The 282,179-nt window shown below is 39.5% G+C and overlaps 3 protein-coding genes across 6 annotated transcripts; 2 read left to right on the top strand and 1 right to left on the bottom strand.

Moving 5' to 3' along the window:
* Window positions 1-26,180: 26,180 nt before the first annotated feature.
* Window positions 26,181-52,393, top strand: ESD (esterase D). The gene is made up of 10 exons (XM_031001325.3): window positions 26,181-26,301; window positions 29,976-30,023; window positions 31,994-32,068; window positions 36,304-36,392; window positions 39,063-39,161; window positions 40,681-40,805; window positions 41,960-42,079; window positions 43,554-43,652; window positions 45,961-46,128; window positions 52,149-52,393. Exons 3-10 carry the CDS (start codon window positions 32,001-32,003, stop codon window positions 52,227-52,229), a joined length of 849 nt encoding a protein of 282 aa, XP_030857185.1. The 5' UTR covers window positions 26,181-26,301; window positions 29,976-30,023; window positions 31,994-32,000; the 3' UTR covers window positions 52,230-52,393.
* Window positions 52,394-70,859: 18,466 nt separating this feature from the next.
* Window positions 70,860-268,923, bottom strand: LRCH1 (leucine rich repeats and calponin homology domain containing 1). Of its 4 annotated transcripts, none has more exons than XM_031001294.3 (20): window positions 268,216-268,736; window positions 173,522-173,666; window positions 154,945-155,071; window positions 142,223-142,328; window positions 138,000-138,136; window positions 136,067-136,194; window positions 134,850-134,913; window positions 131,404-131,509; window positions 129,025-129,149; window positions 124,654-124,721; window positions 122,851-122,937; window positions 118,912-119,001; window positions 118,761-118,797; window positions 112,231-112,284; window positions 111,481-111,553; window positions 108,416-108,520; window positions 100,539-100,648; window positions 94,888-95,025; window positions 89,881-89,958; window positions 70,860-73,378 (listed from the first exon to the last, which is right to left on the bottom strand). In XM_031001294.3, the coding sequence occupies exons 1-20, from the start codon at window positions 268,520-268,522 to the stop codon at window positions 73,268-73,270; spliced, it is 2,196 nt and encodes a 731-aa protein (XP_030857154.3). In that variant the 5' UTR covers window positions 268,523-268,736; the 3' UTR covers window positions 70,860-73,267. The 4 variants fall into 4 exon arrangements, with proteins under 4 accessions (XP_030857154.3, XP_030857156.3, XP_030857153.3 ...); XM_031001293.3 differs by lacking the exon at window positions 70,860-73,378 and adding an exon at window positions 73,385-82,266 and having other exon boundaries at window positions 268,216-268,740; XM_031001296.3 differs by lacking the exon at window positions 108,416-108,520 and having other exon boundaries at window positions 268,216-268,885.
* LOC115930419 (large ribosomal subunit protein uL24-like) lies at window positions 202,195-204,074 on the top strand. Its single transcript, XM_031001297.3, has one exon. The coding sequence runs from the start codon at window positions 203,578-203,580 to the stop codon at window positions 204,013-204,015; it is 438 nt and encodes a 145-aa protein (XP_030857157.1). The 5' UTR covers window positions 202,195-203,577; the 3' UTR covers window positions 204,016-204,074.
* Window positions 268,924-282,179: the final 13,256 nt, after the last annotated feature.

Raw genomic sequence — 282,179 nt, 5'->3', positions numbered from 1 at the left:
GATAGCCTGACCCCAAGGTCATCCTGAAACTAGGAAAAGTACAAGGAAAGAACTTTGACAAGTGAGAAAGCACTGCACTCTCCCCATTCTGGGACCCTGAAGGTTTGCAAGGCCTCTACCGGGCTGTCAGTGAACGGCAGAGAACACAAAATGTGACACCCTGGCAAAAGAGCTCCAGGCCTGAGCCTGACACAGAAGGAGTGAGCCTTCCAGCTTCCCACCACATGAGCACCTCAAGGCTTCTGGACTACAACCTTCAGATTTTTGTAAAGTAAGGGGGTGAGGCCCCTGGCAACAGTGACCACAACGGGACCTTCCACTAACCTTTGGAGAGAAAAGGGAAATCAGGCTCAAACTTATTTCATGTGGAAAAACAATTTTTCAGGGTCATTATTTAGAGTAGTAATAAAAAGGAAGAATGAAGAAGTTATATTTCCTTTTCAAATCTGTCCTTTGATGATATAATAGATTATCAGTCCTGTCTGCTTGAGCAGAAGGAGGCTGCATTCCATCCCAGTTAAGCCATCCCTGGGCAGAATAATCCCCTTCTAAGCGGAAAGTTTTATACTACTGGCTGACACTGTCTGGGCATCAGCTATCAAGCAATCTTAGCCTTCCAGAACAGAGCTATATAGAGATATGAGTGAAAAGAGCTTCTGAGTAGCCAAAGCAGTTTTCATCAAGACCCATAGACTCAAGTCTGTCCTTAATACCTCCATAGGCTCTGCTCCAAGGTTCAAGGACGTTAGTAGAAGCAGAGCCTATGGATGTAATAAGCAACAGTATGTTGCCTGCAACTTACAAACTTGAAGTCCCATGTGCCCTGGAGTTGTTGTGAGGATAGGGGGATGAAGTGCTATTAATTACTGTTGTATTGTTTGTCATTGCAAAATAAATTAGAAAATAAGATTGGAAAATGGAGAGGAAACAGGAAATAAAGAACAGCTGAGGTAAGTGACCACCATAGTCAAGATGTAGCCAGTAAAACTACAAAGTAGGGTAGGGGAGTGAAAGAAAAGCATCTTAGGCCTAACAGTTTCATTTTTGGCAACAAGTCTCACATTCTTCAAAGGTCCCCAAAGCTACAATTCTCCATCTTTGGAATCTCTGGAGAATTGGTTTAAAATGCAGATTCCAGCGCCCCCTTCCCAGAGATTCTATTTGGATTCTATCTAGAATTGGCCTCAGGAATCTGAAGTTTTTTTTTTATAAGACCCTAATGTTTCTGCAACAGTTAGTCCTTGGACCACTTTTCGGGAAGCATGGACCTAAAGGTAGAATTGCACCCCAGTTATTCATTCCTTCAACTAATGTTAATTTAAAATACACCCAGGTACTGAGAAGAATGCTGAGAATTACAGAGATAGCAATGGCAAAGTCATGGTCCCTGCCCTCAGGAAGCCCATAGCCTAGTTGGAAATACAAACAGGTAAATAAAATCTGCAAAAGTGCAAATCTGCAGAAGTGTGATCAATGCTACACTACACGGGCACAAATTTATATGTGTGTGTGTATATGTGTATATATATACACATGCATATATGTGTGTATATATATACATATACATATATATGTGTGTATGTGTGTGTGTGTGTGTGTGTGTGTGTGTGTGTGTGTGTGTATGCCACATAGGTAACCCAAAAAAAGAACAAAAGAGAATGATAAATTCTACCTCAACAGGTCTGAGAATCTCTTGTAGGTGAAGAGATCTTGGAGTTGTATCATGAACAACAAATACAAATTCATTAAGCTGACATGAGGGAAAAAGCATTAAGCAACAGGTAAGTCCAGAGGTTGAAAAAGTGAGGACATTCAGTGAACCTAAAGTCTTACATTGAGAGTGAAGAAGAGACAGAAGGCAACAGCAGAAGATAAGGTAGAGCTGTACAGGTAGGGGCTAGATCAAAGACAACCCTAAATTGCAAACTTTCATGTTAGGAATCTCTCCTGTGGTCAATATAAGCCATTAAACAAAATAGTAAAAAAAAAAAAAGTGTAATCAGATTTGTACCTTTGATCACTAGGGCCATGGAAAGCATACTGTAAAGGTAAAGGAATTGATGGTGAAGGCGTCAACAGTTGCAAATGTACAGGCCAGGGCCTTTTCTAAAGCAATGGGAGCAGGAGTAGAGAATACAACAATGTTGAAATTGTTTGGTAATATAAAGGACGAATTGGAGATGGGAGAACTGTTGTGTGATGCCCTCTGGAAACTAGTATACAACAGGCACACAATCTTTTAACCTCAATTCCAAAAATCCTTTATCCTCAACTCCAAAGCCAAAAAGTTCTGAAAACTAAAAAAAAATTACTAACTGATTTGGTAGCAAAACCTGACCTGACCTAAAGTAATTTTGACAAAACCTACCCTGAGCTGACAAGAGAATAAGCATAATTTTAATTACCCTACTTGATGTAATTATTTATGTTTCTCTTCAGAAATTCGAAAGTATATGATTCCAGGGAGATGTTCAAGATCTTGCTGGGGATGTTATGAAGAACACATGGTTTGGGGTTCAGATTACCTTCCTACAATCAGAAAAATCTGAATTCACAAACATATCTAGCCCCAAGAGTCTTGGATAGGGGATTGTGGATCTATGAAAAATAAAGTGAAGACACTGACTTTCACTACCCAAGAATGAGAAAGAATAAAGGAGCCGCAAGATTCAAGAACATTCAATGGGAGTTGAGACTACACAGTAGGAATGTGTCCATTCAAATTATTATTTTTTAAAAAAATAGTACTCAAATGGGTACTTTACACCTATCCAGAAAATCCACTTGTCCAGAACCTCTCAAACCTCTTCAAAACTAGATGAGCAAGGATAAAAACAATAATGCCTCCTGTTGGTGTAGCACTTTAAAGCTTACAAAGCTCTTTCTTAAAATTATTCCATTTAGTCCTCTAAACAACCCTAAGGCATTTTTGTATGCATGTGCTCATAGACTTAGCAAAATCTTAATTTCAAAAAGGCATTCAGTTTATTTTTACATATGTGAAGTTTCAAAAATTGTATTCAATACAAGAAAAGACTAGTGCAATGAAAGGCTTGATATCCTAAGAAAAAGAATCTATAGAAACACATTCAGCCTAATTAGTTCTACTCCCACGTCAAAGTGAAAAATGTTGAAGTCTATACTGAGTTCACCAAATAATACAGCATTATTGGACTGCTGGAGAAAAAAATAGCAGCCTGTACCTCTCTCTCTTCAAGCACTTTATATGGTTTGATCACTATTTTCATTTCAATCAGTAAACTTTTCTTCCTTCTAAGAAATGCACAATGATCTATAATTGTAATCTATTAACTTCAGTTACATTTACATCTCAATCTCCTGAGTCAATAATAAATTTAATTGTTTCATTCTTCATTGCATTTTTCTTTATAATCCTATATTTATCAGATGGTTCCATGGCACATGGCATTCTCCTTGCTAATTGTAGATACTAAATATTTGTCTGAATTAATCCACATCTCTGACAAAGCTCATGTTAAAACTGCACACAGTGCCTAAATGAAGCAAAATGTGTCCTTTGCAAAAGTCGTCAGTCTTGCCTGTAACTTTTTCAAAAGATATACAAATAACATTAAAAAAATTGTCATTGTAAACTATTCAAATATACAACAGCTCACAGCCAAATGGGAGGGTCCCTTTTACAGCTGTTCAGTCTCTTCTACTTCGCATCAACAGTTTGATGTAAGTCACTCCATCCTCCATACTCCTTCCTTCACTCGAGGAGTTCAAAGAAAGAATTCAATTGTTTTTCTCTTTTAGGTTCTCTCTCCTGTTCTCTTCTCTTCTCTTCTCTTCTCTCTTCTCCTCTCTTTTCTCTCTCTCTCTCTCTCTCTCTCTCTCTCTCTCTCTCTCCTTTCTCTGCCTGTGTGTCTGTCTCTCTCGATACATTTGATATCTTCTCCATCAGGAAGTCGTGTTGGTTCAGTCTTCAAAATATATCCATCACCCCACACCAAAACCACCATCAACTCTCACATAAATGACTAAGAAGCTCCCTTCCTGGTCCCCTGGCTTTTGTTCTTACCCCACCCAGAAAATCTGTTCACATCACAACAGCCAGAGGGACCCTTAAAAAAACAATCTGCTGCTCAAAAGCCTCCAATGGCTCCCCATCTCATGCAGAATAAATGCCTGAGAAATTCCTACATAACCTGCCCAGCCCTCATCTCTCTGAGCTCTTCTTCTGTAACTCCCTGAGCTGTGACCAGCCACACTTGGCTTCCCAACTCTTCCAGAATGTGAAACGTAAGTGTCCACTTCAGGCCCTCCAGAATGAATGCAGCTCCTCCAGCACCTTGATTTTAGCCTAAAGGACTCATTTCAGATGTCTAACCTCTGGAACTGTAAAATAATACATTTGTGTTGTTTTAAGCCACTAAGTTGTGATGTTATGGGATCACCGGGGTGTCAGTTTTTCTGGCTGGATCCATGACCACAGCACCTTTGCCCGAGTTCTTGTCCTACGTCCTGGAAGAATGAGGTATGCAGACAAGTGAAGGCTGAAGAAGAGTTTTATTTAGTGTTAGAACAGTTCAGAGCAGTGGGTAGCTCTTCTCTGTAGGCAGGTCGTCCAGTCAAATGTTCAGCTCTTAGAAGAGGGGAGGCCCTGGAGAGGGTGGCTCTTCTCCTCAGGCAAGTCATTCCAATGTCTCTGCAGGTCTCTGAAGCTCTCAGCAGAGAGGGTAGCTCCTCTCTGGTCCTCCCATTATCTGCAGCTCTCAGTGGAGAGGATACTCCTTCCTGCAGCTGCTGGTCATCTTCCTCATCCCTCCATCCTCTGCTCTCTTAGTTGTCTGCCCATCCTCTGCCCTGCTCTGGCTGGGCCCAGGGCTTTTATGGACCTCACAGGCAGCCCAGAAGAGGCACCATGAGACCCAACTCCAGTCCTGCAGGGACTCGCAGCCAGGACAGCAATCTTCCGCCCTCCCTGGCCTGAAGGTGGGGCCTCACTGGGGATCTGCCCCCTTCCACCCAGTTCTCTGTCTGCCTCCCACAGCCATTCATGGCCCCGGGGTTTGGCCCCAACCCTGCTCTGAGATCAGAGCAGGCAGGAGTGAAGAGAGGCCAGGCAGTGGGAGCAGACACCCCCGAGCCTGCAAGGACTGAGGGGGTGGGTCCCTCCTGGGGCCCCCGAGGGTGCAGGCTGCGGAGATGCCCGGGTCCTGCACCTGAGAGGGCAGTGGCAGCTGCACCCATGCGCACCCGGGGTGCGCTGTAGCCATGCCCTCCTGGGCGGGGCTCCTGCTTGCTCCGTAGAGCAGGAGGCCTGGGTCTGCAGCTGCGGTTTGAGAGGCCGCAGCAGCACGGAGAGCTCCCGTTCCAACACAGAAGGGGCAGGGCTCCCAATGGCTCCATGGAGTGTGCAGCCCCAGCCGTGCTTCCCTGCTGCAGCCAGCATGATGGCAGCAGCCAGCATGATGGCAGCAGCCACTGCCATCAATAATTTGTTACATTAGCAATAGAAAACTAATACAAAATCCAAACTTCATTTCAGAGTAGCCACAGGCAAGCATCCCTTCTAGACGCAAGTGGGAAAAGTGCTTCCAACTTTGAACTTTCACAAAGTTCCTAGTGAATGTGTGGCTTGTTTGTTTATTTCTGTGTAGTATATGGCAACTGGAAACCTGGCCTATTCAGTAGACATAATGTGTAGACAACCGGGTATTCAAATAGAGAAAAGGCAGAGAGAGCAAAAACAATTTTATCCAAAAGTTACTGAAAATCTTCCATGGGGCAGACACCATACCACAGCAGGCACTGTGCTACTACGCAGTATAAAAGAAACAGATTCATTCAATGATTGAGTTTATGATCTGAGAGACCAAAATAGATGCCCCTTTATCAACTAAAATGGACACTAAGGTTTAAGAAACAAAAGTTAACCTACAAGCCAAAGGTTCAGGACTCAGCCAGCATGCAACTTCCTAAATTCCTACAACTGCCAAAACAAAACAAAACAAAAACACTCTTGCTAAACTCCCTAACAATAGGAGCTATCAGGCAAAATGTCAGATCCTCCTTACCTCTGATTCACAACCCAGAACACTGCAACTCTGATTGGACAGAGGACTGGCCTTAGAAACACCATTTCCTGATAAGCAACTGCAAACCCCAAGCCAGTCACAGCCAGCTTATAGAGACTACACACAAGTTGTTTTTGTATCCTCTAGTACATCTTTTGATGTAAAGAGCCAAATTCCACCTCATTTTAATACTGAAACCTTGCCCCAAGGTGAACATGGACTGTATGTCACATATGTTTACCCATTGTGCATGCACTTGACTCCCCTTGTAAATATGTACAGATTTTCCCCAAACCTACTGAGTATGTATGATTCTATTGTGTAACACACACTCGTGGGAAGTAAAAGCAACCTCTTCCTTCCTTCTCTGAGAGAGAGCATCTTCTCACACCGGGGACTGTCTGTTCCCAGTTTTCAAACTGATATCACCAATAAAACTCTCCTTTCTACTTTATAGCCATCCTGGTGGTACTTTGGATGACAAACAGATAACAATTGTTATTAATAATTAATCAGCCAACTAGAAATTATTGATCATCTCCTGCTCAATATTATGCTACATGCTGAGTGACACAAAGAAGCATCAGAACAGGTTCGCAATGATGTGATACCAGACTAGTAGACCAGAGTGAACAATGTGAGGCAGGATCTATCGAGTTTCCATGAAATTATGAGTATAATAGGAAGTCAGTGTGGACTAGCAAGAGTGGCATGGGTGAGGAGGGAATTTGAGGGCACCTTAGGCAGGAGAAACAATAAGATCAAAAGTGTGAAGAGAAACTGAGCATAGCAGGAGGGAGGGATAATGAGGGAAATAGCTTGGTTACAGCAGAAAGCCTGATAGGGAGCAGCAGAAAATAAGGTTGGACAGGTGTAGCACAACTATAATCTTTCTTTAAAGGCCAGGCAGAGGCATTTCAACTTGATGTAATAAGAATAGGGAGCTGTGGCAGACTTTTTTCCTGTTTCATTTTGAGAATTTGCAAATATCAAAAACAACTGAAAGAACTGTACACTAAACACCCTCTATGCATCATGTAGACCGTCAATTACGTATTACTACATTTGCCTTACCTCTATTTGTCCTAGTACCTAGCTATCAATTATATTTCATTTTGCATTTTTGTTTTTGGCTTTTTTAAATGGTGGTAAATTTTCAATTCTTATTCTTCCAGAAGAATCTTGACTCATTTTGCCAATTTCTGCAAAAATACCCTTGGAATTTTGATGAAGATTACACGAAACTTGTAAATCAATTTAGAAGGAACTTACATTTTTTAATTATCTGTTTTTCTTCCCAGGAGAATAGCTTCAGTAATGTTTTGTGTTTTATATTTTTCCTTTAACTGATTTCTCAACTTTATGATGTAGCTTATTCTTAGGTATTTTATTGATGATTTGGACATCTTTTTTTCCCCTCATTTAATGTTTCTAGCTGGTGACCCAGGTCTTTCCTTTCATGCCCATGCTTAGCCAGACTTTGCTCATTTTGCATGCTTCTCTTATACAAGGCTCTATTATAACGTGGGCTCACAATGCCAGATGCAGGGCTGAGAGGAGTAAATGGTCTATGCACACAAACCAGCATTTTTCTTAACAGTTCGTTTGTCAATTATTTATCAGAAAATACATATTTCTCAGTACTTATATACTCTTGCTAACGTGACATTTGGGAGAACAATTCATTCACAAAAGTTTCAAGAGTCAAGGAAAGAAAAGACTTAGAAGTTGACAAAAGATCATAGCTAAAAGTAAATATATGTCCTTCTTTAATAGTTGGTAGCATCCATTTCCTGAATTGATCACTTATTTTCTTCTGAGAGAATAAAAAGCTGGACTACAAAGAATGGTTATTTTAAATTAAAGACAAAAAGATAATGGGTGTGATAAAATGTTCATTTTCATCTAAAGTAGAAAATCAAATGGACAGCTCTGTGGCACATATTCTTAGCAGCACAAGGCCACATTTTTCTTTAGCCATAGTCTTTAATTCAGCTATGAATGAGCAGAACTTTTAAAAAACATTATAAGTTTCAAAAATCAAACGAATAAAATTGGGAATCTTATCGCTTCCTCTTCCCTCATGTCCCTTCCCTATAGTATGTTTATAGGTAGCCCTTTTTATTAGATTTTGTGTATCCTTCCAGTATCCATTAACACAAATACCTACTTTTATTTCCATTTTATATATAAAAAGTAGCATACTGCATACATCTATACTTGATTTATACCTTACATTTTTTAAACTAGAGATTGATCCATATTTCTGTATACAGAACTACCTCATTCTTATGTAAGGCTGTATAGAATCCCATTTTGTAATGTACCTTAGTACATTTAAACGGGCCTTTATTGACAGATATTCAGGTTATTTTTCTTGTTTTGGTGTTATACACAATGTTGCTATGAATAACCTTGGAGGTATAATATTTAATACATTTGAAGTCATATCTGTAAGAAAAATTCCACTAGTACTGGGTCCAAATATTAATGCATTTTTAATTTTGACAAATATCATAATTTGATTTCCATGGCGTTTGTTTCTACCTTGTGCTCCCACCAACAGTGTGTGAAAGAATTTGCTTCTCCATGGCCTTGCCAAGAGTGTATTGTCAACTTTCCAAATTTTGTCTAATAGGTAGAAAATGGTATCTCAATGCGGTTTTAATTTGTATTTCCTATGATAAGTGAAGTTGAGCATATTTTCATACCTTGAAGGCTCACTTGCATTCATTTTCCTGTGAAGGTCCATGTTGTTGTGCCATTTTTCTATGTGGTGATTGCTAGATCTTTTTCTGCTTGATGTCTAGGAGCTCTTTATTTCTAAGGGAAGTTAAATTTTAATTTATGGTATGAGTATATTATCTTTTTCATTTTTTCCTTTTTTATTTTACTTATTGTGTTTTTCCCTTATGCAGAAATGTTGTTTCTGCTGTTACGGTTGTTGCTAATGCTGTCAAATTTAATGCATATATAGGGGGAGTGTTACGGCTACTAAATTGGAATTGTGATTAGAAGGACCTTCTCTACCTTAAGGTTACAAATAAATTTGTCTATTATTTCTTCTAGTACTTTGATGGTTTTATTTTTAAATTTTAAATCTTTGATGTTATTTGGTATTTAATATTTAATTAAGGTTGTTTTATTTGATAGTTTAAAATTATTACCTACATCAGGGAACTATTCAGATTATTAGTTGAATTATTAATTTTAACCTTAATTTACACATGGGGAAGTTAGTTTCACTGTATTTTTTTTTGTCAGAAAAAACAAGGCAGCCCTTCTCTGCATGTGGCAATATCAGTAAAACCAAATGATTACAAGTGATTTCAAAGAAGTGAAGAACAAAAGAGTTCATATTAGTTTTAAGCAAAGATATGATCCCTCATATATTGAATTCAGTTTGATTATCATAATTTATGGCAAAATGCTACTGGATATATGCAGCAATTAGAACTCTCATACATTGTTAATGGGGATACAAAATGTTATGGTCACTTTGGAAAATAATTTGCCAAGTTTCTTATAAAGTTAAACATATCTATCATTCAACCCAGAAATCTCACTCCTACATCTTCACCTAAAAGAAATGAAAACCTAGGTTCGCACAAAGACCTATATGTAGATATTTATAGAAGATGTATTCATAAAAGCCAAAATCTAGAAATAATCTAAGGTCTATAAACTGGTGAATTGATAAATAAATTTTGATACATTCTGACAATGGACTAATACTCAAAGATGAAAACTAAAGGAACAGAAATTACATCAGTGTTTGCCAGAGGCAGGAGGTGGGAGAAAGGATACAAAGAAACTTTTGGGGGGAAATGGAAATTTTCTGTACTTGTACCTTGTTTGTGGTGCTGGCTACATAACTACAGATACTTATTGAGCTATGCAGTTTAGAGGTAAGTTTTGCTATTTATAAATTATACCTCAGTAAACATGATTTTTTTTTAAAAAGTGAATATACTCTGATTACCACTACCAATTATGACACAGTAACTAGCACTGCACCTGTCCTTCCACTGAAGAAAACTCTACCCCTAGCAAAATGCAGCAATATGTTTTCATGCACTGAAAAACAAGCAGTGAAGCACCATGATCCTTCAGAAAAGGAAAACCACAAGATGAGTCCCATAATTGCCCAAGTTTTTTTCCTAGTGGCACTTTCTTGCCACAGATCATAAAGGTGGGGCCTAAGCACAGCAGTGATATTATTGACCTGCGGAGGCAAAGATTAGAGTTCTGGGCAGCTAGAATTTGTGAAAGAACTTGAGAAAAGGGAGCTATCGAAAGTTGGTTCCAGAATTCTGCATGAGGATTCATATGGGCGCTTGGCTAGGTCTGACATAAACATGCACAAGATAAGACTTCATGAGACCAAACAAAGATCATGTGCTTTAGGCTGAGTGATACCAGAAGTTATGCAACACTGGAAGATATTAGAGTTCATTCCAGCCAGAGTAGAGAGATGTCACTGAGCATTTCACGTATTAAATTGTCACTCAAGAAACACCATGCCATAGGAATAAAAAGCATATACCAGGCTAAGGGGTATGCCCTAAGAATAAATTCAAACCAAAAGTGACCTACCTACCATCAAAAAAGTCTGACAGGACTAAAAAATAAAAGGATTGTCAGTAAATGAAGTGCCTGCTGATAAAAACTCACTGCCCTGTAGCCAATACAGCATAATGCAAACATCATACCACATGTCATTAGCATTATCCAACATATTACCAAAAATTACTAGACATGTGAAAAGAAAAGGAAAGTGTGACTCATAACTAAGAAAAAAGTCAGTCAGTGGAAACCACCTCCAAGATGAACAAGATGTCAAAATTAGCAGATGGTACTTTAAAATAGCTGTTAAAAATGTTTGAGGACTTAAAGAAAAACATGGTCATAATGAATGAGCAAACGTGGACAATCTCAAGAGAGAAATGGAAACTATTAAAAATTCAAATAGAGTTTTTAGAACTGAAAACATAATATTCTGCAGTAAAGTATTCATTAGGTGGGCTGAACAGCAAATTGGAGACAGTAGGGAAAAGAATCAGTGAACTTGAGGATAGATCAGTAGAACTTTTTCAACCTGAGGAACAGAAAGTGAAACTAACTTTTTAAATTCAATGGAGTCAGGGTGACCTGTGCAATAATGTTAAAACGTCTAACATTGGAATTCATTTGGAGGAATAATTACAGTTCTACTAGAAGAGGAGAGACAAAATTGGACAGAAAAAAATTTGAAAAAATATTATGGTAAAAATACACCCAGATTTGGTGAAAAACATAAATTTACATATTTTACAAATTCACTGAAGCTCAAGTAGAATTAATGAAAAGAAAATCATTCCCAGGCACATCATATTTAAATGGCTGAAGACTCAAAAAGAAATAGAAAATCTTGAAAAGCTGCCAGAGGATCAAGGGAAAACACACTGTATACAGGGGACAACATTACAAATAAATAACTAAATTGTCACCTAAAATGATGGTGGCCAGAAGACAATAGAAAAACATTTTCAAAGAGAAAAAAATGGTAACCTAAAATTCTATATCCACCGATGAAAATATTCTTTAAAAGTAAAGACAAAATGAAGGCATTTTTTCAGTAAACAAAAATTGGGAGAATTTGCTATAGGCAGATTTGAACTCTAAGAAAGCTACAAGATCTTCAGTCTGAAAGAAATGATACCAGGAGGAAATTCATGTGTATTGGAAGAAATGAAGAATACTGAAAGTGGCAAATATTAAAAGGATGTGTTATGCCACTTCTTCTCTTAATTATTTTATTATGATAAAATATTTGCCTATTTAAAGTAAAAGTTACAATACTACTTCTATAGCACACTTCTATAGTTTTATAATGTTTGTAGATCTAAGAGTCATGATAAGAAATAAAATAATGAGGAATGGGGAAATAGAACTATACAGTTACAAAGTTCTTACATTAAAGTGGTATAATATTAAATCAAAGTAGACTGTGATAAATTAAGAATGCACATTATAATCCCTATAGAACCCACTTAAAAATAGAAACAGGTGCAAATAAAAGGCTAATAGAGGAATTCAAGTGGAATGATGAAAAAAAATCAATTAACCCAAATGAAAGCTAGAAAGGAGAAATAAATTTTAAAAGGTGGGACAAATGGAAAAGAAATAGCAAAAAAGTAGACCCAAATCCAATTACATCAATGGTTAAATTAAATGTAAATGGATTAAACATTCCAATTAACAAACAAAGACATTCCATAATGATAAAGAGCCCAGGAGTTCAAGACCAGCCTGGACAACATGGCAAAAACCCGTCTGTCTCTATACAAAATTTAAAAATAGCCAAGCATGGTGGTGCACACCAGTAGTCCCAGCTACTCAGTAGGCTGAGGTGGGAGAATTACCTGAGCCTGGAAAATTGAGGCTACAATGAGCCATGATCATGCCATTGCACTCCAGCCTAGGCAACTGGAATAAGACACTGTCACAAAAAAACAAACAAACAAACAAAAACTTCCCTGGAGTAAAAACCAATTAAATATAAAATGCTCTAAGCTCTGAATTTCCTAAGAAATAGGCGATACTAAAATACTGAGACTTTAAAGGGAGACAAGTTGTTAAGGAAATGTGAACCGTTAAAGTCTTTATTAACAGAAAAAAATTATTATGAGTCATCTGATGGAGACATGACCAACAGTGAACTAGATTGATATTTCTCAGAGTACATTCCAGACTACATGAATCTTTCAGAATGCTCAAAGACAAAAAAAGAAACTATAACCCCCCAATGGGAGTTGCATACTGTAAACTAGCACCTTGAAGACTCGGACTCGGTGACATCTTTTGTTCAACCTACCATTCCCACATTTAATCACAGAAACATAAATCTAAATAATATCCTACGGAATTGGAGTTTTTCAATGTCACTCTGAGAAATGTGGGACGAGATTTATAAAGAAAGCCAATTTACTAGCCAAGTTTGGTAACAAGATAAAATTTAAAATCAGATATAAATTGTTTTGTGAGCTCTAACTTCACCTAAGTGTATTCCTCAAATATACAAGCCTATGAAACTCCAGAAAATTGGCAGTTTTGCAAGAATTGTCCTTTCTATACCAGTCAGTTCAAATATAATGATAATGTTGCTACTTTTCCCTTCCCCTTTCCAATAAATTTAAAATACTCTTGGCGCTATTTCCCATTTCTTCCATTCCAAATCAGGTTCTGGTTTATAAACATCTCTTCTCTTTTTCTCATGTTACTATCTCTGCTAAGTCATTTTACTCATAGTCTTTTAAACTCTGTTATTTCTTCCCCTTATTGATTTCAATGAAAGCACTCTTAGATCTGGCTCTTTTTTTTTTTTTTTTTTTTTTTTTTTTTTTTTTTTTTTTTGAGACGGTGTCTCGCTCTGTCGCCCAGGCTGGAATACAGTGGCGCGAGTTCGGCTCACCGCAAGCTCCGCCTCCCGGGTTCACGCCATTCTCCTGCCTCAGCCTACCGAGTAGCTGGGACTACAGGCGCCCGCCACCACGCCCGGCTAATTTTTTTTGTATTTTTAGTAGATGCGGGGTTTCGCCGTGTTAGCCAGGATGGTCTCCATCTCCTGACCTCGTGATCCACCTGCCTCGGCCTCCCACAGTGCTGGGATTACAGGCGTGAGCCACCACGCCTGGCCAGATCTGGCTCTTTAACCATGTCTCTTATTCACAGCATAATACTTCTAGAGGGTTTCTGCAACATTGCTGACTTCCAGGTTATATGGATTACTTTAGTAGGAGGTAGACTGGAAAAGGTCAGAATTTAATAATTATTGAGACATTTTGGCTGTGTCTTCTCAAGTACAACTGAACTAGTGTGGGCTAAAAGCAGCTGACATTCACAAACAGTAATCAGGTTCCATTTTGTGGGACAAATATTGCTTTTTTGCAAGCTTTGTTCTGCTCCAAGAAATTAGGTTTATCTAGTATTTGAGCTGGAGCCAGATCACTTGGGTTCATAGCAATCTAACCTTAAGCTTTATTTCTAGCTGTACCAGTGCCTTGACTAAGGTCATGTAACTCCTTGTGAATCAGTTTATACTCTGTAAAGACAAAATTAACTTTATGCAAAGATATTTGATGCTGCTAAGTGAGTTAATATATATAAAAAAGATTTGTTTTACTGAGAAATAGTAGTATTTTCCCATGCTTTTAGAAAAAGTAAGCTTGGACTGTGGTTCAGACCTGTAATCCTAGCACTTTGGGAGGCCAAGGCAGAAGGATCACTTGAATCCAGGAGTTCAAGACCAGCCCTGGCAACATAGCAAGACCCCATCTCTACAAAAAAAAAAGAAAAATGAAAAAAAAAAAACTAGCCAGGCATGGTGGCAATGCCTGTAGTCCCAGCTACATAAGAGGCTGAGATGGGAGGATCACTTGAGCCCAGGAAGTCAAGGTTGCAGTGAGGTGTGGTTGCACCACTGCACTCCAGCCTAGGTAACAGTGAGACCCTGTCTCAAAAGAAAAGAAAAAAAGAAAAAGTAAGCCCTATGAAAGCAGAGACTTTGATTTGTCTATTTCTGTATTTCCAGTATCTAGAAAAGTACCTTGCGTATGGTAAACAATCAATGATTACTTGTGGGTGAAAGAATAAATTAATGGATAATAGTATAACTAGAGATCCAGAGATATAACAAACAAATTTACTTTGCCCAGTGACATAAAATAAAGCCATATTCTTGCACCTAATTTTTTTATTTTTAAAATTAATTCCTTGTTGTTTTCATTAGTTGTGACTAGGGGAAATTATTAATTTGTTCAGTCTAGAATGCTTTGATAACAAAAATAATGTATAGGATCAGTATCTTCATCATGATTATTATTGATGAAGATTATTATTATTATTGGCGGTATGGAATGGCAGTTAAGCACACAAACTCAGGATTTCAACTAATGGAAGCAAATCCCAGCTCTACCATTTACTAGCAGACAGTTCTCAAAAGAAGACATTTATGCAGCCAACAAACATGTGAAAAAAAGCTCATCATCACTGGTCATTAGAGAAATGTGAATCAAACCCACAATGAGATACTATCTCACTCCAGTTAAAATGGAGATCATTAAAAAGTCAGGAAACAACAGATGCTGGAGAGGATGTGGAGAAACAGGAACACTTTTACACTGTTGGTGGGAGCGTAAATTAGTTCAACCATTGTGGAAGACAGTGTGGCGATTCCTCAAGGATCTAGAACCAGAAACACCATTTGACCCAGCAATCCCATTACTGGGTATACACCCAAAGGATTATAAATCATTCTACTATAAAGACACATGCACATGTATGTTTATTGCAGCACTGTTCACAATAGCAAAGACTTGGAACCAACCCCAGTGCCCATCAGTGATAGACCGGATAAAGAAAATGTGGCAAATATACACCATGGAATACTATGAAGCCATAAAAAAAGATGAGTTCATGTCCTTTGCAGGGACACAGATGAAGCTGGAAACCATCATTCTCAGTGAACTAACACAGAAACAGAAAACCAAACACCACATGTTCTCACTCATAAGTGAGAGTTGAACAATGAGAACACATGGACACAGGGAGGGGAACATCACACACAGGTGCCTGTCAGGGGTGGGGGGCTAGGGGAGGGATAGCATTAAGAGAAATACCTAATGTAGATGATGGGTTGATGGGTGCAGCAAACCACCATGGCACGCGTATACCTATGTAACAAACCTGCACGTTCTGCCCATGTATTGCAGAACTTAAAATATAATTTAAAAAAAAGAAATAAAAGAAAAAGAAAGCGGGTCTTGCTATGTTGTCCAAGATAGACTCCATCCTCCCGTGTCAGCCTTCAGAGTAGCTAGGACTATAGAAGTGCACCACTATCCCCAGCTATTGAGAAAGTATTTTTGAGTTTAGTGAGTGAAAGTCAGAACTGATTTTACATAGTTCATAAAATATTTGTAGAAGGGATACAAATTAAATCAGTAGCAAAATAAATGTATATGTAACTATGAAATGTAAATTCTATTTACCCATGATATTTGGAAATTGGAGCAGCCTCTCATGTCACATTTCCAAACTAACACATAAAAACAAAAATAAAAAAATAAGATCTCAAATACAATAATGTTTCAAAAATAGATAATCAGAGGCATAGATTATCTCAAGGTGTCAACCTAGAGTTGCTAGATCTGTCATATTTTATCTATGTAAAATGTTAAAATGTGCAAAAACTCTTCTATAGTTAGCTGTGCTATAAAATAAGCCATTAGATGTTTTATTAAACATAGTTTATAAAAACAAAAGTAGATTAAACCTAAAATAAGCTTTTGATTACTCCTAGACCCCTTTGTCAAGCACAAAAAGTAAATAGCAAAATAACTCAAACTTGAATTTTTAAACTGCTTCTAGGTCATACACAAAAACCACTACATATTCAGCCTAGCCCTTAAATCACCTGTATTACAAATTAAAGACATAACTTCTATCAATTAATTTATAATTTGACCCTCCTACTCCATCTTCTAAAAATGATTGAAGGACAATTAATTGCAGTAAGAGCCAAACATATCCCCAGAAAGAGAGAAATGAGAAGTAAAAGAGGAGAAAAGAAAACCTTTATTTAAACACTGTAATTAAAGTAAATACTGGAATGCTACAGTAATGGGTAAAACTTGATTCTGAGCATCCTAAAAACCAGGACAAAGAATGAAGTACAACACATAGTTCTAACTGATGGACATAAGTATGCTCATTTATCAGAAAACAAACTTTTATCTAGACTGTTAGTGCTAAAAGAAATACTTATAGGAGACTTTGTAACCAGTCACTGAACTACTTTATAAATATTATGTACAGCTATTTCAAATGTTACATTTTTTAAATCTTAACTGTCTATATAAGAAAATAACGCCATAGCGTCATTCTGTACACACAACTGTACTGAAGGCAGGGAGATAATGGGAGGTAGTGAAGTCTAGGTGTAGAATTTTCTATTATCTTAATATATTGTGCATATCAAAGATAATGCATTCATCAAAATATCCCATTAGAGAATTATAACTAGAGTTAAAGACTTCTTTGTGATTTCTGAGTTCCTATTGGGACTTTGTAGCAAAATGTGCTTCAGGTTTCCCACCACGAAATGTGAAGCGAGCCAGGCGCAGTGGCTCACGCCTGTAATCCCAGCACTTTGGGAGGCCGAGGTGGGTGGATCACCTGAGGTCAGGAGTTCAAGACCAGCCTGGCTAACATGGTGAAACCCCATCTCTACTAAAAATACAAAAATCAGTTGGGTGTGGTGGCGGGTGCCTGTAATTCCAGCTACTTGGGAGGCTGAGGCAGGAGAATCGCTTGAACCCAGGAGGCAAAGGTTGCAGTGAGCCAAGATCATGCAATTGCACTCCAGCCTGGGTGACAAGAGTGAAACTCTGTCTCATTGCCCAGGCACGGTGGCTCATGCCTGTAATCCCAGCACTTTGGGAGGCTGAGGCAGGTGGATCACAAGATCAGGAGTTTGAGACCAGCCTGGCCAATATGGTGAAACCCTGTCTTTACTAAAAATACAAAAATTAGCTGAGCATGGTGGCGAGCACCTGTAGTCTCAGCTACTTGGGTGGCTGAGGCAGGAGAATTGCTTGAACTCGGGAGGTGGAGGTTGTGGTGAGCTGAGATCACACCACTGCACACCAGCCTGGACGACAGAGTAAGACTCCATCTCAAAAAAAAAAAGAAAAAAGAAAAAAAGTGAAGTGCCCTACTGTTGAAGAACACTGCAGAATGAAGGGAGCATAAAAAGAGAACAGGACATGTTGGTGGGGATGTTAAGTGGCATAAGTGTTCTAGCTGGTATTTTGGCAATTTGTGTTGGGAAGTTTAAAAAGGAGAAAATATTTTGACTTAGTAATTCCACTTCTAGGACTATGTCCAATCCCTATGCAGCAGCAATTCTATTTCTAGGAAATATACCTTGCAAGAATACTTGCTGTGTGCACGAAGGTATATACAAAGATACACACATTGAATTAGTTAGTTCTCGCACTGCTATAAAGAACTACCTGAGACTGGGTAATTTACAAAGAAAAGAGGTTTAATTGATTCATGGTTCTGCAGGCTGTGCAGGAAGCATGGCTGGGGAGGCCTTAGGAAACTTATAATCATGGAGGAAGGAGAAGAGGAAGCAGGCACATCTTCACGTGGCAGAGCAGGAAAGACAGAGAGAGAAGGGGGAAGTGCTACACACTTTTAAACAACCAGTAAGAACTCACTATCACAAGAACAGCAAGGGGGAAGTCCATCCCCATGATCCAATCACCTCCCACCAGGCTCCTCCTCCAACACTGAGGATTACAATTCGACATGAGATTTGGATGGGGACACAGAATCAAACCATATCACTCATATTCACTGCTGTGCTGTTGTAATAAACAAAACTGTAATGGTCTAAATGTCCAAGTAAGTGTGGTGGTTTTGAAAATGTGTTCACAAATTCTTTGACACTTCTCTCATCCAGTCCCCTCTCTTGAATTCTAGGTAGTTTGTGACTACTGTGACCAATAGGCCGCACTGTGTGGACTTCCATCACTAGGTCAGAAAAAGCCACACAGTTTCTGCCTCTCTCTCTTGAGACACTTGCCTTTAGAGTCCTGGGTCACCATGTAAAAAATCTGACTGCCCTGAAGGGGCCATGTTGTTAGGAAGCTCCGGCCACATGGACAGGTAGGTGCCCTGGCCAACAGCCAACACCAACCAACAGGCATGTGAGTGAAAATACCACCAATGATTCCATTCCCCAGTTATTGAGTCACCTCAGCTGCTGGATCTCCCCAGCAGAGGTCTCAGACATCATGAATCAGAGACAAGTCATCCCCATTATGCCCTGACCAAATTCCTAACCTACAGAGTGAGCGCAACAAGATGGTATTTCACAAGACTAAGTTTTGGAGTAGTTTTTATGCAGCTTTAGTAACCAGGATAATATGCCATTGGTTAAATAAAATATGGTACATTCATAGAATGACACACTATGCAGCTGTTTAAAAAAAAAGATGGGGTAGTTCTAGAATAATACATATAATATTACCCTTTATACCTTCTTCTCAATTTTACTATGAACATAAAACTGCTCATTAAAAATTAAGTCTTTAACAAAAAAAAAAAATCTCAGTTATCTGTGGTAGTTTGTGTCAAGGATGACTTCCATCTACTCCTTCCTTCTCAGCACATAGATGTCATTGCTTCCTTCCCATGGACTCTGGGCTGGCCTTAGTGATTTGCTTGGGCAATAGAATATGGCAGAAATGACATTCTGGGATTTCCAAGGCTATGTGTGGTGTTATGATATTTCTTAGTTATTGTCCACAGTTCCTGGCTAACTCCTGTAGCCCTTGTTACAGTCTTGTGTTAGAATATCAGGTGTGTTAGGACTCAGGTGCAGGCCACCTGCCCTCCTTTCATTCTAATGTTTCCCCCATTGGTCTGACTGTTGGTCTTAAGACGCTCCCATGAAAGAGTCCCATGCTTTCCCTGGGGGAAGAAATGCTGAAGTCATGAAGTGTCCATAAAAGCCCAGGAGGATACGGTTTCGTGAGCTTGCGGATAGTTGAACATGTGGAAGTTCCTAGAGGATGGCTCACCCAGGGAGAGCACGGAAGCTCCTAACCCCTTCCCCCATACCTCACCCTATGTATATGTCTCTTCATTTGTATCCTTTGCAATGTCTTTCATAAAAAAACGGTAAACATTAGTAAGTGTTTTCCTGAGTTCTGTGAGCCACTCCAGCAAATTAATTGAACCCAAAGAGGAGGTCATGGGGATCCCAACTTGAAGCAGGTAGGTCAAAAGTTCTGGAGGCCTAGACTTGTGACTGTGGGATCTGACACTATCTCCAGGTAGATAGTGTTAGAACTAAATTAGAAGATACCCAGCTGGTGTCTGCTGCTTGGTGTGTGGGGAACAAAACCCACACATTTGGTCACAGAAGACTTCTGTGTTGACAACTGCTGTGGTGTGAGAGTAGAGGAAAAACAGAGAGAGTTTTCCCTACCCACTATGTCATAAGAAGTGTTGCAGCTTCTGCCAGGGCTTCTTGCAATGCTTGATAGGGGGAAGCCAGACCTAATGTAGGAAGTCCAACTACCCTGAGACTACCATGCTGTGAGGAAATCCAAGCTAGCCAGGTGGAGAGAAGGTGCTCCAGCAGCCTCCAGTTGTTCCCGCCATTCCAGCCCAGGCACCAGATAGGGAACTGAAGAAGCTATCAGCAATTCAACCTCCAACCATCTGACTTCAACTAGATGAAGAACCACAAATGAGATGCACCAGCTAAGCCTGTCAGCCCCTGGACCCATGAGAGATAATAATCAATTACCACTTTAAGCCATTAAGTTCTGGTGTGGCTAGTTACAAAGCAGTAGGTAACTAGAACATCACTTCCCTCCAAAAAAATCGTTTTTATGATTTAATATTTAAAGCAGTATTTAATCTGTAAATTAAAAGGGCAAATTGCTTTATTTCAAAACTGTAAAACAACTTTATTTTGGGTTATGAAATAAATTAGTATGCAAACCTAAGGAAAATGTTTCTATGAATAGACTGAGTACATGTGGCTGTGAGAAAATCAATTAAACTGAGAAATGTAAAAACAAACTTGCAATTAGGGGAAAAAGTACAAGAGAATAATGTTAGCAATTTAAACAAGGATGTTTGTGTCCAGCTTTGTTGCATAACTCAAAAGGGATATTTTTAAATGTTGATTTCATAATCTGTCAAAAATGTTAACCATCTAACAAATGGATAGCATCACTGTTATATGCTAAGCTTTTGTTTCCTTTATGTTCTTTTATGGAAAGAAAATAAAAATTTACTTCTGCATTCTATAAACAATAAAAAATGTATTTCAATCCTGAAAACATGATAATTACTAAACCTTTGTCTTAGTCATACTGGGCTGCTATACCAAAATACCTTAGACTAGATAATTTATAAACAACAGAAATTTACTGCTCACAGTTCTGGATGTTAGAAAGTCTCAGATCAAGACATCAGCAGATTCAGTGTCGGTTAAGGGCTTCTTTTATAAGAGTGCTTATCCCATTCATGAGGGATCCACCATCATCACTTCATCACTTCTAAAAGGCCCCACCTCTTAACACCAACGTATTAGAGATTAAATTTCCACATATGATTTTTGGAGAGACACAAATACCCAGACCATAGTAAACTTTCATGAATTCTAAAGCCACTTGTGTGCCTACGATTTGCAAGTATTAGAGCTAGGATATGACTCAGCTCCTGCCTTTCAGAAACTTACTTATATTCAAAATTGCAATGCAATTGTAGGTGCCACAATAGAGGTGTGGCTGTACAAGGGCTAAAGGTGCACTGAAGAGTGCTTAGCTTTATCTAAGCAGTTCAAAAAGTTTCCTTGGGGAATGTGCATTTGAGCTGGGAACTGAAAAGCATGTAAGTTTGTAAGGTAAATTGTGCTTGGTGAGCAGCGTGTTGTGGGATAGGCAAAAGGAATAGCATGTGCAAAATCATGATGGTATAAGAGCATGGGGTGTTTAGATTATGATTAGGAGGGAAGTAGCTTGATACAGCTTCAGCATAGGATGGAATTATGAGGGAGCTGTAGCTCATGAACTTGGAGGAATAACTTGGTAATAATGTCATCTTCATTCATAGTGCCTGGCACATAGCAAGTGTTTCTTAACAGTAATATTTTGAGCATGTGTGTGTACAGATGCAGCCATGGGCTGCATTACAATGTTTTGGTCAATAACTTATTATATACACTACAGTGGTCCCATAAGATTGTAATACTGCATGTTTACTGTACCTTTTCTATATTTAGCTATATTTAGATACACAAACACCATTGTGTAACAGTTGCCAAGAGTATTTAGTACAGTAACATGCTGTACAGGCTTATAGCCTAGGAGCAACAGACTATACCATGTAGCCTAGGTGGGTAGAAGGCTATACCATCTAGGTTTGTGTAAGTATACCCTGTGATATTCCCATAGTGACAGAATCACCTATCAATGCATTTCTCAGAACACACCCCTGTCATAAAGCAACTCATGACTGTAGATAGATAGATGATAGATAGATAGATAGATAGATAGATAGATAGATAGATAGATAGATCCATTTATCTGTCTATTGAGAGAGAGAGCTGGAGGGATGACATGGGACAAAGAAAATGGAATTTCTAAATTGTTTTCATGTAGGGAGGCAAACAGAAAGGGAAATTTGGGATGACTTGTGGATATAATGGTCCTTACAATAAGGCCAAGATGGCATATCTGCGGGGATTTCTACCTAACAGCTGATTCTTCATAACCAAGGAAGCTGTCCTAGTTCTCAGCCTAAAAAGATAATGATATAATATCTAGAGCTACTGACTTTTGGAGGATACATAAAACCCCAATTTTCTTCTAAATTCTTAGTTTCCTTTAGCAAAATCCCAGCCATGGTTATAATGGTAATCTCAGAATTTTTTAGTTGCCTCATTGTCTATGAAATAGTTTATTTTACTTCACTCTCCATGTTTACAAATAATTACAGAAGCATGTTTAAGGTATGCTGGGGAATGTGTAAGTGACTAGGAGGCATTTTAGAAATGACCTAAAGAAATAGTTGGCATTATTGAGAAAAGGATCATGAAAGCATAGGTAGTCTCACTAGCAAAATACTAATCTTACACCAAAGGAGATTTATAAGCATTAACCAAAACAGTTAGTGAACTGGCCTTTTGTAAGTTTTCATACATGCCAATGATTAACAGATAGTCAGAGTTCATTTTGTTTCTAATAAGCTATCAATGGAATTTTAAAAATTATGAATAAACTGACAAACTGTGGCTCAACAAATATGTAGAATGTTAAGAAACTTAAGAGTACTGTAATTGAGCAAAAGGTGATAAAAGAATAGGAGTCACTTTGAATAGGAAAAAATCTATAGTTTTAGTTCTCATGCTAACAAAAATAACAATAATGGCTAACACAAAGGTCTAGCTCTGTACAATCACACACTAACTCTTGATTTTTTTGAATGTGTGATGAAAAAGAAATATAGCTTTTAGGATTTAAGAATTAAAAAAAAAAAAGTAAATGGAATTGAGGCCAGATGCAGCTGGGTGCAAAGGCTCATGCCTATAATCCCAGCACTTTGGGAGGCTGAAGTGGGAGGATCACTTGAGCTCAAGAGTTCAAGACCAGCCTGGGCAACATAGCAAGATCCAATTTCTACTAAAAATACAAAAATTAGCTGGGCATGCTAGCACACGCCTGTAGTGCCAGCTACTCAGGAGGCTGAGGCAGTAGGATCACTTGAGCCCAGGAGTTTGAGGTTGTAGTGAGCTATGATTGCGCCATTGCACTCCAGCCTGGGTGACAGTGCAAGACCCTATCTTAAATAAATAAATAAAATTGAAATGTGTGAAATTTGGACATTTGCTAATATGAGTGTGAGACTGAAAGGCTTGTCTGTACTTAATTGTATTGCACTCTGCCGTTAGAACTTAAGATAACAAAGTCAAGATGGAACAGTGGCATAGGGCTATAAGTTTCTGATACTTGGTTCAGTTCCCATGATCCAAAGTCTGGTCCTCAGAGTACACATTCAGAAACTCAATTCTGTAAGGTTAGTATCATGCTCAGAGGTGGTAAGTCTTTGGGAAAATGTATCATCTCAGCTACACTCACCAGAGACTAAAGCATTTTTAACCTAAGTTCTGATTTATTAAATAACAGTGGAGGCTATTATTTTCCAAAATGTCACTAGATAAGAATAGAATCAAAATAAAGGGAATTTTGAAAAATGTTTATCTAGGCCAATGGTTCTTAACTAGGGGCAATTTTGCAGCCCTCCTCTCCACCAACCCCTCCTTCCATGGACATTTGGCAATGTCTAGAGACGTTTGGGGTATCTAAGCTTGTTAGGGGTACTACTGGCATCTAGCTAGTGGAGGCCAGGGATGTTATGAAACATCCTACAATGCACAGGATAGGCCTCCACGACAAAGAATCATCTGGCCCCAAATGTCAACAGTGCCAAGGTTGAGAAACCCTGTTCTAGTCTGTGGAAAAGCCACAAGGACACTTCTCAAGTAGCATATTTGATACCCAAGAGATTATATTACTTTCTATGTATGGTGTCTTTTCTAGTCTCTCTAAAACCATCTCTGCTATGGATTGAATGTTTGTGTTCCCCAGAATTCAAACACTGAACCCTAAATCCTTAACATGATGGTATTTGGAGATAGAGACTTTGGGAGATAATTACACCATGATGGTGGAGTCCACGTGAATGGGACTAGTGCCCTTACAATAAGATGAAGGAACCAGAGCTCTCCTCACCCCACCCACCAAGTGAGACTACAGCAAGAAGGTATTCCTCTGCAAACGAGGAAAAGGGCTCTCAGCAGGAACAGATTTCATCAGCAACTTGATCTTGGACTTCCCAGACTTTTAGAATGGTGAGGAATAAATTTCTGTTAAGCTGGAACTGACTAAAACAATCTCTTTTCTTACAGGCTTCAAGTATACTTGACTTTTTCTCATTTTTATTGCATCCCTTTATTGCCTCCTTAAGATTATATTCCTACTCATTTTAGTTCAAACCAAGAGTCCTATATCCTCTCAGCCACACATTTACACATAATTTTTGGACTATTTCTTTGTGTACTTAATATTCATCCATTTTTATTGGTAGTACCATTTTTTAAAATGTCAACCTTAATTTCTGATTTCAGCCTTCTTTGCTTCCATGTCCAAATAATAATGATAATTATATATATTCTTAATATTTTTAAGCAATCGACTTTTGTGGATCTATTAACATTTTATTTATGCTGGGTAAAAGAAATTTTAGTTCTGCTTATTCTCACATTGTATTAACACAAGAACCCTTTAGTAAAGAACTTCACACTTACAGTTCTTTGGCTAGTCTGCACCTCACAGCAGATTATTAGGTGAATATATCATTTAATTAATTATTTCTCTTCGTTCAAACATCAGTTATAAAGAACTTGCAAATTTAGGTATTCATTTATTGTTTCAGTTTTGAAACTGAAGAAAATCCCCTTTTCAATGATTTATATTTAAAAATAGTAAAAAGAAAGTTTCAAACAATTTACTTCAATGCTTTCTCAAAATAAAAACATTATTCTGATGAAACATTATTTTCAGTCTAAGTTCCAATTGATCCACAGGTTCAGTCCACAGGTTAATTTAGTCCAAAGATCACTATGGCAAAATGGGCCTGAGCCACACAATAGATTCTGGCAGGTAATCTCTTGTGTGGCAGCTCATCCATACTTAAGTCAGCTCCCATAGCTACACAATTTGCAGGGCCCAATTCCAGACACAAATGTGGGGCCCTGGTTCAACACTTACTGAGAGAAAATGTAGCGTCCTTCTGTTCTGGGAGCCCGGGTAATAGCACAGGTTGCAGGCCCATGAGGCCAGCCCCAACTATCAGATTGTGTATTTACAATGTCAGTCTAACCGTTGCTGAAAAATACTTAGCTCTGTTGTAATCAGATTTAATTTCTCAAGAGGCAAAGTACACTCAACAGTTTGCTTAAATCAGAGACACCAAAAGGAAAGATTTGCTGTAAATTATCAGCTAGCAAATCTTAGTTCAACTTAATTTTTATTGAGGGAGGAAGGGAGAAAACAGGAAACTGATGGAGTTCCCACTGCGTGTCGGCCACTGGAGATTTCAAAGGTTTCTTGTTTAACTCCAGCTACCAAGTAGGTGACGTGGATAGTCTTGGGACAGAGGAGTTGGGGGAGTTGAAATTAGGCCCTAGTTTCTACATAAGTGACACGGAAACCCTCTGCACGAGTTAAGCGAAGCTACACCTCAAGTTTATTAATGCCTCGGGTTCTTGCTGCTGGCTCTGGGAAGAGTCTGAGCACGCACAGCAGACTGATCCCCGACAAGGTGACAGGGACTAACCTAACACCCTCCTCGTTGGTCCTAGTAACCACAAAGAGCAGAAACGCGGGCGAAGGCAGGAGTTGGAGGGGGCGCCCACGCGGAGGCTGCCGGGAAGCGCAATGTGCAAAGGCGGCGGGGCCATGGAGACTGGGCTGGAGAAGAGCGGGTTCTCGGAGTTAAAAGCGAGAGCGAGTGGGACCGGAGGGGCGGGGCATCATATGGGCGGGGCTGAGGCGAGGCCCCGGCGGCCATCTTGAGCCCCGCCTTTTACTTCGGCCCGCTTCTTCTGGTCACTCCGCCACCGGAGGTAAGACTGGGTTCGGGTAGAGACCTGGACGTTGTCAGCCCTCCTGCGGCTGCGGCACGGCTAGGCGTGATCGGGGCGGACGCCGAGTCCTGCGGTGCAGATATCCGCAGGCACGAGCGCAGAGACGGCGACCCTGGGCCTTGAGCGCCACCATCCATGACAGGAGGCCAAGGACCTTTTCCCGTGACGCGGGGCCTCGCCTCTAATCCCTTTTCCTTCTCTGAGCCTCCAACCTAGTGTAACCCGGGGCGAGCGCTCGTTTACCTACTTCCCGCTACATTTGTACAGCTTTTTCCTGTTCAGAAAGACTTGCCTAGACCCGCAGCCACCGCGCGAAAATGTGAAGTAGATGTGTACGCATTTTAAGGAGGGAGCTGGCCTCAACGCGTTACTAGCGCCCGCCGGCGCCTGGTTCGGGGGAGTGTGGACCTGCTGCTCTAGGCAGCGTCCGCGTCGGGGCATGAGCCAATGGCGCGGTCAGGAGCACTCACCTGATGGTGCCGAGGGGAGCACGTGTCTTTGGAGTTTGACAAAATCTGTTCGGGTCGTAAAATGCTCTCAGAGCGCTGTGGGGGACTGGAAGTCATTTCTGATGGGGTCATCAGGGAAATGGGATTGAGCGCACCTGGAAGGAGGGGGCATTCAGGTTGCAGGAAAAATAATAGCTCATGTTTGTGTGTGTGGTAGAAGCAGCATTCTAAGCACTACGTGAATTAACTCATTTAATTCCCAGAGCAACCCTATCAAATTGATATATATTACTGTATCCCCATTTTGCAGATGGGCAAATGAGGCATAGATTAGCTTGCCCAGTGTCATGTAGTAATAAGTGGTGAAGTCAGGGTTTGAACCCGGAGGGTCTGGCCCCAGAACCTGCTCTGAAACCATTGTACCGTGGCATTGAGTAAAGCCACCCGACAGCAACATCCAGGCCATCCTAGAATTATGCATAGTTGAGTTTAACTAACATAATAGGGAGTGAGACCAGAAAAATAATGTGGGACCAAATTATAGACCATATTTAGAGCCATGTGAAGGTGTTTGGCGTTTATAGATGCTGGTTTTTTTTTTTAAATTTTCCCCAGAGTTTAATAGAAATCCTTACCTAGGCAAGCCTTGTGAATTTTTATGAAGGAAAAGAGACCCAGCCTAGACAACATGGCAAAACCTCCTCTACAAAAAATTACCTGGGCATGGTGGTGCCACCTGTGGTCCCAACTACTCCAGAGGCTGAGGCGGGAGGATCACCTGAGCCCGGGGACCGAGATGATTGCAGTGAGCCGAGATCAGGCCACTGCACTCCAATCTGGGCCACAGAGTTTGACCCTGTCCCAAAAAAAAAAAAAAAAAGAAAGAAAATAAAAGAAAAAAAGACTATGTTTGCACACAGGTAGAGTGTGACTGAAGTTTATATGGAGTTTTATTCATTCTTATATTTTTTTCAGTGATCCTGCATGGTTTTAATTTTATGAAATTTTAATGGCATTAAACTTGAAGAAAATTGTACAATTAACATGGTCTTCCATTTCAGTGACTTTCTGGTTCTCAGCGACTGGCCTAACAGCGAAAGGGATTAGTAGTCTCCACCTGCAGCAGCCAGGGGGTAATCAGGCAGTTCTCGTCTGCTCATTATTGTGAGCTGGCGAACTGCGTTTTTACATATGACTAATGGATACTTAACACTACTGAAATACACACTTAGGAATGGTTAAGATAGTAAATACTATGTATGTGTTTTTATCACAGTTTTTAAAATACTAAATAAAAATGACTAACAATTCCACGTAGGCCGTATTAGGTTGCAGATGAGCTGTTGGTAGGGATCCGTTGACCAGTAAATTAAGTGGATTAAACCCCTAGACTTTCATGCAGGATTGATCGTAGTGGGATGTATTAGAAAGAAAGGAAGAGGCTAAGTTTTAATTTCTTATATATAATTAGGATGATGGCAGTGGGAATTCAAAAAGAAGGTAACTTTGAGGCATCTCAAACGTAGATGAGGCAAGACAGGCATGAGTCTGAAAAAGAGAGGCAATGAAAAGAGGAATGGTTTGAAGGTGAGATGCAGAAGCTTAATTTTAGGTGTGGTAAGTTTTAATAGCTGGTGACATGTCTTGGTAGAAGAGTCCAGCAAGAAATTTCATTATGGTTACTAATGCTTGAGAAAGATTGGTTATAGAGATGCAGATTTAGATTATTTCACCCAGAAAATGTAGTTGAAATTTAGGGAATGAGGTTTAGGGAAAGAGAGTGTGAAGAAAAAAAAGGGAGGTGGGAGGAGACAGAGTGAAAGGGAAGAAGCCAGATCCTGAGTTTTCACTGAGAAGAGGATTTGAACAACACAGTGGTGGTCAACAGCCAGTTATTGGAACTGTAGATTGTTGGTTTTGGGAACTCCTGTCTAGGTTGTTAAGAGCCAGTGGAATAGGACATCCTGGAAATGAAGAAACATTAAATCCAAGGAATCTGAGAGAATGGGAACAAAAAAACATGTAGAGATTTATGGAAAACTTGAGACAGGGGAAGAAGGATAAAAATAGAACTCAGATTTCTGGAGGTGGGTGACATTTAACTTTAATAAGTAAAGGGCCCTGTCTCTACAAAAAATTTTAAAAAAAAAATATTCCGGTGTGGTACGCACCTGTAGTCCTAGCTGCTCAGGAGGCTGAGGTAGTAGATCACTTGAAGCTTGGAGTTCTAGGTTACACTGAGTCATGATTATGCAACTGTACTACAACCTGGGCCACACAGCCAAGACCCCATCTCCAAAAAATAAAAATAAAAAATAAAGGGAAGAACAGTAAGGTTTGACCTTTAGGGGAATGGATGTATTATGCACTGAGAGACCCTTTCTTCTCCAAAGAATGTTGATGTTCACTAACATTTGGGAAAAATTGTGTAACTCCCACTGGCACTGTGAAATTGTTTTTCTGTTTCTGTTGTTGTTGTTGTTTGTTTTTTGGAGGGGAAGGAGGAAGGGTGTTGTTTGGTTTTTTGGTATTCCACCCTACTCTGTCACCCTATTTCTCCCACAAAATCTGTTCTAGAACCTAAATATATATTTGTTCTAGAGCCTAAATGAAATCTACCAGACAAGTGACATGATATATACTATGTAAGTTTCCATATATATTTTTCTTACTGAATATCAGTCACTTCATCGTTCATAAGCCCACTTTTCTTACACATCCTTTCTAGTCACCCTAGTAGTAGTCCTTCAGTCCTCATCTCTTCCCTTCTTTCTCCCCATGTTACAAGTTCGACTTACAACTGAGCCAGATAGATCCATCTTCCTCTACTTACCTAGTCCCTACTCTTATTTTCTTCACTCAGGAGTTGACTACATCTCTTGCTTCAAAATTACACTTGAAAACTTTGTTTACTGATTTAAAAAGATAAAAAACTTTCATAGTACTTTTACTTCAGCAGATGGTTTTGACCAAGTACCAACAAGCTTTATGACAAAATAGGTATTAAGGTGGCCTGTGGCAAATAATTAGATTATGGGCAATTAAGGTAATTAAGTGGTGATGTGGTATCCCATCAGGGTGTACAGTCACCTACCTCAAAAGAAGAAAATATCTCTATTGAGAATGCATATGCATATAAAAGCTCTGTATAACCTTTGCTGTGAAAAGTATATCCCATTTGTAAACCGTTGGTCTTTTTTTCAGAATCATCTACCATTTGGTACAAGCAGAAAGCAATCAGCAGTTGGACAGGTAAACTTGTTTTATTGTTTATATGTTACTCTGAACATTGAATGAAAATACCACTAATAGCTTGTTTTAAAACGTGCTATTTTTCACATAGAAAAATTCTATTGAAAAATATAACCACCTATTATAATGTATCAGATATCATAGTATATCACAGTATGTCATATCTAGTTCTTAGTTTATCTCATATTTCTTGTTAAGCCTAACATATTTTTTTGATTTGTAATTACAAATAGTTTCTAAAATGGGTGGGTAGAAAAAATACTTTAAAAGCTTTGTTTTTTAAAAAATATTCTACCAACTTTTAAAAAGTGTTTTAACTTTGTTTCTTCTGGCCAAATGAAAAGCATTTGATTTTGAATTTGAAGAGCAGAGAAAACTGACAACTTGAGGTTTATTAAAATAGACAAATAGCAAAGATACAGATTCCTATGTACCAGATACGTGCTCAGTGTACCCCATCTTTTGCAAAGTGGATATAGTCCTAAGTTTAAGAAAATCTGGTTTCCTTGTGGAATAAGGGAGCAAATAAATTTTATTTGTTGGTCTCATATATATGTATTAATATATTAAAATTAGTGTCTCTGTAAGTTCATTATTTAAGATAGGATTGTTAACAGTAGCTAAAGTTAATATTCAGTAACTAATAACATCTCATAGGAGTTTATTGTTTAAGAATTAATCTTTTATAGATTAAAAGCATAAAACTGAGCAGATGGTAATTTATTTGTGTACAGTTGTAATATCATAATTCTATAGAATCAGTTATCTTAAAGTGTCTTAAAAAAAATGAGTAAAGAACCTCTAGAGAGTCAGGACAGCATAGCAGTTAAGAGTAGGGCCTCTGATGTCAGACTTCTGGGTTCAAATCTCAGTCTTCCAAAATAAAACTATTTGGGTTTATTGAAGAAATTAGAGATAAGATTGAAACTGATTTTTTAAAGTATTTTATAAAGACATTCCGAAAATTAGCTTTTTAAGATTATTGTTATATATCTTTGAAAGAGTAATCCTAAAGCTCCAGCTGATTAGCATGTAGTAGTGCATTTCTCTGAGAAGATCACCAGGGTGGTAATACCTGTTCCTGATATCTAAAGCTTTTTCTTCAATATGTAGGACTTACTGCCTTATAGTCTAATACAGTGTTTCTAGGAATGGGAAGGGAATCTTTCTTTGAGAGGTACATGTCAGAATCAGTGTGGTTTCCCTTTGCTTAATAGGCATTTATGATAAAGATGGTTTTCCAACTTTTTTCCTGTATTTATCGTTAAAAGCAATAAAATATGTCATTTTACATGTAAGTTTAAAATTATTTTTACATGAAAACTTAAAAGATTTGTTGGACAGAAAAGAAGTTAACAGGCTTATGTTTTACTTGTTGGTTTGTTTTAAAAGGAGAAATAAATGTTGATCTTAAAGTTTCATATCACTTTCTCTTAAAAATTCATGGGATGAGTAATTGGATCTGGTTTAGTATCTAGAAAAATGTGTATCACACCGTAAGTGTTCAGTAATGTTACATATTATTATTACAAAAATCATTATCACATCTTTCTTCCATTTTAAAATCAACTATAATCAGTCATACCAATTCCTTGACTACTTTGTTGCAGTTGATAGGCAGACTATTAACAATTTTTAATCTTCTACACTAAGGTAATTAATTGGTAACATGTATTTTCTGCCTCTTTTAAAAATAATTTGGGGCAGTCCACCACAACGAAAAAACTTGTTAATAAATTAGTAATGATATACCAAAGTATGAAAGCTTTTAAAAGTGAGTAACAAGTGTAAATGCATGTATGAGAGTTAATCAGTTTCTTAATATTATTTACCGGAGAAAAATGTGAAAAAAAATTCTAAGTAGAAAATAGTTGTATATTCAGATAATTTATGTGAAGGCAATTAGTTTTGTTTCAAGTTTTTCAGGAACTAATTCTCTGGAAATTAACGAGATTACTCTTTACTGATAGGAGAAGAATGGCATTGAAGCAGATTTCCAGCAACAAGTGCTTTGGGGGATTGCAGAAAGTTTTTGAACATGACAGGTAACTATTAAGAAGATATAATTTTAGATACCTCTCATTCTGTTGGATTATTTTGTTCTATTTTAAAACAAATCTTTATCTAGATATTATAGTACCTCATTTTACTTTTAAACTTGCTTACTCTCTTTCTGTGGTTATCTATTTGACAATTTTACCAGACTTAATTAGCTGTGGATATCATTGTGTGAGGTAGAGCCTTAACAGAGAAGTTATCTTCAAGCTTTGACTTGATGCTCTTCTGAAACTTTATGAAAATGCTTATGTTGCCAGTAAAAATTCTGAAAACATTTTCTTTGAGGATCTCTAAGTGTAGGAAAAACGCCTGGACTTTTTGAGAAAGATGGCACACTAAACACATGCATTTGCTTCTGCTGCCTCCAAAACTCTGACTAACGTGGCATTAAGTAAAGAGATTAAACACACACGCACACATACATATACCTATAAAGGCATAAAGAAGCAGGAGACAGGAGCTAAGAATAACGCTTTAGAAGCAGGAATACAAATGGAGAGGTAGTACCTGACTTAGTAAAACCTAGAAAGCTACATTCTAAACATCAGCAAGAAAAAGCTGAGAAATGACACAATTTATTTAAAGCCATAGTAATTGGAGGCACCAGGGACTCCTGAAAATAAGGATAAAGGTTGAGCTTAGAAAAAAGAAGATTAATTGAAAGTCTGTTTTTAAAAGGAGATAGATCTGAGAGTGTCCCAGCTTTATGCACTGCCTCTTCTTAACTCTGGGAAAGATTGGAGGTAAGTTCTCTAGAGAAAGTAAACAGTTTGTACTGGGGAATACCAGACACAATTAGTGGGATTGTGATACTGCAGATAGATTAAGCAAAAGTTTGCACACTGAGTTTCTTCCACTAGCTTTCAAAATTTGGGGACTTAGTCTTATATCCTTTAGAAGAATTTCTTTGTGGGGAGTTTGAGTAGCCCAAAGGAAGAGATTTCAAGATACTGAGATTTGCCAACAGAGTAACCTAACCAGACCTTACAGTAAAGCAATGATTGACAACTCCACCTGTAGGCACAGTGCTTTCAACTAGATTTTTAGTGTTTCTCTCTTAAATAGGAGTGGACAGCTAAAGATCACTAGACATTTGTATAAAGTCTTTAATTTGATATGAACTGCTCTTCATATCAAAGGCATAAAAGATATTGACCTCTGACTTCATAGGATGCTATTAAAAATATTCAAGTACATGGCCAGGTGTGGTGACTCACACCTGTAATCCTAACACTTTGGGAGGCCAAGGCAGGCAGATCACCTGAGGTCAGGAGTTCAAGACCAACCTGGCCAACATGGTGAAACCCTGTCTCTAAGAGAAAAAAAAAAAAAAAAATATATATATATATATATATATACAAAAATTAGCCAGGCATGGTGATGCACACCTGTAATCCCAGCTACTTAGGAGGCTGAGGCAGGAGAATTGCTTGAACCTGGAAGGCAGAGGTTGCAGTGAGCTATGATGGCACCACTGCACTCCAGCCTGGGCGACAAGAGCGAAACTCTGTCTCAAAAAACATAAAATGAAAAAATCCTCAACTACAAAAAAGCCCAGACATTTAAATTTTGATAGTAGAAATGACAAAACTCAATAGAAGGGTTAGTTGAACATTCTAGAAAGTAAAATAAGATAAAAGTGATAAATCAGAAAGGACAACAAAGTTAGAGGACTAGTCCAAAAATCCAACATTAAAATTTAGGAATTTTGGAAAATAGAACAGAAATAGAGGTATAGATATAAATAATAAATAATTCAAGAATTTCCAGAACTGAAGTTGCCAGATTTAAAAAGTTGTCTAGTACAATGGATGAAAATAGATCTACACCAACAACATAGTAAAGTTTTAGGAACAAAGAAAATTCTCAAACATTGAGAAAAAGAGAAAGTAGATTAAGAATTTTCAAAGGTTTAGGTCAGCTCAACGGTATTACTAGAACCAAGAAGGCAGAGCAGCAGTGCTTTCAGGATTCTGAAGGATAACTTCTGTGTCCAATCATATTGTCAAGTGAGAGTAGAATGAAGATGTTTTCATGTATGAAAGGTCTCAAAGTGTATTTCCTATGCACTTTTGGAAGCAACTGAATAATATGCTTCACCAAAATGAGGGACTAAAGCAAGATAGCTGAAGGCATAAGATCCAAGAAAACAGATCAGAGGAGAAAGAGTTTCCAGATGAGTGGGACCATATTAAGGCAGCAACTAGAAAGCAGCAGGTCAAAAATTGGAGATGGTAGCCAGTAATTACATGCAGCCATTTACATCAAATTAGCTAATTAATAAAACTTCAGTCCCACTAGCCACATTTCAGGTGCTCAGTAGTCACATGACCAGAAGCTGTTGTACTGGACAATACATATACAGAACATTTTTATTAATATCACTGTAGAAAGTTCTGTTCGGCAGTACTGGTCTGAAGAGGTTTTTTTAATGTAGATGAAATTGATAGAACTGATTGTATTAGAGAGGAAATTTATGAAACCAATCAGGGTTGGGGGAGTTTGGTATTGAATTAGTGATACATATAGAGTGACCACACAAATATCTGTGCATGAGATTGTATTCTTTTGGTTCTTGAGCAACATCTTAATGACATGATAGGGACAGAGGTTTCAGAAGATTACTTGATAATCCTGTTTTTTGTTGTTTTTTTTTTTTTTTTTGCTTTTACGTAAGTGTTAATCATAACACGTCAGTGTTGAACATACTTTAGACCTGATTTATTCCACAACTGCTTGAGAAAGGTCTTCTTTTAAAAATGTTATTGTAATAACAACACTTAACATGAAATATACCCTCTTAACAAATGTTTAAGTGGGCAAGAAAGGTCTTAAGGCACCAACCATTCTGTAACAAGATTATGTTCTCTTGATTTTACGTATTGATAACAGATATCCCTGCATTGAATATGGATTTGATATGGTATCATAATGAAAGTAAATGTTTCAACTTCCCTAACAAAAGTTGAAAACCTAAAAACAAATGTCAGAAATTTTTTGTGCTATCAGTCATCAACAAGAAAAGTTGCTTAGAATAATGTGGAAAAAGAAAATCACCAATATGCAGAGAATGGAAAGGAGCATACAGAAAACTTCTCATGATGGGGCCTTTGTGGGAGTCTATTCCTAACAAGGAAGGACAACCAGTAACAAAAAGGAGAGAATTACTAGCTCAATGAAAACAAAAAAAAAACTGAAAGAAAAAGGAAAGTAATTCTAATATACTACATGGCTCATCTCTGAATAGCATTTATAACTTCCTAATATTGATTAACCAAAATTATATGTGATACATAGTGGAAAGAGAAATGTAGGGGCATGCAGAGAGCAAAGACAGGGAGGTGAAAGTTAACTAAAATCCTTCTATAATGGGAAGCCAATAGATAATAACTAAAAACTGAAAAATCTAGAAGCAGTAATAAAGTCATATTATGTAGATAGGGACATAAATACCAGAAAAATCAACTAAAAGAGGTAAATTAATTATCTCTGGAATATGGAAAATGAGAAGGTTGGAGAGTTTTTTATATATTTAGTTTTTATATATATTTAGTTTTTCATAACAGTTTGTGGAAGTATTTACTATTTAGTTACAGTTTATATGTACTTATATAACTTTGATAAGAAGATAGGTGTTTACTCTGAAGTAGTAAGAGTTTACTTCCATTTATATTTTTAAATAAACCCATGAGAGATCATTGTTGCATGAATTACTGTTTATTGGAAAAATGCCTGTGGTTTTAATCAAAATTGTCTTTTCTAGTTGCATTAATAGTGATTGTGATAAAGTATTAGTGATGAAAGAGCGAATTAAGGATGTGTTGCATTTTAGTGCCCATGAACAAATATGTAAGATCCAAGAATTCATTTTTTTATGAAAGATAATTTGTTATTTCATACATTTCTTAAGAAACAAAACTATTTTTTAATAAGTGCCACAATGAATTACATTTATTTTTTCACTTATTTTGCCCAGAATGACACTGCCATGCAAAGTATAGGCTCAGGTTGGTTTAGATCAGTATGCTAAATTGACCACATTCTTTCTTTAAGGGACAAGTATATTCCTTAAATGTTGGTGGAACCACTTATTTTGAACATTAAATAACTTATTTTGGACCTTTACTATATATCTTACGTTTTATGTAGTGCATAATTATTTTGTTTCTGTATTGATTAATGAGGGGCATTAATATTTTGTTGTTGTTTTTGTTAAAACTAGTGTTGAACTGAACTGCAAAATGAAATTTGCTGTCTACTTACCACCAAAGGCAGAAACAGGAAAGTGCCCTGCACTGTATTGGCTCTCAGGTAAGTATTATGCATTTGAGTTTTATAAAGTCATTTCTATTTTCTTTTTAACTGGCTTATCTTACCCTTTTATTTTAACTTGGTAGGCTTTTTCAGCCATTTATGAAAGACTAAGGACCTGTCATAGTCTACTCTGCTACTTTATCCTCAGAATAATTTCAAACCTACTGAATTATATTTATTTCATATATTTTTCTAATAGACCAAGTAATTTAGCAGAGAATGTAAAGTTCTGTACTCAATAGCAAGGGCTTAGAAAACTTATTTACTTAATTTGTATCTACCCAAGCATTTCTGGAGTTTATAGAGACTTTACTAGTCCATTAAAACAATATTAGGTGAAATCAGTACACCAAGATACTCTAATTAGAAACCAGCTATTGTAAGAAGTCAAATAACTTACAGTGTTCTCTAAAATATTTTAATTGGACTCCATAGAGCTTCTCTGACAACAATCTGGAAAGTCACAAAAGAATGCTAAGGCTTCTCTTAATCAGTGTTTCATATTAACTACTGTAGAATAGATTGTGAAGAGTAAGATTTTGACACCTGCAGTTTTGAAACCTCTATGCTAACTTTTCTTTCACAAGACGTTGGTACTTCATCTTTGGAAGCAAACATTATAAGGAGAGAATCCTAGCAACTAAATTGTGTTACAGAGTACTATTTTAATTTTGTTTCCTTCAAATTGGTTCCTGTAACTTTAACAAATCCTCCCTCATGTGTGTTTCGTCAAGGACAAGTCCCAAATACCAGTCTTTGAAAATGAGAATAAATATTTCATCTTAAAGGGTAAAGATTAAGTGCATATCTGACTTTAACTCACGAAAATATTTCTGTGACTGAATGAAGAGCACTGATTTTGCTAGAAGAGCATTAGGTATTGCCAAAAGCAAGAGCAACAAAATTAGTTATTTAATTGTCTTAGAAAATATAATATTGTATAGCTAAAAATGATCTTAGAAATCATGTAATCCCTAGAAAGAAAATGAGGCCCAGAGAAGCTAAATATTGTCCAGGGTCACACAGTAATGTGGAGTTAAACAAGTTTTCTGACTCACAGTCCAGAGCTGTATTTAGTTTTTTCTCCTGTTGTTTTTGCATTTTGTTTCTGGTGAGGGGTACTATAGTCATATCTCTTGGCTAAATAATAATAACCAGAAGCCCTGAGGCATTGTGTCATAGGTACTCTAATAATAGGGCCCTAAGTTCTAACTAAAATTGAATCTAGCAAGACATATCTGAGCTTTACAAGTATAAAATACAGAATTTTTGTTTGTTTACATCAAATGACAGGACAGTTTCCTTAGTGAGATGCTGAAGAACAGATAGACCTTGGAAATTAAGTCTTGATTTTCTGAGTAAAGGTAAGATTGCCTGACCAGTGCACATGAGAAATGGTGACAAAAAAATTTCAGAAGGTTTACTTCCCAGCAAGTCTAAGGAAAACAATGACAGAAAGATTACACAATTATTATATTGCTAAAATAGAGAAATTAGCTGAAATCAAAACAGCCAAACTGAAATCTTAAAAGATAGTTCATGTATAGTGATTTGTATCTTTCCCAAGTGAAGGTGACCATTGAAACAGCCCTTTATTAGCTGTGTACCCAATAGAATTGAAAACATGTCCATACAAAAACTTGCACATGAATGTTCATAGCACACTATTATAATAGGCAAAAAGTATAAACAAACCAAATCTCTCTCAACTGGTGAAATGATCAATAAAATCAATTGCTAGTTCATTCCTCACCATTCTCACATCATTGTAGTATTAGATACCTATAGTAAAAGAATTAAATCATCTCCTCTATCATATGACTGAAAAGCATGGAGCTAGGAAAAATAACAGCAACTTCTAAAAACTGAGGCTAAAACTCAATTTAAGGATGGCATATGGTCACCATTACTCTCTTTTTAGTTCAGTGAAGAATACAAAGATGATTAAGCTAAATTTTGTTGCTGAGAACTATCTGTATGTAAAAACATTATTTGTATTATGAAGACCATAGTATTTGCTTATTTACTGTGAATATGTTTTGGTGCAGAAATAGTGCGATGTTTAATTAGCATATTTGATAACACTTAACTGGGGTTGTTTTAATATTGGGCTTATGCACCATATTGTCACTCTACAGTTTGAAAATTTCTAAATTCCCAAACACTCCTGGTCCAAAGGATTTTAGTAATTGAAACTTTAGTAGTGATTTTAAAAGAATAGTTATGGGATCACTTAACCTAGCACAGTTCTTAGGTTAATACTATTATAAATTTTATGAAAAAGTGAATTTTAGTGTCTTACTCCAAATTATTTCTAAAGCAAAAAAATATTTTAACAATACCAAGTGAACTTGTTTTCCTGTATTATAAAAAGTTTAAAGCTTATAAACCATTCACAATATAGCATGAGATAATTTATTTTTAATAATTTCAACTTTTATTTTAGATTAAAGGGGTACACGTGCAGGTTTGTTATATGAGCGTATTGCATGACATGGAGGTTTGGGGTATGAAAGATACCATCACCCAGGTAGTGAACATAGTACCTAATTGGTAGTTTTTCAGCCCTTGTCCATCTCCCTCTCCCCCTGCTCTAATAGTCCCCCGTATTAATGGTGCACATCTTCAGGTCCATGTGTGCCCAATAACAATATTTTTTATCTTCAGGTTTAACTTGCACAGAACAAAATTTTATATCAAAATCTGGTTATCATCAGTCTGCTTCAGAACATGGTCTTGTTGTCATTGCTCCAGATACCAGCCCTCGTAAGTGTTTGTGGTCTAGATATCCTTTGTAAAAATCTAAATCTTTAAGACTGGTGTAAGTGGTATGATATATACATTATACAATTCATTTTATATTTTTGCTGTTATCTCTATTAACCTTTCAAGTGGCATCATGACTCCAAAATACCATGCTGTACATTTTCCTCATTGAATTTTACTCATGACATGGCCCTTATAAAGACGATAGTTTTGCTATTCCCATTGTACAGATTAAGATACTTCAAAGCAGAGATTGAGCAACTCAATTCATATATCATATTGGCACTACTGTCAAAATACTAATGTGTAATGCATAGGAAATTATTTTTCTATTCCGGAGGTATACTGTCTTGTTGCATGATAATACATCTTTTTTCATCTCTGTTAACATCAGCCATACAGTTAAAACAAGTATTAGTTTTAATATAAATGATTTGAATATTTACATTAGAGAAATGAAAATATCAAATACGTGAGACTCGATGCATCAGACAGTTAAAACTTGTTTTATGACTCTAGAAGTTTCAGGAAATGGAATTTAAATGGCAGTAAAACTAGGGAAGTTATATGGCTGGCCTGGCAAGTAGTAGTATTTCCTTTCACAGGCCATATTATACAAAAACAAGGCTGGCCTGGCAAGTAGTAGTATTTCCTTTCACAGGCCATATTATACAAAAACAAGGCATATCTGGTTAGAAATATAACAACAGATTTAATTTAAAATAATAGCAAAAATATAAAATACAAAAATAGAAAGATATATAAAAAGGAAACTGTAAAATTTTGTTATCATAAATGAAGACTTTAATAAATGGGAAAATGCTGTATTTCTAGATGGATAAAATGAATCTTATGACAAGGTCATGTCTTCAAATTACTCTACGTGTTACTGTAATTCTATTCAAAATCCCAGTGGTTGGCTTTTTAACCACATGCAAGTATATAAAATAAAATGTAACAAGTTAAAAAGAAACATAAGAAAATTCCAGTGGAGGTTGGATAGATAGGAAAATGTGATGGAAAGCGTATTAGAAAACATTTTCAGTTCAAGATAGTCAGTTGAGCACAAGCATCTGCCTCCCCACTCCTGTGTAAAGAGAATTTAAAAAGTGCTGGTAGTGAGAGAGGGTCATCAGGGAAGGGATCACAACACATTTCTGAAAGATAAAAAGAAGATATAAGTCCTTTTGACAGGTAAACCAGAGTAAGGAAGCATATGTTCAGAGTACATAAGAAACTTCATCAACAAAGAAAGTTAGTGTATCTTACCTTGGCAGCTGAATACTCCAGCTTGGAAGGTCATTTTTTACCTCATTGGCCAGAACGTGTCGCATGGCCCCATTCAAGGGCAAGAGGAGCAGGAAGTATAATCCTATCATGTGCTACAAAAGGCAGAGAGCTCACAACATTTGGTGAACAGTTCCCATGCAAATGGACTTGCAGATTCATCTGAAAGTGTGTTGTTAAACATGGGCCATTACTACAGAGCAGATGAAACCACAAGATTGTTTCTTGATAGGTGGCTGCAATATTAAAGGAGAAGATGAGAGCTGGGACTTTGGCACTGGTGCTGGATTTTATGTTGATGCCACTGAAGATCCTTGGAAAACCAACTACAGAATGTACTCTTATGTCACGGAGGAGGTAATTTAATTTGTATTGTAATTATTAACTGATGACTGCCAAGAGTTTGATTTTGAACACAAAGTCCTTACAATCCTGAGGATTTTAAACTAGGGTATAAAAGTTATTAGTAAAAATTCCAAAGTTTGCTAGTACTATAGTTCTAGTTACTGCAATTTAAATTAACACTAAGTACAATTAAAGAATTTAATCATTGTATTAAGACCGGTTTATACTACCCAGAATAACCAAGAAAATGTTGTATGAAAAAAACCTTTAATTTGCCTGGCAGCTGGTTCATTTGGATGTATTTTATAGTGATAAGCCAAGGCTTAGTTAGAAAACGTAAGTGGTAAAGCATTACTTCTATTAATAATATTTGTATGCTGCTTATGCATTTTCTGAACTTTATATGATCTTCATTGTTAATATGTATATCATAAAAACTTAGAAACAATAGTGTAAGTTTTTTATTACCCATAATTCTGTTACCCCCCAAAACACTTATGTTTTGGTATATTCCAGACTGTTTCTATGACTAGTTTTCACATAATTCTAAACTTTTTTATTTTGTTCTTCTTTTTAAGTTATATATAAAAATATTTTCTAGCGTTATTCTAATTTTAATAATTTTAATTTAATAATAATTTAATAATTTTAATAATAATTTCAATAATAAATTAATAATTTTAATAATTTAATAATATTTAATATTAAATATGACAGAATGTAATAACAATTCTGTCATATGCCATAATTTACTTTTTCCTCTTATAGGATACTTATGGTTTTGTATATATTTTTACCCTAATAAATATTACTGCATTGATTATCTTTGTACATAATGTTTTCTCCCTAAGGACTTTTCCTTAGAATATATTCCAAAAAGTGAAATTACTAGGTCAAAACTTAAGAACATTTTAAAGGTTCTTTCTGCATCACCTTCCTAAAGTGTTTTCTAAGAAGTCTGTACCATATATTTCCCAGGGATATATTAATAACCATGGTCTGCCTGAGGATTTAGTTTAGTTTTGTTTTGTTTTCATTGTTACTAGTTCAAACCATTGTAAGACTATGATTTGGCAGTATTGATTGTATAATTATTTTATATAACTTTGAAATGTCTGAACTTATTTTCTTTGATATCTTTTGTCACACTATTAAATTTTTTCTAGCTTCCCCAACTCATAAATGCCAATTTTCCAGTGGATCCCCAAAGGATGTCTATTTTTGGCCACTCCATGGGAGGTCATGGAGCTCTGATCTGTGCTTTGAAAAATCCTGGAAAATACAAAGTAAGATTATCTAAACTTCTAGTGATAAATATTTCTCTTGAATAACATAATATTAGGAACCTTCAAAGAGTAAAATTACAATATTGTTAGTATTGGGACTAAACTTTTCTAGTGTTGAGAACTTTGGGATGTTTGACGGGTGGGTATTTAATTTAACCATAGAGTATATGCTGCAGAATTAGACGCATAGGAATTCAGCAAGAGTGCTTTCTTATTGGCCTACTAGAAGTATTATAAAATGTAGCTTCTCCTTTAATTGTTTTTATTACAACTATAGTCTTGAACACACTTTTTTTCCCTAAAGGTTATTATTACTGATTAATGTTATAGTAGCAAGATCTATCATTTATATTCTTACCAGGAATGTCTTTGTAAAGTTGACTTTGATTTTCTGAGGTAAAAGATATGATTTGTAGAAGCTTAATAATTGTGTTCTTAATGCCTCTAATGAAAATTGAAATGCAGCTTGATTAAAAAACATCACTCTCAGCCTTTCCCAGAGTCAAATTTGAGTAACTACCATACGTAGTATGTCATACTGTGCAGAACAGCATGTTACAAGAGTTGAATAAGGAAGTATTAAAGCAACTAGCATCTTAAAATTTCTTCTGCCTTTAAATTTACAGGGCTGTTCATGCCCTTAAGATTGGTTTAATTCATTTCCTCCTCTTAGGAAGAACTTCTTGATTATTTTAGGTGTGCTACTGAGAAATGAAAATATTTCTCATAGCAGTTTCTTGCTGTGGCATCAAATATTTTGTTTTTGGTACGCTTTATTATAAAGTTTTACTAATTCATGGCATGACAGTGGGCTTTCTAAGCAAGCACTTTTATTTCCATTTTTTAAGGCAGTCTATTTATCATGTCTGAGGTAGAAAAGCAAACTTAATTGATTTTTTTGTCCTTTAAAAAAGCTAGTAGATACCACTAAACATTTACATTGATGAGTACTCTGAAGTTGAGAGATCCCATCTCTGCATCTCATCCAGTGAAAAAGAACATTGTATAGAACACAGAGTTGTATTAAAAATTCTGTCATATTGAAATGCGTTGCTCACTGCTTTGTTGGTACTGTTTAAGAGAAATCGTGTCAGATTTAGTAACATGTTCACTAAGGTAAACATGAACTGTTTTATATTACTATAGATTAATTTTCAGTGCTAAAAAAGCAGAAACGCTGAACATAGACTTCTGTTTGTATCTTAATTAAATTGCAATGTATTGTTTTGCATTATTTTAGCAACTATATTTATTAGCTCTCTTAATAGAATACACAAAAGATGTATTATGGAAAGGCCTGCAATCTAAGCCAGTAATATATCAAAAGGAAAATTGTTCACAGGGTTTTCATGGCAAGTCAGAATTTTTAAGCAAGTTGCAGGTAACTTTTATATTTTTAAGTAAGTTGCAAATATCTATTCGTATTTAATTTAGCAAAATATAACTTGTTTTTAAATTTCTTTTGTTTCTAAAGTCTGTGTCAGCATTTGCTCCAATTTGCAACCCTGTACTCTGTCCCTGGGGCAAAAAAGCCTTTAGTGGATATTTGGGAACAGATCAAAGTAAATGGAAGGTAGGTACTGAATGGCTGTCTTAATACTCATTCTTAAGTTTCAAGTTTGTTTAAAAGGTTGGACATATATTATATTCCTACCCTGCTCATGTTAGGGCTCTAGAGCTGAGACAAATTAGCAAAAGATATATATAGATAGATAGATATTATATATCGATATACATGAGATATATATCTATATATTATATATCAATATTAATATATATATCTCTCAACAAAAAATCCTACTTTCTAATTGTATTGAATCATGGCAGATATTCTAGGGCTATTTTTTTTTCTACTAATGGTTAATTTATATTTTTACTTCTAAATTAACATCACTTCTAAATTAACATAACCAAAAAATACCACATATTACAGGTTGAGCATCCCTAATCTAAAAATACCATATATTACAGGTTGAGCATCCCTAATCTAAAAATTCAAAATGCTACAATGGGTATTTCCTTGGAGCATGACCTTTAAGCGTCATGTGGGTACTCAAAACGTTTCAGATTTTGGAGCATTTCTGATTTTGGATTTTCGGATTAGGGATGTTCAACCTGTGTTACTAAATTTAGACTTGCCTCTTATTAACTATATGCTCAGTTGTGTAATAGAAGCAAAGAAGCCTGGCTTTTTAAATTACTTTGTGTATTTGTTTTCAAAATTTAGCATTTCAGATCTCGATTTTAAATTCCAGACATGAGTCTTTAAAAATAGATATTCTGTTATGTACATTTACGTGAATATTCCCACAGCAAGATGGCTTTTTCAAGCGTGCAAATAGGTGCTTTCAAGTGGAAATAAAAATGACCCTTTTTCCTGAGAGCCATTTTACTCTTGTGCAGAAATAGGCCATTTACAAACTCCACCAAGAGTTTGAATACTTTGCAAATGAACTCATCATGATGTTCATTGTTAACAAGCAGAAAATACTTGAATGGGTAAAAAATGCAACTTCTTTGTCTTAAACTATTTAAAGTATAGTTCTGTGTTCAGGGGTCATTCCTACATGAACCCCTATTTTATTTAAGGATGATTATTGAAATTCTAACAAATTTTATTTAAGGATGATTACTGAAATTCTAACTAATTAAAGGGTTCATCCTTTAGTAACTAGATTACAGTTTTGTTTAGGCTTGAATTTTTACTATGTTTGAAGAATGCTGGAAATGATTTAGGATTAGGTCCTTTGAGAACTGACATTGCGTGTACATGAGGTCTTCATCATTGAGTCTTCATTGGTGCAAAGTCTATGCAAAGTTCTGAGCTGTTTTGTCACGAAAATGGTGACCCTTTCACATCCACCAGGGGCTTATGGTCTAATAGAAGAATTGGGTAAAAGACCAACTAATTGGAGGGTGAAGGTGAGAGGTAGAGGTACAGGTAACCTAAAAAGGAATCTAGATACGTACTTTTCTCCAAGTGACAGTAGATTTTACTGTCTTAATTATGTTGTATTTAGGGTATTATTTAATTTACGATTGAAATCAGGAAACCATGTAGAATTATGAAATCATAGAATTTAGAACTAGTCAGACTTTATAGGTCCTCTCCCACTCTAGGATGAAAGGAAATAGAATCTTCAAAAGCAGGATACTTAGAGGACAAATCTTTTCGTGGTCGTTTGCCTTGGTCAATGTATAAAAGTTGTGGTTAATGAATATATATGAATAATTAAGTATATTTCAAGGTGGATGATAAAACATAAAATTGTAACTAGTGGCAGCTCCTCAGATAATAAATTTGAGATAATGTTGATATGATTCAGATTATTCATACCAGGTCTTTCTGAAAGCTTATGTAGATAGCAGAGGTTTGGTGCTGTTCAACAGCAAAAAGGAAGGCTGAATGTATTTATGTCTGGAATTAGAGCCATAAAGAAGACATAAAAAAAAAAGATTATCTGAAATAGAGAATATTTGGAAAAAGATCATGGAGTTAGAAGAAGCTTCTAATTTCCAATTTGTGGAAGGAGTTACAAAGGAAAAAATATCATGTTCTTGCTGGAGTCAAGAGGAGATTAAGAATATTAAAGGTTTGGAAGGAAAAAGGCCATTTTGTTAAGAATGCCTGAGATATGGGATTCTTGCCACTAGTCTAGGACTGCTTGAAAGTAGGGAAGAGACTATTATTAGAAAATAGAATTCCGAAGACCTTGTAAATAAAAGCCTGGCAAGTCAGATTTTGAACCAACTTAAAAGCATATTTCTGATTTAATCAGCCTAAGAGCTTAAATAACTTTAAATTTCTGTTTGGTACTAGTATAGTATATCCTGAAGAGTATCTTTGAATTTATTTTTCGATGTTACTTCTGTTTTTACAGGCTTATGATGCTACCCATCTTGTGAAATCCTATCCAGGATCTCAGCTGGACATACTAATTGATCAAGGGAAAGATGACCAGTTTCTTTTAGATGGACAGTTACTCCCTGATAACTTCATAGCTGCCTGTACAGAAAAGAAAATCCCCGTTGTTTTTCGATTACAAGAGGCAAGTATTAGGAAACTTTAGCTTGATCTAGATAATGTAACTATGAAAAATTAGGATTCTGTGGTATTTTCTTAACTTTATTTTAGAATATAAAATGCTACTTCTAGTAAGTTTTTAATTATATTCAGACACTTGAAGTGAAAACCTGCCTATAAAATTAATTATATCTAACACTAAATTTGATAGAAATAGGAAAGCTTTTGGCAGTGAAAAATATTGTTTTCCATCAAACCAGTAAATAACAAGATTTTTAATGCTTGAATGATGATTAATCTTCAACATTAGCGGATACTTCTTTCTTTACACGTGTACCTTTGCTGCAGTAGAATAAAAAGGACAAACTTCTACCTCAATTATTCCTTATTTTATATATATCTTTTAGCCTCAGAAGTTAAGTATTATTTATCACACATGTGCTTTATATTATCTGACTTGCATACTAATCTATTCATTGTGCTACTTGATATTTCTAGTTGTTTAAGAATAATTACTGAATCCCAATGGGCTTGCAAGTTTTTTTTAACTAAAATACTTTTGACCGTCCACTACTCACCTAACTCTATATATGCTACCATAGTCCTAATTAAGGAAGTTCTGCTTTTATTTTTAAGAAAAATTCATAAGCTTCAGAATATAATTTAAAATATTTTAGAGTGAAAAATGAGCACAGAAAATTATACATGGTCATGATTTTTAAATAAATTTTTATCCATGTTTAAGGATAATGTGTCAGGCACATTGATCTAAAATATAATTATGATGGTAAATGTTCAAATCTAGATCAGTGTGTAATGTGGTACATTAGTTTGTAAAATGCTTTCACAGCATTTACTCATTGTTAATTCTTACACCACCAAATGAGATATCATTTCTTTCCTATCCATCTGTTTTACAAATGAGGAGACAGGCTCAGAGAAGTAACCTACTTATGTAAGGTCACATAGCTAGTAAGTGGTGGAACCAGAACTGGAACTAAGGCCATTTAACTGCAAATACTGACCTCCTGTCATTTATCAAGCCATTTTCAGACGGCATGATGTGCTCCTGAGGAGCAAAGGAATGGAATTAGAGCTAGCACAAGGAGAAATTGTGCATAGCTTGCTGCCTATGTAACTTATGCAGAAGATCTGAGCAGTCTTCATGTTTTCAGGGATATTTTGCACATGTGAACTATATATATACATATATATATGTATGTGTATGTATATGTATGTATATTTATGTCTATGTATGTGTATATATATATATGTATGTGTATATATATATATGTATATATATATAGTGAGAAAATGTCAAAAACTAATACATTATATACTTTTTGTCTCTTAGTGTCCATACTTGAGTAATAGAATTTTGTTTTAGATTTATTTGAACATTTACCATCACAATTAAATTTTAGGTCAACAACCAGCCTTGAGAAATCCAAATACCAATTTGACTATAAATATAGTAATACGTTTAACTGCAGTAACTATAGCTACAAGTGCGTACCAAACCATGTTTTTTCCAAATGACCTTAATTTCTTGGCACTACCCATGTTGGATACCTCATTTGCTTCCCCAAAGACTGTGCCCAAAATTTCTGTTGTTTCTACAACGATTCTGCCTGCCAACAAAGTCTGAAAATCTCTCAAGTTTGTTATAAAAACAGCACAGTTAGAACATTATGACATTCTTGGAGGGAAAAATAAGTCCACTTATTTGTTTCTAAAATGCCTGTATCCCAAGCAACTAGAACACATAGTTGGCTATACTTAATGAGGAGTCAAGACAAACCATTCAATTCTTCTAAAAAAGTAAAAAAGTATTCAAAGCACCAGAGTCACAATCTTGAGCTCAGGTGCAATTTTCTATTCACTTTACTTCCAGCATGGTCAGGTTAAGAGTGAACTACATAGCTTGAAGCAGATTTCGTTTAGATTCGTTGTAATTGAATCAACAACTGAATGAACATGCCTAAGTAGTGGCTCCAGAGAGTCTGCTTTCAGATTTTCTCGCCAGCTTTGACCCAAGATTACCCTGGGTCTGAGAGTTTTATCACCTGCTTTATCATTTGATTACAAGTATAGTATAACTGTATTTCCTTGGATAGAAGCTGTGAAAAATAAGCTGAAAATAATAGAGGATATATATAAATAAATGAGAAGGAATAAAGAAAATAATTACAATCATGCACATGATATGCCCAACTTCATTCCTTTATCTCTTTTTAATGGTCTTAAATGCTCACAATTTATATTTGTACTCTGTCGAATGTCATAAAAAATTTTTTAGAGAGAGGGGTTAGTGCATCGGGGATATTTATTTGGTTATTATTTTATATAATTTTTTTTCTATTTTGGCTTCAGGGAATCTAAATTGAAAAAAAATATTAGGTAGCAGAATTCTGATGTCTAGTGTACAGAGATCAAATCTTAGTCTGAAAAAGAAGGACCTAGTATGTCTTATCTTTAGTTATTGGAGTTACACAGTGAAAAAAAAAAATTTAGTGACCTAATACTGTGAAGAAGTTTCCAGAAATAGTATTCTCTTTTTGTGGAATAGAAGGAGAGGCTATACTACCTCCTTAAGCCTCAGGACCTTTTTGAAGATTGAGAGGCTGTTTTAGCGTCTGCATCTGCCTGCTAGAGAAGAGCAAGAACATGGCAGAGAATCCCAGAAATATAGAGATCTCTCATTCATCTCTGTATCCCATGCTTATTTAGCATAGGTATCTAGCACAGAGACTCTCAATACTTGTTAAATGAATACAGTGCAAAGTCTTCCTCCTTATACACTGAAGAGATTTAATAACCTGGGGATTCTTATCCAAGCTTTTCTAATTGGGTCTGGAAAATATATAAGAAAACACTGCCTGTTAGGATAAACATCCATCATAGCTGCTGGAGCACTGCTCCCTTTTTGAGAGCTGAGTGAAGAATGGAAGAATGAAAGGTGTTCATTTATTTTTATACTCCAAGAGTCAGTGTTTTGCTACCAGGGATTTTCCATTTAAAGTGTGAGGTAGAGGCGAAAAGACCCCTTCAAGTGTCACTAAACATAGGCATTTGCACAAGCTGCTTAACATATCATACCAACTCATTCATCAAAGAATTTAATTAAAGAAGCCATCCCCATTTAATAAGACTGATAAATAGAAACCCTAGTCAGGGATGATACAGTTAGCTCAAATTGTATAACTTCAGCAGGATACCAATAGTTCAAATGTATTCTATTGCCTTTTCGTTGACATTTTTAAAAATTCTTGGGCCCTCAATGGCAGGCATTTTCTTCTTTCTCATATAGGTGAATCTTTATCATTATGGAACTTATGGTCATTTGTTTTGGATTTTAGATGTCTTGTCTTATCTGGCAATATATTCCTGGGTTTACCTTGGGACTTCTCTAATAATAATGATGGCTATTCATATGTGTCTGATGGCTCTTAACACACAAGAAACTAAGGATAAAAATGGCATACTCAGTCACATTGGAACTTGGTCACACAAGTCTTTTGAGGTATCTGTTTCCCTGCCTCTGTACCCATTTTCTATCAGATCCATCTTTTGATCTGTGAAAAATGGTAGATAATACTTGGTACATTTTACAGGTTTGGTGGCCTAAAACTCCAGGCCTGTTTAACTTCTTAACAATTCAATAATTATATGGATGGAAAATGCTTTTCTTTACATTTCTTTCTTTATATAGGAAACTGTAATTTAGCTCTAAATTTAACTAGCCAGCTGGGACTAGTCTAATCATTGAGAGACATGACACCAAGTAATTCCGAGGCTCAGCTTTAATCTTGACAACTTTCCTGTCACATTCACTTCCATGATCGAAGACAGATTGCTTTAGCAGACTTAAGTTACCTTGATCTTAAACTAGAACTTTTTATTAACAGCTGTTTCCAAGATAAACATTTAATACCTCTCTGGAAGGGAGAGATTGAGAATATTTACTGATTCATCAAAACCTTGGGGATTTCCTTGTTCTCTGAAGCATCAGTGATATTTTTATTAGCTCTATTTTTATTTCTTAGGTGCTTAGAAAAATTCCCATCTTTTCCCATCAGTGACCATTCACTAGTTCAAAATGGGAAAAAAAAATCTTTGTTAGACTTTCATTTCTTTCGGTTTATTCAACCTTGTATTTTAATTGCAGATAGGGATAAATTATCTGGTGTTTGATACCCTTAGAAAGTTCTTCCCACCTGGAGTGTAAATTAGTTTAACCATTGTAGAAGATAGTGTGGTGATTCCTCAGACCTAGAGGCAGAAATGCCATTTGACCCAGCAATCCTATTACTAGGTGTATACCCAAAGGAATATAAATCATTCTGTTACAAAGATACATGCACACATATGTTCACTGCAGTACTATTCAATACTATTCAATAGCAAAGACATGGAATCAACCCAAGTACCCATCAGTGATAGACTAAATAAAGAAAATGTGGTACATATACACCATGGAATACTGTACAGCCATAAAAAGGAATGGGATCATGTCCTTTGCAGGGACATGGATGGAGTTGGAAGCCATTATCCTCAACAAACTAATGCGGGAATAGAAAACCAAACACCAGGCCAGGTGCGGTGGCGCACGCCTATAATCCCAGCACTTTGGGAGGCTAAGGTGGGCGGATCACAAGGTCAGGAGATCAAGACCATCCTGGCTAACATGGTGAAACCCCATCTCTACTAAAAATACAAAAAATTAGCTGGGCATGGTGGCATGCACCTGTAGTCCCAGCTACTCAGTAGGCTGAGGCAGGAGAATTGCTTGAACCCAGGATGTGGAGGTTGCAGTGAGCCGAGATCATGCACTCCAGCATGAGTGACAGAGTGAGACTCCATCTCAAAAAAAAAAGACCAAACACCACATGCTCTCACTTATAAGCAGGAGCTGAATGATGAGAAAACATGGATATATGGAGGGCAACAGCACACACTGGGGCCTGCCAAAGGGCGGTGGGAGTTGGGGAAAGCATCAGAAAGAATAGCTAATGGATGCTCGGCTTAATACCTACGTGATGGCTTGATATGAGCAGCAAACCACCATGGCACACATTTACTTATGTAACTGCATATCCAGCACATGTACTCCTGAACTTAAAAGTTGAACAACAACAAAAAAAGAACGAAAATTCGTTAATACCTTATTGCAATTATTTTTTTTTTGGAAGGCTATTTTTTCTTATATTCAGAAGAGGTGTCAGAGTCACCAGAAAGGGATTATTTCTCCGTTTACCTACAACAGTGGTTTTAAATGACTGGATAGATAGATAGAAATCTCTTTCAACTTAACTGCTTAGCACATTACATTTTTCTCTGTTTCATGGTAGTTTTCCAAAGGTTTACTGACTTTTTACCTAATTTGATATATTGCTAAGGGATGTCAGGGCTTAATGACATATTTCTCCTCAAATAAAGATACGACATGCTTTTACTGTGTAGGAGGAATTGTTAACACGATTTATGATGGCTGTGTTTGACTTCCCAACAATGATAGAATATCTGGGCATTTTTGTGTTCTTTTTCTATATTGTTTGTGTGCTTATTTTGTGTTTTAATAGTCACTGTCTTACTGATGTGCTGCATTTGTGAATTGAAATGTCTTGCCCATGTTTCTAAGGTCTCTAAATCCTGATTCTTTTCATCTTGGTTGATATGACAGTGTCTACTCTGCATATTTAATGCACTCTACGGTGTTGATATGACATGTCTACTCTGCATATTTAATTAATGTGTTACTTCCACTCTTTACATATTAATGGCAGCATTTAGAAGTTAGGCTATGTTTAGAAGCTAGGCAGAATGTTTAGTTTTCCTTCATATTTTTGCTGCTCTTGTAATGTACAGTGAAAATGTTAAAGTATAAGTATGACAACCTTGATTTTATTATAAACCTTCCTCATACTTCCTTAATGTTATGACTATTTGTAAGCAAATTAAATGACCTTAGAGATATATTTAATGTTCCTAATACTGATGTTTCTGAATGGTAGATAAATGTCTTATCATCTCTTTATCTTCTAGGGTTATGATCATAGCTACTACTTCATTGCAACCTTTATTACTGACCACATCAGACATCATGCTAAATACCTGAATGCATGAAAAACTCCAAATAAGAGAATCTCTTCAGGATTATAAAAGTTGTAAAATGCAACTGTATTGCTGAGCAAAAAAAAAAAAAAAAAAATTCAAAACATTGGATTTTATAATGCTGAAAGGGCTTTATTCTATAGTGGAATCACCTCTGAATAAAGATATAAAACCTACTTCTGATTTTAAAAGTTATTTTACAAGTGTTCACATAGGAAATCTTTAATGCTCTATAGCTTTTTCAGTGTCGTTTGGAAATTCTTGTATTAATCCCAGGTCATAGAATATGAATGTAATCCTATTTGAAGTATAGAGTAGTAACTCTGGAACAGAAGACTTAAAAGTAATTTAGCCGAGACTCCTCACCTTTCCAGACTTTAAGCCTCTGAAGACATGGACTGTCTTTGTCATGTTCATTGTTGTATCTCTAGTGTCTAGCAAGTGCTTGATTTCTAGTGGATATTTAATAACTGTTAGCTACAGACTAAGGAGGTAGGCTCAGAAAGGTTAAATGAATTCCCCATCATTACACGGCTATTTGTGGGATATTAGAAGACAGATTTTCTTTTCTTACCTATTGAGTCTAATATATTTGTGAACATTGGTTTTTGGGTGTATTAAGGTTCTCAAGAATTAAATAAGATTCAATCTGAAAATGGCTAAATAAGGAAACATATTAGTTTCATATGTTACTGTAAACATGAATATTTTCCTGTAGTCGCAAGCAGAGATTTAACTTGGTGAGCTCACCAAGAAAAGTAGTATCTCTGTAATACCAAATTGTTTTCCTTGAAGAACTTAATAGACAAACTTCTTGAAATGTGATAAAAGCCAGTAAAACATGATAGAAGCCAGTAAAGCCTGGCTGCTTTAAAAATATATATTTTTTCTGTTAAAAAATAAATTTTAAACATTCAATAGGAATGCATATTATGGTAATTGAAGAAAATGACATTAAGTTCTTAAAGTTATAAAATTAGTATTATTTAAACATCAGTAGTCAAGGTTGAGCCCTAGAATGAGCTATACACAGAATGGTTCTCATTTAAACAGTCTTGTGTCTTCTAATAAGATCATTCATGAATGTTTTACATGCTGGTAATTTATTTGTGAAGAAAAACAATTGTCCCTAAGATCATTGAGGTTGAGGTTTAAACCAGGGAAGCAAAACTAGTAGGAGATACATACATTAAGGTTTTTTTTAAAAAATGAGGAATCGGCATACCTGGATTAAGAAAATGTGGCACAAATACACCATGGAATACTGTGCAGCCATAAAAAAGGATGAGTTCATGTCCTTTGTAGGGACATGGATGAAGCTGGAAACCATCATTCTTGACAAACTATCTCAAGGACAAAAAACCAAACACCGCATGTTCTCACTCACAGGTGGGAATTGAACAATGATAACATGGACACAGGAAGGGGAACGTCACGCACTGGGGCCTGTTGTGGGGTTGGGGGAGGGGGGAGGGATCGCATTAGGAGATATAGCTAATGCTAAATGATGAGTTAATGGGTGCAGCACACCAACATGGCACATGTATACATATGTAACAAACCTGCACGTTGTGTACATGTACCCTAGAACTTAAAAGTATAATAAAAATATATATATTTTAAAAAAAAAACAAGGAATTGGCATACCTGATTGTTAGGGCTGGCTAAGCAAGTCCAAAATCCATAGAGCAGCAGTCAGGAAGGGACAGGCACAAGCAGGATGGACTCGGCATGGGCTCAAGCTGTTGTTCACAGGAGGAATTTCTTCTCTCCTGGTGAGGCCTCAGTCTTGCTTTTAAGGCCTTCTGATTAAGTGAGCTCCACTGCATTGTCTCTTCCTCTTTAAAGTCAGTTGATTAGGGACTTTATCTGCAAAATTCGTTCATAGCAACACCTAGATTAGTATTTGAATAACAGGGGACTGTAACTTAGCTAAGTTAGTGTATCATTGTAAGAAAATAGTTGCTTTGCTTTTTTGCATGTAAATGCAAAACATTTAAATATTCATTAAGTAATTGCTGATGAATAGCTAATGTTGGTAAAGACAAAGATCTTTAGTTAAAACAGAAATGACTGTTGAGGATAATAAACCAATATATTTGAGCTTGCTTTTTTGTGCCACAAATGCTGGCCTGGTGAGGGATGAGTCCTTACCAATGCCTAAATGTAACATGAGTTTCCCCAACTAGAAAGAGTTCAATCTTAATGTGTCTCACATTGTAAGGTTCCATCTCAGTGACATAGTTAACAATAAATAACCTAAACATTAACTCCCAATGCTTGTTTAGGGTGTTTCTAGAAGTCACCTGACAATCAGGTATAAAAGGAGGTCAAGGAATTTGACATTTCCTGGGTTATGTTCAATGTAAGACCCTTGTGAAGATTATGTTCTTGAAGAAATGTAATACTGTAAAGCCACCACCATGAAGAGTAAAAAGACAAGCCACAAAGTAAGTAGATGGAGATGCTTGCAACACATATATGTGACAAATAACTTGTATCTAGAATGCCTGAAGAACCCTCATAAATTCTTAAAAACATAAAATTTGGCAAAAAATTTTGTACTTAACAAAATAGGACAAATATGGCTAATGAATGCATGAAAATGTGCTTAGTAAGACTGGGGAAATACGAATAAAAACTACAATGAAATGAAACTACACACCCACCTGAATGGCTAAAGTTCAGACCATGGAAAATCCCACGTGTTGACAAGGAAACATGGCGACCTGAATTATACCGCTAATAAGGTGCAAACTGGCAGGGTCCGCTAAGGTCTAGTTCAACCTTAGCAAACTGGTAAGTTCTGGTGAGGCCTCAGACCTTACTTACTACGTCTCCTATAGCCTTTAAATGCATGTTTCTGTACTTAACAGGAACATTATGGCTATATGAGAATGTTTACAGCAGCACCATTTATAATAGCCAAAATCTAGAAATAACCTGAATCCATCTATAACAGAATTAGTAAAATTGGAGCATATTCATACAATGAAATATTCTACATGAATAAAAATAAACACACTATAACTGGATGCAGCAACATGGATGGGGTCTCAATCATAATCTGGAGTGAAAGAATCCTGACACCAAATTATGTGCTATATAAATAACTTGGTACCATTTTATATGCATAGTATCGAAGACAGGAGGTGTTACACATAGCAAGGCAATGGAAGGGGGTGGTGGGGGGCATTCTGAGGGAGAGGTGATTGGAGCATGGCAGGAGAGAGTACTGGTGATGCTATCTTTCTTCATCCAGGTGCTTGGTACATGAGCATGTTCACTGAAAATTCATCAGGCCATATACTTAAGATTTATAAACTTTTTAATATGTGTTATACTTTAATAAAGTTTACATTAAAAGTATATTAAGTAGTTATGCTGTGAAGATCATAAATATACTACTACATGAAGAATTTAAAAATCCTGATGTTATTGCAAAGAATACTTATCTTGGGGGATACAATTTCCAGTGGCTACATCGTTTATCAATTCAAGTAATATTGTATCTCAAACCACTTAGAAGTGAAGCTGATGTGAAAAGTTGCTGCAAAAAGTGGCTGTAGGCCAGGCGCGGTGGCTCACATTTGTTATCCCAGCACTTTGGCAGGCCGAGGTGGGTGAACCACTTGAGGTCAGGAGTTCGAGACCAGCCTGGCCAACATGGCAAAACCCCATCTCTACTAAAAATGCAAAAATTAGCCAAGTGTGGTGGCAGGTGCCTGTAATCCCAGCTACTCAGGAGACTGAGGCAGGAGAATCATTTGAACCTGGTAGGCAGAGGTTGCAGCGAGCTGAGATTGCACCACTGCACTCCAGCAACGGACTGAGACTCTATCTGCCCCCTCCCCCAGAAAAAAATGGCTGTAGTGATGTTACTGATATTGACGATGCAAATGAGTTTAGATAAAACCATGTCATAAAATCTTACAACAGAATATTTAATATTTCCAAGCTGACATATCTCAAATATTTTTAAAGTATACATATAAAATCTGTGACAAGTAGGCATGAATTATATATTTAAAAATGTATAAATGTATTCGAATTAGCCAAAGTTTTGGATGTTATCATTAGAAAAATGCAGATCCAGGCCAGGCGCAGTGGCTCACACCTGTAATCCCAGCACTTTGGGAGGCTGAGGCAGGTGGATCACAAGGTCAGGAGTTTGAGACCAGCCTGGCCAACATGGTGAAACCCCATCTCTACTAAAAATATAAAAATTAGCCTGGCATCATGGCGTGCACCTGTTATCCCAACTACTCGGGAGGCTGAGGCAGAAGAATCACTTGAACCCGGGAGGCAGAGGTTGCAGTGAGCCAAGATCGTGCCACTGCACTCCAGCCTAGGTGACAGAGCGAGACTCCATCTCAAAAAATAAAAAAAAAAGAAAAAGAAAAATGCAGATCCTCTCATGTTCAAGGTTATCTTGTATTTAGGCACACTGGGTATATACAGTATGTAACAGATATTACATTGTTTTATCAACCTTCTGCAATGAAAGCCACTTTATTAAAATTAAAACAGCCAGATTTTTTTAAGCTTTCATTTTTGAAGCCTAGCCTCCAAGTAATCTGAAGAATTGGGGTTTTGGATGAAGAAAGGAAATGTCACTGTTGGTGTTCCAGTGATAGGGATGGCAACAGCAGTAGCTAAGAAGACATTGGCAGAGGTTGCTGGGGTGGGGGGTGGGGGGAAGTAAAGATGCAGCAATGGCCACAGCAGCACAGGGGACCATGACAAAAGAAGCATCCACTACAGTCGAAATGGAGGACAAAGTGTAAGAACCAGTAAGAGTTTCGTAAAGTGGCTAGAAACAATATAACTGTCTCAAAATTAGTGATTTTTCTATAAGCCTATGTTTAATAAAAATTATTTTAAAATGATCCTATTCACAGCAGCAACAAAAAACTACCTAGAAAGAACTCAAACGAGAATTGTATAATACCTCCAGTAAATAAAGGAAGTCTTAAACAAATGGAAAGCAATATCATATTCATGGAATAAAACTCTCAATATTGTAAAGCTACAAACATACCCCAGATTAATCTACAAATGCAATATAATCTTAATCAAAATCTCAAAGTTGTTCATGGAGCTTGACAAGCTAATTGTAATTATATGGAAGAATATGCCAAGACGGCTTGAGAGAGAACAAATTGCTCTGCCAGTTGTCAAGACATTATAAAGCTGTGATAATTAAAATGGGTTTGGACTCAGAAGAGTTCATTCCATCAGAAAAGTCCTGCCACAGACCCACACAGAAATTTAGCGTATGTTAATAGCAATGTCTCAGATCAGTGAGGAAAACATGGGCCTTTCTGTAAATGGTGCTGCCAAATGATTTTTCAGTAGCTTTGTGGAGAAAGATATACAAAAGGAGGCCTGTGTAAAGGCATGCATTGCAGCCTTGTTTGTAATAAATACGAAAACAACCCCAAATATTTAAAAATCAAAGTAAGTTGGTGAAAAATTTGACACTGTTTACATTTTCACAAGCCATCAAAACAATATGTATTTTGCTATAGGTACAAATATATTTCATGGGAAAAGTTCTGAATGGAAATAATGAGTTACTTCTGGGAAAGAGGAGGAGGGCACCAGAGTTGAAAACAACAGCCAGAAAAGCTTTATTTTTGGTGGATTATATCATTTTTACAGAAAAAGTTATTCATGTATATTTTCAGTTGTAAAATACTAATTTTAAACACTAATGTTTAATAAATGTTGAAAATCGGAAAGAACAGTGCTTACACTCATCTGTGCCAAGGTCCAGAAACACATTTTCATGCTTCTTACTTTGTTTGTATTTCTGAGAACTTAAGTTCTGGTTCAAAAACACATTGGAATTAAAAAAAAAAAAGAACATAGCTGACTGTGTGAATAATGAGACTTTCAGGAGAAGAAACCCTTGTAAGGTCCTGCCTCCCAGAGGTACTTCAGGCCAGTCATTGCATCTTTTAAAGGCCAATTCCTCACTGGAAAGCAGAGTAAATAAACAAAAACCCCTACACTAACTCCCAGGGCTGTGTAGCAAGACAAGATACCCACATGAAATCTCTGTCATCTTATCCAGATGTTAGTGACTAGATGCATTAGGGCCATTGAACTTCAAAGTGACCCATGCCGTCCTTCAGGGGTGCACAAGACCATCCAATGGACAGGATTAGAGCTTCTGTCTATATTTATTTTTATTTCATCCTCTCCTGTTAAAATTTCTATTTTTGTGCATGCCTTATAATATACATAGCATATTGGTATGCTAATGTATACAATTATAAATTAAAAGTCATATACTATGGGTGTGTGTGGCAAATGTGCCTCCCAAATTTCTTTTTAAACTTACTTTTTAAACCACAACTTTTCGAGTGAGAGGAGACAACATTGTGAGCACCAACACACAGAATATCTATTGCGCTATTAGTTTCTACTCTGCCAGTACAAAGAATGGTTGGCTATAGAAACAAAATATTTTCCTCGAGGAGAGAACATAGTTTGTAAATTTCTCATCCTTTCATAGCCCTGCTAGTCCAAGAGAAAATGTCTTTTGCTTATCAGATATATATTTTTTTATTTGTTGTTGTATTTGGCCCAACTCTGGGATTCCAATCCATGACCAGTGAATTTTCGATTTTATTTGTGTCTCTTTGGCACCAGGTGGCAGCTTCTGTCTCTAACGACACTTAATGAGCTTCACTTTCTGGTGATAGTACATAAAGAAAATAGAGTCCTAGCACTTTCTTTGTTGGATGATAATAGTATACTCAATTAACCAAATAAAGTAACATTTTCATCTTATTAGGCTTATTAGAAAAATTCAAATACCCCTAAAAATGAGGCATGGAGCTGGGAAGTGGGTGAGGCAAGGGACTTTTTTTTTTCCAGTTTATCCTAGATATTATTTTGGGCATTCTGGTTTTGGGGTGTATTATTGTGTGTGTGTGTGTGTGTGTGTGTGCGTGTGTGTGCATTTAAACCCTACATTTAGAGTTGTAATATTGACCCCAGGCTGTTCACGTGGTTGATTGAAGGCAGATTGCCTTATTAGTCATTGCTGGTTCAATGGGATTAATATTCCTTTTTTTTTTTTTTGAGACGGAGTCTCGCTCTGTCGCCCAGGCTGGAGTGCAGTGGCGCGATCTCGGCTCACTGCAAGCTCCGCCTCCCGGGTTCACGCCATTCTCCTGCCTCAGCCTCCGGCGTAGCTGGGACTACAGGCGCCCGCCACGACGCCCGGCTAATTTTTTGTATTTTTTAGTAGAGACGGGGTTTCACTGTGTTAGCCAGGATGGTCTCGATCTCCTGACCTCGTGATCCGCCCGCCTCGGCCTCCCAAAGTGCTGGGATTACAGGCGTGAGCCACCGCGCCCGGCCGGGATTAATATTCCTTAAAGAGGAAAGCCTTTTCCTTTTGGGTCTCTTCTCAAAACATTTGAGTAAAAACACTGCCACCCAGTGTTTCTTTTAGGAGACGCACAATAAATATACCATGCACTCTTAAAAAAGTTTTCTAGGATGAATAGCAAATCACCCATTTTCTTAGTTATATTCAAATAAGGCCTGACAGACTACAGAACATGCCCTGCTTTAAATGTAAAATAGGCCGGGCTCAGTGGCTCACAAGTGCAATCCCAGCACTTTGGGAGGCTAAGGCAGGAGGGTTGCTTAAACAGGAGTTTGAGACCAGCCTGGGTAACCATGAGACACTGTCTCTACAAAAAATAGAAAAAAAAAAAAAATTAGCTGGGTATGGTCATGTGTGCCTATAGTCCCAGCTGCCTAGTAGGTTGAGGTGGGAGGATTGCTTGAGCCCAGGAGATCAAGGCTGCAGTGAGCCATGACTGCACAACTGCACTCCAGCGTGGGTAACAGAAAAAGACCCTGTCTCAAAAATAAAAATAAAATATTCCAGCCCATATCATGCTACGTAATGCAGAGAGGCTATCCCAGATGTTGGAATGATTGTTTGATTTTCAAGCATGAATTCTAAAACAATCCTGCAAATATTCCAGCCTTATGTAATCATTCTGACCTGGATCATGGCAAAAAGACCAGGCTAAGGGCTTTGTCACCATTCGAATCCTCCCTCAACCTTTCTGCTGCAGTCACAGTCGTTTTCATCCAGCCCTCAAGAAGTGCTCTCCAGGCCGGGTGAGGTGGTTCACACCTGTAATCCCAGCACTTTGGGAGGCCAAGGCAGGTGGATCACTTGAGGTTAGGAGTTCGACACCAGCCTGGCCAACATGGTGAAACCATGTCTCCACTGAAAATACAAAAATTAGCTGGGTGTGGTGGTGCACGCCTGTAATCCCAGCTACTGGGGAGGCTGAGGCAGGAGAATCACTTGAACCCGGGAGGCAGAGGTTGCAGTGAGCTGAGATAGTACCAGTCTGAGTAAGAGAGCAAGACTCCAACTCAAAAAAAAAGAAAAGTTCCTGTCCAGTACAGTTCAAGGCAGCCTTAGGTAGCAGCTCCCTTTTGCAGGGCCCACATCTGGAGAAACCTGTGTCCTCCCGCCTGGTCTCTTTGCCCTGCCACCCCACAGGCTGTGCATTTACCCACCTCTCCTCTTCTGCCCTCCTCGTTCCCAGGGGAGGGGAAGGTGGGCAAATGCACAGCATTCCAACATCTTTCTCTGAAAGTTTCTGGCCTCCTCACCTCTTCTTGTATTCTTCATAGAGCCTGTTGGACAGAAGTGGGATTTGCATCCTCTTTGCGATGAACGAGCACCTTGTTTTTGGAAGGTGGTGGAACAGAGCGCCCATTATTTTGGGACCTCTGCTATAACCATAACATCGTTTACACACATAAGTAAAAGAGAGATAATGACAATAGGACCTACATCCTAGGGTCATAGAGGATCAAATGAAATAACCCAAGTAAAGCCTTGAGCTATTTACTCATCTTTTTTTAATTATTAGATATTTGGTCAGTGACTTGGTAAATAGAGGAAGACGTTATAGCATAATCGTTAAAAGTGTGGGTTCTAAGACAAACTCCAGGAGTTGAATCCCAACTACGCCACTTAGTATTCATGGGACCTTGAACAACTGACCTCCCTGTGAGATGGGGATGATTGTACATGTTATCTCACAGGGTTCTTGTAAGATGTACAGGCATTGCTACTTGTACACCTCCTGAACAGTGCCAATTAGGTAGTAGCCACTCATATTAGTCAGGGTTCTCCAGAGAAACAAGATCAATAGGATATATATAGAGAGAGAGATGGATGACAGGGGATTTGTTAGAGAGATTGGCTCATGTGATTATGGAGGCTGAGGAGTTCCACGATACGCCATCTGAGAGCTGGAGAACCAGAGGAGCTGGTAGTGTGGCTCAATCCAAGTCTGAAGGCCTGAGAAGCAGGGAAGCCAATGGTGTCACTCTCAGTCTGACGCCGGAGACTGGGAACCTGGGGGACTGCAGGTGCAAGTCTTGGGGTCCAATTGTCATGTAGTTCCTATTGTCATTTTCTCTCTTTTACTTATGTGTGTAAAAGGATGTTATGTTGGCGCTCCTTCTATCCTAGTTCTAGCAGAGGGCTGGAGAACCTGCAGTTCTGGAGAACAGGAGAAGCCAGTGCCCCAGCTTCAGGAGAAACAGAGAATTCACCTTTCCTCTGCCTTTCTGTTCTATCTGAGCCCTTGGCCGATTGGGTGGTGCCCGCCCTCATTGGTGAGGGCAGGTTTTGTTTACTCAGTTCACTGATCCAAATGCCAGTCTCCTCCTGGAGGCAGCCTCACAGACACACCCAGAAATTATGCTTTACCAGTTATCTGGGCCTCCCTTAATCGAGTCAAGTTAACACCTAAAATCAACCATCACACCACTCGATAAGCATTGGGTATTATATTTAGTTTTCCTCATCACTTATATCCATGACTTCCCTTATTTAGATTCCTGTAAGCAAAACGAACTATTGTGGGGTCTTTTCATGCTCTTTCCCCACTGAAATTATTATTTGTCTAATACGAGCTCGATAAAAGAGGCTTATTGAGAAATGAACATAAAGCAGACACAGATTATTTTTTCAGGGGTGCCAAGGTGAAAGAAATAATCTGGAGGGGATGGGAAAAAAACTCACCAAAAAGGAGACATTGTCCGTAAGTCTTGAAGGCCCGGTAGCACTTCATGAAGTCAAGAAGAGGTGAGCGGGTATTCCAAGGAGCAGGCGTAGCACGGGGAACAAAGACATAGGAGCACCTGGAAAGAGGAGACTGGAGTGGCTGCAGCAGAGGGTGTTAGCAGTAGGACGGAAACAGTCTGGGAAGGGCAAGCATGGCACCAAAATCAATTGTGTGAGTAATAGTAAAGTGCTGAATGTGTTTCCAGTAGCGAAGAGACATGATAAGACTTGCTTTTTCTAAATATTATTGTAGCAGCAGAGAAGGGAGGAAGAAGAGGAGGGAGACAAGGTGACAAAGGAGCCATTGACCACTTACCCAGGGTGAGCTGATCAGGGCAGGCGCTAAGGTAGCAGGGAGAAAGAAGAGATGCTGGGGCTGAGAGATGTTTCTGAGGGAGGATCTGTGGGGCTTAGTGACAGACTGAAAAGGACAGGAACACATCAGTGATCATCCTGCAGTGTCTAGCTTGGGAGGCTGGGAAGATGATGAAATCATTGAACTGGGAAACGCATATAAAGAAGGAGTTTGGGGAGGTACAGAGGGAGGTCAATTTTAAACATATTTGCAGGACCCATAGGACATCCAAGTGAAGATACCCAGAATGGACCTAGCATTGTGAAGATATACAGAGTTATAAGTTACCTAGGCTGGTGGACACCACCAGAGATCTTCAGCATGGATGGAAGAGTGCCAAGCATTTCATTTTCAGGAGGGCAGGGGTTGGGCACAGAAACAGAAGCCTATGAAGAAGATGGAAAAATAAAAACATTGAGATAAAAATTGTACTAAGAGAGAACTGGCTTTCGAGAAGCAAGTTTTCAATGATCTCATATGCCAGAGGAAGGTCAAATAGAACAAGGACTGAACAGAGGCCATTGGATCTGGCAACTGAGATGGGACCCATGACCAAAAAGTATTTTCAATGAAGTGGTATGGTTAGAAGAAGAAATGAAGGCATTTGTCCATTCATTTATTCAACAAATATTCATCAACACCTATTATATATCAGGCCATGTTCTAAGCCTTGAGGATATGGTAGTAAACAAAACCAAGACCTCTATTCTTTCTAAGTTTGCACTCCAGCATTGCTTATAGAATACTCTTTAAAGAACTTAACAGGGACAGGAGAAACTAGACAGTATTTTGAGGGAAAAGATGAAGTCAAGAAAAGTATCTTTCTTATAGCCTGGTAATGTTTGAATTTGTGGCTGAATAATTAAACTATAGGTGGAGAGGAGAGGGTGGAGGAGGAGATCAAGAGACAAAGAGAGAGAGAGAGAACAAATAACATAAAATCTCCCAAGGCTGTGGAGTTGGCGTCTAACCTTGGGAGGGAGAAGTGCCATCTACTCCTCCAAGCCAGGAAATAAGTTGACACTTCACTGCTGAGGCCCTCATTTTCCTTGTAAATTAAGAGGCAAGCTGGGGACAGACTGAACGAGATTTGAGACAACACTTTGGAAGAGCTGAAGCAGGAAGCAGGAAAAGAAGCCAACGGCACAAAGTCAATATTCAAGCAGAGTTGTGCCCAGTTAAGCAATAAAATTATGTGGCAAGGAGTTCTGTTACCTCACCACCTACACATTCAGTCTAACTAGAGGCTGTGTGGAGTCTTCCAAGGCAGTAGACATGTCTTCTCCCCTTCCCCTTCCTCTGGCTTTTGTGACTATAGCAGATATCTATGTAGAAATCAACTTAGAGGACAGCAAATTTTTTTTTTTTTTTTTTTTTGGAGACAGTCTTGCTGTAGTCCCAGATAGCTGGGACTACAGCACGTGCCACCATGCCCCTGCTAATTTTTGTATGTTTTGTTTGTTTGTTTGTTTTTGTAGAGGAGGGGTTTTGCCATGTTGCTCAGGCTGGTCTCAAACTCCTAGGCTCAAGTGATCCATCACCCTCAGTCTCCCAAAGTGCTGGGATTATGAGCATGAGAAACTGTGCCTGGCCTTTTTTTATTTCTCAGAGAAAAGCGATAGTTGTGTCTTAGTCTGTGTGCGTTGTTATAAAGGAATACCTGAGGCTGGGTGATTTATAAAGAAAGGAGGTTTACTTGGCTCGGGGTTCTACATGAAGCATGATGTCAGCATCTGCTGCTGGTGAGGGCTTCAAGCTGCTTCCACTTATGGTGGAAGGTGAAGGGGAGCCTGTGTGCAGAGATCACATGCCAAGAGTGAAAGCAAGAGAGAGGGGGAAGGTGCCAGCCTCTTTTCAACAACCAATTGTGACAGGAACTAAGAGTGAGAACTCACTCCTGGCAGAATGGCACCAAGCCATTCATGAGAAACCCACTCCCATGATCCAAACACCTCCCACTATGCTCCACCTCCAGCGCGGGGATGAAATTTCAACATGAAACTTGGTAGAACCAAACAAACCATATCTAACCTATAGCAAGTTGTTAGGAGAGTTTATTGGCCAAGTACCCCATTTTATTTACTTTGGCATTTCTAGTCACATTGGAAAGCGGCAGCCTATCCGCTATTCCTCCCCAGTCTCATCCCCACGTTGCCCCATTTTATGACTCACAAGTACCAATATCTTGCTCACTGCCTTCTCTAAATGCTCAGTGACTTTTTATCATGGGTGTTGCTGACCCAATCTGTCTTTGCAACCAGCATTCAAAAAGCACAGAGCATAATGGTCAGATGGATTTTCTATAGGTAACTGCCTGCTGTGACTTTGGTGTCATCGCCTCTCTCACCTTGTCAGTAAATGTCACTTTACCTTCATCCTGATGATGACTGTCCTGCATTCTCAATGACGCTGTGCTTCACGCAGCGATCCTCAGCTCCAGACCTGCCTGACAGCATCCTCTGCCCATAAACACACGTACTTCTGAAAAGAAAGATCTACAGGTAGGACACAGCTGTCTTAGCCCTGGGTTTGTACTGACACAGATTTCCAGCCTACTTATTTAGACAGTCTTTCTCAAGTGTTTGCTGGGCTTTCTTATTATTCATATATAAACAGAAATTAGTGTGTGGTATCACTTTCTGTCTTTTTACTTTCAGTCTATGCCCTTATATCTCGTTGTGTCTGTAAATATATAGTTGCTTTTCTTGGAAATCCAATCTGCCTTTCAGCTATCTAGTTTCTTGCTATTTATCATGCTTGCTGATGTATCTGAGTTTATTTCTGCTCTGTTATTTGGGTCCCTTCCTTTACTCTGTTCCTTCTGCTTCTTCTCCCCAGTCTACATCCTTCCTTACTTTTGGAAGGGACTTTCTAACTTTATATTCTTCTCTTTACTGATCTGAAAGTGATAGACACTCTTGTCTTTTCATTAAAGTTTTAACATTTACATTTAACATGATTGAAAATGCAACAATGCGTCTACCCTCCTCCAAAATAGCAAGAAACTGAATATTTTAACTGAGATCAAGGCTTTTCATCTTGTATGTAGTACTGGCCAGCATTTTCTTTCTATTTTTGTTTTGTTTTGCTTTTCAGCAACTCCTACCCTAAATTAGCCATTAATATCATTAACGTACAGCCAATGTTTGTTTGGATATGCACACATAGTTACATGTTTATCTTTTGGCCACTGTTTTTTTTTGGGGGGGTGGGGGTTAGACCTTCCTTCTCCCTGAAATACATCATTCAGTGAAAGTATGTTGATAGTGAATTACGTTTTTGATTGTCTGAAAATATTAAGCTATTTTCTCTCAGTTCTTTCTTCCTTTCCTTTCTTTTTCTTCTTTTTCTTTCTTCCTTTCTTCCTTTTCTTTCTTCTCTCTTTTTCTTTCCTTCCTTTTTTCTTTTTCCTTCTTTCCCCTTCCTTCCTCCCTTCCTCCCTCTTCCTCTCTTCTTTCTCTCTTTCGTTCTTTTCTTTTTCTTTCTTTCTCTTTCTTTTCTGTCTTTTCTTTTGAGACCGAGTCTCACTGTATCACCCAGGCTTGAGTGCAGTGGCACGATGTCAGCTCACTGCAACCTCCTGCTCCGGGGTTCAAGTGATTCTCTTTCCTCAGCCTCCCAAGTAGCTGGGATTACAGGTGCATGCCACCACACCCGGCTAATTTTTGTATTTTTAGTAGAGACAGGGTTTCACCATGTTGGCCAGGCTAGTCTCGAACTCCTGAGCTCGAGTAGTCCACCTGCCTTGGCCTCCCAAAGTGCTGGGATTACAGGTGTGAGCCATCACTCCCAGCCTCTCTCAGCACTTTGAACAGATTATCATTGATTGGCTTCTGATTGTACTGCTGAGAGATCTGCTGCAGTACTTTTTTCCCCTGTAGGTGATCTGTCCTTGCTTTTAGAATTGTCTTTATCTGCAGTTTTAGCTTCCTCTTTAGAGACTGTAGGGAGTTCCCTAATTTTCTTATGATAAACAAAGCATTAAAATAAGTATGTGTTTATTTTATTACACATTTCTAGGCGTGTTGTTGAGGGAAGTTTTCTTTGTGTGTGTGTAAATACATCAGTTCTCTCTTGGGAGCTTGGCTGGGATACCTCTGCGGTATGAGACATTCTGTGCCATTTCCCAGAGCTTTCTGCATGGCGGGGCTTCAGTCACTCCCTGTGGAGCTGGTTTAGGAACACAGCCCCTATTGGCCATCTTCTCTTTCCTGCAGGACCTCCTCACCCCCCTGCTGGCTCCCAGTGCCCCTCAAAGACCTAAGGGCCCATGTCTTTATTTTAGGTCTGTATACTTGTAAAGGAAGCCTCTAAAATATTCTGTCAGTGCCTGTCCAGGGAACTCCACCTTTCCCTATAGTAAACAATACTACCCAGTGGGGGATCAGGGGGTGCAGGGAATGCATAAAATCTAATATTAACAAGAAAAAAAGTCAATATGTAAAGTTTTAATATGTAAAAATGTATAAGATGTCTCAAAGAAAATATCCCAAAGGTTTAATCATTCCCTATAAGGTGGAATTCTGGATCATTTTCCCCAACTACTTTTACACCTGCCAAAGCTTCTATATTATGCATGTATCAAAGGATTCCCTAATTAATAAATAGTGCTGGGAAAACTGGCTAGCCATATGTAGAAAGCTGAAACTGGATCCCTTCCTTACGCCTTATACAAAAATTAATTCAAGATGGATTAAAGACTTAAATGTTAGACCTAAAACCATAAAAAACCCTAGAAGAAAACCTAGGCATTACCATTCAGGACATCGGCATGGGCAAGGACTTCATGTCTAAAACACCAAAAGCAATGGCAACAAAAGCTAAAATTGACAAATGGGATCTAATTAAACTAAAGAGCTTCTGCACAGCAAAAGAAACTACCATCAGAGTGAACAGGCAACCTACAGAATGGGAGAAAATTTTTGCAATCTATTCATCTGACAAAGGGCTAATATCCAGAATCTACAATGAACTCAAACAAATTTATAAGAAAAAAACAAACAACCCCATCAAAAAGTGGGTGAAGGATATGAACAGACACTTCTCAAAAGAAGATATTTATGCAGCCAAAAGACACATGAAAAAATGCTCATCATCACTGGCCATCAGAGAAATGCAAATCAAAATGACAAAGAGATACCATCTCACACCAGTTAGAATGGCAGTCATTAAAAAGTCAGGAAACAACAAGTGCTGGAGAGGATGTGGAGAAATAGGAACACTTTTACACTGTTGGTGGGACTGTAAACTAGTTCAACCATTGTAGAAGTCAGTGTGGCAATTCCTCAGGGATCTAGAACTAGAAATACCATTTGACCCAGCCATCCCATTACTGGGTATATACCCAAAGGATTATAAAACATGCTGCTATAAAGACACATGCACACGTATGTTTATTGCGGCACTATTCACAATAGCAAAGACTTGGAACCAACCCAAATGTCCAACAACGATAGACTGGATTAAGAAAATGTGGCACATATACACCATGGAATACTATGCAGCCATAAAAAATGATGCGTTCATGTCCTTCGCAGGGACATGGATGAAGCTGGAAACCATCATTCTCAGCAAACTATTGCAAGGACAAAAAACCAAACACCGCATGTTCCCACTCATAGGTGGGAATTGAACAATGAGAACACATGGACACAGGAAGGGGAACATCACACACTGGGGCCTGTTGTGGGGTGGGGGCAGGGGGGAGGGATAGCATTAGGAGATACACCTAATGTTAAATGATAACTTAGTGGGTGCAGCACACCAACATGGCACATGTATACATATGTAACAAACCTGCACGTTGTGCACATGTACCCTGAAACTTAAAGTATAATAAAAAAATAAAAACAAATTATTACATTAAAAAAAAACCATGTATCACTTTGATATACAGGGAGAAAATTCCAAAATGAAACAACAACAACACAGTAATATTGAATTAAATTCAAGGAGAGAAATGGCAACGAAATTAGAGGCTTCTTCAGTAAATCCCTTTTATCCTGCTCTTTGTGGTTTGGCCTTGATGTGACTTAGCATTCAGACTAGTCCAGATAGACTCAGTTGATCAGGTTTTAGCATGTGAATATGCTTGCTTTTCTAGGTTTAAACATTCTAATAATTGCCCAGGAATTTTTTTTAACTTTAGAAACTTCAATGGAGTCAACTCTGCTGGGAAGCCCTTCTGTTCAGTGAGGGTACAGACCTGACCTAGCTGAGCCTCTATCTGACTCTCTTTCTTACCTGCTGTGACCTTGAACAAATTACCTGAACAACTGAGTCTCAGCTTCTCCTCATCAGTTTGCATTCTTAATTAGAGCTGAGCGAAGCCCAGCTGAAATTGATTTTATGCAAAAGTTGTAGCCTCTTGGAAGTACTCATGAAAGATTTAACTACCTGGGCTTCAGAAATACAGGACTTCTTTCTTACTGGACCCAAACATCAGGGGTTTTTTTTGCTGTCTCTTGTCCCTCTGTCTTTCTGTAGGCCAGTTTCTCCCTAGATCTTTTGTAGGTTTTATGTCTTCTGTCTTCAGTCACCAGGAAAAGAATTAAAATCCCAAGGAAGAGACTTGTAAGTCAATTGCAAAGAAGGTGCAGCTCCTGAATGGATGAACCACAGCCAGGTGGGCAGCGCTATGTATGGGCCACAAATCTTTGTGGTATATGAGGCAGGAGTCGTTCCTACTCCTAGGAGTATGTGGTGTTAGGTGAACAGTCCCTTGGTGTCTACTACAAATCTCTTCCTTACAGGGTTATGTAAGTTTTTGAGCTAACGTGTGTAAAGTTTAATTAACCTCTTCAGTAGACACTGCTGCACTGTTCTAGGCATTGGCGAATCAGCAAAGAACAAAACAGACAAGCAGCCTTGTTCTAATGGGGCACACAGCTGAGATACAACACTCGACCCACAGTAGCTACTCAATAAATTACGCGTTTCCCTGTTGCTCCAGCAAGTTTAAGATGGAAAGTGTCTGTGAAGAGCTGGACCTCTGTAATATGCAGAGGGACAACTAAGATTTTGGGATTTGGCACAGTTGCAGCTTCTCAAAGGAAAACACCATGGGCCATGTATAGAGTGTCTTGACTCAGTAAATGAGGATCTTAAATGCAAAGGTCCTGATACTGCTCCCTGAAGGCCCTGCTCAGGCTAGCAGTTTCGGGTCTGTGTGTATTTTATGTGGGGTGGGGTGAGAACGTGGAAATGTTACTATTTTCACTTGAATTTCTCAAAGCAGCTGCTGTCTACCAAAGGTAGGCTAGCCCTGTGAGGAAAACAAGACTGGCCCAGATCTAGTGGTGTAATCAAGGCAACCATTTCATTCTCTGGGTGTCAGATACCACAGTTGAGGAGGGAGGCCCAGATTCTGTGGTTTTCACAACATGAGCCAACAAATCTTCAGTGTTCTCAAATATGCCCAAAAAACAAGTAGGGGTCCTGAATCCAATGCCTTCACCTGAACTCCAAACCCATCATAGCAAATTTGCTACTCCTGTTATGCTACGCTGTAAGTTTTAGTTTGGGAGAAAAAAAAGAGTATCCTGAGGGGTGTGTGTGTGTGTGTGTGTCGAAAGATAGATGGATAGAGTCATTCTTCTGATAGCTATACATGAATATACAGTCATGTACACATAACAACATTTTGGTCAATGATGAACTAAATATACAACAGTGGTCTCCGAAGATTATATAATACCATATTTTTACTGTACCTTTCCAATGTTTAACTATGTTTAGATACACAAATACTTACCATTGTACCATTGTGTTACAACAGCCTACATTATTCAGTATAGTATCATGCTGTGCAGGTTTGTGTCCTGGGAGCAATAGGCCACATAGCCTAGGTGTGTGGTCGGCTATACTAAGTGTGTAAATATACTCCATGATGTTTGCACGATGACAAAATCACCTAATGACACGTTTCTCAGATATAGCCCTGTTGTCACATGATGCATTACTATATATTATTTCTCCAAATTTTATACACACACAGCCATACATACATATAACATATACATATTATGTGCACATATACGTAAATATACAAGATTGCTACAATCTGTTTCAGCAATGACACCCTATGACGTGTGTGTGTGTGTGTGTATGTGTGTGACCAGAGTCAACCTTTTTGATGGGTAAGTCAATCACAAAGTGGTTTGTACAAATCCAAAGTTTTAATGGCTGTTAAATAATAAAAGGAAGGATATTTGCACTATATACATTATGTCCACTGATGATACTGTCAGCTGGCCATGCATTTTATTGCACATATAAACAGTGTACAAGGATCTTGAAGACGTCTTAGCCATAGAAGGACTGCATTTAAAAGAAAAAAAAGCAATTTTACAGAAGACTGAAGCCATTTACATTACACAGCCAACTTCAAGAAAATAATAAAAATTAATATCAAAAGAAATACTTTAATTTTGAAAAAAAAAATCTCTCAAAACAATGATTACAAAGCTTCATGCTACCATATATACACGTAAGAAAATATTTCAGGACCCCGCATTCTGAATGCCCGTGAAGGTGCAGCAGGCTAAACTCCTACTTACATAGTCAACCTTTGAATGTTGCTTAAATTGTATACACTCTGTCCAAAATGTTTCTTTACATCATTATGCTATTTGACAAAACAGGTATTTGTGCAGTACAGAAAAATATTAAAATACATTTTAAGTTAGGTTAAAGTGCACAGTACATCTGATAGGAAATAACTGCTAGCTGCCAATCCAAATTTCCGTTTTCAGAAACCTCCCCCCATCTTCCCAAGAGTGGAGGGCAGCCATTGCCTTGGGTGATGTTGGTCTGTGCTGACTGCACACTGAATCCTCCTCCTGGTGGTGTCTTTTCTTTTGCGTCCCCCTCTACATTTGTCTTAAAAACTGTGGCTGCTGCTGCTCTAAAAACTTCCAAAGGCTTTTCGAGGAGGTGAAAATGCAGTCAGCATTCACAAGACTTAGAAAGTTTAATTACTGGGACATCTGTGATTGCAGCGTGAGTGCACATGCATGGAACTGCCTGCAGAAGGCTGCCGTGTTCCGTGAAGCCCTCTGTGAATCTCTGAGAGCAGCATGGGTTCCATTCCTTGGCTGGTTCTTCTCTAGCCCTATTTTGTTGCACTTGCTCCCTCCTCAGCCACTCAGCCTCACAAACTCCACTTACTGCACCCTCCCCTTAGCCTGCCTTGGTGGTGCTGCCCACAGGCTCACAATGACTCACTTCTGAGGTTTCACACCAGAGACTGTGAATCTTGCAGGATTTTACAGACTACTTGGAAAACCACCAACCACCAAATTAAAATAAAATGAGCACATCTCAGAATCATTTCCTCTTTTAAAACTGGCAGTAGTAAGAAGTGCTGGTTTCCTGATTCAGGTCCTATGTGCCTTAAGTAATTTCTGATACTCAGTCGAAGCTTCCCTTCAAACCCTTTTTGGTTCAACAATCAACTTTTTATCATCTCCACTTTCCTATACCATTTCTTCATTATCTACCTTTGGTGCTAAGCTCTCTTTAATGTAACCCAAGTTACAGTGCAAAAGTATACTTCAAGACACATGATGCTAACACTTATTATTTCTTTGTGTTAAAACGTGAATGTTTTGTGCATAGCAAAAGAAGTATGAATCCAAAAAATAATTGTTCACATTTTAGCTTCAAGTTTAATATGTCTTTTTTTTTCCATCACAGCTATTTACAAATAACTTTGGGGTGCTCTCTTGATTTTAGTCAGTTCATTATATTGGGGGACAGAGGGCTGCTGGAATGTAGGAAACTGGATGGAATGCAGAAATATAAATAAGACCAACGTTCCACAAACCAAAGTGTCAATATTGCCTCCCCAGAAAAGTTGTGTCCCAAAAGCACCTGTTTTTCGCTTTTTTTTTTGGAATCATATATACCAGAAACATGATTACTGAGACCTAAACTAGCGCACACCAAAGAGGATAGAAAATAACTCAATATTTATAATATTAAAATAAAGTGTTTAACCACAAAAAAGCAGTAATAAAATAGTTTCCTAATTTACAGTTTGCATCCAAAGGATGAATAACAACTCACTAATAAATAATATTTATATAAATATTTTGTATGTCGAAAATAGTTTTTTAAAAGGCAATGGTCTCAAGAAACCTCTTGAAAAATTTGGTGAAAAACCTGATTGTGCCCCCCTCCCCCCACTAAATACATAATGAGTTTGGTTTTAATAAAACGAATGCGTCTTGCTGCAAAACGGTTGTGCTTGGTGTTTTGGTAATGGCAGTCGGTGAGTGTGGAAAGGATGAAGGAGGGTGGGAAAAGGCATTGATGTGCTGCTCAGTTTTTTTTTTTCTCCAGCTCCCTCTCTGGTTTCAAGATAAATACCTGTCAAGTCTTAAAGTCGGAGGTCAGCTCTGAAAGGTAGAAAATCCTCCCTTAGACTGAAAATTGTTTCAGTGTAACTGGAGTCGGTGAAGTGACAGGCAGTGGGTGGGAGAGAGGGTTGAACAGGTGCCTGGAGCAGAGTTCAGGATCCTGGATGAGAGCAGAGTCTGAGCCCCCAATGGAGAAGGGGTAGTTTCATGTGAACAGAGCCTTCGTTACGGTGATGTCTAGTAATGCTTGAATGGTAATGCCCACTTTGACCAGGCCTTTTTCTTCAAGGATGTGGTGGGGGAGACACAGCTTTTCCTAAAAGGAAAAAGAATAAAACATCAATTTTTAGATGATCGTACTCTCATTGTAAAATCCTGCTACATCGTTGATGACATCAAAGTTAGGTTGAACACTCTAGTATGCCTGTTTGATCACCTACGCCAAGCTCCTTCCTTTGCTTTCAACCTACTGCAAAGACCTTTTCTATGTTTGCAGAGAAAATAATGATTTTTCACACATGCAGGTTGTTTCAAAAAGGCTCCTAATCACCATGAAGTCTGCAGATCTAAATATTTAAGAAAGTTTTACACTAAATAACTGAGCTACAGAGTCAGTCAGAGAGCATACACCAAGAATATAATAGCTTCTATTCTTATAAAGCAAAACTGCAAATAGCCCCTGACACATTTTAAAGGCACTCAAATATTCATTTGTACCGACCACACATTGTTATACTGACAATAGAACTTCAATGAGTTCATTTTACTTCCTGTGACCTCTGGAACGCAGGCAAGTGGGTGGACTGGCAGCCTCTCTTCATGGTTTATGAACAGTCTTTATAAATTGGTAATTATAACTACAGCCCTCAATAGCCTCCCTTTCAAGACTCTTTCATAAAACTGTCAAAGACACATATGTCCTGCTACTCTCTCATGCTGCATTTTTGCTCTTGGGAAATGTCCAGGACATACTATTTAAGAAAAACAGTAAGCGTAAGTCCCTCCTTGATGTGTAGAACCTTTCATGCTCCACAAACCAGTTTACAGAATAACACAATGAAATAATTTCCACCTTTGTTATTTCACCCTGGTCTGATATCATTCAAGAGAATCTTCTTCCAGGGTGTGTCTCCTCGGCTGGAAAAAGACACCACGGCAAATATTCTTTTATCTACTTGATGACAGTGTGTTTTCCACAGCCCAATGTTTACTTTTTCTTTTTTCTTTTGACAGGAAAAAAAAATTGTATTTATTTATGGTGTCCAACATGATATTTTGATAAAAGTATACATTGTGGAATGGCTAAGTCAAGCTAATTACATATCCATTATCTCAGATACTTATTTTTTGGTAAGAACACTTAAAATAGAGTCTTTTATCAATTTTCAAGTATAAAATACTTTATGATGAACTATAGTCACCATTTTGTATCCTTTGACCAATATCTTCCTATCCCCACCTCCCCACCCAACCCCTGGTAACCACCATTCTACTCTCTGCTTTTGTGAATTCAACGTTTTTAGATTCCACGTATTAGCGAGGTCACGCAGTATTTGTCCGTCAGTGCCTGGCTTATTTTACTTAGCATAATATCCTCTAGGTTCATCCATGTTGTTGCAAATGACAGGATTTCCTTCTTTTTAAGGCTGAGTAGTGCTGTTGTGAAGGAGAGTTTAAGTGGGATCTGCATCCAGCCCTAGGTGATGGAGTCACTGTTCAGCAGGAAGCCAATTGGTGTGCTCTGCAAGGAAGGGCTTCCTTCCACGTGACACTTGCTTGAGGAACCAGATCTTCTTGCTGCCTCAATGCAGAACTCTCCAAAAATTACCAGAGACACAGGCGCTCTGTGCTTAAAAGACCTTCAAAGGACATGCCATGACATCTCCAATAACTTGTTCCACTGTCTCAAATGTCAGTGGGTCTTACTCTCTCACCATCTTACTGTATCTGCTTTTCACCCTTCCCTACCTTGTGGCAAATTCAGAGAACCTCAGACTTTAACCTAGGCCTTAAGAGATGGCCCCCTGTCAACAGAAGTCAGTCGATTCTTTAAAGAACAATTTTAACCGTGGTTTCATGTCACTGCTGTGTATCAAACTAGGATTATCTTGTCAATGGCGTATCAGGTGAGCATGCAAGTTCATGCTGCCTGACAATTTATTAGCCAAGTATCAACCTGAGAAGGGATGGGGGAGTTCTGTCTGAGTTGTGAGCTGTGAGCCAGGCTGTTAACAATGGTGCCTCCTTTTGCGGCACGGTGAGGGATATCTGTGGCCTGATGACAGTGTCCAGCCTCCCCTGGCACCATCTGCCACGGGCTTGTGAAATCACTTGAATCTGGCATTTCACTGTTAAGGCAGGTTCTACAAGGGCAAAGATATGTCTTCCTCATTCTATTGGCTCTGACAGCACCCAAGTCGACATCTGGCTTTGCAGGAAATTGTAAATGGCTGTTAAGTACAGTTAAGCTCCTGGTGCCAGATATTACTTGGGGAAAACAAGTCTTTACTTCATACCATATGTTAAAATCAATTTGAAATGAAATAAAGAGTTGAACATTAAAAAAAAAAAATCTACAACACCCCTCCCAATAACATAAAGGTGAATATTTAGTACTTTTTTCTGATAAATGGATGGGAAAGGATTTCCTAAGCTAAAAAAGCATTATGAAAAAGTCACAAAGGAAAAGAGCAAAACAATTGATTACCTAAATATTTAAAGCATCCGTGTGTTAAAAAAAACAAGCCCGATTAATAAGAAGATAAGTAACACTTTAAAAAAAAGTATTTGCATCAAATTACAAAGGGAACAATGTGTGTGGTGGCTCATGCCTGTAATCCAAGCACTTTGGGAGGCTGAGGCTGGAAGATCACTTGAGGCCAAGAGTTCGAGACTAACCTGGTCAACATAGTGAGACCCCCATTTCTCCAAAAAAATTAAAGAAAATTAGCTGGACATGGTGGTGTGCACCTGTGGTCCCAGCTACTTGGGAGGCTGAGGTGGGAGGATCATTTGAGCCCAGGAATTTGAGGCTGTAGTGAGCTATGATTGTGCCACTGCACTCTAGCCTGGGCAATAGAGCCATACCCCATCTCAAAAAAAAAAAATTACAAAGCATTTTATATGATACATAAGCTCAACAAATCAGTAGGAAAAACACTAACAAATCAACAGAACACTGGGCAAGGAATGTGAACAGAAATTTTTGAATGAGGGATTTGCCTAAGGCAATGCAGCAAGACATTTTGCTTTTCAACCTCAGTGTTTAGTTATGTGTAGTCTAGAATGTGCCTGAATTCTAGCACGAGTATTCCCATAGAGCCTAATCTCTGTGAACAACACAGCTTATATGGAGCAAGGTGTCCTATCCTGTGTCCTGAAAGGAGAGTGGCATGTGTCCTCCAATGAAGGACTGACGCTAGGGCCTGATGAGCAGTGGCTCCAGTGGCCTGCAGGGTTCTAAGCTGAAGGGCATGCGAGGGAAAGGCTGGGGGCTCCACAGAAACAGGGATGGGAAGGTATCGAGGCCTCAGCCTCCTGCCAACAGGACATTTGGACACTTCACAGACTGAGTTAGGTGAAGGGCACCCTCTTTCCCAGGCCTTTGTTTTTTCAAGCAGCATTTCTCGCCTTCCTGGTCTCCACATTCCAAGCCAGGTGCAGAGTCCGAGATCCTCCCTCCTGCTTGCATGGCTAGTGATGAGGAGTAAACAGAAGACATAAAAAGGTACCCCTCAAATTCTTCCTGCCTCTTTTCAGACCCCCTGAGGAAGCCCAGAGGTGCCCTCAGATTACTTTGCTGAGGTTGGAGGGATGTAAGAAGACTCGCACAGGAAAACAGAAACCTTATACAAGCATGGCCATTCTGGTTATTCTATCACAGGATTGGAATGAAGACTCTGGTGGGAACCAGAGGTGCTGGTTGGAAGGATGGCCAAGGGGAGGCTTCCAACCAGGAGGCGTCCCAAGAAGGGATCAGGGCCATTTGCCATCACACCAGTCAGGACACTGCATCTCCCACAGAATGGGGGGACCCTTGAAGTGTGCACAGAAGCTGGACTTAGGAATGAATCATGGTAGGTTTACAGCTGGATGAGGAATGACTCAGAAGAGAAGGGCCCTCTAAGGATCAGGCAGGTAAAGTGGCCCTTCCAGCAGGCCCCTTGTTCATAATGGACTTACAGCAGAGACAGCTGTACCTTTATATTGACTTGAAATGAATTTAAGTTGCACTGTTATAGGATCCCAGAGATTTTTGTTGAGAACGTGACAGTAGACTCTTAGTTTGCCCATGGGCTTTTTTTGTTGTGTTTCTTTTTAAAGTATGGAGCGGAGTCATGAAGTAGTCTCCTGCATAAAAATAATGCTTCTGACCGCCTTTGAAGAACTCATGCTTCAAGTTACTTCTCCAATGGTAGAATCTATTAGGTTCACCCATATCCCCTCATCCACCCTTCTGAGCCACAGCAAACGACATTGGAAAAGACGGCAAGCCATAAAGACTAAATGCTAGCTTTGAAAAACTTCTGGGCTACCTCCTACGTGCCTGGCACCAACACTACAGCTTTGTATTGGTGATTTCTTTATGATAACCCTGCAAGACAGACATTAATATCTCCATTTCACAGATGAGAAAACTAAGATAGACAGAGAGTTCAAGTAACTTTGTGACATTAAACAGCTGGTAAGTCCTGGAACCAGGGTTTGAACCACATGTGTCTTAGAGCCAGGGCTCTTTCCACAATACTATGCCTCCTCCCATAAATCTCTTACTTAATGGTTAAATATGTTAGGTCTGCGGTCATGATATAGGAAGAGGTCCCGTGGCCCCTGGAGTTTTTTGATGGCTAGTCCCATCAATTTCAATGTCAGGTGGGACCAGCGAACCCTCAACTCAGTGTCAGGGTTAGCTCTGCCACTCAGCTCATCTTGTCCTGGCAGAAAACACCTGCTGGGAACAGGATGAGCCGTCACTGCCTGACTCTCCTCCTTCTACAGTTTCTTATGCTCCCAAAGAGACCCACACTTACTTCTAAGCCAGCCACTAGCCTAAAATGGCATCATCCCACCAGCATATTTCATTTTGTTCAGGCTGCTTCTTATATATAAAGTCCTGGCACTACATTGTTTGAGCTTTAAAACTATCTGTGCATTATTTTAATGTACGAGAGCTTTAAGTTCCTGCATCAGTTTCTTCAATGTGAAATGGAGACCATTCAACATCTTACAGAGATTTCTTGTTGCTCCTCCCTGGATTATTTACTTTGCAACCATGCTACCTTCTAGTCCACCCTCTCCCTAGAACACTTCATTCTCTACACACACATATGCTTCAACCCTAGTCCCTCTCCCCTCCCCACTCCACCTGGCTATTCCTGCACGTTTACTAAGTCTCAGTGGAAACACCACCATCCCAGGATGCGTTCATGGTCCCCTATTCCCCATCAGGGTCAGGTCTCTTTTCCAGAATCCTGTACCCGTTCCACCACAGGTCCTTATCACTTGAATTCCTCTTGTCTAAGGACCTACTAGATCAAGGGTGGCAAACTATGGCCTGCAGGCTAATCCAGCCCGCAGGCTGTTTTTGTAAATAAAGTTTTATTGGCACACAGCCACACCTATGTTTGATGTATCGTCTATGGCTGCATTTATGGTACACAAGCAGAACTGGGTAATCCCAACAGAATCTGCATGGCCCAAGAAGCCTAAAATGTTTCCTTTAGGCCCTTTACGAAACAAGCTTGCAGACTCCTGCTATAGACTGTCAGCTTTTTGAGGACCAGGCCATGTGTCCCAGTGACTTTTTTATCCCCAGGGCCTTGCAGAGATTGCTCATTCAATATTTATGGAATGAAGGAATGAACACAAAAATGAACAAAGTCACAGTGAAAAGCCAGGAAACTAGACTCTGACCATCTTAAAGAAGAAAAAAAGGGCACATTCTATATGCCAAATTGATTGTTTATTGAGAACTAATTTTGAAATACGAAGCCTAATTTTTAAAAATCAAGTCTCCTGAAATAAAATCATATTAAAGTATTTTTCACCTAATCCAAAACAACTTTCAGTTTCTTAAAATTTTAAAATATCATCCCTACTTTTTCCCCACAGGCAAAGGCAAAACACCCTTTGTCCTTATGACTCAATCAGGCATCTACATGAGTTTTCGAGAGATAACCCAGCTCACCACGCACTAGTTTTAATTTCTTACAAACAAATAGCAGCAGGATATCAAGTGCCTTTATTTATCTACTCTCACTGATGAAATTTATACTCGATTATCATACATTGTAGTTCTGCGGGGCCCCTTTCCACCAGCCCCATTTCATAAGTGTCTCTCCCTAAAAATAACAAACCAGAAATCCATAAATAGGAAAGATGATTAGAAATTAGGTGTCACAAATTTTGGAATTCCTGACACTGAGTGGAGAGTTGCCACCAGTTGGAGAAACTGGAGAAAGAGAATACAAATGGCTATTTCAAAATAAAATGTAAATGGATACTTGGCTCCTTTTATCTAACATTGGAAGGGCGTACTGAAAAAAACAGTCTTTCTTGTGAGGAGGAGATTTGGTCAGCACAATAAACCACTCAGTGACATCCCTGACTACTTCTGAGACTCTAAGGAGGTCAGCCAGGTATCCCCAGTCAAGCTGCAAGGGCAGGCATCCGCAGGCATCCAGTTAGCATATGGGCTGGTGCACGGGTACCTTGGAGAAAAACCACAGAGAAGCTTAATATTCTGATTAGAAATTAATGGCTTGGCAATGGACAGAACAGTTCATTCAAATTTTTGCCTAAAGGACTAAATTAATTGTGTTCTGCTAGTTACCATACTACTAATGAAAAAACATCATCCAATAAATCCCAAGAAGTGCAGCGCAGTAGAGTACAGACAAATTAATGACACAAAAAAAATCAAAGTGCGTCCAAAGAATACTTTGGATGCCAGAATTAAAATATAAACGTCTTTTAATTTGTCTTTAACATGTTTTAATTGAACTATATCAACACTGAAAATTAAATCTACTCTTACATGAGTGTCCTACTCAGTTTTTATTGATATTATTTTAAGGTGGCAACTCAGTAAGTTTTCTTTTTTTTTCCCATTTTCTCCCCAGAAAGAAGGGAAAAACCACCACAGTGGTGACCATTAAAGAGAAGCCTCGATGCACTGCAGAGCTGGATGGGAATGCTGAGAGCTCATGAATACATGTATCAATGGGCTGATAAAAACTTGGAATAATCACCCAAAATGTGTTTATTAAGCAATTTGTGGCTCAGGGTGCTCATTAGACATCGTACAAAGGGATTTTATTGTGTTACAGATTGAAGAGTACAAGATAGCACCAAAAGTAATTCAGTACATCTGTGGGTTATTCATATACAGCTGAGATTAATTAGATAACTTCCACATACCCTGCATTTCACCAATCAACACAAAGTCAGGAGGAAAAAAAACTCACATAACTCAAGATACTGTCATGTAAAGAATGCTTCCTGTTAGCAAATCTGATCTGACTTAGCAGCAAGGAATCTTTATAAATATATTCTTCTAACTATGTGGGTCTTCCATATTTTCAAGTCCCCTGGATTCATGAAAATGTTCAGAAAAATAAGATTTTCTTCTTAGTAGCCATCTATGAGAGCTGTTTGCATCTTAATAAACTAGAAATCTATCTTGAGGAAGCTAAGTCCATCATCTCCCCAAGCTAAGAAACAGGATTTGGCAAACAGCATGTAAAACAAGGAGGCTGCCTTGACCTTGGAACAAGGCCCTCTCATATTATACAAAGACACCCCTGAATCCAGGGACATTCTGGCTAAGATAAAATTCTTTTTTTTCCTTTTAAATGCAAACTGATCACATTGCTCCAAATGCAGATATAGTTACTATATAATCCTTTGAGCTGACTTAAAAATAAAGCAGTTTGCTAGTTAATATCAGTGAAAATCAAAGGCTAAATGAACATTTCAAATAATTAGAGAAACTACATTCTTCTAAAATGAAAGTAATCTTCTTCTTGACTCCTGCCATCATAACCCAAACACCAGGACCAAGAATGTTCCATGGCTCATGGCTTTATTTGAAAATGAATAGAGTCGAATCCGTCACATTCTGGACCGGCAGTTACTATGTGATGTGGCAAAAAAGCAGTGATCCGTTCCATTGTTCAAAAATAGAAATCTCTCTGGAAAACGCTTTTCTAAGAGCCTCAAGAGAAGACCTAACAAGGAATTAAGCAGTAAAAAACTGGTGTTTAAGTGACTCCTCCACGTGAGGCTCTAACAGCAACGACACTTCCTTCCCTGGAGCGCCCTTCTGCATAGGACAGAGGGGCTTGCCGGGGTGGAAGTTGGTGGCCACACTGCCCAGTGCCCTTCGCGGCTCCCTTTTTAGGAAATTTGGGAGGAATCCAATCGAATGGCCATCAAGGCAGTATGTGTACATGTACACGTCCAACTTGGTCAATAGTGGTATTATTAAAGTTTTGTATAGATCAAGTTGGGCCAAAATGTTAGTTTTCTGTCCTCCCTGCAAGGTGGCCCCTATACAGCTCAATTGCCCAGTCCTGAATTAGAATTCTAGTTCAATACTGACCCAAAGGAAAGACTTCCATATGCTAAATCCCTGTCCTTGACACTCTTGTCCTGGAATTCTCCTCCCCTCTGCCCAGGGCAGCAGCTCACCGGCAGGGAGAGGAGGAACTACGTGGCACTGCTGCTGGCACTATGTGGATGAGGAAGCATGCGGTGTGCATACCCTTTGCAGTCGTCGTCGTTGTATTTCAGTAAGTGAGAGGAATTATACTAAACTGTATTCTACAAAGTTTGTGCTTCTGGAAAATCTGATTTGCTACTGTTCAGCTTCAAAACTCGAGAGATAACTGAAGACATGACAGGGATGGAAGTTTGCAAGGCAAAGGCTCAAAGGTAGGAAGGACCCTGCAAAGGTTGAGGGCGACAGAGCACAGCGTTTGGATGCACGTGCAGACGTTATGCGGACAGAGCATTCCAGTGGTAAGTGATATAGACCAGCACTATAAAGAGAATATGGACAAGACAGAAGCCTATAAGGTCCCTGGAGCGGAGGGCAGAAGTTGGTGGTGGGGCTTTCTCCCCGAGTGCCAGCAGAGTGTCAACAGTCTTTCGAATGTGACGAAAATCCAACTGCAGGATGTCACACGGAGAGCAGAGGTCAGCCTATTCCGAGGGCAGCCATTAGAACAGAAAGAGACAGTGCATACAATTAAAAATACACGGAGGAACAGCTAGAAAGAAGCACACATTTTTGGTTACTAGCAAATGGCAGGAGTAACCCCTTATTTCAAGCAGGTAAGACCCTTTCATCATCAAAGGTTTTTTAATCCATCATAATAGTAGAATAGAATACCTATTTTGTGCCAATGGGTCAAAGAAATCCTTCACTCACAATCTCGCCGTGGAGGAATGGCATGTTCTGCAATTTACACATCATTCTGCCTTTCACACAGTTTTAATATTCAAGGTATCATGTGCTCATCAGTGGCATAAAAATAAGAGATTTTCACTTGGGACATTTCAACTTAACCTTACTAAATGAAAAACTATAAAGTTTAAAATGGAATCCCTACCCCTACTCTCCATTCTCTTAGTGCATTTTTTACCCTGGTCTATGTAGACTTGGATATAAAGTAGTTCTCTCTGAAAGTTAACACACACATTTAATTTTTTTTTTCATTTTACGCTTGATAAACTCTGGGCAATGCTAGTTCTAAGTATGTCCCTACATGTGTCAGAAAGTACATTACATTTCATATTTTTGCAACAACACATTAACCAAAAGTCTAGGGGAGGCTTCTTGGACGTGTAGTGAGAGTAGAGAGTAAAAGTACACCCCCACATGGAGTTACTATGTAAATTGCTTCACTACTAAACAGGTATATTGGGGCAGGGGGAGTAGACCTCTGTGTTTTATCTACTCAACAGTCACCATGTAAGGAAGCAGAACACCTATTTCTCAGCTAACTGCAAACTAACAGGCTCAGTTTTCTGCGTTGACTTTCAGCAGCCTGTTGCTGTCAGAAAGCAAACAATTGTCTCATACGCTGAATTCCTGAACCGGAAATGACCACAGTTTAAAATTAACAGGAATTATAATTGATATATTAGCAAGAAATAAAAGCTGTGGTTTTGTTTCCAAATTAAACAAAGATTGAAAATACGTGTGATCTATTTCATAAATGCAGTTTTATTTACAAATTAGGTGAGGCATTTAAGATATATGTTATGTATATTTTACATACTTTGCTACAATTTTGTCCTTTATTTTGGCCTCACTGCTAAGCAGCTGCACATCATGGAGTGACTGAAAGATGTTTCTAAGTTAGAAGTTTTGCCTCACTTGTGTCCTCTGAAGTTAGCTCGATACCCTCAGTTAAGTAGGAATACTACAAAATTAGGTTGGTTGAATAAGATTAAGAACATTCTAATTTTATTTTATTAATGAAGTTAGAGATACTCTTAACAAAATATTTTTAAGATGAATAAATCATGTTATATGTATTCACATGTTGTCTCTTTTCTCAGTGGATCTGGAGAAATCAAGCTACCACTGTTAGAGTTCTCCCAAGAATTAAAACAGCTACACATAAATTGGATTTCACTGGGAAACTGATGCTGCTCATGGATTAATAGATGAGGAAACATCTAAGAAAAGTTTTCTATTGCAATAAGAATTTTCTATTGCAATGTTGTGCTTGACCAGGGAAATCCGAGCAAAGCAGTCATAAGACAGAAGGCTGATATGCAAACTGAAATGTGATTTTCACAAAACTAGTATTTTCATGTTAAAAGCAGATGATTCTATCTTCAGCAAGTATTTCAATACATTTCGCAGAACCCTAAGGAACATGTCTGGTCTGCTCTCTGGCAGCACCATCAGAGAACTAGAGTCAGATCAACTTGGCAGTTTTCAGTAGTACACTCCTCACGGGGGCAGGCAACACAGACCATTCTTCTCATCCAGGAAACAATTTCACGATGCCACAGACTCTGGGCTTAATTAAAGTGGGTGAGACCTAGAGTCACAGCCTATAGTGGTTAATTTAAATTAAATCACAATCTCTAAAGAAAAAGGAATGGATCTAAGACTGTCTAGTAGGCAAAAATGTGAAGCACCATGATGATCATGTGGAGTGTGAGCTGCTGTGGCCATCTGAGAACTGCTCTCTGATTGAACCCTATGTCACATAGCCAACAGTCATTTCAGCCCTTGAAATGGGGCCATGAAGCAAACCAGGGCTAAAATTCCTAATTTCTGACCTGGGAGGTTCTGCCCTTTGTGCTTTCCAAAATTTAGCCTTACTGAGAGGGACGTAGAGATTATACTTTATTTCTTTATGAAAATTAAAATTGGAAAATGCTAAAAAGTAAGGAAATTTAAAGAGGCAAAATTTCACCATGTATTTACAAAGCATTTGTAATCACTGCAAGGCATTTGTAAAACACAGTTAATTCACTAAGAGTCCCCAGAGGCAAGTGCGGATGCTAATGCCCATTATAGTGAACAAAAATCACAATCACCAGAGGTTAAGAAATTCACTTAGGTTGCACACAACCAGAGTGCGTGACCGAGATTACCACTGGACCAGGTTCCCCAAATACTATGGATACAAAGAGAAAAGTAGACAGATCCGGCAGTTCAGGGTGTACTACAGTCTAAATTCTAAGAGCTAAACATATCTAGGCAGAAGTTTTATTTAAAACTTTGGAATATATTTACTTTACTTAAATATAATCTTAATATAAAAAGTCAATATGCTTACAAAATATTTTTTAATCTAAAATATCATAATATAAGAATGTTCATGGTCATTCTGCAATATTTAAAGCCATAATTCAGCGATGAGGTATAATTTGGCAGGGAGAGGAGAGAGGTGGGGAAGGATTTCCAGTCTTCTCCAAATATATGACAACTAATTGCCAATTTTATGGACTTAGAGAAAGCTAGGAATAGCTTGGAAATTAGTTGCATTCTTTATAGCTAGAAAAGAGATACATTGGCTGTTTTCAATAAATTATGAATTTTAAAATTGATGTTAGTAAAACAATGAACCTTTCACCCTTAGAATTAAACAATATAAATGGAAAATTAAAATAAATCTTGTAATAAGAATCTCATCCTTCCACAAAGTGTTAGTTATGATTTAAATTAACACTAAAGTCATTGACTTGGGGAAGAAAAAGAGGTATAAGGCTCAGAGAAGATAAGGGACCCATTTCTCTTATTCTTAAGATTAAAACAAAAAAATAGTAGCTTCAATTTATAGATTGTCTTTCAAAAACAAAAACTTCAATCAGTGGTATGTGTAATTTCCTAAACCCTCACAAGAGGTGTAAAGTGGGAACGCTATTATGACTTTCATATATAAAACCTTTAACACAAAAAAATGCGAATATGAAAATTACAAAAGAAGGAAAACTCAGCCATAATTCCACTTACATTGACACAATCATCATTAGCATCTGAATGTACTTTAGGGTTTTATTTGTAACTCCCTTTGGCTGATGCAGAAGCTCAAGGATGCCAAGTGACCTGCCCTTTTGCATGTGGAATGAAAACTTTCTCCTTCCTCCAGCACTCTGTGCTGCCCAGATAGGCAGGAAGGAGCCCTAAGCTGAAAGGAGGCTACCACTGTCAGCTGAGTTGCTGCCTTTAATCTTCTTCTCTATCTTTTCTCTGGAAACAGTAAGGAAGATGGACTGAACATTTAGACAACAGAGTACATTTCTATTCTAACTCCCCTCATCTAAAGAAGGCAAGTCTGTTAAACTAAGGATCTCATGCCTTACAGAAGTTTGAGATCAAAGTTACCTATTTAAAATTAAGTAGAAAAATCTCCCTGGTGAACCAAATAAATATCTATTTCCTAATTTTTTGATGCTTCATAAATTAGATTTCTCTCAACCTGAGAGAATACTAATAAGAGCCCTAAAATATCCCTAAATTTGGATCCATTTGAAAACCTCCAATAGTCAACCATGAACTGTACCAACCAGGAACATGTAGCCAATCTGCTACATAGAGGTTAGAGGTCAGGAATCTCCAAAATCACTCAGAAAAGTCAAAGGAAGCCCCAATGTGTCCATTAAAAGCCTCATGGGGTCAAGGCCTAATTGGAGTCAGATTCTTAGGTGACGCAGAAAATATATCCCAAAGAATTTGGAAGCCCACTAAGGCCTGTCTTCAAGACCAAGTTGATGCTTGCACTAGAGGTCGAAGACAGCTACAAAGTCTGACCACTAAGCATCAACAGCACAAAGGGATGTGGGATGGTACCTAATGCTGCTTATAATTCTGAATGTAGCCAATGTGAAAATGCTGCATTTATGAATCAGCCACAACAGAACTACTGTCTTCTACACTACTGTAAAAAGTGGGCTTAAAATACCACCAAGGGTTGGGCACAGTGGCTCATGTCCGCAATCCCAACATTTTCGGAGGCAAAGGCAGGAGGGTGTCTTGAGCCTAGGAGTTCAAGACCAGCTTGAGTAACACAGTGAGACCCCGTCTTAAAAAATCATAACAAAATTTTTTAAATGTCATGGAGGGATAGTCTCACCCACTAACCTTTACTATTTATTCAGTGAATTTAGGTAGTATACTGCCACAACCTGCATAGACATGTTTCCTGGATATTAGAGAAACCACACAGTGGTTCCAGCTGCGGAAGCAAAGAGAAGTGTGTCATGAACCGTGACCCACCCTGGAGCAAATGCCTGGGACTGCGTTTATGGGGACTTCTAAAGAAAATCATTTATTATTATTTCCATCCCATTTTCTTACTTTACATGTAATAATTTAACTAAATCTGCTTAGCTACTGTATTCCATCTATATGAATGTGAAAAAATTATACAAACTGCTGACCCTGACTATGGTTTATAGTTTCAAACTGTGATTCTATTACATAGGACAAAAAATTTTAGGCTTAAGAACACCGCTGTGACTTTTCAATATCTACAGGATGATTTATCATTGTCAGTTGGATATTTAGCTTATAAAATGCAGAACTCAAGATCTCTGTGGCTTGTATGTGTGTGTAGATAAGTTATAGATGGAGAAGTAGAAAAAGCTTGCAAATTAGAGGGAAGTAACTACACTGACTAGTAGGAAATCAGTGAATATTTTATTACTCAAATATTAAGCTTGATGCAACAAGAAAAAGTAATGATATAAGTCCTCTTTTTTTAGGTCTTTAAAAATGTCTTTTAAAATGTCTAATTATAGATGGAGAATTTCTGCAAGAAGTCTTGTGATATAATTACCTTTTTAGTGTAAATCATCAATTGTACTGTGCCACACATACACTCAGTCATCAACCCTCCTAGGTAGGGAAGGAAGTATAAATACCTAAGGTGGGGTGGGGAAGTCATCTGGTCCCTCAATTTAGTGTCATATTCCTAAGGTAAAAACATTTCATGTACTCTGTGAGATGAAAACATGTTGTTTTGAGTACACAGGAAAATGCCAATTGCCTTGCAATAGGAATTTCTGATTTGTCACTAAATATTCTTTACTTACTTTAACATTATCATTAAAGAAGTTCAACTGTTAACACACTTTTTGTCTAGTAGAAGTAAATTTAAACTCTAGTCACCAGTAAAATGCTATTGGATTATTCATTAGGATATATATGTGTACACACACACACACACACACACTCACAGAGCAAACTTGAAAATCACCTTGGCCAGGCACAGTGGCCCATGCCTGTAATCCTAGCACTTTGGGAGGCTGAGGCAGGCGGATCACCTGAGGTCAGGAGTTCGCGACCAACCTGGCCAACATGGTAAAACCCCGTGTCTACTAAAAATACAAAAATTAGCTGAGCGTGGTAGTGCACACCTGTAATCCCAGCTACCTGCAAGGCTGAGGCAAGAGAATCGCTTGAACCCGGGAAGTGGAGGTTGCAGTGAGCTGAGATCGTGCCACTGCACTCCAGTCTGGCCAGGTGACAGAGTGGGACTCCATCTCGAAAAAAAAAAAAGAAAAAGAAAAAAAGGAAAATCACCTCAAGCCTTAAACATAATTCCAGAAATACGCTAAGTGATACTAAACATAGTTAAATGGGACACTGCCAGATAAAGATCATTCACTGCCTGTATTTGAACCTTCTTGGGAAATATAAATTGTACATTAGTGCCAGGGGCATCTTGAGAAATTATGATAAATTTTGCTCTGGATTTTTATGGTAATTTAATTTCCTTTTCTCCACTTTAAAAGGAAATCTTAATTACCAATCTTTACTCACAATAATTGGTTAAGGCATTTCCATTTTATTTTATATCACTGTAAGCCAAAAAAACATTGATGAGTTTTAAAAACCACAGGGAGTTAGGTCATAACCTAATGACCTAAAGCACTGATGAAGTGCTTTCTAGCACAGACACAAATAATTTATCATCTGAAGCTTGCCATGAGAGTTTTGATTCACACATGGGAAATCTTACTAGCCCATGACAGAATCAAATCATTAGAAAAGGTATGTAAGTGCGTTCACATATATATTCAAAGCCAAGAAATGTATATGCAATATTAAAACGTACACACACAATAGACAGATTATAACATTGCTGAAAGCAGAATAGGTCACAAAGACAGTCCATCATATAAAATTTACACTCTTTAAAAAATAAATTTGTAAGCTTCCTTGTATTGATATAGCTCTGACTTAAAGATGTTTTAAATAATGCTCTCCTTTTCCTCAAATAAGATGAGAAGTCTACCACTATCCCCCACCTCTGAATCCCACCAAGCTGAAAAAAGAGGGAAAGAAAGGAAGAAAGGAAAAAAAAGGAAGGAAGGATGGAGAGAGAAAAGGAAAGGGAAAAAAGTCTTTGTCAATCTCAGTAACTAATTCCTATCACTGAGTAGAATTATACTGAAATATAATTCTTTATATACTCAAAACAGTATCGCATGTATTTTTAAAATTACCTTATCCCTGGGGCATTAATAAAGAAGAAATCATAAGAAATAAACTTCTATCAATTTCTGTTTATCACAATGAGGATAAACTTCTCAATTTATATGGCTACTCCATATTCTGAGTGGATTGCCTCATGTCTGCCTAAGAAATCAGTTTATGTTACTAAAAGCGAAGGCTTTAAAAGCCCCCAGCCATCTGCCTGAGGCTGAGGCTGGGTCTGAGGTTGGAGAGAGAAAAAATAGCAAACTATATGTAATTGAATTGCCTATTGGGCTCAAAGCAAACTGAAGGCAAAAATGAAATGCAAATAGTTAACAAACTGTAAAGCAACACACAAACACTGCTATTATTAATGATAATGATTAGTGATAACAATAACTATAGTATTTCCAATGTTGATTTTTTATCCACATATGGAAAATACAGCTACAGAGAATGATAATCAATAATCAGCAGGTCTTTTCTTAAGAGCCTGGGATAAGAAAACCATCAGCTCCAAAATTCTACTCTATGAAGCCTGAGAGAAGATTCACTTACAGCCTCAGCAATTTCTGCTCTTGGAGAATCAAGCGGATTAAAATTTTTTTCAAGTCTGAAATTTCACACTTACTTCAAAATCTTAAATTATTTCCCTTTTTCCTCAGAATTGAACATATTGCATAGTCATTTTAATTTCACTGCAATAGAGCAATTTAAAGTTTATATAATTTATTCAATATTATTTCTCAAGAAAGGTTGAGACAAAAAAGCATGTACAAAGCTTTGCATCGATTCAATGGTTCAAACTCATATATTAAATAAAATTTTTACTAGAACACAGTTATATGAAGTAAGTTTGATGTTACCTCTGGTACTCCTAATTTTCGGCACGCTTCCAAAAAGTTTTCCACATTTCTTCTGCATTTGGCCATGCTAAGTTTGGGCTATAAATGCAAATATACGGAAATAATGTATTATTTAAAACAGAAACCATTTTAATAACATGTTAAATTTTAAACTTCCCAAATGGCACAAGCAATACGTGTTTATTGGAGCAAAAGAAAATAACACATAAGCAAATAGAAGAAAACAAAATATCACTCAGAAACATCCATCTTAGATTAAAAACTGTTAATATTTTAGATTCTATTCTTCCAGACACTGTGTTCATAATGCCTACATAGATATACATATATGCCTATGTATATATATATAGATGTTTGTATATCATGTATATACACTGACATATATGTATGCAAACTTTTCTGCATACATATGTATACATGTATACACGCATATGTTTATATTGTTTATATATATGCACACACACGTATATATAGTCTTTATGGGATCATACTGTTGTGTAACCTGTTTTAGTTTGCCTAAAGTACACCATAAACATCACCTTCCCCACAACAAATATATTCCTATATAAAGGGTCTAAATTCACCAGGCCAATTAACCTCCTTCCCACCAAAGCCATGGATATAGAGGCAATATCATGGTAAACAGCACTGAAAACGGTGGATGTTCAGGACTTAAACAAAAGCTTCTCACAATTGAATTAACCTTGGTTATAGATGGCCTCTGAGGTGTGGGATGGGTAACAGGCACATTTCACATATAATATACTATACTTTTTTACATGGTACGTTTTGAACACTTTGCTGCTAAATTGTAATATTCCTCCACTATTTTCCTTAGGAAAGAAAGCAAAAAGCATGACTGATTCCAACAGTGTGGTGGAGGAGACACTGTGATAAAGACTGGCCTTATCCTGCTCATGTGAGAATGACGGAATTCATTCCGTCTTATAGAGGCACAAAGCAACTATCATCAAAATCTAATTTGTACAGCATTTATTAAATACAAAAAGAAAAGCCCTGCCAAAAACAGAGTCTGTTGCCCTGTGAAACAATTTAAGTTGAAAGCTAAACAAATATTCTCCATCTTGATTAGGGAGGAAGTCACGTCCCTCACGTGGGCCCTAAAAAGATGTCGCCAGCAGCTGCTTCGGTGGTTCTGCCCAACCCCTGGCATGTCTCAGGACAAGGCCACTGCATGAAGCCTTGTGCAAACAGAAGCAGACCTGAGGAACATGACATGAAGATAACAGAGGGTCATGGACCTGGCAGATGAGGTACCAAGAGGCATTTCATCACGCCGAGACCCTAGCGTTTCTCTCTGATCGTTTGGGCCCATTATCTTCCTTCATTTACTTATGATTTAGGTGAGTCTTTTCTGAAACTCCAAAGATGCCCTTAGGTGAGTCTTTTCTGAAACTCCAAAGATGCCCAACATCATTCCAAATACTTAGGTCAGCCCCAAAGAAGTTAATGGAGAGTGTGTTTCAAGCTACAGAAAAATAATTCTCCCTCTTTGGGAGTGAGGGAGGGCGTCTTCAAAGATTGTTGCCTAACTTCAGGTAGAAAAGTACTTGTGACAAACGCAATGGTTAAAGCTTCAACCTCACCACTGGTCCAATAATAAAACATTATACCAATTATACCAATTGAAATGCCAATGTTTTGCTTATCAAATTGTCAGAGGCTGAAAAAATTCATTTTTCGAAGGAATAGTCTCTAAGGATACTGCCAATGATAGTGATTTTGTTCACTACTATATTCCCTCAGTTTGGCAAAAACAAAATGGACAATATTAGTTTCATGAATGAAGAATTAGAATGCTTTTGCTGGTGATAATACTGGTAGAAAAGATGCTCTCATCCACTGCTGCTAGCAGATACAACTGCATTTATTGCTTTACTATGGGTCAGATACTAAACTTGATGCTAAAGATACAACTGTGGAGCCAAAGACAAAATCCCCAGGCTCACTTACCGCTAAAGCAGCTGGAAATATTAGCGACCTAAAGGGAGGTACAGTATAATACAGGATAGTTCTTAGTTGTCATGGGGTAGGTGTGACGGAAAATGAACAAAGGAAGAAACCCTGTCCTAATGCGTTGAGAATGGTTTGTTTTCTGAATGCTGAAATAGAGAAGGAAAGGGAGCTAGTGATGCTGAAGAACCAAGGAGATTTGGGGAGCAGGTGGGGGCACGGCTTTCTAGGCAGAGAGAGCTGCCTGTGCTGAGCCTGGGGCAAAGAGCAACGGCAGAGAAGAAAGAAGGAAAGCAGGTTCTATGGCTACAGCGTGGCTGGGCCTGGTCCAAAAGGGCATCAAGATGCTTGGTGAAGAATTTTTGATAATTGGACATTTAGAAGTGGATATTTAGAAACAAACTGCATTTCTAAAAAGGAAAACTACAATATAATAAAACAGGCTAAAATATGTTATAGTTAGTAAGTTAGGCATTTATGAAGAATTTTAGGCTGGGCGAGGTGGCTCACACCTGTAATCCTAGCACTTTGGGAGGCTGAGGCGGGCAGATCACTTGAGGTCAGGAGTTCGAGACCAGCCTGGCCAACATGGTGAAACCCCGTCTCTACTAAAAATACAAAAATTAGCCAGGCGTGGTGGTGGGCACCTGTAATCCCAGCTACTCAGGAGGCTGAGCCACGCTTGAACCCTGGGGGCAGAGGGTGCAGTAAGCCAAGATCGTGCCACTGCACTCCTGCCTGGGCAACAGAGGAGACTCCATCTCCAGAAAAAAAAGAGAATTGTAATGACATGGGGAAATATTTAGGTTTCAATAATACATTTAAAAAATTACTAGTCTATATGAGAAGCTCACAATTAAAAAACAACTTAACCTTACCAAAAAAAAAAAAAAAAGATTATAGTAAAGAAGACATAATGGTAAAAGCAACAGTGATTGGTTTTGGGTAGGAGGAGAATAAAGAATGATTTGTTTTCTTTTGCTTTCCTTTATTTTCTTTTTTTCACCAGTCACTCATTGTTTCCTATTATTTGTTTAATTTTAAAATTTTTATTTAAAAAAAGCAAAACGGTGAAAACCAAAAGATTTCTAAAACAATGTAGCATTTTTCCTGAAGATAAAGGTAAATGGGTACACAATTCATAATGTCCTCTTACGTCTTGTAAAATGATCATTGTACATTGAAATTGAAGGCTGAGGTGTCTGTTGTGTCTCTCTCATAATTTGGGAAAAATTACTGAGAATCTGGCACAAGGCTCAGATGACTTTATGGCAGTTTGGACCTCATTTGTAAAAGATACTGGAGTGTTTCATATTGGATCATGGAACAGAATTTACTGTCCCACATTAAGGCTGCTAGAAGTAGATTTGTAAAAGAAGACAAATTGGTCTTTTTGTCCCCACTATGTTTCTGAGGCTAAAAAAGTGGTTGAACCTTTGAAAGAAAAAATATGTTCAATATGATAGATATGAAACTAAGATGAAATAAGGTCATTGGCTAATTTTTCCTGCTGTCAAGAGAAAAGAAAGTAGGACAAATCATGCCACCGTGAGGCTCTCCTGGGGATGGGAGAGGGCGGAGGAGCTTCATGTGAGCTTCAGTCCAACACACTGGGCTCTGAGATTTTATGAACATTGCACTTTTATGGGGCTCCAAATTTCCAAAACTTGCCATATAAACACTAATGATTATAATGGCTTACATATATGTGTAAATTACATGAAGTATCTTACTTCATACTTGCAAGAACATTTCCATTATAGAGAAGAGCAAATCAAGTTCAAGAGAGGATTGCCCAAAGTTGTATAGCTTTTAGAATTTTAATCCAAACCTTACATTCTTAACCCCTAAATTCTTCTGCCTCTCCTAACAAACAGCAAAAAGGGTGAGCAGTGATACTTTTTTCTCTATTTGTATAAATCCTGTGTAGGTTTCAAGGACAAGTTTATCTGTGATTCCTCCACTTTCATCTGAACAACCATAAAACTGACTCTCTGGCTCTCTTCTAGTTCACAACATGCTGTGATATCTAGGAAGAGAGCCCTGAGTGCAGGCTCTATCTCCTCTACAGCAGAGATGAGGATCTGGGGGGGCATTAAGGAGTCTCATTCATGTTCTCCTCCCCACTACATCCCCAGCATCACCAATGAGTCCTTGAGTGCAGTGACTGATCAAGCAATTTTTGAAGTCATGACTGCTAACCAACCCCTCAACAGGTTATTCATAGTATTTTTCATAGAACTCACATCTTTTCAGGGCTATCCCTAAAATCCTCCATGATGAATAGAGGAAAAAGATTCAATTTAGAAGGGAAGTTACCAACCAAAAGAAGCTTTCTGAAAGACTTGTCACTGTTTAAATAACTCTTGGGAAAAAGAAATTTTTATGTTCCTATAGTCTTAAAGTTAGCACCTTGATCATCAGTCAGTCAGTAATTTTTTTTCTTTTTCTTTTTTTTTTTTTTTTTGAGACAGGGTCTCACTCTGTCTCCAGGCTGGAGTGCAGTGGCACAATCATGGCTCACTACAGCCCTGAACTCCTGGGCTCAAGCAATCCTCCCACCTCAGCTCCTGAGTTGCTGGGACCACAGGTGTGTGCCACCATAGCCAGCTAAATTTTGTATTTTTAATATTTTTGTATTGTGTAGTTTTCTATTTTAGAACCCCGTCTCTACAAAAAATACAACTCCTGAGCGCAAGTGATCCACCCACCTTGGCCTCCCAAAGTGCTGGGTTTACAGGTGTGAGCCACCGTGCCCGCCCAGTAAGTTATTTAAAGTGATCTGCTTGATATTGAAATAAAATTATGTTTCTGTCATTTATATATTTATTTTAAAATAGTCTCTCATTTTACCGTGAAAATGTTGCTTCATTCAGGGCCATTCTTTCATTCCTTTTCTGCCTTATAATGGTTTGGGGCCCAATGGAAAAGATTTGAGCAAGGTCCTACTGACACCATTGACATCCTAAACCAACAACAGTGCCCCCTAAAGGTCTGTTTTATGTCAGTTAGTTTCCCTTTGGTGTTACTTACAACCGCTGGTGATGGGACATGGATGCTTGCAACCGACCGTGGGCGGATGTGGTTGACCAGATGGCAGAGGACGACACCGTCCATGAGGGCTGCCCCCAGGTCTTCGTGTAGACTGACCTTCAATCTCATCTCAATGCTCTGTTGGGGAAATCAGAAGGAAGCCAGTTAATATGAACACTGAGGTAACTGTGGGTAAAATACATTAATGGGTATTTATGAACTGAGGCACTAATTTCATCATGGGAAATAAGGATAACAATGCCTAGAAAACACTGACATTATTTAACTCTTTCCAAACAGTATCAAAATCTCTCTTTATAAAAACAAATCTAGGTGAGTGTAAAATTTTTATTTAATAGAATGAATGGAATAATGGAATCACTCTTTGAGCGTGATAAATAAAAACCAAATCTGACTGGTTCAGGCAGTCTGCATGGGGCAGAAGAGGGATTAAGAAATGCTTTTCTCTGGTCGGGCACAGTGGCTCACGCCTGTAGTCCCAGCACTTTGGGAGGCCGAGGTGGGTGGATCACCTGAGGTTAGGAGTTCAAGGCCAGCCTGGCCAACATGGTGAAACCCTGTCTCTACTAAAAATACAAAAATCAGTTGGGTGTGGTGGCGGGTGCCTGTAATTCCAGCTACTTGGGAAGCTGAGGCAGGAGAATCACTTGAACCCGGGAGGCGGAGGTTGCAGTGAGATGAGGTAGTGCTACTGCACTCCAGCCTGGGTGACAGAAAAAGAAAAAAAAGGAAATGCTTTTCTCTTAGGCCAGGAGTGGTGGCTCACACCTGTAACCCCAACACTTTGAGAGGCCGAGGTGGGGAGATGCCTGAGCTCAGGAGTTTGAGACCAGCCTGGGCAGCATGGTGAAACCCTGTCTCTACCAAAAATACAAAAAATTAGCTGGGCGTGGTGACGTGTACCTGCGGTCCCAGCTACCTGGGGGACTGAGGTGGGAGGATGTCTTGAACTCAGGAGATGGAGGTTGCAGTGGGTTGAGATCATGCCATTGCACTCCAACCTGGTTGACAGAGTGAGATCCCATCCCAAAAAAAAAAAAAAAAAAAAAAAAAAAGAAAGAAAGAAATGTTTTTCTCTTAGACTATTTTTAGCTGAGAAATCAATCTTTGTCCTTCTTTTAAAAAATTAAACTTTTGATTTTTGAGATAATTCTAGATTCATATGCAATTGTAAGAACTAATACACAGAGGTTCCACGTACCTTTTGCCCAATTTCCTTCAATGGTAACAACTTTCAAAACAACCAGGATATTGACATTGACAAAGTCAAGATGCACAACATTCCCACCAGCACAAGGATCCCCCATGTTGACCTTTTATTGACACGCCCTCCCAGCTACTCAGGAGGCTGAGGCAGGAGAATCACTTGAACTCAGGAGGCAGAGGTTTCAGTGAGCCGAGATTGCACCACTGCTCTCCAGCCTGGATGATAAAGCGAGACTCCGTCTCAAAAAAAGAAAAAAAATTACAGAGACATCCCCTTCCTTCCCACCCCCAAGTTCCTCTTCTGCCTTGCTCCCATTCTCCTTTCCTTCTGGGCCTCCCAAGACACGAATGTTGGATCATCTGTTACACTCCCACAGGTCCCGAGGCTCTGTGTCCACTGATTTTTCAATCTGTTTTCTCTCTGTTGTTCAGATTAGATGATTTCTATTGTTCTCTCTTCTAGTTTCATTCCAGTTCTTTCCTTTATCATCTCCATTCTGCTGTGGAGCCCATCCACTGGGCTTTTTATTTTGAATAACGTATTTTTCAGCTCCCAATTTCCATTTGGTTTTTCTTCGTGTCTTCTATTTCTTTGCCAACATTTTCTAGTTCTCTGCTGGGGTATTCTTTTCCTTTCCTTTGACCACGTACATCGTTGTTCACTGAAGCATTTTCATCATGGCTGGTTTAAAAATATCTGTCAAATAATTCTAACATCTCTGCTATATCAGTGATGTCATCTGCAGATTGTCTTTTTTTCCTACAGTTTGGGATCTTCCTCGTCCTTGGAATGATGAAGGATTTGCAATGGAAACCTGGACATTTTTGTATTATGTTATGAGACTCTGGATCCTATTTAAATCTCTGTTTTAGTTGGCTTTTTTTTTTTTTTTTTTTTTTTGACACTGCTCTAGCAGGGGAAGGTGGCTGCCACCATCTTGTTACCGCCAGGTGAATGCAGGCATCTGGGTTTTCTACTGGGTGTCAACTGGCCAGGGAGTGGGGGAGGGGTAGGTGCCTCCTTACTGCTGAGTGGGGGTGAGAATCCAGAATTCCCATGTGGTCTCCACTGAAACTCTGGGAGCAGACGAGGTTCCTTACTGACCAGTGGGGATGAAATTTCTGGCTCCTGGCTTGGTCTTCTCTGACACCACCCCAGCAAGGGGAGAAGTCTCACTTGACTCAGCCCTTGCTGGTGTGGGTGAGGGGGGACCACAGTATTTCCTGTGGTGTTCAGCTGCAGTAGCACATTTATGGTCTAAAACTTTTGTGTCTTGCTGGGCTGTCCCCTTCCTGGTTATTTGGTTAGAGAAAGTCAGCTTTCATTGTTGTTTTTCTAAAGTCTGTGCCGATTACTGTTTCTGGGTTCCCAGCGACTTTGGCTCCAAGTCTGGATACATGAGGCAAAAAGAAAGTCCCCTGGAGCTCATCACTATGGCGCCCCTCAAGTGTCAAGGACCCTAATCAGTCCGTCTTCTTCTCTTTACCTTCCAGAATGTTCTTATATTTGTTTTATGTATGTCTAGGGATTTTAGGTGTACTTAGTGGGAAGAATAGGGCAAAGTATGCCTACTCCATCCTCTTGGAAGCAGAAGTAGAGAAATCGATTTTCAAACCTTAACTAGAGCTTCTGCAACAAAAGCCCCTTTTAACTGAATAACAGCATATGAAAGGATGACTTAATTTGGTGATTTTAATAAATGAAAACTTGAAAAACACTGCATATAATAGTGTTATATAAATTTCTTTCAGAACTGTCCTGTGTGTGGACAATTGTTTTTAGGTACTCTTTCAGGCTCTAATTTTATATCACTAAATTAAGACATAAATGATCAATATGACCCATGTTTAAGATAAAATTGTAAGATATCACTCCTTGAGGGGCATAGCTCAGCTTCTGATCTTAGTTGCATAGATTTCATAAAGTTCACCTTCCCAGTTTACATCACAACCAGATAGTCCAGGCAAATGACAGAGGTTTGACTTTCCCTTTGTGTTTGCTCAATCACCACAGTGGCTTAAAGTGGTGGTAAGAGGTTTTTTTGTTTTCTTTTTAAAATTACTTCCTCCTGACTCTTTGCTAAACCATATAAAAAGTATCATCTGCTATAACAAAGAGGCTGACCTATCCTAATTTAATTTAATCTAAATTTTGTTTATAGGGCTCACTGCTCATTTGTAGAACTCATTGCTCTCTGAAACTGTGTATTTATTTGTTTCCGTCTTATTTACTATCTCTCCCCAATAGACTATAAGTTTCAGAACAGCAGGGACCTTCTTGTTCTCTCCTACATCCATTACCTAGAATACAGCCTGGTAAAGAGTGACAGTCAATACACATTTGCTGATGAAAGAAGATTTAACATCGAATCTATCTCCTCCAAGAACCTTTCTTTCTTTATTGAAAAAATTTATTTTAGATTCAGGGGTACATGTACAGGTTTGTTACATGGGTATGTTGTGTGATACTGAGGTTTAGGCTTCTAATGATCCTGTCACCTAAGCAGTGAACATAGTACCCAATAGGTAGTTTTTCAACCCTCACCCCCTATCTCTCCCCTTTTGGAATTCCCAAAGTTTATTGTTTCCATCTTTGTGTCCGTGTATACCCAGTGTTTCACTTCCCCTTATAAGTGAGAACGTGGTATTTGGTTTTCCATTTCTGTATTAATTTGCTCAGGATAGTGGCCTCCAGTAGCATCCATGTTGCTGCAAAGGACATGATTTCGTTCTTTTTTATGGCTGTGTAGTATTCCATGGTGTGTATGTACCACATTTTCTTTATCCAATCCATTGTTGATGCGAGCCTGGGTTGATCCCAAGTCTTTGTTTCTGTGAATAGTGCTGTGATAGACATATGAGTGCAGGTTTCTTTTTGGTATAACAATTTATTTTTCTCTGGGTATATACCCAGTAGTGGGATTACAGGGTTGAATGGTTGTCTATTATTAGTCAAGAAGCTTTCTCAGACTCTTTTAGTTCATAGTTATGACACTTGTTTCCGAACATTAAAAACTCATGCAGCAATTCATAATGTGCTGTCTTTAATAGCTAATACCAATGTTTTCTTCCTTGGTGATTGATTCCTATACTGTTAGTTAACCTTCCATACATTTATGTATGATCTTCCTAACCTGACAAAAAGACCATGCAGGTAGACAAATACCTACAGAGTGCCCATTGGGAACTAAGAAATACGACAAGAAATAAGACAGCCATGGTCTCTGCCAGCTCCAAGTTTAAGCTTCAGTGACACCCAGCATAAGACTTCTTCTTTGGTAGAAACTCAAATGGTTTGCCTATTAGATAATTGATTTAAAATCTCTGGTCAGTTTGGGGTACAAAGTGAGGATAACTATAAACATTGTTAAATTAATGTAATATTGCCAGGCACAGTGGCATGTAGCGATAATTTATGCCTACCTACTTGGGAGGCTGAGGCCAGAGGATCACTTCAGCCCAAAAGTTCAAGGCTGCAGTCAGCTATGATCATACCATTGCACTCTAGTCTGGGCAACAGAGAGAGTCTCTTAAAAATTAAAAATTCGGCTGGGTGCGGTGGCTCATACCTGTAATCCCAACGCTTTTCTAGTAAAAATACAAAAAATTAGCTGAGTGTGGTGGTGCACACCTGTAATCTCAATTACTCAGGAGGCTGAGGTGGGAGGATCACTTGAGCCCAGAAGGCACAGGCTGCAGTGAGCCGAGATCATGCGACTGCACTCCAGCCTGGGTGACACAGCGAGACTTTGTCTCAAAAACACATAAATAAAAATAAAAAATGAAAATTAATTTAATATTATTAAGTAAATAAATGACAGGGCATTAAACTATACCTGAATTGAAATAGTGCCAGCATTTACATGTATATATTATTTTTTATTTACTACTATCTCATATATTCCTCAAAAACTCCACTAAGGTCAACTGGAACCATTTTTTTTTTTTTTTAAAGAGACAAGTTCTCACTGTTGTCACCCAGGCTGAAGTGAAGTGGTACAATCATAAATCACTGCAGCCTCGCATTCCTGGGCTCAACTGATCCTCCCACCTCAGCCTCCCGAGTAGCTGGGATTACAGGCATACGCCACCATGCCCAGCTAATTTTTGTATTTTTAGTAGAGACAGGGCTCACCATGTTGCCCATACTGGTCTCAAACTTCTGGACTTAAGTGATCAGCCTGCCTCTACCTCCTAAAGTTCTGCGATTACAGGCATGAGAAACTATGCCTGGCCAAACCATTTTTTTAGTATACAAAGAAACAGACTCAGGGTTGTTAAGTGGCTTGCCCAACATCCAGCAGTCACTAAGTGACCTGGCTAGATTTGAAATTAGGACTGCTTGCAATGTTTCAAAGTCTGTTTCTCAAAAATGTAGAATGTTGCTTAAATTCTCCTTTAGTTACATAATATTTCTTGGGTACCTCACGAAGTTGTTCCACCAGCTCTTTCTCTTCTCTCATCTGCTCCATTTTCCTCCGGATTGTAAACTGTGGGTCTATAGATTCCAAATTTCTCTGAGGTCTTAGAAACACTATAATACAAAGGGGAAAAAAAGCCTTTATATAGTGCCTTGTCACATAGGGCTATTCATATTAAAATCAAACAGTATTTAAATTTATCCAAAATAATTCATTTACCACTCAAAGAAACAAAGAAATTCCAAATCCACAAGAAAAACCTGGCTCAAGTATTTTAAAAGAGATAATATTTTAAATTGTACTAGTTTGTGTGGACTAACAAGCTGTATTTTTCAGTGATAATAAACTGAACCCAGGGCAAGGTCTGGGTCACTGGGACCATTCCAAGCCACTTGCCTGACAGATGTCCTACTTCACTCATCTTCCCACTGTCTTCATTCTAAGTTTTTATTTACACTCAATCCTTTCATTAAATTCAGATAATTTATTTCAAATAAGGCTCTAGAATTGTTGTATGTATTAAAAATAAGGACAAGTTAATGTTTTTGTTGGCATAAAGTTTTTTATAAGCCTGAGTTAAGAACTAAGTGATGATTACATATTTGAGGGTGTGGTGGAAAAATTCTGCCTTCTAGAGTGTCACTGGCAGACTATTTAAAAAGTTAGCCCTTTGGAGATGAGCAAGGACTCCTTTTAGGAAGGCTGGCAAGATTGGAAGTAGCTGAAGGGCTCATGGCTGGCTTCAGGTTCTTGAAGTTACGACTTCCAAGAATAGTAACTAACAGCGGGGCATCCTCTGAAATGAGCTGAGAAAACACATGCCCTTCCCTATGAAGGAAAACATCTTTTAGAGACCAATCAAGAAGGTAAATAATGTTCTATGTATTGGAGAATGACTACAGCAAGAGTTTTAATTAACTTTTTAATGATACAAAGCCCAGGGCAGATTTAAACTTGATTTTTTTTTTCTTCCTGGAGATTTTTATCCTTGCACATAAGATGGATGAAAGAGCTGTTCAGAGCCTTGGTTCCCCCATCCCACAGACTTTCAGATTGAGGTAGGGAGGGAAAGTCCCTCAGAAAATTTTGGGCAGAGAACTCCAATGTTAGAAATCCATACCACATAGAAGGCTGCATGGTGTACTGCAGTTACAGAAGTTTCAATCATGATAATTTAAACAATGCTGAATAAGAAAGAATGTGTAATTTTTATTCTACCCTGACATACATTTCCTATGGACCTCTTTAGAAACTATTTCAATATTTCAGATTTCTAGAAATTAAATATGATTTACAAATAGAATATTTTGGATACAAAGACTTGAGTCCACTCGGTGTAATCAAAAGTCCTGTGCTCGCCTAACTACAATATTTTAATTTCAATTTGTGCCTTTGAACATGCATTCTCCTTCTCACATCTCAGTATTTTCTTTCTAAATTAGTTCTAAGATACCTGAATTCACATTCTGATGCTCTATGGAAGTTGAGAAAATTGACACATCTTAAATTGTCGACTTAAGAGTTAATGGAGAAAGAGGATGATTTAAGGTACACAAGGCCTGTCGCCTTCTGGAATCTCAGAGAGGAGTCAGCTTGTGGCCTGGGGCCTCTGCTGGAAGCCACTGAGGGAAGTCACAGGCAAAGAACACCAAAGGCAGTCACAGGAGGGCTGTCACCAAGTCCCACAAAACCCAAACCTCACAGGACGCAGAACCAATTGTTTAAAAAGTAAAGCCAAGGTCAGTAAAAGGACAGAGTGACCAGGCAGGGAAAGATGAAAAGTTCACAGAGAAAAGGGAACTGAGGAAAACTCTGACAAATTAGGACGCATGGAAGAAACTGGAGAATGAATCACATTTTACACCATTTCAAGCAACACCAAAAAAGAGACATATATAAAAATATAAAATCTAGAACTAATTTGCACCACCAAATTTACCAAAAAAAGGTCAAGAAATGCAGATAGAGTTGGATAATACACACATATGCCAGCAAGGGGCGCCTCAACACCGTTTAAACACATCAAATGTTTTCTTTGGAGCTGTTATTTTCCTTTGCCTTTTTTCTGGGGGTAATCTTATCTAATAATATTTTCAATATGTTTTTATTGGCAGATTTCAATCTGAATATGAAACTATCAGGAAGTTAAATGAACCATGAGCTTTTGTTCAACACCACATTGCCTTATTAGAGCCCTATGTGAGATATCAGGATAACGAAATGGTGTCTGGGTTTTACTTTCCTGGCATCATTTTTTAATTTTGCATTCCTTTGTATCTTAAAAATATAACATGCATGCGTGGGCATTTGCTCTATGAATGTTAGGCAACCAAAAGTGTTTTAAAAACCAATTGAACTGTATTTTTTAAAATGAACACTTAAAATTATCAGAAATACATAAAATGATCAGAAATAATGACTATATCACTATTAGTTTTCTGAATGTATTCATTATTATGACATATAAGAGAACTTAAGGCAATCTCTTTAGGCTCATAATAAATCTACCAAGTACAAAAGTGCTTGCTTATTTTGCTGGGTTTGTTACCACAGAATAACTTTACCGGGACCATTAAAGTACCTCTGATTAAATTACCTACAGTTTTTTCTTTTCTTTTAATTCCTATTTAAATAATAAATCCAGTGAACAGTCTGGGTCCATGCTTCAGGAAATTGATCTACAAAAGAATTATTCTGCTTTTCCTTAATTTCATATCACTAAATTTCAAGAGCTCCCTTACTTAATCCAGAGGAATAAAATTTAACTTGAGGCCATGAGACAATATTAAGAAGCAGCCCCCACTGTGAGCATGTATTTTTCAAGTCAAATGCTCCTGTGACTGTTGAAGTGTAAATAAGAAAAAAGATGGGTGAGAGAGCAGAGTGAGTGTGTGTTATGAGTGTGTTGAAAGAGGTGAAGAGGCGGTGATTGGTTTTGGGGGGGCGGGTGGAGAGACACAGTCTCACTCTGTTGCCCAGGCTGGAGTGCAATGGTGCGATCTCGGCTCGCTGCAACCTCAACCACCTGGGCTCACGCGATTCTCCCATCTCAGCCTCCTGAGTAGCTGGGACCACAGGCCTGCACCACCATGCCTGGCTAAGTTTTATATTTTTAGTAGAGGTGGGGTTTTGCCATGTTGCCCAGGCTGGTCTGGAACTTCTGGACTCAAGTGATCTACCTGCCTCAGACTCCCAAAGTGCTGGGATTACAGGTGTGAGCCACCGTGCCTGGCCAAGGTAGGCAATTTAAGATGAAGGAAAAAAAATAAGTTCTGCTTAAATTAAGCCTATAGTTTAATTACTGTATGTTGTATAAATAACATTTGTTTTTATTTTGTTTTGAGATGGAGTCTCACTCTGTCGCCCAGGCTGGAGTGCAGTGGCACGATCTCGGCTCACTGCAAACTCCGCCTCCCAGGTTCAAGAGATTCTCCTGCCTCAGCCTCCCAGAGAGCTGGGATTACAGGTGCCCGCCACCACGCCTGGCTAAATTTTGTATTTTTAGTAGAGACAGGGTTTCACCACGTTGACCAGGCTGGTCTTGAACTCCTGACCTCAAGCGATCCACCTGCCTCAGCCTCCCAAGGTCCTGGGATTTCAGGCGTGAGCTACTGCACCCAGCATAAATAACATTTAAAGAATGAAAAAGATTTGCACATATACGCAATTTACTTAGCAGAATAGATAAGCATGGACCCTGCAGGGTATAATGAAATGCTTATGTAGAATATCAAATTCATCCTCGCAGATATATAGGTCAAATTCCACTGATCTTTCCATCATTTTCTGCCTTTTCTTTCACTCTTTTCCCCATCCTCATCTCTGAGCTGGGAGTAATCTCTATCTTCTGTGAGCATACAAAATTCTTTTATCTGTGTCTCTCCCATGGCACTCACCACTTTCTATCTTACAGTAGAGTGATATTTCGCTCCATTATGGATCTGTAAATGTTTACGTCTGTTTCCAACTTGTACCCTCTATTCCTGCCCCACAAAGCAGTGAGTGGGGCAGAATGAGTTTGTTGAATGAGTAAATGAAACAAACGTTTCAAACACTCCCTCACTTAAAGCTCAGTCTGTTTGGAGAACGTCCTTGCAAAGATTATTCTATCCTGATGATCAGTCGCCTGAGTTTTTCTTCTTATGAATAATCTCCTAAACTTAGTTTCTAGGTGTGAATGCATTAGACTCTGAAATAAATGTTATATGAAAGCAAAGAGATTTTGGCTGTCTCTTTCAGAGCTGCATCCGTAGTAATGAGCATCATGTGTAGCACATAATAGGCACTCAGCAGATATTTAAGGATGTGTACAAGAAACCATTTATGTACTTGTTGTGAGAACATCTTTGAGTCAAGCAAAGAAAGAAAGCCCTTTGCTCTAAAAATTGCCCAAATGCACTTTCTCATTTAATTATTGCATGAAATGCATCTTCATATAAAAAATATTTATACCTAAATTTAACTCAATGAAAGGAGATTTCTTCTCTGTGGAAACATGAAGTTTTAAAATGTAGCTCTCAACTTCTCCTTGGAAGTTAAGAACCTGAACTGGATATGATGTTCAAGATATACAAACTCAAAGGCAGCAATATCTTGGCTTTGAAAAAATATCACGAGCTTTAGATCCAGGCTACTGTGAATCAGAACTCTCACTAGCTGATTCATTCATTCCCTTCTGGTGCCTAAAATTGAACTGGACACATTCGGTGTCCTCAAAATGCTCACATTTCTTCTCTATGGTCTTAGACAATTTACTTAACCCAGTGACTGTCAACCTTACTTGAACACCACATAACATCCCATAAAAAGAAGTAAAACAAATGACCAGTGCTTAGACTCAATGCTACACCAAATAAATTAGCATTTCTGACTATGGGGCCTAAGTGACTATAGTTTTACAAAAAGCCCAGGTGATTCTAATATAAAACCAGAGTTGAGAGCCACTAAAAAGCCTCTTATATCCTCAGTTTCTTCATTTCTCTAATGGGAAAAATAATACCTATAGTGCAAGATTACTGTAAAAAATTAAGTAAAATATCTGTAAATTGGTACAAGATACATGGTTATTTCAGAGACTAATGTAAACTGGTCCATTCATCCATTCTCTGGTGATAACTTAAAGATTAATTTTCAATAAGTATAAATTAGCACTTACAAATTCACTGCAAATGAAAGAGCAAAAATGACCCCAAAGAAGATAGAAATGGTTTTTAACTTCAAAGTGAAGGGAAGAGGAAAGATTCAGTAAGAGGACACAAGAGCAGGGGGAAAAGCAGAAGTTAAACTATCAGGTTAAAAACGGAGGTTAAAGCTGTCCCATCCAGCTCCAGGGGTGGGCCCAGAGAAGCCTACAGACAAACTTCCACATCCTCCTTCATCCACCTTATGGGGCAGAACTTTGAGGACTTTGAGAACTCAAACTCCCAAGGACCTTCTACCCAGGTTGCCAATTTTAAAAAATCTGTTTGAAGAATAAGTTTTAGAGAAATGGGGAATTTAAAATGAGATAGAATGGGAATAAAATACTTGAAAGAATTTAAATAAAAGGATAATTTTATATAAAGCAAGACAGTGAGCAAGGTAAAAAAAGGACAACGTTACCAAAAATAATAACTAAAATGTATAAATAAAAGTCAAGTTACATTATGTTAGGTTGAGCTGGTAATAAGATAATGTTTATTTATAAAGGTTATTTACAAAGATAGCAGCCAATATTGAATAATGGAGAAAATATGAGGAAACAAAACTGATGTAATCAGCTTTGAAATGCCAAGAGAGGCCCCTGAATAGGATCTTCTGCTTAAGAGGAACCAGTAAGAACAACATAAAAAGTAGTCTGTGTTCCTTTTCCAACATTAGCTCATAGACTTGTGAACATATAGTGCAGCTTCTTTAACAACAACAACAAAAAAAGCATTAGAAAATGTATTCCAATCACAGGTCAAAGTTAAGAACAAAGAGAATGAAGATAAACATAAAAGTCAGATCTGGGAACCTAAACAAATATTTGTAAAGACTATTTCTGTACAGAAATTTTTCTGTTGCCCAGGGCATAGTAGAGACAAATTGCAATTAGGAAAAAATGACAACCTCCAAACATCTGACATGATCGACTGAACCGTATTGAAAACGATGGCTTTATTATTATTGTGGTACAGCATAACAGCTGCATGTGAATTCTTGGAATTTTTACTCATAGAAAAAATAACTATTGCAAGGTTATTTTATTTTTAGAAAGACTTCCACAATGTTTATTTTCTGTGGAAATTTAAGGATTTTTAATCAAATGAAAGCAGCCTGAATGTAGATGCGGCAGAGGTGATTCCAGAGTTAGGAACCCTGGTGCGGCTTCACCTCCACCTCAACCCCACAGTGTGACCCAGGCAGCTCACCTCACCTTTCTGGTTTTAGTCTGTTCATCTATAAAGATAGTAATTCTACTGCTACATAAGAAGACTAATTGTTTCCCAGTTTAAAAAAAAAAAAAAGGCCTTTGGTTTCAGATATCATTCCTAAGGAAATACCAAACCACACATAAATCTTTCATTCTAGGCTTTATTTCCTTTAAACAACATTAGGCCCATAAATAGCTATACTTTCTGAAAAACAAAAATGCCTCCCCTCCATTAGAAAAGAAAAAATTTAAGTAAAGAAAATGTTTATCAGGAAAGTTTCCATTTAGCTCTCTTCAGCTTCCAAAATTTACAACTGGATGGTATAAGGAGGGCCATTTGTTTAATAACCGTTGATTTTTAATCCTATTTATTTTCAGTTTAAAAATTTAGAAATCTATGAAATATTAAAAAATTCTTTTTATAACTACTCTGCCAAAGTATACATTGTCTTTCTCCATAAGGAAATTGTAGAAGCATTTTTGGTTGAATTTTAACCAGAAATCATAGCAAGTGTCTTAAATATATATTTTCCAGGTATTACATGTAACATACTTAGATGAAAAGATAAATATTATCAGAAAACGTATCTTTCCATTGTGTTTGCATTGTGGCTATACCCTGTACCTCACTACTCTTCCCTATAAATCACATTCTCTGTTTCACTTAACTCGACTGCAATCACTTTGTATTCTGAAGTAAAATGTTTAAAATTTGAATATTTCAGAGACTAGGATGAAATTAGACTAGAATGGAGATTACGATATAGGTGGTGTGCAGATCTAAATAATTATGTTTTATTGTAATCTCTTAGGCTATATAAGATTCAAAATTAAAAGATACCCACATGAACTCTAGCTGAGTGTCCTCGATTTTTTATTTACACATTTGATTCTCAGGCCAAGTTACTATCCTTGAATGTCAAAAAGATGAACTTATACTCAAGAAGGCATCAAAAGTCAAAATATGCCAATAATTTGGAAAAAAGAAGGCAAATGATTTATCTTCATTTTTAGAAATTTCTCCACATTAACATTATTTTCAATGCAATACTCTAGGATCAGCCATGGTACATTTTAATTACCTTAGAAATCTCACACAGTAAGCATAAATAGTAAAATATCAAACTCTAAAACCATTTAGTTCAGATGCAGGAACAAGCGGAGATAAATCCAAATGTGCAAACCCCAAATATTTGTAAACAAGCAAACAAACCAAAAAACCCAAGCAGAAAAGGGTAGAAAAGAAAGCATTATAATGCCTTCCCCAAATCCAGAATAGTCAAGTTAATTAAACTGGAGTTTGACAAACTGCTAGAGAACAATCCACATGCACTTTTCTGGACTTCACTTTCCAGGCTTACACATTATTTCTCATACCAAGCATGCAGGTGAATATACTCTATCTTCAGCTGCACAGAGATGAATGTTCAGTATACGCATTGGCTTATTAATGAGAACATTGGAGAATAGGTACAAAGCCACCTACCATTGTCACTGTCTCCTTCAGATGGAACACTGTAGCTAGAGCTGTCCCATGTCTGTGCCTGTGTAAGTGTGTTGAAGGAGATAGGAGGAAGAATGAGGGCTGGGTCTGCAGGGGAGCCAGAGAGCCAGTCCGCGTACAGTTGCACAAGGACCAGGAAAAACCAAAGGGGCAGCAGCATTTCACAAATGGCATAGGGTTTGCATGGAAATGAAGAGTGGATTTCATTTATATGGGGTTTAATTTCAAATGCACAATATAGGAGAAGAATGAAAGATGGTGCATGGAATAAAAAGAATGATAAAAACTGAGTGTTAGTACCCATCAATCATACACTTTGCATGCAGTTCATATTTGTTAATCTTAACAGTTCTGCAAGCCCACAGACTTAGAGTACTAATGAATCAGGTCAGAGGAAAGAAAGAGTACCCATAGGTTAGGTAGATAAAAAGCAAAAGACCTGCCAGATACGTTCCTCAAAGACTTTCTAAAAAACTAACAAAATATGATTCACACACAAAAAATTGGTGACATAGAATAAAACTTAATATGTGTAAATATATCTATTATTTAGAAATAAAACTATTATAGAATCATCATTTACCATTAGTGATTTTTTTTCTCCAAAGCAATGTCAAATTTCTTTTTAAAGACACCTGTAGGTCTATTGGCATGCTTTATAGATAGCTGAATCTAGCTAATTCTTTTCTCAATCCTGGACATACCTCTAAATACTGTTTTCAATCTTGCTCAGTTAAAAAACAAAAAACAAAAAATGTTGGAGACTAGTACAGTCTATTTAACAACAAATCCAATTAACCAACAGAGATCAATCAATTTCAAGAACTTCTGAGCTGGTCACTTATGAAATGATAACAACTCTTATTTTTGCACTAAATATCCATATGGCAATTTCATATTTAGGAAATATCTATATTATTTTTTATTCAATCATAAGGCAGGGCCAGTAAAATAAATGGATATAGTTCTAGATATAAATATTTGGGTGTGTGCAGTTGTCTTTGTTTGGGAGGAAAACACAGAAAGAAATGAAAGAAACTGTCAGCCTACTTTAAGAATCTAAGTTCCTATTTGAACTTGCTAATTTAAGCAGTCTGTTTTTATTTATAACACAGAAATCACATAAATCCACATACTCTCAAAATAAAAATTAATTGGCTTTAAGCATTCTAAAGCTACTCGATCAAAAGTGGTTTCTTTTAAAACTATATGCTTTCCAGTTAAGATTACTGTATATATTACTTTCCAGAAAATGTGAAAAATACACTTAAGCATATATACTATTTTAAAATTATTAAATAAAATGAAATAAATTTCCATACATAATGCAAGTTTTTAAAGTTCCAACATGTCACTTGATGATCCTGAAGGTAAACAGCATTATTTACAGCAACCAAACTCCATAGAGCTTTCAACAACAAGAATAATTTCCACATTGGTTAGTCAGCATTATAGAAAGGCTGGAAGCTTGGAAAGGAAATTAACTTTGTTTTCTGCTATTCAAAATAAAAGCTCCATTTATTTTTCACGGCTACAAAGAATGTGAAATGGTTTAACAGCCCCAGTACAATGTAAACCCTAACTGTAATAAGTTGAGTTTGGACTCTATAAAAAGAATAAAAAAGTCACCAAAATAATTCTACAATTGCAAGTTATACATTCAAAAGAATATTATTCTTTGAAGATCCATTCAACTTTTGATTTGCTCAATTATGCCATGCTTTAAACTGTGTAAAACTGACTGTGAGGATTAGGAGACAGTCTGCAGCTCAACATGAGGTCCTCAGCATGTAAAATAAGTCTCCTGGTGGGTCGTCACTGAAGGCACAGATGAGGTGTGCCTGGACTCACCTCCATTCCTCCCAGGACACACCTGAGAATGTGGAAATGAAAACCCAGCCAAGGGCCTCAGCCCGAACTGATCACATTTGCTGAGCTCCAAACATGAGAAGACCAGCCATTTGAGTTTTATTTCATGTAAAATTTGGCTCTCCATAAAACACTCACTAACCCTTGTCACACTCAAGCACTTTCTCAAATGGCTTTTCTTCTATGGCCCATTCAAACTGCCAGGAAACCATTACACCTGGCCACTTGTTACCCATCAATCAACCCGTCCCAAGAATGAAAAACATTTCCTTTATTAAAGAATCATCTTTGTTTTTCCTATGGGTGCCTTTTTGCAAAATATACACATGTATAACCTCTACTGTTGTCAAAATGCTTTACTGGAGAACTCAAGAACATCTGAGTTCTCTACCAGTTCTTATTTAAAAGCGTCTGAATTCTTTATTAGCACTTGCTTAAAAGCATGAGTAGTAAGTGTAGACTAAATACCAAAGAGTCAAAAATATTAAAACAAAGAAAGACCTAAAAGAAGGAAGATTAGCAACAGAACTTCAAATAAATGGAGAAATCAGAAGAATCAAATTTTTCTATACAGAGTACTTTCTTTTCAAAAGCAACCATTATTTTGTACATTGCTATAATTTACTTTTGTGAATGAACTAATAACAAATTAAAATTGGTAATATAAGCAGAATGCTTTCTCAAAAGACTTTTTAAAAAAGTAACTCCTGACCACTCATGCAAGCCTTGAAATGACCACTCTGTTATGTGAGTAAACACACAGAACCTACCAGACTCAGAAATCAAATGAGGATGTCTCAGAAAGGAGTCACTTTTCCAGAGGCAGGCTGCCCCTTAACTCAGCCGAGCAGCAGGAACCACTGGGGCCAAAGCTATTTTATCTTCCTTAGGTAAAAAAAAAATCAATAGAATATTTCTTCCCTGCTTACATGCTCCCACCACCTGTCTTTTCTTTGCTCTGATTCAAACGAAGATAGAATATCCACTACTGATAACACAGACTTAGCTGATTCACTGAAAACAAAGCTACAAACTCTGGCCTCCCCTAGCTGTAGATGCCAGGATTTCGGCTCAGCAGAACTGACAAGGATGTGCACATTGATAATGCATACACTTAAAAGGCTCAAGAGAAAGCAATGAGTTATTTAGTGTAAGAATGGGCTGAGGTTTTCATTTACCTGATCGAGGCTTCAGGCCAAATGGAGCTGTGCTGTTTGTGGTAGGAGAGACTGCAGGGGAGTTCTCTCTAACCTGTGGTGTTGGAAGGAAAGGAAATTAGGAAAAAAATAAAAGGAAAACAGAAGAACTATGTATGGTTTTCTATGTTCAAGGATTGTACCAAAACTACTCCCTTTTTGCATTCGCTGCTGTGTGATGAAGTCCTGGCTAAAAAAAAATCACTTTGTAAAGATGTTAAATGGCATAACCAACAGAATGTTTGTTTTAGAGTGACCCACTCAATTTGTTTTGTCCATTTTAAGAACATTTTACAATTACGTGACACTGGCACTCCTCTTGCACAGCTGTGTGCATGGGTGCATGCACACACACACTACATCCATTTATATCCAAAAGGGCACATCTGATGAGGAAACAGATAATACTGAACTCAGTAATACTGAATCACACACTGAATCATTTATGGAGAACAAGACATTCTAAATGTTTCCTATTTAAGTGATCTTCATTCTGTTTTCTTGTAAAGATGTTCCTACATTCGGTTTTTAAAAATATATCTCATAAACATTAATCTTTAATTACGAATAGGACCAGATAAAGCTATGATAGCTAATGAGACTTAGACGGATTCCCCCAAAGACTCAATTAATTAATTAATCACAAGTCTTAGATTATATATTTCTGTAAAAGATATTCCAATCCAGCCATCAAGAAACACCTCACCTTCCATTAATCTTCAAGAAACTTACCTCATTCGGAGAATACTGGCTCCCGTTACTCTGTAATGTTAGATCACTTTGCACCTTAAAAAAAGAACAAAGCATGGTATGTTCCATTAGACTGTGAAACTGTTGAGGCAAGAAATTCATCTTTCTTACTGCCATCATGTCCCCGGTCCATAGGTGCACAATGAATATCTGTTGAATTAATTAGTTAGTGTGTTCAGTAACTAAGTAGACCATACTCATATGTTCTGAAAACATGCAGCTGTATTCATAGAAAAATACGTTTAAAGTATTATACAAACTAAGATAAAGAATTTCCCAGAGCAAGGAGTTCACTCCAAAATATCTGTGGATGTCAGCTTACCTTGCTAGGTGACCAAGCTGCCTGCTGGTTCCCATCCTCATTTTAATTATGATTTTTAGAAATGGTTCAAGGTAGTACTTCCTAAATATGCAGAATCACATTGGGAGCATTCAGTAAATACACGTCTGGACCCCAAATTAACTGGGCAAATCTCATGTTGTCAGTTCAACATCAGATTACTTTGGCAACTACTGGTTAAGAGAAAAAATTATGAATTTTTTCTGTCATAAAATGTGCAGGATTTATAACTGGTCATGGAGAAAAGTCAAGATGACATCCCAATTTCCAGCAGGAATGACTAGGTAGATGGTAGCATCACTGAATACCACGGAGAACACAGGAGCAGTTTAAGAAGAAGTTGATAGTATCAGTTTAGCTATGTAGAGAAAGAGAAATTTGTAGGGCATGGAGATAAAATCTGAATACTGGGGTACAGAGGGGAACTTGAGGCATGAGCTACAGGTTTCAAAGTTATTATTATTTATGGGGTGCCTGAGTCCATCAGAGTGGCCAGATGGTCCACAGAGACAGTGAAGAAATTGAGGGACAGTGGCTGAGAGCAAAATCTTGTAAAACCAGCATGAAAGGGACACGCAGAAACAAGGAGCCCACAAGGGACACACTCTAGTTTCTTACCCAGATCCGCCTTCTTTATAAGGTAGTCAAGAACCCCCTGATCCTCCCTAATAAAAAATTGGGCGTTAGCTCATATAAACACCTTCATATATGCCACCAAATTATTGTACATTTAAGATGCCTGTTCCTATTCATTGTTGAGGAGTGCTATTTAAAAATCTTCCCACCTTTGACACAAATCCAAGAGGAAACCATATTTTTAGAATAAAATGTCACAAATATCCCTATTCAATTAAATGGCTTTGTTAGAGCTGCTAACAAGTAACTTCAGGTTTGATTCTTTCTATAAGCAATTCTTTCCTCTAGTTTGTCCTATCATCTCACAGACCCTTCCCCGTTCGATATTTATGTATGAGCCATGCAATTTGCAATTCTTCCTGCATAGATGCCAGTGCCATCCACACTTGATGTGGACAGTCACCTAAAGTATGTTTAAAGTCAGATCACGTGATGTGCCACCAATTACAAACTGCTTCTTAATCCTGGCCTCCCCTTTCCGTGTGGCTCACACAGAGCTGATCCCCCACAGCCACGGTGTCTTGCTCAACATAGCCTCCTGGCTACAGGGTCAAACCCAAAAATGCCCAAAGTCTAAGTTTACTTTCCTCTCCTTAAACTCTACCCCTTCCCCAGTGTCCCTGAGCACCTAAAACAAGCTCAGGACTGCAGACCATCTTATTTCTTCTGTAAAATTTTCAACATCTAAATCTTACCCCCACAATTAAAAAGAAAAATTCATTAAAGTGAGGGCAACATCATAGCCTTCATCTTCCAGTCCTTTACACAAAAACAAGGCTGAATCTAGCACAGGCACTCAACAAATACTGGTGAATTAATATAGGGCTATGCTGAAAGATGTTACTTTCTGCTTGAATGAGACAGAAGAATATAAAAATAACCAAATCATAAGTAAGGATCATATTTTAGCTCTGCATGATCCCTATCACTGGCCCTGTGAATTCACTACTCTCTTTTCTTTTCCTTGTGACTTCTTTTTTTCATCAGAGCCAGCTATTCCCCTCCTTTTTTAAAATCATAGAGATGTATCTGCCAAGGACAGATAATTGCCCTACAGAAGGAAAACAAGGAGTGAGAATTCCTTATACCAAATACTCCTCCTTCAACCAAAAAAGAAAAAAAAAATCAACCTTATGTTAAAATAACACGAAACATTGTAAGTTGGAGATAGAATAAAAGTATCTTTTTTTTTTTCTTGAGGTTTTCTGTCTTCTAGGGACTCCTGAAATCATGGGCACAGGTATATATGCGTTTTTAAAACTCTATGAGAATGAAAGCTCAAAGACATTTTAAGTAGCATGCTAAAATAAAGGTGCTAAGGAAGGTTGGACCTGGTACATTCTGTGAGTACAGAGGAGTAATACAATCTGCCCAATTAGAGCAGAAAATTCACTCTGGAGGCAAGGGTGCAGTAGCTGGCGGGGAGGCCCTCACAGCACTGAGCACAGGACCTGTGCAGAGCTGCAGCTCAACACCTACAGGCTTAATGGCCTTGGCCGATGGAACAAACAGACTCATCATTAGAGGGAAAGCTGGGCTGGGCCAACTGACTGAATGATTGATATATGACTTGGAAGTCAAGTTTCCTACTTTAGGAGGATATTAGGCTTTTCCACATAATATAATGGTAGCAAGCATGGTTAAACTTCAGGAAAAACCCATGAAGCTTTATGAGCATGTGGAAAAGTGTCAGATGATTTTCAATTTAGACAAACACAAGGAAATGAATTTAAAGGGACATAATATACACTCTACCTAAATGATGGAGTGTTTGCAGCTATCAGTTAAGACCCAGAGATCTGTACATCAAATAAGCAGTACACTGAAATTTGCTTACCAAAGCCTAATCCTCATCATCTAATTTCCTATCTCTTTCCCTTTCTTCTTCCCTCCCTTCCAGGAATCCTCACGAACTACTCACTGTGTAGTAGTTAGGTACTGAGTCGGGTCCCACTTCAAGTGAGAATGCTAAGCATTTGTGCTATGCAATGAGAAAGACAAACAACAGGAGAAATAAAGAGGAGATCAATAAGTACAAATCCATTTTGAAAATCTAGAACTGACTGCAAAGATATAGTTCACCTTTGCTGATGGGAAAATGGGAGGAAGCTCCAAATAAAACAGTCTTGGGCTGATATTAAGGAAATGTGACATTTAAACATTCCTTCCCAAACCACCAAAATGTTGAATAACAATAGCAATTTCTAATAACCATTGGAATTGGGTAGTTAGTAAATCAGCGCATGTATTGCTATTAGATTAAAAGATGGGATCAGGCTGGGTGCAGTGGCTCACGCCTGAAATCCCAGGACTTTGGGAGGCTGAGGTGAGCAGGTCACCTGAGCTCAGAAGTTTGAGACCAGCCTGGCCAACGTGGCGAAACCCTGTCTCTACTAAAAGTACAAAAATTAGCCAGGCATGGTGGCAGGCACCTATAATCCCAGCTACTCAGGAAGCTGAGGCAGGAGAATTGCTTGAACCCAGGAGGTGGAGGTTGCAGTGAGCTGAGATTGTGCACTTCAACCTGGGCAACAAGAGCGAGACTCTGCCTCAAAAAAAAAAAAAAAGATGGGATGAAAACTAGACCTAGACGAAACTATGAACTGGGCCCAGTCTATATTTAGTATATACCCATCCCTTATTCCTTCCATACCCATTCACATTACTGGAAGCATTGCTCATGCACACATAAGTATAATGGCTGCTCTTCTTCTGCCAAGATCTGCTCTGAAGAAAAGGTTTGATGCAATCAGGCATCACTAAGGTTTGTAAGCATGACAAGACTTAGTGCTGCCACTAGTCTACAGCATGAAGAGGCAATATACCACAGTGGGAAAGCAGGGCCAAGCCTTTTACATGTAAGTGACCTGGCCAGTCACTTGACCTTGAGCTTCAAATCCTGCATCATCACTCAGGATGCACTTTTCACTTATACCTTTACCTGGAATGTAAACTCGTAAGTGTAGGACCTCTGTGTCTTTAATGCTACTTTCTCAGTGTCCAGAGTGGTGCTTGACACATGGGAGGCAATCAACGAATATTTGTTGAAGAAATGAAATAACGATAACTTATGTAATATACAAAGCACATGATCTGGCATGTAACAATACTTGCTTTTTTAAAAAAATTCAGGAATATATACATCTTAGAAGACAAAATTATTGGAATGACCATCCAATTGTGTATTAAAAATGGACGGGATATATCTTTATTCCAGAAGCTTTGTGTCTTTCTTGTGCTCCTGAAATCATGCACACAGGTGGCCATCTATTTTACTAGAGTCAAAAGTGGGTCTGCAGCTGGATGCTAAGATGGTCTTGAACTATCTTGTCACAGACTGCTTGTTAGTTGCAACGAAAAAATAAAACAGCAATTACACGGTGGAGAAATGGACTTATATCTTGATTGGGTGATAAATTAACATCACCAAAGAGGGAAAGATGGACATAGTGTGGCCCCAAATGTGATGCCTTGAGATGGTCACAACATCACCTGTGCAGTATTCGAAATCAGAATGCAGAAGTTCAAACTGATAAGGAAACATTAGACAGACACAAAATGAGGAACATTCTATTAAAAAGGAGGAGGTTTGTGTTCCTCAAAATTTCAAGGTCATAAAAATCAAAGAAAGGTCATGGAAATGTTCCAGAGAAAAGAAGGTTATAGATACCTGACAATCAAATGCAGTATCTGCAACTAAACTGGATCTTACACTGAAAGGAAAAAAATACTCTGAAGAGCATCATTAGATTAACTCACAAATTTGGAGGATGGATGACAGATTAGATGAAAATATGTTATCACAATGAATTTATGAAGATGATAACTGAAATTGATTGTGTAAGATAAAAATCCATATTCTTAGAAAACACACACTAAAATGATTAGGGATAAAGGACTATGATGTGTGAAACTTACTTTCAGCAAAAGAATTGTGTGTGTTTCAGAAAAAGAACTGTGTGTATGGAGAGAGAGAGAAAGAGAACAAATATAACAAATGTGATAAAATGTTACTAGTAAATCTAATTTTACAAGATTATCATTTTTGCAAGCTTTTGTAGAACACTGCAAATTTTTTTACAATCTTTTATAAGTTTAAAATTATTTTCATGTTTAAAATTATTATTACAGGTGTGAGCCACCTGTAATGCCAGCACTTTGAGAGGTTGAGGAGGAAGTATCGCTTGAAGCCAGCAGTTTGAGACTAACCTGGGCAACAAAGGGAGATCTCATCTCTCAAAATATAAAATTAAATTTAAAAAACTATTTCCAAATATGAAGCTAAAAAAGAGGTTAAGTCTGCACAGAACCAAAATCAATCTCAAAGGAAGACCTTGATGAAATTGGTCCAGGGGAGACTGCAAATAAAAGACTTCCAATGTCCCACTATTGGGTAATTCAATGAGGCCTCCACCCAGGGAAGAGGTGGTACAGTAATTCTGTTTAAAGGCCACACCAATAACAATAATAGAGAAGTAAGCTAATGGCTAACATTTAGGTACCCTATATTATGTGACATTTTCTGAATCAGAATTCCTAATTCGATCTTTACAATAGGTAGTATTATGATCCCAATTATAGTAATGAATGTTAGAGAGGTTAAGTTCCCCACAGTTAGCCAGTCTTTGAGATGGGACTGATACCTAATATAATTCCAAGTCACCGCGCTTAACAATGAAACCACACTCTCTAGCAACATGGCTTTCCCTTTTACATTAATACTTCCCTTTTCCTTATTTCTTTAACATAGAGACAAAGTTAAGAGTGTGAAACCGCTTTACTATAGTACATGTGCAAACACCTCAGTGGGGCATAAGGTGTTTGTACACAATCTTGGTGCCTAAATTAGCCATCCTAAATCCGTTCAGGAAATGGGTTGTAGCCTATGTTTCATTCCCAAATCACCAGCTCGAACTTCTCTCTCTAATCCTGGGGTAACATTCTGGCTTTAGGACATTCTAAGCTCATCTCTAGTGTTATGTCAAAACTGCTTTCTTTACAGCCATCCAAATTTCATTCCATGTAACTCTACTGAACCCATCCTTACCCTGTCTTCAAATATCACCACCAGTTTCTCTTCATGATATTCTCTCAATCCTCCTCGACATTCCCAAATCATTTGTTCTTGTCTTTCAGGTGTTTTCTAGCTAATTTCCATCTGGCCAATTCCCAGACCTTTTCTTGGCTCTAAAATCTACATTGAATGGTCCTCCTCCAGGTTCTGACACACAGGCAGATTCCCTATGTATTTTAGTTGCCATCGCTTGACTCAGCAAGATGATCTGAGGTAAAAAATCTACAGAATCTAATAGAAATAGCCAACTCTCATCTTCAACAGAGGGTGAGGTATGGCAGAAAAGCAGAACTAAAGAGGCAAACGTATAAACAAGTTGAAAAATGTGTCCTGAACAAATCTGAATATTGGCCTCATTAATAAAGATGTTTCACTCCCTGACAAATCTTTACAGAATGTGGTGGCCAGTATTCCACGGCAAAATATTGCACCGAGTTCTGGTGAATCCACCAGCAGCCTTACCTCACACACCGGAGATGTCTCCAGCTGTATTTGACCACTGTGAGAACAAGGAAAGAAAAAAAAAAAAAGATATAAAGTGAAATTTAAAGCATAGAAATGTCAATGTATTATGAAAAGAGAAAACATAATTTGTTATAAAAGGCAAGCATACTTCAGTGCAGAATCTTGTAATTCTAAGGCTTCTGCTGATCCCATAGGATATAGGTTTAAAACACTTCTCTCTGTAATATCTGTGCTTAATCTAAAGAGTAGGAAAAAAAGATATTAGTAAATGTATTAAACTTTTATTTTTAATAAATTCTATTGGTCTTATTTAGTTTAAAATTTTAATTTACTAAAAAGTTATGTTTATCTTTAGGATTAAGTGAGGAAAAGTTTATGACAGAAATTTCAAAGTGCATGGTATTTTCCCACCACGTGCCAAAATATAATATTCCACCTGCTATTGGTAATACAATCCAACTTGTTTGTAATATAATAGTAATTTCTAATAAAATCAAAATTTTCATAGGTAGTATAGCATATACTAAATTTTATTTTAGAACTTTATGAATTTACAGAAGTCAAGTTGCTGTATTACATTATAGTGTATGTACCAATGGCATTTGGTTTTAATAGGGAGATATACATTGTATCTCTCACTTAAAAAAATCATAAGCAATTTGATATGCATTTTTACTTCTGAAATAGTCTCACACAGTTTCTAAATTTCTGCTATTTTAAGAGACAAAGATTTTTTGTTCTTAAAGACCTATAAAGCCAGAAATTTCTGTAAGTTAGATAAAATTTACAAAGTCATCTTAAACAGGGATGCGTTTATATTATAGAGGCCTATGAAAATGCTGTCAAACTAACAATCAGAAGGCCTTAAGAGAAGAAATCAAGATAAAGACAGAACAGCAATAGCCAACTAAATTTTCTGATGCATAAAAGGTAAACTTTAAAAATTTAATCCCACAATCAATGGCTTAACTATAAAAGAAAAAAATTCCTGGATCTATGAAATGTGAGATAAAAGAAAAAACACAATGTGTATGTAAACTTTTTTATTACTAATATTCAGCCCCAAAGCAGTTAGAAATAAATGACATCTTCAAGTGTCCTCTCTATATCCAAAACAAAACCAGGGCTTTTCATGACTATTAAACTGGCTCACAGAACTATTATAAAATTAGATGTCATATTATAATAGTTATTTCAGGATAAATAACAATGATCTAAAGCAGCCAAAGTAGTGGATTATTTTAGAAAGAAAATGAAAGAATCCATATAAAATTTTACAACATAATATTTTAAAATAGTGCTCCATAAAGATGCAAATCAAGTGTCACTTGGAAGGTTAGCTGGGAATGTTTTCTTCCACTATCTTAATATATTTCCTTCCATTTTAATATATTTCCTTCCATTTTAATATATTTCCTTCTTAAAATCCATCTTAATATATTTCCTTCCAGTTTTTCTAAATTTCCTGCACAATTGGTACCTAATTCTATCTATATAATTGGGATCAAACACTGTGCGTTTTTACATACTTTAAAAAAGTTATATACTTTTTTAAAAGTATAAAAGCATTCTGTGATATCACTAGAAACTTAAAAAACATTATATTGGCCACATCACATTCTGTCTTATCAAAGAGTATAATATACTTAAAGTATCCCCAAATTGTTAGATAATTTCTTTTTCCAAATATTTGCTATTAAAAATACCTACCCCTCATTCTCTACCCCAAATTCCCCAAATTGTTCACGTCTTCTTGTCTCTTAGGATAAGTTCTTAGATTTCACTCTGAAGTTTTATGTTTCTAGACTTGGTTACATACTAAGTTACTTCTAGAATGGTTTTGCCAATTTACTTCTCCACCAGCAGTTTATGTATTATTTCAAATCCTCATAACCCTAAAAGGTAGGTACTTGTCACCCCCTCTTATAGATGAAGAAATGGGATGCAGAGAAGTCATACAACTTACCCAAGTTAACTGATGCTGCAGCTATGTTTAAAAAGTTTCTAGCTAATTCAAAGTCTGTTCTTCCTACAAGCCACCCTACTTCCTGATTCGTTATAATGAATACATGCACACGGGTGCACATGCCTACATGTACTAACATACATGTATGAACAACCATACACATGCATGCATACACATAAACACACATACAGGCTCTCCTGTCCTGTTTCCTGCCCTTTCACTAACTGCCCTGGCTCAGGATGTAGAATTCAGCTCTTTGAACATACCTTGATTAGGTGCCTATGCCATGAGCCAAACATAAGGGAGAATTAACAACATGAATAATCACGTTTAAACACCATCATTGCCTCCCTCTAAATATAAAATAAAATCTCAGCTCCTTAACAACATCCAAAGCCATTGGCTGCATCATTCTACACTGTCTCTGGTGATTCTCAGTCCTGGCTGCACATCAGAAGCACTGGCTGACTCCAGTCCCCAAAGGAAGGGCCTGGTATCTGTTCTGAAAAAGTTCTACAAGTGATACTGAAGCACACTAGGATGGAGAGCCTCTGTACTGCCTGAGATTTTCCCAACCTGGCTCCATTCATTCTGACCTTCATGCCTTTATCTAAGCCTTTCATTCAATCCAGAATTTCTCTTTTTCTTGAAATTGGCAGTCATTAAAGGTCCAGGCCATTATCCTATCCTTCAGGAAGACCAGTCCACCCATCTCCCCTTTTGCTGGGGTTGGGCACTTGCTTGAGTCTATCCTTTTTACCTCCACTTGAAGCACTTGAATCAATTACAGTTATTTATTTATTTGTTTTATTATTATTTTTTTGAGACACAGTTTCACTCTGTCACCCAGGCTGGAGTGTGGTGGCACGATCTCGGCTCGCTGCAAACTCTGTCTCCTGGGCTCAAGCGATTCTCCTGCCTCAGCCTCCTGAGTAGCTGGGATTACAGGCACATGCCACTATGCCCAGCTAATTTTTGTATTATTAGTAGAGACAGGGTTTCACCATGTTGGCCAGGCTGGTCTCGAACTCCTGGCCTCAAGTGATCTGCCTGTCTTGGCCTTCCAAACTGCTGGGATCACAGGTGTGAGCCACCGCGCCTGGCACAGTTACACTTATAAATAACATCTCAAGGCAATCTCTATCTATTCTAAATTCTCAGAAAGCGAGAGCTGTGTCTTGTCCATCTTTACATCCCCCAAGGTGCACACTGCAGATCTTCCCATACTCCAAGCACTCAATTAATGTCTGCAGAATTGAAATGCTTTTCAAATCAATTGCAAAAGATTTCCAGCTGTACTAAACTGATCCGCCACTATTCTTTCAGGGCCAGACATCATAGGTGGCATATTCTCATCAGCATTCTGGGATACACTAACTACGCTTTTCATAAATTTGCAGAACCCAGCTAGGATTGCTGTGTGTGATTCCCGTGTTCATCATATTATAAGACTACATCAGTTTACCAAGTCCTCTAGTTCTCTAGAGATCATATAGTTATTACCTGATACATGATACCTGCTATTGTTTAGCTGAAAAATATTTTGTCCATGGGAATTCCATTACCATTAGTTAAGAAATCAAAAAATATTATCCACATATCCACTGAATGTAGTGCCTATTATTGATCAAGGCAAATTCAGATTTTAAAATTATCCTGTATCCCAAATCTTTAGAAATATATTCTTCAGTTAACATGTATTTGGCACTACCCCATATAAATATAGTACTACTTGATATACCAATTCTTTCCTTTTTGGAAAACATTTTCTTTATATTTTTTATAAATCAGGGGTTTAAACTTTAAGCAATATAAAACATGCACTTTTAACATATTTTTGTTTTCTAAGAATTATACCAAAAACTCCCATATGAATTTCATGAGGGGTGAACGAACTCAATAAAGGGTGGTGAAAGGGGAAATTGATCTCACTCCCTCCAGAAGTTTGACTCTTTTACTTTTGCATCTTGGGAAAACAGGCAATAAACATGACTTTTCTTTGTTAGTAGCTGGACTGGGCCAAAATCATCTGTGTAGGTATTTTAGGAATTTAGACAATGTACTCCATACATTAGTATGCATTATTTACACATGAAACCTGGACCAAGGAGACATACACACCCATTGGGATCTTGCAGCAAATCTACTGCTTCTCTCAGCTGCTCGATCATTGCTATATCCATGTCCTGATCTTTGGATGAACTTATTCTGTAACATGAAACCAAGCATAAGAATGAAAACAATCAATACAACATGAATATCATCTAATTTCTTAAAAAGCAAACTTACAAAAATCCATCTAACATATGAAAATGATTTCGACAGATTCAGTGTTATGGTGAAAATGCGTTTGTACCTTGTGGGGTGGGATGGCAGAGCACGGTGGGAAGAGCCCGAGTAGGGGAAGCCCAGCTCTGCTGTAAAGCAGCTCACATAAGATTTTCATGCCTGTGCACCCCTAACTGCCCCTGTGCACAGTCAGGCAATGGCCTAATGAGAGGCTCTCACCATTGTGCTTTACTGAGTTCTAGGGGATTGCATGGAGGGGATCAGCTGGCTGAGTCTGTACTACTTCTGGGCCTTCCAACTCCCGTTCAACCAGTTTTATTACTTTCATGCATATAGGGTTTCAGTGTGGGACAGTGGTTCTCAGTCCAAACTCTAGATGCAGCAAAATCATCTGTGGAGCTTAAAAAACATGCCAGGCCCTATATGTCCAAGTGGGTCTGACTAGGGGTTCAGCATTTTATAAAGCTCTACAGATAATCCTTTACAGCCAGGGTTGAAAGCACTAGGTATGAGATTGAGAATGGAGTTTCCAAAACTTTATATAGTTTAAAAACAACTGCCTCTTTCCCTATGATTCTCTGATTGTTTAATCAAGCTAGGCCTCCGTGGCTCTCAGCAGCATATCCAGTGAGTAGCTGGTAATACAGACCGTGACCAGAGAGGAACTTTCCAATGTTTTTAAAGGGCAAGAGAGATTTGATCACGGCAAGCCCTTCCCACTATAGAATGTAAGCCAATGACTTTCTGTAAGGAGAAAAGTTTTAACAATGGGATAAATCCTCACTAAGAAGAAAAACCCTACAAGGTATGATGGAGAGTCCACACCTGCCTCCCAGATCATAGAAATAAAAATCCTGGGAACAAAAACTATACTCTATGTCGCATAGTCCAAACTCAATTCCCCTGGACATGATTCATTGTCTGATGGGAATCATACACCCCCTCCCCTGTAAATCTTGCTAAATAAATATTTATACACAATAGAGTAGAAGGATTATCTGTCTGGTACAAGATTCCTTGGGTTCAAATGCTGGCCCTCTGTGACCTTGCGGCAAGATAATCAATCTCTCTGTGCCTCAGTTTTGTCATCTGTGAAATGGGGGACAAGAACAGAACTTATCTGTTAGGAGTGTTGTAAAGATGAAATGAGTTATGGCCTGTGAAGTATTTAGGACAATGCCTGGCACATGATGTTGAATAAATGGTAGCTCTGGCAGTTAGAAGTCTTGGGACCAGAAGTCTACGGTGTTCTCAGATCTTGAAGGGGATGACTTGGGGTAAAGAAGGAGATCAGCGCTACAGATCACTTCAGGCCCAGCTGTTGGCTTCTTCAGGCAATTGTATGGATGGTAGAACCTCCAATCTAGAAATTCTAGCTAATTCTCTGAAATCACATTACTACCCACAACCTCAAAACAAATAAGACTCAAGGCCAAGTAAGAGGTTTGTACTGCCCAATACCATGACAAAAAGCATCAGACAGAGAAAAACTGGCAACTTCTTATCAATATTGTCTGTAAGAATATCAGCTTGCCCACAGAAAAGCAGGTCAAAATTCTATCACAACAGAACTGCCAGACTGCTTCAAAGTGGATTTGAGTGATGATGGCTTGTAACCAAGGCCTCGGCACTCACATGCCCTCAGTTTGCCAGTGCACATCCTCTTCTATCCGTAACAGCTCTTCACAGTCTTCTGCCCTTGCCTGTGGACAAAACACACAGGGTTCCTGAAAACCATTGGCTACTCAGTAGTCAGGAGCCAAAACCTGCCCAGCCCATGTTTATAACAGCGTTATTCACAATAGCCAAAAGCTGGAAACAAGCCAAACAGCCATCTATGGAGGGATGGATAAACAAATCTGGTATGTACATGCACTAGAATATTACTCAGCCTTAGAAAGGGGGAAATTCTCATGCATGCCGTAAACACAGATAAACCTGGAGGACATTATGCTACGTGCAATAAGCCAGTCACAAAAATACAAATACTGTACTGATTACACTTATATGAGGTGTCTACAGTACTCAAATTCATCCAGACAGAAAGCAGAATGCTTGCTGCCAGGGGCTGCCGGGAAGGAACGAGGGAGTTGTTATTTAAAGGGTACGCAGGGTCAGTTTTGCAAGTGAGAAGAGTTCTGGAGATAGGCTGCACAACGTAAATGTAGTTAAAACACTCTGAACTACATGTACGTTTAAAAAATGGCTAAGGTGTACATTTTGTAAGTATTTTCCCATAATTAAACATTTTTAAATTTAAAAAAATGTGGTCCAAGACCACAGCATCTGTTAACTTATCATCAGAAATTTAAAGCTTTACTGGATTTCCTATTGCCCTTTTAGCACCTCCTTGTATTGAGAGATCCCTCTCCTGTGCTTGTGGGTCACCTGTGAAGATGCATCCTAGTGTTTGTGAGAGCAGGAATGTGTGTTTAAGTGTGAGTGTGCACGCATATGTGTGTAGTGGGGAAAAGAGAAAGTATAACATTCTTAACAACAGAAAAGTGCTTCCGATTGCATCTAATAGTTTTCACGTGTACAACATCCAGAATTCACTCAAATGTTCTCCCTGCACTGTCACCCCACTTTTTCCCAAAGCGGCAATGTAGTGACACTGGCTATTTGGAAAGTCATGTACCACCATGAGCCTTCCACAGGCCTCCTTGCACGTTCATCTCTGACACAGAGAAACGCTGCTTTAACCCAGCTCATGGCTAGAATGAAAGCCAGCCTGAATAGGGCCACATTTCCCTAGCTAGGAGAGAACACCAGCCAAAAGGACCATTTCTGGTGTCAAGGTTCTGGCATATCATTAACTAACTAGGGACCAGCCAGTCCTCCAGATGTGTTGTTATGACAAGACTTTTCCCAAGGACATGGCTAGCTGCCCAATGCTGGACTCCGGCTGGGAACACACTTGGACTTTTTCTGTAGTGATTATACTTTTCATGTACAATACAGTCAATGTATAAAAGACTGTGCCACTCTCCACACTCCAAATGACAGAAAAATTCATGGGTAAAAATATACTATCAGAAATGACCAAGACAACGTGTTCTTACTTCGTTTTGTTGGGTTTCAACCATAGAAGCAATGGGTATTTCTTTTTATTTTTTTGTTTCACAACTAAAAGTAGCCAATAGTATAAAATGTCTCTTTTTTTCATTAGGCAAAACAGGCGTACTGGGTTGCTTTTGCTAAGTTAAATGGTTTTACAGTTGATCCTCATTATCTGTGGATTCTGCATTTGTGAATTTGCCTATTCACTAACATGTATTTTTAGTCCCAAAACCAGTATTCGTGGTGCTCTGGAGGTCATCTGCAGACATCTACAGAGTGGTAAAAAATTTGAGTCCCAGGATGTGTATGTTCCCAGATGAGGTGGAACAAGGTGACACTCTGCTTTCTTCTTTCAGCTCTCTTATTGTAAATAAGTGTCCTTTTTCACAGTCTAGTTGGTGCCATGTTTTCACACTGTTGTGTTTTTTGTTGGTGATTTCACTTTAAAATGGCCCCAGACATAGTACTGAAGTGCTGCCTTGTGTTCAGAAGCCCAAGGAAGTTGTGATATGCCTTACAGAGGACAATACGTGTGTTAGACAAGCTTCCTTCGGGCATGAGTTATGGTGCTGTTGGTTGTAATGTTCATCAATCAATATATGTTAAATAAGGTATGGTTGTAATGTTCATCAAAACAATATATATTAAATAAGGTATCTTTAAACAGAAATACACACACACCAAGGTTATGTGCTGATTGGTTGACAAAAACGTTGTGAGCAGAGGGCAGGAACCCAGCCCTCTATTTCCCCAGTGAGTTAGGGCTCAGTATTGGATAATTCGATACGTTACAGTGATGTCACACAACATAACTGCTGTGAATAATGAAAATTGACTGTGGTTGCAAAGGTCCAAGATGCTTATTCAGTAAAGAAAACAGGATTATGTAAAGCATAGAACTCTGTTTTTCTGAGAAAGGGTCTCACTCTTTCACCCAGGCTGGAGTGCAGTGGTGCAGTCATGGCTCACTGAAGACTCACTCTCCCAAGCTCGAGTGATCTTCCCTCCTCAGCGTCCTGAGTAGCTGAGACTCAAGGAGCACACCACCACACCCAGCTAGCTTTTGTTTTTTTGTAGAGATGGAATCTTAGTATGTTGCCCAGGCTGGTCTTGAACTCCTGGGCTCAAGTGATCCTCCTACCTCAGCCTCCCAAAGTGGGGGATTACAGGTGTGAGTCACTGCGCCAGGCCAAGCACAGGTTGAAAGACTTAAAGTTGATGGATATCAAGCCTAATACGGGCCTGAGTTTCAAGCACAATTTTTCCTTAACTTGTTGTAGATGTTCATTTTATCATTAACATTTTTCTTTTGATTTTCCAAGAGAAGTATCTTCCAGAAAGCATTTGCCAAGTTGACTTCCACACCCCTATCTGCTCCTCTAGTTTCCATCTACAGGACCCGTTCTGTAGAGCAGCCATTTCCATGAAGTCCTTGAAATCTCTGAATCCAGGGAAATTTGCTTTTCTGAAACAATACGCTTTATTCTTACTAACTGCTTTGTTTCCTCTAGAACTTAAATATGGATATCTTCTTAACACATTCTTCAGGGTTTCCATCTTTACCTTAGATTCTTAACTTAAGATGAATGCTCGATATACTCCAATTTTCACATTTTCATGGAAGAATCGTCCCACAGAGCTGATAGATAGGGTCTAATCTGGGGAAGCCTTGTAGAACCAGTGGCCTGAGAGGAATGTCATTAGATTTGCACTTTAGAAAAATGTTTGGTGGCAGAATATAAAGAGTGTGTGTGTGTGTGTGTGTGTGTGTACACACATGCATGCATGCACGGGGGTGCAGCATCGGGTAAGAAGTGGAGTGGGCGGGGTGGTGCCTGAAGTAATCAAAGTGAGAAACTATGAGGCTCAAATGAAGCAATGTCAATGGAGACAGGGGACAGAAACAAGGCAATGGGTGTGACCTATTTTAAAACAAGGATGTATGGATTAATGACATTAAATATACCAAGTAAAGAGTTAAGGCTGTGTTTTATCCTTCTACACTTCTGTAATCTATAAACATATGTCACATTCATTATTTTTATCTTGAGGCCATAAACATGTCCTGAGCACACCAAGGTCTCCTACAGTGTAAAATTCAGCTGTTTTCCTCTCCATTTCCTTGAAGGTGATGCCCAGAGATGTTAATTTAGGCTGGGTCCAGCCATCAGGACACAACGCTCAGAAAATAAAGATGAGTACTTAGGGATCCCATTCTTGGCTTCAACATAATAACTCAGAAGTTACCTCAAAGCCACAGTGAATCTGAATTTTACAAAAACAATAATCTTTGTGATTCTTGGGCACCACAACCTGAACCAAAAGGGCTGGCAGAAACATACCAAGCACCTAATCATGTTGTGAAGTGGAACCTTCAGTATCTGCTTCAGTAAAGGGCTAGTTTTTCTTTCCTCCCTTTGTTGCTGCTAAGATGAAGGTTTTCCTGACAACTCGGCAACTTCATCTGTCCTTTCAATGCCTCGGGGCACCTACAAAAGTTCAGGAATAAGTGTCCTCAGAGAGATCTTTCCAAAAAGGAAAGACATTCATTTCTCAATTTTAAAAGTCTCCACTTTTGTCTTCACACCATAAATATACTCCCAAGAAAAGGATTTACCTAGAACATGTTGAAAAGAATGTGAAACTATTTCAGCTTTTACTGCGTGGCAATGGTCACACTAATGAGTTTGCTAATTTGTACGATGCACTGAGTAGCGGAAAGAAAATCAGATCCATAAACAGACAAATGGAGAGGCACACAGGGCAGGGACCAGCTCCTCACATCAGCAAATAGACACGCTGAGTGCTGAGATGTTTGGAAGGCTTCAGGGAGGGTGCAGCAAGCTGGACATTGAAGGGGATGGATTGGCAACCTTGAACTTAAATTGTACGGTGCCAAACAGAAGGAAATGAGTAAAAAAACGTAGTTGATCCTGAAAATCTTGCCTTATAGTTCATAAATTCCGAATGGAGACCATCTGCTCTATCAGTAAACTGGTCTCTTTCTTCTCCTGAGTTGGTGCTGTCACCCAAAAGGGAAGCCTCCGGTTGAAATTCCTGATGAAATTCCCCTATTAGGAAAATATAGAGAGATGGAAAGCATGATTTCATGAACAGAAGAGCAAAACACAGCTGATCTTCAAATATGATCTAATCACTTCAAGTCTTCTGTGTTCCCTATGAAGAAGGTATATGAAAAACCCAAGTTTTCTCTTCCCTGCAGGGAGGAAAAGATAAAAATAAAATAACCCCAGAAAGCCCCAAACTGAGCTTAAAAAGTCAAGGCCTCTCTGGGCTCAGTTCCCTATGAGAAAAATTAGATTTTCTCTTACTTTTTTAAGGAATGGAGAAAACAAAGTATAAAAGAGGGCTTTTTTGCCCTCAGTAATATGTGACTATGTATTTCATATTTAACATCCAACAAATATTGAGCAGCTACTAAATGGCAGGTATTATGCTAAACATTTTAGGGATTAAAAAATCAGCCAAATCTGACTCCTGTCCTTAAACAGCAAATAATCTCAAGGAAGAATGTGGGAGGGGAACTAGGCAAGAGCCCCAAATCATAACAGCAAAAGAAGTGTCTACAAGAAGGGCCACACAGAGGTGACAGCATGCTCAGATGTGGCACTTCCACCTAGAATGTGTTCCAGGGGAGGTGGGGGAGCAAAAGGAACACCCTGCAGAACTCTTCCAACTGTTCTGAAGATGAAAAAGAACCATACTGGGCCACCCTTTAAACACTCTGAGCCAATGCAGTACCCACATCTAGACAAGAGGGGGAACACCCACTGGTAACAAATTACATAATTCTTTTATTTGAAAAATTTGCCTAAAATACTACCTCCTACAGTGTATAATATTACTAACTTTATATGAATTAATAAAGTGGCAGTTATATTTGTATATAAAGCATACAGCTATGTTTTTAGACAACATATGGTTCCCATGATAATCTCAGGTAAACAGAAATGATAAAAACCTAAGCGTAAGAAGTGAAAGCCAACACTAAGGTTTGAGTGAACTTAAACAGCTCTCCTATCATGAATAAGAGCAGATTCCAACTATTTATGAGAAGATCTGTATATTAATCCAGTTCTGCACTATTCATACATTGTGAAACAGTCTCTGCCACAAATGAGTAAAACTAAATGCTTGTATTTTCCTTAAAAGTCATGGGGAAACGGGGGCAATCAAAAAATCGCCTTAATGTTACCCAATGAGGGCTTCCAACCAAGATATGAAACGTATTACAAGGATCTTGAAGGCACACAAGACAGAGTGTTTAGTGGTCATTTGATGATTATTAAAGAGCCACAGAATTTTCGAGCTACACTGGACCTTTGGTATTACCTAATCTAATCATCTCATGTACAGGTGAGGGAATCAAGGTCACCTGACTGGGCCAAAGTCAAGTAGCTTCTTGAACACACACCTCAACTACATTTCCCACCCTCATGTGCAGTGCGATGTGGCCATGGGATGAAGTCTAGCTTATCAGTGATGGGCACTCCTTCCAGACCCAGTCCATAAAAACCTCCCACGAGCAAACCTCCACGCTCTTCTTCTGGCTTAAAACAGATGGACATGAAAGTTTTGGAAGCCCTGTGTTAAAGATGATGGAGTCATGGTATGAAAGGAGCTTGGGTCCTTAAATCAACACTCAGAGGGGAGTTCTCTGCCAATCACTAACTCCATTTGAACTTAATTTGGATTGTGTTGAGTCACTGAGATTTGGGAATCTATGTTATGGCAGCTAAAGTTTTCCTAACTAATATATCTATCATATCAATATTTTCTTTCCAAGAATGGATTTAAAGAATTAGCCGGGCATGGTGGCAGGTGCCTGTAATCCCAGCTACTCGGGAGGCTGAGGCAGGAGAACCCCTTGAACCCAGGAGGCGGAGGTTGCGGTGAGCCAAGATCACGCCACTGCACTCCATCCAGCCTGGGAGACAGAGCGAGACTCCGTCTCAAAAAAAAAAAAAAAAAAAAAAAAAGAATTTTATCTAAGTCTTCAGAATGAGATTAGTTCTACTATGTACCGTAGGAAGTAGTACTACACACACATCAGCTATGTGACCAATGGCAAGTTACTTAAACTCTCTGAGCCTTGGTTTTCTCACCTATAAAATGGAGATGATTAGAGTATCCATCTTTGACTTTTAAATTTTAAATCAGCTCAACTTCCCAGAAGAACACAGTATCTGGTACATAGGACATACTCTAGAAAGATTATCACTGCCCTATCTGTGCACAAGTTATTTTAAACATAACATTTGAAACTGAAAAACAAGCACTTTCTCCACATTTTTATTCTCAGACCTTTAACGGGGCTAAGGCGATGGCACGAGTCCTCCTTGATGATCTGTTCTTCTTCCATGATGTTTGACATTGGCACATTGAGGCTAACAATGTCTTCGTCAGAAGGCTAAAAAGATACAGTGCACTGTTTAACTCAAGAGAAGTGTTATCAATGTAGATAAGGAGAATGCTATGTAATAAAACAACATCCTGTGATTCTCACAAACATCATATTGAATATAAGTTGCCAGACACAAAGGTCAATTCCACTTATGTAAGTTCAAAAAATGCAAAACTAATCCATGGTATTTAAAATTAGGAAGAGGTTATTCTTGGGGTCGGGGTGGGGCTTTCTGGGGTGCTGGTAAAGTTCTGTTTCTTGAACTGGAAGCTGGTTATACGGGTGTGTTCACATTGTGAAAATTCATGGAGCTAACACTTATGGGCTTCTCTGTGTTTTCTTCTCTCTGTTTTAAGCTGAAATCTTGTCAGGTACTGATACACAGTTTGGATGTATGTCCCCTCCAAATCTCATGTTGAAATGTAATCCCCAATGCTGGAGGTGGGGCCTGGTGGAAAGTGTTTGGGTCTTGGGGGTGGATACCTCAAGAAGGGTCTATGCAGTTCTTGCTATGTGTTCATGTGAGATCTGGTTGTTTGAAAGTACATGGCACCAGCCAGGCACGGTGGCTCACGCCTGTAATCCCAGCACTTTGGGAGGCTGAGGCAGGTGGATCACAAGGTCAAGAGATCGAGACCATCCTGGCCAACATGGTGAAACTCCATCTCTACTAAAAATACAAAAATTAGCTGGGCGTGGTGGCACACACCTATAGTCCTAGCTATTCGGGAGGCTGAGGCAGGAGAATCACTTGAACCCGGGAGGCAGAGGTTGCAGTGAGCCAAGATCGCGCCACTGCACTCCAGCCTGGCAAGAGAACAAGACTCCGTCTTAAAAAAACAAAAAAAAGTGCATGGCACCTCCTCCATTGCTCTCCCCCAACCTCATTGCTTTCTTGTTCCGGCTGTCACCACGTGACAGGAGGCACTCCCTTCACCTTCAACCCTGAGGCCCTTGCCAGTAGCAGTTGCTGGTCACATGCTTTGTGTACAGCCTGCAGAACTGTAAGCCAACTAAACCTCTTTTCTTTATAAATTATCGACCCTCGGGTATTTCTTTATAGCAACACAAGAATGAACTAATACGGGTGCCTGTTTTATTTCTCTGTTTTAGGCTGAGGAAGCTGCATGACATATATAGAAGTGCTAAACAACTGTAGTTAAAAAGAACTGCTCTGTGTGATTTTTGGAAGAAAGCTTTGGCTTTAATAATTGGATTAGTTCTCTCTGAGGGTTTCCTTTCCCACAGCAGCTGATGACGTTTATTCAGAAAACCTATGATTCTGAAATATGGAGCCTGGTTTATTTTCCTGTGTCTCCATTTTACTGTTGCTACTTAGGGAATAGCTTTCCAAATCTCAAAAATCAGGAACCTCCACAAAACACATTTCAGGAGATTGTGGCTTGCTCCTAAATTCTTGAGGTATGGTTTTCAGAGTCTGTCCTTGTTTACTTTTGGACATATGCACAGATTGTTTAGAAACTGGCAGAAATTAGGCATGCATTTCATTCATTCAATATTCATAGAGCTCCACACTTTCCTGTTTATCTTGATAAAAAGATGTTTTTAATCTCTCGGTGACAAATGCTAAATCAATCAATGGCAGCAGCCAAAGAAAAAGAATGAGGTGTGATCCCTGAACCCCACAATGTGATCTAAATGGGAAGTAAGATCACCTGACCATAGATGGTAAAATCTTTGCCAAACCAAGCGAAAATAGGAAGCTATGTAAGATAATTCGGAACACTTATCACTCTAAAAAATAAATTTCTTGGAGGTGTACTTAGGAAAGGAGGCTGTAATATAAGACAAGGAAAGGCCAAAGGCAAGATGTGTGCATTTTATTCTGTTGAATATAATCTTTTCTGTATTCCCTTCTCTTTCTACCCACCTCTCATCTTAAAAATTTAGCAAGTTCCAAAGATATGCATCTAATTAAAAGGCACAGAATAAATCCTTGGGCTCCTTTTAGAATGATATTAGCATCCTACTTATGCTTAAGTGACAACAAAAGGATAATGAAGTTCTTTATGTAATGTTTTATTAATGAGTTTAATTAGCCTTAGAAGAGAGATAAAGCAGAGTCTGTTTAATTTAACAGAAAATATACTTAGGGTGAGTAATTTCTGAAACAATGGTCCATTTGCGAGGACTTAGGAGTTGAAGAGGATGAATTAAAATGCAACTAAAGCAATGTGTTTAGTATCCCCTCTCTCCCACTGAAGCACGGTAAACTATTCATGTGCCTTCCTATGGGTTATTTTCTTTTATTGACACTGGCCTTCTCTGCCTACTAACTCTTCTTCCTTTCAAAATGCTCTATATTAGAAGGATTTTTAAAGATAAAGAATCCCACTTTTTAATATACTGCTATAGAGAGTATTTTGTGAAAAATAAATTCAAATACCTCAGCTACCTATTAAAATTCAACGACTTGAGGAGAATTGGAGAAAGGTTTTTTTCCTGGAGTCATACATAGAAAAAATGTGAGTTTCTTTGATGGGGTAACTGGCCTATTAACTGCAATTTCAGAGTATTATAATGTTAACTTAGTAACTACAGAAAGTAACTTCCCTCAAAAAAAGAAGAGCACCTGATACTTTTCCTACCACTCCTTTCTAGATCCCTGAGGCCAAGAAGCTCCATTTAATGATACATTAGTGTTAGATTTTGGGGACTCTAATAGACTACATGTGAGATAATAAATCAGTTATCAAAGCATAATTTATACCCACTATAGGAAGCTCTAATGTGTGAGGCCTGTTAGCTTGCAAGTAACCAAACTTGTATCCAGTTAACTGAACAGAACAGAACAGAACAGAACAGAACACAATCTAAGAGTCTGAGGAAAACAAACATTGTTATAAAAACTATACCTACTCATAAATGCATTTCCTGTGGATCAACTACTAAAATAAAATGTACAGTTGATTCCTTAACATTTACGCATATGTATAACAATGTTTTTCTAAATTACTCTATTACTGAAAAATAAGCGTATTTATAAAAGTGCTTCACGGGCACTTGCGTACTACTTAGCCATTTTGTAATATTTATTGAGCACTCAATAATATTTTAGATAATGTGTAGGAGAGGAGAAGATACAGACTCTACTCTTGAGGCATTTAAAAAATATTAAAGATACTAAAGAGGCAGAATAAGTAACAACAGCTAATATTTATATAACACTTTGAGGATTTCAAATCACATGAATATACAAATCACTTTTACGAATATCACATGAATATACAAATGAATCGATGCCCTTTAACAGAAAGGAGTTCAATGAACACTGGTAGATATGTCTAGAAGTACAGAAGGAAAAGAATCTGATCACTAACTTTACCTCGGTGGCAGATAATCGCTTATCTCCATTATCACTTCCAACTCCCGAATCAGAATCCTTCTTGCTGAGATAGATGCCATCAATATTGAATTCATTTAAAAAAGATTAAAATCACAAAGTTCACACCAAGAAACATCAATTTATATTCTAATAATAATTTTGCTACGCAAATTTTTATTATTACCATAAGGCAACAAATCAGTCTAGTATTAAAGAATATTAAGACATGGACCTAATGAAAATCAGACAGTAGCACAGTCTAAACACAGGATAAGATAAAATTCTTTGTGTTCAGGGTTTCATGGATTTATGCTCTAATCAAGTGGCTTGCTCTTAGATGTCAAAGTGTTTCTTAAAAATAGTTACCAATGTTCTTATTTTACTGCATCTAGCATATAAAAAATTAATAAACCACATAACTGCTTTTACCCCTTATGTTATGAAATGTGGTTACTTTCAATAATTCTATAAATTTTTATCCAGGGATTAAGTACATAAAACAGTGTACATATTTTAAGCATTATATAAAAGTAACATTAGAGTAGTCCAAAATTTTAAACTTACTTATGTAGCAAAAAGTGAAGGAAAAGATTTCTGCAGTGAAGACTTGTTAAAAAGAACCTGCATTTCTATAACTGTGTTCAGTGTGAGAATGTTGTTTTTTGGAAGCTCAAGGCTTGATTTATGCCACAAGAAGCTCTAGGATGTGTGAAAGGATTCTAACTTTTCCATTTGAAACAGGAAGTGGCAAAAAAACTACACATACTGCATTTTTAAAAGACCAAAAATAAAGCCTTCATTTTTTTCTTAACATTGTTCTGGAGGCATATTCAACATTAATAATTGCTAAAAAGGCATGTCTGGGCTCAATATAGTTATTTTGATAAGTAAAAAATATTCACATTTGTATTCTAGATCTTATTTATAAGTATACACACATTTACTCAGGAAGAACTGATTACTGATTAGGAGACAGATGATATTTGAGATATACCAAAATATTCTCAATAGCAGCAGTTTTTTCTTTCATATCCCAATAGTTTCTCAACTTCTTGTTTTAAATTCAAATTAGGTGATTAAAGCAAATTGTTCTGTTTTGCTTTGTTTTCTGCAGATACCATGGTGACTTAAAACAAACAGATTTTGAAGTCAGCTACCTGGAGGGCCTTGGCCTAGGCAAATTTTAAACTGGGGCTTTGAATGAGGGCATGACTCACCCATCTTCCACGTGCTGGTGTAAATGTGGCCTCTCCATGGTGTGGAGATAAAGGGAGTCAGCTGTCTTAATCTGGCATGCTTGTATGCTCAGATACTTAAATATGTGAACTTTGCCCTTTGTGCAAATCTACGAAGAAATTAATAGCAATCATATTCATTTTTCAATGACAAAACAAAATGTAAGTATCAAATCCTTACTCTGTATATTTCAATTTTCCCAATTTCATTTTAAGTAACACCCTACCAATGTACACTAAATCCGTCCTTTCCAAAACATGTAAGAATTTTGGGAATCATTCCCTCCAAATTCTACTTTGAATAGAAAATCATGCTTAAGCAATTTCCCATTTTTTCTTGCATTAAACTATAAAATTCTAACAAAAATGTATTCAAGTATATATAGTATAAAAAATATAAACTCAGATGACCAGCCTGGTGAAATTCCAGTTACAAAAGATGAGAAAAGCACAATTATTTTCGAGCTGATAGAAAGCAATTCAGAGCCTAAAAATAATTGTAGATTTAAGAAGCTGTTAAATTATTTAAAAAGAAAATAAACTTCAAAATATTTACATGGTTAAGCATCTGAAAGCATAGCACTTCATTTTTCTCTCATGCAGTTTAATATTTGAGCTGGAGACTTGTCTCTAAATAATCAATAACCATGTTTTAAGGTGTTTAAATTCCATTTTCGAGCTAACATTCAAATAAGGAATATATGGCCGGGAGCAGTGGCTCACGCCTGTAATCCCAGCATTTTGGGAGGCCAAGGCGGGCAGATCCCTGGGGGTCAGGAATTAGAGAGCAGCCTGGCCAACATGGTGAAATCTCGTCTCTACTAAAAATACAAAAACTATCGAGGTGTGGTGGCAGGCGCCTGTAGTCCCAGCTACTCAGGAGGCTGAGGCAGGAGAATCACTTGATCCTGGGAGGCAGAGGCTGCAGTAAGCCAAGATCACACCTCTGCACTCCAGCCTGGGCGACAGAGCGAGACTCTGTCTCAAATAAAAAAAAAAAATCAATATACTCCATGACAAATTCAAATAAAATGATAAATAATAAGACATTTAATTCTGGAGTTGGAGTGATTAGCATAGTGAGCCAAGTGCTGGTGAATGGATTTGATGCAATGGAAGACAATTTATTGTTTCTCACGTTCACTCAAGGGTTCACTGTGACTGTTTATAATAAAGTTTTATTCAGTATTATTCTCTTCAGCAGAGAATCAGAAAACTGGCCTTTGGAGAGTTGCTTAAGCATGATTGATAGCATTGGGAATCAGAAAACAATACCCCAAAATGAAGGCCTCAGAAGCAAAAGTTTTTCTCTGACCTCTCCTGCCCTCCTGCCCCTCGGTCCCATTCTCCCAAGGAAGGGAGCCTTACAAATTTGAATCCCTCTTCCCCAAAGCTGGTCATAGAAACCAAAACCCCTTTAAAACCTCAAAATATTACTTGAACTTTCCCTCCGCCCTTCTGTGTAAAAACTGGCCATAAAGAAATGATCTGACCTCTCTTGTTTGACAGTAGGCCATAAGATCCCCCATCGCAAAGAGGGTCCTGCCCCACACCCAGAAGGAAGCAATGATCCTCAGAGAGCCCAAGAAGAATCCAGACAGACAGGCCCTGCTGGGTTTCCTCACTCAGTCTATTAACATGAGATCATACTCTTTTTGTCCAATCATATTTCTACATGGCTGTCCATACTTTGTAAGCATAAAAATGGACAATTTCCCCTGTATCTTTGGGTCTTCACTCTGGAGGCTTCCACGTACATGTTAATAAATTTTGATGCCTTTTCTCCAATTAATCTGCCGCTTGCCAGTGATTAGTGATTTTCAGCAAACTTTCAGAGGGTGAAGGGGAAATTTTCCCTTGGCTCCTATAACAGCGCATCCCATGGGGCAATTGGCTTTGCTGCAAGACCCCTCACCTGTGCTGGAGGAGACTGCAGAGGGTTATTCTCAAGTAGTAACACTTGCAGCTGCTTCATCTCTCTAAAACAAATTGGAATCACGAGCACTTTGTTGCAGGAAAAGTCAAACTTTACCAAGGGAAGATCTACTAGTTCTAAAATAATAGAAAAAAGAAAAAAAGAAAGAAAAAACCTTAGAAATCAATAAGATTAAATGGCTAATCATTCAAAAATTAATGTTCTGCTTCTCAGGAAAAATACAATTGAGTATAATCAAAGGCAAGTTGTACATTAGGAATACATGGTGTGTGTACATAACATTTTACCAAAAGAGGGAAAATCTTTTATCACATGCCCCAAAGTTTTAAATTGTTGTTAGTTCTGATAAAAACTGGAAACACTTAACATTTACAATATCTATTGTTTAAAAATACTTTTTTTTTCAGCAAAAGAATCACGCAAGCCACATCACACAGGACATGTTTATGTTTTAACTTCAAACTGTTTCCCAGTAGCACTCGCTAGCCCATGAGTAATACGTTAATTACAGAATATTCTTATCTAATCAATGTATCTGGGCTGGCATTATCCCAGAACTAGCTACACTAAATATATTCATGGGTTTTTCAACTGCATTTAAAAAAATAAATGTTATCCAATTCAGAATTTTCCGACAGGCCCTGTAATTCTGGTATGATGAGACTTTATTCTACAGCTTTTAAAAAGTCTTCTGTAGCTCCACTCAGAAGACAGAACATTACATTTAGCTTCAAATCCCCACCCAGTGGCACAGTAGACACTAAGTAATTTCAAGCATTCAAAACGACACTGGCAGCTGCTGGGAATAAAGTCAAATATATTCCACAGAGCAGAGAGGCTGGGCCACGCCAGACATCTAGGGTGATGCAGGCAAGCCACTGAGATCTCTGTGTGAGGGGCTATGAAGGGTTCACTCCAGAACGAGGCCTCGGAACTTTTGTTATTGGATCTGTTAAGGGATGGAATACTGCGCTTTAAAACACTCAAGGAATTCTAAAGTGGACAAACGGCAAGAATTAGGCAAAGAAGAGTAACTGAAGACACTGACCTGGAGTAAAAATTCACACTATTTCTCCTCTACCCCTACACTGCTCTTCAGTCTTCACTTTACTCAGCTACGTTATGTCAAATTCCAGCAGGAAAAGATTCTAGTAACCAGTACCTCTCTCAGAATTCAAGGCACTCTGGGAATGTAAGGGACTGTATTTTTTAAATTGCCCTGAGTAGTTAGTTCATTGCTCAGCCCAGCTTGTCTCCCCTCTGGCAGGATAAGGGATTGACCTCAGGCCACACTAATCCTGGAGGACCCTGGAATCATGAAAGTGAAACAATAGGAAAAGCAAGATCCCCTTTCACCTCACAGCTTGTTTGTAAGATGTTAAGAATTATGAAGACTTCATGATAAGAGGAACACCTCCTAGCTGTTTCCCCTAGCAATATCAACCTATCTCCGAGATGGTTAATTAAAGTTAGCTTAGCAAATCACTGGAAAAATTTAACTGGACTCTGGATCTTTAGCAATTCTTTGCCACTTAAAATGAAGACTTCAAAGCAAGACTAGAGGGCTAAGTTCATGGAAAACATAGCAGGAGAAAACTTACAGGTAAATAAAATAAGTAAAGGTTTTATAATGACCATTTCTTTTCTAGTTCCAGTTTGGAACACAATTGCCATCATAGTTCAGGAAAACAAGAACCAGACAGTTTCACAACAATAAAATGAAGAGAAAATGGTAATTTTGCAACACCAGCCCAGGAAAGGTAAAAAAAAAAAAAAAAAAAAAAAAAAGTGGAGTAGAAAAAGGGAGTAAGAAAAAAAGCAGAAGAACAAATCCCACTCTCTCTCCCCACTGCTAAGAGAGGCAATGAATGGCTATTTTAATCCTCTCTTCATTCTAGTCCTAGAAAGAATAAAATATGGTCTTCTTATTGCAGTTGTTGTAGTAAAACCACCACAAAATTGATATGAGTAATTAGACCACAATTTTGGTGTTTTCTTTTTTCATCCTCAAATTGAAAGCATACGAGGAGGGGTATCCAAAGAGGAAAAACATGTAAGTAAATAGGGAAAGTCTTTATAGTCACTGACTGAAAGTATTTTCAATGGTCTTTTGTCAATAGAGTTCTCCAGAGGGAAGCAAAAAGGAACTTGATATTGAGGAAGTTATTTTTTAAAAAAATTTCCAGTAAACTGAAGTTTTAGCTTTGAGTATATTTTTAAAATATCAAAACTGAGAAAACATAATTATGGAATAACTGATCTTTTTAAGGGAAAGGAATTTTTAAGGTAAGAAAATGAGAAACCAGAGAGAGACAAAAATCTAGATTTTGTGAATATACTTTCCACATGTTTCCAAACTATGACAGGCAATTGCAAAATGATCAAATTAATTTTTCCTTTTGAAAATGAGAGTTCAATTATTTATGACATTTTCACAATGATTAACATGAGAGCTTAAGTTTAAATGAAAGTTTTCTTTAACTCATAAAAGGTTGTATGCATATAAATTTGCTGTTAATAAGCTTTCCTTTTGTGCTTGCTTAAACCAAATACAAGTTTTGTATATCCAAAAAATGAGATTGTACAAGGACAAATTGAAAAATCAATCAATATTTTTCAACCAAGTCATCTCAAGTACTGAAGTAAAAAATGTTGAGTTTCTAACTCTGCTTCTCTAAAATGCTAGTCAGTATGAGAAAGGTGAAAGATGGCAAGCGGACTTGAACCTCCCATCTATAAAGCACATTACCTTTTGCAAAGTTCTTTCCCTTTCATGAGCTCCATTTTCTTGCCTTATTATGAAGCATTTCAAGCCAAAGATCAAGATGCAGAGACAGGATAATTAAAATCAGGCATCCATAAACTGTTCCATTAATGTCAGATTAACCAAATGCTGACTGTTTCCAAGTACTACAGGGTTTTGCTTTGAGAAATATTTTTAAATATATGTTTGAAATCAGCTATGTCTAGAGACTTTAAACAAAAACAGTGGAAATCAATGTAATCTCTGAAAACCAGAGTATGCTTTGGAGAAAGCATTCAGGGTTCCAGGACTCATCCGTTCATTCCTGATCCAGGTCCAAACCCAAACACCAAATGCAGATCCACTACCCACTATGAGGCTGCTTTCATGCTCTAAATGGTATGCAGTTGCTGAATAAATATACATATCTTCCTTGAACTCAACACACTACTGGACAGACATACTACGGAAGCCCACGGCTGCAAAGCAGGGCTGTCTGAGGTCTTGGCATTCATGCTGGATGGTTGGGAGCCATGTCTCAATGCTGAGGTTCTGCTGTCACCACTGGTGAAACTTACCAAGACCACCAGTGAGACATTAGTCCAAGTATCACTCCAGCAGACGCAGCACCCTCACCTCAGAACAGATTCTAGACACTGGGAGTTCCCAACCAGTGCTCCCAGATCCCCAAGGCTAGAAATCCTGACAGACAGGATCTGTAGAACAAAGTATGTCCCCGAAATTTCACGTTCCAAAACGTCACATACCCATACCCAAAACAGTTCATGTCACCCCTTGTGACGGGCTGGCTTGAGTCCTTACAAAATTCATATGTTGAAGTCCTAACCTCTATTACCTCAGAATGTGACTGAATTTGGAAATAGGGTCTTTAAAAGGGTAATTAAGTTAATTAAAATGAGGTCATGAGGGCAGCTCTAATCCTTGGTGTCCTTGTAAGAAGAGGAGATTAGGACACAGACATGTGCAGAGGGGAGATGACGAGAAGACCCAGGGAGGAGAAGATGCCACCCACAAGCCAAGCTGAGAGGCCTCAGAGGGAACCAACCCTGCTGGCACCTTGATCCCAGGCATCCAGCCTCCAAAATTGTGAGAAGATGAAGTTCTGTTTTTTAAGCCACCCCATCTGTGGTTCTTTGTTATGGTAGCCCCAGCAAACTAATACACCCACGTCCACCCCCGTGCCCCACAGCATTACCTAGGGGAATGATTTTGTTGCTGTAGCCCTTGACTAGAATCACAGCCTGAACATCACTTTTTTGTTATCTGTATGTGAAATTCAAATCCTAATTATTAAGTAGTAGGCACACACACACACACACACACACACACACACACACACACACACACAAAGATCCACCCTCTTCACAAAAGTAAACCCCCCAAAACATAAAATAATGCAAGTCTCCCATTTTCTTCATTTTCCCTCTTTCTTTTTTACCTTGTGGTAAAACTTTAAGGTAATTTCTTCTGACATTCAGTTCTCGTAGAGATTTCAACTGACCTATCTGCTGGGGCAACGCTGTGATCTCGTTGCAGCTGACATCCTGTATCAAAAGCAGAGAGAGAAATAATAAACATCTTTTTCCAGGAAATCAAGCATTTCATGTGAAATCTCCTTAAGGAATTTAAATATTTGGACAACTACACAGGTACACTTTGATATTCATCTCCAGGTCCCTAGCATTAAGACTCAGCACAGAGAAGAGAAAGCTGAACGTTTTAAACTCCCTCAGAGGAGAGAAAAATGGAGAAAGGGTGGACATTAGTAGCATTCGGCAGCTGCTTCATCAGCCTCTGGCCTGCCACTTTGACATGCTTCGATTTTACTGAATTCTCACAACAAACCCATTGGGCAATATTGCTAGCCTAATATTTACAAATCAAAAAGTGGGGCTCAGAAAAGTTTAGCCAGTCGCCCAAAGCATGCAAGTGCCAGAGTTAACACTAGAAATGAATTACCAGCTCACCGTTAAGCCACTATCCCATTGTGCCTCTAAATAGAAGACTACAATGTATCTTATTTTACCAAACTCTCACATTTTGCAGTGAAGAACTAGAATATTAATGCAATGTTTGGATGCACTATTTATTTAAAATGGAGTTCTTCACCACAGGCTAGAAATCTTACAGCTGACCACCTTGCCATACACTTCACAAGCAATTCTTGTCTTCTTTGCTTTAGGAAGCAAATACTCAATTAAGCCGTGATTGGAACCCCCTCTTGACACATGCGAAATGGAGGTCTTGACATTTATAATCTTCTATATCCTTAGGATCTCCCCGAATCCCACTCTTCCTCTTGGCTCTGGGATCCGTGCTGGGCTCTTCACTCCCCCACCCACCCCCAGCTACTCCTGCAGTGTAGACCAGTGCTCTCTCTTAGCTGGGTGCTATCGTGATCTCCTGACTGGTTTCCATACATCAGTCTCCGCCTTGGATGCATCCTTCACAGAGCGGCCAGAGTGCAAATGCCATCACGCTGTTCACCAGCTTAAACACTTGCAGAGGCTCCTCAACAACTATAAAGTCCAAACTGGGCAGTAAGGCCAGTGTCTATGATGAGGTCTGTCCACTTCTCCAGCACCATTCCTCCGAATGTCCCTCCTCACAACCTACACTCCAGCCATGTTACTGCTTCTCGCAGTTTTCTGTATTTCATAATTCCCAAACTTGTTCATGCTCCTTCCCTGCCTGATATGCCAGTCCCCAATATTGTCCTCTTGTCCCACTGACTCATTTTTAAAGACTTAATTCAAGCCTCAACCTCTTTTGTGAAATCTTTACAAGGCTTCCCCCACCTCTCCCACTCTGATCTGATGCCCAGGGAGACTGACCACTTCTTCCTGTGTGGTCCTTTAGATAGCATGTCACTGTAAGTCATTTGCTCATGGGTTTACATTCCCCTTTAAGCCTATGAGCTCCTGGGTGGGAGGGACCATGTCTTATTCATTCCATCCTCCCAGTGCCAGGTGGAGTGCCAAGTATAAAGTAAGGGATCAATAAATGTTGGATCAAACTTCTAAAATCCACTTACGGTGACACTCCATAATACTGTGGCTCCTTCTGTCTCCAGGACCCTAGGACCCAGGATGCTCCAACATACATACTAAATCCCATGCAGGTCCCACTTGGCATCACAGAACTAAAGATACAAATCATTCCAGTGAGATCAAGGCCTTAAATATCCCACTTTACTTTTGAACCTGGAAAAGTTCTCCCCTTTCACCATAGAAGGCAGCAGAGCCTCGTTTCAGAAATCTGTTTCACTTTCATTCAAATAAGATGAACTCATCATCGACCAATCCAGTGAACACCCCCAGGCTCCACATTTAGACCAGGCTGTACACAACACAGTTGATCCCTGCCCTCTAACCTGGTCTCATCTAAAAGGCTTCAGGTGATCTATCAACCTGTCCTCATCATGACAGTGCTCAATGGATACCACCCGATGAAGAGGAACAGTATCACTCCTGCTAAAAAGGAATGAAGTTGTCCTCTATAAAGGCTGAGTGTGCACAGTGCAGATACCTCCCCAGGCTTCTCTGTACAGCAGTCTGATGGGGGAGGTGGGGTGGCACGGGCTGAGAGCACCGGGTGTTCAGCAGCATCACCCCCAACTGCGGTTGCTGTATCCCTCCTGGCCCAGAAAAGTCACACACAAGTTTGAGAAAAACACTTCTAGTGTTTAAAACAAAAAGAGAAACAAACTCCACAAGCACATCTGCAGAGACAAAAACGTCAAAGGAAGTAATTACAGAATTAGGAGGTCCAGAGATTGTGTTCAGTCACTCTCAGCCCCTCGCTGAGTCAGTAAATTGCCCTGCCTTTCCGAATGTATTTCCACATGGGAGAAGAGAACAGTGAAATGCCATCTTTTCCCAATTACGGGGGCCTCTGCTCAGTCACAAGAGCCAACAATCAAATGCTTTCAATGAAAGCTTTCTTTGCCTTAACTAAGTCACAAATAAGCAAAAGGTGCCATTCCATCCTATTTTAAAAGAGTCCTCACACAAATACCACACAGGTGAGTCCTAGAAATGCAGGAAATCAAATCCTTCTATGGAACTCATGACCAGATACAGTCACTTTGGTGATGTTGTTGGCAGGAGAAATGGGCGTGCTTGTGGGGAAGAATTAGAAGGAATTATTTTCCATCTCTAGAGAAAATGGATGTTATTGGCATCTAAAACAAGTTTTTTTAAGTCTTGTGAGTGACAGCACGAGAAAGATCCTTATATAAATTATGGAAATCACAGATTTTCAATATGAAACTGACGATTTCCAGAAGCTTCAAAGACATAATTTTTAAAAAATCTTTCTCTGAATAAATAAGGAAGGAGGAGAGGAAAGCAAAAAGATAACAGATACATTTAGGTAGCACGTTATTCACAGCATGAGATGAAACTAAGCCTTATTCCATTTTTTAGTGTGAACTATACTCACCTTGCTCTTTGCTGGTCATGGTTGAGTTAGCTAGGAAATCAAAATATGCTGTTTCTCTAAGATTATAAGGTGATTTTTTTCCATCGTATGTTTCTAACACAATAGCCTTATTAAAAAATCAACTCCCCCTAGCGATATTTGAAAACTTATTTAGCAGTAGGGAAAATGGTCACTCAATTTACTTTAAAAAACTTCATGTAACGATAAATACAAGTTTTTTTCCTTCTGATTTAGAGGACAGGATATCTGTAGACAATTCAAAACACAAAGTCCAATTGTCCATTCACATTTTGGAGGGTATATGGTGAAGGTCAAATTATTTTAATAGTACTCTGCACTGCTGTCAATTACTTCCTGTCCTGACAAATAATGGGGGGAAAACGCCCAAGCAGATTTAGCACATAAGATAACATTTCACTACTGTGTAATCAATATTGTAGAAATAGTGCAAAACTCTATTCCCACAAGGCATTGAAACTTGCCACGTTTTGAAAAGGTTATAAATTCATCACAAAAATAAAACCCCATGGGTCACTGTCTTAATTAGCTGGGGGTTAAGGAGGAAGAACAGGAGATAATAGTCTAGGTGTTTGGGGATAAAATATTTCTGTTTTGAAAATGTAAAAGCAATATTTCTAGAATGGCCTTGTTCTCTAGAACACGTTTGTTCAAATTCAGCCTAAGATAAGGTATGAATTTTACAGACTGATTTAAAGAAGATATGATTTAGGAAAATGAATGTAAATAAAAACAACACTAATGCCTCAACTTCGGCAATTAGTAAGAATTTATCAGCTTACAAATTCCATATTCAGTTATTTATTAAAATAGTCAAATGAATCCCTTCTGAATTTTCTATTAGCCCTAAGCTATGTCTTAGAGAATGATTCCAAACTTCAGTGAAATCATAGCACCCTATAGTTAGTACTATAATACCACAAATACACAGGCAGATCAGAAAGAATCATGAGCATGTTATAAATTTTTACCGAATTTATTCTTTTTGATAGAAACGAATCTAATTATAGTAATATAAATACTCAAGTTTAAGTTTTTTATAGACCAGTCTGTCCAACTTTGTCATTTAGATAAAAAACAAAATAGAGAATTTGAACTGTGACTTAACACATACTTATTTTCCACTGGTCATCATGTTTGTTTTTAGGTAACCAAAAGAAAAACTTTAGAAATAAGATTCTCTCCTCATCACAATAAAAAGAGTCTCTAGAAGTGTTAAAACCATGTTGGAGATTAATATATTTTTGTTACTGAGTGCTCGTTGCTAACTGACCTTCAGAATGCAAAAATAACAAGGATTTAGATTCGGAGAATAAATTCAGGGATTATTAAACTAGGTTATGCTCACTTTCAGAAAGCAATATGGTAAAAGAGACTAGAAGTTTTTTTGTTTTGTTTTGTTTTGAGACATTGTCTCGCTCTGTCGCCCAGATTGGAGTGCGATGGCGCGATGTTGGCTCACTGCAAACCTCTGCCTCCCAGGTTCAAGCGATTCTCCCGCCTCAGTCTCCCAGGTAGCTGAGATTACACGTGTGTGCCACTACACATGGCTAACTTTTTTTTTTTTTTTTTGTATTTTTAGTAGAGATGAGGTTTCACCATGTTGGCCAGGCTGGTCTCGAACTCCTGACCTCAGGTGATCCACCCGCTTTGGCCTCCCAAAGTGTTGGGATTACAGGCGTGAGCCACCGTGCCCCGCCGACTAGAAGTATTTTTTTAAGGAATGATGTCTAGTGAAAACCAACATAGGCCGGGCACGATGTTTCATGCCTATAATCCCAGCACTTTGGAAGGCCAAGGTGGGCAGATCGCTTGAGCTCTGGAGTTTTAGACCAGCCTAGAGAACATTAGGAAACCCTGACTCTACAAAAAGACTTAAAAAATTAGTCGGGCATGGTGGCATGCACCTGTGGTTTCAGCTACTCGGGAGGCTAAGGTGGGAGGATTGCTTGAGCCCGAGAGGTCAAGGCTGCAGTGAGCTGTGACCATGGCACTGCATTCCAGCCTGAGTGACAGAGTAAGACCCTGTCTCAAAACAAAAAGAAAAAAGAAAAACAACATAAATACTGTGTCAAGATGATCTTGGTCACAGAATAGTTCCAGTAAGACCAGGCCACACCCTGGAACTGCAGGTAGTATTTGTACACGTGACCTTGCTCTGATACTTAGGTTTTCAAAAACTTAGTATGGTAATACTGCTTGAGATGTATTTTTGTAAGAATCTAGCTCTTTATTTAATTGAATAAAATGCAAACGTTCTGACAGGAACTGCAAGCTACTAATAGTAGCCTCCTATCATGTAGCCATGCCCTTTTGTGGAAGTGCATTTTGTATGACTCACTGTGTAACTTTAGGTAAATGTCTTACCCTTTCTGTGTCTCTATCAAAAGAACAGGTAAGGATTAAATAATTCTAATTATCCTCCAATATGAGGAAAGTCCATTTGCTACATCAGAGATAATGAAATGATTTTGGTTGAAACACAGGTATGTAACTAACTGGGAAATGTCAATTTTGATTTCTTAACAGTCAAAAACCCTCAATGCTTGTGGTCAGAACTCGCTGTCTTTCCCCCCACCCCACCAAGACGGAGTCTCTGTCGCCCAGGCTGGAGTGCGGTGGCGCAATCTCGGCTCGCTGCAACCTCCACCTCCCAGGTTCAAGCGATTCTCCTCCCTCAGCCTGCTGTGTAGCTGGGATTACAGGTGCACGCCACCATGCCTGGCTAATTTTTGTATTTTTAGTAGAGACAGGGTTTCACCATGTTGGTCAGGCTGGTCTCGAACTCCTAACCTCGGCCTCCCAAAGTGCTGGGATTACAGGCATGAGCCACCGAACCCAGCCAGAACTGTCTTAAAAAGAAAATATGTTCATTTAAACTTGAAATTTTCTCAAGAAAGCTCTGGGATGACAAATTATCACCTTTCAACACCAGTGTCTTTTTCCAGAGCAAAACTCTGTTGCACAGTTCTCCTAAGTTTACAAACACACGGCCTACCCCACTGCTCTTCAGAAGAAAGGCAGAAATGGAAGCACAGAGGGTCTTGAGCAAGCCCTGGGTTTCCTATCATCCCACAGAAACCAGAGGTTAGGAGGCGCCTCCAGAGACAATGAATGGACAAACAGCATGGCGAGCACGTGAATTTATGCCTCCGCTGTTATCTCCCTCAGAGATTGGAACGCTGCCCATGCAAATAATGAAGAAGGGATTTTCCTCAGCAGCTGCTCAATAATCAATCTTTGAATCCAAACTCTCCACACAACCAAACATTTCATGAAAAAAGAATAAAAAATAGCATATCCAATCAAGGCCAGGAAATGCACCTTCCAACTAGTCGTTACTTGAGCCAGGCCTTGTGAGTTTTTGATTAGAAAAGCAGGTTTTAAATCAGCGATACTGTGTTCTCTTATGTGAAGGTAAGAGCTAGAAGACATGATTTTCACACACTGCATGACTTCAGAGAGGACAGAATTGAGAAAAAAACATCTCTGGACCACAGCATGTCACCATGTACAGGGAACCAATGAGAAAACTCTTCTTTGGCAAATGCCCCATAAAAGGCTCTCAATTTTATTGTGTTCTAACAGTGTGTTTGTTTTTACAGCTGCCTGTTAATTATAACACATGGCATTTACACAGCATCTCTTAACAAATATACCTCATCCATCAGGCATGGTTTAGCAGTAAAAGAACCATGTTTCCAATATGTTAACAAGGTTTTAATGAGTAAAATGAGATTTAGCCAACACAAGTCTACAGATCCCTTCCCTGACTCTTGGTTGCACAATAACAAAACATTAGTGAGACACCGACCATTTGTACCAAACCTTTTTTTTTGTAACATTTTCCTCCCGCAACTTTAATGGAAAAACCACTAGGAGTTAAACCAGGAAACTCCAAGGAGAAAAATCACAGCCCCACTCCATGAGGGGCTTACAGTTTCGGTGAAGAGACAGTGCTGTATTGTGGTGAGGACGCTGATTAAAAAACCTGGTTTTGACTCCAGCTCTACCTCTTCATATCCTTGTGGCTTTGGCTAAGTAATTCTAAAATTGAAACTTATTTGTAAAATATAAACATGATACCTACCTTGCTAGCTTATTTTCAAGACTATATGAAATAATACATGTATACCTAGCAGAGTGCCTGGTATATAGCAGGTGCTCAGTAAATGTGAATGCTTTATCCCTTCCCCTTATAGAAAGCACAGGCAGATAGACGTTCAAAGCAACATATCCATACTGCTACAGCAGTGAGGCAACAGCGCATATAGAAGTCATTCAGAGCAGCCAGGGAGGTCAGAAAGTTTCAGATCATTCCCATCTGAAATGACCCTGGAGGGGCCAGCTCCATGGAGCTAAGATTCCATAAGTTTTCCTGCACCTGCAACAATGTGGAAATACAACCTGGCTGCTCTTGTTGAGTCAAGAAAAGGACATCTCAGTAGTGTCTCTTTGTGGCTTCCTCATGGGAGGGGGAACAACTGCTTTTCGGCATTCCCTGCAGAGTCTCAAATGGCAGGACAAGGCAGTGACTGAATGGGAATGCATTAAAAAAAGATCTTATATAATTCTAATGTATTTAGAAAGATAAGATACCATGTTCCAACTCCAATTCCTTTCACAAATTAGAAAGGACAACTGCTTTGTTGTAGACGGCTAAAGTTTTTTTATTTTATTTATTTATTTTTTTAAGGGACCGCTGACTCTGGAATGTTCACTCACACTTAGAAAAAAAGAGAGTTCACAATTCTGACCAAGCATGGTGGCTCATGCCTGTAATCCCAGCACTTTGGGAGGCCAAGGTGGGTGGATCACTTGAGGTCAGGAGTTCGAGAGCAGCCTGGCCAACACAGTGAAACCCCGTCTCTACTAAAAATACAAAATGTTAGCTGGGCGCAGTGGTACGTGCCTGTAGTCCCAGCTACTCGGGAGGCTAAGGCAGGAGAATTGCTTGAACCTGGGAGGCGGAGCCTGCAGTGAGCCGAGATTGTGCCGCTGCACTCCAGCCTCGGCGACAGCCGCTGCACTCCAGCCTGGGCGACAGAGCAAGACTCTATCTCAAAAAAAAAAAAAAAAAAAAAAAAAAAAATTCCATTTGGAATACTCTGAGTCTCATGTGAACAATTTAAAAATATTTCTTCTAAAATAGTTAACAAACAATGCTTAGAGCCTAATAAGCTGAGACACTGTCTCGGCGCTAAAGGGCTTCAAGTATTCTGAATGCTTGGGGTGCTCCCAAATCTTATAATAAGTTGGTTACTTTGTGACTACAAAACAGAAGCCTCCCACAGCAATTCTAGAATTACTTCTGGCCCTCCAGGGAATTTTTTTTCCCAATTGATAGCTAAAAATAATGATATGGTTACCTATAGTAACACTACTATTTTAAGCAAAAAGATGAAAGATAAGTGAGAATGGATGGAAAATAATCTTTTTTTTAGACCGTGACCTTAAGCAAGGCCAGTCCCTCTTTGTGGTTAAATAATGACCACTTATTAAATTTTTGCCAACTTCATAAGTAAATGCTTTTCCAAAGATCACGCTTGCTCATACACGGGGCAGGGAACGGAAAGAACACAGGTGACGGAGCTGCCGAATCCAGGAGGGTGGCCACTGAACACCAGAAATGTGGCCAGTCCAACCTGTGATGCACTTTCAGAGTTACATACACACAGGATGTCAAAGACTTAGCATGAAAAAAAAGCATCTAAAATATCTCATTAATATTTTTTATATTATACAGGTGACGAAGTAATAACGTTTTGGCTATTTTAGGTTAAATAAATATTATTACAATTAATTTCACTTGCTTCTTACTTGGCTATGTATCTACCAGTACTTTAAAAATCACATTTACTGCTTACATTATATTTCCACAGGACTGCGCTGGGTGAGGGTGTTTCAGCTTATGTTACAATTTAGCTACACAGGGGTGACCTTCCGTATGTCATGCACTGGCTTTCTGCCTCGGGTTTCTTCATTCGTAAGATGTCAAGAGTTTGGACTAAATGCCTTTTACAATCCCCTATCACTCTAAGATCCTAGAACTTGTGGGTTCAACAGTTATTGCTGGTGGAGAAAAGACACAAGAACCAGGTGAAGACAGTCCTGTAATGCAGGGCAGCCCTCGTTAGAGCTGGGGCCAGGACAGGGTGCCCAAGAAAAGCATGGGGTGTCCCTTAGAGCCACCCTACAGCCAGTGTGTCCTGACGCTGGAGACAACGCTGTTTACACGTCAGCCCTGCAGCTGACAAAGGGTATTTGAGGAAAGCCCTGCTCTAGTATGCGGCTGACTCTCAGGCTCAGCACATGTACCACCTGCTAACAGATGAGCTGGTTGACACAGCTCTAGAGCACAGCTGATGGAAGGCATGCGGTGTCACTTACACCCAAGGTTCATGGGACAGAAGCACATATCAGCACCAAAAAGTTCCAGAAGATTGATCTCACCCATGTGCCACCCATTTGCACGGGACCTCAAATAATGAAAAAAAAAAAAAAAAGCAACTTGTCAGCTTTATTCATAATTGGCAAAACTTGCAAGCCACCAAGACGTCCCTCAGGAGGTGAGGAGATAAACTGTGCAGGCAGTGGAATATTATTCAGCACTAAAAAAAATGAGCCGTCAAGCCATAGAAAAACATGGAGGAAACTTAAATGCGTATTACTAAGTGAAAGAAACCAACCCGAAAAGGCTGCATACTGTATGGTTCCAACTACATGACATTCTGGAAAAGGCAAAACTATGGAGACAGTAAAGATCAGTGGTTGCCAGGGTTGAGGAGGAGGGAGGGATGACACAGAAGATTTGTAGGGTAGTGAAAGAGACACATGTCATACATTTACCCAAACCAATAGAATGTACAACACCAAGAGTGAACACTAATGTAAACTGTGGACTTTGGGTGACATTGATGTGTTGGGATAGGTTCACAGATTGTAACAAATGAACCACTCTGGTGGGGAATGTTGATGACAGGGAGATTGTGCATGTGTGGGAGTAGAGGGTATGTGGGATATCTTTGTACCTTCCTCTCAATTTTGCTGTGAACCTAAAACTGCTTTTAAAAATAGAGTCTGTTTTTTTTTTAGTTGTTATTCATACTGTATTTGCAAATCCTAACCCAAATTTTAGCAACCATGGATTTTGTGGCTATCAGATACCTAAAAGAAGCATTAAAAGAAAAAGCAGCAGCATAACACTGTCACTTTCATCCAAAGCTTTCATCTAGGAAATTTTTTGTTTCCTAGAACCAGTTAAAATGGCACCTTCTGAGTTATGTGGACAGCAAGATTGAGTCTTCCTGCCCCCTCAACCCCATTTAGGCCCAGCACCTGAGGGTCTTCACAATCTGCCCCAGCCATCTTTCCAGATGTTGAAGGTTGACTTCCACCATTCAACAGTAACATTCAGCAAACATCTGCTGGGTGCCTATCAGGTGCCAGGCACCTGGGATGCAACAGCAAGTAAGCAGCTTTCAGGGTGTGGGGGGAGCTGGCACAGAGAAAGCCAAGTAAGAAAACAACTGTGATGCTATGAAAATTGAGTAATAAGTATGGAGTGCTTGCCTTAAGAGCACCTAACTCAGGCTGGGAGGATCTGGGAAGGCTTTTTGGACAAAGTGAGATCTAACTTGGCTAAGAACTAACCAGGAAAGGAGGGGGGAGGAAGAAACAGCCCATGATGAAAGACTGATGTGTGCACAAGTCCAGAAGTGAAAATGAACAAGGTGCATTCCCAGAAGGTAGGAACTCGGGGAGCGAAGGTGCCAGTGGCAAGAGATGAACCCGAAGAGGTAAGCAGGGGCCTGACCACAGAGGGCCTTGAATGCCCTGTGAAGGAGTTGCCTGTGGCCTAAATCTAAGGCAGTGGGCATGAGGATGGTGTGCCCAGCCCCATTCTATCTACCTAGACTTCAGCAGGATTAAACAGCTTCCTACTCCCAAGCACGACATGGACTTCTAGGATGTACTGCCTTTGCACAAGCTGTCCCTTCTCCTTGAATGCTTTCCCTGTCCCTGTCCCTGACTTCTTTTTTCCTCCTAGGAAATCCCACATGGGCTTATTTAAGGGGCCTCTCAAAGGGCTCTTCTTTTCCGAACCTCTCACAACCCGAAGACTGAATTAATTAATCATTCCCTGCCTCGTGCACATGCTTCTTGTAATAGAAACTTTTGGGGACAGGGTTGAGGGGGGGATGGGCAGTGTCTGCTCAAATTAATATCTGTCTTCTTTCAGAATTACCCCCTTTGGTGGCAGCCCAACAGCCACATCTGAGCAGTGTGACCATGTGCCTTGGGCACAGCAGACTCAGTCGGCGAGAACATCAGACCAGATCTGCCTCTCACTTAGAACCCAGGGCTGAGAGATGCTAGTAGGTCTCTTGCTAGGTGCTTTACCTGGGGGAACATTTAAACTTGGGCAACCTCTGCCATTGTATGGAAGAGGAAAAGCTGAGCAGAAAAATGAACCGCTGCCATGGTCCTTCACAACATTCCAGTGTCTTGTCCTAGTCACTCATGACCTGTGACCAAATGTCTTCATCGTAAGTGATCTGATGGACCCCTGTATCCTCTAACCAACGCTGACTTTTCGTGTGAGCTAGCTGGAATGAGTTTTGGACAATGCTATCAAATAATCCATGAAAAAGACACTTTCTATAGCTCTAATGCCTTTCTACAGCAATTATTAATTTCTATATTAAAGTCAAAGTTGATACGTATGTGACATGGGTGCCATCACTCTCCTAGCCCAATCCCACTACAGACATGACTAAGCAATCACAGCATTCTCTATCTGGGCCCCACAGGCCAGCACCGTGGTGCTCCGGGTGGCCCCAGAGGAGTTGGCACAAAAGACAAAACTTATCGGCCATCATTGTTCTAGACTGGAATCTACTGAAAGACAGGTACTGTGCCCTTTTCATCATTTAATCGCATCAAGCCCTGTGCCTGACACAAGATCAGGATGGAATAAGCCAATGCTTAGATGATAAATGAAGACTATCACCTTTCAGCCTGACTGCTAACTCCTGCTTCTTCCTTCACCTATGTTAGCTCAATGGAAGTTTAGAAAGCATTCATTCTTTCCCAATTTAGAAAAAAGGTAAATAATTAAATTAGTAGTGAAAGAGCTGAAATATAACAGTGCATCTCAGCTTCACACACATTTGTAATCCATCTCTGCTCATCTACAGCTTGTTCTCCTTTTCTATCCCTAGGGACACGGTCACATTTTAAAATTACAACGATTTGCGACAATGATTTCTAAAATCTCGACAGAATCAGAGCACCCCATTCTTTCTGTCTTCTGACTTAATTTTATACCTTCATGAAGTGTGGCCTACTAACTTATTTGTAGATTATTTTGGCAGTTTAGCCATAATTTTTTACAAATTTATATGCAATCTGAAAATACTAACTACAACATGATAGCCCATAAACTTCAAAAACGGCAAATCCTGCAAACTTCAGGAGCTGTAAATTACAGGAAGCCTTTAAATTCCAGGAACTGTGTCTGTCACAGTGAAGTTTCAAAGCTGTTCCTCTCCCCCCTTAATGTCTTTATCATATACCTGCCCTCAAACAACAGAGGCTCCACCTTGTCCAACTGTAGCAAAAAGTTTTTCTGAATACCTTGATAGGCTATGATCAGTCAACCAACAAAAAAGAGCATCTTAAAAATCAGTAACATACCAACTCCATTAACTGTTTGAGCTGACCTATCTCTTCTGGTAATGATCCAAGTTTGTTGTTACTTGCGATTAAGACTTTGAGAGGCAGACCACACAGGCAGGCAGGCAGGGTGGACAGCTGATTTCGACTGCAAAGACAATACAACAAGAACACATGTAAACAGAAAGGCCACTTCATACCATCTGTGAACCTGTTTTTAACAAGAAAGGAAAAAGGAGTGATCTGAGAAGACATTTTACAAATACAAGAAGTCCAATATATTTTCTGTGTGACAATTCAAATGACAAGTATGTAAGAAAACAAAATATGTTTTTCTTTTTTAAAAAAAATAAAACATAAAAAATAAGCGTATGGACAGTTCTGAAAGAGACAACTTTCTTCAACACAAGGAATGCCATCAAAGTCCCCCCGCCACCCCGCCACCGCCACTTAGAAGCTGAGCCCTCGGCCAGCCAGGAGGCAGATGGAGAGCACATCCTGCACAACCAATAGCAACGGGAAGCTGGTGCCAACTGCCCTCTCCTGACAATGTGTGCAGGAAACTCAGCTGGACCAAAGCAACCAGCACCACACAGGCATCATTTCATCCATTGCAGTAGGGATGGGGAAGATAATTTTGCTGCAACTCACAAAACCACCAGGCTCATTTCCAACATTTTGACTCAGCTTCCTTTTGTTAAAACAAGGGTTGCTACAGTTTAAGTCCGTTTTGGTATCTGCAAGAGAGTTAACTGAAAGAAAAAGAAAGGAAAGTTGGTCTTCTGGCAAAGTGGAACTGCAGCCCAGAGGGGTTTAGTTCCACAGAGCAGCCAAAAAAGTCTAAGTTGATGTCTCATCTCTGCTCTACAACAAGAGGGTCTCTACCCAGAAGTTTCTGAACTTTCTATCATCAATGCTTAGTTTTCATGGAGATGGAAAATACTGGATAAATAAAATCTACGAACCATCCTTATTTATATGTCAGCCATTTATTTCAATCTCCTCCCCCACAAAAAGCCCCTTTTTCCTGTTACCAAGCAAAAAGACAGATGGTTTTCAGTTTCCCTTTCTTTCTCTGCCCTTCTGGTGTTGAAGCCAACAACCACAGAGTGAAACATCTAAAAATCTGTATGTCATTCAGTGTAACTATTTAATAAAACTGCTGTGTGTTTGCACACACATGCATAAAGTTTCAGAAGCTGTGTTCCTGTGTGAGTGTATTTATAGACATGCATGTATCTGTGTATGTGAGGGGGAGAGACAGACAGAATGGAAATACACCAAAATACTATCAGTACTCCTCTTTGGGTATAGGTACAATGGATGGTTTTTATTTCCATTATTATACTTTGATGTATTTTCCAAACTTTCTACAAGTGCTTTTATCATCAGGAAAGAAACATCATTATAAAATGATAAATGTGACCTGGATATGTGTTACGAGTGCTCCTATTTGTGAAAATTCTTTTTTTTTATTTTTTATTTTTTTAATTATACTTTAAGTTCTAGGGTACATGTGCACAACGTGCAGGTTTGTTACATATGTATACATGCGCCATGTTGGTGTACTGCACCCATTAACTTGTCATTTACATTAGGTATATCTCCTAATGCTATCCCTCCCCCCTCCCCCGACCCCACGACAGGCCCCGGTGTGTGATGTTCCCCTTCCTGTGTCCAAGTGTTCTCATTGTTCAATTCCCACCTATGAGTGAGAACATGAAAATTCTTTGAGATGTATACTTATGATCTGTGCACTTTTCTGAATGTATGTCATTATTCAATTAGAAGTTTGACTCTCCTCCATATGAGGGGGCAGAAATCTGGTTAACTGAAGGGCATCTCTACCTGATGGGCTCAGAAAAAGCAGGTGCCGTGCTGTGGAAAGAACCTTTCTAATCTGGGCATGGCCTTGTCAACACCTTGATATCTCTGCTGCTCCAGGGCACTCAATTACCCATGTAACTATGTTTTAGCAAGAAGAGATACAGTCATATCTTCTCTCCATTGTGCAGACCCATGGAAAAAGCTATTTCCAGAAAGAGGCAGATTTTTCTTTAAGAGGGTCCAGCAGAAGGAGGGAGGAGATTGAGTGCCCTCCTGGTAGGTTCCTGGCTTGCAAAAGACCAACCAGCTCTTCACTTTCCCTAGTTAGCAGGATTGGACCAAGAGAATAAGGGCAATGGGCCCGCACTGGCACTCTCTCCTGGTCTCTGGGGGCGGCGGAAGGGAGGAGCTAGGGCCAGCAGCCTGTGTTTCTGCCTCTCACATCCCTCCCAAGGCTCTCTCTCACCAGCAGGGGCTCAGTGGGACTCTTTTGGCTGGAGGAGGGGGTCTTCCTGTTACCCTGCTGTGAGGGCTTTTTTCAAGCTCCAAAAAAGGCTCCTTCAGAAAAGAGAACTCAGTTTATTAAAAGGTGGCAAGTAAATAATTTGAAATGTAACTTGTGGTTATAAAATATTTGTTAATATGCAATTTTATAAAGTGAGGATCGGCAAATAAAAATGTTAATAAGGCAAGTCTATTTATTTGGAGCCATACGTAAACCTCCTTTTGAAGGGGGATAATGAGAACAAAGATTAGTATTTTCAAGAAAGTTCTACATTCCTACTTTTAGCAGAGTTAACAAATACAAGTTAAGATCTTTCCTACATTTCTTTGCCTGGAAACTCAGAGTTACACTCTAAGTTATCCGTCTCACTAGTTGGTGCAGGGATCTAACCAGATTAGCAGATATGGAACTGGGAGAGTCATGTATCATACTACTTTGAGAAACACAAAGAAAGCTCTGCTCATTCAGATGCGTGAGTATTTGAGATTACATGGGTTTATTCTCATTGGAAATCTTCCAGAGTGGGTACTTACTTAAAATAAAATAAAATTTAAGCTTGTGAAAACATTCATGGTCTCTTTGATGGGAACGGATGCTTTTTACACTAAAAGCTGCTGATGGAATGGCCTATCTCATATTTATGTTCCATACACGTCTTGTTTACACTGTAGTTAATCATCTGTAGACTTACCAAGTCACCATGCCAAGAATTTAGTCATCGTACAGCAGGCCACAGACCTGGGGCACATTTCTTCGACTTCATCTATCTGCTCCCTCAGCCTCTACTTCATATATTTTATCACAGGATGTTCCTGTATTACTTGTAATTTCCCCAATAGAAAAAGGAAATACACATGCACACAAAAACCCATTTGCTCTCCAGCAAATATTTAGACAGGAGAGGAAAAGCTGCATTCCCTTTAATCCTCTACCCACTAGCAAAAACAGCAGCAGCCTCAGCTTTTTGAAACCACTCTTCTGGCAGCAATTTTTCTCAAGCAAGTAAGTGCCTCAGGCCACAATCCACTATCCTACACCCCTGGTCTTCTGCAGCCTTGGTGCTATAAACTGGCTCTGTGCTGAAAGAACGTTTGAAAATAAGGCCATATTGTATCTGACAAGCTACATCACCAGAGCCAAGTCTACACCCCCACCCCTACCCCAAACCTGTCTCTTGTCACTGTCCCTGCAGAGTCTGGGTTGAAGATCAGGGTGGGGAGGAAAGAGAAAGAGAGGGAAGGCAGTGGGCTTTTACCAGAACCATATTATTGTGAATGCTTCATCTTCCATCTTTTTCAGTTAAATGACTTCCTGCTGGATTCATTTATCTATTTCATCATTTCAAGATGAAATAAGGCAGCTCAATATAATCTAAACATTCTTGGCAGCCTAAATTTGCAGGATACATTTATCTTGGCTTCAAGTACCACTATCCCTCACTTAACTCCTAAATTAAGGAATTTACAAACCAAATCACTTTTTCTGGTTTTACTTTTAGAGTATTATTTTGATGTATTTTGACTATGGCACTTATTGATGTCCATAGTTTGAGTCTCAATCTTAGTATCTGATATTATTTATTATTGGTTTATCAAAAGGTTATTTTCCTTAAGATATGTGATTATAAAGACATGCTATGTTCTTACAGGTGATTTTATTAACAGAGCATAATACCCACATTTTTAAATTCTACTGGAATATACCTCTATTTTCAGTGAATGGATTCACTTAACAGAATACAGAAAATTATTTTCACTTAGAAAATAATTTATAGAAAAATTTATATAACAAATTTACTCACTCAGTTGGCTGCTTGGTGTGGCAGAAAAGTCACCAATTGTAAAAACCTTTCAGATTGTCAAGAGACTGCCCCTCCCAGACTAAGCCAATTTTTAAGTAAGAGATAAAGAGAGAAAGGCCACCTGTTGTGAAATTTTAAGACCTGGGTTCAAATACCATAGAGATGATTTGCCACAAATCAGGTAAACCATTTAATCTCTCTGGTTTTCTCAGCTATAAAACAGAGACAATAAGACCTACCTAACACGACATTATAGATGTGAAAATGCTTAGCCCAACACCACATCCATATATAAAGATTAAACCTCACCCAGCCACTAATGTAACAAAGCAGCGAGGAGGTGACCATAGAGAGCATAGGTGTGCTCAGCTCGATTTTACAGCCACGTGTTGCTTAATGGCAACGATACCTTCTTTAAAATGCTTCATCATGCCATTGTGTTATTGTGTGAATATCACAGAAAGTACTTACACAAACCTAGGTGTCTAGCTTACTCCATGGCTAGGCTATATGGTATAGCCCATTGCTCCTAGGCTACAAACCTGTACAACACGTTACTGTACTGAATACTGTAGGCAACTGTGACACAATGATAAGTATTTTTGTATCTAAACACATCTAAACATAGAAAGGGTAATGTGTTATGCTCAGATGTTAAGATGTGGCTACAACGCCTATGTCACTACGCCATAGACATTTTTCAACTCCATTATAATCTTATACCACTGTCACATATGTGGTCCATTGTTGACCAAAATGTCATTATGTGGTGTATGACTCTATTTTTTAATTTTACTTATTGTACATCCTAATTGCTAAAACTTTAGCCACCTTTAAAATATGGTTTAATGTTTCCCTCACTGAAAACATATACCAATTAAAAATAAAGAGATATCTCAGACATGCCAGGGTGAACCAGGCTGGGCTATAAAATTTCAGGCCCAAACAAACCATGTACCTAATTCCAATCTGGATAACCAAGACTACAACATATAATCCTATAAATGACATTTTCTCTCTCATCCTTCCTAATTCCAGGATCCTGCCATTTCACTGGAAAAGCATGAATATCCAGGGGTTACAATCTCTGTTTACTACTTGTTTTCAAATAGTAATGGAAATAATGATGTAAAGTCATTAACCATCACAAAACTATTAAGGAAATGACACAGGCCTGAATCTAAAGAGTGACAGAGAAAGCTGGGCAGGTTTCGCAGCGTGGATACTCTGGGCTTATCCAATACTGAGTCTCAGCAAGGGAAAGGAGCTAGCAAGGATCCAGTCATTGTTGATTTGAATATTACTGTCTGTGCTTGGCACTCGACCTACAGTAAACAGCAATTATTTTACTTTAGCCTAGTAAGTTTCCTTTTCACAGGATACCTCACCTAATTTTGTTTTTATGCTCTTTTATGAATACCCTGTTTGCTTCTCATCAAAGTTAGAGTAACTTTTTGCTGTTTTGCATATGACACCTGACTGTTGTCTTTATATGCACACATCAGTGAACAATATCCATAGAGAACCACTTCCTTTTTCCTGCTTGTTCCATTCTGAAAAATCCACCATGGCAAAATGTCTCACCCTAGTTCCCCCTAATGACTGAGTGCTTCCCCTTCATTGCCTGCCCTTCCCCTACATTCCACCATCATTAATTACACGTCTAAGACAATGAGCAACAACAACAACAACAACAAAAGCTTTGCTTTCAGTTGCCTGGTGACAGTCTGGTCAACTGTAATTTTATGCTATAAAGCTAAAATCAAATAGAGACTATCTTTACACTTAAATGTAAAGCTAAAAAATAACATTTGACATTAATTTTTAGGACAGAGATTATTATCTTATATATTTGTATTATAGGTGCTTAATTACATAATGTATATTAAATCTGGGAGCCTAAGTTTAAATCTAACTTTGAAAGCAGTTATGCTAACTACAACCTGACTGTGGCAATCATTTGAAGACTTAAAATGTTTTCAGACTAGAAAAACAGAATCATCATTTGAATTGAATCTGAAACAAGTCTTGAAAGCTACACCAATCAATTTCACACTCCATACACATAAAAGCCATGTGTTGAGAAGGTAAAAGATTAACTTTAGAAAAGAGAACTGCGAGAAGAGCAAGAAAACAAAAACAGAGTGTCTAAAGCAAGTCTGAATTCAGGCAAATTTCTGCAACAGTCATTTATTTCACTGTGCATTTTCCTATGCATACCTGCACCATATTTGACCTCTTGCAACCAAACTGGTTTCCCACAATTATAGCCTATCTCCTCATGAGTATAAATAAACCACTGCTTAAAATATTCATATATATATATATTCCCCCCAACGGTCAGCAACCAATGTAAGCTACCAATGTCTACACTTAGATTTCAAAGGGCAGTTTTGATAACTAGCTCTATCTTAATTATTTTCTCTCCTTTCTTCTAAGAGTTCTTCAATTCCAAAAGATCAAAGCCTATTTTGTGCTCTAAAAACCACTGCTTTAAATTTCCTCTATTTTAAAATGGAATTGAATGCTCAAAATCAATTGAGCTTTCAAAATAAGTGAACAGTGGATGTTCAAAGAGAACTCAATATCTAATACCAGCAAAAATATTAATTTTGCAAACACTTTTAGAGGCAACAATGTAGATGTGGGCTTTTAAGTATTAAGACTTGTAGCGGCCTAAGCTCTGGGTCTTGAAAAATACCATCGTGCAGATCATTGCTCCTGGCACACAGGAAATTATCACTAAATGACTAGGAAAGATACACGGGCAGTGGAGATAATTCTCCCACTTTTTGGAGCTATGTGCCAGGTGAAATCAACCCTAGTTTCCTAGTATCAGGAAGGTATTCCTACTTTGCTTCTCTTCCATACCACCTACCAAAGCCTAGAAAACACACATTTTCAAGCGATTCTCCTGCCTCAACCTCCTGAGTAGCTGGGATTACAGGTGCACACCACCGCGCCCAGCTAATTTTTGTATTTTTAGTAGAGACGGGGTTTCACCATGTTGGTCAGGCTGGTCTCAAACTCCTGACCTCGTGATCCGCCTGCCTCAACTCCCAAAGTGCTGGGATTACAGGCGTGAGCCACGGCGCCTGGCCAAAAATATATATTTTTTACTTTAACATCTTTCCCCCTTAAAAAAGGAAAGGTATACTGATACTGACTTAGGTGAGCACAGTCTACTGAGATCAATTTTTACCCAGGGACATTAAGGTAATAAAAATATTCATAATAAAAATTAAGATGCCTGCATATTGCCATTTACCACTTGAAGACGCGTTCCTCTCCATTTATTTCTAGAAATGTTTGAATGTGGAACATGCATGGATATTAGTGTACGTACATCCTTTTTTCCTACTCATCCCTCCAAGGAAATGAATCTTCAGAGAGCTTCTATTGTATAACCTGACAACTACTAATAACTAGATTCTTCTTTAGTGCTCTAATATTTTTACACAGAGTAAAATTCTGCCAAAAATTTTACTCTTTGCCAAAAATACTAAAAAATCCACTTACTTTACTCAAATTCTAGCTCTTTTGACACTTTGCTTCTTAACCCATATTTCAATTTGCATGATGACACAGCATGCCACAAAACTTAATTCAACAAGTCAACAAATATTTCTTGGCTATTATATATAAGGAACTGTGTTGGCACTAAGACGATTATTTTATTTATATTCACAACCATCTTGTAACATAAGTACTAAGACTTCCTACTTTTCAGACACAAAAACTGACATTCAGAGAATTTAAATAATTCATTATAAGTTGCCTGGCTAGTGAGTGCCTCTGTGTTCAGGTTTGAAACCGGGTGGGTCAGGCTTTAGATCAAATTCTGTGATCTCCCCTCTACACAGCGCAGCCTTTTCTCATTTCCTCTGGAATAAAAAGTATAGGTAAACCAGGAAAACAGTGGAAGGAGGGCACAGAATTCCAAGCAGGAGGCAATGAGACACTGAACTAGTAGTTAATGATTGATTTATGTAAAAATGAATGGAGGAAAGGGGTCAAGGGTCAAAGATAATTTCTGAGATTCTGACCTGGGGTGCTGGAGAAAAACAGTAGGAGCATGAACAGAAACAAGGATCGAAGATATACTAATTTGGAAAAGAAGAAAATGGGCTTAGTCTAGCACATACTGGAATTTGAGGGTCACTAGGACATCTAAGAGGAACTGAATATTAGGGAACTGGGGAAATAAGGGCTAGTGCTCAACTGAGTCAAAGGGATAAAGAACATATTTGAGACACAAGAGGCATAAGGTCTTGGAGAGAAGATTGAAGACCAAAGCTTTAGGGAACTCTAGCACTAAGTTGTAGGAAGAGAAAGAATATCCAGATACGGTAATAGAGAAGAAAAAGGAAGAAGCAGAAAAGTGACCAGGAAAGCATGTGACCAAAGACAACAAAGGAAGGCGCTATCGTGTCAAATACTGAAAAGAAGTCGATTATTTTCTACAACTGCTGAGTTCCTGCTCTGTCCAAGAACCTGTTCTAAGCTCAGAGAAAATACGAAATGTGTGTAAATCCTAAGACTTTATGTCTAACAAAACTAGCCAACTTCTCTCTAAGCTGATATCACCTACATCCTACCTGGACATTGATCATATATATATATATATATATATTTTTTTTTTTGAGACGGCCGATCATGTATTTTTAAAGTGCTGTGGCAGCTGATATTTCCTTCTGGGATTCTAAAAATCTAAGTTAAAAAAACTTATTGACTCCTAGGCCAGGTGTGGTGGCTCACGCCTGTAATCCCAGCACTTTGGGAGGCCGAGGTGGGTGGATCACGAAGTCAGGAGATCGAGACCATCCTGGCCAACACGGTGAAACCCTGTCTCTACTAAAAAAAATACAAAAAATTAGCCGGGCGTTGTGGCGGGCGCCTGTAGTCCCAGCTACTAGGGAGGCTGAGGCAGGAGAATGGTGTGAACCCAGGAGGTGGAGTTTGCAGTGAGCAGAGATCGCGCCACTGCACTCCAGCCTGTCTCAAAAAAAAAAAAAAAAAAAGTGACTCCTAAGGAATACAGAAAGTGAGACTTCCTTTACCGATTTTATCATGCAAGGTGGAATGAAAGGACTCTAGGCTGGTCCTAAGAATTCTGTAAACAACTGCTTGCAGATTTTTGGCACCGTGGTCAAATGTTCAAAGGTTGCCTCTGCTGAAAATCCCAGGCTGTTCTCTCCTACTGGTACTGAGGTCACAAGGGTCTGGTTCTGGGACTAATTTACTTGAGGGGCCACAACTCATAACAGTTTACTTAAATTCCCTGAAGATCACCCATTCAAATTATTGATTGAACAAAAGTAAATGAACGGCCCTAAAACACTAGCTACTGCTTCAGCCCACCCCCCACAGCCACCCACACACAAACAAGCTTTCCCAGTTCTTAGGACACACAATCTGAAAGGAAACATTTCACCATCCCCACTGAATATCACTGCTGATATTCTTTTCGTTCTTTTTGTTTTTTTGCTACCTACAGACCTGTTCCAATAGTTCATGAAAGTGCACAATTCTTGTATGTGGTGATATAAATCTGAAGTATTTGGGCTGGGCGCAGTGGCTCACGCTTACAGTCCTAGCACTTTGGGAGACTGAGAGGGGCAGATCATCTGAGGTCAGGAATTCGAGACCAGCCTGGCCAACATGGTGAAACCCTGTCTCAAATAAAAATACAAAAATTAGCCGGGCATGGTGGCGGGAGCCTCTAATCCCAGCTACTTGGGAGGCTGAGGCAGGAGAATCGCTTGAACCCAGGAAGCGGAGGCTGCAGTGAGCTAAGATCACGCCACTGCACTCCAGCTTGGGTGACAGAACAAGACTCAACAAGTCTCAATAAATAAATAAATAAATAAATCTGAAGTATTTGGAGTATCAGAAAAAAAATTGTGAACAATTTTGCAACAGGCAAAAAGAGTATCAGGTGCCTTGTCTAATGTACCTTTCCAGGTTATCTCTGCCGGCAGACCTGCAGATGCAAAATGTGTTACAATGGAGGAAATGTGAAGCCCCAAATTAAAATGTTAAATTTGCTGTACTTACTATAACCCTGCATACCAGACTTAGAAAACATATATTGTTTTCAAGCGCATGTGGAATATTTACAAAATTAACTATGCACAGCAAAACTTGACCAATCTAATGAATCTATTTCAAACAGAAAATATTCTCTGACACAATATAACTAAATTAAAAGTAAACTTTTAAAGATAACTTTAAAAACTGTTCTATAAATATTTAGCCCAGGTGTGGTGGCTCACGCCTGTAATCCAAGCACTTTGGGAGTCTGAGGTAGGTGGATCACTTGTGTCCAGGAGTTTGAGACCAGCCTAGGCCACAGAGCGAGACTCCATCTCTATAAAAAAATTTAAAAATTAGCTGGGCATGGTGATGCATGCCTGTAGTCCCAGCTACTGGGGAGGCTAAGGTGGGAGGATAGCTTAAGCCTTGGAAGTCAAGGCTGTGGTGAGCCGTAATCGCACCACTGCACTCCAGCCTGAGTGATGGAGCAAGACCCTGCCCATCACCAAAAATGAAAATAAAAAAGAAATTTAACACTCACAAGCCACAGAAGTAATAATGGAAAGTAGAAAAGCCTGGGAGTGATTAACAACCACTGCATAGCAAAACTTTTAGGAGTCAGCTAAAGCACTATGCACAGGGAAATTGTGGACTTAAATGCTCCTGTAAGAAAAGAAAAAATCACTGGTAATCAATGAGCAAAACATCCAAAATCAAAAGCTAAGTTAAAAAAAAAGTTATTAAAACACACCATCTTCCATAAAAGTGGATAAAGAAAAAGAATGCACAAATTTATAGTATTAGAAATAACAATGGGAACCAATTATAGCTACGGTAGAAATTTTAAAAATACAAAGGCCTTCCTTGTGTAAATACTGATGTTGTTCCCTTGGAAAATCCCTAACAACTATTTTCACAATTGTGAAACTGTCTTAAGGCACATGAAATGCAATAGAGATCATGTTCAACAAGGTAACAGAGGTAAAAGTGCTTAGTGACCTATAAAATGTCAAAGAAATATATCTCATTCATTTCTATTAATTATGAAATAGTGTAGCCTAGGGATAAACCACTTTCCTATTTCCTATCCAAAGTTAAGGGTTGTTGAAGGGCTCAGATCTGATGGTGTGATGGTTAATCTTAAATCCTATTTAGCTATTAAGAAGTAGTGGTGGCTAGGCATGGTGGCTCACATCTGTAATTCTAACACCTTGGGAGGCCAAGGCGGGCAGATCACTTGAGCCCAGGAGCTCGAAACCAGCCTGGACAACATGGCAAAATTCCATCTCTACCAAAAAAAAAAAACAAAAATTAGCTGGGCATGGTGGCGCACGTCTGTAGTCCCAGCTACTAGTGAGGCTGAAATGGAAGGGTCACCTGAGCCCAGGGAGGTCGAGGCTGCAGTAAGCTGTGATCACACCACTGCACTCTAGCCTGAGCAACAGAGCAAGACCCTGCCTCAAAAAAAAAAAAAAAAAGAAAAAGTAAAAATAAAAGAAAGAAGAAAGAAAGAAAAAAAGTGGTGGTGGTGATGATCCCCAAAATCCACACCTTTCACATATGTATGTTTAAAAAAAAAAAAATCTCTCTTTTTCTCTACAGCACTTGTTATAGGACTTGGTAAAGTGCAGTGTTCCTAGAGGATATATAGTAAGTTGATTATTGATGAAATGGCAATGTTTCACAGTGCTTTTTATCTGTCTCATTAGACAAATAAATGCAATTTGGAACTTGTTCATTTGGGGCTGGCAGAATACACTTTGACAATATATATATAGTAAACAAAATAATATATACAACAAAAAAAAATACAGTTGAATTAGGAGTGGGTATTTACCTCAGTTCCAGAGCACTAACCTGCTGCACAAAGATCTTAACAACTCTATTAAGATCACAAACAGAACTGAAAACAAAACCAACACATTCTGACACTACTGTAGTTATCAAAGTCATAATATCCCTTTTGTGTCTCTCTGTTCTGTTTTTCAATACACACACTGATCCAAAACAACAGCTATGATCAGGTGATATGTAATAATGGGAAAATCCTCTTTGGAAGTTATGCCAAATATGAACTATCCTAAAAGGAATTCAATCTGATAAGAAATAGCCAATCATTCACTCATTCACACTTTATAAAGCCTGTCAGCTACCAATGGCAATGGACATAATTTTACAGGCACGATAATTTAAAAATACATTAATAATTTTAGGGACCACTGGCTACAGGTTCCACCTTGAAAACAGATGCCCAGTGAGCACTAGAAAAGGCAAAGTGTAAATTCCACATGGTTGGCCGTGCATATGCACTGGATGACTCCAATGGCCTCTTCCAACTCTGCTGTCCTGTGAAAAATATTTTCAAATTTTAAGTCAGTTCACTTTCAAACTCCAGTTCAGTTCACTGTGTTTTTGGTGTCTTTCTGCTGATCTGTCATTTCACAAAACAAAACCTGGCTACCAAAGACCAGCTCGAAAATATATACATTAATATACACACTAAAGTTTTCTCATTTTCTCTTTGAATGGGGTAAGGTCTTCATGAAAGAATGTGGGATACACATTTTTATCGAATTGAACAAAACTCCTCCTCCTTTCCAGTTTAGGAAGACATCATCAATTCTTTCATTTTTTAAGAGAGAAGAAACACTAGCCTACAATTGAGACTTTCTTTAGAATTGTCAGTGCAAGGAGAGAAGACATTTCTTCTACAAGTAAGAAGAAATGTAATTAATTTTTAGTTCACAACAAAAAAAGTATAAAGTCTGTGTTTTCTAAGGCAACCCTAGCATGCAAGACGCTTGTCCCAATCCAAGATGACTTCTCAGTGTGACTCCCAGAGGAATGTGGGGATACGGGTTATAGGACCATCAGGAAGCTGGCTCTTTCTGCACATTGTTCAGCAGCCAAAAAGAATGCCAGGCTGCAGAGAAAGCAGCCAAAACAGATTCCTTTTATGGTGTGATAACATTTTGTTCAAGAGATCGCCCTGTTCTTTACAGGCAATGCTTTGGAACCCACTCCTAGTAGGTTGGGAGAGGTTGGGGCTTCTAATGAATAAACCAGGCCTAGCTGAGTGTATTTCACCCTAGAAAAGTAAAAGCACTCACCATGAGTTCTGGAAGCAATATGATCAAATACTATACAGAACTTTCATTTCTTGGCAGCTGCTAACCCTGAAATGAGACTTTTTAACCAAGGTCCCTATTCTTACATTCACAACACTCCTACTATTGCCAAGAGTTTTGCTAGTCTGGGTTATTTTATTTTCCTACGGTACATTTTCTTCATGAGGCTCATCAACAACAAACTCTCCAGCATCTTAAAATAGATTTTAAACTTTGTGAGGCTTTCCTGTGTAACTCAGGTTCAAAGTGTTGGTTCCTCTATAGGAACAAATCTTGCTTAATCATTTTTATTGTTCTTGGCCACATGTCTTGGATTAAGACACTTTATAACAGGAAAAGACACAGTGGCACATATACTAAACTAACATAACCTTTTGTTGTGAACACCAAGAGGCAAAGATTAAAAGCCCAAATCCTTCAAACACAGGCTACATAAACAGCAATAAATTAATATTTTCCACAAACATAACATTTCTGTCATGTGAGAAAATGTGAAAAATATGTAAGTGTTTTTAACTGCACTTCACAGTAAGGATTTTTTTCATGTGCTAGTTAAATTTATCTCTAATTTAGGACTAGAGGTTGTTGGCAACAAGCAGCCTTTTGACATTTAAAGACAACATATCAGCCAAGAAGCTGGTTAGGCAGTGACATATCACCACCACCACCACCATCATAGTCATCATCATTATCATCACCATCACTATCACCATCACTATCAAATATTTATGGATGTTTACTCAGCTGAAATACACAATATACCCCAGAGGGTGTAATCAGTTTTGAATGTTTCCCATGAATTCAAAGTAGCTTCATATGGCATCTTCCTACTTTGGAATATACAAAATTAGTAATTTCGACATGCAATTTATTGAGAGAAGAAAAAAATCTAAATACAGTGAGGTCACGTTGATTTTAAGTACAGACAGACAAAATCTGCGAAAATTTGAAAACCAGCTTCTTGGCACTATTTGATCTAACAAGTCTTTCTTTTCAGTTAATAGAAATAAGAGGAAAATTTCTAAGTGCTACAGAAAAGAAAGTATTTTAGGGTACTTGTTTATAAAATCAGATATACTTGCCTATTTGTTAAAGCTCTTTCAGATCATACTATACTTGATATCATCTACCTTAAGTGTGAGCTCAAAAGCAATTTGCAGTTTCTTTAATTTTAAGAAATTCACACCGACTTCCCCATACATCAAAATTAATGATAATGTCCTGCATTGATTATATACTTCTATCTTGGATATGTAAGTTTTTTCTTTGGCATACTATCCCATTTATAACTACTGAAGAAAAAACACTAGATTAGCTCTTCTACAAAGTGGTGTGTTTGCAGCATCCTAAGTCTCTGTGTCCTTTTCAAGTGAGGGGATTGGCAGTCTCTCTCCAAAGGTCAAAAGTCAATGAAGTCCACTACGACCCTTCACCATACCCAACAAAATATATATTTTATTTTGCTAACTTAATAATATCCAGGAGGAGCAGAAAAGACGTGAAAAGGCCACTGTGGCTAACCCTGGTTGTTGTGGAGGAGACATCACATTGTCATCACACACAAGCATGATATTCTGAGTCCCTCCTGCTTACCAGGCTTAGGGATGGCTGGGAGTGGGGTGGTAGTTTCTGGACAGGAAGAACTCACACAGACAACACTATCATGTGGATGATACTACTCAACATCTGAGAAAACTTCAAAAGAATTTTATTAGATGCCACTGGTATTTTCTAGATACAATTACATATTTGGAAGTAAACAAATGTGACAGTCACTGTTTCACAGATACCAATAAATCTTTTAGGCAAAAGCTATATTGCATTCAACATCAAATCTGATAAATATCTCAATTTCAAGGGTCCAATTCCTAGAAGACAGGTTTCAACTATACCCAGTAATCATATAGGAATTAAAGGCCTTGTAATTGAATAACACAAGAGGACCAGCTTTCTGATTACTTTAAAGATTACTCTCATTAATATTTTTATTTTATTTTATTTCTTTCTTTATTTATTTTGAGACAGGGTCTTGTTCTGTTGCCCAGGCTGGAATGCAGTAGCACAATCATGGCTCACCGCAGCTTCAACCTCCCAGACCCTCACCTCAGCCTCCCAAGTAGCTGGGCCTACAGGTGCACGCCACCACACCCGGCTACATTTTGTATTTTTTTTTTTCAGTAGAGACAGGGTTTCAACATGTTGCCCAGGCTGGTCACGAACTCCTGGGCTCAAGGGATCTGCCTGCCTCGGCCTCCCAAAGTGCTGGGATTACAGGCGTGAGCCACCACGCCCAGCCTACTATTTTATGTTATACATTTATACTCATGTAAAAAATTTTATAGGAGGTTTTGAAAATAATTATATATGTATATATAGTATCTGGCTTTCAAAAACTTTAGAGGATAGCTACACTTTTTTTTATATCTTTATACAATACCTCTGTGAGATAAGCTTTTCCTCAAGTTTTCTCTATTTGTCAAATTCCTTCAAAGAGCACATGATTCAGTATGGGAGAATGAGTCTCAAACATGGTAATATTAAAAGTAGGAGAAGTGGGCAAAGAAAAACAGAACAAAAACAGAATGACCCATGCAAGTGGGAGAAAACAGATGCAACCAGGAAGCTAAAAATTACAGACTGTAAACCATACTTAAAGAGTTAGATGCTTAGCAGCCTCTTTCTATATTCCTTTTCCTTTCCATTACCCAGGAATTCATCACAAAACTGTTTATAACATACCACATGGTCCTCTCCAGCCATGATCCGTTTCAATGAATTCTCTGTCTTTGCCTTAAAACATCCTCAGATCCATACTCCAATATATTCTTCCTACCCATCTGAAGACAGCAATAATCTATTCTCAACTAGGTGTGACATGGAAACCATCACACCAAAACCATTTTACTAATGTTCTAAAAATATAATATACATTTTAAGATGACATTATTTAGTGTGATTAGCATTTTAAAATCCCTATCATTGTAAAAGTAAAATGTCATCTATACCCAAAAGTTTCTCAATGAACACGGACTAAATACAACAATGCAAAGTTAAATATATAGACTTACTGCATCCAGGACTACCAGCAGTGAAAATGTCACAGCAGGACAGGAGTAGGTAAGTAAACAGACCAACTACACATGCTTTCCCCTGTATATGTTGGAATTAGAGTACAGATGTCTTAGGAGATACTGACCCAAATTCTATAGACACTTATGCTTGCTGCACCAGGAAATTCCAAGGTTATTAACACCCCACTATGGCAGAAACAGCAAGAAAATTCAAAATGGTCAGATAAGTTAGAAATCTGCAAAAGTGAAGATTAGATATATGAGCCTCCAGACGATCCTAACAGTAACCTACACCTTATTTACCAAAAAGAAGTTAAGGCTACTTAAAAACCTGCTAGGATTTTTCTCAACCCTGACAAAAAAAAAAAAACAAACACACTTGGCCGGACGCAGTGGCTCACGCCTGTAATCCCAGGACTTTGGGAGGCTGAGGCGGGTGGACCACGAGGTCAGGAGATCGAGACCATCCTGGCTAACATGGTGAAACCCCGCCTCTACTAAAAATACAAAAAATTAGCCGGGCGTGGTGGCGGGCGCCTGTAGTCCCAGCTACTCAGTAGGCTGAGGCAGTAGAACGGCGTGAACCCAGGAGGCGGAGCTTGCAGTGAGCCGAGATCGCGCCACTGCACTCCAGCCTGGGCGACAGAGCAAGACTCCATCTCAAAAAAAAAAAAAAAAAAAAAAAATACAAAACATTAGCAGGCCTGGTGGCCGGCACCTGTAGTCCCAGCTACTTGAGAGGCTGAGGCAGGAGAATGGTGTGAACCCGGAAGGCGGAGCTTGCAGTGAGCTGAGATGGCGCCACTGCACTCCAGCCTGGGTGACAGAGTGAGACTGCATATCAAAACAAAAACAAAAACAAAAACAAAAAAACAAAAAAAAAGCACTTCTACAGAAATGCAACTTAAACTCTTTTTTTTTTTTTTTTTGACATAGAGTTTCGCTTTTGTCACCCAGGCTGGAGTGCAATGGCGCTATCTCGGCTCACCGCAACCTCCGCCTCCCGGGTTCAAGCAATTCTCCCGCCTCAGCTTCGTGAGTAGCTGGGATTATAGGCATGTGCCACCACGCCCAGCTAATTTTGAATTTTTAGTAGAGACGGGGTTCCACCGTGTTGGCCAGGCTGGTCTCGAACTCCTGACAGGCGATCCATCCGCCTCGGCCTCCCAAAGTGCTGGGATTACAGGCCTGAGCCACCACACCCGGTCAGAAACTCATTTTTGACTGCAAGGAAAACAAGACAAAACCAGTAATTTTCAGTAGCCAATTAAATCAAAACTAAAATCAAAACTAAAAAACCACTGACATTATACCTGGTTCATTGAACTTTCTGAACTTTGATGTTGGGTATATCTGTTATTCAACACAAGTCTTGCTCCCCTTTGCACACTAACATGATGCAATGACATGAGTAAAGGCTACATTCAGGCTCGCAATTGGGGATCTTGTATTCACCGTAAAGACAGATTTGATGAAACAGCTTCCCTTTCTCTCCTGACATCCCAGATATGGGGAAAGGATTTAGAATTTGACCAGAGAACCTAGCGGCAAAACCAAGGCCTTAAAATAACTGATTTTCTTAATATCAGAGCTACTCAGGGGCATTAATATATGATATTATGTTGTGCATAATCAATCAATGCACATTACTAAACCATGCTCAGCAAACACTGACCTAAGTTAGCAGGATGTAAAGATAGATAGCAAACTTTGTATCTGGCTGGAGTTGTTCAGTGCTCCTCAACTTTCTTAAGAAGGCTTAAAGTGAATGGGCTCAATTAGTACTAGGTAGCAAAGCCCAATGTTACCAATAATTGCCAAAGATCACCCAGGCTTTCTCTTTTTTTTTTTTTTTTGCTCCTTGTTTGTCCTGACAACCAAACTCTTTTTCACTTCCTTTATACTTCCTCCTCCAAAATGTACATGAATACTTGAAGACAAAATAACTACAACCTTACAAATACCAATTAGACAAAGAGAATAAATGATATAATATAAATCATTTTTTAAAAAAAAACCTTGTCTTATTCACATTCAGGGAAGTCTAGCACCAAGGACAGTATTAACAACATTACAAATTTATTAGAAAAGTTATTACTTAAAACATCTGTGTGTGATCTACATCAAAGAAAAATCAAGATGCAAAAAGGGGAAAAAATGGATAGAAATGAAAGCATAAGTTTTTTATTTCTTTCATTGAATTTGATTACAACTTTTATGTTTAACCTACCTCAAGTTCAGGTAAGTCAGCATCTGCAGATTAACGATGGCCTCAGGAATGACTCTGATACAGTTGTGATACAGATTAAGAATTTCCAGTGATACAAAATGGCACAATTCCATTGGAACTTCAACCAGTCTGTTTTTAGATAAGTCTATAAGAAAAGGAGAGAATATTTTCTCAACAAAATTTGAACAAAATCAATACACTTTTATTAACCACAAACACTGTTTTTCTTAACATTATACATTTTGACCAACATTATCTTTTTTTTTTTTTTTTTTGCACCTCTGTTACTACAGCACTGTGATTTCTATTTCCTTTTTCTATTTCCTTGCCAAATTCTGGGACATGTGGGATTTGGAAAAGCAAAAATACCACTAAAACTTTTTAGCTCTCTAAAGAACTTTTTACTGTAACTAAAAATTATTTCCAACTCATTCTACCAGACAAATATGCAAAATGCTATCCTTTAACGTATCTGAATACATATATATTTACCAAAATTATTAATTCAATTTTTTTATTTATTTTTATTTTTTTGAGACAGGATCTCACTTGGTTGCCTATACCGGACTGCAGTGGCACGATTTCAGCTCACTGCAATCTCAACCTCCCAGGCTCAGGTATTCCTTCTACCTCAGCCTCCCGAGTAGCTGGGACTACAGGCATGCACCACCATGCCTGGCTAATTTTTGTAGGAACATGTCTTTTACATCCTTTACAAATGAACCCATAACAGACAATAACCAAGTACTTTACTCACTAGAATTACTGAGAGCCTATAATATATAAGACTGAGATAAATTGTATCTGTTAAGAACTGACACTATGAAGCACAATCAGCAGTAAAACTGGACACCACTGGGCAAAGGTACCAAAGAAAGCAATCACAGTCCCCAGAGCAGCGTAATCATACAGTACGGCCTACAGTATTACCATCCCAATGATAAGATTATGCAATAGTCCTTAATATCTTCATATCTAAATGAATGGGAAACATGATTGTCAAATTCCATAAAACATAGAATATAAGGAAAGAACCACTACTTTTGAAAACAACTCAACAATAAGAGATAACCTCACCCTGTATCAGAAGAGACTCAAACAGTAACTGAAGATTTTCAGAAAATAATATGTAACATATACTTAAGGAACCACACCTTAGCCAAAGAAAACACAGAAAATGTAAATATGTCAATATCACAGATGAAATAGATGTTAAAGAGCCACCTTCCCTCCAATAAATAAATATACAAATAAGCAAAATCAGGATGAGATAGCTTCAGAGGGAGAATTCTAACAAACTTTCAAGGAATAATTTTGAGAATGATGGTTTCCAGCTTCATCCATGTCCCTGCAAAGTACATAAAATCGTCCTTTTTTATGGGTTCACAGAGAACACAAGGATCTTATACTATCAAAACAATTCACCTTATAAATAGACCGAAGTGAAATGATATATGATCATCTTCAAGGATATGTAAAAGGCATTCGGTATTAATTTTTAAACAACCTTATTAAGGGATATTTTATATATTTTACACACACCAGCAAAATGACACAAAAGAAGAGATATAATTTACGATAATAGCAAAAGGGCAAAATCCCCAGCAAATCTTAAGGAATATGCAAAATTTATATGAAGAAAACTTTAAAATGCTACTAAGGCAAAATTTTAAAAGGTGATGACAATTATCTCAATTATATCTCTATAATTTAAGGCACTTCCAATTTAAACAAAAAAATACTTCCAGAATTTTAAAAAAACTGTTGGGGTTATTGCACAAGTTGATTCTAAAGATCTCATGGTTAAATAATGTGAAAACAGTAAAGTATTTCTCAACAAAGAAGAGCCCTGAGAGGATGAGCTCGCCTGGATATTAAAAACACATCATAGAGCAGTGTGGTGGATAGATGGGAAGGTCAATGGCATGAATTACTAAGATGGGAAATGGGTCAAGAGACATACATATGGAAATCAAGGCCATGGACCAGACTGGTACAGGTCTGCACAGCAGGAGGTGAGTGTCAGGCTGGCAAGTGAAACTTCATCTGTATTTACAGCCACTCCCCACTGCTCACATTACTGCCTGAGCTCCGCCTCCTGTCAGATCAGCTGGGGCATTGATTCTCATAGGAGCATGAACCCTATTGCGAACTGTGCATGCAAGAGACCTAGGTTGCATGCTCCTTGTTAGAATCTAATGTCTGATGATCTGTCACTGTCTCCCATCCCCCTCAGATGGGACCGTCTAGAGCAGGAAAACAAGGTCAGGGCTGCCATTGATTCTGTATTATGGTGAGTTATATAATTATTTCATTATATATTACAATGTAGTAATAATAGAAATAAAGTGTACAATAAAGTAATGCGCTTCAGTCATCCTGAAACCATCCCCCACCCCGGTCTGGGGAAAAGCTGTCTTCCACAAAACCGGTCCCTGGTGCCAAAAAGGTTGGGAACCACTGAAGTGTGCAATAAAGGTGGCATTTCAAATCAACACGGAAAAGACACAAGGCCAGTAGTTCGAGAAAACTGGATAGCCATTTAAAATGAAAAAAAAAAAAAAAAGATGACTACCTATCTCGCACCTTTTATCTCAATAAAGTCTAGATGAATCAGAGATCTACTGTGAAAAGGGAAGCTGTAATAGCACCAGGACAGCATGGGTTGTGTTTATGATCTCAGAATGGGGAAGGCTTTGTATGAATAGTATAAAGCGAGAGTGCCAAATTCAACACACACAAAAAAGTATGGCATTTTAAAACAAAAACTTCACCATAAACATATATGACAATCAAGGAATGGGGGAGGATGGAAGTTCTACAATTCCTAAACCTAATAGGCAAATTTTTTATACACAGAAAGAGCTTCTACAGTTGACAGAAATAAGACAAATCATAAACAAGAAAAGAAAAATAGATATGAACAGATGGCTCACAGAAAATGATATACGAATGGCTCTTAATCATATGAAAAAAAGGATCAACCACACTCAAATTAGAGTGACACAAATTACAACTAAATGGGATAGTATTTTTCATCTATTAGAATGGTGAATATAAAAAAATCTGATAAACACATTGTAATGCTGAGGCCATGGTGATGTAAATGAAGGACACTTTTTGGTAATATCTGTAAATATTACAAATGCACATACACTTTAACCTAGCAGTCTTTCTCATCTACAGATATTCTTATACATATGCAAATGACATACTTTTAGCATGGTTTCTTTTTTTTTTTTTTGAGTTGGAGTCTCACTCTGTCACCCAGGCTGGAGTGCAGTGGTGTGATCTCAGCTCACTGCAACCTCCATCTCCTGGATTCAAGCAATTCTCCTGCCTCAGCCTCCTCAGTAGCTGGGACTACAGGCATGCACCACCACGTCCAGCTAATTTTTGTATTTTTAGTACAGATGGGGTTTCACCATGTGGGCCAGGCTGGTCTTAAACCCCGGACCTCAGGTGAGCTGCCCACCTCGGCCTCCCAAAGTGCTGGGTTACAGGCATGAGCCACTGTGCCTGGTCAGTACGGTTTCAAATAGCAAAAGATGGAAAGCAAATAAAATAGAGGACTGGTTAAGTATTAATATGCCATTAACAAACATCATAAATATGCTAAAATTAAATCAATCAATATTAATGTAATGTTAATTCTATTTTGTGTGATTGAATGTAATATTAAACATTATATTCCATAATGGAATACTAATACTATGCAGCCATAAAAATGAATGAAGCAGCTCTATATGTGCTGATACAAAACAAACTTCAAAATAGATTATAAATGTTTAAAAACAAAAACAGTTGCAGAACAGTGCATATAGTATTTGTGGGTTTTAATGAATATTTACATAATTATTTAAATATAAGTAGATTGTGTCTGGAAAGCTACACAAGAAACTGTTTAAAGTGGTTGTTTCTGGAGAGAGGATCTCTGGCTAGGAGGACAGGAGTGAATGGGAGGAAGACTCACTGTAGATACTTCTGTGCCTTTAGAGATATCAATGCATTGCTTATTTCATTGTGATACATACTATATACATATTATGATAACATATGTAATTGTGTGTATACACATCTCTGTCTCATTCTCCCATCAGCATTCTTACTCTTTCTCTACACAAAGAAATTCATTTCACTTAAAAAGAATTAAGAGGCAAGAGCAAACTGTGACGTTCCTCATATTAAATTAAGGAAAATATTAAAGCAACACACCTTTCACGAATGTTTAGAATCTAAATAGAAAAGAATTCCAGAAGTCTCTTGTGTTCTTTCTTTCTGAAACACTTTACTAGACATAGTGATCTTGATGTGCTACAGTGCTGGAAGTTTGCCCCGAAAACTTATATGTGTGGTTTCCTTCAGGTTCAACTCAAAGAAAGTTCCACTGACGGTCCAGTTTACATTCCAAACTTAACCTTTCCTGAGAATTGCTAGAACTATACTATCTAATTGAATGAAAAAGATACAGAATACATGTGCGTAGAATATTTCAAGAACCATTTTAGGTAATGAGAGTGTTTCTGTGATTTCAGCATCACCAATGTTTCTTTAAGCAAGAAGAAAATAGTATTTTTGTAGCAATACTGTCACATAGCTATGAACCTTTTAAAGGACAATGGGACATAAAATTAATAATAGAAACCACTCTAACCTGAGAGCAGAAGACTAGTTCTAAATCTACGACCACCTGAGATGTTTGAGAAAGTTACTCAATTTTCTAGACCTCTGTTTCTGAATAGGTAATATTAAATTACATACAACTAGATGAGTTCTAACATTCTTTTCAAAGCTAAGATTTATGTGAATAAGTCAAATTTGTTCTGAAGTCAAATATTTTAAATCAAAAATATTCAAAATCCAAGAAATTTTGTTTCATCATCATAATTAATAGCAGCAGTTAAATATCACAAGTTATAAAATATAAACCCACCAATACTGTAATTAAATATTGGCACATTATTTTAATGAATTTGACATTTCACTGTAGAATATATATTCCATCATATAATCTGAATTTTAAAAGTGTTCTGTTTTCAAACTTGGGAAAAATGTAATGGTAAGACAAATAAATTACAAAATGACTTACAAATTCAGCTAATATTCAATTCTGGGCTAAACTTACTAATGGCATCATTAATAACAATTTGCTAAAAACATGCTAGAATATTGTACTAATTAGTGTATCAGTCTGGTATTTTCATTACTATTTACAATACAGATTATATTTGCTCTCCCCCCTTCTTATCTTTTCCTCCATAATCTCCAGGTTTGAGGGAAAACTCTGGCATTTTTCCTTCCAAGTAATTTCTTCCCTGGCTGTGTGACTGCATCCCAGAAGCAGCTGTGCTAAGGGCTGGTCAGAGCCTCTCAAGGAATGAGATTAGTCCTGCTAGCTGAAAGGAAAAGGAGGCTTACCCAGTAAAGCCTTCATTTTCCCATTATTTTAAGTTGTGTCTGATCTCTTTTAATTCTTATTTTTAATTATGCTATTCTATATGTACTTTTTTAGGATTCCTTTCTGAAAGGAGCCAGGCTACACATTATACATTCATAAAGTTATAAGGCAACAATGGGCTTCTGCCATGCCCAGGCCTACATTGGGGGACAAACAGGCAGACCACCCCGTCCACTGAGTTAGTGAGAATTCACCTATGCAATGGGTCCCCTGTTGTCTTGGGTTTGTGTTACAATTTCTACATTAACAAGGACGAAACTATATTACAAAATCTACACACAGCTTAGACACTTTCACTGGCTATACGAAAACAGTTGCCCAGATCGGCATCACCCAAGTTAAAACAAAACTGCAAAACAGAAAAACAAAAGCTTTCCTTTTTTTGTTGTTTAGTTTAGTTCACTTCCTGCTGAATTATGTATGCATCCTCAACGTACACTAAGGATGGGATATCTACGGAAATGGAAAACTACTTCAGGCCTACTTTCAAGGAGTTTAAATTTTGAAAAGTAAGATGAGGCAAAACCAGAATGAAACATAAGGCAGGATGCCCTAATTGTGCTTTAAAAATGGTGCAAATAAAGAGCTAGGCATTTGGGAGAAGGTAGATGAATGACAGCTGGCAAAGTTTACCACGCATTGACCAATTCAAGCATGCCTGACACTGGAGCTTCACATCTGGCACCTTATTTAAACCACTGCATGTAGCAGCAGTAGCCCCACCAACCTAAAGATGACAAAACTAAGGCTCTGAAAGCTTCTGTCACTTTTGTGCCCAACGCTAACGATGGATAAAGCTCCCCACACAAGACCACTCTTTCTCCATGGAATAAGGCCAAGCAAGAACAGCTTTATTATCAGGAAGATACAGCAATGAAATCTTCACTGCACTTTTATGTGTCCAAAATTCAACCAAAATAAAGTCGACATGGTCTTCGTATAAGCCCAGAAGGTAAGAAAGTGATGAAAATCATGGATAAAAAAGGAAAGTACTTAAAAAAATAGGTCAGCTGATGGGCTTAATTCTAGAAGTAACAACATGAAGCTTGGCTCGAATTGCTGATTATATTAACCTTACATAAACACTCTATTTTGATTAATAGGTTTCCAAATATACGACTTGCTTTTTCTCTGAGTATCATTTAATCCTCAACTTTGTTAACAGAAGAGAGGAAGAGGGTGCAAAAAAAATGGGCATGTTTGCTTTTTGATGCTTTGCTTAGGCTGATGTGGAAATCATCTTGTGTCTTTGAGAGCACACCATGGGGAAGACACCTAGAAGGGAAGGGGAAGTGAGTGTGGATCAAGATGTTTTGATTCTGATAATCCAGAAGAGATAATCCCTTTACAAACAGTGGGAGCGAAAGATATACGTACATGTTCAAAATTTTTCTGTCCTGATAACCAAGAAATAAAACAGCGTCTGGTCCCTCTTTAAAAGGGAGAGAAAAAGAGAGAAAGGAAGGAATGAATCTAGGACTTTATTGAATTAAAGACATGAGAGGGCAGTCCGTTCATGGTTCACAGAGAGATATCAGCATTCCTAACTCTGCCTTTGAAAGGTCAGAGCCATGCCAGAAGCACCACTAACAATGACAGATACATCAAGTTGTGAGTAATGAAGGTTCTCCCACTCAGGAAAGACAGAAAGAATAAGAGCTCATAGATAACAGGAAAACGTTAAAAAGGCAACTAGTATCTTTGTCTTGAACAGCAACCAAATAAGAGGGAGCAAATGGGCAAGGGGCTGTGAAAAGGTACAGTAGGGTCTGAGTGACAGAAAGATAAGTAAGCTTTTAAAAGCTAGAGATACATGCAGATAAAGAATTTGTGTATGTCTTTGTTATTTATTGCTCTAATTCTATTATAAATATACTTGTATAGAGGTGTTAGTAAATCGGCTTATGAGCTATTTGTATATTGTTTCTCAATCTTGTTGGCACACTGCAATCACTCGGAGAGTTTTTTTTAACATCCTAAAGCCTGGGGTTCATAGCCAGAAACTTTAGAGCGTGACTTGGACATCAGGATTCTTGAGATGTCCAGTCGATTCCCACTGTGCTATGGGAAAGCCAGGTGAGCAGACGACACAACCTATTTCTGCTTTCTCTACCTAAACCAACCCTCCACAGATGCTGCTGTCCTAAGAGCAGAGGTAGTTCCCAGAAAGGGTCCGATTTGGATACCAGACTAGTACCTGAGAAATAACCTAATTTGGGAAATAAAATCTTACCCAATCCAGAATTAAGCATTGCTAGGTTAGATTCTTACTCTGAACTCCTCAGCTAGTTTCTCATACAATCAGAGCAACAAGAATCTGACCTGGAATGGAGTTTTGCATATTTTGAGTTGTCCATGATCACAGAAAATTTGTGGGGTTTTTTTCCTCACGTAATCCTCATCACAACCTAGCGAGGCAGGTGCTGTTACAATTCCCAATCACATGCAGGCACTAAAGACCACAGAGGTTAGGTAACTTGTCCAAGGACACTGAGTTAGTAAGTGGCAGAGCCAAGAACTAATCCAGGTTTGTATGACACCAAAGTCCTGTCTTGAATCTACTGATTCTGCCTCATAGAACTGCATACAGGCAACATCAGTTGTTCATATGGGTATAGCTTGTAGAAGAAAAAAAAATGACTGACCCATTTCAGGTGCCTGGTCACCAGGCATTAAAAAGTTTCTATAGCTCTGTACTAAAAGTAAGTGACCTCTGGCCAGGTTCCTAAAATTTTCTCCAGAAAAAAGAGCACATGTCTTTAGTGCCACGTATCCTCCATCCAACCCACAATGGGCATTGTCCTTTCCTGCTGGAATCCCAGCCTAGGTCTGGCTCTGCAGCGTGGAGCTGGGCTGCCACAGCTCTATCTGTGCAAACATACCTAGGCAGCAAACCGGAACCCCAGAACCACGTCCTCCCCACGTCCGCCTCTTAATGGAAGCATTCACATGAAAGCCGAGCAGCCAGAAATAAAACAATAAGAGTCACCACTGCCAAGACAAGCTTTGCAAATCCCTAAAATAAAGTAGCCAGATGAATAAAAATAAGCAGGGTAGGGTAGAAAAACAGTCAATGGAATCTGGTGTGCAGTCAGCACGATTGGAAGCACGGTGTTGTTTTTGTATGAAAAAGGAAAGTGGTGTCTCAGGAGGATCTGGACGAGTTCCCCACTCTCCAGCAACAACATCCTGAGTTATCAGCCACCAGAGCCATCGAGCAGCCATGCCGACAGACCAGGACAGCTGGGAACCTCGTTTGCAACATCTTGTTTTATGGTCAGAAGAGAAGATCTCATCTTGAAAGTCAAAATCATTACCAGTTCCACAGAGGAAGACCAAATGACACCATAAACATGTTATCGTGGAAATTTACTTTCAGAATCTTAACACTCCTCATGATGTCTCAATAACTGGGTAAAAGGTGAATCTGTCATTCACTCATCTAAAGCCCTGGCCCACCACAAAAGTGCATGGAACCTGCTGTTTTACCAGTACTGAGGTGGCTGCTCTGTTATCTCCACCCTCTTGCTACTCTTCCTGGGACCACTGCCTTGGTGAAGATAGTCCTTGGGTAGAGGTAGGATCTAGGGTCATCTGCCCTCTTTGGACAATCCATCCCTATCTTCACCTAGGCAGGCAAGGGTCTCTCTAGAAGAATCTCAGCTACATCTTTCTATCCATCCTGAACTTCCTCTCTCAGCTCCGCAATGTCCTCGGTGTCTGACCCTCATTTCCCACTCCTCTAGACACCCCACCCAGCCCATAACTCAGCACCCATGGGGCACACATTCAGAACTGCCCTCCAGTAAGGGAGTGCTACCCAGCCAATAAAGCAGAACCCATGGGCTGACTCACCCCTGACTCTGCAGACCAAACAACCCAATGCTTCCAGGGTTAAATAGGCAGAAATATTAAGCAGTTCCCTACAAGTTTTGAGTGAGTCAAGATCTCAGCCTGCATCTCTTAAGAGATCAACAAAGAAGTCAGGTCAAACAACAGAAATGTGATCAACAATTCTCCAATAAGAACCATGAGGTCTTCCCTGATCATCTCCTTAAAACTTCTTTCATAACCATCTTAACCTTCTTCCTCTGTTCTACATTTTCTTTTTATCTTAGCACATAAATAACCTTCTAACATAGCAATGCAATTTAGTCATGTAGATAGATGTGAATTTTCTCTCTTCCCTTCCTCGAACGTAAGCTCCATGAAGATTAGGATCTTTGTTCATTGTTGTACAGTAAGAGCTTAATAAATATTTGTTGAATTGAATATTTATTACTAAAAGTAAGTGAGCTCTGACCAGGTCCCTAATATTTTCTCCAGAACGAAGAGCCTATGTCTTCAGTGCCACGTTTCCACCCAGCCCAAGATGGGCACTGTCCTATCTTGCTGGAAACCCAGGCTGGTTCCAGGTCCTCATGTCAGACAGCTTGAGTTCAAACTCTGGTCCCACCACTTAGCTGCATGAACTTGGAAATAACTACTTAATTTCTCTATGCCTCAATTTCTGCATCTGTAATATGAGGACATTAATAGTACTGGCTCCACTGAATTAGTGAAAGGACTGAATGGGATGATACATATAAAGCCCTTAGAGCAGTGCCTGCCACAGAGTGAAGCACTCTAAGAATAACTGCTATCATTATTATGTTAGCTATTACTGGGTTCCATGAGACACAAATAAATAAATAATAGTTCTGTACAATAAGTGAACAATCTGTAAGTTAGTTTGAAGGTTTCTCTTTCCACTAAATTAGTACTCAACTTACTTAACAGTTTTCTCTAGCTCCATTCAATGATCAATGTATCTATTCCCTCACTCATCACAGTGCCAACTATATGGCTTGGTTCAGTTGCACCTTATAAACACTGGGAAGAAGAAGTGAGACGATGCATGCAAAGCAGTTAGCAGTGTCTGGAGTTCAACAAATGACAGTTGAAAAATGAAATATAACTAGGACACCAGGCCTCCTCTGATACTGAGTGCAGAAAGGGAGACACACAGCTTGTGACTTAAATTCTAGAGAGAAGTGTGGGAATAAACATGAGTACAGATTACTGTAGGGACACTGGTCCCCAAGGGTGCAGAAGAGCCCAAAGGGCTTCCTGGCAGGTACAACACTGCTTGGGACTCTGCCTAGGACAGGGATCCTGAGACCCTGGGCAGTGAACAGGGGTGTGTGTCAGACCACCTTCCTGGCCAAGCAGGCCAACAGCAATCATGCAGATAGCATGAGAGGAAGGCAGGAGACTAGGGATTCTCTGGGGTGTGAGAGGGAAGGCAGAGGTCTCAGAAACTTTCCACTGTGAGGCTTTAGAGCTCAAATGGCCTTTCACTAAATCACATGATTATTTGAAGTGTAACAAATACCTTATTGCCTGACTAAAGCTGAGCAGCTGGTAACAGTCTCTTACCAGCCAGACCACAGACAGTCTATGTGATACCATAATTCGAAGAAAACTAGTTACTAATTAAGGGATCTGACAACTGCTGCAAGGTGAGTAATTTCGGAAATGCAAAGAAAATGAATCCCAAGGATGCTAAAGCACATTGACTTTCTGCATGCCCAAATTTACATTACTACACTGGGATCAGAGAAAAGAGTGGACTTCTCTCTACAGGGAGACAGAAAAAAGGCAGAGAAGTAGGTTCTGTGGACGCTACGGCTGCTGCTTTGCTGGTATGTTATCATTCCAGGATTAGAATCAAGAATGAAACAAGGCACTGCTGTGAGTTGCTAATTACATAAATATTGAAACTCTTAACCATAAAAGAAATGTTCTTTGCTGGAAAATAGAAAGCCTTTTATAATAAAAATGACCAAACCAGGAAGTTTTTTTCCAGGATTTTTCTTTGCTGGAAGCTTTTGAAGTCAAATATACCGTGAAACAGTCTATTACACTTCAGTTAACCATAATCCTCAATTTCTTAGATTTTCTTTTATTATATACTTCACAAATAACAAATAAAAACATAAGGAAAGCCAAAACTACCCACCCCCCTTGCAAAGGTAAGGAGGGTCTAGAGGTTTTGTAGTACACACAGCACGTTCGCGTATGTGATTGATTAGATCTCTCCTATTTAAAAAAGCCTTTTAGTGGCATATCAAACTTTTTTTACTTTGATACAATGTGTAGTAAATAATCTTAGGCATGAGGCCATGTAAGATCTTCAGTTAGCAAAGATAAAATTATTGTCCCTCTAACAGACTTGCTAATTTGGGATGGAAATGTATCAGTATATTTTTAAAGACTTCCAAGATAAAGAAATGAATCCTCCTTTTTACCTGGAGTAAATTATAGTTCCACTAAGCCAGATAACCACTACTCAGGTTTTCCAAATACTTGTGTTAAACATAAAGTAGAATGAAGGCAGCAGGCATCATTTTGAAGTAGAAATCATGCAGAATTCAAAATTTATACCATATGGTATTAAGTACATCAGTAACTGGTTAATTTCAAACGAGATAAAAATTCAAAAGCTATTCAAAGGTTCCGTGCCAGTTTTAACATATTGCTGAAGAAGTCAAAGGAGGAATTATTGCCACAAGTTTTATCCAAAAAAAGTAACCCTCAAAGGTATTGCCAGTGACATTTTTAAGTAAATATAATTCAGAAAATTCAAAGCTACTGTAATATATTTAATGTCCCATAAGAAAGTAAATTTTATATGAATCGATTTGCAAATCCATAGTAATTTTCTTGTATATAATACAAATACTATATTTGTCATAAATATTTTATATGTATAAATGTATCCATAGCAACCTAAATTATAATTTCATCTATACATCCTTCTTGGAAACGATTCAAAGATATCGTTTGAAGCAATGTTTAATTCAGCTTTGTTCTCTTTTGGATAAAATAAGAACTTGAAATTTCAAATGAAGCCTACAGTTTAGGAGGCTGAAGTGGGCAATTAATTACGCTTTTCTGTTTTGTGAAAGCTTCTTCTCTATAGTCATTCAAGGAATACTTGCTGTGTACCTACTATGCGCCAGAAATAGTTCTAAGCAGTGGGCAAATCCAGCAAACGCTGGCAAAGAAATCCCGCTCTCTAGAACTCACCCTCCAGTAGGGTGATACAAACACAAATGACAAGTAAAATATACGGCATGTTACAGGGTGGTAAGTGCTAGAAAGAAAAATAAGAAGAAGAAAAAAAACTACGAAGTGCGGGAGAAGCGTGGCAACTTTAAACAGGGTGACCAGGGAAGAATTCGCAACCAAGGTGACAGCTGAGTGCAGAGCTGACGGAAAGAAGAGAGGAAGGCACAGGATCCTTAAGGGCTGAGCCTTTCCCCAGAGGGACAGAGAGCAGAAAAGCCCTAAGGTAGCAGCAGGATGGCATACAGCAGGCACACCAGGGAAGGCTGTGGGACTCCAGCGAGGGAACAAGGGTGAGAAAATCAAGAAAAGAGGCCAATGAGGTCATGGAGTAGGCAATCACATAGAGCTTTCGGCCACTGTAAAAGTCTGCCATTTCCTGGCCACTGGAGGGCTTGGAGCAGAGGGTGGCTCACATTTTCATAGGCTCTTCTCGCTAGATTTGTGTTTGGAATCTAGGGCAGGCAGGGAGGCCAGGGAGGAGGTGACAACCCAAGCAATGTAAGATGGTGGTTAGACCTGAGTGGCAGAGTGGAAGTGACAAGAAGTGGTCACATTCATGTTGTATCTTTTGAAAGTAAAGCCAACTGAATTTGCTGATTGGATGGGGGTTTGAGAGAAAAAGAGTAGTCAATTATGATTCCCAATTTTGGCCTCAGAAATTGGAAGAACGGAGTTGCCATCCTCAGATGTGGAAGCCTATGGCAGATATTGTGGGGCAGGTCAAGAGTCATTCTGGAGATGCAAATGTTGAGACACCTATTAGATATGCAGGTAAGGAAGTGTTCACAGCTGGGCCTCGGGACAAATGTTGGGAACTGTAAGAGTATAAATGGCATTGAAAGACATCAACTCTAAAGAGGAGTGAGTGAAGATTAGAGAAGAGGGCCATGCACTCAGCCCTGGGACATTCCAACCTACAGAGGCAACAAGAGGAAGAACACTAAAAGGGAGTGGTCTGTGAGGAAGAAGGAAAACACAGGCCAGCAAGGTCCCTGGAAACCAAGTGAAGACAGTGTTTCAAAGAGGAGGGAGTGCTCCACTGTTCCTATAGCTGCTGCCGGGTCAAATCAGCCAAAGACTGAGAAATGACTGTCAGATCCAGCAAGTGGAGGCCACAGGTGACCCTGAGAAAAGTGGTGGAGGGGGAATGTAGGAGCAAAAGCCTGATGAAGGTGGGTTCAGGAGAGAATGGACGATTACCCAGAGTAGTCAAATTTACAGAGATAGAAGGTATAAGGATGGTTGCCAGGGGCTTGGAGGAGGGAAAAATGAGGTGTTGATGTTTAATGGGTACAGAATTTCAGTTTTGCAAGATGAAAACATTCTGCAGATTGGTGGCTTAATAATGTAAATGTACCTGACATTACCGAATTGGACACTTAACAATGGGTGAGATGGGCCAGGCGCAGTGGCTCATGCCTGTAATCCTGGCACTTTGGGAGACCAAGGCAGGTGGATCACTTGAGGTCAGGAGTTCAAGACCAGCCTGGCCAACATGGTGAAACCCCATCTCTACAAAAATACAAAAAAAAATTAGCCAGGCATGTGGCACATGCCTGTAATTCCATCTACTCAGGAGGCAGAGGTAGGAGAATCGCTTGAACCCAGGAGGCAGAGGTTACAGTGAGCCGAGATCGTGCCATTGCACTCCAGGCTGGGTGACAGAGCGAGACTTCATCTCAAAAAAAAAAAAAAAGGTTGACATGGTAAGTTGGATGTTGTGTTGTATATATCTTACCAAAATTAAAAGCTTTAAAAACTTTGCAAAGAGAGAGACTGAAAGGAGAGGAATAAGTTATAATGAGTTCAGGCAAGTCAAGGTAAAACAGAGCAGATAAATGGAAGCTGGAGAGGGGCATGGTATGGGGGAAGAAATCAGCATGTTTGTATGCTGATGGGAATAGCTTGGTGGCCAGGGGAAAACTGATGATTCAGAAGAGAAAGGAGACAACTGATGGAGTGATGTCCTTAAAAAGGTGGGAGGGGGCCGCGTGCCGTGGCTCACGCCTGTAATCCCAGCACTTTGGGAGGCCGAGGCAGGTGGATCACGAGGTCAGGAGATCGAGACCATCCTGGCTAACATGGTGAAACCCCGTCTCTACTAAAAATACAAAACAATTAGCCGGGCATGGTGGCGGGCACTTGTAGTCCCAGCTACTCGGGAGGCTGAGGCAGGAGAATGGTGAGAACCCGGGAGGCGGAGCTTGCAGTGAGCTGAGATCGTGCCACTGCACTCCGGCCTGGGCACCAGAGCGAGACTCCGTCTCAAAAAAAAAAAAAAAAAAAAAAAAAAAAAAAAAAAGGTGGGAGGGGACCGGATCTTTCAAGTGGAGGGTGTGGCCTTCCCAGGGGCATCAACAATTCCTCCACAGCAAGGGAGACTAGCCAGCGAATGCAGACAACTGAGAAGATGTGGTGGCAGGTACACAGGGAAGCTCTTTCTAACTGCCTGCAAGCCCCGTTAGCTGAGAGGCAGGGATGGAGACATGTTAAAGGTTTAAGTGCAGGAGAAAGTATGAAGTAGTGAACAGACTGTGGCAAAGTCTCTGCAGAAGAGAACGGCGGTGTGAGTGCTGGGTGGCAGTAAAGCCCCCTTGAGTTAGTGGATATGAATTGAAAGTAAGGCCTCTGGGATGGCCACAGTGCATACAGTCACCTCAGTGAAATAAATATAATTCACTGGGTTCACTTGGTTGTGTTCAACCTTGTTACCTGTGCCTATAAAAAACCCAACCTTTATGGAGATAATAATAACTTTTTAAAACTACTGGTTTATATTCTGCAGCTCTGGTCCCAGAGCATGTATCTAACTGGTAAGGATCAAGGGAAGTCACTACCAGTAAGCATGCTCATCGGAAAGTCAAACAGCCTGAAAGGAGGCTCACACTGAGTACGTGGTACCCTCCCAACCCTTCCCGCCCCAGGAAAAACCACCCACACGTTGGCTCACTTACTCAATCATTTATAGATGTCTGCTATAAATGACACATACCATGCTAGATATTAGAGACAGACATAAATAAGACTCAATTCACAACCTCAAGTAACTCAGACTCTGACAGGAGGGGGAGACAGGTAAACAAGAGAAAATGTATGAAGAGTTAGATTTACATTTAGCAGCATAGCTATATCTCAACGCTGCAAAGGTTGAGAAAGGCTTCAAAGAGGCATTGAGCTGTAAGCTGAGCCTCTAGATAAGTATTTGGAAGTCTGCAGGATGGAGTGGAAAATTCACTCCAGATTACCAGGCACAGCCTGAATGAGGAAGGGAGGAAGGGAATAGCTCTTTGAGAACTGTGACTGGCATTACGGCTGAGGCACATGGGATTGATGGCCAGTAGGGATCCATGGAGCCAGCTCTAGAGGCCATCGTTACAAAGATCCAGGTGAGAAATGAGGAAGGCCCGAAATAAGGTGAAGATGGGTGGCACAGAAAGGAGGATTCGCCAGGGAAGACATTTGTGAGGTAGAATTCGCAGACCTTAGTGTTCCGTTAAACATTGATAGTGAGGAAGAGCTGGTGGCATCTGGGGCTTTCTGACGTGGATGAATGACTGGAAACGTGCTAGACGCTCAAAAGAAATGCAGGAAAGGCTGGGCGCGGTGGCTCACGCCTGTAATCCCAGCACTTTGGGAGGCTGAGGCAGGCAGACCACGAGGTCAGGAGTTCGAGACCAGCCTGAACAACATGGTGAAACCCCGTCTCTACTAAAAATACAAAAATTAGCCGGGCATGGTGGCGCACGCCTGTAATCCCAGCTACTCAGGAGGCTGAGGCAGGAGAATCGCTTGAACCCGGGAGATGGAGGTTGCAGTGAACTGAGATCATGCCACTGAACTCCAGCCAGGCGACAGAGCGAGACTCCGTCTCAAAAAAAAAAAAAAAAAAAAAAATGCAGGAAAAGAAACAGGTTTGGAGGTGATGGTGGGAGAGGAGAGTCACGATCAGTTTAGATATTCATGCCTTGACTTAGGGTATCTATGGAGCAACCAAGTAGAGAGTATGTTGACCACCAGATTGTGGGTCTGGAGCCCATGAGAAATGTCTTGGCTAAAATGCGGGCTTGGAAGATCCATACAAATAGTGACCACATGTGATGTCACCCTGGAAAAATGTGAAAAATGAGGAAAGAAAATGAGCTAGGAAAAGAACCCTCCAGCAGCTGCTACCATGAGGCCAATGCCTGTCTCTTTCCCCTCACAACTTCTTGAAACGTGAAGGCTTGGCTCTATAGGCCATGGGCTAGGGCAGGAAGTCCTAAACCAAAATGTAGTTTTATTTCCACTACAGCACTCTGCCCCAAGTATTTATTACACAATTCAATAATGATGATGGCATTCTGCTGATACCCTGACCAACTGTGTATAATACAGGGCAGAATTTAATTGCTACATTATCACTCACTTTTTAGGAACCAACATGATCCATGCTTTAGAAATCAATATTCTTTTGTTATATTTAGGGTCACTATCAATTCCCAAAACAACAAAAATATTGTAGGCTAAACTACTATGTTTATTGAGAAGTTAGACTCCTTCCAGAAATACTTCCTTGGGCAATTTTTTTTCCTTAGCCCAAAAATATGAAACAAAGAGTGAACTGTCTACAAAGTGCCTGATTTTCCAGTTTTTAAAGTTCACATTTAGCTAGGGCAGCACTGATAAGAAAGACATTTTTTGTGATGGTGGCTGAATATAGTATATTCCATTGTGGAAGCATGAATTTTAAGGCTAGAAATAGTTTATTCAATTCAGAGGATTTCTGCAGTCTTTTTAACAGATCGATTTGGAAGCTTTTTGCTGCATTAAAAAGTAATGAAGTTGTTGACAATAAGATAGAAACCATTTCATATTACTATTTACCAGAAACTACAATAGAAACAGTTTATCTAAATAATTTAAGGAAATATATTTAACGGGTATATTATTTTCAAACATATCATTTCCAAAAGACTTAAATGTAGACAAAATGCTTATTCTCTTGAGACTTCTCTTTTTCCTCTCATTTTGATCACACAATTTACACATCTAGAATTCATGAATAACAAATAATTGTTGCTCACATTTTTTTTAAACAAGGGTTTTCTCAAAAGCTCTGAAAAGAGATACTGTTTATGGAATATATTCAGAAGTCTACCCTCTTCAAGCCTCTTGCATTATGCTTTGAACTTGAAGAGTAAGTAGGTTTTATCTTTTCATTATCAATTGCCTTGCAAACAATTTGAAATATAAATCTGTTAGAAAATCTTCTTTTCTCCCCTGAAGTTCAAACTGTATATTAGTCTCATGCTAAAGTGGACATAAAAATGATGAAAAAATTATCCGGTGTTACCAACGAGAATTCTCAAGGTCTCCACTGTGATTCAACCGGCAATTACTGTGACCACACAGGCATATGTATGGGGCAGACATATGGCACCAGGCTCAAAAAATGCTTCTTAACTAGCAAATGGGGGACTGCCAGTACCACAAATCCTCATGGCCATCAACTATTATTAAGCACTTATTTTGTCCTGTACACATCAAGTCATCAAGTGTTTCCTATGAATTTAGGTTTTTTTTTTTTTTCAGACAGAGTCTTGCTTGGTCACCCAGGCTGGAGTGCAGTGGCACAATCTTAGCTCACTGCAACCTCTACCTCCCAGGTTCAAACAATTCTGCTGCCTCAGCCTCCTGAGTAGCTGGGACTACAGGCATGCACCACTATACTGAGTTAACTTTTTGTATTTTTAGTAGAGATGGGGTTTCACCATGTTGGCCAAGCTGGTCTCGAACTCCTGACCTCAAGTGATCCACCTGCTTTGGCCTCCCAAAGTGCTGGAGTTACAAGTGTGAGCCACCACGCCCAGCCTGAATTAAGTCTTAATCTCATAACAACTTAATGGGAGTATTATTCCCACTTGCAGAAGAGGAAACGGAGACGCAGAAAGGTAAAATAATTTGACCTCTAACACAGCTAAAAAGTGGAAAACTTGTGATTGTGTTTAGTGCCACTGAATTGTACATCTAAATTAAAATGGTTAAAATGATAAATCTTATGTATATTTTATCACAATAAAAAAATCACTAAAAATTATATTTAAAAAGAATCAACAGCTAGATCCAAACATGACTCCCTACACCAAACTAAATTCCAGGTAGGTTAAGAATTTAACAGTGAAAAATAAATAAAATTACTAGAAAAAAAGTAGAAAAGCTGAGACTCAAACTCAAGTTCTCTAGCTTCAGAGTCCATGCTACATACTAACGGTCTTCCACAAATTGCTATTTTATGGGTAAAAACTACCCAAAGTGCTATTTTATAGACCTGCCTCATTATCATCAAATTAAGTTTCATAATAAGTCAATAGTGCTTCATGGCTTGCTGGGAAATATACAATGCATTGAGCATGTTTGGCTGCTGAACATATGAGGGACAAACCCCAAGAAAAGTTTGGAAGCCACCTAAAAAGCCTCAAAATTGTAACCAGTTGATTTGCTGTAAAGAGACAGTCACTCTCAATAAGCAATGAGACGGCATGGCAAGTGCAGTGAGAACCTACTTTTGGAGCATGTAGTTTGAGGGAAATGTCTGCTATGGAAAGGATGCAGAAAATAATCACGCTCGTGTTTTAAGAAACCACATGCATACAGCAGAGAACAAACAAAATTACAGTTTTCCAAAATACCTCAGAGTTGAAAGCTTGCAAAAAGCCTCAAGTCTTTACTGCAGATCTAAAATAGAGTTCAGACAGGAAGGGGTGGGGAGGGTGCAGATCCCAATCTTGAGGTCTCCAGACAAAAAGATTCCCAGATCTAGAGAGCACATATGTCCCTGAAGGCAGAACCAGAAGCAAGCTGGTGTGGGACTGCAAAAATCAAAGTGAAAAGCAGATCTTTCCAAAAGCCTGCACTTACACAGCAAAGAGTTTAAAAATGCCTCACATACAGGACTGCCCACCTTGTTTATTTTACTGTCTTTCATACATTAAGTTAATTGGTGTTTTCTCACCATTGTTCTGGATATCAGTTTAACTGCATTTTACAAAGGAAGGAAAGCCAAAATGTACCTCTCCCCATGCATTCAAATCCTCAAGGCTCAGTATAATTTACATTTAACAAACACTGCAGTCTTTTCCCAGTCCCAGTGTCTTAAGACACACAAAAGCTTGGCAGAGAACTGAAAGAGAAACAGAACCAACTGCTTGGTAGAGCTCTTATCAAATTAAGGAACTTCAAATAAAAAGTAAAGGTATCTTGGATTCTTAAATAACTGGTCAGACTAAAATAAGAAAGACATACATCTTTAGATTCAGATGACCCTGATTTATAAGAGCTTAAGTCCCCCATTGCTAAATCTAAATAATCAATATCACTCTGATTCTTTGAGTTTGCTGAGGAAGTAGTAATAATAAATAGTGATAACCTTCCGTAATTTTGGAAGCTAAGATCACAAAAAGAATGCCCATTTTTATAACTTATAATCAACTGTCACAGGAAGGAAGAGAAAAATATTCTGCCCCATCCATCTGCTGTTCCACCCACTGATTATGCCTCAGGGACTCAAATCCTAGATAAGCTCTGAGACTTTCCATATGGCCATTATCATCAATTTTCAATGAGCAGTCATTGAGTGAGTGGCAAGAATATAGCAAAAAAGAAAACTAAAGTCAATCAGTTGCCCTGTGGTTCCAAGAATAAGGTCCATTGACATCAAAATTGTTAGACTCACAAGCCCTAAGGAATCACTCTGTAACTTTCCCTTGCCCAGAATTCTCCCTGAGCCTCACTTTCCTTCCCTGCCTTCAGCTTTCCATTTTCACTTACTTTAATCCTATTCATTCTTTAAAGACCTGCTGAATTACCACCCCTGGGGGAGACCCCTGCTCCATCCAGCTACAAGAGATGTCTACCTTTTCTAACTGTCTGGAGAGTGGACCTGGTTTGGGCTGTTACTCATTTAGCCCTGATACTGTGGTTCATGTCCATTCAAGGTTTTGGGCCTGAAGGAAGCTAATCTATAAAGATATTCGTAGGAAGTGACATGCGACATAATAGCAACCTGCATTGCTGGCTCCTCATTTGTGTTCCTGCTCCTATTCTCCCCCATTTCCCAGGCTTTCTGACCCATTCCCATAGGCTCAGAAACACACAGTTTCCCCAGCAGCAGAACCACAGAGCCCTCCACAAAGTCTGGAGTTCCACTGAGCACCCATCACGTGGGCCCTGAGGATGCTGGGGCTTGCTGAAGACAGAATCAAAGGCTGAGTTACAAGGGGCTCCAGCCAATGGCTCATTGGCAGCATTAGCCAGCTGCTCTGCATCATTTTCAAGCCTTTCATGAACTATGCAATTAGAGGTATTCATTGTGCTTATTTTATTTTTGATTGGCACACAAGAACACATAAAGTGTATTTCCATCAGACTACTATGGAACAGCTAAAAACAAAAATAACAGGTGAGATTTAAAAATAAAAAACAGAAATGGGCTACAAACCCTGAGAAGACAATCAGTGTTCTTTGGTACTGTTTATTAACTGCAGAAAGGTGTCTTTTTCCCCCACAGAGGCCTCTATGCTGGTTTTATCAGTTTACTACTCTGTTCACTGATTTTGCCCCTAGGCAGCCCTGGAACTTTGCCCTTGGGGTTTTCAAATGTTTTCTATAGCTTGCTAGGAAGATGGCATTAAAGTTCTTGGGAAAGGCCCTCTGAGATACCTTTATTTAATTTGTGGAGTTCAGGGAGACTTGGCAGACCACTGTCAAATTCAGAATGAACAATATATTAAAAATAATGTTAAAACTTACTATATGGATAAACCAATGGGTACATTCCATGATGTTTAGCAGCAGTAGAGCTGGATGTTTTCTGTCCAGCTACAAGACATGTTTCTATACTGCGAATTTGACTGGTCATAGCAGATTGATGACACCATAACTCAGGAGTTGGTGCCTCCAGGATTTGTCTCCACACGTTACTGTTTTATATCTCCAAGTAACAGAAGCTGGATGTGAAATTCATAGTGAGGCTGAACAGAGCACCCCACACTGCACCAGGGTCCACTCTAACCGTTCCTGTCGTGGTCTAAGCCTGCCGGGCCTTGTGTGTGTGTGTGTTTTTTTGTTTTTTTTTTTTTTTCCTGAGACAGAGAATCGCTCTGTCGCCCAGGCTGGAGTGCAGTGGTGTGATCTCGGTTCACTGCAACCTCTGCCTCCCAAGTTCAAGTGATTCTCCTGCCTCAGCCTCCTGAGTAGCTGGGACTACTGGTGCGTGCCACCACACCCAGCTAATTTTTTGTACTTTTAGTGGAGACGGGATTTCACCATAGTTGCCAGGCTGAATAGACTGTTAAGGGTCAGGTCTCGAACTCCTGACCTTGTGACCTGCCCACCTCAGCCTCCCAAAGTGCTGGGATTACAGGCATGAGCCACCATGCCCGGCTGGCCTTGTGTCTTAGATGTACCTTCTGCATGATTCTCTTTGCATGATCTCATGCAAACGTCTTGGTGTGTTTCATTCTTGTCTCCCAGTACTCACCAGCCTCATATCCTTCCTTACATCCCCTTCCATCAAGCAGCCCCACATATTTTCATGAGTTAAAGTCATATTTACCAAAGTGTATCTGTATATAGTAGGAATGTAGTATGTCTTCTGAACTGTGCTCCTGTTTTATGATGGTTTTCATTGTTTTTGTTAGTGCTGTGCTTGCAAAGTAGCATAGATTTAGAGTGGTTGGTCCCAACTTAATATTTCCCATAAGCCAGACTGCCCCAAACCAATATTTCCCATTAGCCAGATTATTCTGAACGTATGATTTTGTAGAACATGAGGTTTTCAGGAATATGTATATTGAATTATAGCAGAGACACCTGTAATGGTAATACAGGTCATGAAAACTGAGAAAAAGTAGAAAATAATGTGGATGACTCAGAGAAATTACACGGATCCAAAAAGTATAAATAAAAAGAAAAGCTTAAAAAGAAGGAAGTCTATTCAGCCCTTCAAAATATGCCATTGTTTTAAGTGACCAACAACCAAGAACCATATCAAGGCAGGAACAGTGTTGCCAGACTCCAGTGGGAAAAGGACCCTGAACCCAGCATCCTTGTTGATCTTTGCCATACATGTGTGCATGCACTAAGGTAGGTGGACCAGGGCTGAGAGGGAGGAAGAAGAAGAGGGAAAGAGCAGGAAAACAGTAGGGCAGGCAGTGACATAATGATACAACAGAGCACTGGACAACGTCCTCAATTCTGCCTCTAGTGAGTTTTCATAATTCATTCAACTTCTCGTTTTTTTATCTGTGCCTCATTTTTTTTATCTGTCAAATTAAAATCTGGCCAAATTTAAAACTCTATGATACTCTAAGCCAAAGGGTTAGAAACAGAACCATTCCTTTGTACTTAGTTCCCAGAAAGATGGGTGATTTAGCTTGTATCACTTTTACATTTACAAATACCGGCATATATAGAATCACACAGATGCTTAAGCCCCAAATGTTATTTACCAAAGTGTGGGCTTAATAACATTTGGGGCTTAAGCATTGTGTGATTACATGTCTGTCAAATTTTGTGTATATACATATACTCTAAAACACTGGTCAATTATCTTTCCAATTGGTCTACAAAATCAGTATGATTACTCCAAGTAGTACATCTATGAGTAAATGACAGAACCAAAATGCAAACTTGAGTCTAGCAGATTCAAAATTTCTTTCCATTTCACTATGCTGTCTAAATAAAAGATGTAGGAGATATTTGAAAACACTCAACCATTCCTCAAACATTAATTTGAGGACGACTCATAAAGAAATTAAAGGAAATTAACACTACCTGGTGTTCTTCTCATTTATAATAAAACAGGAAGTCAGGATATTATGAACCTTTTCATTTTGCTGTTTTTTTTAAAAATCTTGCATAAACCGGTTAGTGAAAGAAAACAAAGAAAATATCAATGGCTATGTATTTGATAGATTACCATATGTCCTTTCCTATCTGGTCCTTAATTTAAAAGTAGAAGAGCAACAAAACTTCAGCAAAAATTGTATTATGCTACCTTTCATGCACGTCCATGTGAGGAGACCACCAAACAGGCTTTGTGCGAGCAACATGGCTGTTTATTTCACCTGGGTGCAGGTGGGCTGAGTCCGAAAAGAGAGTCAGCAAAGGGTGGTGGATTATCATTAGTTCTTATAGGTTTTGGGATAGGCGGTGAAGTTAAGAGCAATGTTTTGCCGGCAGGAGTGGATCTCACAAAGTACATCCTCAAGGTTGGGGAGAATTACAAAGAACCTTCTTAACGGTGGGGGAGATTACAAAGTACCTTCTTAAGGGTGGGGGAGATTACAAAGTACATTGATCAGTTAGGGTGGGGCAGAAACAAATCACAGTGGTGGAATGTCATCAGTTAAGGCTATTTTTACTTCTTTTGTGGATCTTCAGTTACTTCAGGCCATCTGGATGTATACGTGCAAGTCACAGGGGATGTGATGGCTTGGCTTGGGCTCAGGGGTCTGACACTACCCATAGTCATTAATAGTGTAATACAACCAAGGGACTATGCTTTGGAAAAAGCCATTACCACCCACCTTTGCACATTGAAAAGTGCTAAAACTGATCTGATGAAAATCAAGTCTAATATTACATATTTTGCATATAATATGTCATTACCAAGATTCCCAGGCTTAAAATTTAATTAAAAAGCAACATAAAAACATGAAGGAAGTGGTTTCACGCCACAACTCCTTATATAACATAGAATACTGCTGAATATAAGACCCATAGATTAAGTACAATGGAAGATACAAAAATACCATAGTCTGAGTGGCTTAAACAACAAACATCTGGCTGGGTTCGGTGGCTCACGCCTGTAAGCCCAGCACTTTGGGAGGCTGAGGTGGGCGGATCACTTGATTCCAGGAGTTTGAGACCAACCTGGGCAACATGGGGAGACCCCTCTCTACAAAAAATACAAAAATAAGCTGGGCGTGGTGGCACAGGCCCGTGGTCCCAGCTACCCGGGAGGCTGAGGTGGGGGAATCACCTGAGCCCAGGAGGCAGAGGTTGCAGTTACCTGAGATCATGCCACTTTGCTCCAGCACAGGCAACAGAGAGAGACCCTGTCTCAAACAAACAAACAAGACCAAAAAAAAAAAACCCCCACACATTTATTTCTCATAGTTCTGGAGGCTGAGGAGTCCAGGCTCAAGGAGCAAGCAGATTATGTGTCTGGTGAGGACCCCACTTTCTGCTTCACAGATGTTTTCTCACTGTGTCCTTATATGGTAGAAGGGGAAAGGAGCTCTCTGGGGTCTCTTTTATAAAGACATCCCATTCATGTGGGCTCCACCCTCATGACCTAATCACCTCCCAAAGGCCCCATCTCCTAATACCATCGCCCTGGGGGCCAGGATTTCAACATATGATTTGGGGTGGGGGGACACAAACGCAGTCTATAGTATTGTTCTAAGCCACTGCTTTGGGGTGACCTGTTTCATGGCAACAGATAGGTGGAGCACAGAAGTATGCAGAAGATACTAGAAGAGTATGGAAGAGGGTACTGCTAACACGGACTGAGGGAGTCGGGAAAGAAGTAAACACTTAAGCTACCCCTCAACGTGCCAACAGGGCGCCACTAGGCACTTGGGCAAGAGAGGGGGTTAAGAATCCAAACAGATAAAATGGCACAGCTGCAAATGTACATAGGTAGGTATGGTTAACACTCAGCCTAGAGTAGGGATAATGGAGGAAGTAAGGCTGAATAGACTGTTAAGGGTCTCTGTAAACAGAACCCTGAGGCTGCAGGCTACTGAAGCTTTTTAAATAAGAAAGTAACAGGAAGAATCTCAATGGAAGGAAGATTACTGATTACAGTGAATCTGCCTAATACAAAATTTCACTCCAAAAGTAAATGTTATTGTAACAAGGGCTAAGATGTATTTTGAAAAAGTAGCTAACATCGTTGGAGTTGTTGGATTAAGCTCACAATATAGAGATTTTCTCAAGGTGTTAATATTGTTTTTCTTTTTGCTTCATCCTTACTAAAGCAGATTCTGTTACCAGTATAAACAGCTGAATTCTAACTTTGCAAGGAGGCTCCCCTACCTCATCTGTCCAATCTTCCCCCCATCTCAGGACATTTTCATAACGAAAACCCTCCATGCTTCATTGATAGCCTGTAAGACTTTTCAACTCTGTGGATCCCCTAAAATTCCCAGCAAGCTCAAACCACCATTTTAAGAGGCATTCATGTTCTCTCACTAACGAAAAATGAAAGAGCATTCCCTGAAAATGGAATGCAATAGCCCCGTCTTAATGAGTAGGGATGGGTTAGGAAATAAGAGAAACTGAGGACTGCCAAAGTGCTGCCATTCTGAAACTAAGTTAAGTGGGCCCTGGCCGATTCCCAAAGTGCTTTCCTTAATAAGGCATGGAACACTTCCATACTCAAATCCACATCAGTCAATTCAAACACCAGAGAACAAAACAAATGAAGGAGGCTTTTATAATGGAGTGTCTATTTTGTCCACAAACTTTATAATCTAACATAAATTCAGTCTTGCAGAAAATGTATTGCAAGTTAAAAACAGGGCCTGGGTGTAGTGGCTCACACCTATAATCCCAGCACTTTGGGCGGCTGAGGCAGGAGGATCATTTAAGGCCAGGAGTTCAAGACCAGCCTCGGAAACATAGAGAGACCTCATCTCTACAAAAAATAGAAAAATTGTCTGGGTGTGGTGGCATGTGCCTGCACTTCTAGCTGCTCAGGAGGCTGAGGCGGGAGGATCGATTGAGCCCAGGAGTTTGAGGCTGCAGTGAGCTATAACTGCACCACTGTACTCCAGCCTGGGTGACAGAGTGAGACTCTGTCTCTAACGATAAATAAATAAATAATAAAAAACAGAGATGGGGAGGGGGGAGGGATAGCATTAGGAGACATACCTAATGCAGATGACGAGTTAATGGGCACAGCACACCAACATGGCACATGTATACATATGTAACAAACCTGTACGTTGTGCACATGTACCCTAGAACTTAAAGTATAATGACAAAAGGAAAAAGAAAAAGAAAAAAACAGAGACAGGGTACACAAATTATTCTTTGAGTCAAGAAAAGGGGGCGGGGCAGCAGTGGTGGAACAAATGATCAGACTGGCACAATTCCTAAGGAAAGGTGACAGACTTAAACATATCCCTAGAGGAAGAGGTTGACTCTGAACAAATGAAAAAAGCACCAAAAAGCGACCCTCCAAGGATGAGTAGACTTTATAAAGGGAGCTACAGATTGGCCACTTTGCCTTACTGGTACTAAAAATCTAACATTTTATAGACATTTTATTTAAGACTCTTAAATTAATCATATTTGTGGCTTTCCTTATCCTGCAAAATATTTACTTTCTCCCCATTACAATCCTTTTATTAAATATGTCTTTCCCCACCATTACCATCTCTATGCCAAAGCCCCTACTCAGTCTACACATTCTAATAACCGCAAGCATTATCTTTCACCAAGATTGTGCATTATTATTATCATTAAATAAAAAATTGCTCCCAAGATGAGGCAGGATTGCACTAAACACACCAGATGATAGGTCCCCAGCTCATATGGAATCTACAGCCCACCACCAGCTGCTCTCAGTGGAAGGATAATGTAAAGCTCAGCCTGAAACCACTTGCCCAATTACAGTGCATGCAAATGACAGACTGGCATCTTTTAACTACACTAAAAGCTTCCAGCCCAGCTTACTCTGGGACATGTGCCAGTGGGATGAGCTATTACACCATGGGTCTCTCCCCAAATGCCATTTTCCCAAAAGGCTTCAGCTCACTAAGCTCTGAGCAGTACGACGCAACAGCAAAGCTGCTCTACTGAAATTACTAATTTCAAACTCTTTAAAGAAGCTGAAGCAAAAAGGTAAAACGTTCTCAACAGAAAAGCCAACTTTATCACAGTGTTCCTAACTGTTGCTGGAAAATTCTGAGGACTGTCATGTTGTTTAAATTAGCAAGTAATTTTCTTAGCTTGATTCTCAGCAAAAATTATTTTCAATACACAAACTAGCCCCAAAAAATAGAATTTCCTTTTTCCTGTCACCTTACAGGTTCTCAGTTCCTTAGCAGTTCCCCTTGAATTTATTTAAAAAGCAGCATTATTTGAGTGGTACTAGTTGTACTAAAATAGTGGTACTAGTTTAGGACTAAACTTTCATGGAAGCAGGAAAAGAGTGAGGAAGCTCTACTGACACTGGAAATACAAACCACTTTCTGCAAGTTAATGCCTGCTTCTAGAGACAGTGTCAGGATTTGCACTGATTTTTAATGAGCTTCTATAGGCAATACACTTGCAGATGCTTGCCTGTTAGGAAAGATGCAAATTACATCCACCCAAGCTGAAGTGAATTAAAATCTATTTAATAGTGGAGACTGAACAACGATAGATTGTGTCTTATTTCCTTTGCAGGGTTCTAGTGTCACTAAGTTAATGGTATACTCTATTAACCAGGCAGGTGGTTGGCCAACTGGAATTCAATCAACACAGAATATACAGGATACCTCGCCTTGGGGGAAAAAAAAAAAAACCCATAGAAATTAGTGGGCTTGTTTAGATAAGTATATTATTATACAAATGTTTTATCACAGGGCTTCTTTAAATAGCAACTCCTATTGGCACATTCCATTTAATTCAGTCTATTCAAGACTGATTTACACACAATCTTACATAAACATTTCTATTACATAAGGAAGAATAATGTAATGTTTGTTTCATGTTTGGAGTCCAGTGTCTGGAACACAGACATAAAAAGCCTGTATCTTATCCGTCTTTTAAATCCCTAGCATTTAAGAGTACAGAGAAGGGACTAGATAAATGTCTGCAGGATTAAGAGATGAAAGCAAACGTCTCAAAACAACACCTCCTCCCACTTGATGACTTCTTTTTTGTTATAATACAATATACAAAAAATAACAATTGTCTTAAAAATTATTTTTACTGATTACAATGAAGCTACTCTCTTATTATACTGCGCTTTATATAATTGTATAATATCCAGGGTATTACAAAGTGAAATTTACTCACTTGCAAACGCTGTAAAAGTCTGGTGTAAGATTTTCTTTTTTCTAAGAAATCTAGTTAGAGCAATGGGAAACAAGCAATGCAGAACCCCTTCCTGACTCACCTAGACTTTATCAAAGCTTTCCAACTAATGCCTTACCCCAATCTCTCCCCTTTTCTAATGCCACTGCAATTATCCCATTAAGATACAAATGAAAGCCTGTCACTCTCCTGCTCAATAACCTTTTATTGTTTTCTGCCGCCCCAGACTAAAATCTCAACTTGATTATATAGCATTCAAGCACCCAGCACTCAGAACTGAGCTCTAGCAAGTCAGCTGCATTTCCATTCATTTGACAAATGTGCATGGCATTTCCTACCAGACTCTAGAGTTAAGGCACCGTTCTGCACTGAGGCCACTCACAGCTAAGTGGGAAAGATGGATGTATGAACAGATGCAGAAAATACACTGTGGTACCTGCAATGCACCTCCCACATGCTGGCAAAAGGCATTTTGCAGGCAGAGAAATATATCTGATTCACTGTATTTACATGACACTAGCAGAACGCATGTTAGAGAGTAAGAGAAAGATCAAAGTATCAAAAAATGTGCTCATACACATCCCTACTTTGGGACCCCAAACATCTTGGTTCTGAGGCATAAAACATGAAAAGCAGGGTCTTCTGGGAGGAAGTCAGGCATGAGCAAGGAAAAGGACTAAGGCCCAGTCCCTGTTCTAAGAGCCAACGATGACACCCAAAACAATAGCTTAAACACAGTCAGACTCAATGAATTAGATTACATCTCTTCCATAAGCCAAGAAAGGTAATGATATGTCCCCCATAACATTTCAGCATGTGATATAAAGGAGTTAATTATCTTTAGTCAATGATTTACTCAATGTCTCTGTAAAATGGGAAAAGCTATGTTAACTTAGTACAGTCATACCAAAATTCAAATTAAATGTGAAGCATGGGAATGTCCTACTCGAAAAGCAAAATTTTCCACATATAGTTATGCCAACAGCAAGTCCCCATGGACTTCAGTTATAGAACTCAACACTGGGAGCTGGTAAGGATTCGGCGGGCAAGCGGGTGTAATCCGCAGCCATCCGTTCTTGGGCATGGTGGCTTCCGACCGCGGGGACCCCGAGAGTCTCTCGTCGGCCGAGTAGCAGCCAGGAAGGAGAGACTGGGATGGTTTTTTACCTGTTGCTTTCTTAAATCAAGGGCCGCCGGGCCGGAGATGGATGGAGGGACCGGGGATTTGGGGACTCGAAAACGAGCTGAGGGAAGGGAGCTTGTAGAAATAGACTGGAGTCTGGGTAGTGTCGTTTCCTAGAGAATGGTCTCGAAGTAACTTCTCGGTAAAGTCTTCACGGAACTTCCAGACCACACTTGCCCACTGGGAGGCTTTTAGGACCTGAGACGTGTGCAGACTTTTCCAGCCAAAATGAAGTTTAATCCCTTTGTGACTTCCGATCGAAGCAAGAATCGCAAAAGGCATTTCAATGCACCTTCCCACATTCGAAGGAAGATTATGTCTTCCCCTCTTTCCAAAGAGCTGAGACAGAAGTACAAAGTACGATCCATGCCCATCCGAAAGGATGATGAAGTTCAGGTTGTACGTGGACACTATAAAGGTCAGCAAATTGGCAAAGTAGTCCAGGTTTACAGGAAGAAATATGTTATCTACATTGAACGGGTGCAGCGGGAAAAGGCTAATGGCACAACTGTCCACGTAGGCATTCACCCCAGCAAGGTGGTTATCACTAGGCTAAAACTGGACAAAGACCGCAAAAAGATCCTTGAACGGAAAGCCAAATCTCGCCAAGTAGGAAAGGAAAAGGGCAAATACAAGGAAGAAACCATTGAGAAGATGCAGGAATAAAGTAATCTTATATACAAGCTTTGATTAAAACTTGAAACAAAACAAAACAAAAAAAAGAACTCAACACTGCTTCAGAAAAATGTGGCAGATCATAGCCAGGGCCCTTCACCACTGCATGGCTCCCGTTCTGATTAATGACCTAACCAAAAGTTTTGCAATAATTCATACACACTCTCCCTTGAACCCCACACCTGTTTCTAGTGGAGAATACTACAGACTTTCATTTTACTCTATACTTTTCATTTTTTTAGTGAATAACTGAATACAAAGGCACATACCATGGAACACTGGACATAGCATGTCCTCATCAGCATAAAAACAAGAAGAAGAAAATAATATGCTTTTTTTTTTTTTTTTTTTGAGACAGGGTCTCACTGTCACCTAGGCTGGGGTTCAGTGGCACAATCTCAGCTGACTGCTACCTCCAGCTCCTCGGCTCGAGTGATCCTACCACCTCAGCCTCACAAGTAGCTGGGGCTACAGAATAACATGCTTTTGTATTTGTAGTATGCAGAAGGATATGCAAGAAACTGGTAACACTGGTTGCCTGGGGAGACGTGAACTGGGTAGCTGCGGATAGGCCTGGGAAGGAGTTTGGACTCTATACCTTTTCATACTTGTCAAATTTGGAAACATGTAAATGTACTTCTGAGTCCAAATATTTTAACAATCAAATACGAATGCTATAATTACATTATCTCTATTCATAATTTAAATTAGTGCTGAACCAAAAGGAAATTAAACATACCCTTTCCACTGAACATGTATTTGATCCAAATATTGAAAGAAATAAAATGTAAAATGCAATTCTGCATTTTGGAAAATGAGTTACTGGTAGTAACACAAGGACTGAGAATGAGGGTATAGAATTGAGGAAATGCTTCAACATAAGGAGCTATTTTAGCTAAAATTCTAAACACATGAAATCCACCAGGCTTGCAATTTACTCCATCTTCCAAACAACAACAACAAAAACAACAGTAGTGGTCAAAGTAATGCAAGTCCAACAGCCTCTTCATCCGAATGTTCACCTTCCCTTCTGATTTCAAACACAGAGCTTCGTATGTGATTTCTTTCTAAGCATAAGATTACTCTGACAATGATTTCTCTAATGAAGTATCTTCCTTTATAAACTGCTACCATCTCTCTTTGCCTCTGTCCTGCACTCTGGCCCTCACTTTGAGACTGTTTTACTGAATAATTTATTCCTTAATGGATTTCCTGAAAATTCTTGGTCACTGTTTCAAACCTACCTTCTTAAACTAACAAATCAGAAGAAAAATTTTTAAATAAGAACTTTAGGCCAGGCGTGGTGGGTCACGCCTGTAGTCCCAGCACTTTGGGAGGCCAAGTCAGGCGGATCACTTGAGGCCAAGAGTCCGAGACCAGCCTGGCCAATGTGGCAAAACCCCATCTCGACTAAAAAAAACATTAGCCAGGCGTAGTGGAGGGTACCTGTAGTCCCAGCTACTCAGGGAGGCTGAAGCATGAGAATCACTTGAACCTGGGAGGCAGAGGTTGCAGTGAGCTGAGATTGTGCCACTGCACTCCAGCCTGGGTGACAGAGCAAGACTCTGTCTCAAAAACCAAAAAAAGAAAGGAAGGAAGGAAGGAAGGAAGGAAGGAAGGAAGGAAGGAAGGAAGGAAGGAAGGAAAAAAGAAAAGAAAAGAGAACTTTAGATATGAAGTTAGTCTGAAGTTCCCAAGAATCTGACAGGATTTTTCTAAAAATATTGGTAAACTGTGGCACCATCGCTCTAAAAGTTATTTCAACCTAAGAGGAATTCCCCTCCACTGCTTTCCCAAAACAAACCCACATGGGGAAAACACAACTGAGGAAAGACAGAGCAGTAGAAAGGTTCTAAGTGACTACCAACAGAATTCAACTCTGAGCCTCCAGGGGCAAAACTCAAAAAGGAAACCCGAGTAGTGAGAAAAACAGCTACAAGAAAAAAAAAATCTCTACAAGTTCCTCCGAGTACACTAACTTTTGTAGTGATGGAAGTTGTTCTATTTTATCTTCAACTTAGGCCTTAAAGAAATGCCCATTGAGAGCCTTCACTGGAGGACTACATTGTAGTGTAACGTCCAATTCTCAATGTCATTTTCCAGGTCAATGCAGAAGAATTCTATAAATGAAGAAGTTTCTGTATTTATAAGTTTTTTTGTAGCCACTATTGAGGGAAAAATACCAATGCAAAATTCAGTGCAAGACAGCACAGAAGACAAATTTTCCCACATACCAGGGTTAACTTAAAATTAAAGTAGCTATACTTTTATATACAGTTATGCCCCACACAACAAAGTTTCCATTAACAATGGACCACGCATGCAGTGGTGGTCGCGTAAATGGAGCTGCCCTGTAAAGGTGTACCATTTTCACTTTTTATGCCTTAGTTTTACTGTACCTTTTCTATGTCTAGATATGCTTAGATACACAAATACTTACCATTTTTGTCAGGTAATGGGTGCTGTCAGGTTAGGGGGAGAGGAAAATTGCCTACAGTATGCATATGGTAACATGCATGCGGGTTTGTAGACTAGGAGCAATAGGTTACACCATATACCCTATGTGTGTAGTAGGCCACGCCATCTAGGTTTCTGTAAGTCACTCGATGATGTTCACACAACAATGCAATGGCCTAAGGACGCATTTCTCAGAATGTGTCCCTGTCGTTAAGTGATGCATGACCGTATAGCTTGTAGAAGACACTAAGGGTATCATTATCAGGGTATACAGCTTATTGAAGATAGGGGCTGTATCTTACTTATCTCACTGTCCTAGTATCTAGTAACACCTGGTGCTCAGCAAATTCTCAAAAATATTTGTTGAAGGAATAAACAAATGAACAAAAGCAAAATGAGGTAATGGCACCATATTATAAAGAAAAAAAAATGTTTTGGGGCCTATCCTGAATGAGAGCTTTTATTGTCCTTCAGGAACATTCTTAAAAATTCTGAGAAGAGTTTTCTCATTCTCTAAGAAGACTGAGTAAATATGTCTGAGTCAGATCACTTAACTGCTACACAGAGATTGGATCTGTATCTTTCAAAGACAAGGGTTAGGCAAGGACCAACGACATCCAAATTCCCTCTAGCAAAGAAAATGATGAGACCTTCAGGGTACCTGCAGTTGAGACGAGCCCCTGCGAGAACCTTGTTCATGGTTACAAGGCAGGGGCCGGGTGTCTTAGCCAGCCTCCCTGCGGAGCAAATAGGAATGTGCAGCTCACATGACCCTTCGTATCTCCTGCTTCAGATACTCAGGCACCAATTTAAAAAACACTGTTGGAAGGGACCACACAGATTTGCCGATATCCTTATTTTACAAAAGGAAAAAGAGAGACTTAGACAAATGAAGTGACTTGCCCACACAGCGAGTTAGTAACTGGTCCAGGATGACAACCAAGTTTTCCTGGCCCCTGATCCAAAGTTGTGTCTAACTCACACTCCTCTGCTCCTCTGCCTGAAATGAAGGGCTGACTCCAGGGCTATTCCCATCCAAAGCATCCAAGTATAAACAACCAAAATCACATCTTCAGACCTGACACAGGCTATCTGACAGTTTTGAGCACTGTGTTATTGTCAAGCCTCTGAGCCCAAGCCAAGCCATCACATCCCCTGTGACTTGCACGTATACATCCAGATGGCCTGAAGTAACTGAAGATCCACAAAAGAAGTAAAAATAGCCTTAACTGATGACATTCTACCATTGTGATTTGTTCCTGCCCCACCCTAACTGATCAATGTACTTTGTAATCTCCCCCACCCTTAAGAAGGTACTTTGTAATCTCCCCCACCCTTAAGAAGGTTCTTTGTAATTCTCCCCAACCTTGAGAATGTACTTTGTGAGATCCATTCCTGCCCGCAAAACATTGCTCTTAACTTCACCGCCTATCCCAAAACCTATAAGAACTAATGATAATCCACCACCCTTTGCTGACTCTCTTTTCGGACTCAGCCCACCAGCACCCAGGTGAAATAAACAGCCATGTTGCTCACACAAAGCCTGTTTGGTGGTCTCTTCACACGAACGCGCATGAAATTTGGTGCCGTCTCTAAAAGGCACATAGAAAAAATGTTTCAGATCAGTTGCCTTTGTGCAGAAATAAGAGATTTATTCTGGGGTGTGTTTTACGAATGATTGTTTACTGCTGTTTTTTAATACAACACTATTTAAAGTTCTCTGGGAAGAATTTGGAAGTAAGTGACTCAAGACATTACACTTTCATTTTCAGAAACTCTCTAAATAATAAACATCAGCCTCCACTGCCACTAGGAACTTGTATCTCACCGTGCTGTCAGGCTTATGACCAAAGACTGGGTTGGGGATGCTGTCAGGTTAAGGGGAGAGGAAAAGTCATCTGTCAGACAAAGGTTCTGTTTAAGCTTATTTTGATAGCAAATAAATTATTTTTATGGCGCCGTAGCATAAAAGTCTAGTTTACAGGGCTCTGTTTCTGGTTTTTGCCATTTACTTTCAAGTTTTATTTTAGAAGTTGGTCTTGTGCCTGGGGAAACTCATCTGGGAAGAGAAAGTACTGACTTCAGGGCACAGGTCTTGTATTGTTCCAATTCACTAAATAAAGCCATTTTTCTTATCTGCGAAACTTAAACCCGCTCCAGGATATTTTTCTTTTCCCAGTACACAGTTCAGCTGCCAAATGCATTACTGCATCATAATTCTAAGTCCCATGTTTACATTTCTAAGAAACAATGTTTAATTACTCTAGACTCAAAATATAAGGGAGCTACTCAAATTGTTAACAAATAGTAACCACAAGAGCTGCCTTGTACAGGGGTACAAACAGAGAGGAAAGGCAGTAAAGGGACAAGGGCCTACACGACATCTGGTGGCTTCTCTTCCCCAACACTCAAAGCATAATGCTTCCTGGGAAACCTTTCCATCAAACTATTCATAATGATAACTCATTTTTATGACCATCCACACAGAATATCATAGTTGGGCACGTCTGTACATGTCGGAAATATGGGGAGATAATACAACTGAAAAATATCCAATCTTGGGGACAAAAACATTACGAGGACACTTGTGCTGAAAATCCTTTTTAGTCTTGGGAAACAAGACAAAAGCAGGTCCCAATGCAGATCCATCATGAATATCTTAACGAAGGAATGGAAGGGAGCTCGAAGCTGGGTTTTAAAAAAGCAAAAATTGCTAGAGTTGCATCTTATGCCACTTAACCATGTGATACGGTTTGGAGGTTATTTCCCCCTCCAAATCTCACGTTGAAATGTGACCTCCAATGTTGGAGGTGAGGCCTAGTGGGAGGTGTTTGGGTCACAGGGACGGATCACTCATGAATGGCTTGGTCCTGTCCTTGCCATAGCAAGTGAGTTCCTACTCTGAGTTCACACAAGAGCTGGTTGGTTAAAAGAGCATGGCCCCTCCTCCCTTGCTCTCTCTTGCTCCCTCTTTCGCCATGTGTCTTGCCTGCTCCCCCTTAGCCTTCTGCCTTGATTACAAGGTTCCTAGGCCTCACAGGTAGCAGAGCAGATGCTGGTGCCATGCTTGCAGAGCCTGCAGAACCATGAGCCAATAAAACCTCTTTTCTTTATAAATTACCCAGTCTCAGGTATTCCTTTATTGCAACACAGAACAGAGTAACACACCATGAAATAAACGTTTTTAAGAATAAGACTAAACTGTCAGCAGTAATAACTCAGATTCATTATTACCTACCTAATTAATTCATCAGTGAGGACAAAGATCCAGTGATAGCCCTAAAAAAGAATAGCATCTTCCTAATAAAATGTCTAAGGTGGGGTGGCCGTGGAATGAGCTCAAAGTCCCAGCTGCCCAAATGTCAGACAGTAATTCTGAAATGGTTTTCTACATTATAATACAATTCCAACAGGATTTTCTGACTCACTGCCTCTCCTCATGGGACAAAATGTTTTGATACTGCACCGTGATATACAATAGAGTAAGTCCTTCTTACGTCATTATTCATCTCAAATGTCATAATACCTTTCATCTGAGTCTGGCGCTCCCCGGCAGAGGGAGTTAACACAAAAATACATAAAGGAATTGAAACAAGGAGAATACACAGCATTCATTTTCAAATGAAAAACAACAATGTCAACTAGAAAACCTGACTCACGATAGAAGTCTAGGTGTAACTGGGAAACAGTATTTACCACTAGAGATCAGATTTTATTAAAACTTTTTAAAAAAAGGTTCCTTAACTGTGCATGCTTTTCCCTCTAAGAACAGTTTGGGTTTTTTAATCTTTTATGAATGTGACATTTATTTTCTCCTTATGCAGATTTGTTTGGCAGGTATTTGTGACTTTATGATTTTGTATCCTCTCTAAGTCCTTTTCATATTCTTTCTTCTAATCTTTCTCTAACAATTTCATCTCCCTGGAATAGACAAAAGGCCCTCAGAATTCAGTGATGGCTAACTGTCACACTATACTGCCTCAAAAGGCATAATCGGGAGGGGCAGGGAAAATGGGGAGATATAGATCAAAGCATACGAATATGCAGTTATCTTGGATGAAAAAATCTAGAGTACCACACAAGTATTGTCGTTAATAATTGGTTCTCAGAAGCAAAACCAACCGGGGACACTAGCACCAGAATCTTATCCTAAAGCTTCCTAAAGCATGGTGTGATTAACTGAGATGAAAAAATCTAAGGCCCCTAGATCCCAGCACCTCTAGAGCTGTTTCTAACTTTGGTTGCAAATTCCCTCCCAAATAACATTTTAGAGTCACAGTCACCTGTTGAATACACATGCTAAGAGGATCAGTGATTATTCTGATAAATTACATTCTATACCATTTTTCCTAAGCCATTTCCAGTCACTCTTATAAATGCTGCTTACCTAAATGCCCTGCAGTGTAGTGGGTGGTGCAGAACATGTCAGACGGACACATATCTGAAAAGATACTGTGTTATCGCATGTTTATAGCTGCACAATTCATAACTGCAAAAATATGGAACCAGCACAAATGCCTATCAGTCAACAAGTGGATAAAGAAGTTGTGATATATACATATATATAGATAGATAATGGAATACTACTCAGCTATATAAAGGAATGAAATAATGGCATTCACAGCAACCTGGATGGAACTGGAGACCACTGTTCTAAGTGAAGTAACTCAGGAATGAAAAACCAAACATCCTATGTTCTCACTCCTAAGTGGGAGCTAAGCTATGAGGACACCTATTACCCAAAAACCTACTGAAATTAAAAAAAAAAAAAGGAAAAAAGATATTATCTTTCAGGAGGAAGATTTGGGTGGATAACTTAATAAAATATTACAAATTTTTAAATAAAAAATATATAACTATAGTGACCACAATTTTCCCCAAATTAGAAAAAAGGTGAATTACACAGCCTAAAAGAAGTAGAATAAATCAGCACTACCCTAGGAAATCTGCCTTTGAACACAAAACAGTGAGCCAAAAAATGTATACGATCACATACAATTATGTGTTTAAATGCAAATTAATCTAAATGATTAACTTCTACATATGTTCAAAGGGAGACATCTTTTGGATTATCATTTCAAACTCTCTCCCAAATATTAATAAATCTTCAACAGAATTTAAAGTAAGGTCTAGAAAGTGAGCATTCCATTCCCTTCTCTTTCTTTTCATTTGATTTTGATGGTGAAGCTGATGAACCGTACAAGGGCCCAACTGCCGGCCATGACAAAAAGGAGAAAAAGAAGTGGAAAAACTAGTTCCTGGACACCTTGGATGTCACAACTCACAAAGTTCAACCTTTTCTTCTTTATTCATATGCCTTCCTTCTATACAGACACTTGTTTAACGCTTCCAATGGGGTCCCTTCCTGCCCGTAGGCAGCTGTGTGTGTCTGCCAGCCCCTGAGCCCAGGCTCCATCTGGTCCCCCCTCCCCGCTCACAGGCTCTAACCTCTCTTTCATGGACGTGCCATAGTTTGCTTTAGTTTACAGCTATAAATGTTTAAAAATTACTTAATTATTGCCTGTCACTCCCTAGACTGTGGGTATCATGAGGTGGGGGACACCTCTGTTGTGTTCACCCAGTAAGCACATTTCCTAACACACACACCTTTACTCAGGGAGTGTTCAGTAAGTCTTTTGGTTGAATGAATTAGTTTACTATTTGGTTAATAAATTTAAGACCTTTTTTCATTCTAAAATTTTAAAACTCTCTATGAGACCTTCCTTAAATGAAGCTTTCACCTTCAAAAAAAATATCAGTAGCTACGTGTTTATAAAAAACAGACAATTTATTTCCTTGTACCCTCGTTGCCAGCATTATCAAAATGTAGTTTTTAATCTTAGAGATTATGCAACTGAACAGCAGTGGATACGAGTGGTACACAAGCTTGAAGAAAACTGATATCCACATATTGGCAATGGAACTGTCACTCCCTAAGAATGAAGAATGTAGATGCTTTGTTCAAGGCAAAAACCCTATAACTCTGTCCCAGAACAACACTGCAAAATGGTGAAGGCATATGGGCCTAGTGCTTCACGCCCAAATATGGAACAGGTGACAAAGAGGCCGAGCACAGCAGAAGAGACACTGCTTATGACCACTCTGTGCAGAAAATGCTCACCTGGTTTTAAATTGTGGCAACAAGTTAAAGGACACAAATAGCTAACCTGAAGTCAGCGAGCCTTTGTGGACATTAAGAAAATGCCTGGGCAGAGGCTGCTTGTACCTGGTTCACTCAAGGGTGCCATACAGCTCGGGAGGTCAATTACATGATATAATACATGCTTCCCCTCATGAGATGAGCAAGTGAGGGAAAAGCAAGTTCCTAACAGAGGATGAAATTTTGTTCTGTCAATTTTCTTTAAGGAGAATGCATGCAATGTGTACTGCAGTAATTTCTAGAGAAACTTAAATTTCTGTAAAGTAACTTATGGAGTTAATTGTCAATTACATGAAAAAGAAATCTATTTTTAGAAACCCATTGCATTATACCAAAATCAGTCCAAGTTAAAGACTGCACATTATTAACTCTTTTAGCAAGAGATGAGCAAAAGTAACTAAATTTTAATGGTATCCTTTTGCAACTAAATTTCACCCTCTTTACTGTAGTAGTAAAAGAGGAAACAGGGTGAAGGAAAAAGGCACAGGTTATACTAAAAACCCTCCAATCTGTAAACTCAGGAAAATTAACTTGGTTTCTTTTCCTGCAGAAGGATGGATAATAAAATCCTGTTTATCAAATACTTGTTATTAAAAGACTGTATGACACTCTACTAAGCATTTACTTCTTTTTTCCAGAAATTACTCCAATTCTGTCTTATGGTCTTTTCCTCACGCTGAGTGGAAATACAAGTCAATGTTACCCCAAATGACACATGGCACCGTCAGTGGAAACTATGATGGGCCACAGAAACACAGTGCGTATGTCTCTCTTTAATTCCAAAGCAAATCAGCTCTAATGATGAGAGTACCATCTTCCATCGCCACACCACATCTGGAGGTCGCACAAGAACATGTCGGCACTTTTCTGCCCTGTGACTCGTGTGAATGCAAGGGATTGGGAATCAAACCTGAACCTGGACTAAGAGAAATAAATTGGATCCCAAGTTCTGATAACTTTGGAAAGGCATCTGTGACCTATGATGCCCTTCACAAATCACTGACTTCCTGGGTCACACCCCAGGGTCGAAGTGCATCCCCCACAGGTCCCAGCCTCCTGCTTTGATCAGAAGGTGATTCATCACCGGTAAACTCTGGCTGCAAACTCATATCTCCTGTGGCCTTCCCACATCCCTCCCTGCCCTCAGTTCTGCTTCATACGAATCAGTAATTATTAACTATATTAGAGATGAACAGCCCCACTAAGCATTGCAGATCCTTCCCAGGAGCTGAAGTTCTCCATTACAAAGGGAACTGTGCCTTTGCGTCTCCACCCTTCCCTGCCGCACCCCTCACTCGCCAGGAAGTTGCTCACCTGGTTAATAGACAATAAATGACAGTCATCTTCCTAAGATGTCTGAGGTCCTCAGATTTTATATTACACTTTCAATGAAACTAATACAAGTGTTTAACAGAGCGAGACTCTGTCTCATATTAAAAAAAAGAAGAAGAAGAAGGAAGAGGAGGAAGGGGAGAAAGAGAAGGAGAAGGAGAAAAAGGAGAAGGAGAAGAACAATGAATCATGAGGGCAAGAAGGTCCTCACTGACTCTATCTATTCATCATTTATGCACATGGTATTTCCAAATAAAAGAGCCTTGTTTCTATCTATAAAAAGGTCTAGTCTTTGTTTTTAATAATCCCAAATTACAGAAAAGCACCAAAACAAAATAAAAATTCAGCCTAAACCTCACCACTCACAAAAAAAGGTCTCTTCTAGATATCTCTCTTTGACAGTACTCACAAAAGAGACCCCTTCCAACAGGTTTGTGTAAGTGGTTTTTTGGTTCACCACAAAATGAATCGCAGCAAAGTAAGCCTGGGAAGTTGTCCTGCATTTTCTCCGAATCTGTATTTGGCTATTTGGTATCCATCAATTACAGGGCAAGTTAACAGCCAAGTAGTTTCCATCTCCTCTGTGATCTAGCTGAGCCACCTCCTTATCTAACTCTCAGTTACCCAGCCCACATTTCCCCTGCCCTAAATCTCTCAGGGCCAGGAACTGACAACTAAAGACCATCCCAGCGCCTAGCCAACCCCAAGCTGATTCCTCCAGTCTGCCTTGCCTTTTCCATAAAAACCCAGTAAAGGCTCTGGCCTCGGCTTTCCCAACTCCCATCTCTTCCTCTTCACCCAAATAGGTGCTTCTCCTCCTGGCCCTGTGTGGCATGGCATGCCCTCTTCTCTTAGGAAATGTGAGTAATAAAAAAAAATTTCTTTCTGCCAGGTGCTGTGGCTCACACCTGTAATCCTAGCACACCTGCCAGGCAGGAGGATCACTTGAGGTCAGGAGTTCGAGACCAGCCTGGCCAACATGGTGAAACCCCATCTCTACTAAAAATACAAAAATTGGCCGAGCGTAGTGGCCCACGCCTGTAAGTCCAACTACTCAGGAGGCTGAGGAGAATAGCTTGAACCTGGGAGACAAAGGCTACAGTGAGCTGAGATTGTGCCACTGTACTCCAGCATGGGCGACAGAGTGAGACCCTGTCCCAAAAAACAAAACAAAACAAAACTTATTTCAATGGCCTTGTCCCCTCTGTGTCATCATTCAGTCATCTCTGTAAGTTAAAATCCTGTGGGTAGGAACAACACAGAAGAGGGGAAATGCTATAAATATCACCTCTGAAAGTAGCAAAAAGTGACAACTGACAATGAGGAAGGATATCAAAAAGTTCCCCATGCACTCATGAGTTTTGTCATGTGGGAGTGTTAATGTAACTAAGGGCAAGTCCTATAGACTCAGAGTAGCCCAAGGGCACCTATGAATTAAAACCACAATGACCCATGTTCACAAAACAGTGTTGATAATGATGAGATTGAGAAAAGGTCGAACTGTGTTCTACATGGTCAAAATAAGATTTCAGAAGGTTAAGTACTTTAGAACGACTTATACACACACACACACACACACACACATAAGGTTAAAATTAGAGTTTGAGCATTTAAAGGATATTTCAATGACTTGAAATGTTAAATCGTCCTGAGTCTTTTTCCTCAATAGTTAGGGAAAGCTGTGTTTGGAGTCAGGCAAAACAGGTCCTACTCCCAGCTTCATCACTCACTTACTGTGTGACCTTGGAGAAGTCACTTCATGTCTCTGAGTCTCCATTTCCTCTAATGAGAAAAGAATATTGAACCCGACAATATCTAAGAAGCCTTCCAGCTCTGACATCTTATCTTTCATAAGTAGTCTGTCATTATTAAACCTAGAATGTGAATTCTAATCACATTTTCACCCATTATCACAAATTACAGGTTTGTTTTTATCTCATAACCAAGAAATGTAACATTTTTTAGAAAGAAAACTGAAAGAGAAAAGAAAACCCAAAGGTCAAAACTATTCAAATCTCTCCTTAAGGAATTTATCTCATGAAGAAATACCCAACTTCTCCCTATCAGGATATTCTGAAATCCCAGTCAAGAATCCCCAACAAAAATATTTACAAGCACATGAGAAGAAAACACATGCTTATGATTATTTTTAAAAAAGAAGAAGAAAAATGAGGTGGAGGAAGGGGAAGGATGGGAAGGAGGAGGAGGAGGAGGAGTGCCCTCATCTTCAGCACATATACTGTATTGTGTGGGCCTCTAAACAGAAAATAATCCGGAATTTTTTGTACCTCTGCTCTGGCAGGCCACAAGTAAGTTTTCAAAGTGGATATGAACGGATAAAAGGCACAAGGCTTCTGTAAAATAAATATATAAAGTAGCATGGAAAGAACACATTATTGTTCAATAGTCAGGAAGCTTTGGAGCCCAGCCCAGGAAAACACTCTGTAACCTAAGGTGTGCCCTTCCAAGTCTTGGTCTGTTTATAAAGGACTCAGAGATAATTCCAGACATGTGTGATTTCATGTCAATCCAACTTTCCTTAGAGAAAACATGTTTAAACTCAGAAGAATTAAGATTTGGAAAGGACAGGTGACGATTATCTCAATAAACTTTTCAGTACTGCTGCATGCTAAGAAAGCAGATGCCTGCTGGCTGACCTCTCCACACAAAGGGATTAATGGGTCAATTTCTTGAAGAACTAGCACCATGACATAATTGGCTGTCAATTAGCCAGGCATCAATCAGATGGACTTTTCTCATCTATCTAAGCTTTTGTTCATTATACCTTAGGCCATATCAAAAATATGGCTGAGAACATTCTCCGATGCCCCAGTTTCTCTCACCAAAGCATTAGGAATAGAAAAGCATGTGTGTCGTTATGTTGATAATGTCAATGTCATCATGGTCTGTTCCTTATGATAAGGGTTAAAACTCTGTAGATAGTGCTGTGATGAGATAAATGACCTAAAATTACTTATGCTCTAAGCTCACCTAGTTCAAAGCATTTCATAAATACCTGTCAAATTTTTCTGGCATATCTCATTCCTTGGATAATGAAAAAAGAAACAAAAGGATAAACCTTGTAGAACATCAGAGGCTGAGGGCAGAACAAGACCAACAAGATGTAAGTTCTGCCTGCTCCGCTCCAGATACAATTTCATGTTTATTCCGTATCACAGGGAAGAAAGGCAAACAATTGAAAATTAAAATAACACTATCATTAAGTAAACTGTTCTAGGACTCTGGCCCAGTGTGTTCCTTCAGAATTAATTTATTCCACTGCCTTGAGCCACCCCCATCATCCTATTCTAAGTGACTACAGGGAGAAGGCACAGGCCCCAGACCCAGGGAGCAAAGCTACTGTGCTGCAGCCACCTCGGTCACCCACAAGAAGACACCTGAGGCTCTGACACCTCTCCTCTGGCCACATCCAAGGCCCTCCTCACCATCCCCACCCCAGTTAGGGTTGCCAGATAAAATACAGGATGCCCAGTTAGATCTGAATTTCAGATAATTAACAATCTTTTAGTATAAGTATGTCTCAAATATTGCATGGGACATATGTATAGCAAAAAAAAAGTAGTTATTTATATGAAATTCACATTTAACTGGGTGTCTTGTATTTTTATTTGCTACATCTGGCAACTCTACCCCCTAATTCTTTCAATACTCCTCCAAACTATTCTATAATACAAGGAGAAAAATTAATTCTGGCACAAAAACAACTGGGAGGTGAGGAAGAATCAACAAGCTAATTTCAAAAGAAGAAGTTTGGCCGGGCATGGTGGCTCACACCTGTAGTGCCAACACTTTAAAAGGCCAAGGCAGGAGGATTGCTTGAGGCCAGGAGTTCAAGACCAGCCTGGGCAACATAGTGAGACCCCATCTCTACAAAAAAATAAAAAATTAGCCAGGTATGGTGGCACGAGCCTATAGTCTCAGCTACTCGGGAGGCTGAGGTGGGAGGATCGCTTGAGCCCAGGAGATTGAGGCTGCAGTAAGCCAAGATCAGTCCCCTGCACTCCAAAGCGAGACCCTCATCTCATAGTACTCTGAATAGTAAAGTATCCAATTAGAAAAGTGAAGGTAAATTTAAAATTGTTTTTAAACAGCATGTTTAAAACTACCAATGGTTAAAATGGTTTCTAATACTATTGACTCGGTTACCTAGGGTAGCAGGAGTCTTGAAATTTATTGGTGCATTCAGTGTTAGCTCCCCCTGTTGTCCACTTAATTACTGGCTTTAGTGACACATAGGAATCCTCCCTAGATTCTTTTCTGTTGTACACAGAACACCTCAGCGACACTAGCTTTGCAAACAACCCATTTGGGTTATGTAAGGAGGGCGGCTGACAGAAAGAGAATGGGGCTGACAGAAAGAGAATGGGGCTGACAGAGATTTCAGGGAAGACTTGAGTCAGGGTCAGGAGGAGGAAACTGGATGGCTTCCCAGCACCTCAGATCCACAGTGCGGCTCTGCTCTCCCCAGGGATCAGACACACCCATGCTCAGAAAACAGGGCCACGCCAAGAAGAAATAAATTAGAGGCTCTCCGTGTCTCTGCTCCGTGCATAAAATGAAGAAGAATTAGCTTTCTCCTCCCTAGATCATAGAAACCACAAGAGGCATAAAATTATTTACAGGATGAAGTCACAGGATACAGATATCTTATTATAAAGATACAGCCATTTATCTGACAAGAAATGAGTTATTTATTTATTTACATGTATGTATGTATGTATGTATGTATGTATGTATGTATGTATGTATTTGTTGACCGGGTCTTGCTCTGTTGCCCAGGCTGGAGCACAGTGGCACAATCATGGTTCACTGCAGCACTGACCTCCGGGGCTCAATCCATCCTCCCACCTCAGCCTCTTCAGTAGCTGGGGCTACAGGCACCACCGCAGTCAGCTAATTTGTGTATTTTTTATAGAGATGGAGTTTTACTATGTTGCCCAATCTAGTCTCAAAGTCCTGGGCTCAAGTGTTCCACCCAACTCGGCCTCCCAAAGTGTAGGGATTACAGACATGGGCCTGTACCCAGCCTCCATTTTATTTTAAATCATCAATGCCCTTCAATTAGGAAATAATAATAATGTTGAGCACTTTCTGGGTACTAGCCATTGTGCTAAGAGCTTTGCATAAATTTATCTCAGTCAAGCCTCACCACGTCCCTATGAGTTTTTTTAAATCCCCAATTTAATTTCATAGTTAGGGTAAATCTGCAAGAAGTTAAATAGCTTTTTCTAGACTACAGACACGGTAAACAGCAGGGGGCTGATTTAGATCCACTGCAGACTGACCCAAAAGCCACGTTCTTCACCCTGAATGGATTACCCGTCCCCAATTAAGCATGTGTTCTGGGTGGTAATCATGACACAGGAAGCAGAGGCATAAACTATTCCAGGAAACTCACTTAAATTTCTCTGGTCTTCAGTTACACAACGAAGCTACATCATCTTCAAAGATCCTTCTAATGTCCAAAAATCCAAGCTTTATTCTAGCGGAACCAAAAATTCCTCAGGGTCAGCTATACATAGTTGCATTTAATCTACTTGACACCTTTGAGGCTTAGAGAAGTTAAGTGGTTTCCTCAAGGTTACCAAGCTAGAATGGAAAGAGATGAGATTCAAATTCTGATCTTTCAAATCCATGTCCTGGAAGTCACCTTTAAACCATAGCTGGATCTATGATCTTTAATTTATATGACAACGTTGCGAGTCAGTAGACATAAAAACATTCAGGTTACAAATCCAACTACAGAACACAGGCTATTAATTCTTAGGTTTATTAAACAAGCTCTTTTCTCCTAATAAAGAGAAAGCAACTACAAAGTCCAACTCAGTCACTGGATATCAAGAGTTAGGCAGCGGCGTGGGTACTATGATACAAGCCCAGACTATATTCCTAACACCCCCAGGCATTGCGACTCCATAACCCCCTACGAAAAACAGCCTGGTCCTACATGATCATGACTGGGTAAAAAGAAACCCAACAGAGCAGGGCTTGGAAGGTAATTGGGCAGCAGGCCACTTAAACATTGCTATGGAAATATAATTAGTCTTATTAACCTAATTCATTTAGGGTTTTGTGATACTTCAGAGGGAGCTGAGTTCCACCTGGATTTAGAAGAATTTGATGAAAAATTTCAGATTACAAGAGGGCATTGAACTAACCTCAAGGGACCAGTCACTCAACCTTTAAAATCACCTGTGTACCTATGATCTATGAAATAATGACTAGTCATTCTCCTCTATTCATTAAGACAACTTTTTAAAAAACTTATAATCTTATCTTTCCTTCATTTAAAGAACTTTTTCCTGCAATTTGCCTCAAACATAAGTTTTTACACACAACAGTCTCTACCCTCTAAGCAAGTTACCCCTCAGGTCATTCCACACAGTCTGCACATCTCTTTCTATACATGCTTTGCTGTTTTCTGTAGGGAGGAGAAGAGGGACAGTGAAGAGAGGACCAGAGCCAAGGCTGATGCATATTCTCCACACAAGGAATCATGCTGCTGAGGTAGGTGATGTTGTGCTAGTCTAAGTGACAATGGAGACCAATGGGCCTGAGCCCTTTAACGGATAGGGTGGGTTGGCTTGTGATTCCCATACTGCTGAGTTCCCCAAAGTATAGATCTGATTCTATGGAACATTCAACCTGCTCAGCAAGCCCCATTTCCTAAGGAGCAGCTGCCTGTAAAGGTAAAACTGAATAACTGAATACACAACCAGAGCTAACATGACTTTGACAATCAAATTGCTTTAAAGCGCTAACAGAATCACAGCAATAGGCCATCAGTCATGAGCAGAAAAGCTGACTGTTGCTAAAGAGCATGAATGACAAAGTTCTGTGACACCAGTGCTCAGTATTTGTTAAACTGCATGATGAAATAATGTGAGTCATAAAATCAATTCAATGAACAGTATTTTACGTAAATTAAATGGAAACACATATCCTTAGCAGTAACTGTAAACATATGCAACTTGCAACAAATACTTCAGGTTCTGTGTGTGTCTGTGTGTGTGTATGTGTGCGTGTGTGTAAAACTGGTCAGGATGTAAAAAAACTGTAAAACATATTTCTTACCGGGTGTCATATTTTAAAAGTTTGAAAAACACTGTCTTCGGCTCAGCAGTAAATTCAGTTTTGAATAACTGCAGCCAAAGGGAACAGCAATTAGGACCATGACCCAAGGAAAGGCAAACAAAAATGAATAAAAATAAATACTTCCTTAGAAGGACTGACCATACGGTTCACAATCTTGACCCTAAATCTGTTATTCTTGGCTTGATATAATCCAACCATCTGAGAAAACGACTGCAAAACACCTGAAAGATTTCAAGCGCAGGTGTCTGCAAGGCACACACCAAAAAAACAAATAACACCAGACTCTGAAAGACAGGAAGCCACCATTCCCAAACCATAAAGACATTGTGAGAATAAAAATGTTTATGTTACTATGTTAAAAAGCCTGGCCAGGTGTGGTGGCTCACGCCTGTAATCCCACCACTATGGGAGGCCTGAGGCGGGTGGATCACCTGAGGCCAGGAGTTCAAGACCAGCCTGGCCAACGTGGTGAAACCCTGTCTCTACTGAAAATACAAAAATTAGCTGGGTGCTATTTTTTAATACAACAAAGCTATTCTTTAAGTAAGCTATTTTAAAAAGCTATTTTTAAAACACAAAAATTAAGCTCGGTGGCGTGAGCCACCGCACATGGCCAAATACCTTTAGTTTTGAAAGGGCTAAAGAGTTAACACAGGAGAGGGCTAATACATTTACCCTACATGTTTTCCAATCCCATTACGTATCTCCATAACAAATAACCTGAACTGTCTTCATGGTCATTGATTCATTCATTTAACAAAAATGAACTGAGCACCTACTAGGCTGTGGCCACAGTTCAAAGGTAACATAAGGTAAATTGATTCTATATTATTTGTTTCTACCTACACAATTGAGGGGCTAGAAACATGGAAAATACAAATATTTCTGAAATAAAACTACTACTAATAAATGCTACTAAGTTTAATAATAAAATACTACTGTTTAATCATAAGACTATCACTGATGGCCAAAATTTCTTGACATTGTAATAGTTCTTCAACAATATTATTTAGTCATAATTATCAGTCAGCTACCAAAAAAAATGAAAGTAACAAATGTTGGCAAGGATGTGGAGAAACTGGAACCCCTGTGTACTGTGGGTGGGAATGTAAAATGGTGGAACCACCATGGAAAACATTATGGCAGATCCTCAAAAAAATTAAAAATAAAGTTACCGTCTGATCCAGCAATTCTACTTCTGAGTATACAAAAAAAAAAAAAATTGAAAGCAGGGTCTCAAAGAGATATTTGCAAACCCACGTTCATGGCAGCATTATTCACAATAGTCAAATGGTGGAAGCAACCCAAATGTTCATTGACAGAAGAATGGATAAACAAAATGTGGTGTATACATGCAATTAAATATTAATCAGCCTTAAGAAGGAAGGAAATTCTGACACCTGCTACAATATGGATGGACCTTAAGGACATTATATAATGCTAAGTAAAATCAGCCAATACTAAAAAGACAAATACTCTATGCTTTTATTTATATAAGGTACCTAGGGTAGTCAAATTCATAGAGATGGAAAACAGAATGGTGGTTTCCAGGGGCTGAGCTGGAGAGAGGGAGATGAAGAGTCATTTAATGGTACAGAGTTTCAGTTTTGCAAGATGAAAAGAGCTCTGGAGACTGTGCGACAATGTGAATATGTAACTGCACACTTAAAAACAGTCAAGATGGTAAGTTTATGTGTATTTTGCAATTATAAAAAATATATATCAGACAGTGTTTACCTTCGGGGTTTTTATACCACAGAGCATTGCCCATGGTTCTGGATGCGAAGAACAACTTCTCAAGGATCCTGTGTAAGTTGAATCCAGGCTTTGCAGCAGCCTAAGCATTTCCCTTACCGAAAGCCCATCCCGGAAGTTCTGACTCTTTAATTCATTGTCTAACCAAACAGCCTTGCAAAACCATTTCCTCAAAACCCAGAGCAAGGCTATTTTGTTTGTGTTCTTTTTTTTTTTTTTTTGTTAGTGGTGAAACTACAAAAGTTATAGAAAGTATAGAAAGATGGACAACTTTTCCCCTTAAATTTATTGAAATTAAATTTTATTTACCCTGTAGAATGTTATCTTGAAATTGAATTGTTTTTTCTTGAACCTACAGAATATCATGCATACAAATGTAAAATTTCTATAAATCTGCAAGCGTCTTTTCCCCCGAGACAAGCAAGTTCCTGTGTTGCCTATTTTTATACCAATTGTACACTAAACTGGGGCACCCTGGCTGCAAGAGGGCCAGACAAAACTGCCCCAGGGCTGCTCAAAAGAGGCCATTTTGCACATAAAGAAATAGTGTTGTTTCTGGAACTTCTGGAGGAAAGAGTACATACGCTGTATGCCAATTTACTCAGAAAATGCCTCAGAAACCATGGAGTTTAAACTCTATTGTCATTTTATTGGGTGCCCGCCACCATGCCCGGCTAATTTTTCTATTTTTAGTAGAGACAGGGTTTCATCATGTTGGCCAGGCTAGTCTTGAACTCCTTACCTCAGGTGATCTGCCTGCCTCGGCCTCCCAAAGTGCTGGGATTACAGGCAGGAGCCACCACACTCAGCCCACACAGTGATCCTTGTTATTCATGATGGTAGTTCTGTCTATGAAGTTGCCTTGAACACTGCCATAGGAAATACTAATCCTTAGCTTCTGGGGGAAACACAGGGTTAGGTTCCTACAAGCCTCTGGTCACGAAATTTTCATCAACCAACTTATAACGTCATTTTATGTGTGTTTCTGTTTTAAAAAAAAAAAATGGCTTATTTGATCTAAGTTGTTGGCTCATTGACACTAAACTCACAGCCAACAGCACTAAAGCCCATGCCTGAAGAAAGCTTAGCTAACACATGTATTTTTCCCTATAAGGCACATCACAGCCTTCTTGCACTTAAAAACACTGGACAGGGCCGGGCGCGGTGGTTCACGCCTGTAATCCCAGCACTTTGGGAGGCCAAGGCTGGTGGATCACCTGAGGTCAGGAGTTCAAGGCCAGCCCGTTCGACATGGTGAAACCCTGTCTCTACTAAAAATATAAAAATTAGCCGGGCGTGGTAGCTGATGCCTGTAACCCCAGCTACTTGAGAGGCTGAGGCAGAATTGCTTGAACCCGGGAGGCGGAAGTTGCAGTGAGCCAAGATCAAGCCACTACACTCCAGCCTGGGCGACAAGAGTAAGACTTCATCTAAAAAAAAAAAAAAAGTCCTACTGGACAGTTCTTTAGCCCTATATTTGGGGAGCGATTTTAAACAGTGAAATCACCAAGAAAAAGCACAAAAATGCAAAAGACATGGCACTGAATTGTCTGCATCCAGGACACTCGTTTACAGTATGAGAACTGAGGCAAGAAGGCAGAGTGTCACCTTGTTCAACCTCCGCCGGGTACGTGTACCTTGAGCTACTCAAATTTTTTTGCTGCTCTGTACATATCCACCAATCACCACAAGGAGTCCTCAAGGATGGATTTGGGGCTTACAAATACATTTTAGCAAGTAGGCCAATTTCACAGATACAGAATTCTCAAAGATTGAGGATCAACTGTATTAACCCATTTGGGAATTTTCTTAGACCTAAACTTAGAGTAATAGATAGGAAGACTATTCAAATCTTTCTGGGGGAAACTTTTAAAAGGTCACTTGAAAATTCAAGGGCTCTGAGCTACATACATAGAGCACTAGTTACTATCTTCCTGGGGTGGTGAAAATGTCCTCTTCACTCCCCCAAATTCAGCAGGCAAAATGCTGGGCAAATGATCGATTGCTATGGACCTAGCCATGTTGACTACCAGCATCCACCACCTGCGTAACTTTGCGTGACTTTGATCCAATCCCAAGCTGTTACTCTACCCATGATGGGATTTCCCACAGTCTCCAGAAGGCACTTCCTGAAAATCATTCCCTTTGTCTATTCATGCCTTTAACATGTCATCTCAATGTAGCTTCAAGTTAGAATTCACTGACATTCTTTCATATTCTAACAAAGATGTCTCTGTTCCAAGATCGCTATCTCATTTCCAGATATATGCTAAGATAAAATTCTAAATTTTAAAAATGCCCAATTTTTCCAATTTGCTATTCATAGCAGCACCAAGTGTCTTAAATCATAAAAATGGAAACATCTGACAGACATACTGCAACTACAAGATCCTTATAAAGTAACACATGATTTTTTTTATCTCCCTGGAGAAGTAAAGATGCTTTGATTTATAGTCATGATCAGACTGTACCAAAACATGCTGCCTCCTTGAAGCAGGTAATATTTAGGGCTGCAATACAAGCTTTCCTCCGTGTTCATTAGGATCACAGTGTTTCTTCAGAGCTGCAGGAAACATTCAAAATTCACCAGCCCTTTATCTATTAGAAGAGATAAGCACTCAAGATGTGTTTCCAGGGAAAAAAACATTTTTCATCATGTCAACTCCCTCACCTATGATAACCATCCAAACCTCAGCTCCTCCTCCTTTCCTTTGAAACTAAAATAGGAAGCACTGGTATGAAAAACTTCTGCTTTTTAAAGTCTCAAAACTGGTTACTTGTATTTAAAAGCCTTTTTGCCTGTTTGAAACTAAAAACACTTTTACGCCTTCATTAAAGTTATGACTGATGTGTTTAATTTTAAAGACATAGCTGCCATTCTTAATTACTTCCTCTACCTTTAACATCCCTGTCTTACATAAAATATTCAAAAAAAAAAAAAACAATGTGAGGCCGTGCTTTGGATTCCATGTGGCCAATTTCACTCTGTGGCAGTTGCCAGCAGAACTCCACATCTAGAACAACCAGTATGTGCCTAAGGCCTTTCCTGTTCTTTTTGTTTCCTTGAGTTTATTCCTGTCAGGTGTAAGCACTCCAGAAATGTAGAATTATGACATAGGAACTCACACTGAGTCATAGCTGGAACTCATCTCTTCTGAGTTCACAATTAAAAACAAATGAAATCTAAAATTACATTGAAAACATAAAGGTAGATGGAAGTTTAAAGTGCAGATGTGGCTTCAGCCCCAGCTGGATATGCTCAGGGGGGAACAGATGTCAGTAATAAACCTAGGAGAGCTACAAAAGTTAGCTTATATCCATCACCAAGTGAAAATGCTGATGTACATATAAAACTGTGCCCTGCCTGCTTTCCTACCCAGTCTGAGTGTGCAATATGGAAACAGCCTGCAAAAGAACCCAGAAACCCTGTGGAGATGCAGAGCAGGTCTGCCACATCAGCGGTGAGGAAGTCACTTACTGCATGGTCGGGGTAGGCTAGCCATGCAGCACCATCAGGAAAGGTATGGTTTCTTCTAACACTTGGCACCTGGCCTATGCATCCTCTAAGTTCACCAAAGAAAGAAAACACGTAATCCGCGGTTACATTCATTAAAGTCTGCCACAGGAGAATAGGGTTCTCGATGGGGTCTGGGGAGATGACAGAACAAAACTATAAATGACCAGGAATGGAATAAAATTAAACCTAAAGTGACCAGGGCAAAAAGCAAACCTCAGAATGATCATCATGGTATTAATAATTACATAAAGACTATAAACTCAGAAGAAGCTAGGAGAACACCCAGAGCCTGAAAGTTGGAGAAGGTTATAGCTGCCATACTCTTTAGATGAAGTCTATTTATGAGACTTTATATAGCCTGTATAGTTACATAAACTAGAGTCAATCAGGTTTTTCTAAACTGCGCTCTTGTTACTAGATCTTATTACAGTCTTCACATTTCAGAGCTAAATTAAAAAAAACACACACATTTAGCCATATGTTTTCTATGGAAAGCACTAACCATACATTTGAAAATGAGGGTGACTTTCTTTTTTGTATTTTGCAGCCAGGATATTTTATTCACCAAAATTAAGCGAAGCAGTTCCTACTTATGAACTCATATGAACTAATTCAGCCCCATCAAATCGAGAAACTTTAAATATTAAATTCTACTGTACAATCTCAGCTGGAAGTCATCTCTCTCTCCACCAACCTTCCAGGGCACTTGGCACCTATCCTATAAGGCAAACATTCTGTGTAGCTCAAGGAGGTGGCCTGATTTGGTGCATTCAACAGTGGCTAGAGGGCTAAGCCTCTTTGCTTCTGCAGGGAGACAAAGAAAAATCATTTACTATTTTGCAAAGATCGCTTCATTGAATTTTCTTGGGGTCAATAGCCCTTAGCAGAAAACAAGTATTCCACACTTGTTCTATAAGGTTCTAGGAGGTTCTTACAAACCTCATCAGCAAGTAGTATTTTTTACATAACTTGCTATTAGCTTGGAAATTTACTACAGTCTCTGTTTATTTTCTTCAGTTGTTAAATATGTACTTTTTTTTTTTCACTGAGATTAAAAGAGGAGTCCAAGCAAAACAGTAAGAACATGGGTAAGAAATGGAAAGACAATAAATGTCTTGACTTGTTTTTGGGACTCAGACTGCCTAGGCTTAAAAGCCTGCAATGCCACTCCCTGGCTCTCTGATCTTGGGCAAGTTACTTAACCTCTCTGTGGTTCAGTGAGAATAATAACAGTCACTAGGGCTGTTGTGAGATTTAAGTGGGTCAATCAAATATGTAAAGCACTTAAAATTGTTCCTGTCACATAGTAAATACTATATGAGAGTTAGCCATTATTTATTTACTATTAATTATTATTTACATGACAATATAAATAAATGGTGTGGGTAATCCCAAATCCTGTATCATTTGAAGATGTAATACTTGATCCATACTTACTGGCTCTCTGTTCTTGGCAAGTTACTTAACTTCCCAGGCACCTGGTACCCACCTCTCAGGGAACCTGGTATCTATCCTATGATGCAAACATTCTCTAGTTCAAGGAGACGGCCTGATTAGGTGCATTCAACAGTGGCTATAGACCTAAGACTCTATCAACTTACAATTAGTTTTATAGAGGAAATGATACCTGATAAAAGGACACAGGAAAGAAGAAAAAAAGTTCATTTTTTTTTTCTATATCATTATTTGTGGTCCAACTTCACCAAAGCTACCACAACAGACAAATAATGAAATCAGATCAGAGTGAGTTTAGAATTCAGAAAAGCAGAAGAAACTGACAGAGATTGGGAGTCTCCCTGGAATGGATGTAGTGGTGGCATCAGCCTCATCAGGGCCTGGCGATCAGAAGGATGGATCCCACCTGGGCCAGCCTATCAGCAAGCAGCTGGAACGAAGGGGCATACTGCAAACTCACAGACCTGCCCACGGTTAACTAGGCAGCCACTCTCGTCAACACACAGAACAAATTTACTCAAAACATATCCTCACTATCTGAGATTGTGGTTTATTCAGATCACGTCAGATCGTGGTGATGTTTCACTAAAGTCACTTTGATTTATCCTGGTTCTAAAATTCAGTGTCTCTCTGTGTAGGCTCTTTGATTACTGCCTTTGTATTCTCCAGCACGACCGAATCAGCTACTAGGTATTGGGATTCCTAGAAATGTTTGAAGAATGGCATGTCCCAGTTAACCACTGACTAGAAAAACCAAATTTGTCTAGTCAATTCAGGATTCAGATGTCAAAGGGACAAAAAAAAAAAAAAGGAAAGAAAGAAAGAAAAAACCTCTTAAGGAAAAACTTTTTTTTTAATTTCAAGTCTTGTTGAAAAATGTTTGAAAATATACTGATGAACTTTAGTACTGAGTAAATGGAAGTACTGAACATCGCTTAATACTTTTTGATGATTCAAAGCCTACGCTTCCACAGGGTTTCAAAAGAGCTATAAATACAGGGCTAGTAATCCAAAGGAGGATATTACTCCCAGTTTAAAGGCAAGCAGGAAAGGCTACATTGGGGCAGAGGCTGGGACCTGTGTCCTGAAGGGACATGGGGATTTGAACAGGTGGAGACTGTAGAGGGAAGGGACATAGGAGGACAGGTGGTAAGGGAATTTTAGGTAGAGAAACCTCACAAACTTACAGAAGCCATAAACCCAAAATCATGGTCTATATTGATTTTTAATATCAATGCGAGAATGAAGGGATCTATCAGTCTAAAGAGGTAAGACGGGGCCAGATCACACAACAAACTAAGGAGTTTTGCCCAGAAGCAGCCAGGAATCACCAAACATTCTTCAGCTCAAAGAACAGAGACTGGGAAGAGGATGACACGATCAAATGAGTGATTAGGTATGATAGAGCTGGCAGAAATGTAAATGAAGTGGGTAACACTAAGTACCATTTAAAACATACGTTTTAAGTGCTTCACATATTTTACCAATTTAATCTCATTTTACAGATAAGAAATTGAGACCAAGGAATTAAACAGGTTTTTCCAGATCAGTGACTCCAGCATTCTCTAATAATGGCCATAGAGAACCAGTGGAGAAAACCTTGTTTTCTGTAAAGGACTTAGCACCATGTGTGGGAAAGAGGAAGTGCTCATATAATTGTTAGTTCCCTTACTTGCCCTTGCCTATTATGGGCTGAAAAGGAGAAATCCAGGAGCTAAAAGGATGGGAATGCCACAGTGGCATATTTCACTGGGGCACTATCACAAGCCTTACATTTTTGGGGGCCATAAGCAGTTAACTTGGGATGTTGTCTCCTGAAAATTGTTGCCTATAAGCTGTGGCTGACTCTGACTCAGGAATACTCCTGTTTTGAACAAAAATGATCAATCCAAAGTCAGGAGACCATGATTCCTCATTAATGGAGTCCTCCATGAGGTGCCGTACTTTAAAAAGCTGCCCAACTGTTCCTTCCAGTGGAAAGATGGTAGGGGCTCAGCATTGCAATCCTATGTTCAAAATGAGGACTTGAGCTACAGAATACGTTGCTGGATGAGAAGTTCTGCCTATTCTGACAGTTTTAAAACAATACTCTATTTTTGATTCCAATACCATATGATACTAGGGAAGCCTTGAAAACCAGAAACATTTTTCACCCAAGTCCACGGCAAAGTTCAAGAATGACTCCATGGCTAATACTTAGGTTGCAAATCGATAAATGAGCTCCTCTCAGATCCAATGAATTGAATTGAAAAATAAAACTATAATTATAGTAGGAAGAGTGCAATAAAAGATGAAAGCCCAGGCTCCAAGCCCCTATTTTTCTTTTGTTCAAAACACCATTGTTGGTTTCAAATATGCTTGTCTGTCAACAGGGGTTAGTATCCTATTTGCCTAAAGGCAACAGGCTTGATCTGATGGTTTTCTAGGGCCCCTTCCTGGTCTAAGAACTCTAATCTAATGTGGTTTTACTAAACCCAGAGCTCTCCAAAATCATGACTTTCGTCTTAATTGCCTGCAGGAACCTAGGGGTTACTCTCAAGCTCTCACTGAATAAATGATACCTAAAGTAAATGCTGAAAACTGCCTTTCCTATTTATGAAGTGCGTATTCAGAATAATATTTCTTTTTTCTTCAAATTTGATTAAAGTAGCCATTCCATTATGCCTTTTCATAAGGGAGTCACATTGAAGTCATAAAAATGTTACTGGAATCATTTTCATTCCAACAAATTAGATATTAATGAGGGTTTATCCTTACAATTGAAGAAAGGAACTAACTCATTAGGAAAATGAGTAACACACATATATGCTTATCAAGGGACCCTAAAAGAAATACTTTCATGTGAAAGATGTGTTTTTATATCCTAAAATTATTTCCAGCATTTGGTATGGAGCCAAGGCAATTCAGTAACTTTGCCATTTATAGCAAAGTTTAGGCCAAGTTGCGGGGCACACAAAAAAGTATACTTGCTTGACAATTTAAGTCCATAGGGCCAATCTGAATGTCCAGGCAGGAAGGGACTTTGTCTCACCGATATTCTGAGCTCTTTGAAAATGAAGGAGAGTCCCTATATTTCCACAGGTGTATAGCTCGCAGAGAACTTACAGGGGAAAAAAAAGCCAGAAGCAATGAAAAATAAAGTTCAGAGAAGAAACATCTCAGCTCCTAAAAGAGAAATTGAAAAGATAAAAGAAAAGGACAGTCACTGATATACAGACCTATCTTCTCACTTCACTTGGGAATATATGAAGACTAGAAGGGAGTGAAAGTAGCTAAACTAGGGAAGAGAGAGAAGGTGAATCCATTCACCATTTGAGAAAACATCTGCCTGCCAAACATAGACAATTCAGTTGTGGATCCAGAAAATTCCTTTCCCCATCAAATTTAAGATGAGACTTTTATTTATTTATTATTTTATTTTATTTTTGAGATAGGGTCTTGCTCTGTTATCCAGGCTGCAGTGTAGTGCTGCAATCATGGCTCACTGCAGCCTCAAACTCCTGGGCTCAAGTGATCCTCCTGCCTTAGCCTCCTAAAGGGCTGAGATTACAGGTGTGAGCCACCACGCCTGGCCAAGAAGAGAGTTTTAAATGTTAATAAATTGGCCTGTGATAACACTGAATTATATTGGGTTTCAAGAAATCACAAAAAAAGCAACACCTCCCTGCTGTCAGCAGCTCACAGAATGGTGGGCTAGACAAACGTATACAAGGAAATTGCCACATTGTAAGAAAATGTCCTATTAGTGGCACATACTCATGGCCATGGAAGAGCAAAGAAGAGGAGACAGAAAGAGATGGGGTGAAGAGGGGAGGACAGGAAACCCAGTCAACTTTTAGTTCATGTCTTTTAAAAGAAGGAAGAGACTCTAATCAGAAGTTGACAAGTGTCACCTTCCAATATTGTGACTTTCTCAATATCACAGAGGCCAGGGTTTTAAGAAAAATCACTCTGCGAAGATGACACTGACTTTTTCTTAATCTCCTCTACCTCATCTTCCCAAAAAAGATTAATTGAACTAATAAACTCCAAACTTCTGGCCTAACTTCCAGTTTACAGGAAATCATGAATGAGAGAAACTGAATGGCCTCAACAGGAAACAATCAGACACATCCTCCATGTGGGATGTCCTCCAAGGCAAGTGGCCTGGTCTCTTTCTAAAGTCAATGTCAAAAAAAAAAAAAAAAATCCCAGGCACAGTGGCTTACACTTGTAATCCCAGCACTTTGGGAAGCCAAGGCCAGTGGATCACCTGAGGTCAGGAGTTCGAGACCAGCCTAACCAACGTGGTAAAACCCTGTCTCTACTAAAAATACAAAAATTAGCTGGGCGTGTTGGTGGGCACAAGTAATCCCACCTACTCGGAAGGCTGAGACAGGAGAATCACTTGAACCCAGCAGGCAGAGGTTACAGTGAGCCGATATAGCACCATTGCCCTCCAGCCTGGGTGACAAGAGCAAAACGCCATCTCAAAAAAAAAAAAAAAAAAAAAAAGGGAGAGAACTGTTCTAGATGCTAGATTAAACATAAAAGAGTTTAGGACTACAATATGAATTGCAATGCATGAGCACTGTGTATCTGAATTTAGGAAGAAAAAAATCGCCATAAAAGACAATTTGGAGACAACTAGATAAATTTAAATATGGACTGGATACCAGATATAATGAGAAAATTATCGTTCATTTTTCATATTTTGAAATGTTAGTGTCTTTATGTAGGAGAATGCCCTTATTATTAGGAAATAGATGCTCAAGAACTTAGGCCAGGCACAGTGGCTCATGCCTATAATCTGAATACTTGGGAGGCTGAGGCAGGAGGATCACTTGAGTCTGAGACCAGCCTGGGCAACATGGTAAGATTTCTCTCTATAAAAATAAAATTAAAATTAGCCAGGTGTGGTGGCATGTGCCTATAGTTCCAGCTACTTGGGAGGCTGAGGTGGGAGGATTAGTTGAGCCCAGAAGTTCGAGGCTGCAGTGAGCTATGATTGCACCACTGCCCTCCAGCCTGGGTGACATAGTGAGACCCTGCCTTAAAAAAAAAAAAAAATAGAGAGAGGGTAAGCATCATGACATCTTCTTACCCCGATTAATCTCAAACTGTTCAGCAAAAAACATATACATATATATATACACACATCCACATACCTTCACATACACATATACACACACAAATAGAGAAAGCAAATGCAGGCTGGGCACGGTTGCTCACACCTATAATCCCAACACTTTGGGAGGCCAAGGCAGGCAGATCACCTGAGATGAGGAGTTCAAGACCAGCCTGGCCAACATGGCAAAACCCCGTCTCTACTAAATATACAAAAAAATTAGCTGGATGTAGTGGCGGGCGCCTGTAATCCCAGCTACTCAGGAGGCTAAGGCAGGAGAATCACTTGAACCCGAGAGGCGGGGGTTGCAGTGAACTGAGGTGGTGCCACTGCATTCCAGCCTGGGTGACAGAGCGAGATGACTGTCTCAAAAAAAAAAAAAAAAGACAGAGAGAGAGAAACGAAATACAGCACCATGTTAATTAATTAATTTAGGTAGTAGATACACAGATGTGCTACATAAATTCTTCAATTTTTCCACATTTAACATTTTATACAATAAAAAGCTGGAGGAAGGGATGAAATTCTACTAAGACCTTAAACATATAAAAAGAAAGTAAGTACATCTATAAGGAAATTTAAAAGAGTAAACAAGCAAAGTTACACCTTATTTACCATGTGAGTAGCAAAGACATCTAATCAGGCTAATAGGTTACTTATTTATCTCTGAAAACGGCTACCACTTTCAGTATCTCAGATTTGTAGGGGTTTTCTACTATAATCTATCCCAGATTGACTATGTAAATAAAAAATATTTTATGACTTCAGATGAGAGCGAAACTGTATGCTTCTGCTTTTCATGCTTTGGTGCACAGCATGTTGTAAATATAAATGACTCCAAGATAAGTCAGTCAGGAAAGATCAAATAACTCGGTGTTTTTACAATTCTGTCAGAGATATATGACTGGATTTACCCATTAGGGAGAAATACAGCCTAGAGTTTGCACATTCCTCTGATTTTTCTCATATTAAATTATATTTAAATATTCCCATAATGCTAATAGTCTTAGCCCCAGCATCCCTTACATACTCTGTGGTACCACAATGAAATGGAAACCATAAGAATAATTTCAGTAATTGGGAGGAAGACGCAGAGATTATTAATTTCATACACTGTGTATAATAAGTGCTATATGAATTTTCACTGTTTCTCACAGCTCCTCTAACCCACGCTAAGATTATAATTTCAAGTCTATATCACCACAGATGTTAACAATAGATTTATTTCAGCTTTTCACCAACAAAAGCAGACCAGGGGCATTTAATGAAGTTCATCTCCAAAAGTTTATTACACAACAACAGAAATAACAATAAGCTACTCTGTAATTTGTCTCTAAGTCCTAACTAACCATGACCGTTAAAAGAAGCATTTACTAAAAAGAGACTCGTTCATCAATTCAGGACAACTGAAATTTTCCTGACTCAAACACTTCCCCTTAGGCATCCACAATTATGTTCCAGTACTCTTGCTAAGAAACTCTATTAAGTTTTTTCTGATACTTTCTTCTTTCACATACACGTAGCATTATCAAAAGTGTCCTGAAAGGCTGTCTAATCTGCCTTAATTTGTCAGTGCCAAAAATCAGTTCCCAGGCCTCAACATTTGTCACTTAATCAGTACTATTGTTTGCACACTCTATTTGTAATGCAACTTATCAGGCTCTTGCAGATGGCATACAATGTATGCCATTCCATTGGCTGAAGAAAGTGTGCCACATATACAGTCAAAGACAAAGAGGGCACCTAAGGCCAACTCTCCACTCTTCTCTAGAATCAGGGCTAATGGAAATAAGAGATTTCACCCTGAACAACTAGTGTCTGTAGGGTGCTATTTTTAGATCATTTACAACTCAAGCAACTTGGATTGGTAAAGAAAGGTCCAGATTTATTAAGTCTCTTCTAGTATTTGTCATGAGCTAGTTGATCCTTAGCAAACCACACGGCATCTCCAGGGTCTAAGCCAGAAGCCACTCCTGAGGTCATTTAACGGCCAACTCCTTTTCCTGATTAAGACCCAGTGAGATTCACTGTCTCTGCTGCTAAAACTAAGACAAAATCCTGGGTGAAATGAACCGCATCTGTGCAAAATTCTAATAAACTTTCCTGCTTGGAAAGAACCAATGCCTGAGAAAGCTGCTCATGCCAGAAAAATACAGCCACACATCCCAGGACCTGATCCTGGCCCCTACCCCCCACTGTTAAAGCTACAGTATCATTCCTTAACCCAGGGAGGGAACTCAATAAACATTAACTGAAGCTGGGCATGGTGGCTCACGCCTGTAATCCCAGCACTTTGAGAGGCTGACGCCAGCGGATTGCTTTGAGCTCAGGAGTTTGAGACCGGCCTGGGCAACATGGCGAAACCCCATCTCTACTAAAAATACAACAATCAGTTGGGTGTTGGTGGCGTGTGCCTATAGTCCCAGCTATTCGGGAGGCTGAGATGGGAGGATCCCTTGAGCCTGGGGAAGTAGAAGCTGCAGTGAGCTAAGATTGCACCTCTGCACTCCAGCCTGAGTGACAGAGGGAGACCCTGTCTCAAAAAACAAAAAAAAAACCTAACTGAATGAAAAAATGAATGATGCTCCCCTCAGCCTTGCTATGGCTGTTTTTGGCTGCCAACCACATGTGACAGGCAACCTCTGACCCCACATGTGGCCCTCTGTGAGACCTTCCTGGGCAACAACTATCATGCTAAATTCAGTAAAATGCGCCACCTCTGTGGTCAGACCCACTGATCTTTCCCCTGCCTGTCATCCTTTCTTCCTCTCTCTCTTTCTTTTTGCAATCATTTACTTTGTGTCATCCAGGAGTTAGCTTTTTCTAGATGCTAGACTGGCAATAAACATGTTCCATTGCCATGTTCCTGGGGCTGGAAGCTGTGAAAAGAATGCATGAGACTTTTAAAGTTATAAAACTCAAAACAAATTTTAAAATAAAGCAAAAGTGAAAACCAATTTTAATGTGCATTTTTCCCCAATACTCATGACTGAGAACTGGGAAATTACAAAACAGGGAAAGCTCTAAAAATAGACACCTGCAAAAAGCACGCCCAAATCTGAATATATGGCTTAGATTTTAAACAGAAAGAAAAAATTACAAAGATTTAAAGCACAGACTTTGTGGTTTGTTCCTTCAGCTGGAAAGGATTTCTTAGTACCGTAATTACATTTATTACATCAATAGCCGACGAAGGTGGGGGTGGGCAGGGGGAATGACAATGTCCATTCTTAACTCCAGCAAATCCAGTTACATCCAAAAAGATCGAGAGACGTAATCTAAAGAATGAAAATTACTTGAGTGAGCCACACATATTTACGTAAAGCACATTCAGGACAACTAGCTTCAGATCACACTAATTTCTACAAAATTGGTGCAGGTTATAGAAATGCGTTTTCTTTTTTTTCTTTTTTTTTCTTTTTGAGATGCAGTCTCGCTCTGTCGCCCAGGCTGGAGTGCAGTGGCATGATCTCTGCTCACTGAAAGCTCTGCCTCCCAGGTTCACGAGTAGCTGGGACTACAGGTGCCCACCACCACGCCTGGCTAATTTTTTGTATTTTTAGTAGAGACGTGGTTTCACCGTGTTAGCCAGGATGATCTTGATCTCCTGACCTCGTGATCCACCCACCTTGGCCTCCCAAAGTGCTGGGATTACAGGTGTGAGCCACCACGCCCGGCTCTAGAAATGCATTCTTATGAGTAGCAGAATTGCAAGGACCAAATGCTTTTAAAACATCTTACTTAACAAGTAGACTCAGCATGTTTTGAAATATAGGTAAGAAATTCTACCAAATTGTTCCTACTCATTTCTAAAGCCTTACTAAACATGAGAGAAAAAGATATCTGTTCATTTTCAAAGCTGGAAATGTTTCCAGTTACCTATGAAAAATGCAGTTCTTTAAAGAACTACTTCTCAATGTCACTATTACCCCCATAAATTTCCCTTTACTTTCCAGTAGTGAAGCAAGTTGAGAATTCTCTGCTCTTTCATTGCTTAGTTGTATGAAAGTAGTTTGAGAAAGGAACCTTTATGTCAGACCAAAATACACTTCTCCATCAGTTCCCAATTGGCATACAAATTCCATCCATATTTTACATATAGCCTCATCTCAGGAAGATCCACTTTTTCTCGTAGCAACTGTTGCTTTATAAAACATTATTAATCGATTCCATGTGGGTTTTGATTATAAAACTGTCATCAGACTGAAATGGCAATGTTAAAATTAAGAAACAAAAAATGATTAAGTTCAGAGCACTTAAGAGGAAATCAAAGGGACAAAACCTTAAGGGACAAAAGCAACGCAGGTACAGATAAAGAGCCTAAGAAGAAAAACACGGAGTGTAGAGACCATCACAGGCTCCGACAGGAGCTGAGGGGGCTCTGCATCATCATGGGAAAAGAAGGCACCTGCATCTTTGCAACATCAACATCACAAGCTATGCAACCCAGACTCAGGACTGGAGATCTACTTGCCATGTGATAACAGGAAAAATAGTTAACTTTGGTGTCTTATCTCTTCAAACTGTAATGTGCACACAGATCACCCGAAATCTTGTTAAAATACAGGCTCTGATTCATGAGGCCTTGGGTGAGGCCTGAGAGCCTGCATTTCCCACCAGCTCCTAGGTGATGCCGGTGCTGCTGGTGCATGGACCATAATTTGGGTATCGAGCTCTCAAATCACATGTGAAAACACTGGGTTAAGGTTGCATGCTATGAGAAACAATGAAGCTATATATGTAAAGTACTTTAGATTTCCTGAGAGAAAGCCACCATGAACTAAAATTAGAACCACCCCAGTGGTGAATTGAACGGACTATAATTGAAGTGTCATAATTATCCTATGTCTTTGAGTACAAATCCCATTGCCTAGAATTTCAGAGTTTAAAGTGGTTAAAGTTTTCAGTCTTTAACCACTGCCTATAAAATACCACCTCTAAAACATATCGAGAAAATATTATTCTATAAGAAGGAAAAACGTGTGAAAAGTAAGTTTCCTGACCTCGTGGAGTTTAAAATCTAGCTGACTAAAGAAAGCAAAATTCGTTGGCTGGGCGCAGTGGCTCACACCTGTAATCCCAGCTACTTGGGAGGCTGAGGCAGGAGAATTGCTTGAACCTGAGAGGCGGAGGTTGCAGTGAGCGGAGATTGCGCCACTGCACTCCAGCCTGGGGGACACAGTGACACACTGTCTCAAAAAAAAAAAAAAAATAGAAAAATTCCTTAGCTGAAGCAAGAGCAAATAATATAAACACAAATAAATGATTACATTCAAAAATGTATAGTAATCTAGTCAGATTAAATCACATTGATAACATTTACTCTAGGAAACAGAAGAAAAACCTAGAGAGGTTAGTTACTTTCAACTGTCTAGAATCTAAAAATTAGATATCCTGTCCAAAGGTGAGTACTGACATTAGCACAGGCAGCCAGGAATCTGAAGCAATCTTTGGAGCCATATGTTCACAGAGTGGCTTCTGAGTTAGGAGCTTTCCAAGTTAAAGAGCAAGACAATAGGTGTGCCTCAGAAGGCAAACAAAATTACGCTATGACATACCCAATCAAGACCTCTAGTGCAGGAAATAGATCATTGACTTAATTTATCAAGAAAGATATCTTGGTACAATAAGCCTCATTCTTTTCAATTTGGCCAGTAATCTCATGGGCTATATTTCTTTAGCACTCAAAAGCAAACAGAATATTAGTGCTTTCGGCATGCCTGAATGAGGATGGACATGAGATTATAGCAAATTTCACCTGAAACTTTAAAAAAGGAAAGCTAGAATCGACTTGTTTTGGTAACTGTCAAAATTAAGCATTTAATGTTAGAACTGACAAACTTACAAAAGATAAAAAGGTTTTGTGTTTTATGATCAGTCCTTAGAGAATCTGTGGCAGAATATTTCTTGAGATTGCAATATATAAAAACTGGATGGTCTCTGACATTGATTAACATGGATTTCTTGGGAACACATTTTTCAGAAATGTATTCTTTTCCTGCCTCCACTCTTGACTATATATCGAACTGCCATTTGTTTTCTTACTGAGAGAGCAAGTCTTTGTGGTGCAAGGTGCTACCAGATTTGGAGCAGAAGCCTTTTTATTCCTGAGCCCAGTAACCTCTGTGAAGAGCTTGGTAGCAGTTAACTGTTTAACTACATCAAAAGCAATATGTGGCTGGGCACAGCGGCGAACACCTATAATCCCAGCACTTTGGGAGGCCGAGGCAAGCAGATGGCTTGATCTGAGAAGTTCGAGACCAGCCTGGGCAACATGTTGAGACCCCGTCTCTACTAAAAATACAAAAAAAAAAAAAAAAAAAAAAGTTGGGCATGGTGGTGCGTGCCTGTGGTCCCAGCCACTCAGGAGGCTAAGGTGGGAGGATCACCTGAGCCTGGGAGGTCAAGGCTGCAGTGAGCTAAGATTGTGTCACTGCACTCCAGCAGGGAGTGACGGAATGAGACCCTGTGTCAAAAAAAAAAAAAAAAACAATATGTTCATCCCCTCATTAAGACATCCAAAGGAACTCAAAAGCAACCATAGAGCATCTCTTATTGATCTCAGCCACTGGAGAGATGAAATGACCAAAAAAAAAAAAAAAAAAAAGATGAGAGCAACGGTTGTTCTTCCATTGGTAGGAGTGACTTGTAACAAAGGTCCTTTGTGTCTTTCAACATGCTCAGATTTTTAAAAATATATTTTTCTCTTTCCTTTTTTAAACAGTCCTACTGCAACAGCCATCAGGTTTTTTAAATTGTCAAGATCATGAAATGAGCAGATTTCAGCTATACCCTTCATTTTCTTTCTTTCTTTTTTTTTTTTTTTTTTTTTTTGAGATGGAGTCCCTCTCTGCCGCCCAGGCTGGAGTGCTGTGGCATGATTTCGGCTCACTGCACACTCCGCCTCCCAGGTTCAAGCGATTCTCCTGCCTCAGCCTCCCAAGTAGCTGGGACTACAGGCACACGCCAGCACGCCCGGCTAATTTTTGAATTTTTAGGACAAAGGGGGTTTCGCCATATTGGCCAGGGTGGTCTAAAACTCCTGACCTCAAGTGATCCACCCACCTTGGCCTCCCAAAGACTTCATTTTCCCAAAATAATTTCAAAAAGTCTCTTTCATTGCAAGGAAGATTAATTATGGAATGGGGGGACAAAAAAAGAAACAGGAGCATGTGGGCTTGAGAAGGTGGAATATTGATGGCAGTAGGTGGAATATTCTGAAGGCCAAAGCCACCTTTGGTTGTGACTTTTGTCCCGCCTTTTCTCAGTTCAATATAAAGTGGCGAAGGACATTAACTGGAGTCAAACTGCTTGGGTTCAACCCCTGATAGGTCCATTTCTCAACAGAAAAATTACTTACACATTTGTGCTCCAGATTCCTCACATCTAACACGGGGATGAGAATGTCAGACCTTTGTCTTATAGAGTTCTTGTGAGTCTTAGATGAAATAATAAATCGAACGTGCTTGGAACTGTGCATGGTCCAGCATGGTCCACTGTACATGTTCACTGGACGCCAGCTATTCTTACTGTACCTCTCTCTTTCAATTCCCACCTTTGAATCTTTTCTGTCCCACTTCTTTTATTCCACCTATCAGTTCTTTGGTTGTTGTTTTGAATTTATTTCTGTCCCAGGCCTTCCCACCTAGCCTCACTTGAAGCCTTTTCCTAAGACTGCTCCAGGCTCACTTAACACTATACTCCAGTTGCACACAGAGGTCTAGGGGGCTGAGGTGAGACAGAGGAGGCAAAAGCTCTCCTGTTGCAGGGGCTTCATCCAGGCAATGAAAGAAATGAGGAGATTGAAGGAGCAAAGGAAAACCACACCTGCAAAGTTCCAAATGACATGATGCAGCTGACACATGAACCTGCTTTCTGGTACACAGGGACTGTGTTTTACCTTATTTCATTAACCAAGGTAATGCTAGATCCATTGGTGAGGCAGTCTAGAAGCTCACCCAGTGATACATCCATTAACAAAGAGTAAGTTTCAGCTACACACTTCAAATCCAAAATGTTATTAAAATATGACAACCACTACTAGTATTTTAATGACATTTTGGATTTGAAGAACAACAGAGGCAAGAGCTCAGCCTTTGTGCATAAGCCCCTTTTCCTAGAACTTTATTAGAACAAACTGAAAATTGTGTAATTTGTACCAATTTTCCTTTGGGCTCTGTTCCTCTTTGTTCCAAAAGCTCAGTCCCTTTGATATCCCTGCAACACATTTAAGCATTTCCACTTGGTCCACTCCGTGTCAGAAATGTCTTGCAAGTGACACATTTCTCCACTACGTCTTCGCTAATTAATCTACAGAACAAGAATGGCAAAAAGGGAAGGGACTTTCCTTTTGTTCTCACAAAAGAGTTTGTCATACAAGCCCTGCTACAAAAGGTGAATCAATTGGTGGCTTACGAGTCTTAAAGATTTGTTCCAGGTCAAAAAGTAAGTGTCCCCAATTCCCACGTTAAGACTGTTGGAGCAGAAAGCAGCATGCATGACCCCCAAAGGGTAGCATTACAAGAAAACATGGGTTAGGTTTCCTTGCAGTTTCGCTGCAGTAGTTTCAACTGCTGGGTAGGATACATACTGCAAATTACCCTTTGGATAGTTTCATTCCCTCTTTATCACACATAGGATTCTAGAAAGGAAGTAATGACAGAAGGGCCCTACAAGAAAAAGTAAAATAACTCTCTTCACTATCTTAGAATTTCAGATAACAGGCAACAGTCAGGTTATAATTTGATGACAAGAGATATGATCATTGAAAATAGTTCTACCAAGCTTTCTCAGAGCTACCTTATTATCCAAAAATGAGTTAAACAGAACTTATTTAAAAATTAGAGGCAGTAGGAGGAGGACCTGGGAGAGGAACAAATGTTATAAAGAGGTCTTGGGCTAGAAACTCAAAAGAAATGTTCATGCCAAAATGCTCCTAGGGGTTCCCTTGCACATTCCACTTGACTGAGAGGTTTTACTTCTTCATGAGCCACTTTCTAAACCTGGCTTTTTCAGGTACAGACTGCAAGTCTTCTCAAGTTACTCTGAAGCTCCATGAAGTTAACAATGTGACAAGGCTAAGGTTAAGATCAGCCAACTCTTGCTTTGACGTTTTAAATTGTCAGATGACTAACAATTTGACAGATGCTTCTGAAACAAAAGTTTTGTTTAAACAAGATTTTTGTTCAATTATTCAGATGTTCGCATTACTCAGGTACATCAAGAACAAAGTAATCAGATGCCTTCCCATGATTTTACAGAAAGACAAACTCTGAAGCGGACAAACAAGGTGGTGAAAAGCCAAAAGGTAATTCAGGAAAGATACTGAAGATGATCCGCTCTTGTTGTGGTTATTGAGGTGTTATTCATATTATCAGATTGAGAGTGTTAAACTCCAAGAAAAGAGCTGGTAACCCTCAACTCAGCTGAAGAAGTCATTAATATAGGGAAAATAATCTTTTTTTGCCACCAGCTACAAAGTTAGCATATATGGTTAAAAAAAAAAGAAAAGAAATTCCAAGGAAGAAAAAATAACTAAAAATAACTCTAGGCAAAGAGACACAATAATTTCAACCTGTCTTATATTGGCAGCTTATTCCATGGAGTTCTGAGATGGTACACTTTTCATAACGACTAATATCTCTCTGAAGAGTTGGAAAAATAAACACTGATGACTGCTGACAGAGCCAGAGTTAAACTGTGTTCTGTGGGTCCGCGTCAGGCAGCAATCCAGTGCAACCTTCTGCCCATAATCAGATGCCATCCACAGTCAAGCACATAAGGGCACTCCTGCTTAGACGAGGGACTGGACCAGGGTTCCAAAAGAAGCATTCCTTTGGAATATTTTGTTTTTAGTCCAAGGGCTACATACAAATTCTTGAGAATGCAGCCCTTTCCCTGCACACAGCGAGCCCCTCTACTTCACTCCCACCACCTACACCCCAGGGAGAAACAGCCCAATGTTCTTCATGAGGGAGTGAATTTTGTCGGCCTTAGGTCTTCTCTGAAGAGTTGAGAGGTTGCAGTCTGGCTGTACCAGTGAACAACATAAATAAAGGTAAGGGCCTCAACCCCAGCATCTTCCCTCCTCCCGCCAACCAGGGAGTGCTTCCCTGTCCTTTCTGGCATGAAGGCCACACACCCTGTACATCCCCCTCCCACGATGTAAGCATCTGAAGGCCACACACCCCGTACATCCCCCTCCCACGATGTAAGCATCTGACTGCATAATTCAAATCCAAGCTAGCAACAGTTGTTTCTGCACCAGCTCTCAGGGACTGCCCCAGTTGCTAAGCTGTTTCAGTTCTCAAGGGAGTCCAAAAGACCAGCATATTATTTTTAGAGGGGATAAGGGAATTGAAAAACAGAAATAGGTTATTCTTAAGGAGAAGAACATGGTACTTCTGGCTGAAATGCTGGTTCTTACCATCCAGCAAGGCACTTAGAATGCATGCAATTGTTAATCAGACAAGACAAAGACTTACTGTCTGTACATTACCAGGCTCCAGCCTTCATATTTGCCTCCGAATTTTAATGAGATCCTCCAGCTGCTATTAATGTGTCATCCTTTTGCTTCTGTGATGCACTAAAAGCAGCAATGTTTATATAAGGTGGCACCCAAGCCCAAGAACTGATAGGGAAGCAGGGCCATTGTCTGCATGGGAAGCTTCTAAGGCTGGGCAGTGGTATTAAGTCATGGAGACTTTCACTATGCAGGCGCCACAAAGCACACATCCTTTCTGCTCTTCCAAATTAAACACAGACGACCACAGTTCCATTTGATTTTTAAAGCTAACCGCAGCCAGGAGATTTTGAAATGAAGGCTTCCTTTCCACACCTAATGCATCTCACTGTTGGAAGAGGTGGGGCACAGATGGGGGAGGAGGTGCCACATATGCCTGTGATTATAAGGGAGCAAATAAAGACTCACACTAAGTTTTTCTCTCAGCCTAAGGCAGAGGCTCAATCTCTGGAAACTAAAACCAAAGCTGGCGGGGATTCCCTTTATTGGGCACCACTGCCCTTCTGCATCCCCCATGGCTATGCCACAGGAGCAGAACCAAGGAGAGGCTCCCAGCTCTTGTTCTCTAGCAATTGTAAATGACAGCAGTCTGGAGGGTGGGGAGAACTTCTTGAAACCACCACCGGAAATCGGTCCAAAATAATGATTTCCTTCTCGTTCTCTTTTCTCCTTCCTTCCTTTCTTGCTGTTTCTTGTCTGCTTATGTCTTATAGTTACCAAGAAGCAGCTCACTAGTGATAAACTGTTGCAACTGCATTCTTCAATAAGGAACTCAATACCTTCTCTCACTCATGCTACAAGAAAAGCTAGTTGCTGTGCTTCCAGCTATCAGAATTCATTCATTTCATTCATTCCTTCTTTCAACACTATATCCATCCTGTATAACCTACCACCTTTTGAGTATAGGTAGGACCTGTGAATATGATGGGATATCATTCCAATTATTGTGTCATCTTAAATGGCAAAGGGATTTTGCAAATATAATTAAGGTTAATCAACTGTTGAGTGGGCCTGACCTAATTAGGTGATGCCTTTAAAAGAAGAACTGGGGGCCAGGTGCAGTGGCTCATACCTGTAATCCCAGCACTTTGGGAGGCCGAGGTGGGTGGATCACTTGAGGTCAGGAGTTCGAGACCAGCCTGGCCAACATGGTGAAATCCCGTCTCTACTAAAAAATACAAAAATTAGCCAGGCATGGTGGCGTGTGCCTGTAATCCTAGCTACTTGGGAGGCTGAGGTGGGAGGATCATTTGAACTCTGGAGGTGGAGGTTGCAGTGAGCCGAGATGGCACCATTGCACTCAGCCTGGGCAACAAGAATGAAACTCTGTCTCAAAAAATAATAATAAAATAAAAGAAGGACTGGGGCCCACCCTCAAGTCAGAGATCTTTTCCTGCTGGCCTGAAAGAAAAAAGGCCACCATGAGTTCCACAATCACAAGGGACCGAATCCTGCCAACAACCTCGAGAGCTTGGAAAAGGACTCCAAGCTTCAGATGAGAGAAGCCCCAGCCAGTTCCTTGACTACAGCCTTGTGAGACCTAGGGCAGAGAATCCAGCCAAACTGTGTCTGGACTCCTGATCCACAGAAACTGTGCAATAATAAATGTGCACCATTTTAAGCCACCAAATTTGGGGCAATTTCTTATGAAGTAATGAAAAACGAATACAAATGCCAACATAGTCCTAGCACTGTAATGGAATGCTGGAGACTGTAAACAGAGAAGTGCAATACAGTAAGGTGAATAATGATAAAGGGTAAATATAAAATTCTACTGAACCTCAGAAGGGAGCCTCTAATCCTGGCTGGGCCAGGTTGAGAACATTGAAAGGAAAGAAGCATGGCTCTCCAATATTCCGAAGGACACCAAAGGAGACAACATGTAAAGCTCAGGGCTCTAATCAACGATAGCAATGTGAACACGTTGTGATAGCCTCCTTGGTCTCAGAATGGTCTCAAAATATACACAGATCATTGGCATAGGGAGCGCAATTATTTCTGCTGAGTTCAGCAGCAACTGACAACTTCACTCAGGACTCCCAGTTATCAGAAGCCAAGGCATTTAAATGGTTTCACTTGGGAATTCTAACAAGTTTTTCCCCAACAATCTTAAGTCTATGGAAAAAAATTAGAACAAGACATTCTTATTTAGGGCCTGCCTAAAGGGAGCATTAGTATTAAAATATGCTGCCATGCATGAGAACCTTGCTAAAACTGCCTTTGAGTTTCTTGTTTCTCTGGCTTAGGAGACCGCCCCATAAGTTACATGAACAAAAGGCTCATGGCAAATGTCTAATCCAGCTGGCTTTCTCCTGGTCGCCAGCAAGCCTCAAGCCTGCCACTTTCTTTGGCCATAATCAGCATGTGCTTAAGGAATGCTGACTAATTCCAACGTTTGTCCAGGCAGGACACAGGGAGGTAAATCCACTGCCAAAAATAAAAATGCATTCCAAAGTCGAGTATTAGGTCACTCGGAGATGATGTACTATTTTATATCACTCCTGCCAATCCTGTGCTGCTGTTAATCAAGCTCATTCTCTCTCCCTCTGGACTTCTCAATGGATCCTCTTCACTCAAGGACTCAGGAGCCTGCTTCATTCTCTCATTTTAGCCAAAAAGAGCTTCATACATGCATTTCAGGAAAAATTTAAAGAGAGAGAGAAAGAAAACATGACTTACCTAAATATAAATTAGGCAATGGTTTCTATATCATTCAATTCCATTTAAATCCATCCCATGAGCACACACTGATCTCTGCTTTCAAGTCATTGTCCAAAGTTGAGGAAGTGTTGCTGACATCTAGTCAACACAAGAAGCTGACAAGCAACAGCTGTGCAATGCTTTGAAAACCCCTTCTGGAGGATTTTTCCAAGTAGGAATGACACCATATCCCCCCCCAACACACACACACACACATACACACACACACATTCATGCACAGATTTTTCAGTTATGCTGCAGAGCAATGTGTCCTTCAACTTAGAGAATCATTTGTGTGCACAACACATGAATGAGAAAGCCCTCCCACACCCAGTTCTATCACCAGAGTCACAAGGTCGCAGTAAGAGCTCTTTATTTAGATAATCACACACGCATCTTGTGGTTCTGCGACTCTAAGTCATACGATAGACAATCTTCATCAATGTTTGGGGTGCACAGCTGAGCTTAAACTCCACTCCTAAAAAAAAAAATTAATACAATTATTTGTGCTGGTGATGATAGAGGGGACCAGCAGCACTGCATCCTATCCAGCAGTTCTCTGTTCCTGTGGTCAGAGTCATTGACAATGTAGAACAGGAATGAAAGGAAGGCTGGACCCTAAAGAGGATTTCTGCCTATTAAAAGATGATGGTTCTTGTCCAGTAGGTATATTTTGGTTGGAACTTTTCATTTATCCCACTATCCATTGATCAAAAGGATTGGAAACTGTTATTCCAATATTCCAGAATGTGCTTATAGATACATCATGTAAACCTCATCCAAAGGCTAAACAGAATATTTATTATTACCACTGCCAAAAAGGACTTTGTTTGGATTTTGCTTTCCAAACACACAAGGAAAAAATTAAGAAAAAGCAATAAATAGCCCATACACCAAAAAAAAAAAAACCCACACACAAATAAATGCCAGACAACCGAAAGTAAACAAGTGCTTCATAATCATTTTTAAGTTACATGGGTTGACTTTTTTAAAAACCTTTTAAATGATTAAAATGTGTTTACCTTCCTTTTACAAGTTTTAGAATATGCATATAAGTTTGTATGTTTGAAGAGAGGGAATAATTGAGAAGGAAATGCTTTAAAAAGTGGGGAAGTGGGATCTACAAATAATTATTTTAAGTCTTCCAATGGATAAAGAAAAAAAGTGCTCTTGTTTATCAGTCCACCACTCAACATAGTCTGAAAATGCCACTTCTTCCTTGATGCCATACAGCATGGTGTCCCCGTTCTTCCCTTGCATTGACACTTAGCACCTTTGGTTATTATAGATCTCTAGGCTTCTCCTTCACTTGACTAGCTGGAAGCTCTAAAATGCAGGCAACACCACTTGTTTTGTATTTTTTAATGTTAATTTTTTTTAATTTTTAATTTCTGGGGGTACATAGTAGGTATATATATTTATGGGGTACATGAGATACTTTCATACAGGCATGCAATAATCACATCAGGATAAATGGGTATCCATCATCTCAAGCATTTATCCTCTGTGTTACAAGGGATAATTATACTCTTTTGGTTACTGTAAAATTATATTTAAATTACAATTAAATTATTATTGACTATATGGTCAGGCACAGTGGCCTGTAATTCCAGCACTTTGGGAGGCCGAGGCAGGCGGATCACCTGAGGTGAGGTCAGGAGTTCGAGACCAGCCTGGCCAACATGGTGAAACCCCGTCTCTACTAAAAATACAAAAATTATCCGGGCATGGTGGTGTGTGCCTGTAATCCCAGCTACTTGGGAAGCTTGAACGAGGCAGGTGGAGGTTGCAGTGAGCTGAGATCATGCCACTGCGCTCCAGTCTGGGGAATAGAGTAAGACTCCATCTCAAAAAAAAAAAAAAAAAAAAAATATATATATATATATATATATGACTATAGTCACCCTGTTGTGCTATCATATACTAGATCTTGTTCCTTCATTCATTCTATTTTTCATACCTATTAACCATCCCCACCTCCTTCCCATCCCTCCACTTCCCATCCTGTGGTAACCATCATTCTACTCTCTATGTCTATGTCCATGAGTTCAACTGTTTTAATTTTTAGCTCCTACAAATAAGTGAGAACATGCGAAGTTTGTCTTTCTGTGCCTGGCTTATTTCACTTAATATAATGATGTCCAGTTCAATCCATGTGGTTGCAAATGACAGGATCTCATTCTTTTTAATGGCTGAATAGTATTCCATTGTGCATATGTACCACATTTTCTTTATCCATTCATCTGTTGATGGACACTTAGGATGCTTTCAAATCTTGGCTATTGTCAACAGTGCTGCAACAAACATGGGGGTGCAGATATCTCTTTGCTGTACTGATTTCCTTTCCTTTGGGCATATACCCAGCAGGCACCAAGTTTTGTTCACTCCTGTCTAGGAAGCACCCAGCACAGAGTCCGGCCTTCATGCATTCCATTCATTCATCCAGCCATTTATTCACTTACTTGGCTCAAATATTTACTAAGCTGCTACCATGGGCAGACACTGTCCTAGGAACCAAGGATAGTAGTTACATGAGAAAAGAGAAAACAAGGTTTCTCTCAGCGTTTAATGATGGAAAGAGAGAGTGACAATAAAGAAGCAAATGAATAAGTCAGAAAACAAATGATAAGAGTTAACATGTATTGAGTGTCTCTCAGATGCCAGGCATTGCTCCGCACTCCTCGCATTTTCAATTCCCCAAAGCCCTCTGTGACAGGTGCTATTATCATTTCTCTTTTACAGATGAGGAAACTAGAGCATAGAGAGGTTATGGAACTTGCCCAAGGTCACTGGGCTAGTAGATGGAGGAGTCGCTCACCCAGGCAACGTGGTTGCAAGCTACTGAGCACGCTACTATCCTTGTCACATACAGTAACAGGCAGTGGAAAGGGATGGGCTCATGAGCAAGTTTATTCACACTAGATAATAAATATTTGCTGGATGGATGAATGAATGAAAAAAAAAGCAGCACCTCTTAAGTTTACGAAATGTGGCTGTGAATATAGAACTTAAGAAAAGCTTTTTAAAGTCTTTGCAATGTTTCATTACCTTCTTTTGCCCACAATTGTGCACTATCTTCTTATTCTATCTTCCATATGACTCCACAAATTAGGGAGATTTTGTCAAGCTTTTTTTTTCTTTAGTCAATATAATGAAAACAGTCGTTATAGGTAGCTTCTTTCAAACTATACCCCTGTCCACTCTGAAGTATTCATATTGCTATGCAGAATTTGCTTTTAGATCACTCTGTTCTCCAACTGGCGTCTATGTCTCTTTCATTTCACGCACCTATTTTATCTTTTACTAAAAGCTGACACCATGCCATATGTATAATAGGCTGTGATCCAAATTAAACTCACTAAGCTTAAAGTAGTGTTGCAGTAAGTCTCAGGATGGCTCAAATAAGATGATCAACATATTTGGTCTGGGGATTATTACTTCAGACCACCTGGGCCTGTTTCTCAGGCAGCCTGGCAAAGAGAACCAAAGTCCTCCCCATAAAGAGCAGCAAGCTCCAAGCTGAGAAGGACAGCAGGGTCAGGGAGTCCCCAGGCATGGCCTGCAATGAGGGTACAAGTAGGAAGAGGAGTGCAGGGAATGGCCTCAGCCCTGTGCTGGCAGACCAAGGGAACAACAGAAAGACAGCTGTATCCGACAAGAGATATGTTCCCAGAGTAGTGGCAGAGACAGATGCACGTCCCCAGCATGGATGAGAATTGGGAGCAGTGAGAAGACCCCCCTCCTCTCCAAAAATAACTCCTCCTCTGTGGGCATCACCGTTCAAAAAAACAGCCACTGCCTGCCTGTCTCTGTCTCTCTCTCTCTTTCTCCCTCCCTCCCTCCCTCCCTCCCGCTCTTTCTCTCTCTCTCTCTCACACACATACCCCAAGTGCCACATACTTAGAATTTGTTATTTTAGTCATCACAGCAACCCCATAAGTGTTATTACTCTCACTTACTTTACAGATGAGAAATGAGAAGTTCAGAGAGGTACATGAATTGCCTACAGTCACCCAACTGCTAAGTGACAGAGCCAGAATTTGACCTTGGTCTGTTGGACTCCAAGACCATTACCTAAACAGCTGTGATGGTTCTAAGCCTCATGGATGGTCACAGCAAGAAAGGCATGGGAGCCAGTGAACAAAGGCATGGTGACTTGAGCACTTTGGCATTTCATCATTCTGGGAGAGTGTTCACAGCATGCACAATTCCAGGAAGCTCCATAGCCCTTGGAAATGATACGCCTAGCCCACTTCGAGAAAACCCAGTGTGCAAAGCTAGCGTTTCTCCAGTTTCTGAGAGCACAAAAAGCAATGGGTGGAAGGCAGAGTTGGTGCTCGTCGCCACTTGAATCTCTGGCACTCATGCTAATGTGCATCACTGCGAATACCACTGACAACTGTTCTCTTGGCACACAGCACACTCAATGGAAACACGCCGCTGATCAAACAAAAGTGGAGGACATATTCCAAGGCCCAGGAACTGCACCTGATGCAGACCCATCCTCCCTCACGCTGGATGACTCGCACAAACAGCTGAGATGCACAAGATGCTGGAGCAGTTAATGGAGGTGTGTTTTGATCACCAAAAGTCTAACCTATTGTAACAATTGTTGGAACACAAAGGAGTTCCTTTTTTGTAGGTTTGAGTTTTTTAATGCCTAGTTACTTTGAAGGGTAAACTCTAGGGTGAATTTCAGCACTCTGCAAATCCACCAGTGGAGAGGCCGAGGGCAACTGGCCGTTACCTTTTACTTCTTTTTACTTCTATGCCTGAGAAAGGCAGCTAAAGAAAGGAGCAGTGAAGCTGCCTGACTGGAGACAGCTAACCACACAGCAATTTAAAAATCTGAATGGGAATACTAAATCATCTTCTCCTGTCTTTTAATTTTAGACACTCCTCTACTATAGTAAAGGTAGAATCCCTCAAGTAAATCTCTCAAAAGATAAGAAATTCTGTGACTGCCATTCTGTTCAAGTATCTATCTCACCTCACCTTTGCTTTTACGTTGTCTCTTCTAAAAATCCAACATTCTTTATGGTACTACTCTTCCCTACCATAGAATATGTGTGATATGCTCATGCTTCTAACAGAATAAAAGGAACTTTTGTTGTTGTTGTTTTTTAAGCAACCTATAACTAATTGAAAAGTTTCCCTAATATCCAGCTCTATGCTAGGCCCTGCAGAGAACAAGAAAAAGAAATAAAGTGTTCCTCATGCACACAGTGGAGCATCTCTAGGGGCAGAAAGAACTGGTTTAATCTTTATCTCTCCACTAATCAGCGCTGTGACCTTGAATGAATTATGTAAACAGAGCCTCCGTTTTTTAGAGATCTAATTCTCAATTTTTTTGGAGGTCTGATTCTTAGCACAGGATAAGGACCCTGTGAGATAATAAGCTAAACCATCTCGATGCCAAGCCATAGCTAAGGCACAGTCAATGTCAGTTTCCTTTCTTTTCTACTTTCCTCAAGGCATTTGCAAGAAGTCAGCAAAGAGTAGTCAAACTCAAGTCAAACCGAATCCCAGTCTTGCCACTTAGTAGCCATGTGATCTCAGGCATTTCTCTCTGAGCCTCAATTTTCCAATCTGTCAGATGGGAAGAAAATGTGTACTTACCTCCTAAGATTGCTCTGGGAGTTAGCTGAGGGAAGCCACATAAAGTGGAGAACACAATATCTGACTCAATAAATGAAGCTATTATCATTCTTATTCTTATTAGAGAAAAAAGACATGGAATTAAAGAACAATTAAGGACCAACTCAATCATTATAAACTCTGTTTTAGATGAAAAGATGAGTAGAGTTGCAGAGAGGGAGGCTGGCATTTGGGGCATCCTAGAAGAGGCAGGAATTAAAATTTTGAGATGACTGCTTGACAGGGACTGGAGAGCTGGGGTCTGTCATTGTTTTGTTTTGTTTATTTTATTTGGCAAGTGCAATGAAGACAGAAAAGGTACAATCGAAGGCAAAGCGGAGGCCTTAACCTGGAACATATGGGAACACTAATGGAAAAGGCAGCTGGAGCCACACAGGCCCTTGAGGGGAGCTAGAGGAAAACCCAGCAGGATAAGCGGGGTGGCGCCAGATACCAGAGGCCCTGTGGATCTGCTGCTAGGCAGCTGAGCCTCGGTGGGCAAGCAGGAGAGAGCCACAGGAGGGGTCTGCGCAAGGAGTATGCAGGATCACAGTGATTTAGGAAATTTGGAAGTGATACGCCACATGGTCCTAGTGCTACAGGATACAACCAGGGGAGCCAGCCAAGTGCTTAACTTTCCCCAGCAAAGGGCAGTTCTCTACATTAACAATGTACTTAGATCACTGGGGCTCAAACCCTGACTCCTAATTCTCCTAATTACTTTTGCATGGGGATCTTGGGCAAGGTTCTTAATATCTATAGGCCTCAATTCTACACATGAGGAAATTTAAGGGAAATGATATCTATTATTAGGCTCAGAGGAGAAATAAGATCGTGTCTGCAAAGTGTCTGACATCCAGTAGGTGCGCAACAAATGCTTTCAACATTGGACTCCATTAGCTAACATCATTCCAGTGATTCTAGAAAACTTGGTTCAGCCACAGTTTTTTCTATCACTAAAATAAAATGCCACTTGTTAAATACAGAATTAGAATATTTTATGAGTAAGACTACGTAAAGAGGGTTAACAAGATGTTTCGAAATAAGGAAAATAAAGATTAAAGAACGTCCATTAAAACAGAAATATCAGTCTTCTAATAGGAGGCATTGATTTAGCAATAAAGCCTCAGTTATTCTGTGTTTTAAAACAGCTTGTCAGTCAGGAATCGGCACCAGGCAGAAAGCTAAAAAGGTATTGGAAATGTTCTCCTTTTTAAGTTGGATAGTGGTAAATAGGTAAATTTTTAGTCTACTGTATCAAGGTATGATTTACATACAGTAAAATGCACCCATTTTAAGTGCAGAGTTCACTGAGTTCTGACAAATACATACACCTATGTACTCACCATTCTAAGACATAGAATGTTTCCATCCTCTCTGCACCCCTTCCCAGGTGATCACCTTTCTATATGCTTCTGTCACTATGTCTGTTTTATCATCATTACTTAAATCATGTCTACATAGGGTATGGACTCCTTCCTATGTATGCAATATTTTATAATTTTTAAATTAATGCTGTATTTTACCAACTAAAATAAACAACAAATGTCTAAGACTTTACTAAGAGGGTTTCCTGGCATGAAAGTTAAAAAGAGAACCAGCCAAGCATTGTAATTCCTTCAAAGGACAGCAATATGGGTAGCTGGTGAAATGACCAGGATAACCTGGACCAATTCTGGATTCAATCTGACACAACTAGACATGGGTAGGTAAGTCACTTCGCTTGAATCCGTTTCACTTTATTCTTAAAAGGTGTTATCTACCACATCCCATGTGCATAGGGTGACCATATAACTTATCTAAATCATGCTGTGCTAACAGAGGGTGCTATTATTAATTAGGCCAGGATGAGTTATAAACCCAGACTGTCCCCGGTAAACCTGGATTTAGGATGGTGCCACTTATAAGCACCCTCTGAGAGCACCTCTTATGATGTTCCCAGTGATCTATTATGTTCTCTAAAGAAAAGAGTGTTGCATAGACTTGTGTCCAAAAGCCTTTTCTTATCCAAAGGTGATGGGGCTCATCCAATCCAATCTACCATGCAGTATTAAAAGATTACAGACAGACTGCCCAAGGAGAGAAGAGGTCTGAGACACAGAAACACAAGAAAGCACACACACAGAAACTATGGAACCACTTGAGAAAGACCAAGGCTGCCTGATTATGAAAGGACTTAGCTGAGTTATACTGTCTTTGTCACTCGCCCTCCTAAGAGGCAGGCATTAGGGGCTCTATCAGGACGCATTATCTCAGAACTCCCATGGTGCAAATTTCATATTGAGATACCAAGTCTTCATTAACATACTGATTCCAAGGACTTAGCCTGTGCAGGGGAGGAAGAGACAAAAGCAAGCCTTCACAGCTGCCAACTGAATTTTATAAAATATATCAGATTTAGGCACATTTGTACTTATAAAGTTATAGCACAGTACCTTTTACAGTACTGTATAGATACAAGAAAGCATTCATTGTAAATATCTGAACAAACCACAGCTAAGAGTTGATTACAAGCCTATAACCGATGGAATGACTGCTACAACTAAAATTAACTTGGATTTATCCAGGCTTTCTAAAACACCAGGAAAACACACACACACACACACACACACACACACACACACACACACACACACACAAAATTGCCTTAAATTGCATGCAGAGATTATCATCTTCACCTCCAAGGGAACTGCACAAAGAGAGATCTATTTGCCGTCAATTGCACAGATTCCTTTAAGTTGGATTTGATTTGCATGCACTCAAAAAAAATCTGTTTTTTAGCCATAATCTTGTGCTGCCCTATTTCATCTATAAAATTGTAGAGGTAATTAATGTATAGAAAGATCTTTATTACAAAATAAAACATATTTTTATATGTCAAATTGATGACTCTTATTACAAAATAAAAGTCTTTGGAATGTAAACATTTGTATTCTATAGGTAATGTTCTAGAAAGTAAACTTGGTCTTGCACTCGATGAAATTCGTTCATTTCTCACTGGAGGGAGAAATGAATATCAGTAAACTGTTTACAGAAAATATCAGTAAACTGTTCAATTAGGTCATGTGTTACAAAGTCTAACAAGAAAAGTTTATACCAAAGCTGAAAACCCAAATGTGTGTCTATATTTTTTAATAACAGATACCTTGAAGAATTTTTAAAACTAGTAATTGTGACTTGCTTTAAAACACAATTCTTAGAAATGGAGCTGATAGCTGGCCATCACAAACAAGTGAGGATTAAGGCTGGAACTCCCCATGCATATATCTGGGGTCTCTGAGCTCACTTTCAGATCAGTGGGGGAAATCACATTAGTCACGAATCTGGGTCCTACTTGGGGATGAACTCTAAAATCTCTATGTCACCCCGAGGACCATCTGTAGAAATGCCATAGGCTTGATTCTCATCTGCAAAACCTCCTTCTCTGGTCTCTTCCTCTAGCTCTAAATATTCAGTGACACTAAAATAGAGGAGGATCCTGCACTTCTTCAACAACTGTTTGGGCTCCAATTTCGGCTCTGTCTTACTGGCTTACAAATATACTCTGACTGCCTAACTTGTGATAAGTGCCCTTCTCAGTAACAATGATACTCCCGACCTCACAAGGGTGTTCTGAGAACTGAACGAGGAACATTCTGAAAGACCCTGGACCCAGACATGAGTCTGCCCTACAAACATTATTCCCCCTTCCGAGTTACCATATCAGTAGCCTCAGGGAGATGTTGAAGCTATGACAAGGTTCTTAGTGAAATAACTTCTGACTGAAGTTCAAAATAAATGCTGGATGCCAGTAAAAGAGTGAGGGAAAAAAAAGATAACAATTGAATCTACTATATATTTATTCCTAAAGCTCAGCCTCCTAGTAGCCATTTCTTCACTTCTGGTAGAAGTGTTTGCTATTCATCTTCAGAGCATGTCAAGAACATAAAATTATTCATAAATTGTTTTTTGCCAAGAACAAGAAGAGACTGTCAATGGTTTTTTGTTTGTTTGCTTGTTTTTTAACTTGGAAGAGCTTTTAAATCAATGACAAGACTTCCATAGAGACTGAAGACAGGCACCCCAGGCCCTCCTCTGAGGCCCCAGCCACCACTTCCTCACCCCTCCAATCTGGAGGCCAAAACAAGAGCTGGCCCCAGCACCCTTCACCTGAATACACAACGTGGCACAGGAATAGGGTTCCCCATTCTCTACTGTGAGAAACCTGAACACACTCTTCTCTGCGAGACTCAGTCCCCTCAAGACTCCTCTGTCCCAGTAGAAATTATTGTTGTTATTATTATTATTATTATTATTATTATTATTATTATTATTATTATTATTTTGGAGACAGAGTCTCATTCTGTCACCCAGGCTGGAGTGCAATGGCGTGATCTCAGTTCACTCAACCTCCGCCTCCCAGTTCAAGCGATTCTCCTGCCCCAGCCTCCTGAGTAGCTGGGATCACGGGCGCCCACCACCACACCCAGCTAATTTTTGTATTTTTAGTAGAGACGGGGTCTCACCATATTGGCCAGGCTGGTCTCAAACTCCTGGCCTCAAGTGATTTACCCACCACCTTGGCCTCCCAAATTGCTAGGATTACAGGTATGAGCCATCGCACCCGGCCCCAGTAGAAATTAAATCAAACCTAAGAACACCATTGAATTGAGGAATAAAAACAGCATGAAAACCCAGAAGATGTGGTCTTGTCTCACCTGCTGACTAGCAGCATAACCGAAGGAAAGTCATTTCACCATCCAGCCTGTTTCCCCCCATGCAATATGGAATAATGAATACCACCTACACTGCCATCCTCCCAAGACTGCCGAAAGGATATAAATAACATGTACGCACACTGAAAGCATGTACACCCAAGCTTGCTGGATACTGATGTTATTTTATTAATGTCACAGCATTTCTAGGAATTTAGTCTTTCTGTGCCTTATAACACTGACTCTCTTTTCTAAAGATATAGAATAATCATAATGGCAAAATCAGTGCCATGCACTGACCTAAGCACTTGACATATGTATTCATTTGTTCCTCACAATAATTCTATAATTATTATCCCCATTTTATGACGAGGAAACTGAGACTCAGGGAAGTGAAGTAGTAGCCATGTCCTGGCAGAGCAGGGACAAGGACCCAGCCACAGTTTGTGCTTTAGCCTCTATGCTAATGATAGGCTGACAGCTTCCAATTATCTACGTGACTGAAGAAGACTATGTCACATAGCCCCATGGAAATTAAGGACAGAAAGTGACAGGTTTTCTACTAGTCACTAACTGTTTGCCAGACCTGAGCCCTGCTCCTGTGCTATCTATTACCCTTTGAATCTATACAACCACCCAAGGGATAAAGAGCATTTTCGCTTCTAACAAATTACAAACCTGACGTTCAGAAAAGTTCACTAACTTGCTTCCAATTCCAAAATTAGTAAGTTGGGGAGATAATACAGAAGAAATATAAAAATTAAATAGAGAAGTGTCTAAGTTCCTGCACGCCTCCCTCAGGTGGGTGGCTCCCCGGCCTATTCATCCCTGGCCCAGTGGCCTTCCTGAGGTCCAAGTGGATCCCTGACTTATGCCAACCCTTGTTTCCCAGCCGCTGAGTGCCCTGATCAAGGGACCTGGGAGAGGTGTGGGGAACCTCCGACCCCTGGCCAGAATGGCCAGAGGGGAGAGAATTATTTTCAAGAGGCAGAGGCCTCATTCACAGCCTGATGCCAAGTTCTCCAGATTCGGGATTTCATGTTGGAACTGGGATTGCATTTTTCCAAAGAAACAATAAGAAACCACCATTAATAGGAAGGCCCAGGTCTGCTAGGGTTAAACAGGCCTTTGTGGGTTGGCGGGAGAACCAAATCACAGGTTACCACCTTGTTTTTATAGGAAAATGCATGCCAAGTTCTGAAACAAAGCCTTGCTAGGAAAGGCTGATGGCCCCGTTTGTGAGTCGGGGGCTGCCCAGCACACTCATTTAGTATGTGGAATCCAGTTGACAAGAGGCCTGTGCATGTCCCCCAAACCACATGCAGTCAAATCCTACACTAACATGTCTCATCTGTAACTACCGTTAGCTTTATCTTATTCTCCCCAGGTTTGGACCATCTGTTATTAAAGGTTTCACACCATTTTTTGTTTTTTGGGAGGCCCACAACCTGGCTGGTTTGGGTGGGTTTGACCTGAGAACCCTATGGATGAGGGAAAGCCTTCCCTTCATCCCAATGTCACCTCCTGGCTCCACAGAAACGACCCTTTGATGTGAGCCTGGGAGACTCTGCCCTGGCTCTGGCATCTACTGCCATGCTGTGTACCCTTGGCCAAATGATTATACTCTCTGGGCCTTAGTGTCCTCAGCTATTAAATGAGGGAGAGATATGAATGGATGGTTTCTGCATTTCTAATCTCCCTCTTCAGGTTGCAATAGAAAGGCATTGCTTGGAGTTATTGAGCCCCTACTCTAGCTAAAACAGACCATGTAGCAAGCATTAAATGAGGTGAAACATCTATTACATACATTTAATACATATACTTGCCTATAAAGCACTTGGAGCAATACCTGACATAGAATAACTGCTTGCTAATGTTAGCTGTTGTTATTATAACCAATCTCCTCATGACACATGACAACTCTACTAGGTACATACTATTATTATCTCCATTTGACAGGTGAGGAAATCGATGCATAGGGTTTAAGTCATCTGGCCAAAGTGACATAGTTTATAAGCAACAAGGCCAAGATTTGAACACAGGTCTTTGAAGCTCAGGAAACCCTATTTTTAATCACTAAGCTGTACTTAAAAAAAAAAGGAAGAAATTCCATTTGGCTAAGGGCTGAAAGGCTTTGGTGAAATAATACTTGTTAATTGGAGTATTGTATGTGTAAGGGACTTTCAAATACATAATTTCTTTAATCCTCATCCAATTCAAACTAGGTGGAACCATGCCTTTATATTTTTGGCTATGCTCCTTACACAATAAGTGCTCAAAAGACGTTGATTAGTTTTTCATTTGCTAATTTCAAGCAATATTTGATATTATAAAACACCTGCCCATCTCCCTCAGAATTCACTATAACTCATTTGATTTTAGATGTAACATTGCTTATCAAACACTTGCAAATGTTGGTGAGAAGTGACCCCCACCTTAGCTAAAAATAAAGTGTGACTCTAGGGACCCACCAACCACCAAAAAGATTCTAAGTCTATGAGAGATGGAGGAGGGGTCCAGATGAGCCGGAGTCATGCATTTGTAAGTGTATATGTGGCTCTCTTACCATTTTACAGCACATTCGAGGGCTCAGGAGCATTATTGGGACTCTCAGCGTGGATGCAGGTGTAGCTAGTGTGTGCAGGACTAGATTCCAAGGACAGGATGGTCAACAAACAGATCTGTCTTGGGCCTCCTGCAAGAGCAGCATTGAGGGCAGCCTCACACAAGTCCAAGATCAGTTTACACAGGCTGGGGGAGGAACTCCAGCTACCAGCTACAGCAGGGGTGAGTCAGTGGGTGTTATGGGCTGAATTATGACCCCCAAAAGTAATGGAAGCACTAACCCCTAGCACCTCAGAATGTGACTGTATTTAGAGACAAAGTCTTTAAAGAAGTAATGAAGATTACATGAGGTCCTATGGGTGGGTCCCAATCCAATCTCACTGATACCCTTATAAGAAGAGGAAATTTGGGCTCACGAGGGGACAACAAGGATTTGTGTATAAAAAGGAATGGCCTGTGAAGACCCAGAAAGACAACCTCTACCTGTAAGCCAAGAGAGAGGCCTCAGGAGAATCAAACCTGCCGACTCCTTGATCTTGGACTTCCAGCCTCCAGAGCTATGGGAAAATTAATTTCTGTTGTCTAAGCCACCCAGTCTGAGGAATATTGTCATGGTGCCCCTAGGAGACTAATACAGTGGATGACACTGAGAAGTAAAAAGATGCTATGTGAGAAAAATCAGGTCTCACAGGAAAATCTGAGCAGATCAGCAAACTATGCACAAGTAGGGGATAACTTCAGGGTGGATCCAAGATGATGGATGAAAAATGCAGAGACCAAGTGTAGGAAAGAGGAAAGAGAGTAATCCATCAATGTTTTTCTAGCATTTTCTGTCCTGGGCATGGAAGCCATACAAAAATCAGGAAAAGTCCCGTCTAGCCAAATCTCACAGGCCAGTGAAGGAGCAAAAAGGTTAAACATAGGGAAAGTATCAGAGGAAGGCAATAAAACAAAAAATGCCATAAGGAAATAATGCAAAGATGGCTTAAGGTCGTGTATGATTCAGTGCTGAGATCTGCAAGAATGGGCTGATAGGGAGGCTGTTTGTTTTGACAGGCTGGGGGCCCAGATGAAATGAGAGTGGGGTCAGTAGAATCCTACAGAACAGGGAGGAGAAGGGACATGAGGTAAATGACTTGGGAAAGCAAAATGAAGGCAATCCAGAGGAAGGGCAAGCCAGGCAGTGTGTTGATGGTGCTGTCTTTGAATTGCCACCATTGCCTGCAGAGATAAAGTGAGTTAAATCAGAGCTAAGCTGACTGAACCAGATCAGAAATATTGATGCTACTCCTCACGCTGTATGGCATAAACATCAAAAATAGGGAAGAATAACAGAGGAACACATCGTGTGCCAAAGCTATACATACCACACTGCAGGGGTCAGCTGTCAAAAGCAAGTCCACATGAGAAGCCAGAAGATTAGAAAAACTAAGATGGGGGCCACTTTCTGCCCATTTGGCAAGAACAGTGGAGAGGAAATTCAAGACACACTGAGCTAGAGGGCTCCTGCTCAGTTTCATCCCACACCTGTGTTAGGTCCCCATCCAGCAGAGGGACTCAGAGAAAAAAGCAAACAGCAGAAGGAAGAAAAACAAACATCTAGGAAGATCCCAAAATCAAATAACCTGTCCCCGATTACTTAAAAATGTTCGGTAAGAATTTCAGGTACAGTCAGTTGAGCTGCCTCAGCACCAGCATCATATTAACAGAGAAGCAATAATTTCTTACCAAGCAAAATATGAAGTATTTCTGTTATGCAAATCAAACATACTGTTCTTCTCTAATTTTTTTCTCCAGCTATATCCTCCTTTATGGCCAGTGAAGGAGGATATGGTTAGGAAAAACAACGAACAGAAATCTGACTATAAAAGCATTTCCCTTCTATTGCATGGTTGGAGTAAGCAAGGGAAGCCCCAATTCTCACAGTTCATCAACTTTCTATTCATGTAAACAATCTCACTTTATTTTTGAATTACTTTATGGGAGGAGATGGTTTCCAAATGTACTATTTCTTACTGCAGAATATGGAAGCAATAACACTAAACTCTTAAATTAGGATGAAGAATAACACAGGCATATTTCATGTTTGAGTCTATATTAGAATGCCTAGTTTTCCTACATTAAGTCTGACTTGGAACCCTGACCTTTCTTTTCTTTTTTTCTTTTCTTACTCTCTGAAATATCGTGGCAAAATTCTGATGCAAAAACAAAAATCTTTCATGCAACAAAAGACTAGCAGCAATAACAGAAGCTAGGCTTCCTATGAGTTGGGCATTAAAAAAGATTATTCACTATGGAAAAATAGTTGGGTTTTGTGCCTTCCATCCTTAACACGTTTATAATAGATTATAATCTTATAACTTGAAATAATCACTGCAATTAACACCAAATTATCTTAATTCTAACAATTCACACAATCACTGAAATAATCACTGGTGGAATTGCCATATCTAAGCTCAAGCCAATATCCAAGACAGACGTTCAATTTTCCAAAAAGCCCAAGAAATTCTGAAAAGTGGCCTCACAAGCAGGTTTTTCTGAGGCTTAGACAAAAATTCAAGTTACCCATGGCCTGAATGACAAACCCATAACCACCTTATATGGAGTTAATAATAGCATTTCTGCCATTTAAATTATCAAGGCTTTGAAAAAGCACATGCAGTACCACACCTGAAGGGAAATTATGGGGAGACATTAAGAGTAAGTAAAGGCTGCCCAGCTGAAATATAAAAAGTCTATATATATATATATAGGGGAACAGAAATGTATACACAAAAGAGGAAAATAGCTTGTGTTTAAACAAGCAATGATGAAGTTGAATGATATAATAGAAAAAGTCTATGTACATATACCAGATGGACAGCACGGGCAAAACAAGTTTGACTTCTGAATTAATCGACGTCAACATGGATTTCAAAAGGTATCTACCTTTTAAATGTTTATTACAAAGAGTTATTATGCCATGCCATGGGAAATTTCAGTTCATTACAGTAACACACGCACACAAAAAAAAGTCTCAGTCAATAATTTAAACAAGAATTTTTAAATGACAGGGTGCGCTAATTTGTGGCCTAGTATCAAACACCTACCAAAAATCAAATCAGATGTTGCAGTGACTGACAAACTCTCCAGTAGAGTCATTTCAGTGATGAAGGTCAAACCTTGGGCTGTTCCTTTGTAAACTGGCACAGACCAAAAATTCCCAGAGGTTCCCTGGCCTATAATTGTATGCTATTATTCTAGAAGCATGATTAGTATGTCCTTGCCTTTTCAAGAAAGCAGCCTGTAATGCAAGCAATGAGAATAGCATGTAGGTTTGTGGAGACTGTTTTTGCCATATACCACAGACATGTGGAAGGGCCCATCTAGACGTGATTCAGAACCACTGCAGATATTGTCTGAGTTGTTCCAAAAGCTTTTGTTTGATGTTGGAATTTATCTATACCTTAACAGGGAAGAAAAAACAATAGTAATAGGAAAGAAAAGGATATGAATCATAGTTTATGAATGGAAGAATATTTAGAATACATGTAATAAACAAAGGCATTTATCTGATAGTAACCACCACAAAAAGCAACAGGTATGTTAAAAACTACCAAATTTAATTCAATAGCAGAATGATAATTCAAAACTAGATATAACTATAAAAGAACATACATTTTAAGGAAACACATGTGATTTCCAAAATTTTATTATATTTATAGTGAAACATATTGATGGCCAAAATTATGAAATAAAGTTAAGTTGTTGAAAATGACTAGATTTTGTTATCAAGTCTTCCGTGAATTCCAATGACTAAAGAGTGCTAACATCCCAAGGACTCCATTGCTATAGGATGGGAATAGGGTGTGGAAGTCAGCCTTCAAGAGATAAAACCACCCACAAATCTCAGAGAAGATCCTTTGAATCTGTACAGACATTTGAGAGAGCCAGATCACACAGAGCTAGGGTGTTATTCCCACAGGCTGACAAATCCTAGGCTTCAGCCATTTCCGGAGTCCTCAGTTAAAGGGTCATAAGAGCCCTGTAGCCTTTACTCCATTATAAGGCAGGAGTTGGGTAGAAGAATATGACCAGAAAGACAGGCTTAAATGCCCTCTCTGTTTCTTTTATTCACAGAATCTTAGACTGTCAGGTTCATTTGTTTGTTTGTTTGAGACAGAGTCTTGTTCTGTCGCCCAGGCTGGAGTGCAGTGGTGCGACCTCGGCTCACTGCAACCTTCACCTCCCAGGTTCAAGCAATTCTCATGCCTCAGCCTCCCGAGTAACTGGGATTACAGGAACCCAGCTTTTTTTTTTTTTGTAGACACAGGGTTTCACCGTCTTGGCCAGGCTGGTCTTGAACTCCTGGCCTCAAGTGATCCACCCGCCTCAGCCTCCCAAAATGCTGGGATTACAGGCGTGAGTCACCACACCCGGCCAACTGTCAGGTTCTTACTCCACGTCTTGGCACCATCCTTCCAATCACAGAATATTCATATGCACTTCTATCTAAATCCTATCCATCCTACAAAACCTGATCCAAATCCTACCTCTGCTATCAAAGTCTTTCCTAAGCATCCTCATGAAAATGACCTTTTCCTCTGAATTCTACACACAATGTCCATCAGTGCTACTTGGCACCTCACCTTGACCTGCCTTGGGCCTCAGTGGCTTCCTGGAAGTGTTATTTAGCATCTCATGTATTCCTGTATTGTCTTACACTTTGCATCTCCTACAGAACTCTTCCCTCACACATAAATGGGTACTTTTAATGCTGCACTTCAATATTCTTCCCTGAGTAAGCTCTTTGTTTCCCACATAGTCTTTGTTTTGTTTGTTTCTTTGTTTGTTTGTTTAAGGCAGGGTCTCACTCTGTCATGTAGGCTGGAGTGCAGTGGCGCGATCATGGCTTTCACTGCAGCCTCAACCTATGGGCTTCCCACCTCAGCCATCCACATAGCTGGAACTACAGGCATGCGCCACCACACCTGGCTAATTTTTTATTTTATTTACTTATTTATTCATTCATTTTTTGAGATGGAGTCTCTCTCTGTCGCCCAGGCTGGCATGCAGTGGTGTGACCTCAGCTCACTGCAACCTCAGCTCACTGCAACCTCCGCCTCCTGGGTTCAAGTGATTCTCCCACCTCAGCCTCCTGAGTAGCTGAGATTACAGGCACACGCCACCATGCCCGGCTAATGTTTGTATTTTCAGTAGAGATGAGGTTTTACCATGTTGGTCAGGCTGGTCTCAAACTCCTGACCTCAGGTGATCCACCCACTTGGCCTCCCAAAGTGCAGGCATTACAGGTGTGAGCTATCGTGCCTGGCCTAATATTTTATTTTTCGTAGACATGGGGTCTCACTATATTGCCCGGACTGTTCTCAAACTCCTGGGGTCAAGTGGTCCTTCCACCTAGGCCTCCCAAAGTGCTGGGATTACAGGTGTGAGCCACAGTGCCTGGCCCATAGTCTTTCCTGCTTAGAGCCAACTCAAAAAGATAATTAGCAATGAAACATTCCCCACTTTCCTTAACAAGACTTTCAACAAGTGTCCTGCATGCCAAGTCTAAGGGCTTCTTTTTTATTTTCTAGAACCTCCTGCAATCAGCCACTTTCTTTTCTTACTCCTTTTCAATTCACTTTTAATTGTACAAAATACCCTTTTGAACTTCTTCATCCAAAATGACACTACTTAATAAATCAGCACCAAAAAAAAAAAAATTTGCTTTACTCAAATGCAAATTTGTGTACTTGTTTTTCTTTGGACCAATTTTATGCTTCAGATTATATGTATTACTAGTCATCATTTATACTCTTGCTACAAGCCACCTGAAGTCAATACAAAGCAATCTGTGTATTTATAAAACAAAGATATTCCATCTATCCTATAACTCATCCTATTTATCCTGCAAAATCAATTTATTCATGTATCTCCCTATTCTCCAACTAGAATGAACTCCACAAGAAGGGATACAGGGATTCTCTTTTGGTCACTGTTGTGTCCCCAGCGCCTAGATCAGTGGCCAGCACTCAGAGGGGCTCAGTACATTCTTGTGGAATCAATGCTGGTTGAATGAATTTCCAGGAAGCCTCCCAGATTCTACCTCTCAACCCCTTCCCTCTGCTTGATGAGAATATGGTCAAGAACATGAATTAACGTGAGGCTGCCAGGGTTCCAGTCACCGGTTGACCATCTCAGTAGAGGTATAATCTTCAGCATATTACGTAACTTGTCTCTGTCTCAGTCTTCCCATGTATAAATGAGGGTATGACTGGGCTCCTAGTGGGGACTAAGATCATGCAGATAACGCATAGAGAGGCGCACCCAGTGCTGATAGTGGCTCTTCTGTTTTGTCCCTTTCCATCAGTGACACCTGTGTCACTCACTGCACCTGCGTGGATCAGTCTTTCTTTCCCCGTTTCACCTATTAAAAGACTAGACTCTGACAACAAAACTTATTTTGATTCAAATAGAAGTAAACTAATAGGCTCAAAATGAGAGCTTGAATTTTTTCCTATCAATAAAGTATATGCACTTGAGTGACAGCTTAGACATCTATTCTATGTTTCTTTGTTTACTTCTTGGTTTTCCACTCTGTTCAGATAGGCTATATTGCCCAGGTGCAGTTCTGCACAGGTGGCTGCCAGAAGCCTGACTTTACAAGGCGTAAACCAAATGGCCTGTAATATACAACAAAACAGTGAGAAAAAGCTTGCTCTACCACTCCCTGTCTTAGAAAATATATGGAAAAAAAAATCCACTTTGCCTCTTAGGCCTTTAAGGATCTTCATATGCCATTCTAATTTTAAGAGACATTCTTAAAGTAAACATGAGTCAAGGAGAAACCACTATCTTTATTATAAATGTTACTACTCAAACTTTCAACTGTACTAGAACTCTTACATGTAGGCTGTGTCAACACTGTGTACACTGGAGGTAACTTTAACTCTTTATTTTGCTTTCTGGTCTTTCAAATAAGAAACTGTGCTCAATTAAATTTATCTTTAGAACAAAGAGTACATGTGGTTTACACCTAGCTTTTGACCTGAGGCAAAGACGTTTTGCAGAAGCAAATATTTAATACATTTGGGTATTCTAATTTCATGTAAAATAACTAGCTGCAATGAATACTTTTCTGATGGGGTTGACTTAAGTTTCTACAAACATGAATATCCCTCCACTCCTCTTCCCCCAAATAATACTGTATTTTTGGATGAGGAATTAACATAAAGCCTCTGAATTTTAACCAGTTAGATTTTCCTGAGCATAAAACATGTGCAAGTGAGCTCATAAATAAAAACCTGCAAAACTCACAACTTAAGCTTGCCATAAACAAGCCAACAAGAACACTTTTCAGCATCCACTTCACATGGCGAGGTCTTAGCTAAAAGATGTGATCCCTGCTTTTAAAAGCACTGGTCTTCTCAAAGAAATGCCAACACAGCAGACACATCAAGTTCACCTAACTTTGTAAATAATCCTTAGCATAACTGAAGTAGAACAACTATGAAGCCCCCTTACTGAACTACACAAACCTATTATTATTAGTCATGCCAGCTCTATTTTCTGCAGGTATATCCAACCTTAGCATAGCTAACTCATGGTACACTCTATAGCAGAAGGGAAGTAAAATTTAATGTATTTTTTTAAGTTAGTGATTCAGGCAATTCTTGGAATAAGTTCCACTTGAGAAGATGTAACTAAGAGGTCTTATTGAAAGAGACTCCCCAGCTGTTGACAGCTCAACTTTGGAAATTCCCTCTTTTTTGCCGATTCCTAACTATCCCTAAATCCAAATTACAAAGTTTAATGACCCTGGAGAGCCATCTTTGCCTCCAGTGAACTCAGAACTGTATCTAAATATTCAATAAGGCTCTAGATAAATGTTTATTGAATTAAAAGGGGGAAAAGACACTGGAAACCTAGCCTCCAAAAACCCACTGCCTGCTCCCTTGCCCACTACAAGATTAAACTGGGTGCGCCTGTGATGAGAGTCAACCCATCCAAGACCCAGGGGGTCTGACCCTGGGCCATGAGGCGATGACAGCCAAGAGGTCTGGGCAGCGGCTCCAAAACGGAGCACCCACTGCCCTGGGAAATGTTGGGCGCTTGCTATGACACAAACCCTCCCCCAGAGAGCGGAACCGGATGGCCGGAAACCAAGTCAGTTCTGTACAGACCCTAAGGCCCCAATCCTATTCCACCACCCTCCTTCCTGTTTATAGATCCCGCTCCTGGAACTCCAACTACCAAAGAGAAAGCAGACGTTTTAGAAGTACGTAACACATGACTTAACTTGAAAAAGTTATGCTGCTTATTGGCGCGAGTTACAACTTGCCGGGCTCACACAGGAAAACAGGCTCACGTTAATTACTTTGCCTTTAATATGCCACGCCGTCCTTTCCTGGGGCCCCCGCAACCGTTGGGTAACTGAGAACCAGGTAGCCTCGGTGGTAGGACCCAATCTGTGTGGGCGGTGAGCAAAAGGCACGGAAGGAAGAGGGCCGATCGCTTCCGAAGCGGCAGCCGATTGGGATTCACTACAAGCCCGGCGGCTCTTTTCCCGCACAGGCGCAGGGAGAGGAAGCTTGGGCACCTCACAGGCGGCACCGAGTTGCCCGATCGCTCGGCGATGTCGCCGAGGGGGCTCGCGGCACTGCGACGATGCCCCTGGCTCGGCCGAGGGCGTGCCACCTTTGTCTGGGTTTCCCCACCAGGATGGGCTACGCCTTGATGCAAAGACGGCTTGAACTGGTTGGAGGCGCCGACGCCGCTGTCCGCGCTGGAGTTCCCAGCCCTGCGCGGGGCCCAGGAAGCCGACACAGCCGCCTGAAACCTCCCACTTACACTGCGCGCACGCGGCGCGCCTGCAAGTCCCAGCCCCGCGGTTACTTCCCTGGCGCGGCAGCCACAGGGTGGAGAGCCGGCGACCCCTCGCTCTCAGGCGCAGAGGCCCGGCGCACCCCTGCCCTCCTGGCACTGCATCGCCGGACCAGGCAGGGCCCCCGTGCCCTCTCCAGGGCCCGCTTCTTCCGCGCCCACGCGAGTCCCTTCTTCGGGAGACAGCGGGCCGATGGACCCTCCCTCCCCCAGCAAGACAAGATCTCCGACTGTCCACCGCGTTAGGGAACGCACGACAGACACCCAGACAGCACCCACACCCCTGCCCGCCCCTCGGCCCTCACTCACCTGCCTGCACCGTGTCCGAGAGGTCGTGCCCGGGGACTGCGGTACGGGGAAATTCCTTCAATTTCCTGGCGCTCAGGTTCAGCCCCCCGGAGTTGGCCGCCTCCTCAAGCGCGCGCTCCAGACCCCGGTTCAAGGGCAGGTTGAAGCCCCCGCTGCCACCGCCGCCACCACTCGCCCCGCCGGGGGCGCCGGTTCCTCCGTGGTGCTGCTGGTGGTGGTGGTGGTGGTGGGGATGATGAAGTGGGTGCAGAGTAGCTACCGAAAGGGCCGGGACGAAAGGTTGGGGTTCGCTTCCCGGCGTCGCCATCTTCTCCCGGGCCCCCCCACCCCGCCCCGCCGCTCCTGCGGGGGGGTCACAGCGTTCCCCGCGAGGGGAAAACGGCAGCTCGGGCTGAGTGCCGCAGTGCTCCACCGAAAGGCGCTGGAAGGAGGGGAGGAGGGTGTGGGCAGGCGCGTAGAATGGGGGGCGGGCGTAGCAGCTCGGTCTTGAAGGTTTCCTGTCCCCGGGAAGCTAAGGACTGCGGCGGCGGCGGCGGCAGCGGCGGCAGCGCGCATGTGTCTCCTCCCGCCCCTGCGCCTTCCTCCCGGCGGCTCTGCCCTCCTCCGCCGTCTGCTCTCTCCTCCTCCTTCCCCCACGCAGTCTGCCCCGCCTGAGCCTTCCTCCGCGCCTATTCTGCCGGCCGCCGCCGCCTTGCCGCGATCCGCCCCGCAATCGGGTACACGGCGGGGCTGGACGCCTGCTCCGGGGCAACTGAGGCGCCGAATCTCTCTCTGGGCGTCCTTTTGCCGCCCAGGAGGCTTTAGGGGACTGGAGGTTGCGGGGATAGGGGGGTGGTCTGAGAACACGGATAAAACGGCGGGAGGCAATGAATGGGATTTACAGTAGAGTGAGGTTTGGGGCAGGAGAGGGTTCTCTCAATTCTGCGATTTATTCTGGCCGTTTAACCCAGAGATCCCCAAGAGGCAGTTTTCATTCACTATGGGGTCATCCCTGCAGATGCCCCCTGGCATTTGGGCGCTTACAATGAACCAGACGCTTGTTTAGGGAGTCTACGTAAGTTATCTCATTAATCCAGGGACCCCAGGAGTGCCAAAGTTGTTCCCCTGAGTCTACAGAGGAAGTTAAGCAATGTATCTAAGGTCACCCCTGCAGTTAGAGGGGCGCTAGATTCGAGCTAGGGCCCTCAGAATCTAGGGTTGCCCTCCTTCACAGTGTACCCCTGGGCCAGACGCCAGCGCCAAGGGACGAATACGAGTGGGACAGAGTGTTTGCTGAGCGGCAGAAGAAAGCTACAGACATAGGAAAGAAAAACTCAAAATGAGGGCAGTGTTTATGGGGGACAGAAGACATTGTCGTAGAAGAAAGATGAGCTGGCTGCTCCCCGAAATTGGGTGGTGCCAGGAGAGGCTAGAAAGCCAGTGACCCCAAACAGCAAATCAGTCACAGCTCGAGTCTGAGCTGAAAGAACCATCGAAGTGTCCTTGTGCCCTTCTTCTTCCCGCTTTGGGGCATGAAAACGAACATGTCCGCTTGCAAGTGAATTCACATTCTGCCATCAGCCACCCAGTGGCACCCAGGCCAATGCTGGCACACCAGGGGCGACAGAGAACATCTGACACCCTAAGGGCAGACCAGCTGGAAGATTAATAAAGTACCATTCCTTTCCTGAAGTTAAAGCTTCATGTCCAACTTTCCAGGGCCTTTATTTTTGCTCTGTTCTTAAGGCTTGATTGTCCCCTATGAGCGACTTGGCTTGGGGAAAATGAGTCGGGGGGTGGGTGCGGGGTTGTTGGGGTGTCAAGCACGAAAGCAATGCAACCCTTGGAGTAGGGGAGCTGGTTTTTTAAGTGGTAATGCATAACTTTGATGGCCTAGGCAACAGGCTGGAACTGGTGACTTCATGGACTCGGCACTTAAGTATGGCATGATCTGTGTCACTTGAATTGACTGCACAGATAGTTGCCCTTAATTCCTGCGGGATTCTTGGCCCTGAGCAAAGCATTCTAATCTGCCCGGAGGAGACGCGCCACCTGCTGGTATCCTCCCGCAAACCTCCCCTCTCACATGCCATTCGCCGCAGCCTTCCAGGCTTTTAAAAGTCAGGCTTCAAAATTCATAATAATAATGACAATAATAATAAATGAAAGTATACTTCCATCACAAAAAAGTAACCAAATTTCCACTTTCCTCGAGGGAGAGGAACAGAGAAAAACAAAATCCAGTGAAAAACAGAAACACAGAAAAAAATCCAATTAAAAGAATCTTCAGCTGAAACCAGGTGGTAGTCTGTGTGATCAGCAGTCAGGACATGATTTGGGACATCTTCTGGCTGACTGCAAATTTAGTTCAGACTAAGAGTCGTTGTGATGCATCATAGGAAGCATAAATTTTTTTTAAAAGACCACTAATTCTTCTTTAAAGAAAATAATGGATTGCATATGAGCCCACGATTTGCTTTTTAACAAATGATCAGTCCCTCTGTTAGATAGACCTACTCATTGTGGTTTGTTTACCCACCTACAGATTACTAAACTGTAAATTCCATGAAATAGGGACCTATTCATCTTTGCAACTCTCTCCCCATGCTTCAGAATCGAGGGGAGTACTTTGTATATAATGAGTGCACAATTAATATTAGTAATCAATTAAGTATTGCATAATAGGCCATGTGTTTAACAGGTTTGCCACCTGTTGATATGTCCTTTTTTATTTGTATAAATTTATGGGGTACTTGTTGATACATCTTTAAAGTTTCAAATGATTTCCCTGAATGAAGGAGTTTTTCTTAAAATGGGAGAGAGTACTTGACCCTTGAAAATGATCTTGATTATTTCTAAATATTAAAGAAACTCGACAAGCCATTTCCCCTTGCTGTCTTGCTTCTTCACTATTTCTTCAAGAAGATGGACATCTCTCTTTTGTTTAATACCCTGTTTACTTATTCTGAAAACAGCACCCTTTTGCTATTAAGGGCAGGAATCAGGCTCTTTTAAAAAAATCCGCTGCCTGGAAGATTCAACAAATAATGTTGTCTGGCTGAGATATTTGATGCAACTAGTAACATCAACATGAATTTCTCTGAAGATAAATAATATGTGTTTCAGGATTTTTCTATGTGAATCAGCTAGTTGATGAAAAAATGACCCTGATAAAATGAGAAAAAAAAATAGGACAATATCCTGAGTTTTTCATGAACCTGAATGTATTTAATTTCAAAAATTATATATAATTGTGAGGCTGTGCCTTTACTATTTTTTTTCTGATGGAAAAAAAAAACCCAAAACAATGGTAACAATAAATTGTAGTGTTTTTTAAGTATGCTTTTTCAAAAAATAACAAAAGGAGGTTACTAAAGTCAGTTACCAATTATTTTGATGTTGTTTATCTCTGAAATCAAAAACTCTGGGAACTACTGTACTTGCTGAGACCCTTGGTTTTCTTAAAAGGAAGTTAGTCATACATAAATCTAGTCACCTGCTTTCAAGCATTTTCTTAAGCTGTGCTCACATCAACTAATCTTCTTTTCTTTTTTTCTTTTTGAGATGCAGTCTCACTGTAACCTCCGCCTCCCATGTTCAAGGGATTCTCCTGCCTCAGCCTCCCGAGTAGTTGGGACTACAGGCACCTGCCACCATGCCTGGCTAATTTTTTTTTTTTTTTTTGGTATTTTTAGTAGAGATGCAGGTTCAACACATTAGCCAGGCTGGTTTCAAACTCCTGACCTCAGGTGATCCACTCACCTTGGCCTCCCCAAAGTGCTGGGATTACAGGTATGAGCCACTGCGCCTGGCCCCTTTATTTATTTATTTATTTATCTATGGGACAGTGTCTCGCTCTGTCGCCCTGGCTGGAGTGCAGTGGTTCAATCCCGGCTCACTGCAACCTCCGCCCCCCAGGTTCAGGCAATTCTCCTGTCTCAGCCTCCCAATTAGCTGGGACTACAGGTGCACACCACCATGCTGGGCTAAATTTTGTATTTTAGTAGAGATGGGGTTTCACCATATTGATCAGGCTGGTCTTAAACTCCTGACCTCAGGTAATCCACCAGCCTCGGCCTCCCAAAGTGCTGGGATTACAGGCATAAGCCACTGCACCCAGCCCCTTTACATTTTTAAATACTTCATAGCTGACTATTGTCCAGACGCAGTTTTTTTTTTACATTCTGTGCCCCAAACTCCCCAGCAAAAAACCTCAACCCCTTCATAGAGGCTCATGCTTCCTTCTCTTGGAGCAACAAAGCAGTAGCTACTAGCCTCTGGCCACTTTATTTCCCTGTTTTCTCCCAGATTAAGGTGGAGTTCTGGCTCCTAGACCGGGGAGACTTTATTTAAGTACTCCTTTCTACAGCAGTTCCTGCAGAATAAAGAAACTGCAGAATCTATGCCTCAAGATAGGATTCTCAGAGAAGCTGGCTTCTTGACCATTCTCTGAATGACAATAGAGGAGCAGTCTTGATAAATCAATAACCTATACTTTAGTCCTTGTTCTGTCTTCATAAATATGTGTACATGGTCTTATGAAATGTCAATTTTCATTTATGTGTGATTTTTGTTTTTAAATCCATGATTTTTAAGAAATTATATGAGATAATATAACCAATTGTATAACGGAGAGACAACATTCTGAACTAGAACTTATGAGTGATAATAGGATTTTGAAAAAACCTGAGGAAAACTTGGTTTGGACCACTGTGGATTAGAAGCTGATTGTAATGAAAAGAATATTTTGGTAACTCAAAAATGGAAAACCAAACATCATATGTTCTCACTTATAAGTGGGAGCTAAGCTATGAGGATGCAAAAGGATAAGAATGATACAACAGCTGGGCATGGTGGTTCACGCCCATAATCCCAGCACATTGGGAGGCCGAAGTGGGCGGATCACCTGAAGTCAGGAGTTTGAGACCAGTCTGGCCAACATGGTGAGACCCCATCTCTACTAAAAATACAAAAATTAGCTGGGTGTGATGGCATGTGCCTGGAGTCCCAGCTTCTGGGGAGGCTGAGGCATGAGAATCACTTGAACTGGGAAACGGAGGTTGCAGTGAGCTGAGATTGCACCACTGCACTCCAGCCTGGCCGATGGAGTGAGACTCTGTCTAAAAAAAGAAAAAATAGAATGATACATGGACTTTGGGAGCTTGGGGGAAAGAGTGGGAAGGGGTGAGAGAGAAAGGACTGCACATTAGGTCCAGTGTGCTCTGCTCAGGTGATGGGTGCACCAGAATCTCAGAGACCACCACTAAAGAACTTATTCAGGTAACCAAACACCACCTGTTCCCCAAAAACCTACTGAAATAAAAATAATAATAATAAAAGAATATTTTGGCTTAAGGAGGTTGAGATCTCCTTAAGTAAGTTGTAAGGAAAAAACATCAGTGAGCAGTAGCAAACCCTCTGGTTCCTGCCAGAGGTTTAGGAGGCTTCCAGGTGAATTCACTAGAAAATAAGGACCAAAAGGCATCAGCTAATAAGACTTTAACTTATAAAGAAATAGATTTTTAGGGCGGGTGCGGTGGCTCACACCTGTAATCCCAGCACTTTGGGAGGCCAAGGCAGGCGGATTCACAAGGTCAGGAGATCGAGACCATCCTGGCCAACATGGTGAAACCCCATCTCTACTAAAATACAAAAAATTAGCCAGGCATGGTGGCATGTGCCTGTAGTCCCAAGCTACTCGGGAGGCTGAGGCAGGGGAATTGCTTGAACCCGGGAGGCAGAAATTGCAGTGAGCCGAGATCGTGCCACTGCACTCCAGCCTGGTGACAAAGCAAGACTCCATCTCAAAAAAAAAAGGAAAATCGATTTTTAAATACCTGGCCTTAAAAAAAAAGCAAATGTAAATGTTAGATAACAGATAATATTAAAAAACAGCTTTATTGCAACTGGTTCGCCTAAATGTTTCACCAGTTCGTTATATTATGTTATTGGTTTATAACATAGGCATATTGTATTATTGGTTTGTAATATGATGAATATGTGAATTATTTAGAGGAACCAGTTATTTGTTTATTAATACAGTCATGTCTCCCTTAACAATGGGGATATATTCTGACAAGTACATTTCAGATGACTTTCTTGTTGTGTGAACATTATGGAGTACACTTACACAAACCTAGATGGTATATCCTATTATGCACCTGGGCTATATATGGTATAGCCTATTGCAGCTAGCCTGTACAGCATGTTACAATACTGAATACTACAGGCAATTGTAACACCGTGGTAAGTATGCATTTGGGTATCTAAACATATCTAAATATAGACAAAGTACAGTAAAAATTTGGTATTATAATCTTATGGGACTATCATTCCATACAGTCTGTCACTGACCAAAACGTCATTGTGCATTGCATGACCGTAAATCATTTAACTTGCATGAATAAACTGAAGCAGCATTATCCAGTGTGTGTGTCTCTGAACCTTAGTTCTTTAGGCTGCTAACAGGCACTATGCATAAAACATTTTTTCGCCAAATAAGTTTGGGAGACAAAGGGTTAATTTAAAAGTTTAGAAGTTGTTTTACTAACACACTTCTCTGAATCCTTGATATGCTAATGTACATTGTGAACATGGAAGAAGGAAAGATGATTCACTGCACTTTTTTCCTATATATTTGACCAATAAATCTCATCTTGCAAGACTGTTAAATCCATGGCTCACACTTTGAGAAACCCTGGAATGGGGTAATCTCTCTCACGGATGTGTCATCTTTCGATTGCCAATTATATCGCAGTTCAACTGATCAAAATGTACCTCCAAATCAATATTTTAAGTACCTTTTCAGGCCTGTTGTTCATTAGGTGGACTTTAAAAAGAACAAAAAATCTTCCTATTTGTAGTTAAGGTACTTTGCATCGAACTAAAGCAGTAATTTTCATGTTCCCCAGAGGCCGTTTTTAAGACTCTTGATATCATTATAGGGATATTTTCCGAACTTAAGGCTGTCATTAGGGTCTAGTCAGAGGCTCCCAGAGCGGCTGTTCTCTCCAGATTTAGCAGAAAATGCCCTCTGGCTACAATGGCGTTAAGCTTCCCATACCCAGATGCTATCACTATTCACATACACAGGGTTTAAACATTAGCTGTCTAACGCCCCAAGTTATTTCTCAAATCCTGCCAGTGCGACATCTAAAGAGAGGTCCTGCTAGACAATGAAGCAATAGTGCAGAAGCAAAGGAACATGGTCATCTCATTTTATCTGTTGGCAAATCAGGTCAACACATAGCACAACTCACCACAGTTCAGAAGTAAAACCAGTTAGGACTTTCTTCGATTTCTGGTTGCTGCAGAGAGAGTAAAGCCAGAATTAGCGTGGTTGGGATAGAGGACTGACCAGGAAGGAAGTTCACCCCAGTGAGGGTGAACAGTGTTGGAATACCTCATAATACCCACAGGGGAGTGTTACCTGCATGTCTGGTCACAGCCGCTGGAGTCCCAGATACTCTTCTAAGAGCAAGGATCGTCTTAGACTATGCCAATTGAAGCAAATCATAAATCATTGCCTGGGGGGATGTATGGCACAGCCCACAATGGGAGAATGCCCAGGAGGTAAACAAGACCCTAGCCCAACTGGCTAGGATTCAAGACAGGGCCCCAGGCATGATGGTGAGCCATAGTCCAATCAGGAAGCAATTGTCTAGCACAGAAAGTCTCTGCAAGGAGGGACAAGAAACTGCTATCAGTGATGGCTTATGGGAAAGAAAACTGGTAGAATGGGATGAGAGAAAGACTTCTCTTTCTCTAGATACCTGTTTGTTCAGTTTTACCTTGTGCATCTATAATTAATCAATATAATAATAAAGCAGTTAATGAATTACATTTTAAAAATACCAATTCAGAAGATTGAGCTTGCAGCAATAGTCATTGAAGTCATGGGTGAGTCCCAAGGAAGATGTTAATGAAATGATACTCTGCAGGATGAATTGGAATTGAAGAAGCAAGCCAGAATAGTGTTACCAGGTATAGGAGGTGTGACAAAGGGTGCTTGGACTAGGATGGAGCACAGGGCATGCATAAGGATGGATGGACAAGAAGTTTTTGAAAGGAAAAGACCACAGAGTCTGTATTCAACAAAGATTTGCTGAACCGCTTCTAACTCACAGGCAATGTTTGGTACTGGAGTTGCAACAGAGAGAGCTCTGTCCTTGTCCTGCAATAATAGCAAATGCAAGAGACAAAGACTTGGGGGACACAGAAAATCCTCTGTCTTTGAGAGAGTAGTTCTAGGACAGTTTATCAACATCCAAACTGCAGAGGTAAGGAGAAGGCAAAGAAAGTAGAAAAAGTAGGTGTAAGTTACTTACTCCAAGCGTTTGGGGGCTAGAAGAAAGAAAAAGATTAATAGTTGACTAAAAAGCAAATAAAGCAGAGAAAACTGGTTTAGTTTTTAAGATGGGGAAAATTTGAGAAGATTTGAAAGGAGAAAAAGAAAGAAAAGGCCCGTGAAGAAGGTAAGATTGGTGAGCCCAGGAGGAGAAAGTGGGAAAAGGATGGACTGGACACTCACAGGTGAGACATCCAGGGAAAGAAAGGAGATGAGAATTCAGGTGCCTCCTCTGATCCTGGATTTAAAAGATCAGGAGACCTGAGTAAGAACACTAATATGCCAAAGCAACAGTTCAGACACTTAAGGGACTGTATGCTGATGGGCCAAGAGTCTGAATATATCCCATCTGCTAAGAGCAGAACAGGAGGTTGGCAGTGGGAAGGGAGATTTGTGAACAATTCAAACCAGAAACCACAGATCAGGTGCCCATTGTACTCAGAAATATTTACTCTTTAGTTTCCAGCCCTAATTAGCATATTAACCTGTCCCTGAATTATTGATGCTACCCACAAGTGCTGTTTTTCCTCTTGAATGTGCCTATTTGCTCATAATACTTCTATGGACTGCAAAACTAAATACTCCTCTAAAACATATCACTTGGTGTTTAAGATAGAAAAATTAACTGGCTCCTAATAAGGACCAGTTGTCTCCAAATACCTTTCTGTAGACAGGGACACACCAGAGTTCAGACACAGCCTGTCAGCTCCTCAGCCAGGGAGGCCTAAGGAATCTAGCCCAGCTTCCCCATACTACAGATTGGGAAACTGAAATAAATGCATGAAGGTGAATTACCCAATGTCATGCATCTGGCCAGTGCAAAATGTTGCTTAAAACTCAAATGTCTATTTCCTATACAGTGTTTTTTCTTTGTCCCTGTTAGTGGGAATAGAAGTCACCAATTATGTCACTACCTGCCATGCTTGGGGATCTGCTTGTGTCCTTCCATCAGTGGTTCATTTGCTTTCACTCTGAGTGTGGCTTGTTAAAGGGCTCTGGTCTAGGGTGCTGGCATACAGGGCTGATGCTAGGTAAGAACTGTAGTCAGAGCTGGTCCAAGGGACATGAGATGCTCTTGCTAGTTGTCTCTGGGACAGGACAAGCCTTGTACCCTGGTCAAGCTGAGAGGCAATGTTGAGTACCCAAAGTCCAGGCATAATACAAGGCCATGATTAGCTGGTCTGCTTCGTGTAATGACCTTTCAGGATCCTTTCTGCCATAATCAGAAAGGCAGGGTTCCCTGAACCTCTAGATCAGTAGCTGCAAAATATTTTGGGGGAGTGACAAATCCTTTGAAGATTTTTGGCAAGAGATGTAGCCTCTCCCTAGAAAAATTAACACTATATCCTACACATACAGTTTTTTATACAATTTCAAAGGTATTAGAGACTCTCTGAACCCTTTAGGGCTGATCAAGCATCATCTAATCAACTCTGACTCTGAACAAATCTTCCCTATTGAAAAAACATCTTGAGAGAAGTAGTTAGTTTAGTTAGTTCCATGAGATTATCTCAGAAAATATTCTACCTTTTACTCACAGCAAGTTTTTTTCTCCTAAACCTCTGATATTTCCTTTGGGCACAGAAGGAATTGTGTGACGTTAGAATTGTCTTCCAGCACATGCGTAGAGGCTGGGGTTAGTTGAGGTGGTGCTGATGAAGAAAGGTCATCCATGCTGACCCCAGGCCCATCTTTAACACTTTAAACTCCCCTGTCAGCCTCCATGGCTACACACTACTTGCCTTGATCCTCACCCAGCCTCTTCTAATCGCCTCCCATGGCCAGGTTACATTACTCATGTGTGCTCAGGCCCTTTCCAGTGTTTCTGCCATCTGGCTAATGATGGGACACCATATGTCAACAGCAGAGAATGGCCACCCACCTACGGGTTGGGGCACAGGCCTGCCCTCGTGAACAGCATGGCTGCCCAGTGTGTGGCTCACTTCCTAATGACACAAGGCATCCCTCGCATGAGTCTGCAAGTAGGACACTGAGGTTCCTTTTACTCTAGGCTGAGTTTGTGGCAAATGGCATAAATGTGTTTGGGTAACATTTAAGTCATCCATCACCTTCCATATACCTAGAATTTAGAGTAGCTCAAGTTGTTTCACACATAGGAATAAATATTATCTAATTAAACAACTCATTACTTCTTTAAGTTAAAAATCAGGAGGCCAAGGCTTTAGTATTGAGTTTGTTGGCTACATTAACCAGATTTTCACTCAGCACCTTCCCCAAGGGGCTCCAGATTGCTCAGTGAATTATGGAGGAGGGGAAAGAAATTTGTGAAGCCTGATGTCAGAAAACCACATTAGATACCTGTAACAAAAGCAGGTGCTTTCTGTTTTCACACCTCGTTAGATGAAAAACTGGTAAGTGTGTAGATTATCTTGTGTGGTTGGCATTGAAGTGTGTATTATGGGGATGGGAGTGAGAGTAGGAGAACCTTAAATTTCAGATCTCCCGGACAGTGGATGGTAGCCTCATAATCTGATATGAGAGAGTCACACATCTTTCAGGTCCTTGCTACATATTAGGTTACCCTGTTTTTCACTCACCATTTCAAATTATATGTGCCTCTTTCTATAAATGGGACTGCTTGGATCTAGATGGTTCACTAAGAAATATCTTTTTCACTTTATCATACTTAAAAGTCCAAGAGATGGTCTAGGCTTATGGTTTTCTAAAAATGAGGCCAGACTCTTATTTGCTTCTCCTTTCAGACTTCCTTTTATTTTAAAAAATAATTTGAATGCAAATGAGAGATATTAATGCAGGGCTCTTAATAATTGACTCTTGTTTTAGTCATTAACTATTGAATTAAGTAGGCAAACAAATATGTGTTCAGCATTCATTAGCCCACCCCTGCATAACTTCAGGGAGCTAAGAGGAAAACCCAGAGGGCTTTTATACATGGAGGGAAATGGAATGTGTAGCTGCCATATGACCTAGTCCAGTTGGTGAGAATAGTAGATGTGGCATTAACTTAAAATATATTTTTGTGAATTGTAATTTACATGCAAATTTGCTCTTTTTGACCTTGCCTTTGGTGTTTCCTTCAAATGAGTAAAATAATAAGCTTTTATAAACTGCATGATTTCATTAGATCACAAAAGTTCAGTAGAATAATGCATGCTATAGTTATTTCTTAACTACTGTGCTAATTAGAGTTCTTGAAGGCCAAGGTCATTTAAATACTATGTGTAATGGAAAGAGAATTGAACTGGGAATGAGGAAGATACAGCCATATTTCCAGCAAGGCCAACAGCCAGCTGTGTTACTGTGGCTAAGTCATTTAGATTCTTTGGAGCTCAATTTCCACATTTGTCAAATAAAGGGAGTGAATAGTGTGTGCCTAAAATCTCTTTTTTCTCTGAGATTTCATAACTTTCAAAATTACAGTTTGATCAACGATGTCAGCTTTCTGCTCTACCAAACGCGTTTTGACGGTACTTCTCATCCAAAGAAAGATATATTTCTAATGTGTCCCCTGCCAAGTCAGAGTAGGAAAAATTGCATATGGCCTAAAGCTGGCAGTAGAGAAAACTAGTAGCCTGAATAATCCACAAAACAAATAATAATCTGTCATACTATCAGACGTGTGAAATACTGCAAACAAATTCAGTTCTAAAATTCTTAGGCAGGCGGCTATTGTATATTCCCTATATTCCCCCTCTAATAATACCTTGTTTATATTGCATTGATGAGCAGAGACCTAATGTTGCAGAAAAAGAACAAAAAATGTACAGAGGGAAATGAGAAGTGATGAAGGGGCAGCATTGGAAAAGGAATTGAGAGAAAGACTCTCCCAACCATCAATCTCGAGGGCAGCTAGTCAGCCAAGTGGGTTTAGGGGAAGTACATAGGGATGGGGATTTTCCTACTGCTTGATATGCTGTTGCTGTGGACACTTAAGGAATCATGACAGTGATTCCTTAGTTACACTTAGGTAACCTAAGAATACACTTAGGTTAGTGTATTCACTAACCTAAGTTAGACAGTGAAGTAACACTAATATTTGTTTTGTTTTTGTTTGAGACGGAGTCTTGCTCCGTCGCCCAGTCTGGAATGCAGTGGTGTGATCTTGGCTCACTGCAAATTCTGCCTCCCAGGTTCAAGTGATTCTTCTGCCTCAGCCTCCCAAGTAGCTGCGATCACAGATGCCTGCCACCACGGCTGATTTTTGTATTTTTAGTAGAGATGAGGTTTCACTATGTTAGCCAGGCTGGTCTTGACCTCAAGTGATCTGCCCGCCTCAGCCTCCCAGAGTGCTAGGGTTACAGGTGTGAGCCGCCGCGCCCATCCTAACATTTGTTTCTGATTATATTGACATACACATGCAAAATACATTTTGCTAAAAGATTGTTTTAAGGGTAAAATTATGACTCTTACAAATATGAAATAAACACATAGGCTGGGCGCAGTGGTTCATGCCTGTAATGTCAGCACTTTGGGAGGTTGAGGAGGGTGGATCACCTGAGGTCAGGAGTTCGAGACCAGCCTGGCCAACATGGTGAAACTTCATCTCTACTAAAAATACAAAAATTAGCCAGGTGGGGTTGTGGGCACCTGTAATCTCAGCTACTCTGGAGGCTGAGGAATGAGAACGGCTTGAACCTGGGAGGTGGAGGTTGCAGTGAGCCAAGACTGAGCCACTGCACTCCAGCCTGGGCAACAGAGTAAGATTCTGTCTCCAAAAAAAAAAGGGGAAAAAATATGAAATAAACACCTGTCAAGGAATTTTTTTAACTCATTAATTAATGAGTGAAGCCAGTAAGATATTTCAGCCCGTTCAAAGGAAAAATTCAAATTAACATACACATGTATAGGCAGATAAGGAATGCTCACATGAATTCACAAGTAGATACAAAAAGCAGTCTGTATACAGGGCAATAATCAATTGCCCTCCACCAGAAACAAATCATTTGCAGTTTTATGGACAAGAGTCATCTGCATTATTATTAGTTGTCTACCATTTACAGAGTGGTAAAATAGCTCAAGAAAATGAAAGGAAGAGATAACTCAGAAGGGTACACTAGACAGGACACTCAGTAATCCTTTTCTTTTTTTATCCCCCTCTTCAAAGTTTTTCACAATTTTTCCTGACAATTCACCTTGACGGAATGTAATATGGTGGAGGGGAAAAAACACAGGATATGGCAACAGGCAGCCCTAGATTTGAACTGCTTTGTCACTTCAAGATATATATATATATATATATATTTTTTTTTTTTTTTTTTTTGAGACTGAATTTCACTCTGTCACCCAAGCTGGAGTGCAGTGGCATGATCTCGGCTCACTGCAACCTCCACCTCCCAGGTTCAAGCAATTCTCCTGCCTCAGCCTCCCGAGTAGCTGGGATTACAGGCAACTGCCACCACGACTGGCTAATTTTTGTATTTTCAGTAGAGACAGGGTTTCACCATGTTGGCCAGGCTGGTCACGAACCCCTGACATCAAATGATCTGCTTGCCTTGGCCTCCCGAAGTGCTGGTATTACAGGTGTGAGCCACCGCACCCGGCCTCAAGCAATATATTAATATTTGACTTTTCTGAGTCTGTTTCCTTATATGTAAAATGAGGATGATAATACCCACCTTTCCAGGTTGTCATGAAAGTTAAATAAGATAAACATATA

This window comes from Gorilla gorilla, chromosome 14, assembly GCF_029281585.2.
Source record: "Gorilla gorilla gorilla isolate KB3781 chromosome 14, NHGRI_mGorGor1-v2.1_pri, whole genome shotgun sequence".
Lineage (NCBI taxonomy): Eukaryota > Metazoa > Chordata > Mammalia > Primates > Hominidae > Gorilla > Gorilla gorilla.
The sequence above is the reverse complement of the archived record's forward strand: the minus strand, read 5'-3'. Positions and strand labels throughout refer to the sequence as shown.

Coding starts and splice junctions, on each gene's coding strand:
- LRCH1 (XM_031001293.3), bottom strand. CDS start 268,522: ATGGCGACGCCGGGAAGCGAACCCCAACCTTTCGTCCCGGCCCTTTCG. Junction 173,667..268,215: donor CTCGGACACGGTGCAGGCAG/GTGAGTGAGGGC, acceptor CTTTTCTTATAG/ACTTATCTAAAAACAGACTG. Junction 134,914..136,066: donor CACCAGCACGTGGAAGATGG/GTGAGTCATGCC, acceptor CATCTATCTCAG/CAAGAAGGATTCTGATTCGG.
- ESD (XM_031001325.3), top strand. CDS start 32,001: ATGGCATTGAAGCAGATTTCCAGCAACAAGTGCTTTGGGGGATTGCAG. Junction 32,069..36,303: donor AAAGTTTTTGAACATGACAG/GTAACTATTAAG, acceptor TGTTAAAACTAG/TGTTGAACTGAACTGCAAAA. Junction 36,393..39,062: donor TGCACTGTATTGGCTCTCAG/GTAAGTATTATG, acceptor TTTTATCTTCAG/GTTTAACTTGCACAGAACAA.
- LOC115930419 (XM_031001297.3), top strand. CDS start 203,578: ATGAAGTTTAATCCCTTTGTGACTTCCGATCGAAGCAAGAATCGCAAA.